This window comes from Theobroma cacao, chromosome 5 (assembly GCF_000208745.1).
Source record: "Theobroma cacao cultivar B97-61/B2 chromosome 5, Criollo_cocoa_genome_V2, whole genome shotgun sequence".
Taxonomy (NCBI): domain Eukaryota; kingdom Viridiplantae; phylum Streptophyta; class Magnoliopsida; order Malvales; family Malvaceae; genus Theobroma; species Theobroma cacao.
In genome coordinates this window covers 1115170-1337884 of record NC_030854.1, presented here as the reverse complement: position 1 = coordinate 1337884, position 222715 = coordinate 1115170, and the positions used below count along the sequence as shown (strand labels likewise).

The 222715-nt window shown below is 36.6% G+C and overlaps 47 protein-coding genes, 2 long non-coding RNA genes, 2 other non-coding genes and 1 pseudogene across 57 annotated transcripts; 27 read left to right on the top strand and 25 right to left on the bottom strand.

The window, feature by feature from the left end:
- On the top strand, nucleotides 7466-9432 carry LOC18597666 (aldehyde oxidase GLOX). The gene has a single exon (XM_018122369.1). It carries the CDS (start codon nucleotides 7642-7644, stop codon nucleotides 9259-9261), a length of 1620 nt encoding a protein of 539 aa, XP_017977858.1. The 5' UTR covers nucleotides 7466-7641; the 3' UTR covers nucleotides 9262-9432.
- Nucleotides 10333-14735, bottom strand: LOC18597665 (protein NRT1/ PTR FAMILY 5.6). The gene is made up of 5 exons (XM_007026816.2): nucleotides 14647-14735; nucleotides 14362-14526; nucleotides 12317-12534; nucleotides 11393-11937; nucleotides 10333-11317 (listed from the first exon to the last, which is right to left on the bottom strand). Exons 2-5 carry the CDS (start codon nucleotides 14504-14506, stop codon nucleotides 10456-10458), a joined length of 1770 nt encoding a protein of 589 aa, XP_007026878.2. The 5' UTR covers nucleotides 14507-14526; nucleotides 14647-14735; the 3' UTR covers nucleotides 10333-10455.
- LOC18597663 lies at nucleotides 22091-23184 on the bottom strand. Its single transcript, XM_018120700.1, has one exon. The coding sequence runs from the start codon at nucleotides 23083-23085 to the stop codon at nucleotides 22300-22302; it is 786 nt and encodes a 261-aa protein (XP_017976189.1). The 5' UTR covers nucleotides 23086-23184; the 3' UTR covers nucleotides 22091-22299.
- On the top strand, nucleotides 23279-23349 carry TRNAG-GCC. The gene has a single exon. It is a non-coding gene; the product is annotated as a tRNA-Gly (tRNA).
- On the top strand, nucleotides 25516-26662 carry LOC18597662. The gene has a single exon (XM_007026812.2). The coding sequence runs from the start codon at nucleotides 25870-25872 to the stop codon at nucleotides 26389-26391; it is 522 nt and encodes a 173-aa protein (XP_007026874.2). The 5' UTR covers nucleotides 25516-25869; the 3' UTR covers nucleotides 26392-26662.
- LOC18597659 (probable proteasome inhibitor) lies at nucleotides 26918-29779 on the top strand. Its single transcript, XM_018121955.1, has 9 exons — nucleotides 26918-27263; nucleotides 27346-27517; nucleotides 27636-27785; nucleotides 27901-27990; nucleotides 28836-28913; nucleotides 29016-29047; nucleotides 29129-29192; nucleotides 29290-29367; nucleotides 29481-29779. Exons 1-9 carry the CDS (start codon nucleotides 27089-27091, stop codon nucleotides 29551-29553), a joined length of 912 nt encoding a protein of 303 aa, XP_017977444.1. The 5' UTR covers nucleotides 26918-27088; the 3' UTR covers nucleotides 29554-29779.
- TRNAS-AGA lies at nucleotides 29907-29988 on the top strand. The gene has a single exon. It is a non-coding gene; the product is annotated as a tRNA-Ser (tRNA).
- On the top strand, nucleotides 30816-31598 carry LOC108662304. The gene is made up of 2 exons (XR_001928204.1): nucleotides 30816-31192; nucleotides 31294-31598. It is a non-coding gene; the product is annotated as an uncharacterized LOC108662304 (long non-coding RNA).
- Nucleotides 34413-38014, top strand: LOC108662307. Of its 2 annotated transcripts, none has more exons than XM_018121985.1 (6): nucleotides 34413-35322; nucleotides 35941-36031; nucleotides 36517-36701; nucleotides 36863-36923; nucleotides 37040-37088; nucleotides 37700-38014. In XM_018121985.1, the coding sequence occupies exons 1-5, from the start codon at nucleotides 35200-35202 to the stop codon at nucleotides 37054-37056; spliced, it is 477 nt and encodes a 158-aa protein (XP_017977474.1). In that variant the 5' UTR covers nucleotides 34413-35199; the 3' UTR covers nucleotides 37057-37088; nucleotides 37700-38014. The 2 variants fall into 2 exon arrangements, with proteins under 2 accessions (XP_017977474.1, XP_017977475.1); XM_018121986.1 differs by having other exon boundaries at nucleotides 34451-35322; nucleotides 36526-36701.
- LOC108662308 (putative lipid-transfer protein DIR1) lies at nucleotides 38925-39640 on the bottom strand. The gene is made up of 2 exons (XM_018121987.1): nucleotides 39202-39640; nucleotides 38925-39096 (listed from the first exon to the last, which is right to left on the bottom strand). The coding sequence occupies exons 1-2, from the start codon at nucleotides 39548-39550 to the stop codon at nucleotides 39080-39082; spliced, it is 366 nt and encodes a 121-aa protein (XP_017977476.1). The 5' UTR covers nucleotides 39551-39640; the 3' UTR covers nucleotides 38925-39079.
- LOC18597658 (rop guanine nucleotide exchange factor 7) lies at nucleotides 40898-44276 on the bottom strand. Its single transcript, XM_018122401.1, has 7 exons — nucleotides 43401-44276; nucleotides 43203-43319; nucleotides 42882-43036; nucleotides 42299-42373; nucleotides 41929-42219; nucleotides 41490-41846; nucleotides 40898-41395 (listed from the first exon to the last, which is right to left on the bottom strand). Exons 1-7 carry the CDS (start codon nucleotides 43990-43992, stop codon nucleotides 40898-40900), a joined length of 2085 nt encoding a protein of 694 aa, XP_017977890.1. The 5' UTR covers nucleotides 43993-44276.
- On the top strand, nucleotides 48337-51494 carry LOC18597657 (probable proteasome inhibitor). Its single transcript, XM_018121194.1, has 6 exons — nucleotides 48337-48365; nucleotides 48456-48533; nucleotides 48624-48655; nucleotides 48737-48800; nucleotides 48894-49138; nucleotides 50430-51494. Exons 2-5 carry the CDS (start codon nucleotides 48481-48483, stop codon nucleotides 48985-48987), a joined length of 243 nt encoding a protein of 80 aa, XP_017976683.1. The 5' UTR covers nucleotides 48337-48365; nucleotides 48456-48480; the 3' UTR covers nucleotides 48988-49138; nucleotides 50430-51494.
- LOC18597656 (putative lipid-transfer protein DIR1) lies at nucleotides 52316-53095 on the bottom strand. Its single transcript, XM_007026805.2, has 2 exons — nucleotides 52591-53095; nucleotides 52316-52486 (listed from the first exon to the last, which is right to left on the bottom strand). The coding sequence occupies exons 1-2, from the start codon at nucleotides 52928-52930 to the stop codon at nucleotides 52470-52472; spliced, it is 357 nt and encodes a 118-aa protein (XP_007026867.2). The 5' UTR covers nucleotides 52931-53095; the 3' UTR covers nucleotides 52316-52469.
- On the top strand, nucleotides 54422-55465 carry LOC18597655 (glutathione S-transferase U8). Its single transcript, XM_007026804.2, has 2 exons — nucleotides 54422-54944; nucleotides 55057-55465. The coding sequence occupies exons 1-2, from the start codon at nucleotides 54624-54626 to the stop codon at nucleotides 55408-55410; spliced, it is 675 nt and encodes a 224-aa protein (XP_007026866.1). The 5' UTR covers nucleotides 54422-54623; the 3' UTR covers nucleotides 55411-55465.
- Nucleotides 56484-57774, top strand: LOC18597654 (glutathione S-transferase U8). The gene is made up of 2 exons (XM_007026803.2): nucleotides 56484-56960; nucleotides 57202-57774. The coding sequence occupies exons 1-2, from the start codon at nucleotides 56646-56648 to the stop codon at nucleotides 57547-57549; spliced, it is 663 nt and encodes a 220-aa protein (XP_007026865.2). The 5' UTR covers nucleotides 56484-56645; the 3' UTR covers nucleotides 57550-57774.
- Nucleotides 61101-61766, bottom strand: LOC18597653 (putative universal stress protein SH1215; the record flags this gene model as incomplete). Its single annotated transcript, XM_018120874.1, has 4 exons — nucleotides 61101-61173; nucleotides 61267-61388; nucleotides 61489-61598; nucleotides 61700-61766. Coding segments are annotated over 4 exons (372 nt in total), but the record flags the coding sequence as incomplete, so codon positions are not given.
- Nucleotides 64324-65510, top strand: LOC18597652 (glutathione S-transferase U8). The gene is made up of 2 exons (XM_007026801.2): nucleotides 64324-64688; nucleotides 64932-65510. Exons 1-2 carry the CDS (start codon nucleotides 64374-64376, stop codon nucleotides 65301-65303), a joined length of 687 nt encoding a protein of 228 aa, XP_007026863.2. The 5' UTR covers nucleotides 64324-64373; the 3' UTR covers nucleotides 65304-65510.
- LOC18597651 (universal stress protein PHOS32) lies at nucleotides 65773-67158 on the bottom strand. Its single transcript, XM_007026799.2, has 4 exons — nucleotides 66687-67158; nucleotides 66476-66585; nucleotides 66256-66377; nucleotides 65773-66162 (listed from the first exon to the last, which is right to left on the bottom strand). The coding sequence occupies exons 1-4, from the start codon at nucleotides 66859-66861 to the stop codon at nucleotides 66072-66074; spliced, it is 498 nt and encodes a 165-aa protein (XP_007026861.2). The 5' UTR covers nucleotides 66862-67158; the 3' UTR covers nucleotides 65773-66071.
- LOC18597650 lies at nucleotides 79382-81755 on the top strand. The gene is made up of 5 exons (XM_018122235.1): nucleotides 79382-80034; nucleotides 80132-80443; nucleotides 80544-80856; nucleotides 80950-81069; nucleotides 81157-81755. The coding sequence occupies exons 1-5, from the start codon at nucleotides 79681-79683 to the stop codon at nucleotides 81273-81275; spliced, it is 1218 nt and encodes a 405-aa protein (XP_017977724.1). The 5' UTR covers nucleotides 79382-79680; the 3' UTR covers nucleotides 81276-81755.
- LOC18597649 (peptidyl-prolyl cis-trans isomerase PASTICCINO1) lies at nucleotides 85447-91731 on the top strand. 2 transcript variants are annotated; one of them, XM_007026796.2, is made up of 21 exons: nucleotides 85447-85603; nucleotides 85846-85925; nucleotides 86020-86104; nucleotides 86247-86316; nucleotides 86518-86615; nucleotides 86747-86869; nucleotides 87105-87137; nucleotides 87424-87482; nucleotides 87589-87673; nucleotides 88090-88248; nucleotides 88342-88399; nucleotides 88824-88972; nucleotides 89165-89262; nucleotides 89343-89412; nucleotides 89604-89663; nucleotides 89871-89927; nucleotides 90274-90342; nucleotides 90472-90549; nucleotides 90927-91028; nucleotides 91115-91186; nucleotides 91282-91731. In XM_007026796.2, exons 2-21 carry the CDS (start codon nucleotides 85852-85854, stop codon nucleotides 91567-91569), a joined length of 1887 nt encoding a protein of 628 aa, XP_007026858.2. In that variant the 5' UTR covers nucleotides 85447-85603; nucleotides 85846-85851; the 3' UTR covers nucleotides 91570-91731. The 2 variants fall into 2 exon arrangements, with proteins under 2 accessions (XP_007026858.2, XP_017977360.1); XM_018121871.1 differs by lacking the exon at nucleotides 85447-85603 and having other exon boundaries at nucleotides 85646-85925.
- On the bottom strand, nucleotides 91675-92368 carry LOC18597648 (CST complex subunit STN1). The gene has a single exon (XM_007026795.2). It carries the CDS (start codon nucleotides 92217-92219, stop codon nucleotides 91746-91748), a length of 474 nt encoding a protein of 157 aa, XP_007026857.2. The 5' UTR covers nucleotides 92220-92368; the 3' UTR covers nucleotides 91675-91745.
- On the bottom strand, nucleotides 93166-94031 carry LOC18597647 (copper transporter 6). The gene has a single exon (XM_007026794.2). The coding sequence runs from the start codon at nucleotides 93816-93818 to the stop codon at nucleotides 93360-93362; it is 459 nt and encodes a 152-aa protein (XP_007026856.1). The 5' UTR covers nucleotides 93819-94031; the 3' UTR covers nucleotides 93166-93359.
- On the bottom strand, nucleotides 94863-95804 carry LOC18597646. The gene has a single exon (XM_018120689.1). It carries the CDS (start codon nucleotides 95715-95717, stop codon nucleotides 95118-95120), a length of 600 nt encoding a protein of 199 aa, XP_017976178.1. The 5' UTR covers nucleotides 95718-95804; the 3' UTR covers nucleotides 94863-95117.
- On the bottom strand, nucleotides 96709-98003 carry LOC18597645 (copper transporter 4). The gene has a single exon (XM_018121186.1). The coding sequence runs from the start codon at nucleotides 97304-97306 to the stop codon at nucleotides 96866-96868; it is 441 nt and encodes a 146-aa protein (XP_017976675.1). The 5' UTR covers nucleotides 97307-98003; the 3' UTR covers nucleotides 96709-96865.
- On the bottom strand, nucleotides 98637-99389 carry LOC18597644 (18.1 kDa class I heat shock protein). The gene has a single exon (XM_007026791.2). It carries the CDS (start codon nucleotides 99195-99197, stop codon nucleotides 98733-98735), a length of 465 nt encoding a protein of 154 aa, XP_007026853.1. The 5' UTR covers nucleotides 99198-99389; the 3' UTR covers nucleotides 98637-98732.
- On the top strand, nucleotides 100038-100648 carry LOC18597643 (class I heat shock protein). Its single transcript, XM_007026790.2, has one exon. It carries the CDS (start codon nucleotides 100114-100116, stop codon nucleotides 100546-100548), a length of 435 nt encoding a protein of 144 aa, XP_007026852.2. The 5' UTR covers nucleotides 100038-100113; the 3' UTR covers nucleotides 100549-100648.
- LOC18597642 (7-deoxyloganetic acid glucosyltransferase) lies at nucleotides 100672-103010 on the bottom strand. The gene is made up of 2 exons (XM_007026789.2): nucleotides 102424-103010; nucleotides 100672-102321 (listed from the first exon to the last, which is right to left on the bottom strand). The coding sequence occupies exons 1-2, from the start codon at nucleotides 102941-102943 to the stop codon at nucleotides 101372-101374; spliced, it is 1470 nt and encodes a 489-aa protein (XP_007026851.2). The 5' UTR covers nucleotides 102944-103010; the 3' UTR covers nucleotides 100672-101371.
- On the top strand, nucleotides 103621-104198 carry LOC108662323. The gene is made up of 2 exons (XR_001928237.1): nucleotides 103621-103852; nucleotides 103962-104198. It is a non-coding gene; the product is annotated as an uncharacterized LOC108662323 (long non-coding RNA).
- On the bottom strand, nucleotides 104177-105753 carry LOC18597641 (7-deoxyloganetic acid glucosyltransferase). The gene is made up of 2 exons (XM_007026787.2): nucleotides 105218-105753; nucleotides 104177-105131 (listed from the first exon to the last, which is right to left on the bottom strand). The coding sequence occupies exons 1-2, from the start codon at nucleotides 105735-105737 to the stop codon at nucleotides 104212-104214; spliced, it is 1440 nt and encodes a 479-aa protein (XP_007026849.2). The 5' UTR covers nucleotides 105738-105753; the 3' UTR covers nucleotides 104177-104211.
- On the bottom strand, nucleotides 105276-108210 carry LOC18597640 (7-deoxyloganetic acid glucosyltransferase). Of its 3 annotated transcripts, none has more exons than XM_007026785.2 (3): nucleotides 107310-108209; nucleotides 105894-106865; nucleotides 105276-105358 (listed from the first exon to the last, which is right to left on the bottom strand). In XM_007026785.2, the coding sequence occupies exons 1-2, from the start codon at nucleotides 107833-107835 to the stop codon at nucleotides 105901-105903; spliced, it is 1491 nt and encodes a 496-aa protein (XP_007026847.2). In that variant the 5' UTR covers nucleotides 107836-108209; the 3' UTR covers nucleotides 105276-105358; nucleotides 105894-105900. The 3 variants fall into 3 exon arrangements, with proteins under 3 accessions (XP_007026847.2, XP_017977597.1, XP_007026848.2); XM_018122108.1 differs by having other exon boundaries at nucleotides 105290-105372; nucleotides 107310-108210; XM_007026786.2 differs by lacking the exon at nucleotides 105276-105358 and having other exon boundaries at nucleotides 105780-106859; nucleotides 107310-108201.
- Nucleotides 109390-111643, bottom strand: LOC108661878 (7-deoxyloganetic acid glucosyltransferase-like). The gene is made up of 2 exons (XM_018120767.1): nucleotides 111000-111643; nucleotides 109390-110454 (listed from the first exon to the last, which is right to left on the bottom strand). Exons 1-2 carry the CDS (start codon nucleotides 111508-111510, stop codon nucleotides 109499-109501), a joined length of 1467 nt encoding a protein of 488 aa, XP_017976256.1. The 5' UTR covers nucleotides 111511-111643; the 3' UTR covers nucleotides 109390-109498.
- On the bottom strand, nucleotides 122249-124565 carry LOC18597639 (7-deoxyloganetic acid glucosyltransferase). The gene is made up of 2 exons (XM_007026783.2): nucleotides 123915-124565; nucleotides 122249-123370 (listed from the first exon to the last, which is right to left on the bottom strand). Exons 1-2 carry the CDS (start codon nucleotides 124423-124425, stop codon nucleotides 122415-122417), a joined length of 1467 nt encoding a protein of 488 aa, XP_007026845.2. The 5' UTR covers nucleotides 124426-124565; the 3' UTR covers nucleotides 122249-122414.
- LOC18597638 lies at nucleotides 127462-132210 on the top strand. Its single transcript, XM_007026782.2, has 3 exons — nucleotides 127462-127820; nucleotides 128850-131500; nucleotides 131594-132210. The coding sequence occupies exons 2-3, from the start codon at nucleotides 128888-128890 to the stop codon at nucleotides 131891-131893; spliced, it is 2913 nt and encodes a 970-aa protein (XP_007026844.2). The 5' UTR covers nucleotides 127462-127820; nucleotides 128850-128887; the 3' UTR covers nucleotides 131894-132210.
- On the bottom strand, nucleotides 132456-134461 carry LOC18597637. The gene is made up of 3 exons (XM_007026780.2): nucleotides 134289-134461; nucleotides 133828-133999; nucleotides 132456-133316 (listed from the first exon to the last, which is right to left on the bottom strand). The coding sequence occupies exons 1-3, from the start codon at nucleotides 134319-134321 to the stop codon at nucleotides 132742-132744; spliced, it is 780 nt and encodes a 259-aa protein (XP_007026842.2). The 5' UTR covers nucleotides 134322-134461; the 3' UTR covers nucleotides 132456-132741.
- Nucleotides 134652-136858, top strand: LOC18597636 (putative UPF0481 protein At3g02645). Its single transcript, XM_007026778.2, has 2 exons — nucleotides 134652-134802; nucleotides 135034-136858. Exon 2 carries the CDS (start codon nucleotides 135069-135071, stop codon nucleotides 136608-136610), a length of 1542 nt encoding a protein of 513 aa, XP_007026840.2. The 5' UTR covers nucleotides 134652-134802; nucleotides 135034-135068; the 3' UTR covers nucleotides 136611-136858.
- On the top strand, nucleotides 143590-147690 carry LOC18597635 (phosphatidylinositol:ceramide inositolphosphotransferase 1). Its single transcript, XM_007026777.2, has 12 exons — nucleotides 143590-144180; nucleotides 144288-144377; nucleotides 144881-144967; nucleotides 145069-145137; nucleotides 145316-145396; nucleotides 145918-145989; nucleotides 146161-146221; nucleotides 146329-146431; nucleotides 146662-146757; nucleotides 146844-146890; nucleotides 146993-147120; nucleotides 147220-147690. The coding sequence occupies exons 1-12, from the start codon at nucleotides 144148-144150 to the stop codon at nucleotides 147298-147300; spliced, it is 948 nt and encodes a 315-aa protein (XP_007026839.1). The 5' UTR covers nucleotides 143590-144147; the 3' UTR covers nucleotides 147301-147690.
- On the top strand, nucleotides 150332-154159 carry LOC18597634 (probable serine/threonine-protein kinase At5g41260). The gene is made up of 10 exons (XM_007026776.2): nucleotides 150332-150845; nucleotides 150933-151153; nucleotides 151239-151374; nucleotides 151462-151595; nucleotides 151681-151786; nucleotides 151879-151964; nucleotides 152320-152508; nucleotides 152743-152907; nucleotides 153297-153410; nucleotides 153692-154159. Exons 1-10 carry the CDS (start codon nucleotides 150764-150766, stop codon nucleotides 153932-153934), a joined length of 1476 nt encoding a protein of 491 aa, XP_007026838.2. The 5' UTR covers nucleotides 150332-150763; the 3' UTR covers nucleotides 153935-154159.
- On the bottom strand, nucleotides 154687-157751 carry LOC18597633. Its single transcript, XM_007026775.2, has 2 exons — nucleotides 156837-157751; nucleotides 154687-155269 (listed from the first exon to the last, which is right to left on the bottom strand). The coding sequence occupies exons 1-2, from the start codon at nucleotides 157283-157285 to the stop codon at nucleotides 155029-155031; spliced, it is 690 nt and encodes a 229-aa protein (XP_007026837.2). The 5' UTR covers nucleotides 157286-157751; the 3' UTR covers nucleotides 154687-155028.
- On the bottom strand, nucleotides 161802-164812 carry LOC18597631 (myb-related protein B). Its single transcript, XM_007026773.2, has 2 exons — nucleotides 164387-164812; nucleotides 161802-163589 (listed from the first exon to the last, which is right to left on the bottom strand). The coding sequence occupies exons 1-2, from the start codon at nucleotides 164718-164720 to the stop codon at nucleotides 162712-162714; spliced, it is 1212 nt and encodes a 403-aa protein (XP_007026835.2). The 5' UTR covers nucleotides 164721-164812; the 3' UTR covers nucleotides 161802-162711.
- Nucleotides 170092-173432, top strand: LOC18597630 (laccase-7). The gene is made up of 6 exons (XM_018122350.1): nucleotides 170092-170229; nucleotides 170684-170835; nucleotides 171204-171448; nucleotides 171555-171683; nucleotides 171769-172725; nucleotides 173062-173432. Exons 1-6 carry the CDS (start codon nucleotides 170137-170139, stop codon nucleotides 173190-173192), a joined length of 1707 nt encoding a protein of 568 aa, XP_017977839.1. The 5' UTR covers nucleotides 170092-170136; the 3' UTR covers nucleotides 173193-173432.
- On the top strand, nucleotides 176411-179481 carry LOC108661869 (laccase-7-like). Its single transcript, XM_018120729.1, has 6 exons — nucleotides 176411-176500; nucleotides 176665-176816; nucleotides 177427-177671; nucleotides 177842-177970; nucleotides 178053-179009; nucleotides 179095-179481. The coding sequence occupies exons 1-6, from the start codon at nucleotides 176411-176413 to the stop codon at nucleotides 179223-179225; spliced, it is 1704 nt and encodes a 567-aa protein (XP_017976218.1). The 3' UTR covers nucleotides 179226-179481.
- LOC18597628 lies at nucleotides 180790-182373 on the bottom strand. The gene is made up of 3 exons (XM_007026770.2): nucleotides 182084-182373; nucleotides 181650-181976; nucleotides 180790-181207 (listed from the first exon to the last, which is right to left on the bottom strand). Exons 1-3 carry the CDS (start codon nucleotides 182145-182147, stop codon nucleotides 181059-181061), a joined length of 540 nt encoding a protein of 179 aa, XP_007026832.2. The 5' UTR covers nucleotides 182148-182373; the 3' UTR covers nucleotides 180790-181058.
- On the top strand, nucleotides 183581-185768 carry LOC18597627 (fructose-1,6-bisphosphatase, chloroplastic). The gene is made up of 4 exons (XM_007026769.2): nucleotides 183581-184168; nucleotides 184467-184691; nucleotides 184771-185277; nucleotides 185375-185768. Exons 1-4 carry the CDS (start codon nucleotides 183740-183742, stop codon nucleotides 185444-185446), a joined length of 1233 nt encoding a protein of 410 aa, XP_007026831.1. The 5' UTR covers nucleotides 183581-183739; the 3' UTR covers nucleotides 185447-185768.
- Nucleotides 186305-190670, top strand: LOC18597626 (annotated as a pseudogene).
- LOC18597624 lies at nucleotides 189145-193768 on the bottom strand. 2 transcript variants are annotated; one of them, XM_018121645.1, is made up of 6 exons: nucleotides 192977-193768; nucleotides 192275-192481; nucleotides 191511-192198; nucleotides 191276-191382; nucleotides 191130-191189; nucleotides 190886-191037 (listed from the first exon to the last, which is right to left on the bottom strand). In XM_018121645.1, exons 1-6 carry the CDS (start codon nucleotides 193413-193415, stop codon nucleotides 190985-190987), a joined length of 1554 nt encoding a protein of 517 aa, XP_017977134.1. In that variant the 5' UTR covers nucleotides 193416-193768; the 3' UTR covers nucleotides 190886-190984. The 2 variants fall into 2 exon arrangements, with proteins under 2 accessions (XP_017977133.1, XP_017977134.1); XM_018121644.1 differs by having other exon boundaries at nucleotides 189145-191189.
- Nucleotides 195442-197832, top strand: LOC18597623. Its single transcript, XM_007026763.2, has 4 exons — nucleotides 195442-195944; nucleotides 196353-196531; nucleotides 196860-197211; nucleotides 197401-197832. Exons 1-4 carry the CDS (start codon nucleotides 195525-195527, stop codon nucleotides 197479-197481), a joined length of 1032 nt encoding a protein of 343 aa, XP_007026825.1. The 5' UTR covers nucleotides 195442-195524; the 3' UTR covers nucleotides 197482-197832.
- On the top strand, nucleotides 201805-203407 carry LOC18597622 (L-type lectin-domain containing receptor kinase VIII.2). Its single transcript, XM_007026762.2, has one exon. The coding sequence runs from the start codon at nucleotides 202038-202040 to the stop codon at nucleotides 203112-203114; it is 1077 nt and encodes a 358-aa protein (XP_007026824.2). The 5' UTR covers nucleotides 201805-202037; the 3' UTR covers nucleotides 203115-203407.
- Nucleotides 204054-205835, bottom strand: LOC18597621 (tubulin beta-8 chain). The gene is made up of 3 exons (XM_007026761.2): nucleotides 205329-205835; nucleotides 204970-205239; nucleotides 204054-204870 (listed from the first exon to the last, which is right to left on the bottom strand). The coding sequence occupies exons 1-3, from the start codon at nucleotides 205720-205722 to the stop codon at nucleotides 204200-204202; spliced, it is 1335 nt and encodes a 444-aa protein (XP_007026823.2). The 5' UTR covers nucleotides 205723-205835; the 3' UTR covers nucleotides 204054-204199.
- Nucleotides 208410-209489, top strand: LOC108662240 (heme-binding-like protein At3g10130, chloroplastic). The gene has a single exon (XM_018121404.1). It carries the CDS (start codon nucleotides 208722-208724, stop codon nucleotides 209322-209324), a length of 603 nt encoding a protein of 200 aa, XP_017976893.1. The 5' UTR covers nucleotides 208410-208721; the 3' UTR covers nucleotides 209325-209489.
- LOC18597620 (protein transport protein yos1) lies at nucleotides 209824-210397 on the bottom strand. Its single transcript, XM_018121405.1, has one exon. It carries the CDS (start codon nucleotides 210392-210394, stop codon nucleotides 210161-210163), a length of 234 nt encoding a protein of 77 aa, XP_017976894.1. The 5' UTR covers nucleotides 210395-210397; the 3' UTR covers nucleotides 209824-210160.
- LOC18597619 (fructokinase-like 1, chloroplastic) lies at nucleotides 211314-213765 on the top strand. The gene is made up of 2 exons (XM_018121403.1): nucleotides 211314-212474; nucleotides 212702-213765. Exons 1-2 carry the CDS (start codon nucleotides 211737-211739, stop codon nucleotides 213392-213394), a joined length of 1431 nt encoding a protein of 476 aa, XP_017976892.1. The 5' UTR covers nucleotides 211314-211736; the 3' UTR covers nucleotides 213395-213765.
- LOC18597618 (uncharacterized protein At1g04910) lies at nucleotides 214404-218189 on the bottom strand. Of its 2 annotated transcripts, none has more exons than XM_018121401.1 (8): nucleotides 217300-218189; nucleotides 216685-216757; nucleotides 216515-216585; nucleotides 216337-216425; nucleotides 216120-216252; nucleotides 215796-216028; nucleotides 215243-215719; nucleotides 214404-215147 (listed from the first exon to the last, which is right to left on the bottom strand). In XM_018121401.1, the coding sequence occupies exons 1-8, from the start codon at nucleotides 217906-217908 to the stop codon at nucleotides 214898-214900; spliced, it is 1935 nt and encodes a 644-aa protein (XP_017976890.1). In that variant the 5' UTR covers nucleotides 217909-218189; the 3' UTR covers nucleotides 214404-214897. The 2 variants fall into 2 exon arrangements, with proteins under 2 accessions (XP_017976890.1, XP_017976891.1); XM_018121402.1 differs by having other exon boundaries at nucleotides 217306-218189.

The window sequence follows — 222715 nt, the reverse complement described above, 5'->3', positions numbered from 1 at the left end:
AGATATATTTAAAATTATCACTAAATACCCAAATACGATTACTAATTCAATATAAAAATCTAAATCTATACGACACCTAAAAAATTGAATCCCAACCCAAAAATAGAATTTGGGATAGTGATATGAAAAGGAGGTGGAGTTGAGGAAGGTGCACGTGGCAAGTGTTCCGACAAGAGAAGCGAGACTTATGCTTCTTCTCCTAACACTAACACTACTAGTACTACTACTGATCTACTGTTTTGGTTTGTGTTGATAGATTAGATAGACGGGCGTAGAGCCTTGGGTTCTGTTCTCTCAGGTGACAATCGTCATGCTAACGTTCTCTTTTGTGGGCTTCGAAAAGCCTTCTTTTTCGTCTAATTTTTAGTTTGTTAGTACAACCATACAATCAAACACACCAAATCTTTTGCTTGAGTTGAGTTGAGATTGATGCGAGAGGACGGGGAAAAAGCAAGCAAAATCCCACCAAAGTCTGCCGTCGCTGGACGAAATGGGATTTTCCTTCTGCAAATGACCCTGTTAATTTGAAGCAATCCCCAAGTGCTTGCATTGCATGCATTAACTAACAAGTCTTGGAACATATTTCTTTATACAGAAAGCATTGAGGATTTGTTGTTTTTGTGTTTTGGAAATCACGAGGAAAGGGACGTAAAAAGCAAGGGGACTGCAATGGCGTCAGCAGTTGCGTGAAGGGAGAGGGGATCCCTTTCTTTCCCTTTTCCCGTGTTGGAGTACCAGCACCATGGACAAACTCCTGTGGGAGCAATAAAAAACCCCTTTGTTTCAGAAAAATTAAATACAAAAAGAAAGCTCTGGTTGAGTTCTGCCAACGAGTACTTTCTCCTCAGCTCAGCACCGTCCGATGCTCAACTCTCTCCCCCCCCCCCACTCCTCGAACTTGGTGTTCAAACCTGATCCATCCACACCCCCACACCATGTTTCAGAGACTGTTGCTATCAGCCTAACACAGTATCTACTGTTTGGCGGCCCCCGCTGTGACTGCAGGTCTACCGCCTGTTGGATTTTTTCTCATCTGCTAAATACGTTTTCTAAACTCAAGCTGGCTTGTGAAAGTGATTGCCAGACACAGGAAAATGCTTTGTAAGAGACACGTTTTTGTTCTCTTGTGAGGTATTAGTACGATGTCCTTTAATTATATGAGATTTCTCGTGTGGAATTCACATGATTCAGTCCTCATTGCTCAAGCAATAAGCACCCTCTTGAAGAAAGCCTGCTTATTTATTGAATTCGTGAGATTAGGCAAATGCGTTTTTCAACTCTTAATTGGAAGGTTTGTACCTTAGATAAGAGATTGGATTCATAACCTACATGTCTCCAATTGTGTAGATTAACCAGAAAAAGGTACATAAGCTCATGTCTTATAATATATAGAAGGACCATTAATCGGTCTAAACAAAATAATCGATCGAAAATCAATTATTAATAATATATACATGGTTGAACTAAAGGTATTTAGACTCTATTAGTTAAACTAAATATACATAAAACTTTGAACGTAGTACTATTTAGACTTTAGAGTCATGTGAATACAGTTAAATTTGGCAATTATGGAAGAAACCAATATAAGTTCTTGTCTTGGTTTCATGCAGTGAAACAAAAGAAACTGTTCGGGCCTTTTCCTTGCCTTTTGGGGCCATCAATTACAATTTCCTGGAAAGAAAGATTTACCTATTTACCAGTTACTTCCCATGACTGTTTTCCCCCATTCCCTTTCCTTTTACAAGTACAACATTAAAAAAATAACTAAGTGCAACCAGCCCTGCAAAGTTAACTCTGGCCCTTTGAGCATATTCGGAACCACTATTTGATGAAAACCTGAAAGAGACTTCCATTCATCGATTTAATGACCCCTCCCTAGATTTCTTCAACTAACAGAACAAATCAATCTTTTCCTGATCCCTTACATTTTCCCTCCTCCTGTTGGGGGCTTTTAGATAAGAAAGGATTAAACCCATAGTTTGAATTCTTTTGATTAACAGCGGAAAGCAAAAGACAGGCTACAAATTGATATTTGGTTGTTTGCAAACCAATGGACCTGGATTTCACTACACTGATAAAGACTGCCAGCCAGCAACTGAACATCGGGTGACCAAATGGGTCGCAGCCTCTTGACAGAAAACACTAAACTTGCTCTTTGGAGTCATTACATTGGTTCGGAGCATAAAATCAAGAAAGCTTCGAAAAGTTTAAAAAACATTGTGGACTTTGGTGGTGATGACTATGACGGACTACAGCAATTTCCTTCAAACTTTTTCCGTAACTTGAATGGGCTGTCCAGCTCACCTCAATCTATCAAAACTCTTTACTTCCGCTGTTGGCGTAGTTTGTCATCATGCATCCTTCACAATCATGGTATCTCTTTCTCTACCATGTCCTGCTTGGTAACTGGGTCATCTTTGTCTCTCAAGAGTTTCATTCTTACTGTAGTAAACTAGATTTCTGATGCATATATCCTAGGTTTTTTTCCTTAAATAGACAACCAAAGAAGGGTTGATGAATTGTAAATAAAAGGTGAAGTGCTTAAGTATCTACTCATATTTTATTTATCAGACAATCTAGTACCATCTCTTTAGTTATCAGATATAAAATAATGTTACTTAAAGTGAAGTCTAGCTAATTGGTTGCTAATCGGGCCCTTAATCGCTTGGAGAAGAAGAAAATCTGACACTGTAAAGAAGAATTTTTTTGTTTTTCTAATGCTTAGCATCAAATCAGGAAGATATACACAGCATCAGATGCAATAATGTAGGACTTTTTTTCCCTGGATAATCAAGCCATTAAGGAGAGAAAAGTGATTGATCCTCAACTACCTACAATGAGAGCAGAGAGCACAGACAATATTTACAACATGTTGCATGTCATTTAATGCATGCTATTCTAGTGGAGGCAAATAGAGAAATTCTCACATGGACCCAGAAAGGGGTAGCTCCCTCGGATATGTTTAAAGAGAGTAAATAATTGTTGTGCAGCTGGAAGCACTATAAATCAAGGTGTTTGAAACACATGCAACTGTTTCCAGTCAAAGAGTTATGGAAAAAGTGTTTTCCATCTTCAATTATCATGATAAATGAAGTTTCTTAAGACAGAAATTGAATGGTTTATCCTCACCGACTTTGTGATTAATTCTAAGCCTCTCAAATTAAGTGGAACTATAGCCTAATTGGCAGCCAGACATACGCTTAATTATCCAGAAGAAATTCCAAGTTAAAAATGTCCTTTTGTCCTCTTATTACTTACTAACTTGATTTTTTCTTGAATGTCAAATATATTGAGTTTTAATGTAATTTTTATTTGTACGTATAATATCGATCGTAAAAGAAAAATCCATATAATTTGATCTAGAATCTATTTTGGGCGACGCAGGTTTGGACTTGGTCTAATGCTAGTCTTTTCCAGGTTGGGTTTCAACTCACCCATGTGATTCTGGAACCTGTCACCCATTACATCAGCTAGGTTTCACCAGGCTTATGAGCTAGGCGCACAAGCCTGCCAGGCTTGCCATAATCCAACCCAGAAGTTTAAAGTGAATAGGTTGGTTGGTAGGGTTGAAGCCCACTTCCATGACACAAGGACACTTCTCATAAATTTTGGAAACTGGATCTGTAAAACTTACACTACAGATTCTAGGACCTGAAGGCCCTTCGACTCTCAAGCAAGTCCATAACAACAGCGCCCATTAACTGTGGCAAGCATGTGCTAAACCCTATTGCCAGCTTTATAACAGAGTTTTTGCAAGGTGCTTGTGAATTATTAAAGCTTACGTTCCTGCTCCTTGTAACTTAGCCTTTTAGGAGTTCTTCTGCTCTGCTGCTAGTGAATAACCAAAGCTTGCCTTTTAGGAGTTCTTCTGCTCTGCTGCTAGTGAATAACCAAAGCTTATCTTCCTGCAAAACTATACCTGTTTAGTTTGCTCAAAAAATCCTGCTGATGTTCTCATCACTTTCGAAGATTTTATGGTCAAATGGTGCTGATAAATTTAAGCATGGTATGAGCAGGCCCGGTTACATTCGGCCCTTGTCCATACTTGTTTTCGTCATTTTGTTACTCAAATCTTATAATCTCTATCCAAACTGTGCCTACAGTATTGCGTTTGCTGCAACCTGGGACATTGGTTTTGCCAGCAGGTAAAATTAACATGCATCTGCAGTGTTGATGAATTCAAAGTAGATGGCTACAGCAGATCAGAAATCACAAATGGTTTTACAAATAATCATATGACAATCAATTTATCTTACTAATTAGCTTGGTCTTGAGGAACTCGAAGCAATGCCCCGTGCATGTTCTAGTGTCACAAAACCGATATCTTTTTTTCAAAGAATTAATTTGTTGAATCGCATAACGTTTGCATTTATAAACTTGTCATGATTTTTTTTACTTGTCGATATGGAATTGAAACACTTTCTTTTTAAATGTTTGATGAAATATTTTTCCCTTCCCAATCAATGAGGTATTGGTCACCATCGACCATCCTGTTTGTCTCTTCTTTAAAAAGTATTGGACATGGAACAAGTTTAAGTCAAGTTCATCCTAATTTCAAGATCACTATCTTTTCTTTTAAAAAGTTAATCCATTAAGATATATAGTGTCACGTTTTTAAACTTTCTATGATTCCCTTATTTACTTAATATGAAATCGAAACATCATCTCTATTTTTCTGATACGTTTGTCACACAAAGTCCTACGAGAATGTTTTCTTTGAACTGGGGCCTATATTATACCATCACTGTACATACATTATGTCAGACTTTTCCTCATCTTTTTGGAAAGGGTTGTGGCTGTGATGTTACTTTATCCCTGTTCCAGCAGAACCATGGCCACTCATGCCCAATCCCTACCAACCATACCAAAGATATGATTCCTGCAGCTAATTATATAAAAGAAAAAGAATTGGAGTATATAATTAAATTAGCTCTTATTCGTCCTGGGCATGTATAAAGAGCATCTTCTTTAGGCTCTAGCTCTCATTCTCACTCATTTTCGCTTTCCACTCACGATTCCAATAAAGTTCAGCAATATCATATTGTCTATACCTTTATTCATGGAAAAAGAAATGTTACTTAATGAAAGGCTCATGGAAAAAAAGTCCCTAATTTTTTGAACCAGTAATACATTAATGTGGGTGGAGAAGAGACATATCAAAGTTCTATTGAGACCAAAATCTTTCAATTCAATCTTCTTGCTTCAAACAAAACTTCCAAGTTCAGCAATATCATATTGTCTTTACCTCTATTCATGGAAAAAGAAATGCTACATAATGAAAGGCTCATGGAAAAAAGTCCCCTAATTTGTTTTAACCAGTAATCCATTAATGTGGGTGGAGAAGAGACATGTCAAAGTTCTATTGAGACCAAAATCTTTAGATTCAATCTTCTTACTTCAAACAAAACTTCCATCTCAAAAATCAAAATCACCCATTACCTTAATTAGATAGGATAAACTTTTTTTTCATACGAAAATGTCAACACCGTCTTGAATTCTAAGTAGATTAAGATAAGACTCTTACACTTAATCTTCAATAAAGAATATGATTAAACTAGTCTTGTGAGAGTCTAAATCGAGAAAAAGATCTACGTTTAAGTGGGACAAAGGTTTCTCTTGATTTTTGATAATGAATCTTTGTCTGTCCTGAAGTAGGCCATCAAAAACCTCAATTACGTAAATATCTTATATTTTTACGAGTGTGTTTGATTTTTTTTGTTCTTTATTCTATTAATTGTGTAAAATTTTGAATGATTTTTGTTACATTATTCCGTTATTCCCTAACTTCATATTTGCCACTACAAAAAATATACATAATCTGAATTCATAATCTGAATTCCAAAGAGATATTAGCTTAGTTGTTAAAGTTTTAATCAATGGGCAATGATAAACTTAACAATAAGGAACACCTAATTAGACACAAGGGTGTCACCGACAGCCGCACCTGTTTTGACAGATAAGGGTAGTCTGAATATAAACTTGGCTAGAAAAGAGCCATGTTGTCCTTGGCGTCCTCTTCCTGATAATTGTCGTCAATATACAAAGAAAACATCTCAAATGAACAACAACTAGTTATCTACTTCACCGTTAAGCATTAAACCTACCCAGATCAAATTCACAGAACATTCTCTGTAACTTTTGGCAGTTCCATGTGAGAGAAAGAACTGGAAACAAAACTCTCTAGTCACCATCGCCATCTATGGAAGGTGACATCTTTGGCAGAATGGTGAAATTCTAGCCCGGGCCATGTTCGTGCACTTTCGATCCATTTGACTGCTGCTGATGCTGACATATAGAGAGCTCATATTCATGTATATCCTTGGCGATCATGGGTCCAGCAGCAGTCGCTTAGAACTGACACACCCATAGGCCATTAAGGCAGGAGTTTAGATGGAAAAGACATCAACGAATTAACTTTCACCAGCAAAGTGAAAGCAAGACTGTTGGGGGGCTGTATAATTAGATTCGAGAACAAAGTTTTTTCAGGAAAAGGGTCTCGGAGACTTCCTTTTGCATAATGGAAGAAACAGTCTATTCGTGCTGTTAATCATGATGAAGAGTATTTACGTTTACGCTGAGAAGGTGTCACCAAATAACCATATAAAACTATTAAACCCACTCGCTATGACCAAGCCAGTCAATTTAATTGCGGGCATTGTGTTGTAGCAACTACCAACTAGCTTGTAGCTACTAGCAATTAGAACCAAAACCTCAATGATTGAGTTAAACATTGATGCACCGAAGAAATTGAAAGCACTCTGAACTAAAGCACATATGTTCGTAACATGTTTCGTTATTGTACATGAACAGAATTCTACTGTCTCGTGATTGTACTTCGTTTCTTACCTCCTACTCGTATTAATGCTATGTTTAGGGTTAAAAGAATTAGCATTTCAATTTCATTAATAAGGTAAAGATTCTTATTCGATAAAAAAATTAGTAAATCAATAATTTAACAATTGGGAATCACCTTTGACAAAATAAGTCTGCCATACTGACAGTAAAAGCACCGAGTCTAATGTACTTTCCGAAGGACGGTAAAAGGTGCTAGGCTGCAAGCAAAATCCCATGGTTTTGTACATCAATTTCTTCACTTAAATCATTCGGAATTAAGGGTTAATTAAGCTTTCCAAGTTGGTACGGCCGCCATTGTTCTTTACTTATCCGATTCGAAGTCGAAGCCTGCCTCAGAATCTTAATCCACTTGCCAAAACGTAAGAAACACGTAAAGATAGGACGCTCCTGCCTGCCTCCTTGCGTATGTTGGGTAAGAACATCAGTCCATTATACACAACAAAAACTACACGATCGAAGATGTTGATCCACCACGTGCTCTTATCCCCCATGCTTCCAAATTTCAGGCTTTCGTCAGTAAGCAAAGGAAAATTAACCCCGACAACGACTGCTTACGTGTCAAAGTTCAGCGGCTTTTAAGGTCCCATTGTTACGAACGTTACCGTTGAATTCAGTGAACCATAACTCCCACATGCAGAACAGATTCCCCTCGATCGGACGGCTGGCTTTTATTTTCTTACACTGAACGTTCCCGCACTCTGTACTCTCGAGCTCGTTTTAAAGTAGTGTCTTTTCGTCTCCAGTGTCCACCATCTAACTCTCTCTCTCTCTCTCTTTTCGTTTGTAATGGAGAACTCTTCTTCTTCTTCTCGATGGCTTCTGCAGGTCTTAATTTTCACGACTCTGGTAGCCGTAAGGGCTCAGCTTCCCGGCACGTGGGAACTCCTGGTCCCGAACGCTGGCATAGCCTCCATGCACACGGCGGTTACTCGTTTCAATACGGTGGTTCTTTTGGACCGGACCAACATCGGACCATCTCGTAAAATGCTACCCAAAGGCCACTGCCGTATCGACCCGACAGACGTTATCCTCAAAAAGGACTGTTACGCTCACTCCGTCGTTTTCGATCCGCAAACCAACCACATCCGACCGTTGATGATTCTCACCGACACTTGGTGCTCCTCGGGTCAGTTCCTCCCCGACGGGACACTTCTACAGACTGGAGGAGACTTGGACGGGTTTAAAAAGATCCGGAAATTCGAACCGTGTGAACCCACCGGGTTCTGCGATTGGGTGGAGCTCAGAGACGTGGAGTTAGTTAACGGCAGATGGTATGCAACGAACCAAATCTTGCCGGACGGAACTGTAATCATCGTCGGAGGGAGAGGAACGAATACCGTTGAGTATTTTCCACCGAGGAAAAACGGCGCCATTGAACTGAAATTCCTTGCAGACGTGGAAGATAAGCAAATGGACAATTTGTACCCTTACGTCCACCTCCTTCCCAACGGTCACCTTTTCATCTTCGCCAATAACAAAGCAGTAATGTACGACCACGAGGTCAATAAAGTAATTCGTGATTACCCAGCGTTATCGGGGGGCCCGCGGAATTATCCCTCAGCTGGGTCGTCGGTGATGTTAGCTCTCGAAGGTGATTTTTCAACGGCTGTGATTGTTATCTGCGGTGGAGCCCAATACGGGGCTTTCATCGAGAGGAGTACCGATACTCCAGCGCACGGCAGCTGTGGGCGAATTGTAGCAACTGATCCAAAGCCGGGTTGGGAAATGGAGGATATGCCATTCGGGAGGATCATGGGAGATATGGTGATGCTTCCGACAGGTGATTCGCTGATCATCAATGGAGCTCAAGCCGGGACCCAAGGTTTCGAGATGGCTTCCAACCCGTGTTTATATCCGCTTCTTTACCGACCCGATCAACCGGCTGGTTTACGTTTCATGACTTTGAACCCGGGAAAGGTTCCCAGAATGTACCATTCAACCGCCAACTTGTTACCTGATGGGCGGGTTTTAATAGCGGGTAGTAACCCGCATTACTTTTATAAATTCGCCGTTGAATTGCCGACCGAACTGAGGCTCGAAGCATTTTGGCCGGAGTATTTATCTCCCGATCGGGCCAATATCCGACCCGTAATCGAGGGAATTCCGGAAACGGTACGCTACGGCGAGGCGTTCGATGTTTTTGTGTCGGTTTCGTTGCCGGTTGTGGGAATTGTGGAGGTTAATTTCGCCAGCGCGCCTTTCGCCACACATTCGTTTTCGCAGGGTCAAAGGTTGGTCAAACTTAACGTTGCACCGTCGGTTCCAGAAGACGGTCGGTATAGGATTAAGTGTACGGCGCCGCCTAGTGGAGCGGTTGCTCCCCCGGGTTATTATATGGTATTTGCAGTTAACCAGGGCGTGCCAAGTGTCGCACGCTGGGTTCGTGTGGTTTCTAAAATTGTTTAATTTTTTTAAACCATTACTGTTTTTTTTTTTAAATTTATTTTTAACAAATATTGCAAAGATGTGCAAATTGTATTAGCATTCCAAGCCTTAAAACTTTGAATTGTTTATATACAAATGTACTATTTCTTGTCCAAATCCAAATGAAATGATCCATCATTTATTTTTTGTCAATTATCTTTGTTTTATTCTTATCCTATTGATTCGGGTAAAAAAAAAGGCATTTTAAAATAACAATAACGGTCCAAAATTACTATGCAATGTTGTCTATACTTAATGTTATAAAATACTTCTTTATGGTGTCTGTTGATGTAAATACGGATTCGTGTCTTCTTGTCTTTGGTATCACATATGAAACGAGAAATTAATATGCAATGTTGGGTTTAATTAAAAGTGAAAAAAAAAAATTCAATTATTGAAGAGGAAATAAAAAGTAAAGTTGAAACAAAAGCAATCCGTCACTTGAGGGAAGAAGGGGGACCAAACCTAAATTTATGAAACTTCATTAACATGGCAACAAGAATTCAATTCAGAATTTTCTCCCTTTGTCCCAAATTCTTAAAGATTAGATTTTTAGTTACTTTTCTTCTTTCTTCCCCTTTTCTTTCTTCTGGCTGAGTTACTTTTGGTCAAGGAAATGGAAAATGCCCTTTTGATCTATGGCCAAGTCCTTCCTAGTTTTGGCAAAGACCCCACCTTCACCCACTTGTTGTTAGCATGGGGTTGCCCACTGATAATGTCGAGCAAAAGGGCACTTTACAGCTTTCTACGAGGTCAATGTACCTAAACATCAACCTCTACGATAACGGTCACAAGCAGTTTCTTCAAACCTTCATCAATATATCCTCCATGATTCGTTAGGTTGGTTTGAAACAAGATGTCCATGGCTTGAAACAGGCTAGTACTACTTAGTGTTTCTTTCATGTAAATTTTTTATATTAACATGTCACTTTTACTGGTAGATTATTTATTTTTATTATTAAAATATAGTGTTTATGATTTAAGATTTTTAGTTAATAATGTTAAATTGAACACATGGTGTAAATTAAATAATGAAAATGACATCAAATGAGAGACCAGTAATATGCTAAAATATATTACTAATTTACCTTACTTGAACACTAACTTACTCTAGGAAATGCTAAAAAATAGCATTAATTAGCTTATTTATATAAGCTCAACGAGTTATAATTAATATCAGGCCATTGATCCAGCATTATCATCTTCTTCATTGCAATTAGCTACAGCCAAACTCTGGATGTTTTTGTAAGAGTAACGCTTTGCCAGGAACATATAGACGCACAGGTTGGCCATGGTCATGATTGCTAACAGCCAGTAGAAATTGTCTAAGCGGCTGCTGTTCAAATCCTTGCCAAACCAGCTCTTCCCTCCTTTCTCTGTGACGTGATCAACAAGTGTTATCAGCAGGCTGCTAAGGAAGTTTGCAGCTCCAATCACGCTCAGGTAAAATGCAATGCCTAAGCTTCTCATAGAATCTGGAACTTGGTCATAAAAGTACTCTTGCAGGCCGACCAGAGCGAACCCGTCTCCAGCACCGATGATGACGAACTGTGGTGCTAACCAGAACACACTCATGGAGAGGGAGCCATGTACCGGGTCCTTTTTCACAGCAGCCAATCTCTTTCTCTCGACCAGGGCTGCAACTACCATTGTAGCTACTGAGAAAGCCATTCCTATACCAATTCTCTGGAGGATTTTGATGCCTCGTTCGTTCCCTGTTGTTTTCCTGAGTGCTGGTACGAGGACCTTTTCATAGATGGTTACGGAGATTATCATGCCAATGGCTGCTAGAGAGAAGATCGAGGCTGGCGGAATCACGAAATTGCCAATGTTTCGGTTCATAGTGGCCCCTTGTTTGATGAAGAATGTGGAAGCTTGTGCTACACAAATTCCGAAAGGTAAGGTAGCTAGCCATATGGGAATCATGTTCAGAACAAGCTTCATCTCCTCAACCTTGGTAACAGTTGCAAGTCTCCAGGGATTCTGTTTGTCAATTGAATTTTCATTGTCTTCAATAATGGCAGCTCTGTCAAGGAACCTGAAAGGCACAGCATTAATTAGAAATTGGAGGGGAATTCTATTATCAATATTAAAGACAAAGTATCTATCCTACTTAAGTTTCTTGGTGTGGCACAAAAGCCTCCCCTGAGCCTTCTGTGACTTGGGAACCTCGTACAAGTCTGCAGGATTGGATGGGTGAGGCAGTTTTCTTTTGGAAATGGCAGCTACAAGAACCTGTAGCATTGGCGTCAATGGGCTTCCTGATGGCACCCTGTAACGGTAATATGGCCGTCCAATAATGAAGATCAACAGCGACCAAGCCATAACTAAGGCCAGAATAATATCTGCAGCCCCCCAGTTGACATGGTCTTGCACGTAAACAACCACAGTGACGCCGAATAAGAGTCCACAGCAAAGGCCAAAGTTCCACCAGTTGAAGAAGGACATCTTCTTCTTCCTCTCTTCAGAGTGATCATCGTCAAACTGATCAGCTCCAAAGCTCTCCAATGAAGGTTTATGGCCTCCTGTTCCAATGGAGACCAAGTATATGGCAAGGAAGAAGACCACTTCATGAATCTTCCTAGGCTCATCACACACATCAGCATCGCAGGCCTTTAAGCTTGGCACAAACCAGGACATTGTCAAGAGAAGCAAACCCTGTTTTTTTTTTCCCAATGAAAGATTAGTTAATAAGCAAATTTTCAAACACTGCTTCTGAATATTGTAAACGGAAGAATTCATCGAAAAAGAACAGAATTTCGATGATGAATTTCTATGGGCTAGGCAAAGCCCATGGGGTCAGCTTTTCATGTGATTGTTGAATAAACAAGTCCTCCATCAAACCCAATTGTTCAATGGGCCTATTCAGACTAAGTCCTCCATCAAAACTGTCTAAAGTAGGATTTTAACTTCGACTTATAATATATCTTCTTGATGGTAGCTTTGAACTTATCAGATGTTACTCTTGGTCTTAAGGACAAAAATAAACTGAAGCAATGCTGTTTCTAGAGTGGAATATAACCGTGAATGACATTACCAAAAGGTAGGCGATGCATGAAACCAGAACCGTCGAGAACCGGCCCAAGTATGCATCAGCAATGAACCCTCCAAGTAGTGGCATCAGTGTCGTGACCCCAGCCCAGTAGTTGACGCTCCTTGCTGCTGTCTTGAGGTCTTGGTGGATCACCTTGGTCAGGTAAATGATCAAACTTGTCGCTATCCCAAAGTAACTCAACCTTTCACTGAACTCGATTGCTGAAATCAATATCACATAAGATTAAAAAAAGTTTTACCTTTTTAATGTAGAATTAGTCAGGGAAGAAAGGTAGTACTTGTTATCATCTGGTTCAATGAATCAGTAACTATTACTAAATGTTTATTTGGGTTGAAATCAGAATGCAAATCAGTGTCAAAATAATTGTGATAAAGACTATTCTATAATCTGGGACATGCATGTTCTTTCCCCCTTATTGACCTGCTATGGTTTGAGCTGTTGCTGTGGACCTTAGGCATTTGTTCTTGTTGCAAATTAAAGGCTGCCCTTTGACTGCAGAAAAAGCAGTAGGGCCTTTTCTACAATTCTACTATTAGTTTTCTTAACGTGGACTTAATTACACATACTGAAGAACCAATTATATCAAATTTGCACTGTGCTTAAATCAAACCCCAACTCTCAAGCAAAGAGGGAAAACCAAAACAAAAGTGTTGGAATGTCAAATTTATAGAGGGCAGTTCAAAACAGGAGACCCATTTGCGGAACGAAGGCAGCAAGTCCAAGAAAATTTTTATTTGTGGCACTTTCACTGATCCTAAAGAGTATTCATGCAAGCTCTGTACATGACCTTCGTCTTTGCTTCTGTGTGGTCAGCAGAATACTAGAATGGCAGCAGTGCTGCAGTGGCTCCCCCACCTTCCACCTTTGGTATCTTACTACGTATATTTGACACTATTTCCATAAGCTGATGTATGGCTACCATTTCTTTTGCCCAACTTGAAAACTTGCAAAAATATTCTTCTGTTTGTCACAAGGACCGCATGGATGGGAATCATGTGAAACAGACTTTCTTACTGCTACTTGATATGCTAAATATCAATGACGGTTTATACCTATATTTGGTTTTCTATTCCATTTTATCCACCCTGGCTAGCTACTATAGCATATACCTGAATTTGAACATACATATGTTCTCTAATTTCATCAAGGACTTCAAAGAAATTATCATCATGGTTTATGATCATGCATGCTCTCTCTACCCTTTACCGATTACTATTAATCAAATGATTTGTTTGGAAACTTCTTAACTAGAACATATGACTGTATATTCACAGTCATAGTGAACAAGGACAAACAAGAAATGCGAGGACAAAAAATGGAATAGGTGTGATATATACAAATATCACCTACTGAAACTTTCACTCATTATGCATGTTCAAGAAAGAAAAAGAGAAAATGAAATCATATCATAAATGATGTAAGATGATAATTTTCCTCTATACCATGCACATGATGAATTCTCAGATTTTCATTACATCTACCCAAACAAGTTACTGTTATTTTAACTATAATTAAAGATTATTGGCAAGTTATTACACTCCAAAAGTGACAGCCAGGGTTCTTAATTAGGATCTGGACAAAAACACTGGTTTTCACATGTAAGCAAAAGCAAGGGGGTAATTTCATGCCTTAGCATTAAATCCAAGCTTAGCACAAAAATTTACGGTAAAGCAAGAAGCGGTTAAAGACAACCTTAACTCTTCAGAAAAGATGAAGTGAGATGAAAAAGAACTGCTTAATTGTAAGAAAATGGAGGCAAGAGGATTGGGATTTGTAGCATTGCCAAAGCAAACTGTCAATGGTTTAGGTTAAAGCAATGAAACACCCCCCAAGGAGAAGCAGCAACAGGAAAAAAGAAAAGAAAATTCTTGAAATGACTTTTAATTCCTTTGCCTTGTCTTGGCAACCAAAGGATGGATAAGACACAAAAGAATCAAATCCTCATGGCTGTCCTATTTTTTTATATTATGACATGAAACGATATATATGATAGTGGGGGGGAGGTTTTCTTTCGGTTTATTCCTTACCGATAATGAAGAGGGAGGCTTTCCAAACACCGGTGGAAGCTCGAAGTGGAACTCTTCCTTTATGATCCACAGAAGAATCATAAACCCATTTCTCTTCATCACCAACATCTCTCATTTCTTTTCCTTTTCTCTGCTCCAGAACCATCTTCACTCACTACAGCCTCTCTAGCAAACAAAAGCAGCAAAAAAATAGCAACACAGAATAGCGAAAGAGATACTATGTTTATGCTAAAAAGAGAGGGAAATTAAGAGATGATTTGTGGCAGAAAAAGCTATGCCTGGTACCTCGTTTTATAGTGGGGAAAAGGTTTACTTTGTTGACTCACTGTAGTGCGAAAGAAGAACAGGATAAACTTATCCACCACAACCCCCCTCAGCAAAAAAAAATATAGAAATACAGTGTTAGCTTACATGGGATAAAAACTAGTTCCCTTCTAGAGAAGTTTTGTTTGATGGAAAGAAATATCCTTCCGTCCAGCTGACAACGTCATAGTTATATGATGTATAAAGATGGGAATGGCATCAACACCAAAGTCCCAAAAAAAAAGGAAAAAAACTAAGGTCTATAGGTTAGTGAATGTCCATATCCAAAACTATATTCCATAATCGAAAGCAACAAACTAGCTAGTAGAAAATGTGTTTGTTTCCTTCCAATATGGCTTTGAATAATTGGTCAGCATAAATCTTTTCTCATTTGTCAATTTTTACACCGACAATGTAAGTTTAACCTAACAGTCTATACTTTTATATATATTAAAAAAATACATTAATTTTTCATCCAAATATTTTGATGAATTTTTGTTGGGTTTTTTACGAAATTAATTTTGTATTAGAAAGGTTGGTGTCAAAACTAGAATTCCCAATCCCCCCTTATAGCTCTTGATAGTGTATAATATATATATATATATAGTAGAGGAATGAATTGCTTTTGCAGTGCTTTATGCCCATTAATTTTTATTAGTAAACGAATATATATATATATATATTGTATTTTTTCAGTCAACCAAATTTACTTTTTCATTTTTTTTCCTTCATTGACCAGCTAGATTATATACTAAGGGGGAACTCTTTCTAATTCCTTTATGGGTTTATCCATATCTACTTTACTTACATGTATATATGTTAATTAATATAATTCTTTGGAAAAAAGGAGATATTACTAAGTTAATTTAACTTTCTATGAATATGATTCTGCCAGATACGAATCTCTGGCAAAGTGAGCTTTCTTTTCTAATTTACAAAAGTAATGACAACAATAAGCACTAGGTCTTTTAGTGTCTTCTGTTTATTAAACAAGTTATAATAATTAATTTTTTTGTCTTGTTTTAAAAGAATTTTTGTTTGTGGTAGTAGTTAATACCCCTTCCTCTTAGACCCAAATATTTAATCCTTAGTCCTAAGTTCATGATTATGACTAATAGTATTGATAAGAAATATATATAATCCTAGCATGTGTCACATTTACTCAATCGTCTTAATATTTTAATTGCTAATGATATAATTATTAATATAAACAATTTAAATAAAGGTAAACTCCACTTACATTTCTCGTTATTTCAATTTTTTCCATGTAATATTTTATATATTTTTTTCTCAATTAGCACATTGTGAATAATTTTTTACTCTGTAAAATTACAAAAATACCATTAAACCTAAACAAATAGGTTCACTTTTTGTGAGATCAAAAGTTATCCACAGAGTGTAATTAAAAAAATTATAAGTGTCGTGCGAGAAAAATTGAAATCATAAAAGATGTAAATGGAGTTTTTCTCTATAAATAAACAGTAAAAAACCATTAAAAATTAAAGAACGTGTAAAGTAAAAGATCATTTCCAAAGCTTAATGGCCCATTTTCTTCCCTCCACATAAAATTAAATAGTTTTCTCAACTACTAAAGAAATAGTGACATATTGATATCATGCCTGCTGAAAAGAGAGAAGAAGAAATTGCTGCCTTTTCTAATCAAATCTATATTCTCAGATGCCCTTAGTGGCACCCAGTTATGTCACCTAAATTCCTCCAAAATGGGTGGTTAAGCATATTGGAAATGATTTGTATAGAAATTGCAGAACTTTCACATGTTTGGGTTTGGCTTAAATACTGCAAACTATAGTTTAAAGGTATCTTTCAATTAAGATAGTGTGAGTATAACACTTCATGCATATCAGTGATTTGAAATTGAAGTATATATTCAAGGAAGAAAAAATTGAGTTCTTATTTGTTCATATCAAATTCTTTTAACATGTGAACATTAATGTTTTTTATTAAGAAAAAAAATGTAGTCCTCATGTCATGCTATAATGATCTTTTATCTATCTCTTGGAATCATTAGGCTGAAAATGGAGCAATACTAAATAATAAACACTTGGCCCAAAGAGAACACAAGCCAAAAGATATAAATTAGAGGATGAGTTGAAAAGATCAGACAGATAATTCAACTCTGCAATAAAACGCAATGCCATTATAAAACAACTATTTATTTAAATCTGATGTCAACTGCTTTATATCTCAGAGGCATGAGGGGGTCTGAGTGGCTGTGGTTGATTAAATGGCATAAACCTTTTTCCATGGTGGTCTGAGCACTCTCCCCATAGAACATCATAATTCAACATTCATCAAAGAGATTAAAATAAACAAGAGAGAGTACTGTTAATTACATACTAAAAATGTTTTGACAAGACCAAAATGTGTTCAACTTAACTTAGCAAGCTTTTCAAGAGGAAAGATTGGTGGACTTTATCCTTTGCCTGAACCATTAATTCAACTGAAGCAAAGGATGGTGGGTGTTGTCATGGTGAACTTTCCGTATGCAATATGGACCATGTGATCTTTTTTCTTTTGTCCTTTTTGGGGGGTTAGTTACTCCTTTGATAGTTCCCCTCTTGTATTGGCACATGTCTAGCACTTCATAATCAAACCCCAGGAAAGCTGTGGTTAACAAGAAATGATTTACATGCAGAAAAGAGGATTGGCCCCAGCTGCCAGCATCAATTTTCTTTGAGCAAATTCTGGCAGGTCACCATCTGTTTTTTTCTTTCAAATTCGTTCTTTTAAACTAAAACTGGCAATGAGTTCGACCTTTGATGTTCAAATTTTCGATTCCAAGGTTCAAAATTCATTGTTTCAATAGACCAGCTGTATTTCCAGCCATTGGGGGTATCATTATCATGTAACACATTATGCATGTTCATACGAAAAGGAGGAATTTAAGAAAATATGAGTGCCAATGTCATTATTGACGGATATATTCTGCTTTACTTCTATATGTGCATGGAAGAATTTAACACATGAGCCACATGCATTCATCATGATGTTGCTTTCAAGTAGAAATCCAGAGGGATAGAGGACCAAGCGTTGAGATTTTGTTCTCTCTTTGATTTTATGGACTTATTTGCTCTCTGTACCACAGAAAAAAAAATGGGACCATTTCTAATTTGAGATTCAACAATGGCGGCATTCCCATTTCCAAATTCCAATCACTCTAAAGAGAAGACTTTTAAGTGTTTTGTCTGTTAATAAATTCTGTTGATTTAGTCTATAATCTGTATGATTGCTGTTATTATTTTGACGCTATCATTGAAATTTTAGATGTTCGAACTGACTTTGATCTAAAACGTTTAATAAAATCTAATTTTCGAAACTGAATTGACCCAAAGAATACATCCGCTTGTCATCAATACAGATAAGGCTAAATGCTGAAGTACTTAGATGAATAATCTTCCAGTTTAGCATAACATAATCATTGAAACAGCTGAAGGCAATTCAAGGATAATTAGTGTACTACTTTATGCCTAATGGCCATGATTTGAGACCAAAGTGGCTTTCATCTTTTTCTAGTCTCTTCTCCTGATGTGCTCTGCTTTGCCTCTTTTGTATCTGATAAGTAAGGCTGAGCCAAGGGGTGTCTCCCTGGATGCGGGGGTTGTTGTCTTTCTCTTTCTCTTTGCTCTCCTCTTTTATTTTGTTCAAGTCATGTCTAGTCAATCAAAGCGTCATGATCTTCAAAATGAATCGCTTATTCTTCACGTGCAGATTTGTGATGTTCTTGCATGCTTTTGATTACATTGCCACGAATTCCCAACTTTTGATTGGTGATCTTTGGGGGAAGAAAGGTGTCGGGCAATTGAATTTCCAACATCATTTTCCTCTTTACTTTATAATCCATGGTTGAATATCATAATTTCACGATGAAATTCATTAGCACAGTTTACTAACTCTTTGCTGAATTTTTAAGTCTAATGATGCATGCGGTAAACATGTTTAACTGCACATGTTTTTGCAATTGAATCTCTAATATTATCCAATTGAATTCTTGTTTTTTTATTTTACTCAATTGAGTCATTATCTCGTAACAGAAATATAACAGATGTTATACGTGAAATCTGATGGAACGTGTTAACTAAACACGATAAAAATTACTGACTTGACACCTCCACATTTTGTGTTAATCTCACTTTTTACTGCACATCAGGCAATCAAACAGCAACAAGTGGGTAATTTGGAATCCAAATCTTGTGATTCTTCAAGATTTGTTTGGCAAATTTCCTCCAAAAAGAAAGAAGATTGCTGCTTTAATCTTCTTGCTGTTAAATCGATAAAACAATGACCCATGATCACCAAAAAGGCATCACAGAGGGGAAGTAGGAAATTGCAGGATGAGTCGGCAATGCCTTTAATCAGAAGATAAATCCATCAGGGATTATCCATCAAAATTTCCAGAGAAGAAGACTGTCCCATCAGCCACTACCCCAAGTTCTTTCTTGCCTATTATGCCCACTGCGTTCAGATTGCAACGTCAAGGGATCCCCTTTCGTTTGGTTCCCTAAAGCAATTTCAGTATTACACGGAATAACACCCAGAAACCAAAAAGGAAAAATTACTATGTTTGCAGGGATTATTTAACAAACAGTGTTACAATGACAAAGAATCTTCCTTTTTCACTAAATGCGTTTCCTGTTACTTTGTGGGAATCTACTTATAGTCTATTCCAATCTTCCCTCTGGGTTTGGTAGTTTACTTCTATGGAAGAAATTCCTGATGTATTCATCATCATTAATGTATATGAATGGTGATTGATGATAAGCAAATTGATATTCACGGGCCCAAACATCAGTTAGAAAAAGCAGGTTCACGAACTAAATACACTCAAGTTTTGAACAAGATTGAATCCAGGAGCCACCTTGCTAGCCACAGGACTCCAAACTTCGGAGTTTCAAGGATTTCATGATATTGTAAAAGACCACGTCCGGTTGTAGGAGTATGGTTCATTGCACCAGCTGATGCAGCTACTTGTAGTAAGGCCCTCGACAAGATCTTGACCAAGCTATCCATGCTAAGTGGTTCAATCAGGAAGCTCCCGATGATCAGATCTTGACTAACCTTATAAACTAATCCTAAATAAATTACTGTTGGTGACATATGAAAGTGGCATATCATGATCATGATTACACCTGCCCAGTTTCTTCATAGTGATCAAATAAATAATTGCATCAGCTATAGGCTACAGTTATCAAACTGATATATTCAAGTTCAACTATCTTTTCCACTATTCTAACAGAGCATTCCACAATTCCCAGCTGAAGCCAATGCCACAAGAACATTGGGAATTGGAAAACACAAGTGAAAGAAGGAGAATGATCCGAGTTCTTGTTCTGTCGGCCTGGCCCAAAGATATAACCTAAGAACAAACTGATAAAGCAGATACGCTGATAGATAAGGAAACAGGCCACGAGGGTCACGAGGGCTGACTTGGGTGGGTGTTGAGAGGATGAGTTTGAAAACCCACTAACTATTCGTGCTTGAGGAGTGAAAAGGTGGGCAATGTAAGCTAGAAGTGTGGGTGCTGGTTGACTACGTTGATAAGTGAAGTGTGGACACATTCTGAAGTGCGGGTAGTGCTGCTATAATGATTGGCCTTGATTTTAACAGGTACCAACGGGAAGCTGTTGAAATGGGGTTCGAAGGAGATTCGCTGTCATTTTAGACACAGAAAAGAGAGCAGGCAATCCCTCTTCCAGTGGAATGAAACCTACCAGCTCCAAAGGGCAAGGGCAATGGTTTTATTGGTTGAATGTTTGAACATCATGCCAAGTACGAAGAAGGAATAACTCTAGTGGTAGGATAGATCTATTCTAATAAGAACAAATTGAATTTTCCCTCTATCTACAGTATACATTGAGGAATAAAGGACTGCTCCAAACCATTGACAACTTGTTCAAAAAACAGCAATTTGTTAGTGCCAATTCAACATCTATGAACCTTATCCTTTCAGATTTAGCATCTGCATGCGCGTATATTTACTGATAGAGAAGGATTAGAGATATGTGAGGATGAGTCAACACAAACTCTTCATCCAATATGTGACAGCAAATGAAACAGTAACAAATTTGTGGAAACTTTTTGAGCTTGAATAAGATGGTGACAGAAAATCCTTATGAAAGTTCTAGTTAGCTTTTCTTTCTGTTACTTTGATCTTCTAGAACATGTTGCAATCACTCCAATCCCAGTGAACCTCAAGAAACACAACTCTTCCCAGTAAGCAAGCAGTCACAGTTATCTATATCACCTATGATGGTGACTTGCTGGATTTATAGCAGCAATGTATCACAAACACCTATATGAAAGATGATGTCAGATCTTTAACATGATAAGCCTATTTGTGTAGTGCAAACCTTAATAGCTGCGTTTGTGCATCATATCAACAATTGACCTGCTCGGAATGACAAAGGGTGGAGAAATGCAAAGTCTCCACCATCACTAGATCAAGAGCCAAGTCATCAACCATTTTCACACTTTGCAGGGCCAATAAAAAATCTGAGAGGTCAAATTTTCACCACATTCGTAACATGCTCATCTGAACTACCTTTCCAGCCCATAATACCATTATGATATATCAATCAACAAATATTCTAGTAGACTTGACAATAGCGCAGGATCAGAATGTTTAAAGTTCTTCAAAATACTATGTATAGAAATACTTGTGGTGCATTTCAACCTGTGAAGACCAAGTGATTTGCAATAATTCTGCAGCTGCTCAATCTCATCTCTCCATAATCTAATAACTAACACTACATCACAGAAGTAGTGGACTAATATATTTCTACGTTGGTTATGACTAGTTATCTAGGACCCTGTCCTGTTTAAATTTTCAGACCTCAAATTTTCGTTCAAAACAGAGGCTACATTTCTCCATAATGAATTAATGGAAGAGTAAAGCTTAAACTTCACTTGGGAATTTGATAGATTTCACACACAACCCTACTCATCATTTGAACCTCTAGATGATCAGCATGTAGCAATAAGAAACATTGGTATGACTCAATTCAGTCAACCACGTCAAGAAATTCAAGTGAGCTTCAATTCATTACCTACCGATCAAAGCAATTTGCAGATGCAACAAGGTCAAAATCAGAACAAATTTCAATCAAATTGGTAATTTCTACATTGGAATGTTGGCTCGTTATCTTTAATCCCTTTACTTCATCTACTTTTGACAAGATTGATAAAGAAACAAGCCAGAAAGAAAATTGCACTTGGGCATGGGGATAAATTTAAGTGAGAATGCTTATAATTCATAGATTACTACCGTTTAAGTTTTGATAAAGCATAAAGCACTCGATCAAAACTTTTAGCTGCTTGAACTTATCTACTCTAAATACTGAACTAAGACCAAACTTGCATCAGTTTCAGCATACAAAAGAAAACTAGAGATGGTAAGGAATTTTCAGTGAATAACTAATTATCATTATTTGCATTCAATATAATATATACAAATGTACATTCAACATTGTCTCATCCACCAAACACAATAAATTGCAACACCTTTAAAAGCATTTCATCCAGGAAAAAGTGAGACAATTTGGAGAAGAAGAAGAAGAACATTACAAAATAAAGCACTGCCTATCTACCTTGCTGCCTAGAGAATCTTACCAGTCTCAGTCATTTTTTCTTATTAATCCCATAACTCCCATCTCTTTGCAAGCTCACATCATAAACCTCAGACTTCAAATTACTTCTCTTCTCATCAAAACTACCCTCCCCAGCAGCATCCAACATTCTCCTCATCCCTTTCCTCCTCCATTTAACACCGTTCCTTTTCCCATTTCTCTGTGAATTACCATCTTCATTCTCGGTCTCCTCGCTCTTATTATCAGCCAAATGCTTAGCATTTTCATCACTCTCTCTACTTCTCAAATACGGTTTAACACTATGAACAACCCCTTTAGGAAAAAACCTTGCGGAAGGCAACCCATCAACAGTGTCAAACAACTGGGGCCCATCTCTGTCACTCCACATATCGAAACCGCCAGGTTTCTGGAATCTGTCAGCCAAGACTTTAACTTGCTCGTCAGCCGAAACGGAGAACAAGTTGGGTGCTTTTTCAACGACTTCCCAGGGACGTTCAAGTTCGGAGACGGCGGCTTGGAGCTCGGCTCGTTTGCGTATCTCATAGATGTGGCGTTCACGGGCAAGTCGGGCTTTGAGGAGTTGCTTGGCTTTCTTGGCTTGCATGCGTTTCCATTGCCATTTGGATACTCCACCTGGGTAAGTCCTGGGGCCACCTCCCATGCGGATTACAGTGTTGGGTCGGGTTGGGGTGTGGAGGGAGAGGCTGGAGAGTTTTGTGTGGAGGAAAAGGGGAGTTGGGAAAAGGAGGGATTTTGAGAAGGAGAGGCTTTGAGAAGTGGCCGGGATTGAGAGTTGCATTTTCAGGATTGACGACATTGAATTTGGAGAAAAGAAAGGAGTAAAAAGACTGATCTTTTGTGGCCTTGGGGGGTTTTCAAGAGAATCAAGGAACAAATTGGCAACAGCTGCCTGAAGCACGGTACAAGATTGGATCTGTGGTTTGGGGCGAGCAGGGATTATCCATGAATACCATGAATATTTAGAGACTAGAGGTGTTTGATATCAATGAGCACCAGTGGTCTAGTGGTAGAATAGTACCCTGCCACGGTACAGACCCGGGTTCGATTCCCGGCTGGTGCAAAGAAGTTTTTTTCCATTTGATTCTCATCTTACTCTTCTGATTGAACTAGGGGATGCCTGTGTGATTAAATTATATCAAAGAAACAGCCGAAAAGGAGATTGACAGTGACTGAATTACTTGTATGTCTTACAAAGGTGGTTGAGCAGCGCCATTCGCAATCTCTTTGTTCCTTGTTTTTGTTACTACAAGCTAGCTACACCTTTCTTGCTTTGTCCCTTCTCTTTAACATGGTGCTTCAGTCACCATGATAGCATCATGTGAAGCTTCCAGGTTAGAAAAGGATAAAATTCTTCATAGTTAGTCAAAACTAGGTGACTCCCACAATGTGAAGTTGCACACTAATTGTAACCTGTCTGTCAACATCGATAACTTCAATTGGACTGGTTGGGGCGGGATAGAGTTGATCCTGGATTATAAGGAAGGGCAAAACATGTTCCAAACACAAAAATTATTGGTGCTCCAGGGCTGAGATCAGACCTGTAATGTGCCATCTTTCGAAGCATAATAATTAGCCGAGGGTCTGTGGCCATGTCAGAGGAGCTGTAGTTTCTTGTCAAACGAAGGAAGCCATTTGCAATCGGAGAAACAGAAGCTAATTATATTGTTCGTTTGGTTTGATTTAGGAAGGGTTCCAATTCCAAACTTGACAACAGGGTTCGTTGAGGCTATTACTGACTGAAGTTGCCTTATTAGGGAAGAGTTTCAAACATTTAGAAATTGAGGTTAGACGCGTGATGGTTCTTGATGTGTACTGTATCCTGTACGGATTGAGCTGGATTTCATTAACTTGGATCCGAGACCGGTGGAAAACCAGATCATATTTTACCTGACAGCGAGTAAATTTATCCCAACTGGGCAAAGACCGCTTCAGGTGATGATAGTCAGGCCTCCATCAATCCCATTGCACGTGTAATTGCCCCACTGGAATTGACCATCACCATGCAATGAGCTGGCACAGGATCTCCAGCAAAACAATTTTGGGTTAATTATGGTTTGGCAACCTAATGCAAGCTCATGTTTTCTAATAATTCTGAAGACAGTAAACTGACAGGACCTTCCTTATTCAAATAACACTCTGCTCTGGGTTCTTCTCTCTCCAAGATGTTCCCATGCAAACAGCATCTGTATTATTTTATTCCCTTGTTTTGTTCTGTTAATTTAGTGAAATAAATAGCAGCATAAGCTTCCTATGCTAAAGTACCATGTGCTCCCTCGTTCTGTCTCAAGTTTTTGGAGCATCCTACCGCAAACTTAGATTACAAGTTCCTAGGTGAAATTAATGGTCATTGCTTTGTGAAGTGATTCCCTGCTACAACACTACCGACATATATGTTTATTCCTGTATCATTATATGCAACTCCCATATCATTGAATCAACCCCATTATTAGTTCTTGCATCTGTGAATAAGTGTAGTTGGTTGATTTGCATTAGACATGTTTGGGCAAAACTTGATGTGGTTTGTTGAAATGATTGCAATGATAATTGTCGACACTGGTAAATGTACGATTGTCTGCTGAAAAACCTCAAGCAGCAGGTCATGGAAATTTTGAATGTTTCCCCAGACAGGAGATGGTCTCTTGTAATTCTTCAAGTTTACATCATGTTGTTAGAACCATTTGTTTAAACCATTTTGCTCTAAATTTTATGTCCTTGACGGAGATTACTCCAGGACAAGTTATAAATGAAAGAAATGGGAATTTACAAAATGTTCCCTGTAATCAAAGACATCTTCAGGGGAATGCCCGAATCAACTTAATTAACGTACTGTTGTGCCAACATTCGAACAACATCTATCAGACATGTTTAAGTTGCATTGTCAATCTAAGACTTGCTGAGTTATCCTGTGGAGGAAACATCACCCTCGGTTTAATAAGCTAAATAACAGTGCAACGATCCAAAAGGTTAGATGGTATTCAAGATTAACCATGCTTGCTTTGGCTTAATTTGAAGAGTTATGCAATGCCAAGTCGCAATCTCCCACTTCCATAACTCCTTCTCTCCACCATGCAAGGCTGGAAGTTTCAGAGTATGAGTACCGATTTCCTTCTTGATACCCCAAATGCTGCCTTTCATCGGTTTTTCAGCAGCTTTTCCCTTTCAGATATCAGAAATTAGATCCATTCCCCCGCCCCCCCCCCCCCCCCCCCAAACCTTGTCACTATGATTAATTCAATCATACTGCTTAACAAACTTTTACAAATAAACATATTAGAGATCTTGCTCCCCTTGATTAAAGCCTTAGTTGTATTCTAATATCCTAATGCATGCACGTGTATGTTCCTCAATATCCCCTACTCAACAGACAACTCCATAAAAAGAGATGAAGAAAATCGTAATAAATTATGCTTGGAATCTAGCAATGGGAAACTTCCATCCGACCTCATGCATATGGGATTTGTTTATCAGCAAGCTCCTGTATATATATATACCCAAACCCCCCACAGGGCCACAACCAGACTCGATAAGATCATAAGACAGAAGCATCTTTAATAACCCATCATCCACTTTGATTCAAAAAATGGCACAGTGTTTTCTTCTTTGCTTGATCTTGGTAAATACTTTTGTGGCCGTGGCTAGTGAGAATGCTCAAACCATGCTCCGGTCTAGTTTAGCTGATGTCCAACATCCTCCAGCACCTGCTCCATACAACAATGAAAAACCAACCACAGCTGAAGCACCCACAGTAAGGAAACTTGGAAAGCACCAGCCCAAAGTCGTCAAGACCTTTGGCAGTGCACCAGCTTCTAGTCCATCCCAAGCTCCCCAACCAGAAAAGGACATGCACCGGATTGGAGAAAGCCCCTCCACAGGTCAAACTGCGGCTACCGTTGAACGAAACAATGGAACAAATGTGAGTGTCAAAGGGCAGACCATCCACCTACAAAAGCATCACCGTTCCGTGGACAAGTCTGTTGCCGGGGGTGGTGTGATCCTTGGAGGTCTTGCCACAACTTTCCTGGTGGCAGTTATCTGCTATATAAGAGCAACTGGAAGACACAAATCAGAGACTCATCAAAGTACTACTGAAACCACGAATTGAATTGTATGTATAGAAATAGATGGTATTTTAAATGCCGCCACCTGTTTAAAAATGTAAAGAAAATCAATTGCAAGTTATTTACATATGTGCAGAGAATCAACTTTATCTTTCACTGAAACTGGAGGCTGTTGGCTTCTTGCTGATCACAGGCGTGTATGACAAAGGGGCTTGCTCGCATTAGTTTCATCTGCTATTGAGTTTGTGATTAATCTAGTTGACCTAAGTTATAGTAAAAAGCTTAGATTAAAAGGGTAACTTCCAATATCGATTTACTACCAAGTTTGCCCAATCCTGATTGGAGAATCAAAATTTGCAGTGAAATTCTAAACAGAGCAGGAACTTAAACAGAGAAAGGCCATTACTGCCATTTAGTGCCAGCCCAAAGTCCAGTAACAATTATCCACAGAAAAAAAGGGTGAAAATTCCTGGTGAATGACAACTTGGGCTCGTGTCTGTAAGCTTTGGGCTGCGACTAAATCAAACAATGGGCCAACTCTTGGCCTCAGAGACATTAACAGAAGCCAGTGGAAGTTGAACTGTTTAATGTTCTTGCAGCATAAGTTAACTTTACCTTTTTAACAATCTGAAACCACGGACCACTGGGCTCTGATCAACCGCGAAACCTCCTATTTTTCTAGACTTCATCAAAAAGCTCTTAAGAAACCAGTAAATTACAATCCATCGAAAAGCTTCAAAGATGTCAAACGAGAAATCAGTAATGGCGGTGATTAGAGCAGCTAGACCTTCCTTTAGGAACGACCACGACAAAATCGCTTTCGCCGTTCACGCCTCTTTTCTTTCATCCGGTTTCGTCCTCACCGCCGCTGGCCCTCCCGCTTTAGCCGACAACGCTCTTTCCTCACCTTCTACTGGTAGTCCACTTTACCCTTTCTTTCTTGATTGTTGTTATTCGTCCACTTTCTGTCTGTAAGCTGAAACAGTGTCGGTGTTTAGATGAGGTCGGAATCGATAACTGGAACGAATTTGATGATCATTACGCGTTTGTATATACGAATCCCGAGAAAGGGTCGAAGAAAGTGTTGGTTAAATGTCTGGTAATGAATGGGAAATTGCTTGTTGATGCTTTCGCTGATGGCGGTTCTGAACCCGTTCATCTTGAAATCGAGTATTTGTCTTTTCCTTTTTCCTTTTCTTTATTTAGTTGAAATTGTCTCGAATTTGTTTAATGTTTTTGGTTTGAATTAATGGTATTGTGGCCTGTGGGGTTTGTTTGGTCATTGCAGCATTGATAACTATGTTGGGGAGAATGGGAGTGGAAATTTCTCTGCACAGTATAAGAATTTGGAGAAGATGGTGAGTAGTTTGGACAAAGAAGTTATATCCAAATTATACGGTAAATCTTCAAAATCAAGTTCATCGAGTGATCCTCCTAGGTAATTAAGCTAATTTTGGCTTAGCCATGTTACAAGGAGCTGCTAGCAGCGTTTCTAACTTTTGAATTCTCCTGAAATGCATAATTTTACATACTGTTTTCTTTGTGTTGTGTAGTCTAGAAACAGGTGAAGGATTGAGGCGTGATGTTAATGATCCTGGTGTTAGAATTAATGAACCTGCAGGCCCTCAACCCCATCCTTCAGGGTATCTCTTGCACTCTCCTTATCAAAATTGGTTTAATCCAGTTGATGGATAATTGTTTATAGCATCTGCATACTTCTTTTTTCTATAAGTAAGCTTTTATTTTATCCCAAGAAGTGGGAAAACCCTACTGTAAAAGTGAACAAATTGCTGAGCAATGAAATGCAAGACGAATTACAAAAAGCATCTGCATACTTCATTTCGGTCTTTCTTGATATTTTTCTATCTCTGCATGAACTGCAGTTTTCTACTTGATAACCTTACAAATATGAAACTTATGGTACATTTGTGATTGGTGCAACAAATCATAATCATGTATTGGTCTCTTATTTATTTGTCAAAACTTAATTACTGAGGTTAGACTTATGTTCATATAGGTAACCAAGGTGAGATAATGCATGACATCTGTTAACCAACTTGTAGTTTTAGGATTCTAGGAATTATGTGGTTTCTGGACAATGCTTACATAAATGTTAGATTTACCAATTTAGGCAAGGCTCAAAAGTAGCTTTCGTAATTTGGCTCAAGTCCTTTCTAGAACCAATTACTTGTGCATTATATTAGAACTCCAAATCAGTGATTGCTATGATAGTAACTGTTATATAACATTTTAAATAAGATTGAACATCTCTTATAAACCCTTCTGAATTTAAAAAGGTATTATGAGAGGAAAAGAAATGAAAAATGAAGGAGTTAAAATGCATACATTTAGTATGAGGGTAGATTTTTTTTTTTCAGTTCAATGAACTTTTCCACATGTATGGTTCTAATCACTTGTCCACATATCTCCATTATCTTCCTCCCAAATAGCTCATGCGCTCATCAAAATTATAAGGTTTGCTTTACAGGGTAGTTGTTCCTCCAATTTATCCTATGGGTGGTAGTGATCTGTTTCCTGGGCCTGGTGCTGGAATGTATCCTACCAGGTATATTCAGTCCCAAATCAGTGTTTTATCGGCCACTGTTTGTGGACTTGTTTGATCTAGATTTTGACTTGAGTGTGTTTTTATTTGTTAAATGGCTTTCAGGGGTGATTTTGGTGGTGGTGGCATGCTTCTAGGTTTGTAACATATGTCTTGTACTGTTGGTGAGTTGCATGCATAGTTCTGTGACTTAATTATATCTCATAATGTGGAAGCAGGACCAAATGATCCTCGTTGGTTTGGTGGAGTTGGTGGAGAGCCTGGTTTCCCTGGAGCACAACCGTGAGCTTCCTCTCTCTCTCTCAATCCATCTCTCTTTGTGTGTGTTCTGCTTGCATTATACTGGAGATTTTATTTTGGATTGGATTGTTTGAAACAGAGGTGTTCCTCCTGGTGCACGTTTTGATCCATATGGCCCCCCTGGTGTTCCTGGTTTTGAGCCTAATCGATTTGTCAGGTGCATCAAAACTTGACATTTCGCAATTACAGTTTGGACCCATGGGGTTGATTCTGATTCACTTATCATACCAGCAATATCGTGACACTTAATTGCCTTCTTTTCTCTTGCAGAAATCCGCGGAGACCTGGGGGTGGTACTCATCCTGACCTGGAGCATTTTGGAGGTGGTTCAGGTTTTATTTAGATGTGTCTGAAAGGTTTCGGTGTCCTTTTCTTCGCCCCCCCTTTTGAGCGGGTTTTCTGTTATGGTGATGGAGAAGGATCTAAAGATTGTACTAGACATAAGATGCAAGTTATCCAGCTGTATGAGGTTACTAATCTTGTGAATGTAAGGAACAACTATGTCATATGGACAAATTTATCAAGCAAAGAGTTTGATAAGTCAAATCTGAGCATTTGACTGATGCTAACAGAGTCAAAGTTTGAGAACCATTCATTATTAGAATTGCAGAGAAAGTAGGAAAGCAACAAGAAATCAAAGTCTAGCAATCAAATTTATTCCAGTGATCCCAAACATGGCCAATTTTATGGCATGCGGTGGGCGTGCCGGAGTGGTTATCGGGCATGACTAGAAATCATGTGGGCTCTGCCCGCGCAGGTTCGAATCCTGCCGCTCACGTTTTACTCAATTTTCATTCATCCAAAGCCTGCAGATCATCTTCTTTTTTTTTTAATCGTTTTTTACAGGGAGCTTATCCTGAACTTTGTTTCATGGAAGTTGCGCCATCATTACAAAATAGTCTTCCTCGTCATCATTCATTTTACAAAATAAACAAAGAAATGAATAAACAAATATCCACCAAACCATCTCACACTCATAGCCAAGTTCCCATCAAATCATTCATCAGTTGGGTACAATATAAGTAAGTGGTTGGAACTGTTCCAGGGCCATAAACTACCCAACCAAATCACAGGCATCCCTGGTCTCCCCTACCCAGTTTTCTTCATGCTCATCAAAGTTTCTTAAGAAAAGGATTCACTTGAAGTTCGTTCAGATTGCAGTAATGAAAGTTGATTTTTAATCGAAACCCAACTCGTTCAACTTTTTCATTAATCATCATAAACTTACGGTCAGTCAGGTCTTACTCTTCATCATGTTTGCACCAAATTTAGGGGCGAAAAGAGCTTGGCCCTCCATCAAATTTATTAGCGCAGACCCAAAGCTTAAAGTCTAGCCATAAAATAAAACAGAGGGCCAAAGATCACTCATAAATACGATGTGAAATTGTAGAACGTGGGAGACCCTCTGCTGCACAATTTTTTGATGAGCAGTATAAATCAGAGCCAAGCCGAGCATCCCATGTGTGCACTTTCATGTCTTGTCTAGTCGTACAAGTAGGGTAAGGTCGTGGATCCCACATTTGCCCACTGACTTAACACAGGAAGTTTCGACCCAGTTCTTTGCCTTTGTCCAGTTTCCCCACCTTCTCTCTCTTTCTTTAGAAACGTAAACAAGTTGGAAACGTGTGGCACGTCTCCTTAGTTTTGTTCTCTAGAAGCCCCCCTCTACTTTAAATCCGGGCACTTTAGTTCAAACAAAGAAATACAGCCACCTTTCTAGATTAACAAATACACGTGATGTGACCTGCTTCTATTAAATTAAACCCATCATTGAGTCTTGTTTTATTGCTTATGTTCAGTTCACCCCCTTCTGATTGCCTAGGAGACTACAGTGCTAAAAAATCCCTCACTCCAAAGACACAGGGAAATGGATAGATTCCAGCGCTTTCTGCTTCTGCTGTTGCTTGTAATCTCAGTTTCTGCATCTCAGGTGCCCCTGGCTTCAGAGGCAAGGCCACTATCCATCCTGCCTGATCAACAAAGTAAGAATCCGGTTCTATAGTTCCTGCAACTTTCAGTGATTGCTAATGCTTTCTCTGTCAGTCAGACTTACATATGGGGTTGTTCTTTATCTAATTTGCAGGTTACTCGAAGATTTTTGCTACTCTTGGTGTTGTCTGCAAGTGTTGCGATGGACCTGGAGGTGAATGCTCCACTACTTGGACCCAACCCTGCTCTCAGCTCAAGTGCCTGCCTTGGAAACTACATTAGAGTCTTTCCCAATTTTTGTTCTCTCTTTTCTTCCCCGTTTTGGGTTTTATGTACATGTATCTACATTAATAGATACCAAAATATTGGATCATGTTCACCCACTTTGTTGCTCACTTTGAGAGCTTAATTTCCAGTATCCGAATCATGCCCTGAAGCTAATTAAAGCTTCAAGCTTCAGAGCCTTTCCCTTCTGATTTCTGACAACAATCATTATGCTCTAGAACTTCACTTAGATTGTACTTCAAAGGTCCTTTTGAGCAACTTAGTTGTTCAAATAACTGGGTTCCAGCAAATACTGATCTATACGCGTAGTTGGCCACCAAGGCTGATGGCAAATTCCATCTAACAGCAAACCTTGGGTGGCTGACCTACACTCAATAATCTGAACAATTACAAATATCATTGACTTGGTAAGTCTTTGTGGGACGAAGCAAAGTCTATTCCCATGCATTGATTGGGTGATCAATAAGTCATAAAGGAAGCATTTGTTGATTATTTTCTCCATTTTTGCTATTAAATCAGTTCCTATCTAAGCTACTTATTATATACGGTGTAGAAAAAGAAGAAGAATAAAAAAAAAAGGGGTTTAGGTCATTGACTCCGTCAATGAAAATGTCTTTTATGAAAATAACAAAAGCAAAAGAATTGTAAAATTCTAGATTATATTATATTTCAGTGACTTTATTTTCTTGTTTCTTGGATTTATTTGGTAGTAATTATTATGTTCACATTCTATTTTTCCAAACTTTTTCTTCAATCAATAAAGTGTATTGCTAGGTTACAAGATATTTAAGATTCCTTTTAAGACTTGGGTATCTCGAAAGTTTGAGGAAATTGCCCGCAGTGATCAAATCAAAAAAACCAAAAATTCTCTTCTTGTTCCATATTCTTTTCATAATTATGTGTTGCGTGTCTAACAAATTTTTTATATTAATGTCACTTTTTTTCATTAAATTATTTGTTTGTACTATTTGGGTTTAAGGTTCAAGATTTAAAAATTAAGAGTTTTTTTTGGATAATATAAAACTAGATATGTGAAACAAAATTATGAAAAAAAAACATAAAGTGAAGTAGAAAATATTTTCAAGATAATAAGCTTCTTTCTTCTTTTTCACACGATAACAAAACAATTAATTGTAGCAAGTTTCTTTCTTCTTGTTCACACGACAATAAAAAAATATAGATAAATATTTTTTGGTTTTGAAAGAAAAAAAATTCGAATTTTACTATTTAAATCGAAAGTCATACATCAATTAATAAATTAAATATTTAAATATAGATAACTCAAGTTATTCCCTAAAAAAAATTTAAAAAAAAATTCAATTGTTGCCATGATTCCAAAACAAGGGAAATTGTGGATTTGAAGCCCTGACCAAAACCAGGCCTGCAGCCTGCCACCTCCAGGCTCCTGGCCTTAATACTCTTGGGCTTATCATCCTCTTCTGTCTTCTCCACCCGGAAGCAGCATATTGGGCCTGGACGAAGTTTCTTCTGTGATATAAAAAAGGTAAAACAAAAGACAAGAAATGGAGTGTAGACAAAGCGCACATGCAAGTCATCCTCCTCGTCGCCACTCGCCGAATTGGGACATCGTTGTCGTGCTCGTAACGTGTTCTGCTTTCCGTTTTTTCTTCTCTTTGTTCTTATCTGTGGGATAAGCATTTTCAGTTTTAGCTATAGCTTGCCCCTTTGTGCTCTTCTAGTGCTAGCTGTTGCACTTCCATCCACACGATTTCACCCATAATTTTTCCTTATCATCAGTTTAATCAATTTCAGGTTCCGATAAATCTTAATCAAAATGAATATCGAGATATTAACGAATATTTTATGATGGAATATCTTATCAAATAATAATATTTGAATTGAAGCATTTAAAAAAAAAAAGAATATCCTATTGTTCACAAAATCTTTCGAAATTTTTTTTATCGAAGGAAGATAATATAGTGTTGTATTTGGAAACAATAGCATTTAATGGTAAGAATCTTATCGTAATCAGCAAGAAATTTAATCAGCTAACAGGGTTGGATTTGTCAAAGATTGGTTTCCCTATTTTTGTTTCCGTTGACTAATTTGCTTATTTTATCTTTGCATTTAATGTGATGCTTATCCTTAACTCACTGCCATAATTTCATTACTAAATAAATGAAACTGACCATGATAACTCAAAAAGCGGTTTTCCCATTTGATTCCTATACTAATTTGATTGGAAATATAGCATGAATGGTATAATATGCAAGGTTATAAAAGAAAAATAAATAAATTAAACAAGATCTTCATAGAATTTTACCTTGACAACACTGTACCATTCAATGCCTTGAGAAACCTGTCAGATTCTAGGACGACGACACTCCATGTGGCTCAGGATTGGACACATGTAGACCATGCGGCGACCCACAGTGGCAAGAGTCGACACAACTCCCTCCCTGACCCCTCCTGCCCTTTTCCACTTGGAATTCCTGTTTGTCTCCTTCGGCTCCACCTTGTCCTCTCTTGCCATGTGGACCATTCCTCTTCATCACTAGGAAAAAATTTCTGAAATTCTATCATTGTTAATGTTAATCAATCTCACAAATGAGAAAACTTGCTTATCCAAAACATTGGGCCCCTGCCTCAGATTTGGACAATACCAACCGATTTCTCTATAGATATTTGTGTACTAGTTGTATTCGTTAAGATTAATTCGAAATCTTTATAACATATACTCTGTGTCTGACACTGTTTATCCCATCTCGAGTTCATGTAACATGGTCATTAGTTCCAAATAAGCAGTGGAAGTCCTGGAACCTGAGTGAACGAAGAAGACCCACCAGGGGCTGGGCCGACAGGATAAAGAGATAAGGTCATGAGGGGCAAAGGTCACCGATCAGGTCAGGTCTACTTCTATCTTGGCCCTGTGCCTGGATCAGGAAAGTAGCCAAACTAGAAAACTAGTTAAAGCAAGAGCAGGAGAAGTCAAAATTGAATTCAACAGGGAGAAAGGTCCTTTTGCTCTTTTTTACCAGGAACTAGTTGTCACGAGATCATCTTTTTCTCAACTCATAAGGTTTTAGAACCTTATCTATCCTATACGAGATTGAAACTCGAGCCAGGGACTTTGGAAAGGAAAAGGAGCGAGGGGTGGGGGAATTGTTATTATCCACTAGGGTGCTCGTGGCAGTAACAGGTCGGGACTTGGATCCAGGACCCACGTACACAGTGATTGCACCAGGTGGCATATATCTGTCTGCCTGTCAACAAAGTAAAAGGACCGAGAAAACAGAAACAGAAACATAAGGCTGTAAGGTGACAGGTCGGCGGCGACAAATAGGAAGAAACAGCGGACACTCTCTCTGGGTCATCAAAACCATAGGAGAGTTGCTTATTTTTTATGATTTTCGTTTTCTTTTCTTTCTTTTAACTCGACCCGAAAAGTCATTGGCTTATTTTAGTATAAATTGGTAAGAGAGGAGGACGGTTTCGTTTCTCTCTACAACTAAATAAAAACTACTACAAACAAAGCGCAATCTTCACGTGTCTTTCTTCTTCTTCTTTTTTTCTTATCTCTTTCTGTTGCGTACTGTTTTGTTCTCCTCCTTCCTTCCTTGTTTTCCTTTCCTTTTTTTTTCTTTCTTTCCTTCTATAGTTCTCTTCTTTATCTTTCCGTTTTGTTTCTTTCTTTTCTCTCTTGACGGTGCTTCTTTCAATCTACATAACTATATAAACGTATCTCACTTGGGGACTAAGCAAAGATTAATATAAAGATTGATAAGACACAAAGGATAAGTCTTTTGCTGAGAGAATGGAAGGAAGCAAAGCAGTGGGGTCGTCTTCTTCTTCTTTTACTTCAGAGCTCTTTGGTTCGAAAGAGTCACCTTCATCTTCCACAGGGATTTTCAGGTCTATATTTGCTCCTCCATCGAAGGTATTATTGTCATGTTCAATGAAATCTTTTCTTTTAGCCTATTGGGGTTTGAATTCTCTTTCTTTTCTTTGGTATTCAATATTTTTGTTAATGGGGTTTTTGGTTTATGTCCCATGGAGTTCCAAAGGTTGAATCTTTTTTTGTTATTCAATTCTAATTTAGTATTTTGAGACTATTGCTTTTTAGTTTTTTCTTTCTGAATAGGAAATTTTCTTTTGTTGAGCGTTACGAGATTGATTAAAGGATTGATGAGACCAAAGGATTTGAAGTGTTTTTGGCAAATCTTAAAAGTGAGGTTGTCTCGGGCAGTGAAAGGTGAAAATAAGACTGCCAATGAGAGCTGATATAAACGTGATTGATGCTTAAAACGCTTAAGACTTGACATTGTTTCTTGTTATTTGGTATTTTCCCCCCATAGTTTCTTCCTTTTCAAATGTACTTACTTGATATGGTATTTGCCCTGTTCTCTCATAAGTAAATATCTGCATGGCATGCCAGTTCTCTTTTAAGGCCGATTGTCTCGTTGTGCTTTTCTTTTGTCTCAATCTTTTAATAGTCTGGTAAGCTTTCTAGTTTAATTATGCAAGTTTTAAATTCTCCTGTCTGGTGTTGGTTCAGGTGTTAGGAAGGGAGTCTCTGCGTCCTGATTTGATGGCTAAAAGGCAGGATTCTCCGAATGAGGCCGGGAACACAAAGCCTGGAGCCCCAGGTTTGTGCATCAGTTCTAGCTTTTACATGGTTTTATTTTAAATCATACTGATCTTTAATGTTTTCTATATGTAAGACAAGATTTTGAGTCTAGTATTACTAACGTAAAAAAAAAGGATTGGTTTTTCCTTTTTGCTGAAATTCCCTCTCTTGTCTATGGTGATTGAATTGACAGTATTTGGTAAAAATCATAAAGTTAAACGTTCTCATGGTTATGATCACCTCTAGTTTTATTTGTTGAATAGCAAATTTACTGATTTATCTGTATCATTCTTGTGATTTATACGATTGAATTGAAGCAGCTGCTCCCAATTACTTATAGCTCAACATTATATCTCATTTCTACCCTTTTTTTATCAGATTTAAGCAAAAGTTCTTCACACAGAGAGAGAGAGAATGATGCTGTCTTTGCTTGTTTATTTATCTCTGATTCTGATTCTCTAGGTAGTTCTTGAATTCCTGAAAACTCTATCTAAATCAACCCAGTCTTGGCAGGTAATTTTTCTAAAGAACTTGAAGCTGAAAATCAGAGCATGGCAAATAGAGACATGAGTTCCATTTATCAGGAGCAAAGAGTACAACCATGTCATCTATGTTCATCAATCTACTATGGTGGCCAAGATGTATACTCACATCCCCAGAGTAACCAGGGCTCTGGATTAAACTCTGTGGTGAGCACAGCAAGTTTTCCTATAGGCATGAAATATCTAGTGACTGGAAGAACATTTTGAGCATTTTTTTTTTGCACACAAATCTGGAATATATTCAAGTTTTTTAGTTTGATCAGTATTTTTGTTTAGGCATCTGCTAACATGTTTTCATAACTTTCTAGTCCAAGAAGGATGGTGGTGAAGATGATTCAGGGAGTGCATCAAGAGGAAACTGGTGGCAAGGTATGACAGTATGACTGTCTGATGTGCTATAAGCCTATAGTAATGAGGAGCATAGCGGATAACTTTTTAACTGTAAGGTTGAAATCTTTGTTAATTGTACATTTCCTTTTTTGCAGGGTCTCTCTATTACTAAAAGTTCACTTGCTAATCAGCATACTTATTAAGGTACCTTTAGTCAGATGTTCACTGGAATTATATGGATCTTCTTCTTGGTTCTGCATTAAATCTGTTATTCTTTGCTAATAATAACTTAATTGCCAAGATCTTTAAGATCTGAACAAAACCTTCACAAGTTCTCTTTGAGTATCAGTCGCCCGGAGTGTTAGACCTAGCTTGGATTTATCTTCCATTACTACTAGTGAACTGATCTTTAACGGTATTTTGTCACCTTGGTCCAGTTTGAAGTTTTTTGGCCAATTACTTGATTGCTAGAATCAAATTTTCAGATATACCTGTAAAAGTAAAGTAATTTAGGGTCTAAAACTCTGTTTCTAGATGATCAAATAATATAGTTTTGTCGTGAATTCTATGATCTAACCAATGCAATGAATGGACTCCATGCTCAAGCTGCTTTCCTTTTTTTATTTTTCTTATGTTTGATCAATCAATTAATATCCCATCCTACGACTCTCCTTCTCTCTTTCACCCCTACAAGAAGCCAAGATACACGGGCAAAAAACAGAAAATAAGTATAAGTGGCGTGTGAGTTACTTATGTATGACTCATGATATCCCCTTTTTATCTTTGCATCGTTTTCTTGACTTTATCCTTAACAGGTACATAGGAAGATACATAGCAGTTTAATCTATCTCTTGTTATGTGGGAGGTAGTTATAGTAGTCAGACGCTGCAGACAGCTGGCCGTTATTTGTTTCTCCAGCCAAGCAAATATAGTTATGTGGTCTCCCTTCTTCACTGTAAAAGGATGTGATGAGACTTGCTCTTTTTTTCTGTAAAGGATATCTGCTTAAGTGACTTTGATATATTATGATGAATTACAAACTTCTGCTAGACTATCTGTTATTGATGGCTGAACTGTGCTTTATGTCATCATTTTGCCTATAACAAGAGGATTGAATTTGATTATTATGAGATTTTTGGTTGCTGTTTTACCTAATTTTGAATTTGGAAGAAAACTTGTGACTATGGGATGCTTCATGATAAAGTAAAAGCTTCCTCCATGTCTCTTTTCCCTCTTATTGAATGTTAATCACTTTGTTGGATAATGATTATCTTGTCTCTTGTCCGTGACATGGAACTCCCATGAAAGGAAGATTTAAGGAAAAATTTTCCTCTGCTTAGATTAGCTGCTTTTGTCTCTTGATTTGCAATGCCAAGAACATAAAATAAAACCAAGTTTTCACCAGGAGGTTTGAATGATTATTTGTTTAATACCAAATTGGAAAACTCTAACCTTTATGTAGCTATAAATAGGTCAAAAAAATGAATCTGACAGAACATATTCGTTTTGTCCTTGTCAAGTTTTCTTTGTCCTTTGAGATACCTGAAAGCTCCTCTTTGCCAGCTCATGACCAAGATTGCCTAAAAGGATGCCACGAACCATAAACAGTTAAAGCAACCTTCAATTGGGTGTGGCCCAGCTACCACAATTATCTTGCAAAAATTCCACAGTTTTGTCTCCGAACTGTCCTGTCTATTCCCTATCTGACCCGAAAAGATGTCTACTCTTTAGTCTAGGTTATTCCCTTCCAAAATTGCGACCCACAGATTAAGGCAGCCTCTATCCTATCAGTTGGTGGGACAAATGCTTTAAAATGGTCGTTTAAGAAAGTTCTGGTCGTTAAAGAAGACTTACATTGGGTCAGGACAAATATTCTGCAACCACATGTTTATCAAAGTTTATTAGGATTTTTGATGATTCTGATGTTTCATGATCAATGCCCGTCTCCAATGGCAAACTAATCATGCCTTTGGAATCAGTTTTGTTGCTTCTCTGTTGGTTTCTGAACTGAGATTCAAAGGGTAATGCAAGCAAAAGCTAATAAAAAAGAAGAAAATTTCAATTCGTATTATTGTTTAAGGTAGATATAAACAAGCTGCAAGCATTTATTCGTACAGAGGGCAAGCTTAAGCTACATAGTCACCACTAGAACAAGTGAGCTCCAGCAAGCAGTCTTGAGTCCACAAATTTTCCCTTCAAGGAAGTGTATATGCTGCAAAACAAGCAGTTATGATATATGCTAGGATAGAAGCGATGATGTTAATGGGAAAAGAACAAAATTTTAAAGCAAAGATGGAGTAATGAAATCATGACTTACGTCCACACTTGTAACCGACTGGACGGTTTGCTATGTTGCAGCGTTTTGGGATTGTTATGGCAATCTCAGGCTTGATTCCGGATGCTTTAGCAGTGTTAGAGAGCATAACGGCACAGAGACAGCTTGGGCTTTGGCCTATTTTCCTCACCTGGTCGCAGCAACTGGCCGAGACAGCAGCGTTCTGGTCTTGTGCTGCTTCAGCACAGGGGGCTAGCTTCAATGCCTCGTTATCAGGAGATGATTTCCCACATTCCCCTGCTGCATCAACCCTTTCTAGCCCCACAATGCTGACAAGCACAATCAATCCCAGAAGACAGACCAATTTCAATGCAGCTGCCATTTCTCTCATCTCACCAATGCAACAATCCTTCTTGCAGCAAACCCCTCGTCTGAGTGGGTTTTTATACTATAACTTTGAGCTAAAAAAGAATTGCACCTCCAGCCCACTAATGGTAATGGAGCTGGCACTAGGAAGAAGAGAATTTTATTATTGTGGCACTTTGCTTTAAGAAAAATGTGCGAGCGTTATCAAGTTCTTGTTAAGTCCAATCAAAGTTAGGTGCATGCAGTAAAATCATCGTATCCCTTTGTGTAGTTCCGACATCTGTAATCATCTCAACAACAGTGCACAACCTCGAAGAGCACACCATTTAGCCACTTCAGGGCGCTATTTTCTGGAACTGCATTGCCAACTACAACGGAACAGAGTTCTTGTGTCCAATCAAACTGCCTTTTTGTGGGAAACGTGTAATCAGCTTACAAGCAATCAACTACCCCATCTTTGTTGGTTACTAGGAAGGCGTATCTGCTGATACACCCCATCAAGCAAATTGGGGGATTTCAATCCTATCAATATCAACATTGGTTAATCTTTATTTATCCTTATTTTGATTGAAAAGTACTTGTTGGGTGTCATTTAATAATAGATGAGCATTGCAAGCAAAAAAACACATTTGTGAAAGCTGTTGCTATATGTCTCAATTGTTATCATGGTAATTTTACATAGAAGGTTATTGACGAAGAACTTGAAAAGTTACTAAATAGTTGAGGGAGGTTATTGGTTTTGTATAGAGGAGAGGTTACTAAAAATGCCATACAAGTATATGATATTTCAGTGGTTCAAAGCCCCCTGGCTGTCCAGATTGTTCATAGCAGTGGGTTTGGGTGTTTCTATTTTCCTTTCTTCTGTCATCCTGCAACTAGGAGATTTACCTGCATGCAGAAACCTCAAAGGTACCCGGGGGCCTTGGGGCTCATTTGAACGATGAGAAACTAGAAAAATAATCTGTAAGACGAACCCCTTGAGCCCAAGAACACCCCCAAGTCTGCTAAATATTAAGATGAATGGGCTTTTGAGCAAATGTAGTTTTTAAAAGTAGTAGATGAACTAGACATTGATATCCAAGTTGAAGTGTCTTTCTGAAGTTTGCATAGAGAAGTAAACAGGGATTTGGTGTTTCTATCCTACTTTTTATCCGCAAAGTGTTCTGCCAGGAACATCTTTGAGACAGTAAATGATGCCCTGAGAAGTATGAATTACTCAACTCATTATCATTATAGACATCTGGTTGCAATACAATTTGAATGATAGGGTGAATGTTCGCCATTCTCAAGCACCTTCCTATCTCTACCCAAAAGTAAAAGTTAAAAAAAAGAGTCAGCTGAATAACAGGAAATTGGTTCATGATTTGCAACATCAGGGCTCTTTCTGTGGAACTGGCTCCTCTTTTGCTAGGCCGACCGCCTCCTTTAGACATTTTTCAAAAGGTACTGGTGTTTCTTGAGCTATGTCTGAACCTGATTCTGTTCCTTCATTTGAATTACTGCATTCCTTCCCTCTTACATCAATACTAAGATAATCTGTCAAGACTTTTTTCACACCTATCCCACGCTGTTGAAATTTGCTGCTTGTGAGATACGGCGATCTTTCTCCCTTCGCAGGGCTAACTAGCTGTGCTGGTGAAAAGTTTGGGGTGGTAAATGCTGTTCTATAAGGAGTGCTTGAGAAGGGCACAGAGTATGGAATTGAAAGACTCTTCTGACCGATTACACCAACTCTGGTCAATGAAGAGAATTGATCTGAATGCTTGGTCAAGTCATCAACGTAGAGCAGATCATCAATACGTGCCACAATGTTAAATGCCAGGCTCTCCAAAACTCTCGAATAGCTTTCCAAAATGGATTTCCCAACATCCTAAATAACATCGTAATTTTCATTTATTAGCAGGATTTTTGTAATTAAAGGCATTTTTAATAACCACTCTCAAATTGGAATATGTGACACAAACCTTGTTGTACTGAATTTTGCTCATATCTAATGTGGTCTGGGGAAGACCAGGGAACCGCTGCTTCAAGCAAAGCAAGAGACTTTCTGCGCGATCTGCAAGTATTTCTCTCTTTTCAGCATCAACCATTAGGTCCTTGACCATTTCCCATGATGACTTTGAACTGGAGCGGGTTGTGTTGTTGACAGGTTTGGAGTTGGTCTTTTTGCGCCATAAATATATTGAAGCCTCCACTCGGTTGGCAATCTCTATAGCTTGATGCTCAGAGGACAAATCGAGGCAATCAAGAAGACATTCAGGTGTGAACAGATCCGATGAAATATATCGATAAATGAGATCTCCCAAGCTTGCTCGGCCATTCTGATATAAATTTGTGGCAAATATTTAATGACCAACACTTTCTAGAACATATAACGCCAAATATACATTTACGTTCTTTTACCTTGGGAAGGGATTCTAAATATGATTCAGGAACTTCCATGTCAGCTAGAGTAATACTGTTGATAGCCATGGCAGCTTTTAGGATCTGGTTTGTGCAGTCACGTTTATGCTGCAACTGCTTTCTTGAATTTTCATGAAGGCCTCCTGGAGGCACTCGAGGCACAGGAAGCCACCATTTTTCTTCTTGGCGCTGAAGGGCTTTTCTGAAAGACGTAGATCCATCTGCCTCTGGGGCTAGAATCCCTTGGTCAACATACCAGAACTCTGTATCGACAAAACTATCTAATATCTCCTGCAAAAATGATGTGATATTCAGAATAAACTTCTTAACGGAATCATTCCACATCCTAATAAGAGTTGCTGGATCTTACAAGAAGCATGTTGTCCAATTTTCTTAAAGCTGGAAGATTAATGTAAAGATCCGATCGGGGCCTGCAAGTCATGACCTGAAATCACAGCAACGAACCATGGAATTGTTTAAATAACATATTGATAATTTTACACCATGCACCGGTAAAACTTATCTTTTAGCAGTTCTTTTTTCCTCATGATTAAATAAGTGTGCTTAGGGAATAGTCCACCATTAAAGGCATTTGAATTGCTTCAGAAACTACACATGGCATTGTAAACCACAAATCCACCACTTAGGTAGAACTTGTTCACTAAAATTCAAAAACTGCTGATGTCACTTTTCAGAACCTGGGTTGTTTTCCATCCTGCACAGTAGTTACTGACTTTGCTAATTTCTGGAATACACTTTTGATAAAACTAGTCAAGCAATTTTATTTATATCTGGACATTCAAATGCAGCTTTGAAATGTGATCGTATTTGCAATGGATTTCTAGATTTTGGTAAGAGAAAATGATTCTAGCACCTTGTATTGGCTGGCAATTCAAGGATGCTTCAGAGATTAATGGTCAATTTGAAAGGGGGAAAAGTTTAGATAGCTTTACCTCAAGCTTGCTTCCATCTGGGAACGTCTGCCACGAGGGTATCAACTCAACAATGTGATCACTGACAGAAAGAAGCCATTCCATCTCTCTTCGCCACATTGCTTTCTTCTCAACTGGTAGTGGTTCTAACCTCCATATTTGCCCAAATAAGGTTGCTGCAAAATTAAGGCAGTGAAGGAGAAGTAACCATCAAACAAAAAGCCAATACCAAATTAACCAACAAAAATTAGAAACAAATGCTCACATTGACAAATCAAATTGATAAAAACTATCTTAGAAAAAAAATTAAAAAAAAGAAACAAAAAAAGATTGTTAACATACCACAAAGATTGGTGATGGCATTTGAAATAGCCAAGGCTGTGCAAACACCATTTCCACACCCTGACATATCTTCTCCAAGCAGCAATTTTGCAAATCTTTCCTTCATCAACTCAATCTCTATAACCCCATTAAACAAACAAGTTAACAAACTAATTCAAGCAAGGGAAATATACTCAGAGACATATAGTCAATAAATACCTGAAACTGTGGAGCCTTGCTTCTCTAATTTCCTATCATCCGAAGGGGGTTTCTTTCCATCTTCACTACAATTACTACTGCTACAGTCTTCTGTCTCAGCATTTTTCTGTACTGGCCAACCCAATAAAGGCGGTGAAGCCGACTCCTCCTCAGAACTACTGTGACTGTGTTCCTCCTCATGCCCTGTTGTTTCCGTTGTCAAAAAATCAGAACTTGAACTACTTTCACGACCCTTGTCTTCAAGCAACTTGGCAAATGTCCCCATTTGAACCCCATTTTCATTAAAGCTTTCATTTTTATCTTCAAATCCCTCGCTTTTCTCAACCAAACCCTCCATCTCAGCTTTCTCTTCTTCAAAAAAACCAGGCGAAGCACAAAAAACAGAGTTGTTAACAATCATGCCACTATACTCTAACCTCTTCAAGCAACACCCATTTGACTCTAAACCCCTGTAGCACAAGCTTCTAACAGATTTCAAAACCCAAAAGCTTTTAGCTTTTAACTCTGGTACAGGCAAACAAAGCTTGAACTGGTAATGCTGTTGTTGGGTGGAGTCTACTTGCTTTTGGTGGGTGAAAGCTCCGTCATCCATAAGGTTGCAACCATGTCTACTTCAGTGGGGCAAGCAAAATGGAAGTAAAAACAACAACAAAAAGTAGAAACAAATTGGGTGTGGGTTTTTTATCTTCTCTCTCTGTGAGAGAAAAAGTGAGAAGCTTTGGCTTCTTTATAAGTGTGGAGTAAAGCTGGCTATGATTACTGAGGCTTGCTCAAACACATGATTGAGAGAGCCTTTCACCTCTTGAAACTATTTAAGACCACCCCAGTTTTTCCCTCCCCCTGTTTCCTTCTTTCATATATTTAATCTGCTGCAATTCTAGTGTTTTAAAGCAGACAGATAAAAGGGTGAATAATCAATCTCTAGGCTTTTGTTTGAATGATAAAGCAAGGTTAATGGGGAGTCGTGTAGGCGACGGATCTATCCATATAATGCCAAACCCTTCTTATTAAAGTCTTAATCCTTCATTGTGTTTCTTAACTTCCTAAGTCACGCTAGGCTTTTAGCTTTCAAATTTTGCTTCATTGCCAGTTCTTTCAAGTTACTTAACCCCTTTTGTCATTTCGTATTTAAAATTAAAAATCAGTTAAATATCCATTAATTTTGAGAAACCCGATTCAAATTTATTTACTTATATTTTATCTAAATCGATAGTATTTGAACTTAATTATAAATATTTGTAAAAAATTTGAGTTTAGAATAAAATTTTAATTTAAAATTAATTTTAAAATAATTAATGAACTTTAATAAATATTGCATTAATTGTAAGTAATCTACATTAATTATATTATTATTATTATTTTTTGAATAAAGGAAGGAAGGTAACTTTTATGATGGCCACGCTCCACTTTGGTCTGTGACTCATGCAAATCCTCTTGGCATTCGAAATGTGAAAAATTGGAATCTTCTTTTCCAAACTCAAAAATCAAACCTTGTCAAATCTTCTTTTCCAATGGTCAAAAAAACTATGTGAATTGTAGTAAAAGAAACTCCAACAGAGTTAACTTTTTTGGGTTTTATTTGAATTAAATGTGAATTATAAATATTATTTTAATTTTATTATATATATATAATTTCATAATATACAAGCAATAGAAAAGAATTATCTTTTTAAAAAAATAATTGAAAATTTCTAGGAAAAAATGGTCGGCTCATGGCAACCACATTGTGAATTTGTGAAGAACACAAGGGATAAGGGAAAGGGATGTTTTGTCTCTTGGGCAACATTCAAAATCGAATACGAAGAAAGGCAAGCAATTGTTAGTATCCGATTCGATTATATAAAATTTAAATACTTTTTTTTTTTAGTTTAAAATGAGTCTGAATATAAATTTTATTTTTAATAAATAAAATATTAATCAATGATTAATTTTTGTCTTATTATCATTTTCTACGATGAATTCAACCTCTTTGTATAACAATTTTAGGCACATTTCTATGTTTGATGGGCATGAAAGCAACAGACAAATCAAAGCATTTTTCTTATTAACTAACAATGAAAGTGATTGGGAAAATGACATTGGAGTTGAAGTGAAGATCTCATAATTGACCAATAATCCCACTTTGGTCCTAACTTTCCTTGCAAGGCTTTGGGTCTCTTTTGGCCATAATGCGGTTGTTCCAACTGAAGGATTTTGCTTTGCTTTGGATAGGCTCCCCCCAACAGCTGATACCAAATGTATTTTTGAAACCCACTTAGAGGGAAAAACACACACACAAAAGGACTTCATCCCCAACCCTTTGAGGGGGGGAATAAGCACTTTCTTTTTTCTTTCTTTTTGTTCAAGGATTTTCTTTTGCATTGTGGCTCCAAAACCCAAATTTTTTTGAATGGGAAGAAACCCATTTAAGAAAGGAAGCCTAAATTGGTTGTGTTGAGCTTTGAATATGTTTATTTATTGGTTGTGTTAAGCTTTGAATATGAAAGGTGACATACTCATTTACATGAAACAAGTGAATCATAAATGTTTGGAACCCAATTTCTCTTTTGAATTTTGAATCAACATAAGCATTCAAGTAGCCCCAAAAGGTAGATAAATTTATTCCCCTAATTATATATGGAAAAATATTCGATGCAATGGTCTGTCTGTGTATAGAAATTATACATTGTCGGTGCATTAAATACTAATCTATTATACATTATCTCTAAGAAGATATTTCAAATTTAGAGTGTATCCTAACTTAAAACTAATTTGGAAAATTTAGTTGTTGGATTAGATTTTCATACTATCAAGCTAATGATCATATCATTGATGTTCTTACAAGAAATTATTAAATATTTTCAATTCAAAATTAGTATATTTTGTAATTTTATTAGGTAAAATTAATAACTTAATTTCTCAAAGGAACAAAAGTTATTCATAGAATATTAATTATAAAAAGAATCGTGCGAGAAAAGTTTAAACTGTAAAGGTTGTAGGTGAAGTTTAGCTTTTTTATTGATTAGTAAATTCAAAGAATATAAGAATGAAAATATAATTATTCGAAAGTATGTTATGAGTGAAAGAATTCATGCTATAATTATTATATATTAATTCACATTTACACAACTAATAACTACCACAATAATGGGTTGTACCTAATCAATATTTTGAAACAAAATTTTAGGCTCCATTTGAAAAGTACATAAATGTTTTCTGAAAATAAAAAATAATATTTTTTTCATATTTGGAAAGAGAAAAATATAAAAATTGAGATGTAAAAAATTCTAGGATTAAAGAAGTTAACAGAAGTTAAATAAAAAATTAAGGTTCTGATTGGCACTTGCCAAGCCCAATAAGAGCCCATCAAAGAACCTAGAAAAGCCCAACAAATTGCAAGAAAGAGGTCCATTCAAGGATCATAATCAAAACCCAAAGCAACTCCGGGTTGGGACGTTGGGAACCTGGTCTGCCTTGAGCAAGCCTGGTCGACCTGACGTTCCCAACTCACCTGCTTCCTAGAGATAAACTGATTGCCTTTATGAAAAACTGGCTATCTGGTGATAGATGGACGGATTAATGCTGTCCCAAATCAACCATTTTCCAGATGATTTTATGGCAAAAATAGTTCTTGATCATCTCATGCTTTTGCTCTAGCATCTGTTTTCTTCACTCTGTGTGGTGTAATCTCTATGGAATTTGCAACTTCTAAGAATAAAATTAGAGCCTGTTTAACTTAATTTTTTTAACTTAAAAGTTATGAAGTTTTTACGAAAAATAATAACTTTTAAAATTAAGTTAAAATTATTTAGTAGGTTGTTTGATAAAATAAATTATATAAGTTTTAATTTTGATTAAAATTTATAATAACAGTATTCATGCTATCTTCAATCGCTTAATAAATCAAAACGGAACAAGTGTATTTATTGTTTATATACATTTCAAATGTTAAAAATCAAATAAATTCATAAAAATTTGAAACAACTCTCAAAGTTGTACAATAATAATAATATTATATTTTTTAGTGAAGAAGAGATAAAATCTTTAAATAATATTTGAATATAATTTTAAATTTTAGATTTTTTTCTTTTAATTTTTATAAAAATAAAAAAATATTAAATTTTACTATTTCGTTACTGAGTCTTTAATTTTTTTCTAGTAATCTTTGTAGAGAGATGGAAAAGAAAGAGATCACGATTTTGTGTCGGAGAAGGATGGTTTACAGAAAAAGGATGAGAAGAGAGGGATATTGATTGAATGGGAGATATATTTTTTAAAAAATTAATGTGTTTTTAAAAGAGAGAAGAGAAAGTTTTTATTTAGAATTTTTAATTTTTTTTTAATTTTAAATTAATGTGTTTTTATTTAGAATTTTTAAAATTTTTTTTAATTTTATTTAGATATTAATGGGGTTTGTTTGGTCATTTGGGTCTTTATTGATATTTTTCTATCTCTTCGTGAACTGCAGTTTTCTACTTGATAACCTTACAAATATGAAACTTATGGTACATTTGTGATTGATGCAACAAATCACAATCATGTATTGGTCTCCTATTTATTTGTCAAAACTTAATTACTGAGGTTAAACTTATGTTCATATGGGTAACCAAGCTGAGATGATATCTGTTAACCAACTTGTAGTTTTAGAATTCTAGGAATTATGTGGTCTCTCGACAATGCTTACATACATGTAAGATTTCCCAATTTAGGCAAGGCTCAAAAGAAACTTTCGTAATTTGGCTCAAGTCCTTTCCAGGACCACTTATTTGTGCATTATATTGGAACTCCCAATCAGTGATTGCTATGATAGTAACTGTTATATAATATTTTAAATAAGATTGAACATGTCTTATAAATGCTTCTGAATTTTAAAAAGGTATTATGAGAGGGAAAGAAAGGAAGAAAAAAAAAGGAGTAAAAATGCATACATTTAGTATGAGAGGGTAGATTTTTTTTTTTTTTTCAGTTCAATGAACTTTTCCACACGTATGGTTCTAATCACTTGTCCGCATATCTCCATTATCTTCCTTCCAAATAGCTCATGCGCTCATCAAAATTATAAGTTTTGCTTTACAGGTTAGTTGTTCCTCCAGTTAATCCTATGGGTGGCAGTGATCGGGTTCCTGGGCCTGGTGCTGGAATGTATCCTACCAGGTATATTCAGTCCCAAATCAGTGTTGTATTGTGGACTGTTTGATTTAGTTTTTGACTTGAGTGTGTTTTTATTTGTTAAATGGCTTTCAGGGGTGATGTTGGTGGTGGTAGCATGCTTCTAGGTTCGTAACATATGTCTTGTACTGTTGGTGAATTGCATGCATAGTTCTGTGACTTAATTATATCTTATAATGTGGAGGCAGGACCAAATGATCCTCGTTGGTTGGGTGGAGTTGGTGGAGAGCCTGGTTTCACTGGAGCACAACCGTTAGCTCTCTCTCTCTCTCTCTCTCTCTCTTTGTGTGTGTTCTGCTTACATTATACTGGAGATTTTATTTTGGATTGGATTGTTTGAAACAGGGGTGTTCCTCCTGGTGCACGTTTTGATCCATTTGGCCCCCCTGGTGTTCCTGGTTTTGAGCCCAATCGATTTGTCAGGTGCATCAAAGCTTGATGTGTCGCAATTACAGTTTGGACCCATGGGGTTGATTCTGATGTACTTATCATTCCAGCAATATCAGCTCAAGTACCTACCTTGGAAACTACTTAATAATCTTTCCCAGTTTTTGTTCTTTCTTTGTGTTTGGAAACAGTAGCATTTCATGGTAAGAATCTTCTCATAATCAGCAAGAAATTTAATCAGCTACGAGGGTTGGATTTGTCAAAGATTGGTTTCCCTATCTTTGTTTCCATTGACTAATTTGCTTATTTTATCTTTGCATTTAATGTGATGTTTATCCTTAACTCTTTGCCATAATTTCATTACTAAATAAATAAAACTGACCATGATAACTCAAAAAACGGTTTTCCCATTTGATTCCTATACTAATTTGATAGGAAATATAGCATGAATGGTATAATATGTAAGGTTATAAAAGAAAAATAAATAAATTAAACAAGATCTCTCTCTCTCTCTTTCTCTCTATATCTTATACGTCTATTAAATTCAATATCATCTTTCAAATTTATTGTTTGTCAGTTGAACTCATGCAATAAATTATCGTACTTCTTCCACTCTATATATTTGATTCCGATTGCTTCAAGCTCACGAATCCAAAATTTTCCTTCTATGCAGCCAATTTTATTTTTTATTATACTATATTGTATTCTATTATTATTATTATTTAAAGTGCAACAAAAAACACTTTGTTTTCAATTTTTTATTTTATGATAACATATTATTATAATTATCTTTTTATAATTTGGAAGTGTTTTAAATTTTTTTTAATTATCAATACTGCAAAACTTTTTTTTTTATACCTACATAACCAAATAATCATTCCCTTATGAATTCTCCTTCAAAGTAAATATATTTTTTTTCAAAGTATTATTTGGCATTTCTCTACATATACCAAATTAATTTATCCGTAGAAAAAAAATTCAAATGAAAAAAATACTTTACCATAATGACAAACTACAAAAGATATAAAGAAACCAATTAATCACTTGAATATTTTAAAATTTTAGTGGAACTTATATCAATAAGTAAATTAATCATAAAATCCTATATTTATATAATATACTTTATTATTTTGCAAAATAAATCATTTGTTTTTGTTGTAATTATACCTTTCTCCTTTTCAATATTGATAAAGATGCTACACACATTTTATTTTATTTTTCAATTTCAAGTGGGGACAAAATATAGAAAAATAATACTAGAATTTTAACTAGTTTTTATAATATAAGTAAAGGGACGTTAGGATTGGGAGCAACTGCCCACACCCTGTGGCTGTGGGCATATTTTGTTGCAACGTCCGGCCAATATTTTGTTTGTTAGGTACGACAGTATGACTGTCTGATGTGGTATAAGCCTATAGTAATGAGGAGCATAGTGGATAACTTTTTAACTGTAAGGTTGCCATCTTTGTTAATTGTACATTTCCTTTTTTGCAGGGTCTCTCTATTACTAAAAGTTCACTCGCTAATCCGCAAACTTATTAAGGTACTTTTGGTCAGATGTTCACTGGAATTATATGGATCTTCTTCTTGGTTCTGCATTAAATCTGTTCTTCTTTGCCAATAATAACTTAATTGCCAAGACCTTTAAGATCTGAACAAAACCTTCACAAGTTCTCTTTGAGTATCAGTCGTCCGGAGTGTTAGACCTAGCTTGGATTTGTCTTCCATTACTACTAGTGAACTGATCTTTAACGGTATTTTGTCACCTTGGTCCAGTTTGAAGTATTTGGCCAATTACTTGATTGCTAGAATCAAATTCTAAGATATACCTGTAAAAGTAAAGTAATTTAATGTCTAAAACTTTGTTTCTAGATGATCAAATAATATAGTTCTGTCGTGAATTCTATGATCTAACCAATGCAATGAATAGACTCCATGCTCAAGCTGCTTTCCTTTTATTATTTTTCTTTATGTTTGATCGATCAATTAATATCCCATCCTACGACTCTCCTTCTCTCTTTCACCATTACAAGAAGCCAAGATACACGGGCAAAAAACAGAAAATAAGTATAAATGGCGTGTGAGTTACTTATGTATGACTCATGATATTCCCTTTTTTTCTTTGCATCTTTTTCTTGACTTTATCCTTAACAAGGTACATAGGAAGATACATAGCGGTTTAATCTATCTCTTGTTATGTTGGAGGTAGTTATAGTAGTCAGACGCTGCAGACAGCTGGCCGTTATTTGTTTCTCCAGCCAAGCAAATATAGCTATGTGGTCTTCCTTCTTCACTGTAAAAGGAGGTGATGAGACTTGCTCTTTTTTTCTGTAAAGGATATCTGCTTAAGTGACTTTGATATGTTATGATGAATTACAAACTTCTGGTAGACTATCTGTTATTGATGGCTGAACTCTGCTTTTTGTCATCATTTTGCCTATAACAAGAGGATGGAATTTGGTTATTATGAGCTTTTTGGTAACTGTTTTACCTAATTTTGAATTTGGAAGAAAACTTGTGACTATGGGATGCTTCATGATAAAGTAAAAGCTTCCTCCATGTCTCTTTTCCCACTTATTGAATGTTAATCACTTTGTTGGATAATCTTTATCTTGTCTCTTGTCCCTGACATGGAACTCCCATGAAAGGAAGGTTAAAGAAAAATTTTCCTCTGCTTAGATTAGCTGCTTTTGTCTCTTGATTCGCAATGCCAAGAACATAAAATAAAACCAAGTTTTCACCAGGAGGTTTGAATGATTATTTGTCTTGTACCAAATTGGAAAACTCTAACCTTTAGGTAGCTATAAATAGGTCAAAAAAATGAATCTGACAGAACATATTTGTTTTGTCCTCGTCAGGTTTTCTTTGTCGTTTGAGATACCTGAAAGCTCCACTTTACCACCTCATGACTAAGATTGCCCAAAAGGATGCCACGCACCATAAACAGTTAAAGCAACCTTCAATTGGGTGTGGCCCAGCTACCACAATTTTCTTGCAAAAGTCCCACAGTTTTGTCTCCGAACTGTCCTGTCTATTTCCTATCTGACCCTAAAAGATGTTTACTCTTTAGTCCAGGTTTTTCCCTCCCAAAATTGCGACCCACAGATTAAAGCAGTCTCTATCCTATCAGTTGGTGGGACAAATGCTTTAAAATGGTCGTTTAAGAAGTTCTGGTCGTTAGAGGAGACTGACATTGGGTCAGGACAAGTACTCTGCAACCACATGTTTATCAAAGTTGATTAGGATTTTCGATGATTTTGATGTTTCATGATCAATGGCTGTCTCCAATGGCAAACTAATCATGCCTTTGGAATCAGTTTTGTTGCTTCTCTGTTGGTGTTCTGAACTGAGATTCAAAGGGTAACGCAAGTAAAACCTAATAAAAAAGAAGAAACGTTCAATTTGTATTATTGTTCAAGGTAGATATAAACAAGGTGCAAGCATTTATTCGTACAAAGGGCAAGCTTAAGCTACATAGTCACCACTAGAACAAGTGAGCTCCAGCAAGCAGTCTTGAGTCCACAAATCTTCCCTTCAAGGAAGCGTATACGCTGCAAAACAAGCAGTTATAATATATGTTAGGAAGAAGCGATGATGTTAAAGAAAAACGAACAAAATTTTAAAGCAAAGATGGAGTAATGAAATCATGACTTACGTCCACACTTGTAACCGACTGGACGGTTGGCTATGTTGCAGCGTTTTGGGATTGTTATGGCAATCTCAGGCTTGATTCCGGATGCTTTAGCAGTGTTAGAGAGCATAACGGCACAGAGACAGCTTGGGCTTCGGCCTATTTTCCTCACCTGGTCGCAGCAACTGGCCGAGACAGCAGCGTTCTGGTCTTGTGCTGCTTCAGCACATGGGGCTAGCTTTATTGCCTCGTTATCAGGAGATGATTTCCCACATTCCCCTGCTGCATCAACCCTTTCTAGCCCCACAATGCTGACAAGCACAATCAATCCCAGAAGACAGACCAATTTCAATGCGGCTGCCATTTCTCTTTCTCACCAATGCAACAATCCTTCTTGCAGCAAACCCCTCGTCTGAGTGGGTATTTATACTGTAACTTTTAGCTAAAAAAGAATTGCACCTCCTGCCCACTAATGGTAATGGAGCTGGCACTAGGAAGAAGAGACAATTTTATTATTGTAGCACTTTGCTTTAAGAAAGATGTGCGAGCGTTATCTAGTTCTTGTTTAGTCCAATCAAAGTTAGGTGTCGGCAGTAAAATTATCGTTTCCCTTTGTGTAGTTCCGACATCTGTAATCACCTCAACGACAGTGCACAACCTTCAAGAGCATACCATTTAGCCACTTCAGGCCACTATGTTCTTGAACTGCATTGCCAACTACAACGGAACAGAGTGCTTGTGTCCAATCAAGCTGCCTTTTTGTGGGAAACGTGTAATCAGCTTACAATCAATCAACTACCCCATCTTTATTGGTTACTAGGAAGGCGTATCTGCTGATACAGCCCATCAGGCAAATTGGGGGATTTCAATCCTATCAATATCAACATTAGTTAATCTTAATTTATCCTTATTTTGATTGAAAAGTACTTGTTGAGGTTATTAAATAATAGATGAGCATTGCAAGAAAAAAAAAACATTTGTGAAAGCTGTTGCTATATGTCTCAATTGTTATTATCATGATAATTTTACACAGAAGGTTATTGACGAAGAACTTGAAAAGTTATTAAATTGTTGAGAGAGGTTATTGATTTTGTATAGAGGAGGGGTTACTAAAAATGCCATACAAGTATGTGATATTTCAGTGGTTCAAAGCCCCCTGGCTGTCCAGATTGTTCATAGCAGTGGGCGTGGGTGTTTCTATTTTCCTTTCTTCTGTCATCCTGCAACTAGGAGATTTACCTGCATGCAGAAACCTCAAAGGTACCCGGGGGCCTTGGGGCTCCTTTGAAAGATGAGAAACTAGAAACATAATCTGTAAAACGAACCCCTTGAGCCCAAGAACACCCCCAAGTCTGCTAAATATCACGATGAATGGGCTTTTCAGAAAATATTAAGTTGTTGGATTAGATTTTCAGATGATCATATCATTGATATTCTTACACGAAATTATTAAATATTTTCAATTCAAAATTAGTATATTTTGTAATTTTATTAAGTAAAATTAATAACTTAATTTCTCGAGAACAAAAATTGTTCATGGAATATTAATGAAGTTAACAGAAGTTAAGTAAAAAAATTCAGGTTCTGATGGGTACTTGCAAATCCCAATAAGAGCAAACTAAAAGGCGGTCAAAGAATCTCGAAAAGCCCAAACAGATTGGACCAAAGAGGTCCATTTAAGGATCAAAATCAAAACCCAAAGGAACTCCGGGTTGGGAAGTTGGGAACCTGGTTTGCCTTGAGCAAGCCTGGTCGACCTGACGTTCCCAACTCACCCACGAAGACAGGACGTCAGCTTGAAGCTAACCCACCATCTTCCCTACATGGCAGTGAATTATTTTAGCCCCAATTTTAAACAGGAAAAATTCATGACCTGCGTTTATTCTGCTAGCAGTACATATAGTTTATGGTTTTATATATTCAGAACCACTCCTGCCTCCGTTGACATTTATTTTATATTCATTGCCTGAAAGTTTCTAACAACCCCATTGATTAAGCAAGAGGTGAAGGATACACTAATCCTGTTTAAGTGCAGAGGAAGTGCGAAGCAACATCCCATGGCTGAAGAAGTGAAGCTGTTTGGTGCTTGGGGAAGCCCTTTTAGCCGTAGAGTGGAGATTGCTTTGGAACTGAAAGGTATCCCTTTCGAGTACATAGAAGAGAATGTCTCTGATGACAAGTTTAAGAGTCCTTTGCTTCTGAAATACAATCCAATTCACAAGAAAGTACCTGTGCTCCTGCACAATGGAAAACCAGTCCTGGAGTCTCTTATTATTCTCGAATACGTTGATGAAACTTGGAAAGACAATCCCATTTTGCCTGAAGATCCTCATGAAAGAACCATGGCCCGTTTCTGGGCTAGGTTCATAGATGAGAAGGTAAGAAGTAAGATTCAATTGTCAATTATTGGAATCACTGCTTTTAAATTTGGTTAGTGGGAGATAAATCTGGATTGTTGGTTTCTTATTTGCTTGTGTGTTTGTGTTTTAGTGCATGCCTCCAGTGTGGAAAGCTCTTTTAGGCACAGGGGAAGAGCGAGAGAAGGCCCTGGAAGAAGTAAGAGAGTGTCTGAAAACACTTGAAGGTGTACTCAATGGAAAGAGATTCTTTGGAGGAGAGACAATCGGACTGCTTGACATTGCTGCCAACTTCATCGCCTTTTGGCTTAGGGTCATTCAAGAAGTTTCAGGACTAGAGTTTCTGACAGCAGACAAATGCCCTGTGTTGATCAAATGGTGTGACGAGTTTGTAAGCTGCAATCCTGTCAAGGAACACCTGCCTCCTAGAGATAAACTGATTGCCTTTATGAAAAACTGGCTATCTGGTGATGGATGGACAGATTAATGCTATCCCAAATCAACCATTTTCCAGATGATTTTATGGCAAAAATACTTCTTGATCATCTCATGCTTTTGTTCTAGCATCTGTTTTCTTCACTCTGTGTGCTGTAATCTCTCTGCAATTTGCAACTTCTAAGAATAAAATTAGCGCCTGTATGATTTAATTTTTTTTAACTTAAAAGTTATAAAGTTTTTATAAAAGATAATAACTTTTAAAATTAATTTAAAATTATTTAGTAAGCTGTTTGATAAAATAAATTATATAAGTTTTAATTTTGGTTAAAATTTACGATAACAAGTAGTCATACAATCTTTAATCACTTAATAAATTAAAATGGAACAAATATGTTTCATGTTTATATATAATTTCAAATATTAAAAATAAAAAAATTTATAAAAAAAAACAATTCTCAAAGTTGTTTAGTAATAATAATATTATATTTTTTAGTGAAGAAAAGAAAAAAACCTTTAAATAACATCTTAATACAATTTTAAATTTTAAGTTTTCTTTTCTGTTAATTTTTATAAAGATAAAAAAATCTTAAATTTTACTATTCCGTTACTGAGTCTTCAATTTTTTTCTAGTTGTCTTTGTAGAGAGAGATAAAGAAAATAGAGATTATGATTTTAGGTTGAAGAGGATGGTTTATAGAAAGAAGGAAAGAGGAGGGGGATATTGATTGTACAATAAAGATAATTTTTAAAAAATTGATATGTTTTTAAAAGAAAAGAAGAGAAAGTTTCTATTTGAAGTTTTTTTAAATTTTTTTTAAAAAATTTTATTTAAAAATTTATTTGATTTTATTTTTATTTTTAAGAAGTAGATAAATTGAAAATTAAACCAAATAGGCTTCTGCTTTTAATATCAAGGCATATATTATTGCATTCTACAGTTCTGATAAGGGCTGGCTGTCAAGACTCAAGATCGGGTTGGACTTCAATATCCCAAGACATAAGAGTCACCGAAGGCCCAATTTTTAGTCTTCAAGCTAACGCACCATCTTACCTCATGCTCTATCTTAATTCACTGTAGCACAATTGAACTTTCTTCGATATTTTTTTCTTTTGACTTCAAGCTTGCAGCCACTTTGCTCTCACTGGACCGTCTCTGATTAAATAAGGATGATGACGCAAGGCTGTCTTCCTCCCTAAGCAAGCTGGAAATCCTCCCTCTATAAGTAGCATCAAACCAAAGTCTCCTTCCAGATGCAGAAGACGTAAAAGGTAAAAAGTTAGATAATGGCTGAAGAAGTGAAGGTTTTTGGAGCTTGGGGAAGCCCTTTTAGCCGCAGGGTAGAGCTTGCTTTGCAATTGAAAGGTGTTCAATATGAGTACATAGAGGAGGATGTCCATAAAAACAAGAGCCCTTTGCTTTTGAAATACAATCCTGTTCACAAAAAAGTTCCTGTCCTCCTCCACAATGGAAAACCAATTGCTGAGTCGCTCGTTATACTTGAATATATTGAGGAGACTTGGAAGGGCAATCCCATTTTGCCAGAGTATCCTTATGACAGAGCCATGGCTCGTTTCTGGGCTAAGTTCATCGATGAGAAGGTAAGACTTTGATCATTTACTACTCTTTTAGTCTACTTTTTTGAAGATTTCAAACAGCTCAGATTCAGAAATAGGTCTGATCACCTGGCAAAACTTATAGTTGGGTTGAACTTGACCCATTCAAACTTACATAACGACCAAGCAAGGGCACTAAATGAGATCAGAAGATTTCTATTCTCGAAACCCTAGGATGTATCAGCTTGGTCTCACTGTTTTAGTTCTTTTTGTGGTGTGCATGTAGTGCTTGCCTGCGATATGGAAAGCAGGGTGGAGCCCAGAGAGTGAGCGAGAAAAGCCAGTGGAAGAAGCTTGCGAGTGTCTAAAAACGCTTGAAAGTGCGCTGGGTGGAAAGAGATTCTTTGGGGGAGATAAAGTCGGAATGGTAGACATTGCTACCAACTTTATTGGCTACTGGCTCAGGCTCATCCAAGAAGTCACAGGGATGGAGTTGCTGTCAGCTGAGACATTCCCCGAGTTGTTCAAATGGACCGACGAGTTCGTGAGCTGCAGCGTTGTTAAGGGCAGCCTGCCTCCCAGAGACAAACTGTTGGCCTTCTTCAAAGCTCGCATTGCTGAAACTATGGATTAAGCTCAAACCAATGCCTCCAAATGAACCTGTTTTTGCTTTTTCTCCCCAATAACTGTCGCGTGCTTGTCCCTGTTTCTATCACCTGGTTTTGTGTCGTGATCTTAGTTTACTCCAAATGTTCCAAGACCGTAGTCTGTCGTGTGTTCATCGTTTGTTGTTCTTGTTTTCGAGTCAAGACATAAATTAACACCTTATACATATAGATTATCATTTAATTGTTGAGTTTCTCAAATGTCTTTTTTTTCATAATGTACGCCATATTCAGAAAACAGAGCAGCTTGACAGCTGACAAAATCATGTGCTAGATGAAGGGTAAGTCAATTACAAACAACAACAACAAAAAAATAAGAAAATGGTTGGCAATGTAGACGGTGTGGCAGGTGGCGCAAGTTCATGGATCTAGATCTTTCCATCAGCCCATGCGAAAATGGGGGAAAGTAGAAAAAAAAAAGCAAGTATCTGAACATTTGAGAGAGAGTCCATAATGTGGACAAAGACAAAAGCTTTTCTTATTAAATTCCATGTCTTGACACGCTTTTCGGCACCATGAAGGGCAATGATTTCAGTTGTAGGGTAACAAAATCAATACCAAAGGAATAAATTAAACGACAAAGTACCGCACTTTAAGAATTTGATAACACAACCTTTTAACTCCTTAAGCTACTTAGAAAACATGATCAACCAGACAGGAACAGCACATCGAGCCGATTCAAAGCATACACTCGGAAGGAACAGCCATTCATCAGATAATTTTTTGTAAATGAAAGACGAAATATATGAACTTATCAGTGCTTCATGGAGCTTGATTCGTTAATGTTGTGAAAATTGCCCAAGAATCAACAAAAATAAAATTCAGAGAAATTAAGCAAATAGAAAAACACATAATTTACGTGATTCGGCCTCTTGCCTACGTCCACGGAGTGAAACTGTTTTTCTATTATTGAGAATTTAAAGTACAATAAATTGACCTTTATGGTTATCAAAAACAACCCAAGATCCCTTGCACACTTTTCCTCAATAACCTCCCAAGAACACTCACTCAAACCACTCTCGCTCCACCTAGAGCAAAAAATAGAGTTATAAGATGTTCCCTCTCTAGAGCTCTCAAAGCACTACTTGTTATTCTAAAGCCTAGAAATCCACTTTTATAGTATAAAAGTCTAAAGTAGAATGTGATTAGGATTCGATATGGAATAAGAAGTTTAAAACCATACAACTACTTAATATTATATACATACAAAAATCCTAATCAAATAAGATCTAGAATTCTAGTCAACCTAAAACTCAACAAATCTCCACCTTTGACTTGAATTCAAACTCCTTAAACCTCTTCCACTAGTCACACCTAATTGCAACTTCCTAACTCCACCTATTTTCCAACACCTTGAACAACTCTCCAAGCATAAGACTTTCTAAATCATTGGCCTTTATAATTACCACGACTACACATACCGAATCAAGCATGGTCCAACACTTGATTCCACAAAACGGCCAATGCAGCTGTGTAGCCGTCAAGTCAATGGCACTAATTGACTTCGGAAAGGGACCTCGACGACCCTTTCAATTCACTCCTGGTAAGATTTTTCATCCTTTCACCATCATCTACACCATGGGAATCTTTCATCACCTCCTCGACAAATGAAATCTCACTCTGGTAGCTACCATCCCTTGTGCACTGTTCCCATCCTTTCGAGGCCTCACATTCTAGATGATACAAGCCATTATGCAAATTTTCCCTCATCAGGACCATGTCGCCTTGTGTGACTTTTACTACTCCATCACAAGCAGAATATCCATACCCTTTGGAGTCTAACAAGCTCAATGATATTAGATTCTTACGCATCTTTGGGACATAGGCCACACCACCCAAAAAGCGCACAACCCCATCAAACATTTTGATTTTCACCACTACAAGACCCATGACCTTCACTATTGACTTATTACCCAAAGTCAAATTCCCAGTCACCCCTTCTTGAAGTAAATCAAAACAATCTTTTTGATAACATATGTGAGTAACAGAAGTAGAATCTAAATACCAATCAGAATTTGCATCCATATTTTCTGAGATTGTAAGGACATCACAATCATCACCTTTAGCAACGAAAGCACACTCACCTTTGTTTTCGTTAGTTTCATCCCCTTTTGCAGGACAATCCCTTTTAATATGCCATACCCTTTGCATTTAAAGCATTGAACATTGTTGGATCTAGACTTGCCACCCTTAGATCCCTTACCAGTTGACTTCCTCCTATTAGCCTCAGTTACTAATGTCAAGCCATTTGGATCTTTATCCCCTTCTTTACTTTTCTTTCGGGCTTCACGAGATATTAACGCTGCTTGTACTTGTTCTAACGTTATTGTATCCATCCCACATTTAAGAGATTCCACAAATACCTCATAGGAGTCTGGAAGCGAAGCTAGGAACAATAGTGCCTTTTCCTCTTCCTCCACCTTGACATCAACCTTCTTCAACTGATCAATGATTTCATCGAATTCATTCATATGCTTCATGAGGTCTCCATTCTCCTCCATCTTTAAGCGATACAACTTTCGCCTAAGCTGCAACTTGTTAGAAAGACTTTTTGCTAAGTAAATTTTCTCTAACTTTACTCATAATCTTATAGCAGAATCCTCATCAATAACATAGATAAACACGTTATCTCTAATGCAAAGCCAAATAATGCTAACACACCTTTCCTTCAACTCTACCCATTTAACATCCTTCATGCCATCTTGTTACCCTTTCTCTTTCCTTACTAAAGGGTGCATCAAACTTTGTTGCACAAGGAGATCTTTCACTTTTTAATGCTACTATGTAAAGCTAATTTTCCCATCAAACTTCTCAATTGAGAAATTTGTAGAACTAGTAACTTTTGATATCTTTATTGAAGTTAGATTTATTGAAATTGAAGTTGTGATATCAGTTTATTATAAAAATTACTCAAGAACAAACAAGGATAAAACCTAGAGAAATTAAACAAACAAAAAAAATACAAGAATTTATATGGTTCGGCTTTTGTCTNGTAAATGAAAGACGAAATATATGAACTTATCAGTGCTTCATGGAGCTTGATTCGTTAATGTTGTGAAAATTGCCCAAGAATCAACAAAAATAAAATTCAGAGAAATTAAGCAAATAGAAAAACACATAATTTACGTGATTCGGCCTCTTGCCTACGTCCACGGAGTGAAACTGTTCTTCTATTATTGAGAATTTAAAGTACAATAAATTGACTTTTATGGTTCCCCAAAACAACCCAAGATCTCTTGCACACTCTTCCTCAATAATCTTCCAAGAACACTCACCCAAATCACTTTAGCTCCACCTAGAGCAAAAAACAGAGTTATAAGGTGTTCTCTCTCTAGAGCTCTCAAAACACTACTTGCCATTCTAAAGCCTAGAAATCCACTTTTATAATATAAAAGTCCAAAGTAGAATATGACTAGGATTCGATGTGGAAAAAGAAGTTTAAAACCATACAACTACTTAATATTGTATACAAACAAAAATCCTAATTAAATAAGATCTAGAAATTTAGTCAACCTAAAACTCAACAGTTAACGATGGTAACAGGGCAAGGAGCATGTGTCATAATGTAGTTGCTCACACTCCCCAAGATGATCCTGTTTTTCCCACCGAACCAACCCAATGCAAAAAACCCCAGTGACAACTGAGACAATGAAAGGAACATTAAAAAAAGATGGTCATTTTCTTACCTTTGAATGGTTCCAAGTCCTCTGTTTCCCATAACCAAAGAGTCAAGTTTCAGATCCTCAATAGCATCAAGAATTTTTTCCCTAGCATCTTCTCCCCAGAACAGTTTCGTTACAATGTGTATCTGCAATCGCAAACATGTACATCAGCCTCAGACAAGATAAAATGATGATCAACAAGAGGACTTAATTTTGAAAGGTTAAAAAAAAGGGGGAGAAATGAACCTCTTTTTGTCTTGAAGCAGTGTCAAGCATGTCAAGAACTTCAATATCAGGTTTAACATCGTACTTCTTCATAATCTCAGGCTCTCTAAACTCTGTCAAAGGAATAAGAGCTGCAAGAATCGAAAAACAACCCAAGGTTTAGATCAGATCAGAATATAAAAAAAGAAAAAAGAAGAAGCTGCATCTATGTCAGAAAAAGAAAGAAACTTACGAGAACCGGATTTAGCCCAGAGAGCGTTGTGAGACTCATCGAGAGAGTTGGGGTTGATGTGGATTAATTTTAAAATTTTAATTTAAAATTAATTTTAAAATAATTAATGAACTTTAATAGATATTGCATTAATTATAAGTAATATACATTAATTATATTATTTTATTTAATTGGATTTTTTGTTTTTAGAACAAAGGAAAGAAGGTAACTTTTATGATGGCCACGCTCCACTTTTGTCTGTGACTCATGCAAATCCTCTTGGCATTCGAGATGTGAAAAATTGGAATCTTCTTTTCCAAACTCAAAAATCAAATCTTGTCAAATCTTCTTTTGCAAGGGTCAAAAAAACTATGTGAATTGTAGTAAAAGAAATTCCAACAGAGTTAACTTTTTTGGGTTTTATTTGAATTAAATGTGAATTATAAATATTATTTTAATTTTATTATATATATATAATTTCATAATATACGAGCAATAGAAAAGAATTATCTTTTTAAAAAAATAATTGAAAATTTCGAGGAAAAAATGGTCGGCTCATAGCAACCACATTGTGAATTTGTGAAGAACACAAAGGATAAGGGAAAGGGATGTTTTGTCTCTTGCGCAACATTCAAAATCGAATATGAAGAAAGGCAAGAAATTGTTAATATTCGATTCGATTAACGTTTGAATACCTTCTTTTCGAATTTAAAATGAATTTGGATGTAAATTTTATTTTTGATAAATAAAATATTATTTAATGATTATCGTTTGTCTCATTATCGTTGTTCACGATGGATTCAGCCTCATTGTATAACAATTTTAGGCACATTTCTATGTTTGATGGGCATGAAAGCATTTTTCTCATTAACTAACAATGAAAGTGATTGGGAAAATGACATTGGAGTTGAAGTGAAGATCTCATAATTAACCAATAATCCCACTTTGGTTCTAACTTTCCTTGCAGGGCTTTGGGGTCTCTTTTGGCCATAATGCAGTTGCTCCAACTGAAGGATTTTGCTTTGCTTTGGATAGGCTCCCACCAACAGCTGATACCAAATATATTTTTGAAACCCACTTAGAGGGAAAAACACACACAAAAAGGACTTCATCCCCAACCCTTTGAGGGGGGGGAATAAACACGTTCTTTTTTTTTCTTTTTGTTCAAGGATTTTCTTTTGCATTGTGGCTCCAAAACCCAATTTTTTTTGAATGGAAAGAAACCCATTTAAGAAAGGAAGCCTAAATTGGTTGTGTTGAGCTTTGAATATGAAAGGTGACATACTCATTAGTGAATGTTAAATGTTTGGAAGCCAATTTCTCTTTTGAATTTTGAATCAATAGAAGCATTCAAGTAAGCCCAAAAGGTAGATAAACTTATTCCTCTAATTATGTATGGAAAAATATTTGATGCAATGGTCTGACTGTGTATTAAAACTATACACTATCAGTGCATCAAATATTAATCCATTATACATTATCTCTAAAAAGATATTTCAAATTTAAATTGTACCCTAACTTAAAACTAATTTGAAAAATTGAGTTGTTGGATTAGATTTTCATACTATCAAGCTAATGATCATATCATTGATGTTCTTACACCAAATTATTAAATATTTTCAATACAAAATTAGTATATTTTGTAATTTTATTAGGTAAAATTAATAACTTAATTTCTTGAAGGAATAAAAATTGTTCATGGAATATTAATTGAAAAAAGAATCGTGCGAGAAAAATTTAAACTGTGAAGGGTGTAGGTGAAGTTTAGCTTTTTTTATTGATTAGTAAATTCAAAGAATAAAAGAATGAAAATATAATTGTTCAAAAGTATGTTATGAGTGAAAGAATTCATGCTATAATTATTATATATTAATTCACATTTACACAACTAATAACTACCACAATAATGGGTTGTACCTAATCAATATTTTAAAACAAAATTTTAGGCTCCATTTGAAAAGCACATAAATGTTTTCTGAAAAGAAAAAAAAATATTTTTTTCATATTTGGCAAGAGAAAAATATGAAAATTGAGATGTAAAAAATATTAGGATTAATGAAGTTAACAGAAGTTAAATAAAAAAATTGATTTTATGTTGAAAAAGGGTGATTTACAGAAAGAGAGAGAATAGGGAGATTGATTGAACGAGAGGGATACTTTTTGAAAAATTGATATGTTTTTAAAAGAAAAGAAGATAAAACTTCTATTTGGAGCTTTTCTTTAAATTTTTTTTAATTTTATTTTTTTTAAAAAAAAGCTATTTTTCTTAAGAGTTTTATTTAAAATCTTATTTGATTTGATTTTTATTTTTAAAAAGTAAATAAATTAAAAATCAGATTAAACAGGCTTTATATTATCGCATTCTACCGTTCTGATAAGGGCTGGCAGTCAAGGCTCAAGATCGGGTTGGACTTGAACATCCCAAAGAAATAAGAGCACCGAAGGCCCAATTTGTTAGTTTTCAAGCTAACGCACCTTCTTACCTCAGGCTTCATCTTAATTTGAACTTTCTTCGGCATTTTTTTCCTTTGACTTGCCATTATGCTCCAATCACTTCACTCTCACTCGACCGTCACTGATTAAGTAAGGATGATGACAGCAAGCCTGTCTTCCTCCCTAAGAAAACCTCTATAAGTAGCATCAAACCAAAGTCTCCTTCCAAGTGCAGAAGACGTAAAAAGAAAAAGGTTACATAATGGCTGAAGAAGTGAAGGTTTTTGGAGCTTGGGGAAGCCCTTTTAGCCGCAGGGTAGAGCTTGCTTTGCAATTGAAAGGTGTTCAATATGAGTACATAGAGGAGGATGTCTTAAAAAACAAGAGCCCTTTGCTTTTGAAATACAATCCTGTTCACAAAAAAGTTCCTGTCCTCCTCCACAATGGAAAACCAATTGCTGAGTCGCTCGTTATACTTGAATATATCGAGGAAACTTGGAAGGGCAATCCCATTTTGCCCGAAGATCCTTATGACAAAGCCATGGCTCGCTTCTGGGCTAACTTCGTCGATGAGAATGTAAGACTTTGATCATTTAAATACTCTTTGAGTCTACTTTTTTTAAGATTTCAAACAGCTCAGATTCAGAAATAGGCCTGATCACCTGGCAAAACTTATATTTGGGTTGAATTTGACCCATTCTAACTTATATAACGACCAAGCAAGGGCACTAAATGAGAACAGAAGATTTCTACTCTCGAAACCGTAGGATGTATCAGTTTTGGTCTTACTGTTTTAGTTCTTTTTGTGGTGTGCATGTAGTGCTTGCCTGTGCTACGGAAAGCAGGGTGGAGCCCAGAAAGTGAGCGAGAAAAGGTAGTGGAAGAAGCTTGCGAGTGTCTAAAAACGCTTGAAAGTGCGCTGCGTGGAAAGAGATTCTTTGGGGGAGATACAGTCGGAATGGTTGACATTGCTGCCAATTTTATTGGCTACTGGCTCAGGGTCATCCAAGAAGCCACAGGGATGGAGGTGCTGTCAGCTGAGAAATTTCCCGAGTTGTTCAAATGGACCGACGAGTTCGTGAGCTGCAGCGTTGTTAAGGGCAGCCTGCCTCCCAGAGACAAACTGTTGGCCTTCGTTAAAGCTCGCATTGCTGCAGGTATGGATCAAGCTCCAACCAATGCCTCCAAATGAACCTGTTTTTCCTTTTTCCCCCCAGTAATTGTCGCGTGCTTGTCCCTGTTTCTATCGCCTGGTTTTGTGTCGTGATCTTAGTTTACTCCAAATGCTCCAAGACCGCAATCTGTCTTGTGTTCATCGTTTGTTGTTCTTGTTCTCGAGTCAAGACATAAATTAACACCTTATACATATAGATTATCGTTTAATTGTTGAGTTTCTCAATGTCTTTTTTTTTTTTCATAATTTAAGCCATATTCAGAAAACAGAGCAGCTTGACAGCTGACAAAATCATATGCTAGATGAAGGGTAAGTCAATTACAAACAACAACAAAAAAAAAAAAAAAACAAAAATGGTTGGCAATGTAGACAGTGTGGCAGGTGGCACAAGTTCATGGATCTAGATCTTTCCATCAGCCCATGTGAAAATGGGGGAAAGTAGAAAAAAGAAAGCAAAGTATCTGAACATTTGAAAGAGAGTTCATAATGTGGACAAAGACAAAAGCTTTTGTTATTAAATTCCATGTCTTGACACGCTTTTCGGCACCATGAAGGGCTATGATTTCATTTGTAGGGACACAAAATCAATACCAAAGGAATAAATTAAACAACAAAGTACCACATTTAAGAATTTGGTAACACAACCTTTTAACTCCTTAAGCTACTTAGAAAACATGATCAACCAGACAGGAACAGCACATCAAGCCGATTCAAAGCATACACTCGGAAGGAACAGCCGTTCATCAGATTATTTTTTGTAAATGAAAGACGAAATATATGAACTTATCAGTGCTTCATGGAGCTTGATTCCTTAACGATGGTAACAGGGCAAGGAGCATGTGTCATAACGTAGTTGCTCACACTCCCCAAGATGATCCTGTTTTTCCCATCAAACCAACCCAATGCAAAAAACATCAGTGACAACTGAGGCAATGAAAGGAACATTAAAAAAAGATGGCCATTTTCTTACCTTTGAACGGTTCCAAGTCCTCTGCTTCCCATGACCAAAGAGTCAAGTTTCAGACCCTCAACAGCATCAAGAATTTTTTCCCTAGCATCTCCTCCCCAGTACAGTTTCGTTACAATGTGTATCTGCAATCGCAAACATGTACATCAGCCTCAGACAAGATAAAATGATGATCAACAAGAGGACTTAATTTGACAGGTTAAAAAGAAGGGGAGAAGTGAACCTCTTTTTGTCTTGAAGCAGTGTCAAGCATGTCAAGAACTTCAATATCAGGTTTAACATCGTACTTCTTCATAATCTCAGGCTCTCTAAACTCTGTCAAAGGAATAAGAGCTGCAAGAATCGGAAAACAACCCAAGATTTAGATCAGATCAGAATATAAAGAAAGAAAAAACAAGAAGCTGCATCTATGTCAGAAAAAGAAAGAAACTTACGAGAACCGGATTTAGCCCAGAGAGCGTTATGAGACTCATCGAGAGAGTTGGCGTTGATGTGGATGATATAAAGGGTGTCTCCCTTGTCAGCCAAGTTATCTACAGCCCATTGTAGAGCGTTCTTGCTGCTCGGTGAGAAGTCCATAGCCACCCCAATCTTCCTATCTTTCGCCATTTTCTTTCTTCGCAAGAAGAGTCAACAAGTTTCCTGTCTGCACGTTGATGATAGAAGCCAAAAAAAAAAAGGTTCTGTAAAGCTGAATGACGGTTTCAAGAATGAGGAGGTCGCAGCCGCAAGGCCTTATATAGAAAGACAAAAAGAGAGAAGGGGAAGGAGAAAGGTTTAATCTGGGCCGTCAAAGTGTAAATCAAGCTTTGTGATGGATGGTATGATGACAGTAAGCTTGCTTGGCGTCCATTGGAAGATGGCGTGAAGATATTCTTTTTCTTAGTTATTTACGTTGAATATTTTTGCACGCAAGAATTCAACGGTTGCCTCTGTGATTTCCATGTGATCAAGATATGAATAGAAATATTCCTCTTATCTGTACACCAATAGTGTTTGAGTATGACCCTGTAACTCAGGCCCGTAAAAGAATTGCAAGTGGGGTTGCAGTGGGAATTCTGAAGGAAAAAAGGGTTCACTCTTCTTGCTTAATAAATCAAATTCCAATAAGGAAACTAACGATGGAAAAGCCCATGGACGTTGAAAATTTGTTCAAACTGTGCTGCTGCAGTAAATTGCTTGGATTGTTGAGGGCCAGCAGGCTAGATAAGGGACTGTAAAAAGTTAATTCTGATAGAATTGTTGTTTTAAGACATGAAGTTTTGTGATTGATCTTTGCTCAAACTAGCAAAGATTCTATTGCAGATCGGTGGCATCCTGATAATTAGATTGTCTAGGTTTGGGGTGGCAGGAAGCTGCTTCGAACCTTCCCTTGTCAAAGTTGTCATTCTCCACATGCCTTATCCAAAAACAAAATAAAAAAATTCATTGTATTCAATGATGCATTGGAAGAAGGCAAGTAGGTGAAATTTATTCTCAATAATAATGCCATTTGATTTGGTTTAAGACTCAGCCCTCAAGGCCTAGGAAAAGTATTGTTGGGGGTGGGTGATGTATTTGATAACCATTACGCTTATAGTTATAGACATGAAGATAAGTTTGATTAGAGGAGGCAGAAGTGGTCAAATTAAGCAGTCGGGTGTAATAAGCTAATCAATTTGAACTTGAATGGAAAAATCAAAACAAACGATCAAGAATCTGACCCAAGTCAACTGGTCGAAACTAATTTTTTGGGAGCTCCCAACTGCCAGTCAGCTCTCTGTGTCTGCCAGGTTTTGTATAAAGATCCAGGAAGCCAGGGGCTAGGAGCCAGGGGCTGAGGGACAAGCATTTGGCCCATAGTATAAGATCTCCGGCCCGAACCCTGGGCCAGAAAACCAAAAGCAAAAGATCGGCTCGTACGCGATGATCTGCTTAACACTAGTATTCCCATGCAGGGTTTTGCTTTGATAATGGGCCGTGCTCACCATCCCAGACCAGCATTCTAAATATGGTTCGGGTGTCTTCTGATGTTCGTGATGAAGCCCAAAAGTGGCATTCTCCCATTGCAATTGTGCATCAACAGAATTATTGTGAATCAGTCATAAACCCTGGGTGAAGATTCTTGTCGATGTGGCCATCAAAGATGAAGCTACTTCCACAGCTTGCTGTTATTCCTGACCATGAAGGGGAAGCTTTTGCAATGCCTGGAGCTACTTCATTCCTCCAGGCTAATTAAACAATCGCCCTGAAACAAGATGCAAATCCTGTGCTAATGGGAATTCAACAAGCGTGCTCCCAAGGACTGAATCGTGTTGTGTTTTTTATCAGGCAGATGCCTCATCTTGTCCTCGGTTTGAACTTCAGCTGTAGGAAGTGGTCACCCAAGCCTTGAAACCAAAGTAATTGGAACCAACATTTCGTCCTCTTTTTCATATACAACAGGAAGAAAAGGCTCAAAACAAAGAAGGAAACAAAAACAAACACAATAACCAATCTAAAGTTAGCTTTGCCCAATTGAAAACTAAGAAATGCCCGCCTCCCCCCTCCCCAAAAAATATCTACAGTAACTAAATTTGAGGAAAAGTAATATTTTTTATTTTTAAAATAAAAAAATAAATTTTATTTTTTAAATTGAGAAATTATATATTAATCGATGAACTAAATATTTAAAAGTAAAAAAAAATAATATTATTATCACTGTCATTATCTATCATCTGCAGTAGACCTGAGTAGACTGAGGGCATTACTATTTGTTGATATTAATTAGTTCTAATGATTGTACCAAGGTTCGGTAACAAACTTTGATCCTTGGCCCCATTTTGCATCATTTGGAATGTACCCCACCATTAGATTTTGATGATTTTATTATCAAAAAATTGGATAAAGGGAATTACCTTACTTTTTAACAATTAAGCTGGATTCCCCTTCTGTTTCCCACTTAAATCAGCAGGTTTGGTAGAGGTTCTGGAGGATTGTGTGCTTGGGGGGATTAGTCAAAGTGGTAGCTGCAAATGCCTAACGGAGGAGACAGATGGTCAAAGTTTTGGCTTAAAAAGAATCCCCCCCCTCTCCCCAAAGAGTTAACACTCCCAACCATTAAAAGGGAAACGACAAGCTTCAGACACAAAACACATTACTCCCCGCTAATCAAGGTGACATGTTCCTCGATATTCTCCTCTCTCCACAACTTGGAAAAACCCTTTCGAGGGGTTCCAGTATCCAACTCTGTTTTTGCTGTCAATTGTTTTTTTCATTAATGATTGATTATCAGGTAATCAGACATGTTTAGGCTCATACAGCTGGTCTCCTACACGCGCCAGTCACTGCAATTAAACCGGCCATTTTGTTGTTAACCAACCTTTTTGGTTTTGTTTTTTATACATTTCCATGGTGCTTTGTTGCTCAACATTTCTCCTCAAAATCTGCCACACCCCAAGTGCCCCCAACAACATAGATCTTTCAGAATTTTTACGCTACTGCTTCTGGATTTAGTGGATTGGATTGTATGCATATTCTTTTTCTTGCCTTTTTCTTTTAGAAAGTGCTCGAAGCTGAACCTCACTGTTTCAATCACAAGACAAAATCTTTGTCCAATTGTCATCCCGTGACATACTAAAGTTGGAGAAACAAATATGAATTGGGGGAAATAAGACTGATGAAACTGAAAACAGTGTTTCCCATTTGATAAAAAGCAATGCTGGAAACCAAGATAGCTTATCAGAGGGGAACTTGTTCAAGGAAGTCAGGCTTTGAAGAGAAATGGGTCTTCCACCTTCTACATTTCCTTTTCTTCTTCTGTCTCTATTAGGTGACAGTTAGGCTTAAAAAAACTTGCATGATCACTCTCTCTGATCATCCATGAACTGTTCCATTCATGCAACTAAAATCTTCTAACAACCTATCGTTGGGCATTTGGCAGGTGAAATTGTTCCCTGCCACGTTCTCCTCTAGCTTTTTTACAAGCAATGGGCGGTGCCCCCTGACTCAAAAGACCCCAAGACCACCATCTGTCTCACTTTTCTTTCTTTCTTTTTCTCCTATCCCAGACACGCATGTGAGAGAGCTATGAAAAAAAGAAAAGGAATTTATTTTGATTAGTGATAAGATCAAGTGACTTTCCATGGAGGCCAAATTTATTACTAATAGAAGATCCCATGTGCAGTTTCTGCTCACCCCAATTTGGTCCATGACGATTCAAAGTTGGATATGCAGCCTAACGTGTTTGTTGGAAGCATCAGGAAGATCAATCCTTTTTTTATTTTGTGGATATGAGCTTGCAAAACTGAAAAGCAAGGGTGTCAGGATCTTCCCACCACTAAGAATTCAAGGGAAAAAGGGTAAAGAAAACGTAAGCAGGATGTATATGTACCTTTAATTAAAGAAAAAGAAATGGCCATGGGGTCTTCTTCTACTCTTCTTTGATTGATTTGAGTTTGATCGGTTCCTTTCTCTTTTTTTATGGTACTTGGGTTTGACTCAAGGGTAGCCTTCCTTTTGCAACCCCACTAAGCTTATCTCCACCCTATCCTTTTCATCCCATAATCTTTATTTTATTTTACTAAGATTTGGGTTTGATCAATCTGCCGATGATGGGTGTTTGTTGACATTGATCACGCCATTAAGACTAGCTTGGAAAGTGGAAACCATGGTTCATGCTAGGAGTTGAGCTGCTCCATTATTTTGCTTCCGACCCTCCCTCGATCGCCATCAAGTCTCTCCAAGCATGTGAAGAATTGGGACCTACATATATACATATATTCATTTATGTCAAGGGAGTTGGACTAATCAAAGTTTCATATATAAGGAGAATACTAGACAACAACATATAGAGCTTATCATTGTGATATAACATAATTATAGCTAGGCAAATAGGTGTGAAAGAATCAGCTCTTGACTTAGATGTAGAATAGACTTATACCAGCAAAGTTTTAGGACTTATAAACCAGGTTAACTAGTGAGTAAGAGATGGTTCGGTATAGAGTATAGAGGGTGACCTACCGTAACATGTCCAGCCTTGAAAGCAAAAAAAAAAAAGAGGAAAAGGGGAGAAAGGGGAAGGAGGGAGGGGAATAATGCAGGCAAGCTTAAGGGTCACTAAATGAAATCCGTAAACAAATTAGGATAGGATACACATATTCATTATCAGACCCTGTCATTGAGAACCCCGAAAGTCCCCACCTCCCTGCCTGGACTCCACTCACTCACTACCACCACCACCACCACTCACGGCTTCAATTATATGATCCTTCAACATAACATGTTTGACAAATTATCACCAAATCAGCTCATGAAAGTGACATTTGCTTTTCTTCCCTAATGTTTGCATACTCCCCTTTTGGTTTATTTAACAACTAGTACCATGTTTGTTCCATACATTTGAGTATAAACTACACCAACTGGTTCTTAATATTAGAATCATGATAAAGATATTTTACATCCATCAAGTTATGGGTATCTTACACATATAAATATAATAAAAACCACTCCACCTACTAATATCATGGTAATTCAACATGATATCAAGATAATACATTATTCATCTCGTTATTTTTCTCTTCCTGATATGTTGATATGTTGCCACATGATGAATTCATTGTTTGTATATGTGCTGAGAAGTATTAGAGTGGATGATAAAAAAATTTTACGTCTATTAAGTTAAAGGAATCGTAATAATTAATTTTAAATTAAATGTTCGTTTTAAAAATTCAATACTTAACCAATGGAGTTGGGAATTTATAAATGGTCGGGAACAACACGCTACCAAATGAATGAGTGATGGCAGTATTAGTTAAGAATTAAAGATTGTGATTGAAAAATTGATGGAAAGGAAAAAGACAGGGGAGATGCATAGTTAGAGTAAGAGCAAGACATTCATTTGGCAACCAGATCCTTGGGTCTACCATCTTTAGGGCAGCCGTTCTGGATCCCCTTTAATGTTGGATAAAATTGAAAACGGAGTTATTTGTGGGTCCTGTTCCTTGGATCAGCATAAACCGACCACATGCCATAAGTATGTCACCATTATGACTCAAAAATATTTGGGCTACTATGATTTTCCTTTTCCCTTTTATATTTGATCCACTCTCGATTTATAATATTTATATTTTATCACTTAATCATAAAACATCCTTTTAAAAATTTATAAAAAAAATTAAACCTTTTTAAAATAAATATTTTTAAAATTTTGAGTATTTATATGTTTAAAATATTTAAATTTTTTATTTATTAACGAGATATACACTAATAGTATATCAAATACAAACCTTATGTTCATGGACAAACCGAAAGTGGTGACGTGAGATGGTGACTGTCACCCTTTAATTTTATGTTATATATTTTTTTAAATTGATTACTTTTTATTTCAAATCCAATTATTAATTCAATCCATGACATTGTATGGATACGTTTTAATCATTCCTCGTATAGTTACGATGATAAAGAAAATCAAGAGTGCAACATTAATCATTATTTATTGACATTAATTAAGGTGATATTTAAATTATATACTAATTAATGTATTATTTTTTTTAAGAATTAATGAAAATAGTACATTAAATGTAAAAAATATTCACTAAAATTATATTTAAACTATTATTAGTGTTTGTAGACAACCATTAACCGAACCTTAAAAAGGGAAAAATACAAATTTTGGTGGCAAAGAATATTTATTGCTATCCTCCGAAATAATAAATGAATTTAAAACCGTTAGCGGTTGACGGTTTTTTAATTTATGGAAAACACAAATCCTAAGGCCCACTTCATGCTAGATTTCTGTTTCCCCTTGCTAGAGGTAGGAGGGTACTCTATCTGTAATTAAGAATTTGAGCCTTTTGGAAAAAAAAAAAGAATAAATATGTACTACTCCGATTATTGATTAGAAAACTACCAAGTACTCTTTTTTTCTTAGGAGTTAGGACCAATTTCCTAAAATTAATAAGAAAATCAAGTGAGTTTTTTTAAATTTGAACAAAAATTAAATAAGTTTCTATGTTTTTATAACGTACGATGAAATTTAATTAAATTTTTATATTTTTATTTAAATTAAATTAATTATTATTAATTAAAATTATATTTATTATTTTTAGTTGATGAATTTATCGCATTCTCTTCTCCAAAGAATATCGGTTTAAAACTTTTTCTGGCTTCCTTTTGCACCATCACGTGTTCCCAAAAGGGTTTTAAAGNCTTAAATTATTAATTACTTTCTTCTCTTTGTCTCTTCTTTTTTTTTTTTTCACATCAGACAAAAGGAAAAACATGTTACCTACATATTATGAACATGATGAATAAGTGTGCACGCCTCATTTTTATTATTAATTTTTCTACGATTGAATCTATCTTCTATATTTTTTTATTAATTAAAGTTATATTCCCCTAAACCCTATACTTATCCAAAAAGTGAAAAGAAAGAAAGAAAATGCTTGCAAGTAAAAAGTACAGTTGCTTTCACATACAACTAGAAAAAAGAGAGAGAAAGTAAAGTTTCCAACTAATCAAGATTCATCAGCTATAATTAATTTATAAATTTGAAATCAATTAAGATAAGATAATAAAAAACCTGAATTTTACAAGTAATTTATGGGTTTCATGTACAATTTCAAACTTGTCATCAAGGCCAGTAATCCAATAATTTAATCGGTTCGATTTTATAATTTCAAAAAATCAAATTAATCAATTTTTTATAAAAAAATTAAAATTTATCTCAATCAATTATTTTGATTTTAATAGTAACTATTTTTAGATATATTTTAAAATAGTAATGATATATATGTGTAATATATTTAATAATGGTATTTTTCAATTAATTCAATTATAAATTTTAAATAAAACAAAAATCGATCATTTCTAGTATTTATTAATATTGAAACTGAAAATTCGATATGAATTAATTGCATTTAATTGATTTGATGGCCTTTACTTATTTATTTCCTTAATGCTACTCATTATAACCTATAGAGATCCTTTTCGTAGGGTTTGCATGCCGCCGCCGCCGCCTATTCAAAGATCTGTTCCACAGCACTTTGAAGAAAAGAGCTTGCCTTTGCTTGGGAATTTTAACCTTCTAATCCAAGAATAACCCAAAAGCGGTGTTGCATGTGGCTTTAGCGACGGATGCACAGGTGTAATAATTTTATTTCCCACGAATCCATCCCAACAAGCCCTTTCCCATTTGCTTAAGGGTGAAGATTTCAACGACCAATCACGAATGAATTGGGGACGAAAAAGATTTATGTCGTCGGTTAAATTGCAATTCCCTTAGAACAATTTGTCAGAACTCAGTCGCTACCTTTTCCTCTCTTTTAGTTTTAGGCATGTTTTTCAAGTTTTAATTAGCTGGACATGGCCTACTTCGATGTGAATAATCGGTGACGAATTTGAGGTAACACTCAAACCCAAATCTTCCCTTTAGAAAAATAAGAAACAAAACAATCTAATGGTGACAAATCAGTCAAAGAAATTGTTACTAATCATATGAAAACAACGTTCCTCCATTATCTTTCGGCGGAAAAGTTCAAATTACTTTCTTTCTCTTTCATTTTTTCAAAATTTTTTAAATAATTTTTAAAAAATAATGTTTTTTATATTATGAAAATTTTTTAAATTTAATATAGATTTCATTAAAATCAAAATTAAAAAAATATAAAAAAGGGGGATTACGGGAACAGGAAAAGTTCATGTCTAGGCACGCCGACCCATTAGGGAGTTTCACTATCACGCGCTAGACTAGCGAGGGAAACGACACGAAACCTTTGATTCGGTTTTCAAGTCAATACATGAACGGTGAGGATGGCGAGTATTATGAGTTCAAAACATTGATCGAGATTGAAGGTGTACGGCTCTCAGTAGTCCATGAGCTGTTCCCTTTCGCAGGTAAGCATGTCCCCACCACAAATTTTAGGGGACGGATTTGAAAAGGCCTTATGAAATGGCGTTGATGGAGAAGAAGGTGTTGCGTCCACGAGAGGGAGCGCCGTCCAACACCGGCGAATAGCAGGGGCAGGCGGGGGCGGGGGGGTGATGGGGAAGAGGACACGCCGTAATGATGCGTACAGATAACGACGCACGCTAAAACAAAACAGAGGGAGGGAAAAAGCCAAAAAAAAAAAAAGGGTTTGACCAAAGACAGATCAGACAGTTAAAACCTGCCGAATCAACAAACTGATGCATCTTCGCCACGTGAGCTTCTTTCGGTTGGCTTACTCATACCTTTTAGTAGATACTCCATTATTTATAATTAAGATGTAAATTACATTTTAATCAATCATAGCAAAACTAAATATAGTTAAGGGGAATGCTAATAAAATGTTTATTGCACCGGTTTAGAGTGACTTTTAAGAAAAAATTTTATAATTAATACATTAATTTTGTATTTTATTCTCGTGAGAATATTATATTTAACAAAAAAATATTTTTAATAATTTGATAATTTTGATATTAAATTGTTAATTACTTTTTCTTTAGAGGCATTACACATTAATTGATACTTGTAAATGGTGTACTTAATATTAATGACCTTAAAAATTAAAGTTTAGTATTAAAACTAAAACAAAGGAAAATATTACACATGCACCTATATATGTCATTGTCAAATTGTTTGAATTGCACTTTGATCATCAACCATAAAAAAAATATCCATTAATTCTTAATCCGTTTGAACGATATTGGGAGCAATAATTTATTGACCAAATTATTAATTTAATTTTTGTACTTCAAATGTTGAATTTAATCAATTTGTAATTATTTGTATAAAATTTATCCGTGTAATTTTAAAATTTATTAATCTTTATTCAATTGTTAATATCATGAAGGTTTTGTAATAAATATTAATGTGACATTGATTATGCATTATGGTATTGACACGATTAATGTTGATTTGATAAACAACGATTCAGATATGTGGTATCGACATGTATTTAGATATTTTCACGTTCTTAATTCTTATTTAGAAAAAAACCGTAATTCAACTACCTTAATTGCACATCACTTTGATTTCTTTTGCAAATTTCTTTCATTTCTTTAGCTTTCTCCCATTAGAACATGGAACAAGGACCTTAAAGATTCTTCAATCTTTAAGACCCTTGTGTTTCCAATACACCCAACTAGTGGTCATTTTCTCTCATTTTCCTTTGGCTTGTAGTATTCAATGCAAGCACTTTGTTCTCTTTCTTTCTAAAACCATGACCACTACAATAAGCATTTGAGACTGTTTCCATGTTCATTGGCAGAAGGATCAATGTAACAAAAAGGGTAAGGGCCAACTCATAAAAATTGGGTGCGAATAAAGCATGACTTGGAGGTGGAGGATGAAGGTTCCTCCTCTGTGATCGTTTCACATGCAAAAACCTATTATCATTGCATGCCTTTTTACACCCTTGGAATTCAAGAATTCACATAGACCAACACACGTGTGCTAAACATTACAATCATGCTTTAAAGATTAAAAAAAAAAAACCCTTAAGGTGGCATATTTTGAATGAATAGCTTGGATTGTTTAAAAAACAAGCTAATTCTACTTTAAAAACCAAAGATTTATCTCTCTTTTTTATTGAATAAAAAGAAGCTTTAGAACCAAAGAAAATTAGAAAAAATGGTTTAAATCTTAAAAGAAAATAATTGTATTATGATAATTTATTTTATCAACGTTTTTATATTTTATTGATTTCAGTTCGAATAAAAACTTAATTAAAAAAATTAAACCACCATCATTAGATCTAATGGCAGGTTTAAGATTTTACATGAACAATAATTAAAAAAATCATACAAAATCATAAATCAAATTAATAACTTAATTTTAAAAAATAATAATAATTAACTGTCACCTTTCCCCTTCACATTTGATTTGTCTCTGGGATAATGTTGAATGATCCTTTTTAACTTGCATGATGTATGATCTAGTGAGCTAACATAACCCGAGTGCTAGAGTTTTTGACTACTTCAATTAGCTACGCAAATACGTTATCTAATTGACATTTTTGTTAAAATTAAGGGTTTGTTTGATTTTAAACAAAAAAATAATAATTGAGGGGTTTTTTATTGTTTATATAAAAAGAATTGCTGATACCCTACTCCACCTGTCGCTATCCACCGTGCTAAAGATCTTCCTGCTGCAACGCGGAGCTGATACGGCCGTAGGCTTTAGCTGAAAACGGATGTGTTCATGCCACTTTTCTCATCTACCAAATAGGGATCAGAAAACATTACCAGCAGGATTCTTACACAGTCCTTTTGCAGAGAGAATTAAATGGCTTAACTGCTTGTAGCGTGAACCAGGTCAATACCCTAAATTGTGGAGGGCAAATGAGTAAACAATGTTCTAAGAAAATGACAAAAGTAATTTGTGTGCAGAGGATGGTGTCCCCGGACTGCCAAGTGGACAGTGTAGCCAGGACACCTGTCTGCTGTACTGCAGAGCCATAGCTATCTTGTGAATTGGGTGATTTTTGTTTAATATACCTTAGAAAAATTTAAAAAAAAAAAGTTAAATTTCAATTATTAATTATGTCAATGATAATGTACTTGTTATTTTTAATATATTCGAATCTGAATTTTATTATTTCATATTGGAACTATAGGTATCGGAATTAAAAAAGAATCAACAAAATCAACTTTAAGACGTGTTGTAATAGTCGTTATTTTTAAAGTTTATTTTACTTTTTTCATTTGGTATGTAAATAGAAATGTGTGAATAAGCTTCAAAGAGACAATAAAATTAACGTTTAATTTCATTTTGCATTTACAAGATTAGACTGTTAATCATGACCATAGGATTGTAGAGTTGTCACTGTCTTATAACTTATTTTTTACAGTAAATAAATTATAAGGGATTTGGATAGGATTGGCAAATAATAGGAATTTAAAATGTTTATTTTTTTTCTCAATTTTTCATTCAGATGATCTAATTTCTCATTTCTCATATTAATTGCTAATAAGTTTTTATATAAGCTCGTAAGTGTCTCTTTACTAAAGACACAATTTTTCATTCAAACACTTCTTTGTCTTTGAATACACTCTTTCATGTTATAAAATATAACTTTTGAATTACATGTGTTTTTTCAATAGTCACATTATTAAGTGATAATCTTTAATATTATAAGACATAATTTTTGGATTAAATTTGTTTTTTCAATAATTACATTATTAAGGGACAACTTTTCATTTTGAAAATATGTTAATGAATTAAAATTTTAAATTGTTATTCAAATTTATATATGAATATTCAAAATACTACTCATTAAATATTTGATTAAAATAAAATTAAAAAATTTTGTATGAATATTATTATTGAAAATTAAATTAATACATTAAAATTTGTTTATAAAAAGATAAATCAAAGTCAAAACAATGAATAAATTTTAGTAATTATTAAATTAGTTATAAAAATTTTGTAATCGATTTCTAGTAATAGGTGTTCTAAGATCACTACTCGAATATGTGATAGGTAATAATTTTGCTACTTGAACTCGATTATAAGATACCTTAATCTTACTTAATCATGTCTTATAATTTAAGGTACTTGATTACATGGTACCAATTGATATATCTAACACTTATGTGTACTTTTAACACTTCTGTATGATATTATGTGAATTTTTTTAAAATTAACATCATATAAATATTTTTATTCTTAGAAGTATTAAATTATTAATTATATATTATATAATATTTAAAATATTTTTAATTTAAAATTAATTTATTTATATTTAAAAGAACTAATTTTTTAATATTATTAAATAAAATTAACCATCTAATCTCGTAACGTGTTACGATAGAAATTATTCGGGACGACGCGCGTGAAAAAAAAAATCAATTCAGTGTTATGTAAAGAAAAAAATCCTAAAAATCCTAAGTTTAAAATAGAAATAAAAAAATTGTGGCCCTGTCACATGCTGTCCAAGTGCTCTATACTTCAATCGGGTCCCACTTGTTCTTCTCTCTCTCATTCTCTCGCTCTAAACACTTACCTGGCTGCAACTCCCCCCATGGGCCCCACACAAAGACAGGGGGCGTGTGATAACCTTCCTCTAGGAGCGAGTGGCGGACTCAGTCCCGCTTTTTCTGCAATCTTCTCCGTAACTCTGCTTTTTCTCACTCTACAAATACAAATGTATTTCCGTGGCAACCTCTCTTGCTCGTTGACAGTTACTACTCTCTCAACACTGAGTTAATTTCTTCTTTTTTAAACAAAATTTTTGAAGAATCAGAGCTTCGTTTTCCTGTTTGATTTTTAGCTTTTTTGCTTTGGCTGGGGCCCGGAGTCTGCCATAGCCAGCAAAACCCAACAGGGAGGCACTGCTTATTATTAAATCTTAACCAAGCAGCAAACACCCATTACTCTCTACTCGTCAATTTCCCCTCCCCCCCATTCCGCCCTTTTCGCCATCCCTGATATTTTTCCTTGTTACTCTAAAGCTTCTGTTCTTTACTTTTTCTTCTTCTTGTTCTCTCATGGCGGATGTTTTAGACGATGGGGAGTTTTGGCTTCCCCCTGAGTTTTTAACCGACGATGACTTGTTCTTGGACAACAGTAAAGCTAAGAACAATCACAAGAATCCCAAGGATGGGTTTGGATTAGAGCTTGACGGTTCCAAGTCTTTGTTCCCGTACGAGTTTCGTCACGGGTTTGGGTCTTTTGGGTTCTCTTCGGATCTGAGTTCCCCGATTGAGTCCGTCGTGGGTTCTACCGAAACAGAGAGTGACGAAGAAGATTACCTCGCAGGGTTAACTCGCCAAATGGCTCACTCCACTCTCGAAGACGGTTTTCGCCGAAACGACCGCGTGTTTGGCTCTGAAAACTCCAAGGTATGTTGAAGAAGTAAAAGCGAAACTTCTCCGCTAAGTTTTCGGTTTTAAGGATTCGTTTCTTATTTCTGTTTGTTGTTCTGTTTTTGGTTTTTAGGGTTGGATCTTGTCCCGTTCGCCGCAGTCGACGCTCTGTGCGGTAGGGAGCGGTTGCGGTTGCAAGCAAGGGTCCAGCCGTGGAAGCCCGAACTCTCAATCTCGAGTTTCGTCGCCTCCGGGAACATGGGATCTGCTGTATGCGGCTGCAGGGGAAGTAGCAAGGATGCGAATGAATGAAGAATCATATGGTGGATTCAACAACAGAAGTCTATTGGGTCCACCAGCCAGGAAACCTTCTCCAAACCTCGATGTTCCAGGCTATTACCCTCCTCACCAGTCACTTTCTCACCAGAAGTTGCAGGCCACTCAAGTAAAACGCCTAAAAAATCGACTTAAAATGCTATGTTCAGATTCTTCTTTTTCCTCTGCAGGATATTAATTCGGTTTGTTTTATTTTTGTTGTTTTGCAGTTTCAGCAACTGAAGCAACAGCAGCTAATGAAACAACAGAACGCTTCGGTTTGGGGAGGACAGAAGCAGCAGCATCAGCACCACCACCATGTGGTCCAAAACAGAGGGAGGAATGGTAATAGTAATAGGCCCTTGGGTTTGTCCCCATCTGCCTGGCCCCCTCTGCAGCAGCAGCAGCAACCCCAGACGCAAAACGGGTCGGGTATGAGGGCTGTTTTCTTGGGTAACCCAACTGCCAAAAGGGAATGTGCTGGAACTGGCGTTTTCTTGCCTCGCCGTATAGGCACCCCTGCTGAAACCTGCAAGAAGCCAGGTGCATACCCTTTTCCTTTTTGTTGTTATTTCAATGTATTGCTGTCTTTGAATTTTGTGGATCTGATTTGCTTTTCATTGTTTCTTTTGGCAGCATGCTCTACTGTGTTGCTTCCAGCTAGAGTGGTTCAAGCCTTGAACTTGAATCTCGATGAGATTGGTGCTCAACCCCAGCTTCATCCTCGGTTCAACGCAAGTTTCACTGCTGATAGTGGTAAAAATCTCTTTCGCAATCTATTTTTCTAATTCAAGTTACTTTTTTTTAGTTATTTGGTTTTTGATTGTGATTTCTGTTTCATAGACGCTGCTTTGAGGCTTCGAAGTGGTGGGAATGTCTTTTCAAATCAAAAGCAACGCAGTTTCAGGCCACAGCAAGGGATGAGCCAAGAAGTCCGGTTACCGCAGGAGTGGACATATTGACTCAGCTTTGCTTCTGCTGGTCAACTAATTCTGCTGGTTCTTTTTTTCTTTTTTTTTGGCATTTTTGTTTAGGAAATGGGAAGGATTTTAACGTTAGAAGAAAGGAAGAGAAATGGAAATTATTAGTTTGCTATAGGGAAATAGTAGGAGTATAGAGGTATAGGATTAAGAAAGAAAATTTGGTTGTCATGAAGATGAAAAATGAAATGGTTTTTTGGGTTAGGCTTAGGTGAAAATAAAGCATATGCCTAGTTTCAGGAAAAAAAGTAATGGTGCAGTACAGCAGCAGCAAGCAGCTTTTGTTCATTCAGTTGGGCTGGGGAAAACAGGAAAAGTTTGGGGAACCAATATACAAATGGGTTACTCTTTTTGTAATCTGGGTTTCAGTCAATAAGTCTTAATTTTGTTGAAATTGAAATGTTAATGAAAGGAATGGGGCATAATATCCCCCTCCGGGGTAGCTCCCCATCTTTTGCAGAACATTACTCTACTCTCTTTGGCACATGGATTGATCTGATTCTTCCTTAAAGTTTTTCATATTCTTATCATTCTGAGCTTGTAGAATTTTCCCCTTCCCCAACCTTTCCCACCCACACAATGCCCGTGAAAGTAATAATAAAAAAGAATGGATTTGATTGTCACTTTCCTTCTTGTTAAGATCTTGTCGTACAGTTAAATTCCCAGTTTTACAACTATATTTAATTGAGGGTCAAAGCGGCAATTGAAAAATTTGCCTCACTGTGTTCTTAGCACTAGATTCTCTCTTTCTAGAGCAACGTGCATTCTTTGAACGATGGTTTCTGAGGTCTTTACTTAGTGCACTGCATGTTTAATTAATTAAAGAAAATGGTGTCTGGTAAGTGTACTAATTGTCTCTGGAAGCTGGAATTTTATCTTCTATTAACAGGATCTTTCTTTGCTTTCCCCAAGGCACCGGCAGCTGGAATTTCACTTTCTTCTGTACAAATCAGATTCTTTCTTCTATGTAAATTCTAAAAAGAAATACCCAATGCTTCATTGATGTGAAACTGAAAAAGGTTTCTGTTCATTTACAGTAAAATGATGAATTTTTTCCTTAAGAGGGAAGCATGCATGATAATTGGCAGTGTGGGGAGGTATGAGCACCGTAAGGGCTTAGCTGTTGGTGAGTGGATGGAGTGGACCAAGGCACAAGGTAACCTTTTACACGTGTCCGACATTAAGGTTACCTTCTCTCCTTTATGATCTTCCCCGGATCCTTTCTCTTTATTGAAGAGGAGCCAGAGATCTTTTCTTTCGGTCTAGTTGTACCCCTCCCCCCCCCTGCACCGTATGGCCAGCATGCACCAGCTGCTATCCAAGGTGCATCCAAGGTGCTCGACCACGTCCCAAGCCATGCACCTTCGTGGCTAGAAAGTGCGTACCGGCTACCTTTTCACGCGCCCAAGTTTCGCGTATGTTGCGTGTGTGTGAAGGTCGGTTGATGTGTCCTTAGTGGTGGTGGAGTAGTGCTGGGTTGTGACTCGAGTGTGTATGTGTGTGTGTGGGTTTACATGTTCGTGGGGCTTGGGTCTCAATTTGACTTCGTCTACTACGCCCCCCCTATCTTTCGTGTCTCGTTTGCCCTTTTTCTTTCAATATTTTTGCCGTGGATTCATTGATTATGGGATCTTACCAGATTTTTTTTTATTAGGAAAAACCCAACAGAAAGCAGCGACGACCCTTCATCCTTGCTTTTTTATCAAAAGCCAAATTTGGGGTACAATTTCAATGGCTTTCACATCCCACTCTGTCTCTTCCTGGCTTAGCTACTCACATCAAAGCAGTGCCTAAAATCAATCGGGGCAGCATTTCAAGGACGTTTTACCCATTACTTTGATCCTTTTCTCTGAAAATTAATGAATCTCTCAGTACTTTGGAACTATCTCCACCTTAAGCTTACATATTGCATTAGGAAAAGGCATGGCCTTCTGACCCAAGGCTGATGGAACAGAAACCAACCCCTTGTCATGTTATACCACAGTAAAATAATGAAATAATAATAGCTATAGTCCTCTACAAGATACTTATTCTGACATCGAGAGAGACCAATGTAAGGATACCCCCTTTATGACAAATTTTTTTCTATGAATAAAGAGTCAATATTAAAAAACGTTGTACAATTGAGTGACTTAAAGTAAATTTTTAATATATAAATATAATTTTTTTTATCAAGTGTCATGAATTTTATATTAATAAGAATAACATAAACAATAAACTTTAATTCATGGAGATTTGACTAACGGACAATCATCGTTTTCCTTTCCAATGTCAAATTTATATTACAAAGGCTTGAATTGGGTTTTCTGCAGTTAGCACTTGGACTTCCCTTCCTGGTAAACTTTGATTGGAATTTTGTGGGAGAATCGTCCCCTGGATTTTCTTGCTTGCAAGCTCGACCAGGTTTCTTCCACTTGGATAGAAAGTAAATGGATAAAAGAATATCTTAATTCTCCCTGGAAATCATGTGTGAGCAACAGGGTCGAAGGCAGGACCACGCCTTGCCAGTGGAAAAGCAATTTCAACAAAATTCAAAGGGTTGCTCAACCAACCAACCAACCAACCTGTCATTAGGGAGCTCCTCGGACAGCATTAAAAACAGAACAAAAAGAGAAGAAAAAAGAAAAGAAAAGAAGAGCAAATAATGGAGTATGGGTGATGTTTGATGGTAGGTTATTGCTGACAGAGACGGTAGTTTGAACCTTTCAAACAATCAAAAAGCCTTTATATTTAGCGTACGGTTTTGTTTCATAGCACAGAACATGGGGGTTGGGCTTACGTATGTATTCCATTTTGTACATGCTTGATGAAGAAAAATTCTACTAACCTAATGCTACGGCCTAGTAATGATGTTTCATGTTTGGTTTAACTTACCAATTATAATTGAGGCTGACGTGGCTTAGGCTTCTTGAAATGGGAAATCTAATTCACATGATTTTTAGTATTTGTGTACTGATTCAATGATCGTTGTATAATATTTTTTACTATATGAGTAGAATTTAAATCTCACGTTCCCTTAAAAACAAAATTTGATATATTTCCGTTTATTGGGTTTCATCGTGGCCCATGATATAGATTATATCAAATCCCATAATTAAGTTGAAAAGCGTAAAAATTAAGATTCGGTTCCATTCGTATTAACAAGACAAACGGGATGAATCGTTTCATATGATTTCCCATCTTCAAGCTTTGATTAAGTGATATATGCAAAATACTTCTTATTTTTAGAGTAAAATTCAAATTCATCTTCTCTTAAGAATTAAAAAAAAAAGTTAAATACTCAAATAAATCCTTAAATTATATCAAAAAAATTAATTCAAATCCTATCCTTTTATTGCATTTAAATAAGCTTTTGAATTTCTATTTCGGGTCAACTAAGCAGCTCTCTCTAACCATTGACTAACTTTCATTAGTCAACGATATATGTGACATTTTTATACCATGTCATTTGTCACGTGATAGACGATGTGACATTAAATATTATTGATTATAATTGAGTAAATGGGTAAAAAGTAAGCACATAAATCCTAATCAATAATATTTAGTGTCATGTTATCTGTTACATGATAGATGACATGGTATAAAAGTACTACATGTACCTTCGACTAATGAAAGTTAATCAACGATTAGGGAGATGGGTTTATTTGATCTGAAATAAAAATTCAAGAGCTTATTTGAACTCAATAAAAATATAAGGACTGAATTGATATTTTTTTTTACATAATTCAGCGGCTTATTTAAGTATTTAGTGAAAAAATATCAAATGACTTTTTTGTGGACATCAAATTTAATATTTAAGCCCAAAGACAAAAAAAGGATCTAAGATCCCATTCCATTTATATTGATAAGGCAAACCATTTCAAATAATTTCTCATATCCGAATTTTGATTTTGGTACATAATATTTTTTATTTTTTAATAAGATAAAATCAGATGATTTCTTTTGTGGACGTCGAATCCAATATCTAAGTCCAAAGGCCCAAAAAGAAAATCTGAGACGAACCATCTTTTAGGCCTGGGTTAGGTGGACCGAAACTAGCTGGCCTAGGCTGGCGGCTGAGTGCTGGGTAACATTATGGCGCCGAATACGTGCGCCATATCACGTGCATTGATCAACACCGAATCCTGATCAGAACGTTTCGGAATTTCAATAACGTCAACGGCTACTATTGGTCATGATCTTTTCATTTTTTTTTGTAATAGACCAAAGATCAAATATCAGCAGCCGGATTTGATCGTGCGATTCGTCCGGACGCTTGGAAACATCGACGACGACAATTGGTCAATCGCTTCTCAACATTCAAACTTCAGGTAATTAATTTTATTTTATTTTATTTTTTGTTTTTAGAAAGTTTACATGTCAATCCAAAATCGCAAGGCTTTCCGTTCTTAGTTTAGTTTGTTTGCTTACTGAGAAGAGAAAATTGAACATTTTTGAACTGTTAATTAGAGATATCGAAGCCCAATTGAATATAACTATTTTAGTTGAAATTAAGCTTAATTTGAAGTTAAACGAACTTTGATTGTAGTAAAATCTTGCTCAAATTCTTCAGTTAACGATGGCGGTAGAGGAAGATGCTGAGCAGAGCTATTTACCGCAGAAGAAGAAATCGGAATCTGATGAAGACAAGAGGTAACTTATATTTTTCTTTTTTTATTTCCTTTATATTTTAAAGTGTTTTTGAGAAAAATTTTACGATTTTGATTTTGGATGTTGGAATTAATAGGAGAAAGAAAATTATTCCTGGAAGCTTAATGAAAGCTTTGATGAGACCTGGAGGAGGTGAATCAAATCCTTCAGATGGTGATCAGGTTTGTAATCCTTTTGTTCTATCTGTTTCTGTTTCAACTGTGCGTAATTGGATAGCGAAAATGTGAGATTGTTTGTGGTGTTTGGAAAGCAACGCAAAGGGCTGAGTTGTGAATTTGGAGTTCTTATCATGATGTTTTGTAGGTTATTTATCATTGCATAGTTAGGACGTTGGATGGAGTTGTCATCCAGTCTACGAGATCAGAAAATGGAGGTGAATATACCGTAAGAATTTGAGTAGATTTAACTTTTGATTGATTTGTTAGGGTGAGTGAAAATTATGTATACTTGGCCTTCTGGTGAATGGTGGAATGTTAAGTTTAATAAGTAAGCCTCAAGTAAAGGATTGTGTACGGTTAAACTGTCTAATGGTATATGCTTTTTCAGATTGAATTGACATTTGTTTATGTAACAGGGAAAGGTATTCCGGTAAGAGATGTATTGGGCAAGAGCAAAATGATATTGGGGTTGTTGGAAGGAATTCCGTCAATGTTGAAGGGTGAAGTGTCGATGGTATTATCTTCATGGTTTTTTGAATTATATTTGTGTTTGTTGGTCCAAAATATGTAAATAAAAGCAAAATTAAAGGAACTATTTTGGAATTCCCTTTATTTCTTAAAACCTGGGGATATCTCTTGTTTCAGTTCAAAATGAAACCTCAAATGCACTATGCCGAGGATGACTGTCCAGTTCCAGTTCCAAGTAATTTTCCAAAAGATGATGAACTCCATTTTGAGATTGAGTTGATAGATTTCTCCAAAGTCAAGGCAAGAATGCTGCAAATTCTATAATTGTAGTTTTGTTATACCATTTTAGTGTCACAATTTTGATTCCTCTATACGATGTTAGTGTTCTCATACATGCTTTCTAAGTAATTTCAATAATATTCATCAGCATTCTTTCTGATGTTTGAGGTGCTGCTGATGTCTAGCTGTCACTCATTGATTTGCATGTAACCTCTTTGTAGTGCTAATGTCCTATTATTTTTATGCCCATTTTCAGGTCGTTTGCGATGATTTGGGAGTTTTGAAGAAGGTATAGTGCCACAGTAGTGCTTAATGTTGGCTAGAAATATCGTGGTAGTTGGAAGTATGTACGGGGGATTGGGAAATTCTTGTATTGTTTGACATGCTTTGATATTGCGAATATACAGACTAATCTTTAATTCTTGCTGCAACATGAATTGTCATCATCAACATCATCATTTTTGGTTTACTCTACTCTGTTGCTATATGAACCTTTATTCTTACTTCCATATTCGCACCACATTTGTTTTAGTCTGAAAGATATCATATGACTAGTAGTTATGTAATATTGGTAGGTAGTAGATGAAGGACAGGGTTGGGAATCACCGAGGGAACCATATGAAGTAAAAGCTTGGTAATAATTTATTCTCAAGCCTTTTGCATGTTCTTTTGCGTGCATTGCACTAAATTTCCAGAATGTTTTGATCATTTGTCAGATGTATCATATAATATTTTTTCAGGATTTCTGCAAAGACAGGTGACGGGAAGTTGATTCTGTCACACACAGAAGGAGAACCATATTTCTTTACTTTTGGGAAATCTGAGGTTGGTAATTTGTTCTCTATGTTGGATTTTGTTTTTACTTGGTTATCCTGGTTTTCTTTATGTTATAATGTGCTCTATCAGTGTTTGCGATAAGTAGCAATTGCACCATAAGTTTGATAGTTTTGGTTCCTGCTCATTTGACCCAACATGATGTAGCGAGTTGTTGTGAATACTGAACTTTGGCATATAAGTTTTTGTTTGGTGGAAATTTGTGTTGTTTTTTTTTTTTTATAATTGGGGGAGAGGGGATTCAAACCCTGCTCTTAAGGCAGGGAGATTATGCACCAACCACTGAGCTAAATTCTCGGGTGCGAAATTTGTGTTTGGTTGATAGGCATTTTGATACTGCCCTTTTCATGTTGTCATGCTTAAGCTTCTTTTGATATAGGATTTGTCCTTGATCTCGTAAAATTTAGGTACCTAAAGGTCTGGAGATAGGAATAGGAACAATGGCACGGAAAGAGAAGGCGATCGTTTATGTTAGAAATCAATACTTAACCCCATCTCCCCTCCTGCCAGAGATAGAAGGCTATGAAGAAGTTCATTTTGAGGTGGAGCTTGACCATTTCATCCAGGTAAGTCATTGGCAGTCATTGCTCATAAATGTTTAATCATATTGTAACCAACTTGGTGAATGTAATTGAACTCTCAAATGTTGGGATTTATAGGTGAGAGATATGCTGGGAGATGGGCGCCTAATTAAACGACGGCTACAGGATGGAAAAGGTGCTATATTTGGTCAAACTTTGCCTCAGAGAGATATCTTCGTTCTTTTCTCTTCACTTTTCTCTTCCTTATGCAACACTATAGCCATGTTTTATTGATGCCATGTGAGAATCACACAAGGAAAAATCTGTTGTCAACATATTGTTAATTCTTGTTCCTATAGCTGCCAATTCTTGTGACATTGTCAATTTATATATCCATTCATGTGAGACCTTTATTTTGACAATATAGATTTAACAATTTTTACACTCATTCTTTGTTGACGGAAAGATTCCTAGGATGATGCTTTGCTAGGTATGCGCTTTATGTGCTAGTTACTGCCTCTATTTCAGATTTCCTTTAATTGTGTCTCTTTAATGAATGACTAAGATCCTGTTTAATGGCTGCATAGATGGTGATTTTCTTTGTTCTTTGGAATGATCAGGGGAGTTTCCTATGGATTGCCCACTTCATGACAGTCTTTTACGTGTCCATTATAGGGGCATGCTTCTTAATGAAGTAAAGACAGTCTTCTATGATACAAGAGTTAATAACCAGGGCGACCCTTTGGAGTTCAGTTCCGGAGAAGGGATGGTGAGTTCACCCTTCTAAAGTTGAAAAGATTTCTTGAAAGATATTTTTTTTTTGTCTGTATATTTCGTTTTGTACTGGTTGAAATCAAATTGGTATATCAATGCCCATGACCTACAGGTTGTTTTGATCCAGACAATGATGCTAAGACTCTGATTTTTCTTTAATCTAGTAAGCTTTTATTTTGCCTCACAGGTGCCTGAGGGATTTGAAATGTGTGTCCGCTTGATGCTCCCAGGAGAGATTGCACTTGTCACATGCCCTCCTGATTATGCATATGACAAATTTTCAAGGTTGCTTCTTTTTTTTTTTAATTTTTATTGTGTTATTTTATTTGTGCCTGACTTGAATGCCTCTCTTCCTATTTTGTTAGGCCACCTAATGTTCCTGAAGGTGCTCATGTTCAGTGGGAAATTGAGCTTCTTGGTTTTGAGATGCCAAAGGTAATGAAGTCTTAACTTTTAGGAACTTCCTGTAATAGTGTCATTCTGAAATAGCTTGCTTTCAAATATGACTTTCAATATAATATGGTTGTTAAATTGTCAATATGCACCAAGACACTGTTACAAAAATGGAGTGTCCTGCTTTTTTTTCTTTTACCTGTCTTGGTGCCTAACTTAAATATCTATTACAGGATTGGACTGGTTTGAACTTTCAGAGTATAATGGATGAAGCAGAGAAAATTAGAGTCACGGTATGTGGCTTGTTATATGTTGCATTCTGCCTCAATGAGCCATTTTTCATTTATTGGATGTCTGGTGATGGACTTTAGGTCCCCATCTCCATGTGTATGTTTGCAAGCTGTTGCAGTGATGCAATATCCTTCTGTTTGTTGTGCTGTATGGCCATTAATATGCCATTGCCAGGAATATTTAACTGTCACGCTATCATTTTTCTACAGGGTAACAGACTCTTCAAAGAAGGAAAATTTGAACTTGCCAAGGCAAAGTACGAAAAGGTTGTATGGTTACTGTGTTTCATAGATCTTAGATCACCTTTATGATGGTAGACTATTTGTTCTATCATTTGGCTGATGTATTAAGCATCTAACCAAATACACAAGCCCAATACTAACAATTATAACAAATATGGTAATAAATGATAAAAAAACAAATTACAAATGGAGTACTAAATAACCCAGTTTTGATTACCATACTGAACATCCACTCCAAATTGAACTGGTAATGGATCGAGAATCTGAACCTAAATGAGCTTACAGATGTCCATGTGAAACCAGTTACCATGTTTCTATGTTACATTTAAGTGCACAATGAATTAAATTCCATGTGTTGCTTTATATATAGGTGCTTCGGGAATTCAATCATGTTAATCCACAAACTGATGAGGAAGGAAAAGTGTTTTTAGACACTAGAGTAAGTGTCATCCTGCCTCATGTAACTGAAAAAATTTATTCTATTCTATGATTTGTCAGTTGTCAAATGATGTTAAATAGCATGATTTCCAAGTTTGTTAATTTCGTTTTCCTGTTTTATTTCTTGAAGAATCTATTACATCTGAATGTGGCCTTGTGCTTCCTCAAAATGGGAGAATGCAGAAAGTCCATCGAGGCCTGTAATAAGGTGTGTAATGACTTCAAATTGGAGCCCTCTCTTTTCTCTCTCTTTAATGGGAAGATGAAATTTTTGATGATCTTATTGGTCTTTATGAGAAAGGATACATCGATATGAAAATAAATAACCGATGGTATAATGTTAGCGGAAATAAGTTGTTGATTGGATTCTGAATTTTCGTAAGGATGACTTGAGCACATCAAGTTTTGAGGTTTAAAGTTGAACACAGGGAAGAAATAAAGAGAGAAACAACCAAGACAGCAGATCTGAAAATTTTACTTCATCATGAGCTGCCTTCTGTTTGACTTGTTTACTTATCTAAACAATTGATTTTCCGAGGATTTTATTGAATTGGGATCTTGATATCTGTTGGTGGAGCTATGTAGGTTTTAGATGCAACCCCTGTACACGCGAAGGCTCTATACCGTCGCGGAATGGCTTACATGGCGGCTGGAGATTTTGAGGAAGCAAGAAGTGATTTCCAAATGGTAGTGATAATGTCGTTCTTTAAGTTTAGTGGTCTTAAGACTGGATTCTTGACCAATCTCTAATCCATGTTTCTGGATACTATTAGATGATCAAAGTCGACAAGTCTGCAGAACCAGATGCAACAGCTGCTCTAGCGAAACTGAAGAAGCAAGAGCAGGTGTGTTAATCAGCCAATACATTTTCTTTGCCATTCAAACACATAGTGGAAATGTGAGGAATTGATTTTGTATCTCTCTACCAATTCATGAGCAGGAAGTAGAGAGGAAGGCTCGGAAACAATTCAAAGGACTATTCGACAAGAAGCCTGGAGAAATTGCAGAAGCTCAAGTTGAAGATAGAGGTGGAGATCAGGCCAGCGGTAGTGAAAACCAGAAGAACAGTGAGGAGTCGTCATCATCATCATCAGATGGGGTTGACGAGTCTCAGGATGTTCATCGAGCTGCTGCTGGTCAACCTCGACTCGGCTGGCTTTACAACTTGTGGCCTCCCGGTGGAAGAGTACTTTCCGCTCTTGGGCTTCAAAGATGTACCATACTTTGACACTCTAATGTCGGACCCTAAAACTTGTTTTGCTTCTGCAAAAATGTCTTTTTAACAAGAAAAAAACAATAACACATGACAAAGGAAAGGAAGGAGACCAAGCAATGTCCAAACCCAAAAATTTTCTGAAATTCTTTAGAAATACAATTATAATTACTTTTCCGTTTATGCCCAAACTATCCGCCGTAGCGGCGGCGAGCCAAGCTGAGGCAATCCAGCCAATGCAAAATCTCGGCGTTGGGGTCCCTTTCAATCACAACATCAGAAACGGTGACCTGCAGCTTTCCTCTATAGCTGGTGATCCTGCCCCGCACTCTGGCGACTTTCCCAACCTGGACATCGGAGGCGAAACGTTTCGCCGCCTCGGAAATAACTCGAACCGTCGTCGGTTGGCGGGATGAGAAGTAAGGGGAGGTGAGGTGGTTGAGCCAGAGGACGCAAGTGACATTGGCGGTGCCATCGTCAAGCGTGAACTTGAGAAACTTGTTGGGTTTCTGGTCCCGAGAAGTGATTACACCCAGGATTTCGGCGCGTGAGATTGGGTTACCTTTGAGATAGAAAGTGGATGAGTTGTTGGGGGAGGGAGTTAGAGACAGGAGATCGAAACCTAGGAGCTTGACATGGGTGTTGTGCAGTGCTTGTTGATCCATCAGTGACAAAAATGATAAGACAACTGAGAGAGGAAGACTGGTCGCCTGGTTTGGGCTTTATAAATATGGCGGGAGGGTTTAACATTGTTCCAAAGACTAATTTATTTTGCACAAATTAATATTGAATTAACAAAAAATGAAATTTATTTCAACAATAACTAAGCATAATCACGGAAAAGGAATAGTGAACCAAAACAAATTGCAAAAGATTATATAATTTTGTATGCTAAAGTGCTTATATCGAAATCATATACTATAATTAATTTAATCATGTCTGGTTTTAATGAAATGATGATTTCATTTCGGATTTATTCTGGTTAAAGGCTGATTTTCATAATTTGATCCAAATTGCGGATGTGAATGACCATTCTTTAACAAGTCTATTCCGATTTTAATCGAAAAAGAAGTAGAAACATTGTTTTATGTATATTTTTATCTCGAAAAACCTTTTGTATAAAAGAGAGAATATAACCGACGATTCGAAAGGGTCGGATTTATAACTATAGGGAAAGAAAAGGGGATTCGGATATTTGTATAGTTGTTCTTGCTGCTGTGTTTTGGAAAATGGAGATGTCCACATACAACAGAGCTCACGTGCTAAACAAGCCATTGGATTATTTCACCAAGTTGGGAATCATAATCAAAATTTTCAATTCTTGAGTCTTTTGTCCTTTTCTGGATAAATTATTTCATCATTTGACACTTGGAAACATGTTGGTTCTCAATGCTTGGCCCTTGCCAATCACTTGTTTCTTCTTTTAGTCTCGTGATCCTCAATCTAGAACAAAACATAATTATTTCGACAGCTGTTAAGGGGCGCTGAAAAAACAAGCAATGAAATATTCCATCGGTAAAAGGTAGACTAGCCCTATTCATTCTAGGGGTGATGTTAACAATGTCTTAAATCTTGGGGCAAAAACAACAAAAATTCAGATCCATTCCCCTAAAGTATAACAAAGAACCTTGCAAAGTGAACCATTCATAGATCATTTGGCGAATGAAAATTGCTTGAGTAAATGAGAGACAAAGCTATGAGCAACTTGATTATAAGTTCTTGATACCAAAGAGAGTATGAAAAACTCCATTTGATTTACAAGCTCTAAGTTAAAGCTCAGGCAACATGACTGGTATACCGTAACATCAAATCTTAGAAGCGATGCCGTCGGGAGACATGTACCGCTGCTCGGTGGTTTCCTTAGCCTGCAGAGCACGAAGCTTGACGATGAAGAACCCGATAGCATGACCAGCAACGGCAGCTATGAAGATTCCAAGATTGTAGGACATGACAGAGAGCATAACCATGTAAGCAAAGCACATTCGGACGGCATAAACACTGGCCTGAGTGAAAGCTCCGAGGACAGGTTTGGTGCCAGGTTTAACCGGTGGCAACATAGACAAAACCTCGATGGCGGCGCCTAGCAACAGCACGAAGAAGATTGCCAGTACATACATGCCGGAGTTGCTTTCCGGCCACCCAGAGAAGAGAACTATCACATCTTTACCCCAGTAGAAGCTCATGTGCATATCCATTGATTTCATGCTACCGTTTGACGTTGACCCTGCCGGCGTTGGCATGTCCATGCCACCATGATCAGACATTTTCAGGGAGAGAGAGAGAGAGGCCGGGAGGGAGAAAAACTAGAGAAAATTGGAGAAAGTGCAAGCTAATTTTCTTTGGGAGTATCTGTTTTAAATAAAAAGAAGCAGGAAATAACGACGAATTAACACCTTGGGGATAATGACCAATTGGTACCCTTAGCAGATTCTTGCCTTTCCCTTTACTTAATTTTCTCAATGTTTTGTTTGTTTCTGCCACTTTGAAGTACTAGTTCACAAATGATAAGCAGTCCCTGTGAAACAAGCTACAAGGTCTACATCTAATAACTAGTTGGGGGAGGAAAATTACCAGCTTCCCCTCTTCTGACGGTGTTGTTTGATGGGATGTGAACTTTCTTGTCCATTGCAGTCTCTGACGTGATCATTGTTTGAAGATGAATAAGTTGTCAGAGAAGTTCTAGCTACTAGATTTTTTTTACTTAATTATTATTATCCTTGTACCACCATCAGCTAATAATGTTGCTTACAAGTTGATCTTCCCTCGAAATTTCTGCATTAAATATGAATTAAAGAGATTGTACTATTTAGATTGGACTAATGTGAAGCTTTTAACCCAATCCTATCTTTTTTTTATTGGTTTGGTCAAGAACCAAACTCTATGTATATTTATAAGTAATATTTTAATCTATAGCAACTTAATTGGGCCCTCTACCTGTAGATTTGGAAAGAGATCAGCATGTCCAATAAAGCTGTGGACCTTAATAGAAGGGCCCTAATACAAGCTGATTCCCCTTCCCTTCTTCCTCTTCCTTCCTAATCTTTTTTAGTCAATCATTTGGTTTACCGCTAGAGGAAGAATGTAAATATTTCACCCTTTTTTTCTTTTTGGATGAATAAACATCAAATGTTAAATACTATAATGTTTGGTTCCTAAAAAGTACAATTAAATGCACAAGATGAGTATATGTCATAAACCATTTTAAATTGATACCAAATACAGGGAAAGTGCACCTTCCATTCTCATTTTCTTGAACTTTGTTTGCGACTTATAATTGTATAGAGATTTTTTTTTTTAAGCTAATCATTTTGATAATTGACTTAATTGTCATTAATTACACCAAATATCGCATACAGTAATATAATTAATCTAACAATGGGTTCTTACAATCACATCAAACAAAATATGAACTGCTATTTGACCTTGGATGGCCATGGATTACATACGGTTTATTTGGTCTTCTGCTTATACCATTAACATGGTTTATTTTCATGGAAATTGTGCACTCCCATAGTTTCAAACAAAACCCTTTTCTCCATCTGTTAAGTTTAAAAAACAAAAGCTTAAGTGAAATCATCAATGGTGAAGAATTTGGTGGAGACGACGCCAATTTCACAAAGCTTAATCACTTCAATGTTCTTGTTATCCAGTGCTGAAGAAAAAGGGGTTTCTCGGATGGTATCCTGGCAACTTCTCGTGGCATTAGCAGCGTTGTTCAGATCTTCGACCATGCTGTCAATGGAATCGGAGTTCAAGTCATCGTTAGCCGACGAAAGCTCCCGGATCGTCTTGTTGTTATCCAGCTGACATCTCTGGAGAAGCCGGCGGTCGGTGGAGCTGGAAGAATTCTTGAGCAGGAGGCTAGCTATGAGGACTCGGGCGTCGGTTGCTTTGACTTGTGCAAAACGCAAAGCGGTATTAGCGATCTCCCCGGCCGTCGCCGACGGGGCAGATGCTGCGCTCGGAAATAGAGTGTCGACACAGAACTTGTAGTCCGACGTATGGTTGCAGACCTCGTTCACAAGGTCTTTTCCACGCAAAGGTTCATCAGGTTCATCTGCATATGAAGGATGGATGATGATCATGAAGATCAGTAGCAACAATGGAGAGAGAATCTGACAGAGGAGAGTTAGAGAATGAGATTGAGATCGAAATCGGACCATTTCTTGGAGAAAGATGAGACAACGGAGATACGCAGATTACGTTTTTTATTTTGCTTTCTTCACTTCAGGCTTTCAACTTGCACGACATCCACATGTATATATAGCCATGAATTCTTCAAATAGTCTGAAAACGTGGTCCGGAGGCCGACACAAATTTCAGGTAACACATGTGATGCTAACCCTAGTTAAACTCATTATCAATTATCGTAGTCGTGTCACATATATACTATACCTATATACATTCACTCAATATATATGATCACTCAACTTGTTTAACAATTTAATTCTTGTAACTGCTTTCGGAATCAATGGGTTGCAAGTTTTCATGGTTGTAAAAGAAGGGAGATTATCATCCTATAATAGTAGGGGATTCTTTTTTTAATTGTAAGTAGAAGGAATCAATATTTAATTAAAATAATAAACTTACCCTTTTGGGTTACATAGAAACTTGACAAGCTAATCAATTTCGACACCATCATCCCCTTATAGGATTATAATCTTGATTATTGAGGTTAGTTTGATCCTGTTTTCCTAAGTTTTGATTTTGATTTTTGAGCGTTATAACCTTAATTTGTACCAAAAATGGAAAAAAATGACAAAATTTCCCTAAGTTTTAACAACATACAAAAGCAAATATGGTTTCTTTTGTCAAATAATAATTTGTAAAGATTTATCCTCAATATTAAAAATAGAGCTGCGAATTATATCATTGTCTCAAAATCTTTACATTTATAATTTTTTTTAAATTGATTAAATATATTTGACAAGTTTAAAATATAAAACAAAATTATTTTAAATTTAAATCTGCTTAATTTCGTGTCAGATGTAAATTTATCAAATTTAATGGAATTGGGGAAGATTAAATATTTTGTTCATTTATAAGCCTTAAATCAAATTACCAACTTAGTATTGAAACCTTTTTTTTTTTGCACTAACATTAAATTAAAAGTGAAATTTAAGTTTTTTTTTTTATAACAATTCATGAGGGAAAATGAATGCAAAATTCTTATGAAGTTGTTCAAAGTTGCACAACAAGTAACCCAAATTACAAGAGATTAACTTCTGTCAATCAAAACACACAGAGAGTAAAGAGTAAACACATGGAAAATCAATTACCCCCTCAATTTCCACTTAAACACAGCATTTTCCTACTTCCTGGGGGGAAGGTCCGGCTTCTTCTCGGACCCGCCGGACTTTCTAAAAGCCCGACTCCCGAAAACCAAGAACCCCACCGCGTGTCCGAAAACCGCGGCGAGGAAAACGCCACCGTTAAACGACATGACAGCCAGCATCACCATGTAGCTCAGCCCTGCACGCACCGTGTGCATCGCCGTCTGAAAGAACCCAGCGGCGACCTTGTTAGCTCCAGGCTTGATGATGCTGCAGTAAGAGAGCCACTCCACGGTCACTGCCAAGGCGAACACGAACATCAAGGCCAACGCGTACATGCCCGAGTTGGAACCCGGCCAACCGGAGAAGAGGATTTCGGATTTGTGTCCCCAGTAGAAACTCATGTGCAACAGCGACTTCCGATGCACGTGGAGTCCTGTCGTGTTCCAAGCCGATGTCGTTTCCACCATGTTCACCATCGACTTCAATTACTTCCTTTTCCTCTGTTCTTTCTTATTGTTTTGTATTTGGGAAAGAAGAGAAGCAGGGTTTTAAAGAGGGAACAGAAGAAAATACAGAATCTTTCTTCTTTTTTTCTTCATTTCTAAAGCTGGGTTTATTGAGTTTGCATGGTTCCACGCTCATTTCCAGGGCAGGTGGCTTACTCTTCCATGGTTATAATCTTCCAGGGGGATGTTGATTGGTCATGTCTTTGGCTTGTACGTGCTCGGAAGGGGCGTGGGGGAAGGATTGAAGGAGAAAAAGAGAAGTGTACTTTAGAATCCTGCAAAACTCGATCCCAAGCAATTCCCCTGGAACTGACATTTCCAAGTTCGCACGGACCGAATGACTGCCAAGGCAGAGATAAGAAGCTACTTTATCTTTTTGTACTAATCTCCAGCTTAAATAATTCCAGCCAATGACGCATTGAAGCAGAGATTTTAGATCTTATTCTGTCTTTATCAACTAATTTCCCTGCTTTATGATTAATTAACTAAAAGCTGTGTAGCGTATGTCTATCTGTGGGTCGCCAGTGGAAAGGCAAAGAGAAGAGATGGGCATGGTGTTGGCACATGGGCTCTGGTCCTTTTTGAGTTTTAGCCAGTGTAAACACTGTAGAAGTTTCTCAGCAGGGGCCCAAGGCAGGAACATCATCTTCTTCTTCTGTTTGATTTTCAAGATAATCGCCTCTAAAAGAGTAAATGGTTATTATATTGCCAATAGTAATAGTCTAACATAGATGTGATGGAAGTTATAATTACAACATCTAGAATACAATTTATTAACAGAAAAAAAAATAAAAACCATTGCATTTAGTATATAATTTGACTAGAATTATGAGATTTTATGTAATAGTATAATTTTGAAGATTTGTATTTGATATACAGTAAGCTTATATAGTATCTATACATAATTATGTTATATAAAATAAAAGTTTAAAAATCTTTTCAAAATAAATAGTTTTAAAATTGTGGGTATTTATCTTTTTAAATTTATTTATTAACAAAAAAACGATATTAATTCACTCGTTGTGTATTAATGATGCGTCATCTTGCAGTTAATTGATAGTGTACAATACATCAAATATAAAACTGTTTACTTAATTGCCTTCAAAAACTCGATGGTGTTTTTATAGTTAACAAGTTTAATTCAAATAAATTTTGATTATAGTAAATCCATCATAACCCTAATATTAAACTAGAGATTAGCTAATAATAAGAGGAACATTACTAGTATTTATTAATTATATTTATTTTAATAATAATATATAAGAGTAGTACACATGCACACTCAGATCACATTTCTTTATTTTATATGATCATGAAGTCTTAATAGTTGGGCTTTAACTCTCAAACCTCTCATTTCCCTCATGAAATTCTTAAAGCAGAAGCAGAATCTCTCACACTAGCCAAGGATCTGAATGGTTCTTTTCTGGTTGCCTTTCCTGGCTTCTTTTTTAGGAACTGTCACGGTGAGCACCCCGTTCTCCAAATATGCCGTCAGCTTATCAACCTTTGCATCCTCAGGCAACCTGAACCGCCTCACGAACGAGCCGCTGCTCCACTCCACGCGGTGCCAATTGTCGCTCTTCACTTCTTTCTCCGAGCTCTTGTCCCCGCTGATGCAGAGGATCCTCCCGTCCTCCAATTCCAACTTCACTTCGTTCCTGTTCAGCCCTGGAAGATCCGCTTTGAGCACGTGAGCTTCTGGGGTCTCTTTCCAGTCCAGGTTCGCCAGCGCGAACGGTGATCCGGAGGAGAAAGCAGGACGAGGCGCAACCAGAGTGCCCCCGAAGTTGAATTCCTGGAACGGATCCCAGGCTTGCTGGTAGAAAGGCTCGTGCAAATAGCTATTCGGAACCTTCGACATCGTTGTGAAACAACTAGCTAAGGAGACGTCTAGGTACTAAGGTGACAGTTAACCCTTGAAATGAAACAAATTAATGATATAAATGTTGATGCTATATTGCTATGAAAGGCTAAGATATCGGGATAAGTATTTAAAAGGGAACAATGGGATTCTAAATGTACAACAATCTATAGTGTAATGCTAATTGTGTGTGTGTGTGTGTCCATGATATTTCGGGGGAGGAATCCTCTTTTAAAGAAGATGGAAATGTTGCCTGTCCTGAATAGAATTTATGGATGAAGGGATGTAGACGAATATGGCATCCGAATATATGTTGTCCCTCAATGTTGAATGGAGTTCCTGTGCACGAGAGGATAATCCTTTTTAGAATAGAATATGTTGCTAAATTGGTTCGAGGGTAAGGCTGATGCAAGGAACATTGACGCCGTGTTATCAGCATAACATTAGGACCGACTTAACCCATACTAAATTGGGTTTGAAAGGCACTGAAAAACGACAAAGAGAAGACCGATGGGTCCTGGCAGGATGTTAAGTTTCTTTCAAAGTCCAAGATTTCTAGAGGTGGCAAGTAAGCCCGTAGGTGTTAGCACATGAAATAAATCATAGCCAGGCCCTGGTCCATGAGCCAGAACCTTCTCATCTGTCCTGTGAATGGAATGGCAGTGGCTGCCACGCAAAGAGGAGGATTGTAGATGGAACTTGGTGGAAGATTTCAGAAGAAACATGAAGCATCGAGCCATCCACCGATTTCCAAGACAATCAAAAGAGAATGGCCCCGAAACTTCAAGATCCTACAAGCCAAACTTTATATATAAATCGCATCCAAGCTTTTTTTTCTTATTCAGTGAAAGAACTAGCATTAAGAGTTGTTCCCTAAAATCTTTCTTGCATCACTACCTTCGAAAAAACAAAGAAAATGTCCCTGATTCCATCTATTTTTGGCAACAGGATTATCTTCGACCCATTCTCTTCAGATATCTGGGCACCTTTAAATTCTAATGATGAGATTTCAACATTTGCCAATGCCCAAATCGATTGGAAAGAGACCCCAGAGGCTCATGTAATCAAGGCTGATCTTCCTGGACTGAAAAAGGAAGAAGTGAAAGTGGAAATCGAGGAAGGAAGGGTTCTTCAGTTAAGTGGAGAAAGAAGTGTGGAGAAAGAGGACAAGAATGAGAAGTGGCACCGTATAGAGAGGGGACGTGGAAAGTTCCTTAGGAGATTCAGGTTACCAGAAAATGCAAAGGTTGATGAAGTGAAAGCAACAATGGAAAATGGAGTGCTGACTGTGACAATGCCAAAGGTGGAAGAGAAGAAGACAAAACTCAAATCCATTGATATCAGCAACTAGATTATTAAGCTGTCCAGCCTATGAAAAAAATAATTAAATAAGTAATGGAGTGATTGTGTTTATTTCATATAAATAAGTAATGGAGTGATAGTGTTTATTTCATTGGCATAGTTTATTTCTTTCTTTTGCCAAAACAGCTGTTATGCGAATGGGTAAATTCTCTATAGTTTTTTAATGTTTCGCCTGTCATTGATTTGATGATAATGATTTGCGATGGTTTCAATTCATTCCTATTCTTTCTTTATTTTTAGCATGGAAAATGGATATTTATTTTGAGGTATTTTTGCATGTACAGGTGGGCATGAATATTTTTTGGCTGAGTGTGACCCATTTGGTTTCTCTGTAACAGGGTATTAGCAGCTGAAGGGATTTCTTTCTACGTCTCTGCTTTTTTGTAGCAACCCCCTTGCCGGTTCTTTCAATAAAATGTTCATGCCCTTCCAAAAAAAAAAGTGTTTAAGTCTTCTTCTCAACAATGGTTTTCCATTGATTACATGTCTTCAGACACTTCACAAGCCGAAGGACTCATTGATCCTTTATGATTTCTATCAACTTTTCCAAGTTTTTTTTATTTTGAAAAAAAGGCATTTCATTTCAACACAACACGGATTTAAATCAAATTCTTGTAAGAGTACAAGAACATCACCAGATTTTAAGTTGTTAATAGACCCATATCAACTTAAAATCCAGGCTCTGCAAGAAAACCACACAACAAAAGTATCCCTTTCGTTCCCTACGCAAAAGTATCAACTTTGCCAAGATGCAAACCGAAGATCCATCCTACACTATTTCAAGCCTGCTTGGTAATCTTTTGCTAGCAACATTATGTAGGAATGAGTGATCGTATATCAGTAATCAACCGCTGGAGGTTGCAATACGAAGATCCACCTTCCTGGACACTCTCTTCTGCCTGCCTTGTAATCTTATCCATTGATTTCATTATCTCATCTCTCTTATCTTCCATTAGATCATTCACCAGTTTCTCAACCGTTGATCTATCACATGTATCTTTCATGTCAAAACCAATCCTCCATAATTCACTCACACATCTGCTGTTGACTAGCTGGTCAGCTCCCGTAGGCCAACAAATCATGGGCACCCTCGCGTAAATGCTCTCCATGGTTGAATTCCATCCACTATGCGTCAAGAACCCACCGATGGCTGGATGGGCTAAGACCTTTTCTTGAGGCGCCCAACTCACTATCAACCCTTTCTCCTTCGACATGTTTTCAAGCTCCATCAGGATTTGTCCTGGAGTTGAATCATCTTCTTGTTGTCCAACAATGGGGTTGGGTAGAATGACCCACAAGAAAGGCCTGCAGCTATTGAGTAAACCCTGCCCAATCTCAAGGATTTGGCTGCGAGATAAACTTACCAAACTCCCAAAGCTAACAAAAATGACTGATCCTGATGGTTGAGAATCCAGCCATGTAATGCAGCTTGTGTCTTCTTTGCAGATAGTAACATTGATTGAATGTAAAGGATTTGAATCCTTAATACAATAGTTATTAAGCAGACCATGCAAAGGACCAATGGTGTAAATTTTAAAAGGCCAAAAAGAGCTAAGTTTAAAGATTACTGGGGCTTCGAGTTTGTCAAAGGTGTTAAGTATCACACCATATGCTTGAGACACAGCTGAGGATCCATAATTAGTACTGATTTCTATGACTTGTTTGCAAACTGTGTCAAACCTGGCAAAACCCGATAGATCCCGGCGTCGAACAGACATTCCCAATCCTGAAATGGAAGTGACCGGCTTGTCCATATCTTTATCTGTTAAACAGAATATGGTTTAATTTCTCACTGTTCACACAAGAAAAATTAAAAGTCAAGAGAGTTAGATGGTCACAGCAACTATATATGCATGCCTACAACCTCGTAATGGAACTTCCCCTTCTTCGATGAGCTTCAAGAGATGAAAGTCCATCCACATGTAGTGAGCACACCCTCCTTGAAAGGCGAAGACAGGAATATTCCCAAACTCCTTGGCAACATCCATGGCGGAAGAACACATGATTGCCCAATCTGCTATGATGCACGTGGGAGGCCGCAGCCCTGTTTTTTTCTTCAACAACTCACTCAAAGCTTGCTTCGCCGCAGCTTTTGTAGAGAGCAAAAGGTCAACAAAACCTTGTTCGGACCGTCTATGTGGATCAAGACCGAGTGGGACTTTATCAGGGTAGGGCAAGAGCTGAAAATTAGGATACCGGCTACGGAATGCTGGAATATCGGAGGAAAGAAGGAGAAGGTCGTGGTTGCGTTGAGTGTTTAGGAAGGCGACTTGGAAATTGGCATGACTGAGAAGTTCTGCTAGCCTAAACATGGGTTTGATGTGGCCATGTGCAGGGAAGGGCAAGAAGACTACGTGAGGAACTTGGGGTTCTGGTTGCTCCATTATTAGATAACAATTTGCTTTGGGCTATTGGTTGCTCAATTCCGGATGATAACACCCAAATATAGGTAGAAAACTCCTAGGAAACATCAATATCTGATCATGCAGACATGAGGCTCCACGCACACTATTGTCGGCTATCTGATTGTGATCCACGAGACTGGAATTGGAGGACAAACAGCAATACATTTCTTCTTGTTTTTATCTTTTAATTAAATTAAGTTGATACACGAATATATTATTAAATTATTATTTTTTAAAAAATATAAATATAATATATTTTTTTTATTTAATCTAATTTTAGGCTAATTTTAGTTTAATGAAGTTTCTAAATATTGATGATTCACTTTAGTAAGATTTGTAACTTTATCACAATTGATTTCTTTTACCTAACTCTTTTATTAAAAAGATTAGGTAGCAGCGTCACAAGTGCTTACCTAACTCTCAAATATGATATTTATAATTTGAATATTCCACTTACAATTTCTTGACGATAGGACATTGGATTAACATTAATTGAAGAACCTATCTTTCTAACTTGTTCTCTCCATGGGGTGAAAAGATACTGCCCAACATCAGAAATCAAAATCTTAATAATTCTAATAGCAATTCAGCATTAATCTAATTTTATTAATTGTTGCAAGATTCGGATAATAATTACTGGACCAGCAGTGCTTAATTCTCTGGCTGACATTTGATCAAAGTTGTCAGATTCATTGACCTTATTATGTGTTCAATCAATTTCTCCAGGTTGCTATCAGAAGACCCACCTTCCTGGACACTATATCCTGAGCTTGCTTTGCAATCTCGTCTATTGATTTCATAGTTTGTTCTCCCTTATACCCTCCATGAAACCTCTCACCAGGAATGCCTAGGTTACACGCAATTGAATATGATTCAAGCACCAAAAAGGTGTGTATTATCCAGCTTTGTAACACTCGATTCTAACAGTCATATCGAGTTTTTAAAGTTTTTTTTAATATTACATATATATAAAGTAAATGATCGTGGACGTATTCAGTGTTTGTGAAGGTGACTTGGGAGCTAGCATAACTGAGAAGCTCTGCTAGTTTGAGCATGGGTTTGACGCGGCCTTGGGCAGGGAAGGGCAAGAAGACTGTGTGGGGTGCTTGAAGTTCTAGCTGCTGTTGCTCCATTTTCATAGATTTTTTGCTATAGTTAAGCTCCTGGATTTTGAACTTTGGAAGAATGAACTTTATGTATACATATGCAAGATAATTGAAACCAAAGTACTCCATCATAACATGTTATTAAGTTTCAAGTTCTTGAATTAGCATCTCTAAGTTGCTAGAGGAAGACCCGCCATGGCTAACACTCTCTCGAGCCAGCTTCGAAATTCCATCCACTGATCTCATAACCTCCTCCCTTCGATCTTCCATCAATGCCCTGACCATCTTCTCCACCGTTGACCTATCACACATATCCTTCAGGTCAAGTCCAATCTTCCACACCTCACTCACGCAACTGCTGTTGACCAATTGGTCAGGTAGTTTGGGCCAACATAGCATAGGGACACCAGCCACCATGCTTTCAAGGGTCGAGTTCCAACCGCAGTGGGTCAAGAACCCACCCACCGATGGATGAGCCAAGACCTCCTCTTGGGGAGCCCAATCCACAAGCAACCCTTTTTCTTTTGTCCCCAAATCGGGCTCTCGTGCAATGATTTGGTTATGGTCCTTCTCTCCTGCGATTATGTCTGGTCTAAGGACCCACAGGAACCGCTTACCGCTGTTCACCAGCCCGTGCCAGAACTCCAATAATTCTTCACTTGTTAAAACCACATGGCTTCCGAAACTCACATAAACAACAGATCTTAGCGGCTGTGAGTCAAGCCAAGTGATGCAGTTGTGGTCTGCTTCCCTCAGGTTGCCGTTGAATGATGAATGTTGTGATAGATCTCCAAGACGAGCTTTCCGGAGAGCATGGAGAGGTCCAATGGTGTAAACTTTAGGAAGAAGGGGGATCATTTGAGAGAGAACAGGAGCTTCCAGGGAGTCAAATGTATTGAAGATAACAGCAGAAGCTCGAGTCATGGCTTGAGTCTCGCTTACAAAGAATTGAAAGTTAGGGTCTTCCAATTGTTTCAATCCGAAAGAATAAGGCCGATCATGCAGTCTTAAACTGCCTTTCATTTCTGGAACGCTGCTAACTTTCTGACCCATATCACTATCTGTAACAATTTTATCTTGCTAAAATTTTTCAAATATAACACTAAAAATAAATGTAGAATTGAAGTTGAGCAGTTTAAAAGCTTACCTGAAAATTGAAGCTCTCCTTGTTGAATGAGCTTGGGAACACAAAGATAAGACCACAAGCAACAACTACTTATAGTTCGAAAGATAATCACTGTTATTTGTAACTCTTCTGCAACGTCAATGGCAAAAGACAAAATCCCATCTGCGATTATGCAACTAACAGGAGGAATATCAGTTTTAAGGGACAAAGAGGTAAGCAAATCCCGGAGAAGTGGCTTGGTAACATTCTTGATTGAGTGCACTAAGTGCATGAAGTGTACAAGGTTACGTGGATGATCTTCAGGGAGTCCATCGGATACAGACTCGAAATGAAGGGTGGGGAACCGAGTGGAGAGGTCTTGGAGGTTGTTTAAACGACGGTGACTATGGTGGGTGTTGAGGAAAGTGACCCGGAGACCAGCTTGACAGAGGAGTTCTGCTAGGCAGAGCATGGGTTTGATGTGGCCTTGGGCAGGGAAGGGCAAGACCAGAACATGTGGTTGCCTCATCGCAAAGTCACGAGTAGTGGATAATGGTAACATGTCTTTATATGAACACATGTAATGTTAAATTAAGCATTAAAATTTGAAAAAATAAATTAAGCATCAATGTATTATCATTCATCTGATTAAAACATAGGTTCCAATACATTGTTTTATAATGACAATACAATGTTATTACCAGTGAAGTGATAATACCTTCAGATCACTTCTTGCCTTCAGAATTGTTGTGAGCTAAATGACTCCTTAACCGTATGTCATCAATCAATTTGTCGAGGTTGCAGAAAGAAGACCCCCCTTCCTTGACAGCCTCATGAGCCAACTTTTTAATCTCATTCACTGATTTCATGATCTCTTCTCTTTTATCCTCCATCAGATCTCTCACCATTTTCTCAATCAATGATCTATCACACGAATCTTTCATGTCAAAACCGATTTTCCACACATCACTCACAAACCTGCTGTTCATTTGCTGGTCACCGATTGCAGGCCAACAGATCATGGGCACGCCTGCAAATATACTCTCCAAGGTTGAGTTCCATCCGCTATGAGTGAAGAACCCACCGATGGCTGGATGTGTCAAGACCAGTTCTTGAGGTGCCCAACTCACCAGCAGCCCTTTATCTCCTGTCATGTCTTTAAGCTTCCCCAAGATTAAGCTTGGACCATCCTCCCCAATAATTGAGTCTTGTCGAATGACCCACAAAAAGGGTTTACCGCAATTAACCAAGCCATGCCACAACTCGAACATCTGGTCACGCGTAAAGCTGATTACACTACCAAAGCTAACAAAAATAACTGATTTTGACAGCTGAGAATCAAGCCAAGTCATGCAACTTGTGTCTTCTTTCCATAGAATATTTTCGCCTGATGCTACAGATATCAGGTCCTTCATGCGGACAGTAGAAAGACTATGCAAAGGGCCGACAGTGTAGACTTTGGTAAAATGAGAACCAAGTTTAGCTATCACGGGTGCTTCAAGTTCATCAAAAGTATTGAGTATCAAACCAGATGCTCGTGGCAAGACTAAGGTTTGATCGTTGATAAAGTATTCCAAAGCTGGATCATTGGCTCTCTCGATCCTGAAAATTCCTGGAAGATCACGGCGTCGAACAACATTCTCCAGTCCCGGAATGCAAGTGACCAGCTTGTCCATGTCTTCATCTGCAACTAAAATCAAAGGTTTGATTGCAATTCAAAGTGAAATGAAACAATCTCAAAAACAAAAGGATGGCATATAAGCAACATCATTGCTTCAGCATCTCAAATGAAAAGCTGGATAAACATTATTCTAAAAAAAATTGGGTATTCAATAATTAATGCTAGGACTGGCAAGTGAAATACAACAAGCTTGTTAGTCATATGCTGTGTACAGTTAGGATAGAACTTCTCTTGTTCTTTTACTTAATTATAGTAAATAATTTAAGGTTTGTTTTCTAGTTTTAAAACTGATTCCTAGACAAAACCAATTAATCCAAAAGGAAAACATGAAATCCACTAAAAAAAAAGACTGTCTAAACGTGTATTTCAAGAATCGGAACCACAAAAACACTGATCCAAGCGTATAAAAAGTACTTATTGAAGATAGTTAAGAAGATTTGATCCCCAACTAACCTTGAAAAGGAACATCCCCTTCTTCCACGAGCTTTGGTAGATTAAAGTAAGCCCAGATGCAACAAGCACTCGATGTTCGCAAAGCGAAGAAAGGAATCTCAAATTGCTCTGCAACATCAATAACAGGAGATGACAATAACCCATCTGCTATTATGCACGTTGCAGGCTGTCGCCGTCCCCTTTCCCGATTGAAAGAAATCAAAAGCTCACCGAGCGCTGGCTTGATCACAGACCCTAAAGATAATATGTTGTCATGAAGGCTAAATAGGCCGGGGCGTGGACGATCACTTGACCGACGAACAGGGTCAGGCATGGACAAGAACTCAAATTCAGGGTGCCGACGGTGGAATGCAGGCATATCCATGGAGAGAAGGAGACGATCGTGGATCTGCTGAGGGTTTAGGAAGGTGACTTGGAAACTGGCATGGCTGAGAAGCTCTGCCAGGCTGAGCAAGGGTTTGATGTGGCCAAGTGAAGGGAAAGGCAACAAGACTACGTGTGGCACTCGGGGTTGTGTTTGCTCCATTTTGATTCTCCCAAGGAATTTCGCTTTAGCTAGCTCCCGGGTTCTAATCTGCAGTAGTGTAAATGATGCTAATAGTTTAATTTGCTTCAAACCGATCGTATACAGACAAGGAGATTCTTTCTTACAGTTACAGGAACATGATGAGGTTCTCTGACAATGGTTGGAGCTGACAGAATTTTCTAACTGGATAAAAGTAAAGCTGAGAGAGTTTACTATTGTAGTTTGGCTATTGGTGAACTGCGGGCCTGAGGCTTTCTGACAGAATTTGGCCTCTGACAAACCCAAAGAACAACTTTCTGAAATGGTAGAATGAATTTTCAAACATCAATTAACTAATCAAAACATAACTTCTAAAGTAATTGGTTCCTTGTCTTTACGCAACTCAATACATCTTATTTAGGATCTTCTTTGTTTCAACTGGTGAAATGCCAATGCCTTCTAATCACTTGTTGCCTTTCGAGCAAAAAGATTCATACATGTCTGGGCCACCTCTCTCGGTGCTGTCTTCTTCCTCAGCCGTTTTAGGTCATCCTCTGATCTCCCTCAGATTTACGTGATTCATAGCGGAGATTGTGTGATTCATTCCATTATAGCATCAGTTTGTGTTTTTATGCTGAAATTGTGTTATTCTTTCCTTGGTTGAATCGGTTTGTGTACAGATTTGGCCCCCTGGATTTGTACAGATTTTCTTTCATGCCCAGGGGGATGCTTGAAAATAATTAGTTGATATTTGACAGGCTAACGTTAACGACCGCTGATGGGTTCTGTTCTTCTTTCTTAGCAATATCTAATTAAAAGAAATACTGTAAACTAAGTATACACTGTTCAGAATATTCAGAATTCTGCTTAAAATGTTCAAGCAACTTTATCTGTTCACAACATTCAGCAACACTTTGCAAATTTATGATGAATTATATACATATATATTGCATTGGACTGAAAGATTATTCACATAACAGACAAAAGGAAAGATGAAAGATGAGAAATTCTCAAAAAATGAAAAAAAAAAAAACTTCATGAACAACTCATTTATGATGGATGAGTCATATTTTGTTCTCCTTTCTAATTCAGGAAGTTTCTGATCTTTCTTCCTTCATGTGTGCACTTCTTTGCTTTATTATTATTATTATTTAAGAAGAGAATGCTGGTATGAGTTAGAGGCCAAAACTACATTTTGCCCATATGCCCTCTTGCTTTGCTGTTACCTGTTCTGCAGTGCTTCTAACTGAGCACTTGTCATAGGGAGAGTTGTCCATTGTTCTTTTGCATTTAAATCTAATTAACTAAATCACTAATGAAATAAACCTGAGCTTGCTCTCTCTGACATTAGTACTCTGGTGGCTAGTGTTTACACCATTAATGATGTTTCTCTAGGCTCTAGCTGCAACTGTTGGTTTCATTGTTCAATTTTCATCTTATATGTAACAAAATTAATTCTTTTCTTGTAATAAATTCGAACATGCTCATCTCAGGTATTAATTTTTCGATAACAAGAAGATTGACATATATAATGAAAAAGACATTAATTGTTGGGAAAGATATAGCAATCGAGAGTTTTGTTGAATCGTTTGTTGATATAGATTTCAATAATATTTATAGGATGCCTACTAACATTTATTATTTAGGATACATTGTTTTATAACTGGTGAAATGCTAATGCCTTCTAGTCACTTCTTTCCTTCCGAGCAAAATGACTCATTGACCAAATGTCATCAATCAATTTCTCAAGGTTGGAGAAAGAAGAGCCCCCTTCCTTGACAGTTTCATGAGCCAGCTTCTTAATCTTATTCACTGATTTCATGATCTCTTCTCTTTTATCCTCCATCAGATCTCTCACCATTTTCTCAATCAATGATCTATCACACGAATCTTTCATGTCAAAACCGATTTTCCACACATCACTCACGAACCTGCTGTTGATTTGTTGGTCACCAATTGCAGGCCAACAAATCATGGGTACTCCTGCATATACACTCTCCAAGGTCGAGTTCCATCCGCTGTGGGTTAAGAACACACCGATAGCTGGGTGAGCCAAGACCTCTTCTTGAGGAGCCCAACTCACCATCAATCCTTTGTTGTCTTCTATCATGGCTTTCAGCTCCCCTGGGATCAGGCTTGGATCAACCTCTCCTGTAATTGAGTCTGGTCGAATGACCCACAAAAATGAATAGCCACTATTCACCAAGCCATGTCGGAACTCAAGCATTTTGTCTCGTGTCAAGCCTATTAAACTCCCAAAGCTAACAAAAACAACTGATCTTGACGGCTGAGAATCAAGCCAAGGCATGCAGCCTCTATCTTCTTTCCATAGAATACTGTTGCTTGATGCTGAAGTTGTTAGGTCCTTCGCGCGGGCATTGGAGAGACCGTGTAAAGGACCGACAGTGTACATTTTGGTAAAAACAGAAGCCAGTTTAGATAACATGGTTGCTTCAAGTCCATCGAAAGTGTTGATTATCACTGCAAATGCTCGTGGCATGACTAAGGTTTGGTCGTTGATAAAGAATTCCAAGCCTGGATCGTCAGCTCTCTCAATCCTGAAAATTCCCGGAAGATCTCGACGTCGAACAACATTCTCTAGTCCTGGAATGCAAGTGACTGGCTTGTCCATGTCTTTATCTGCAACACCATACAAGTTAAAACCAAGCTAAATGATAATGAATCATTAAAGAGTTTTTTTTTTTCTTAATTGCATCATAGATTCTGTTAAATTCAGGCTTGATGGGATACACAACATTGCTAATGATCATGTAAACAGGGAACTAAGTGTAAATTGGGGTTTGGCAGATAACATTTTTGTTTGATGTTCCATCTTTTCCATTGTTTCCTGCTTCTGCAGGTTGCTTCCTCTGTAGCAGGCAATTTCCTGCTTTTCTTAGATAAATACAAATCTCAATTATCCAAAACAGAGATACCACAAGAATGCCAGATCAAGGTAAGTGGTTAGCTTGCCACTTCTTTTCTTAATTATATACAAGTAATCAAGAATCTGATTGTTTGCCATTTGATTATCAGAGCAGGCATACAATTATCTTATTCTTGTTGGTGATTTATCTAGTTTTCTGCTATTCCTTAGAGAAAATCAACCCAGTAACTTAGACCAGAAATCCTTTGAGAAAACTACTAGCTGAAAATGTGATGAGAATTGCTTTGATCCAACTAACCTTGTACCACTGGAACATCCCCTTCTTCAACGAGCTTAGGTACGTGGAAGTAAGTCCAGATGCAACAAGCACTCGATGTTCGGAAAGCGAAGACAGGAACCTGAAATTCCTCTGCAACATCAATAACAGAAGAAGACAATATCCCATCTTCGATTATGCACGTAGCAGGCTGCCACCGTCCCTTTTTCTTGCAAAGCGAAATGAAAAGCTGACGGAGCGCTGGCTTGATCACAGGACCTGCGGCCAATAAAAAATCACCCGGACTCATAGTGCCCGAGCGTGGACGATCACGTGGTACAACATCTGGGATCGTCAGGAACTGAAACTCAGGGTAGCGTGCCAGCAAGTCGGTGGAGAGGAGACGATCATGGATGCGTTGCGTGTTTATGAAGGTGACTTGGAAACTGGCACGGCTGAGAAGCTCTGCTAGCTTGAGCATGGGTTTGATGTGACCAAGTCCAGGGATGGGCAAGAACACCACGTGGGGTACTTGGGGTTCTGCTTGTTCCATTTTTGATCCTTTGAAGGAATTTTTCCTTAGCTCCCTGGTTTTCAGAAGAATCGTGAAGTAGATCCAGCATGTGCATTACTTAGTTTGACTTTGGCCTCGCGGCACAGAGACCAACGTTAATTTGGATCCACTTGTCTTGGTTTGTTGCGTGGCTGCGGCAAGGTATAGCTCGTCTTGACGTAAAATATTTTTTAAAAAACTGTTTCTACTAGTCAATAAAAAGAGTCCACTAACTATACAAGGTGTGCACCCAAGAGATGATATAAATAATAATAAATATTTTCAATTGTTTATTTAAATAATAAAAAAATATTAAAATTTTGAATAAAATTTATAAATTTTTTAATTTTTAATTATAATTTCATACGAGTTTATTAATTTTTAAAATAAAATTTTTTTCAAAAAAATAACTATGTGAAACACATAAATCTAATAGTTAATTAACTTTGTTAATTTGATAACATATTAATAATAAAAAGATAATTTTACTTTTTAATAATTTTAAAAATTATAAATTTATAATTTTTTTAAAAAAACCTACACTACCTTCACCGATCGACCATTGGCCCCAAGGAGCACTGATATGGTGGCAAGAAACATCAATCTAAAAGAAAGAAAAGAGTAAAAAAAATATTTTAAATATTTCACATTTAAGTATTAATGTTGTTTATATATTATTTATTTTAAAAATTAATAAATTCGTATGAAATTATGTTTAAAAATGAAGAAATTTGTGTATTTTACCTGAAAAATTTTTATAAAAGATTTCATGAGATAATTTTCTTTATTTTTTATTACTAAACGGACTTTAAACATGCTCAGGCCTGTTTCACATAATAAATGTGTTGGGTTGGGCTTGCTAATCAATCAGGCTGAACCAAAATCTGAACACCCAAAAGGAAATATGTTGTATCCGACATCCTGTCAAAAGGGACAGATCAAAGTGCAAATGGTGCAGAGCTGGACCCTGGTCCTCCGACATGACACTCATGCCTGAATTGTCCTGTCATTCAATGGGGTACCATTTGTCTTTTATTTTTGGACAAAAATTTGATGAAATTCATAACATTTTATTTGGTGTATTTCCAATATTATAGTGGATTTTGTCGAACAAGTTGCAAAGATAGTTGCCAAAACTACAACCCCAAAAGAATCCATCTTAGATTTGTTACTTTATCTTCTTATCTAACTATTTAGGATTCATGAATCCCATTCCTTACCAATTTAGCAATCTCTAAACAAAACAACCAGATTTATATTTAGTACATGTTTTGCCTAATTTTTTTCAACGTATCTATTTTTTAAAATTAAAAGTTAAGTCAAATATAATATTTTAAGAAACTCTTAAAAAAAATAACTTTTTTTTTAAAACAAAATTTAAAAAAAAAAGCTTAAAAAAAAGCTCCAAGAAATAGCTTTTTCTTTTATTCTTTTAAAAACACATTAATTTTCAAAAAATACTTCTCTCTCAATTAGTCTCCCTCTCCTCTCGTTCCCTCCACAAATTACTATTCTTCAACATAAATCACGATTTCCCTATTCTCTACCTCTCTCTACAAAAATTAATAAAAAAAAGAAGACCCAACAACAGAATATCAAAATCTAAAATTTTTTTGTTCTTACAAAAATTAAAAAAAAATTAAAATTCAAAATTGTATTCAGATACTATTTACAGATTTTCTCTCTTTTTCACAAAAAAGGATTGTAATATTAAATACATCGTTTCCTCTTTTATCTTATTTTTTGAGAATTGAAGTATCAAGGTTCGATTGCTTGTTAGATCAACAAAAATATAATACTATTGCTACTATATAAGTTTGAATATTATTCCTTTTTTATTGATTTCTTCGATTTTAACATATGAAATTATATATAAACTTAAAGCATTACATTATAATTTATAAAGTGATTGAAGATAGCATGAATACCTTTTATGGTAATTCTAATCGAAATTAGAGTTTACATAATTTATTTTGTTAAACAGTTTATGAAACAACTTTAGCTTAATTCTAAAAACTATTATTTTTCATAAGAACTTAATAATAACTTTTATGTTAAAAAAAGTTAGGCCAAACAGGTTTTTAATACATTATCATAATATAATATCAACAATACATCAAATATAAAAATTTAAAAATATTATAAAAAATTAAAAAAATAATAATCAAATCATTTCCGTCATTTGTTTTTCTTTACGGAGAATTAACCATTTCATAAGTAACAATTTTAGCTTTAACCCACCAACCCCGACAAAAGAATTTGCAATAAGGAAAGATTTGATTTTCGAATAGGTGAGATAAAAGGAATTTTATGTTATTTTTGGATAGGAATAAGTTAGAATAAATATTTTTCGCTTTTAATCTTTAATAAAGTTTGTTAAATCGCCTATAATGCCTTTAGGTGGCATTTGGTACTTTACAATGCAATGTGATTACAGGTAATGTGATTGCAGGGAAAATAATATTACAGTGTTTGGTATAGAAGCAAAATAATAATTAAAATACAGGGAAGATAACATTGCAGCATTTGATTTACAAGGACTTTGCTGAGAATATAATGTTAATTTTTAAAATTACCCCTATTTATTAAAATATAAGTTTAATATACTTATATTTTTTATTATTAATTTTTATATAATATCATCTCTTAAATATATTTTTAATGTCATATATTTTATTTTTATTTTTTATTATAATCTTTTTTTTATTTTTAATATATTTTTTATATTATATATTTTATTTTAATTTCTTTTACCTATATTATATAAATTTTAATTTCTTATATTTTATTTTAATTTAAGTTTTGATTTTTATATTATATATTTTATTTTAATATATTTTATTTTAATTATAACGTTACAAAATTTTTTAATAAGGTAATAAAGTTGAAGGGTAAAAGTGTATTTAAAAATATTACAGAGTGCAGTGTAATTTGATTGCATTACAATTTTACATTACAGTTATCTGTTGCAAAACAAACACGACAATATAATTTAATTGGACACATTTCAGAGAATGTGCTCTCACTTTCCTCGTACTAAACGCTCTCTTATTTTTTTTTTCATCAAAGGTGAAAGGTTGAAATACAACAATGCTAAAAGAGGGACAGAGAAAGAAGAGAATTGTGAACAAAGATTCCCATTAAATGTACTTCCAAGAATTTTCCCCACAATTTTATTTTTTAAAATTTTTGTGGGGCAAAGCTTGCCTTTGCATTTTTAAAAATAAATAAATAACTAATTAATTAAAAGCCTATATAGTTAATAAGCCTTTGTTGAATATTTCGGCCATTTAATTTTAGTTTATTTTTTCTATCTCTTGAATGATTGTCAACACTCTTTTTATCTTATAACTTTTTAATCAAGATGACTTTTTTAATCTTAGTTTTTTGTTATCAAAACAAAAAAAAAATTACTTATGCATTTACACCTATTAAGAAAAGAGGCTAAATTCTTAAGAAATTATCAAGTTTTAAAACTCCAAATACATTAAAATGTTAGAATTTATTTATGTCGAGAAAATTGTTTTTTTATTTTTTTATATTCAAAATACAAGGACTTGGGAAATAAAAAAAATTAAATGTGATAAAAAAAAGTTGAAAAATAATTCAAATAATCAATCATTTCATTTACTTCATGAAATCATTTATTATAACGTAAAAAAATTAAAAATTAAAAATATAATTTGTAAACTCCGCTTACATTTCTTATAATTTTAATTGTTTTTCTCACATAATACTTTATGTTAATTCTTGTGAGTAAGTTCTAGTATTAAGAAAAAGTTATATTATTAATTTTAAATAAAATTATTGTAAATATAAATAAATATATTAATTTTTAAATTAAGAATATTTTGATAACTTTATTTGATAAAATCAATAAATATAACTTTTTTAAAAAATGCATTTTATTTATAAAAATTAATTAAAAATATTTGAAATCATGACAAGTATGATTAAAGTTTTTTTATATATAATTAATGGAGCCCCAAATTTGTTTAAAAACCGTGCAACGTAATTTAAGGGGACCAAGAGTCAGAGGAGGAACAAAATCAGAACTGTGAAAGGCAGTAAAGACAAATACTAAGAGTCAGTAATCCAAGACTTAACGCCTATCCAATTAGGTGCTTAAGCCTTTCTAATTGGTGCATGCAGCCCCATCTCATCATAATAAGTAAACACAATAATAAAGACAAGGAAGTCTACTAATGAAGACCCACCTCGGGGGGTAGGGCGTAGGATCCACACAAGTCCATCGGGATTCGTCCCCACTAGGGAAGAAATCAAAAGCTCACCGAGCGCTAGCTTGATCACAGACCCTAAAGATAATATCTTGTCATGGAGGCTAAATAGGCCAGGGCGTGGACGATCATGTGACGGACGAACAGGGTCAGGCATGGACAATAACTCAAATTCGAGGTGCCGACGGTGGAATGCAAGCATATCCATGGAGAAAAGGAGACGATCGTGGATCTGTTGAGGGTTTAGGAAGGTGACTTGGAAATTGGCATGGCTGAGAGGCTCTGCCAGGCTGAGCAAGGGTTTGATGTGGCCAATTGAAGGGAAAGGCAACAAGACTACGTGTGGTGCTCGGGGTTGAGTTTGCTCCATTTTGATTCTCCCAAGGAATTTCACTTTTGCTAGCTTTTGGGTTCGAATCTGCAGTAGTGTAAATGATGCTAATAGTTTAATTTGCTTCAAACCGATCGTATACGGACAATGAGACTCTTTCTTACAGTTACAGGAACATGATGAGGTTCTCTGACAATGGTTGGAGCTGACAGAATTTTCTAACTGGATAAAAGTAAAGTTGAGAAAGTTGACTATTGTGTTTGGCTATTGGTGAACTGTAGGCTTGAGGCTTTCTGACATAATTTGGCCTCTGAAAAACCCAAAGAACAACTTTCTGAAAGAGGAGAATGAATTTTTAAATATCAATTCATTAATCAAAACATAACTTCTAAAGTGATCGGTTCTTTGTCTTAATGCAACTCAATACATCTTATTTAGGATCTTCTGTGTTTCAACTGGTGAAATGCTAATGCCTTCTAATCACTTGTTGCCTTTCGAGCAAAATAACTCATACATGTCTGGGTCACCTCTCTCGGTCCTGACTTCTTCCTCAGCCGTTTCAGGTCATCCTTTGATCTCCCTCAGATTTACGTGATTCATAGCTGAAATTGTGTGATTCATTCCATTATAGCATCAGTTTGTGTTTTTATGTTGAAATTGTGTTATTCTTTCCTTGGTTGAATCGGTTTGTGTACAAATTTGGCCCCTTGGATTTGTAAAGATTTTCTTTCATGCCCAAGGGCATGCTTGAAAATAATTAGTTGATATTTGACAGGCTAACGTTTGTTGTTGATAATGCTGGCAACAAGTTACTATCAGTTGAAAACAACAGCATGACTTATGCGTGGAAGTTGAAAACATGATGCTGTATTTAGTTATTTTTTATCATGCTTTCACTTGTAATTCCTTATAACTACCAAGTAGCTAGTAGGCTATATATATTGTTTGGATTATGAATGAAGTATGTGTTTTTTTCTTCATTTTGCAAATACTCTGTTCATCCTTATTATACTCAACCTAAAATGGAGGCTTCTTAATAAAAGCCATATTTTCATCCTCCATAATTTATCATGGTATCAGAGCTAAAACTAAGCTCTTGAGAAACCTGAAACATACCACCAACCAAATTCACAACTTTAACAACATTGCAAATTGATAGTAATATATCTATCTCCAATACAGCTTCACACCCGTCACCTCCCACCTTCAATTTTAAAAACTATTCGTCCTGGTTAGTTAAAATAAAAGCCTACTTACAGGCTTATGACTTATGGGACATTGTCAAGACAGGTTCAAAACCCCCTACCTTGAAAGAAACAGCAACACTTGCTCAAATCAAACAACATGGGGAAGAAGTTGCTGAACGGTATCGAGCTCTGTCCTTTCTCCATGCATGTGTCACGGAACCAGTGTTTGCAAGAATTATGGCTTGTTCCACGGCAAAGGAGGCTTGGGACAAACTTAGAGATGAGTTCCAAGGTTCTGACATGACAAGGAAACTTCAAATTCTCAATCTTATGAGAGAATTTGAAATTCTTCAGATAAAGGAGTCTAACTCAGTGAATGCGTACATTGGAAAAGTGATGAAAATAGTCAATCAAGTAAGACTTTTGGGAGAAAATCTACCTGAAAAAAGAGTTGTAGAGAAAGTGTTGATATCCTTACCTGAAAGGGTTGAACCCACAATTTCATCACTTAAAGGTTCAAAGGATCTTCCACAACTGCAACTCACAGATGTAGTCAATGCTCTCCAAGCATCAGATAGTAGGAGAGCCATGCGTCTCGACAGCTACACAAATCATGCTATGATGGCCAAGATGAAAGGAAAAGGCTCAGTTGATGCTTACAACAGTAAAAGTTCAAATGAACAGAAAGACAGAGGGAAAAAGAATTCTCAAACAAGTAGATTATAAGGTAAGAAGAATAAGCATCAAATGTGTTCCCATTGCAAAAAACATAGCCATGCAGAAGCCAACTACTAGTTCAAATCTTCAGCTAAGTGCTAAATCTATAATTAGCATGGTCATATAGAAAAGGTGTGCAAGAATAAGTCTGAAAATTGAGAGAAATCACCTTAAGCATTTGAGAGAGCTGAGATTGCTGAAGAAACACTTCTGATGGCTCAAACAGAATCAAAAGTTGTTGAAGCAAATCAGTGGTTATTAGATAGTGGAGCTTCAAGTCACATAACACCATATGCAGAGCTCTTCGCAGAACTTGACACTCAACACCGATTGTACGTGAAGATAGGTAATGGGGTGTATCTGCAAGCAACTGGAAAAGGATCTGTGGAGACACGAACCTCTTCTGGTGATAGGTATGCATTTAAAGTACTTCTTGTACCTGAAATTACCCAAAATCTCTTAAGTGTGGGACAGATGGTCGATGATGGTTATGCACTATTGTTTAAAGACCATTCTTGCAAGATATATAATCCAAGAGATAAGTACCTCATGACAGTTCCAATGAAAAAAAAGTGTTTTCCAATAAATTTCAATGATGTGTGTCTGCATGCTTCTGAAAATGAGATGAACTTGACCTCTTTATGGCACAAACGCCTTGGGCATTATAATTATTCCTCCTTGATTCAGGCCAGCACATCTGGTTTAGTGGAAAATTTACCATCAGTCACAGAATCCAAGCATGTTTGCAGCACTTGTCAATTTGGAAAACTTACCAGGAATCCATATCCTCATGCAAGCTTAAGTCGATCTATTGGAAAACTTGATCTAGTTCACATCGATGTTGGAGGCCCAATGAGTGAAGTATCTCTAAATGGCAATAAGTTTTTCTTGATCTTTGTTGATGAGTTATCACGCATGTGCTGGATTTACTTTATGAAAACAAAGTCTAAGGTGTTTGGTCACTTCTTAAATTTCAAAGCACAAGTTGAAGCTGAAACAAAATGAAAGATTAAAGCAATCAGATCTGATAATGGTGAAGAATACACATATTGAGAGTTCACTCAATTTCTACAAAAAGAAGGAATATTTCATCAATTCACAACTCCTTATTGCCCACAGCAAAATGGTGTTAGTGAGAGGAAAAATCGAACAATAATTGAGATGGTGAGATGTCTCTTGCTGGAAAAAGGACTTCTCAAAAGTTTTTGGGCCGAGACTGCCAGTATAGCTATTTATCTATTAAATCGGTTGCCTTCTCGTGCACTCAAAAATACCACTCCTTATGAAGTATGGTTTGAAAGAAAACCATCTGTATCACATCTCAAAGTCTTTGGATGCCTTTGTTACCAGCATATAATTGAAGAGCACAGAGATAAGTTGCAATCCAAAGCTGTAATGGGAGTGTTTATTGGTTATAGTCAGCATTCAAAGGCATACAGAGTGTATCATGTTGATTCTGGTAAAATCTCTGTCAGCAAGAATGTATCATTTGCTGAAAGAAGCTATTGAAACTGGGACAAACCTCAACATACCAGAGTTACTGCCACAAATACTTTATCTGTTCTTCAAAATATTTTTGATATTGAGTTAGATGAAAATGAGCTTATTGATGAAGCACCAGTAAGGGGTACTCGCACCATTCAAGACATTTATGAACGAAGTCAAGTTGTTTTATCTGATCCTGTTTCTTTTGAAGATGCCTCACAACATGAAGAATGGATAAAAGCTATGAGAGAGGAGATTAACATGATAGAGCAAAACCATACTTGGTCATTGCTAAACAGACCAATCAATGGCCATGTAATTGATGTCAAATGGATTTTCAAACGAAAATTCAACTCTGATGGAAGCCTTAACAAAAATAAGGCGAGATTGGTCGCAAAAGGTTATTCTCAACTTGCTGGAATAGACTATCATGATACTTTTGCACCAGTGGCAAGACTTGATACCATCAGACTTCTCATAGCTCTCTCTGCTGCACTTGATTAGAAAATCTACCACATCGATGTTAAGTCTGCCTTTTTGATTGGTAAACTCAATGAAGAAATATTCATCGAGCAGCCAAGAGGATTTGAAGTTGGTGACAAACAAAACAAAGTATATAAGCTTCATAAGGCACTATATGGCCTGAAACAAGCACCATGTGCTTGGTACAGTAGGATTGATGCCTACGTATTAGCTCAAGGTTTTTACAAGAGCTTGAATGAAGCTACTTTGTATGTGAAGAAAATAAAAAATGAAATGGCAGTAATTATGTCTCTTTATGTTGATGATATCTTGATTACTAATGGAGATCAAGCAAGTATCAGGGAATTTAAATCAGCAATGAAAAAGGAGTTTCACATGTCTGATTTCGGTCAAATGAAATATTTTCTTGGTTTTGAAATTTATCAGTCCAAGGAAAATATTACTCTTTCTCAAATTAATTACATTCAAGAAGTCCTTAAACGTTTCAAGATGGCAGAATGTAAGTCAACCTCAACTCCTTTAGTTGCACATGAAAAGTTATCTCTCAATTCTGGTGAAATATTATAGAGTGCCAGTGATTATTGAAGTCTTGTAGGATGTCTACTATATATTTGTTCTACCCATCCAGAGATAATGTTTGTTGTAAGTTATCTCTCAAGATTCATGCAGAGACCAAGTCAACTTCATCTGGTTGCTGTTAAAAGGGTTTTCAGATATTTAAGAAGTACAACCTGTCATGGGATAAATTTCATAAAAAACAAGACTATTGAGCTTGTTGGATTTTCAGATAGTGATCGGGGTGGCTGCAATGATGATGGTAGAAGCATATTAGGCTACATATTTTCTCTGAGAAATGGTCCTTTTTCATGGAACTCTCACAAGCAGAATACAGTGGCACAATCCTCATCTGAGGCAGAATATGTGGCAGCAGCTGAAGCTTCAAATCAAGCAATCTGGCTAAGGAAAATTCTACATGATCTTGGCATGGATCAAACCAATCCTACAAAGTTGTTTCTTGATAACAAGTCTGCAATCTCCATGACCAAGAATCCTGTGTTTCATGGAAGAACCAAGCATATCAACATCAAGTACCATGCCCTCAGAGATGCAGAAAAGAAAGGGGAGATACTTGTGCAATACTGCAAATCAGAAGACCAGGTTGCAAACATAATGACCAAGCCTCAGTCTAAGTCAAGTTTTGAACTTAACAAAGATAAGTTGATGATTCAGGTTGCAAGCATTAAGGAGGAGTGTTGCTAATAATGCTGGCAACAAGTTACAGTCAGTTGAAAATAGCAGCACGACTTGTACGTGGAAGTTGAAAACGTGATGTTGTATTTAGTTATTTTTTATCATGCGTTTACTTGTAATTCCTTATAACTACCAAGTAGCTAGTAGGCTGTATATATGGTTTGGATTATGAATGAAGTGTGTGCTTTTTCTTTCATTTTGCAAATACTCTATTCATCCCTGTTCTACTCAACCTAAAAGAGACGCTTCCTAACATGAGCCATATTTTCATCCTCCATAATTTATCAACATTAACGACCGCTGATGGGTTCTGTTCTTCCTTCTTAGCAATATTCAATTAAAAGAAATACTGTAAACTAAGTATATACTGTTCAGAATATTCAAAATTCTACTTAAAATGTTCAAGCCACTTTATCTGTTCACAACATTGAGCAACACTTTGCAAATTTATGATGACTTATATACATATATATTGCATTGGACTAAAAGATTATTCACATAACAGACAAAGGAAAGATGAAAGATGAGAAATTCTCAAAAAAGGAAAAAAAAAAACTTCATGAACAACTCATTTATGATGGATGAGTCATATTTTTGTTCTTCTTTCTAATTCAAGAAGTTTCTGATCTTTCTTCCTTCATGTGTGCACTTCTTTCCTTTATTATTATTATTATTATTTAAGAAGAGAATGGTGGTATGAGTTAGAGGCCAAAACTACATTTTGCCCATATGCCCTCTTGCATTGCTGTTACCTGTTCTGTAGTGCTTCCGACTGAGCACTTGTCATAGGGATGAGTTCTCCATTGTTCTTTTGCATTTAAATCTAATTAACTAAGTCACTAATGAAATAAACTTCAACTTGCTCTCTCTGACATTAGTACTCCGATGGCTAGTGTTTACACCATTAATGATGTTTCTCTAGGCTCTAGCTGCAACTGTTGGTTTCATTGTACAATTTTCAACTTATATGTAACAAAATTAATTCTTTTCTTGTAATAAATTCGAACATGCTCATCCCAAGTATGAATTTGTCGATAACAAGAAGATTGACATATATAATAAAAAAAGACATTAATTGTCGAGAAAGATTTAGCAATAGAGAGTTTTGTTGAATCGTTTGTTGATATAGATTTCAATAATATTTATAGGATGCCTACTAACATTTATTATTTAGGATACATTGTTTTATAACTGGTGAAATGCTAATGCCTTCTAGTCACTTCTTTCCTTCCGAGCAAAATGACTCAGTGACCAAATGTCATCAATCAATTTCTCAAGGTTGGAGAAAGAAGAGCCCCCATCCTTGACAGTTTCATGAGCCAGCTTCTTAATCTTATTCACTGATTTCATGATCTCTTCTCTTTTATCCTCCATCAGGCTTCTCACCATTTTCTCAATCGTTGATCTGTCACAGGTATCTTTCATGTCAAGACCGATTTTCCACACATCACTCACGAACCTGCTGTTGATTTGTTGGTCACCAATTGCAGGCCAACAAATCATGGGTACTCCTGCATATACACTCTCCAAGGTCGAGTTCCATCCGCTGTGGGTTAAGAACACACCGATAGCTGGGTGAGCCAAGACCTCTTCTTGAGGAGCCCAACTTACCATCAATCCCTTGTTGTCTTCTATCATGTCTGTCAGCTCCCCTACTATCAGGCTTGGATCAGCCTCTCCCGTAATTAAGTCTGGTCGAATGACCCACAAAAATGGATAGCCACTATTCACCAAGCCATGTCCGAACTCAAGCATTTTGTCTCGTGTCAAGCCTATTAAACTCCCAAAGCTAACAAAAACAACTGATCTTGACGGCTGAGAATCAAGCCAAGGCATGCAGCCTCTATCTTCTTTCCATAGAATACTGTTGCTTGATGCTGAAGTTGTTAGGTCCTTCGCGCGGGCATTGGAGAGACCGTGTAAAGGACCGACAGTGTACATTTTGGTAAAAACAGAAGCCAGTTTAGATATCATGGTTGCTTCAAGTCCATCGAAAGTGTTGAGTATCAATGCAAATGCTCGTGGCATGACTAAGGTTTGGTCGTTGATAAAGAATTCCAAGCCTGGATCATCAGCTCTCTCAATCCTGAAAATTCCCGGAAGATCTCGACGTCGAACAACATTCTCTAGTCCTGGAATGCAAGTGACTGGCTTGTCCATGTCTTTATCTGCAACACCACACAAGTTAAAACCAAGGTAAATGATAATGAATCATAAAAGAGTTTTTTTTTTCTTAATTGCATCATAGATTCTATTAAATTCAGACTTGATGGGATACACAACATTGCTAATGATCATGTAAACAGGGAGCTAAGTGTAAATTGGGGTTTAGGAGATAACATTTTTGTTTGATGTTCCATCTTTTCCATTGTTTCCTGCTTCTGCAGGTTGCTTCCTCTGTAGCAGGCAAATTCCTGCTGTTCTTTGATAAATAAAAATCTCAATTATCCAAAACAGAGATACCACAAGAATGCCAGATCAAGGTAAGTGGTTAGCTTGCCACTTCTTTTCTTAGTTATATACAAGTAATCAAGAATCTGATTGTTAGCCATTTGATTATCGGAGCATGCATACAATTATCTTATTCTTGTTGGTGATTTATCCAGTTTTCTGCTATTCCTTAGAGGAAATCAACCCAGTAACTTAAACCAGAAATCCTTTGAGAAAACAACTAGCTGAAAATGTGATAAGAATTGCGTTGATCCAACTAACCTTGTACCACTGGAAAATCCCCTTCTTCAACGAGCTTAGGTACATGGAAGTAAGTCCAGATGCAACAAGCACTCAATGTTCGGAAAGCGAAGACAGGAACCTGAAATTCCTCTGCAACATCAATAACAGAAGAAGACAATAACCCATCTTCGATTATGCACGTAGCAGGCTGCCACCGTCCCTTTTTCTTGCAAAGCGAAATCAAAAGCTGACGGAGTGCTGGCTTGATCACAGGACCTGTAGCCAATAAAAAATCACCCGGACACATAGTGCCCGAGCGTGGACGATCACGTGGTACAACATCTGGGATCGTCAGGAACTGAAACTCAGGGTAGCGTGCCAGCAAGTCGGTGGAGAGGAGACGATCGTGGATGCGTTGCGTGTTTATGAAGGTGACTTGGAAACTGGCACGGCTGAGAAACTCTGCTAGCTTGAGCATGGGTTTGATGTGGCCAAGTGCAGGGATGAGCAAGAACACCACGTGGGGTACTTGGGGTTCTGCTTGTTCCATTTTTGATTCTTTGAAGGAATTTTGCTTTAGCTCCCTGCTTTTCAGAAGAATCGTGAGGTAGATCCAGCATGTGCATTACTTAGTTTGGCTGTGGCCTCGCGGCACAGAGACCGACGTTAATTTGGATCCACATCTCTTGGTTTGTCGCGTGGCTAGGGCAAGGTAAAGGTTGTCTTGACGCAAAATATTTTTTTAAAAAATTTTTTATAAGTCAATAATAAAATTCCTTTAACTATATAAGCTGTGCACCCAGGAGATGATCTAAATAATAATAAATATTTTCGATTGTTTATTTAAATAATAAAAAAATTAAATTTTTGAACAAAATTTAAAAACTTTTTAATTTTTAATCATAATTTCATATAAATTTATTAATTTTTAAAATAAATACTCTTTCGAAAAAATATTTATGTGGAACATATAAATCTAATTGTTAATTAACTCCGTTAATTTAATAACGTATCAATAATAAAAAGATATTTATACTTTTTATTATTTTAAAAAATTAAAAAATTATAATTTTTTTAAAAAAACCAACACTACTTTCGCCGGTCGACCATTGCCTCCATGGAGCACCGATCTAATGGCCAGTAAGAAACATCATCAATCAATCTAAAAGAAAGAAAAAAGTAAGAAGAAAAAAAGAATTTTTTAGACATTTAATATTTAAGTATTAATATCATTTATGTATTTAATTAAGTATTTATTTTGAAAACTAATAAATTTATGTGAAATTATGATTAAAAATGAAAAAAAAAATCTGTCTATTTTATCTTCAATTTTTTTATAAAATATTTCATGAGATAAATTTTTTTATTTTTTATTACTAAACGGACTTTAAACATGCTCAGGCCTGTTTCGCATGATAAATGTGTTGGGTTCGGCTTGCTAATCAATCAGGCTGAACCAAAATCTGAAGACCCAAAAAGAAATACGCTGTATCCGACATCCTCTCAAAAGGGACAGATCAAAGAGCAATTGGTGCAGAGCTGGACTCTGGTCCTCCAACATGCCACTCACGCCTGAATTGTCCTGTCATTCAATGGGGTACCATTTGTCTTTTATTTTTGGACAAAAATTTGATGAAATTCATAATATTTTTATTTGGTGTATTTCCAATATTATAGTGGATTTTGTCGAACAAGTTGCAAAGATAGTTGCCAAACCCAGAAGAATCCATCTTAGATTTGCTACTTTATCTTCTTATCTAACTATTTAGGATTCATGAATCCCATTCCTTACCAATTTAACAATCTCTAAACAAAACAATCGAATTTATATTTAATACATTATCAGAATATAATATCAACAATATATCAAATATAAAAATTTAAAAATATAATAAAAAATAAAAATAAAAAACAAGAATCAAATCATTTCCGTCATTCGTTTTCCTTTACGGAGAATTAACCATTTCATAAGTAACAATTTTAGCTTTAACCCATCAACCCCGACAGAAGAATTTGCAATAACGAAAGACTTGATTTCCCGAATTGGTGAGACAAAAAGAATTTTGTTTTATTTTTGGATAGGAATAAGTTAGATTAAATATTTTTCGCTTTTAATCTTTAATAAAGTGTGTTAAATCGCCTACAATGCCTTTATTCTTTTTGGCCATTAAAGGTGAAAGGTTGAATGCATGCCAAGATTGGAATACGACAATCCTAAAAGAGGGACAGTGAAAGAAAAGAATTGCGAACAAAGATTCCCATTAAATATACTTTCAAGAATTTTCCCCACAATTTTATTTTATTTTTGTAATATTTGTGGGGCTAAGCTTGCCTTTGCTTTTTTGAAAAATAAATAAATAAATAATTAAAAGTCTATATAGTTAGTAAGCTTTTGTTGAATATTTCGGCCATTTAATTTTAGTTTATTTTTTCTGTCTCTTGTATGATTGTCAACAAAATCAAGATGACTTTTTTAATCTTAGTTTTTTGTTATTGAAAGAAACAAAATCATTTATGCATTTACACCTATTAAGAAAGAGATTAAATTTTTACGGAATTATCGAGTTTTTAAAACTTCGAATACATTAAAATGTCAGAGTTTATTATGTCAAGAAAAATATATATTTTTATTTTTTAATTTTTGTTTATATTCAAAACACAAGGACTTGGGAAATAAAAAATAAAATCTTGAAATGTGATAAAAAATTGAAAAATAATTCAAATAACCAATCATTTCATTTACTTCATGAAATCATTTATTATAATGTAAAAAAATTTAAAAATTTAAAATATAATTTGTAAACTCTACATACATTTCTTATAATTTTAATTGTCTTTCTCACGTAATACTTTGTGTTAATTCTTGTGTGTAAGTTCTGTTATTAAGAAAAAGTTAAATTATTAATTTTAAATAAAATTAATAATTATATAAATAAATATATTAATTTTAAAAAAAATTAATAATTATATAAATAAATATATTAATTTTTAAATTAAGAATATTTTGATAATTTTATTAGATAAAATTAATAAATATAATTTTTTACAAAAATAAAATTTATTTATAAAAATTAATTAAAAAATATTTGAAATCATGACAAGTATAGTTAAAGTTTTTTTTATATATAATTAATGGAGCCACAAATTTGTTTAAAAAACCGTGCAACGTAATTCAAGGGAACCAAGAGTCAGTGGAGGAACAAAATCAGAACTGTGGAAGGCAGTAAAGACAAATACTAAGAGTCAGTAATCCAAGACTTAACGCCTATTCAATTAGGCGCCTAAGCCTCTCTAATCGGTGCATGCAGCCCCATCTCATCATAATAATTAAAGGCAATAATATAGAGAAGGAAGTCCGCTGATGTAGACCCACCCCGGGGGGCTGGCGCGTAGGACCCACACAAATCCATCGGGATTCGTCCCCACGGGCAAGAATTGGTCCTTAAAGTCGCGACTAGCAGGTCCCACATTCCTCGCCAAATCCCCCGCCATCTCTGATTGGCCCCCTCCCCGCCTCTTAACCGTCCGATCCACAAATATGTGGTCAAAGAAAAATAACACTGAATAACGCCAAACGTCAAGACTCACATCTCCCTCTCTTTCTCTCACTCAGTCTCTCTTCTCTGTCAACCGCGTTTTTTTTCTCTGGCACTGATTGTTTGCTTCTTTTTCCTTCTTTATTTTGTTGTTTGGATGGAGTGAAAGAAGAAAGGAAAATCGGCGATTGCTTTTCACAAGAGGATTGTTTTGTTCTTTGTTTTGAGTGGGCGGTAATTGTTAATTCTTTACTTTGCTTAGAATCTACGTTGAGTTTGTTTGCTTTGTTTTTCTTTTTTGGCGTTCGGGATTATCGCCGACTTGCTTTTCTTTCTGTAATCGAGATCGGCGAGTATTTCGAGACTCGCGTCACTTTCTTCAACCTGCATTGTCCCCCATTTCTAGCTGGTAACGATTCTATTTTTCTTTTTTTCTTGATTAATTTCGCTTTGTTTTTTCTTTTCTTGTTAATTAAATGCTCCGTTTGATTGCTGAGAAACAAGAAAGAAAATGAAGAGTAGTGAAGAAATAGTATTTTTATTTATTTATTTTATTCATTTTGTTCCAGATGGACATTATAAGATTAAGAAATGGATGCTTGTTGCTAGCTGCTGGTTTTGAAGAGTGGAAAACTTTTTTTCTTGTTTTCTGTTGCATTTTCCGTTTTTTTCTCGACTGCCAACCAGATGCTGGATTCGGTGATTCTTGATTAATATTTTTTTTTGGATCTGTGAGATTCTTTTTGTTTTCGACGGAAATCGAATGCGGCTGGTTGTGTTTGGTTGTTTGGAGAATGAATATTGATCAGAGCTTAAAATATGCTGTAGATTAAAGAGAGAAAATAAAGCGTCGATATAAATTAGTATCTTTCTTGTTTTCTTTTCTGTACCGTAAGAATTACTGGACCAATGATTGACTTTCTTGTAAATGGGAGGAAAAAATTTCAACTTTGGGGCCTTTTTCAATGGTAAATAACTGTGATTGCTAGTGACATTAGAATTGTTACAACTGGAATCACCTAAGTCATTTCATTTGATCCTTTGATGTGCTGTCAAGTTATTGAAGCTTTTGTAATGTTACTTTTGTTATCTTTGAAGGGAATTTTATTTTTCTTAGATCCTTTGATTTTGTGTTTATGTGTTTTGCCATAGGGAAAATGGACCTATGGGCAGCTAAGAATGATGAGCTAGGATTTGTTTGACCACAGATGATTAGAATAAGTTTTTTTGCTGCATTTGTTGACCACAGATGATTAGGACAAGTTTTTGTTCAAATAGGTGTGGGGAGGAAATTTGACATGTTTTGCTAATGTGACTTTTAAGATGAGCAATAATATAGTATATTATATCATATATTATATTCAGCTATAAACCAGGTTATTCAATCAAATTGTTAAACTGCTTGTGTGAGATCCTCTCTTCCTTTGCACTCTTGCAGCTCAAATGTCTTGGTGAAGCACAATAATATTTGATTTCATGCCATTTGATAGAAGAAAAGCTAATGAATACGTTGAACCTCTGAGGGACATGGGATTTGGTTCAGAGTCAAAAAGGAGTTCAAACCTGCAGCAAAACTCAAAGATAGTGAAGGAGAAAACTCAGTTGCCTCAAGCCAACCTGAGGTTGAAGAGTCAAGGGAAGTTAAAAGGAAAGAATGGTATTGCTCATCCATATGGTAATCTGCCAGGTGAACGAGGACAAAACCAAATCCACAGCACCTTGGTTGAAACAAAATCTTTAGGGGATTGCCACGGGCAGCCTCGCAAGGGTAAGCCAACAAAAGAGGATGAGCTTGTCAAGTACATGTCAAACTTGCCGGGCTACCTACAGCGTGTAGACATCGGAGAAAACTTTCAAGAGAACGCATTGAATGTTGGGGTTCTGGATTGGGCACGTCTAGAAAAATGGAAGCACCACCAAAAGCGTATCCCTAAAATAACTGGCAATGATGTATCATCCACAAGCACAATTTCATTGATGAAAACAAATACCAAGTCATCTGCCCTTTCTAGTGCAGTTCCCAAGGATACTGCTGCCAACAAAAGCAAGCAACACCAACAAACTTGCTCCAGTCTTAACTCATCTTATAAAGAAGGCCTTCCTCGAGGTGCAAAACCATCTACTCTGAAGGTTAGACACTTCCAAGATATTGAAACTGCTTCCAAGAGCACCTTGGATCAGCAGAAGAAGACATCCAAGACATATAAATCCTCCGGCACAACTTATTCAGATGCAATTCTTGACAAGGGGAAGAAAAAAGAGTTAAATCAGAAAATAACTTTGGAAATGGGAAATATGTCATCAAACATGAGAAACCATGGGGTTTCACCTCTGCCAAAGGAAACTGTCAATGTTTGTCATGGTGGAGCCAAAAACAGAGTAGAGCAGAGGCAGGAAATTGATGTAAATAAAAAGGATTTGGATCCGAAAAATACTTCAGACGTGGAGGCTTCTTCATCCAAATTCAGATATTATGGTGTTTCACTGGGTTCTAGGAAAAAGCTGGATGCTGAGGGTGACAAAACTAAGGAGACACAGGGCTCAGAAATTGATCTTGCTCATCAAGTTTCTCCTGGTGAGCACAAGAATATTGTTCTTCTTCGACCAAGATCTGCCCGAAATAGCTTTTTTGAAGAACCCCGAGAACAATTTGATGGGACTTTGAATGAAGCAAACCGGAATAGTTTTCCGTGTGACTTCCTTCAGAAGGTTCGCTCTGGGGAATTATGTTCTGAAGTTCCTCATTCTTGTCCATTGCCTTCTGGAGTTGAGATGAATCCTGCAACTGACATCATGGCACAGGGTCTGGAGCCTTCATCTAATGCATCTCATGGGTCTGCATTCTCAAATAACTCAGGGAATTTAAGATCTGAAGGCAAGCATTCAGCAGAGAACAAGATTAAATCTCTGGATGCTCATGTTGAAACTTTAAAGATACTGGAAGAAGAAATGGCTGAGCTGGCAACCAGAAAAAGTAGAAGTAGTTCACCAAATCGCCGTTTTAGTTTCAGCTTAAGTCGTATGAGTAGAAGTTTCAGTTTTAAGGAAGGTTCTACTGCCCCACAATTGAGCTCCACTTATGTTTCTGTCAAGTCTGGTCCAGTGAGATCTGATTCTTCTGGTTTTTTGGACAATACAATCAGAGAGAAGGTGAATGGCCATAACAGAGCTAGGTCCAGCCCCCTAAGAAGGATGCTAGACCCGCTACTGAAGTCCAGAGGCTTGCATTCTTTTCGTTTCACTGACACTGTTCAACCGTCAAAAGGAAGCTTGAATTCCTCTAGTGCAAGGCCAGTTAATACTAACGAATCCCTTCAGGAAGAAAAGTTTGAGTCATCAATGATCCAAGCCCTTCTACAGCTTACAATAAAGAATGGACTGCCAATGTTTAGATTTGTTGTGGACAATGGCAGTAACATGCTTGCCACTACCATGAAAAGTCTAGCTTCATCTGCAAAGGGGGGATCTGATCAGAGTTACATATTCTCTTCTGTTAGTGAAATTAAGAAGAAGAGTGGCAGCTGGATAAGTCAAGGAAACAAGGAAAAAAATTGTGGCTACATCTATAATATTATCGGACAAATGAGGATTTCCAATTCTCTTATTTCAGACTTGACAGCAGAGGACTCTTGTAATCAGTATCCGGTGGTAAGAGAGTCTGTTCTGTTTAGTGTGGAGCAAAGACCAGCAGATCAAGCATCAGCAAAATTTACACCAAATGCAGAGCTTGCTGCTGTCGTCATCAAAATGCCTGGTGAAAGCACTGATGTACAGCACAGTGATAAAGACATAACAAAGAAGGGCTTTACAGATTGTTTGGCTACAGATGGGTGCTCTTGCAACCCTGCAGAAAATGCAAGCTTTAATAGTACTACTGTCATACTTCCTGGTGGTGTCCACAGCTTGCCAAACAAAGGAATACCTTCCCCATTGATTGACCGATGGAAATCTGGTGGATTATGTGACTGTGGAGGTTGGGATGTTGGTTGCAAATTACGTATTCTCTCCAACCAGAAGAGAAGATGTTGTAAGACTTCAAGGACATGTCAAGCATGCCTGAATCCCAACCGTCTTGATCTCTATGCCCAGGTATCCTCTTTTTCTTTAATACTTTTTGGTCCTGCACCATATTATAATGTTTTCTGCTTATCTGAATTAGTTCTTGTTTTGTACTTATTGCAGGGAGAAGCACAACAGAACAGGCCTATCTTGAACTTGGTTCCACATAAGAATGGAATCTACGCGATTGAGTTCAGTTCATCAATCACTGCATTGCAAGCGTTCTTTATTTCTGTAACAGCTATAAGCTGTCAGAAATCCTCTGATCTGCCAGAATTCGGCAACCTGCCTGAAGGAAAAGTTATAAAGGAGACCATACTGAATGGCAGCCATGGAATGGAGAACAAACCAATCAATGTACTCAGGAACATGCCTGCGAAATATGCTCCAAACCCACCTCATTCCCCTGTCGGGAGAGCCTAGATTCGAACACGAGACCTGGTTTGCTTTTCAGGTATAAGCTCTCTCGAGCCTTTAAAGGTGCTAAAATGTGAAGCCAGGTTAAGTCTTTGATTAGTGAGACATACAGGGAATCGGGGTGTAGGCCGGCCTGTTAGACATTACCAGTAGATCACTTGTATAAAAGAAATAATGGCATTCAATATACCACTCACTGTTTTAATCGAGTGAGTTTTTTTCTCTAAAGTGTCAGAGAACAGCAAAGCCCTACATATTATTAGCAGAAATGTTCTAGTAATATGCGGCGTGGTAATAAAGTCATTCTGGGTTCTCTTCTTTCATGTGATTGGCAAGAATGCGACCATAAATGCTCATCTACGAAATTGGCTCAAATTTTTGTTATAACTTTGGTTGTTGCAATAGTATGGGAAGTGAACCATCTCCATTTATCCCTTTCTTTTTGGGTAATATTCGTTTCATATAAAGTTTCTCTTGATTGCATAATGTATGGAATGTTACTTCAACAAATTTACATAAAAGATGTAGGAAAAGCTTTGGCTTGAAATACCCACATAGATCATCCATGTTCGAGAATGCATATCCTTTTTGGAGCAGGGAGACAACCTTGTTATTATCATGAAGCAAGCTGACTACATTAACTGAACAATGTGCACTTTAGCAGGAAAGAAACAGGGGGAAGGTTGATGGAAGTTTAAACCATTTAGAACATACTTCGAGAAATAACTCGATTTATGCTAACATCCACCCGAATTTCAGGAGTTCAAACAATCAGTTCTACAGACCAAAATGAATATACATTGATAAATTGACTCAAAAGTGCAGAACATACCGATGAAGAAGCGCAGATGATTTCACAAGTCGACCAGAGAAGCATGGTGAATGCATATACACCATTGACCGTTAATCCTCTCGAACACGTTTGTTACAAACTGTCCTCCCCAACTGCTACCTTTCGTCTTGATGAATTCCATGCATGTGACATATCCAGCATCCCCTTTAACATGAACTTGAACGTTTTTCAGCTCTATATCTAGTGGAAATTCGTAGTTCATCCATACCACTTCCCAGCTTTCCATTACGAAATCATAACCTGATATTCCGTTTGCCCCTGGGTGCACACAACACACATCATCTCCTTTTGCCCAAAGGTTCTGCATGGCGGCTAGATCCCCTCTCCTGAAAGCATCGTAAAACCGAGAATTTGCTGCCAGTACTGAAGCCTTGCTATTCTCATGGAGGACTCGAAGGTCATCCCTGATTCTTGCTGCTTGGGCATAGTTTTCTTCCTCAATGGCATTCTGCAGGTCCCTTTGTAAGGTTTGTTCATCCAATATGATGCTTTCACCGCTAAGGGTTCCCTCGAGGTCATCACTTTTTGCTTGACAAGGGATCAACGATAACATACACGAATTTTCTCTAAAAGGTGCTGCACTAAATTATCAAGAATTAGACCTGCGTGAAACTCAAGTCCAATAAGGAAATAAATTCATCCAGTAAAAGACAAATTGAAGCACTCTATGGAAGCTAAATTTGGGCTTGAAATATGGATAACAATCTACCAGAAGGACGAGATCAACCAACTTAACAATTAATTTGTAAGCAAAATTTCAGAAAACTCAGAGGAAAAATTTTTGTTTAATGCAAAAACATGCTCAATGCGGCAACAATGTGTGAAATACACTGTGCATCCTAAAATTAGAACCAGACATTCTCCATGAACAACTGAAATTACATGAGCAGTTGATGAACAAGCCATGTGATTTTCCCGAACAAAGATGACAAAGAATTAAGTAACAGTTTTAGAAGAACATGCAAGATGAGAAGCTGCAATGATGGAGAGAAAAAGGAACACAGTTTACAATGCCTGCTTTTCATACACAACCTGGGCCTAGATGAAGAAAGAACATTGCAGACAACTACAAAGCCAAGAAACTTACGAGGTCTGCCACTTGGCAACTTGGACAGACATGGACCCGCAAAAAACTCTGTTCTGTTTCCTGTTGAAGTCCTAGCTAAAACCACATGACATCGCTTTGGAGGTGGTGGAGAAAAGCAATGAAGACTCCTGAAACTATTCGTGCTTGAACATGGCACGCAATTAACATTCACCTGGAACAATTAAAGAAAAATTCAGAGAAAACTGAAATATAGATAGCTGTAAGAGAAAAATTATAGCTGCCATTATTTCAAGAAGTCATTTTATCCCAAATAGATTGATATCAAAAGTGAGCTTGGAACCATATCAATAGGATTTAAATTTAAGAGCTCGAACTGGGTTTTTAACTAGATTAAAAGATAAAAATTTCCCATTTATTCAAATTCAAGGAATCAACAGCAACTGAAACTTCAGCTATGAACAGAATTACCAATAAAGATACCAGGAGAAAATTAAACTTACATTGTAGCAAAAGCTAGATCCCTGGAGTGCCATGAAAGGCAAGGTTATTTACATAGAAAGGTATTATAACAGAGAGTAAAAATCAATGTTTTGGGTTTTGAAGTTAAAAGGATTTTGCTTTGTTTGCTCTATCTTCTGTGAGATCACGACAGGAAGCAGAAAAGAAAAGATTGCTGTCGAGGGCATTTCTGGTCAACGAAAACAAAGGTAATGGGCTTAATTATCCAGTTGAATAGAACTCGGACATGGGCTAAAATAACTTTAGAAAAGCTATGGGCCTGATGAAGAGCTGAGTTTTGGTATTCATGAAAGATTTATGAATACTCCTACTCAGAAGGAACCATCGTTCTCGTTATGGAAAAATTTATTAGCAAGTAGAATCTTGCAGACGATTCAATTTTCAATGGCGCAGACAATTTAGCTTTATTTGAAGAATGGGAATTACTTTAAAAACTGCAAATTCCAGCATGCAAACAACGTTATCTGATCCGCGTGGAAGTGAGAAGGTCTGCAGGTAAGTTTTATAAACAAATAGCCAACTAGCCCCAATCAAAAGCTGTTCCCTTGGGGCAACGTACGTTTGCTCAGACTAAGTCCTCTTTGATTTCAGATCTCCATTTCATTTTTTAAATCTTTTCAAGTACTTTTAGTTTCAACCGCAATGAACTCCAATGCAAGTTGACTTTAGTGTTTCTATGTAATTTACTCAATCGCTATATAAAAGAGTTAAGAGACGGTAACGCAGGATATAGCCGGCCAAATTTAACCAGACAGGGCAATATGGTTTTTTCAGAGTCAATTATCAGTCCATGTTTCCCTGAAGAAAATTGGGTGGTGGAAATAAAGGACATCCTGGAGAACAATGGAGAAGCTAAAGAAGTTGTTGTCTCTGTCTTTGAAGTGCCTGAACAGCTACGTGCTGCCAATCCTGTAGCTTATGCTCCACAGCTGTTAGCCTTTGGACCGTATCACCATTTCCGGCCCAAGCTCTATCAGATGCAGAGGTTCAAAGTAGCTGCGGCGGTGAAAGCACAAAAGGATTGGCTTGTTGTTGATTTTCAACAGCTGGTTGCTCAAATTGAGGGACTGGAGTTTCTTATCCGGACCTGTTACCAAAGACATTTAAACATCCACGCCGATACTTTGGCATGGATATTGGCCATTGATGGTTTGTCCCTGCTCAAAGTGCTTCATTCTGCTCTATATTACTACAAAAATCTGCCTGGTTCGTTCGGGAAGAACCCTTTTGCTGAATTTTCAGAAAGGACTCCAGACCTTGATATGATCCTTAGAGACATGCTAATGCTTGAGAACCAAATTCCAATGATAGTGCTGAAAGCAATAGCAGAAAAGAGGCCTGGGTCTGATAACCTCCAGATTTTGGTTGACTTTTGTGAGACTCTCTCTCCGCTTCAATTAACCTTCAAACCCTCAACTTCAGAAGTCGTCAAGCATAAGCATTTGTTAGATCTCTTCTACCAAATGATCATTTGTCCCAAAGAAGTCATAAACACTTCTTCCAAGGAAGAGAAAGAGGATGAGCTGCAGTTTTCAACAATGGAGATCCCTAGTAACCCGGATTGTAGTGTCTTCAAAAAGCTCCTAGCTACGTTATCTAAGCTACAATTCCGCTTCGCAGCACTTCCTGAAAAGCTCATGACATTACTTCTCAGTTCGCTTGAACTACTTGGAATAACCCCTCACGATTTTTTCGATAGGGACAGATCTTGGATTCCCACAGCCTCACAGCTAAACAATGCAGGATTGAAATTCTCCACCTGTGACGGCATCAATCACATCAAATACGATAACCAAACTCTCTACCTTCCTGTCATCACCTTGAACTCAGCGCCTGACCCAGAAAACATTCTCAGCTCGAAGCTTACTTCAGAAGTGATACTGAGAAACCTAGTGGCATATGAAAGCCTGTCAAAGGATAAATCAGAGTCCTTGCCTTTCACTCGATACACCCAATTAATGAATGGGATCATAGATAATGATGAAGACGTGAATTTGCTGAAGAAAGCAAACGTTATCAAAGGTGATTTGTACAGTGTCGAGATTGCCGGACTGTTTAATGGGTTGAGTGAATCCATCGAGCCAAAAGACAGGGACATAAACATAGATGAAGCTATTACAAAAGTCAACCGATACTATGATAACACACTGAGAGTGAAGACAAACAACATCCTGAAGAAGTACATATATTCCTCCTGGAGGTTTCTCACTTTTCTCGCCTCCTTCTTGCTCTTGGCTCTGCTTGCTCTGGAAACATTCTGTGACTTCTACACCTGTCGGGTTATGAGGTTTAAGGCAGCCTGAATTTTGGTCTAGGAGGGGTTTTCTCCATTGTCTTGGATGTGGCCTTGCTTTGTTTCTTTTCCTTGTTTAAACTTCCAAAGAATTCTTGTGCTTAATGGTCCTTTCATTTACTTAATTAAGTTCTTGATTTAGTCTTTGAAAACCCCCAAAAACAAAGGAAGAAGAAGAAGAAGTAGTTAATGGTACTCTTGCTCATATTTATTTTATGGTAGCCTGTACTTCCCTATTTGTTAACTTAGACGTTTCAAACAAGCAACAGATCATGTATTTGATTTTCTATGTGATTATATATAAATATGTGTATAAATATATTTCTTTGTTGATTACTTGCACCTTTCTCACAAATCAAACTCGGCTTAATTTAAGAACAACTGGGGAAGAAAAAATCTTTTAAAACACAAGATAAGAGAATAATATGTCACTTGCACTGTCAGGGTTTGAGTTATTAGCATTGATTAGCTATAGGTCAATTTTGTAGGCCGAAATATTATTCCCATATTTTTTTAGAGAGAAAGTTTGATTAAATATCTTTTCATCTATTTCCTGACTAAGTCCCTCACCTTTTTTTTCCTCATTCAAACGAGTTTTTAAATTTTGATTTGTATCTAAACAAACTCTAATTACAGTTGAATTCAATATCAATTGGGGCATACCACCTGTCATATTAACAGTGATCAAATGTGTCAATCATATCATATATCACATGGACAAAAAAAATCAATTGAAATTAAATTTAACAGCAAACTAATTTTACAGTAAGATTAAAAACCTATTTGGAAACAAATCAAAAGATTAAGAGTCGGTATAGGTGCGATAAAAGATTAGATCCTTTAGTTAAAGAAATTATCATAGTTCAAAGACTCTTTTGCTATTTAAGCTTGTCTTTTTGTTATAATACTTTTGGTTTATTATAACTAATCACATGCTCAAAGATAGTAGTACACTATATTATAATGTCTAGTAAGACCACCAAATTCAACATAAAATCTTTTTCCTCAACAATTACATAACTTCCAAAAACAATTAATTTTACTTAAATGAAACAAAGGGTATCTTTTAAAATCAATTGACATGGAAGAAAGGACAAGAGTTTCAAAGAATCAAGCCCAATCTGATTCTTTTGGGCTTAAATTCAAGCCTGATTGATTCAGTTTTGGCCCTTTTTTGTTTTTGTTTGGAAGCTTCTCTTGCCCCTTTTTCCTTCCTGGGAAGGATATGGAAAAATCTCCAGACAGATGAGATATTCCAAGAAGTTTCCTACCCTTTGAAATCTACATCAATTTCTTAAGCAGTTTCCTATTTTTGAAATGCAAAATGCACCAATAATTCTAACTGAGACAATCATGATGTTATTTGAAAGTAACCTTAGTGTTTCTTTCTTTGGGTTCATTTGGACAAGTTTTGTTTTCATTTTAATGGAATAATAATGATGAAAACAATAAGAATATGATATTAATGGATGGCGCGACGAAAAATATTTTAAAAAACCCATTAGTATATGGCAAGAAAAATTGGAAAAAAAAAATAAAAATCAATATGGAAATCGTATTACTCTTTTCGTCTTTAATTGTTTATTTTTTTTAAATAATGAATACAGAAAATGAAACGAAAACCGTATTGATTAAGATGTATACATGCAAGGAAAGAAAATCCCTGACCCAACCTTACACCTTAATAACCTTAGTTGTATGGAAGGTGTAGCATGTGCTTGAAAGCCTGGAGAGACTTTGAAGTTAAGTTTCTCCATCTGATTTCAACTCCCATTGTCATAAGTTTAGAAGATCTTCCAGAAAATGGACAAATTCAACATAAAAAAAAACCCAAAAAATGTGGAAAATGTATTCTATATAATATGTACAAAAATCCCAAGATTTTCAATTTCTTTAGTGGAAATAAAATTGACAATTCATGGCATGATCATGTCAATCCTGTTCTATAAAAAGATGATATATTATGTGGCTCTAATTTGACTGGGTACTAAACGGAAACACCCTAGCAAATTGTAAACCCAAGGGGGGTGATGCTGACACTGTGTTAGGTGCTTGAAAGGTGCTACTCATGTATTGGGAATTTGGTACCACACTCTGCAAACACCAGAAGCTGAAAGGTTCAAAGGCAACAAACAAATTAGCCACACCCGGCTAGGTCAGGTCCCTTCCTTTGAGTTTCCAGGGTGACAGGGTCCCCCTCCCGAACCGGACCTGACCTAACCTAACCACATGATCGGCAGAAAAATGCTGTCAATGCTAAGTTTATGCTGTTGGATTCTTTCAAGAAAGCAAGTTTAATTTGGCTGTGGGTTTTTAAGTAGTAGGCTTTTTTTCATTTACGGAAATTTTGCTGTATTGTTGACTTACGAGAATTTATATATTATCAATATATCAAATATAATTTTTGTTTTTATTTTTAATTATTAACTAATTATTTAAATGTCAATTCTCTTCACAAAGAAACCCAAAATAGTTTAATAAAGAAAAACAATTATGCCCAAGCCAAAGATAAATAAAAGAGGTAATGCGACTATTATATTGGTAACAAAAACGTAGAAATTGATTCAATTGATAAATTTATATATTTTGATTAAATTGGAGTCTTATTTGGATACGGAATATCGTAAAAATTGATTTATTTCAAATTTAATGTTTTAAAAAAATAAAATTGAGGGTAAACGGTGATGCCCAAGAAGAGTTGAGTTTGTTTATGAGAAGAGAGACAAATAGAGAAGTCGCCATCACGTTTCAAGAAAGCCGCCTCCGCGGATTTATGTCCCTTCCCTCCTAATTTTGATTCATGCAACTTGTTAAAATCGAGTTAATTACGAAAAATAATATTTTAATTTTATTTAAATAACTTAAATAATACTGAATATCCGTATACGTATTTTCCATTCCCGTCTCTAATCTTTTATCTTTTTCGAGGTTTCGGTACTGTTTGTTACATTTTGTCCCTTTGAATGGGGGACGGGTCGGCCCGTCGGCAATAAGGACCATTGACTATAGACTCGTTGAAATCCACGAAGCATGCCCGCACTCCCGCTGTCTGCTTTCTGGTTTCATTCATCCAAATATTTGGTTGACAAAAGGACTAAGTCCTTGCCTTTCTCTAATTGAATTGCCATAACTGCCCTTAACTGTCACCCAAAGCACTAATCTGACCTTTCCATCTTTTAATTCCCCCCCCAAAAAACACACATATTCCCTCCATTTCTAACTATTTAGCAGTCTAATTTTTATAAAAGTTAAAAAAACACTTAAAGTTACGATTTGAATCGCAATTCTTTTACAATAAAGGTAGATTTGGAAACTATACATGAACTATGAGTCTATGGGACTATGACTTAAAGGCATACAACCCACCAATTCTAGTAGTGTTTTCTTTTTTTCTTCCCTATCTTTTGGTGCCTAGCATGAAAGATTAGTTTTCCAACCATTTTCCATCATAGTTGATTCACTTTTTGTACCTTCTACATGCAATTTGGTGTACCATGGGGGAGGGGGGGGAAATTATTCAATGAACCTAGGGCAAAAATGAAAAGACCCCAAACTCTATTGTTAATACCCAAAAGAAGAAATAATTTCCTTCATATCAAACCATGGGAAAAAGGTGGTTTCACCTAAGAGCAATTATAACTTCATTAATGGATGCAAGAAAAGCATGTCCTACTAGAAAAAACAAAGCTTATCATTTTCAAATATCTTTGAAATAGTGGCCCTCTAAGCCATTTCAAATATATATAAATAATATGGATGACAAAGTGGGTCCAAATATTATTCAAATCCCACTAAAGTAAAAGATAGAGAAAAGTTTGATTTTGATTTCAGGCAAATTCCAATGAAAATCTTAGTATATGCTTGATAGAGAGATTGTTTTTAGTTTTTTGGGGGTCAAGATTCTTGATACTATTCAAACAAGATTTGGGATTATGCACTAATTTTCATTCTCATTTGTTATGAGCCTAAAAACAATTCAATTGAACATATATATTATAATTTTTTTCTAACTTTAACATAAAATGCATAAAAAATTAGAACCGTTTGTTTTAATTCCCGTGAAAGTCAAAAAGATTAAACATTTTAGGACGAAAGGGTTAATTGAAAATAATTTTAAAAATAATAAACAAATAAAGTTGTTGAAATAGTGGTTTCATTAAAAAGAAGAAGAAAAAAACAGTATAATTAGATGTCTTTGAGTCGAAGAAGAGGTGTTTAAAACAAGTAATTTTAAAAGATAATTTTATTTTTTAATTCATAAAATAAATAAAATCATGGAAAGTATTATATAACAACATAAATGTCAAAAAAATTCTGCTATAAACTATTCAAAACTCTCACATTGTCAATTAGGTAAGGTAATATTAGTTCAAGAGGAAGGCAATGGAATCTGAATTTTCCATTTTTCTTAATAAACTTTTCTTTTTTTTAGTAAGCTGAAAAGTAAACCAACAACCCAACCAAATTCTTCTTCTTTCCATGAATAACTAAATAAGTAAAGTTTTGCATTATTAGCTTTTCTAGGTCATAAATTCTTGGGAGTTTTGAAAGTTGGTCAAGACAATTCAATAAGAAATTTCCAAATTATTATATGATTTTTGTAAAATTCACTCGACACTAGTTTTCACATATAAGATTGGTACAAGTTTGATTAAAGTAGGTAATTTCACATTTCTTTTTATCGACATGTTTTTTTATCGTTAAGAATCTTAAAAAATAAATATTTATATTAAAAAACTTTACACGTTTATAAAATGACACTCTATGATTAAATGATTGTATATAACTATTATATTCTGTACTGACGGTCGAGAGAATTAGACCGTTGTGTCACTTCATGATTTTTTTTTTTCACTTAAGAAATAGTACTACAATCAATTGAGAAGAAAAAAAAAAGGTACAATCAATTATTCCAATCTATTTTTCACTTTTTTTTTTCTCAATTCACTTGTAGGTTGATAATAGCAACTTTTTCTTATCCATTCCTTTTCACCTCAAATACTTATTGGTACTTGGAAGTCATTTTCCAATAGTAATTAGAGATGAGTATGTGGTAGATGTCAATATGTAATACATGGACAACATACAAAGTATATGTACCATGAATGAAATATAATAGTACTAATATTAATGTTCCTTATTAATAAATGTACGAAATTTTTTATTTTCGATTAAAAACAAAACTCAATTTTATTATTTTATTTAAAATAATGGATCGAATTCATCACTCATCTTCGAAACAACGTAATTTAATCATCTTGTTTTCTAATTTAGTCTGAAAATAATTAAAATTTTAATTTTTAACTATTTTTATCCATCTTTCTGAATAAAATGATAAATTTAGATCTTAATCCATAGATTAAGTGACTTGTTTATTAAGTAGGAGTCCACATAATAAATTAATACTATTTTTTAAATATATATATAGTAAGAAAAAGTAGCATGTGACATTGGGTAAAGGTTAACCAAGTAATGACAAATTGACAGACATACTGGCATATAAGAAATCTGAGTATTTGCATATGGGCACATGAAAAGAAAAATTAACCCATCAATCAAACCTGAGGTGGTGCCTTCAACATGTGTCTCCCACGTGGCTTTGTCCCCCCTCCCAATCATTACCCTCCCACTCTTGACTTCAACTTAATCACCCTCTAAATTTTCAATCATCCATCCTCCATTTATATTATTAACATCCTTATATTTAATACATTATCAATTGGGGATGGTGGTAAAGTGACAGCCATCATCTCTTAATTTTTAATTATTATATTATATATAATTTGAGCTAAATAATTTTATTACTCTAATCAAACCAAAGCAACCTATTTTCAAATAGTAGTAAGTCTTTAAACTAGTCACTGCTGTTGGTGTATTGTATTTATACATTATCATATAATTAAATAATGTCACCTCATAAATATATAACTATATAAATTTATTTAAAAATTAAATAATCATAATCGTTAAATATTCATTTTTAAATAATTTTAAATTTTTATTTCTGTAATATTTATAAAATTACACCCGATAGTTTAGGGATAGTATATAACAAGAAGTGTGCATCATATAAACCTAAACCTAATTCACCCCTTAATTTATAAATTTTTATTTTAATAAAACATTTTTTTAATGGCCCATCATTTGGTCAACCTTTTATCCTCCGCTGCCTCAAACCTTTCAAAATTTGAAAATCAAGACGTGGGACGAAGAAAAGTAAAAAAGGGTCTGCTCATTTTCTCGCAAGCCGAGACGCTCGTGACTGTCTCACCCAGCGCCCTCATGAAGGGTATTTTAGTAAATCAACCGTACATGGACTTCAAAGTTTGACGAATATTTTTTACCCGGGATTTGCAGGCCCGAGGCCTGGGGGACATGAAAAAACAAAAATATTTACCGCATCACTTAACTCCCAATCGCATAGGTAAAAAGTTAAAAAAAGAAAAAAGTACTGCCATTGTTTCTCTTTATTTTTTCACCTTTAATTGAATCGAATTAAGGAATTAGAAATCTAGTTTCTAGAAGCCTCCGTCTTTCACTTTCCCATTAATAGAGGAATGAGGTACAATGGCAATATAGTAACAAAAAAAAAAAACAAAATATATATTTAATGATTCGATCAAAATTGAATTAATTTGTTATAATTTTTAAATATATTTATTATAATATCAAACTTATTTTATTTTTTATTGCTATGATTATAATTATATTAATTTTTCATCAACAAAGAAAGATTTTAACTGATTCGTGTTTATTTTTATTTTAATTTAATATTAATAAATAATTAAATAAATTTTAATATCATATATCATGTATTTATAATATATAATTTAGATATATGAATTTATTTTATTTAAACTATATAATTCGAGCAATAATAATTTAGATTAAATAGCAGCTAAGTTATTTTTATTTTATTTTAATTTGAGAGAAGAGTGAAAATGGCCTCTTTATATGCTTCCCATCCGGCTCGTTGTCCCAATTCTCATATCTCAACTGCCTCTCCGTGTTGAACTCGCGTTTTCAAGCTGAGAAAAGCAGGGAATAACAACACCCCCCGCCCCCAAAACACAGAGAGAGAGAGACCGAGTAACAGAATCTCACAGACTTTTCTTTTCTTTTTCTTTTATTTATTTATTTATTATTATTATTATTGGAGAAAAACCCAAATTTTCTTCATTTATATCGACAGCCGAAGAAGCCTGAATTCAACCCTTTTCTCCTCATTCCTTCTTCTTTTGTCTTCCTGGGTTTCTCGATCTTGATCGTGGATCGTCGAGTCTCTGATCGCTTGGAGAATCGATTAAGCAGGCGGTGTTTTCTGAGTTGTGGTGGATTGAAGTTGGTTATCGGAGGAAGGAAAGAGAGAAAACATAAACAAATTTTTTTCGTTTTAACTTCTTTTTTTTAATCTTTGGGGTGGTTAAGGTTTGGTGGAAGGGGGTTTTGGAGAAGATTGAGCGGTTTTGTTTTTGATTTATAAATGATGTTGACCTTAACTGGTGGGTTTTGAAGTACTATGGAACTGGTTGTTACACGACAACAAGATGACGCTTTACATTGGTCGCGAAGCTTCAAAGGTTCTTCTACTTCTCTTTTCTTGTTCTTTGTTCACGAGAATTGGGGAATTTATGGGGTTTTTGATTTGGTATTTTTGGTTTTAAGTCTTTTGTTTTTGTTTTTGTAGTTATGGAAGAGAATTTGTGCAGAGACAACTACAGAGGTCAACCTTCTTCTAGACAATTGGAAATACCTTCTTGCCGGCCTCATTTTTCAGGTTTTCATTTTGTTTTTCCATAGTTATTCAAACTAAACCATTTCTATTTTTCAATACCTATTTCGTTTGAATAATTCCAAACATTGATTTCATTCCCATTTTTTTTTAACATGTTAAAGTAGTGAATTTAGCACAGAAAAGAGTTTACCTTGTGTCCAAGTTTTTGGATTGAGAGGAGTTGATGGAAAAAAGTAGGATCTGGTAAACTGTAACGATCGTGGCTTCTTATACTCGTAACTTAGAGAAATGAAGCTTATTCTTTTAGCGTAAGATAAATCTCTATCATGGCTCACACAGATAACATTGCTTTAGCAATGAAAATTTTGACGTGGATGTCATTGTCGTTTGTTTAAACTTTAGTATGTTATTTTTAATTGCTTCTCGAAAGATGTTCTGGTCATCCAAGCTTGTGCAGTGCTTGCATTTTCCAAATTCAAGTATATGTTTAATTTCTGGGCATATTTCATTGGTTGTGGTTCTGAAATGTGCATTCTTCTCTGCAGTACATTCATGGTCTAGCTGCCCGAGGAGTTCATTATCTTCACCAGCCAGGTCCAACACTTCAGGATCTTGGGTTCATTCTGCTTCCAGTAAGAACAAACCTCTTTTGTTTTTGCTCTTTGCTTATTTCTATCATGTTCCCAGTATTTGATGAAATGCTTTCTTACATTTAACTTTTTTGTATATTTAGGAGCTTGGGCAAGATAAAGCTTACATTAGTGAGACGGTGTTCACCTTTATCTTTTTATCATTTGTTTTGGTAAAGTTATTCCCCTGTTGTTGGACTTTTTTTATCTTATTTCCTTCTCTATTGATAATTTCATTCAGTAGTTTTATTAAGTTCTCACATGTTTAGTACAGGATATTGCAGTTCTCTTATTTCAGTTCTATTGATATCTTTGTGTCTCCACTTCTAACATGTGAGTCACTATTTGCAGTGGACTTTCCATCCTTTCATCATGAAGAGCAAAAAAATCTACACAGTTCTAGTTTGGTGCCGGGTGCTAGCATTTTTAGTTGTAAGTAATGATGCTTAGTCTATATCTTTGTTCTGATTACATATGCACACAATATAGGCATTGTTGTGGGACTAATGTTTAGGTTCTTCCTTCTGTCAAATTTCACCAATATATGTTATCATGCTCAAGATAGAATCAACTGAAGCGTTGTTGGATTCTCCTATTAAATATTGGATGAATAATTGTCCTTTTCTTCTAGCTAGTAATTTGTTGAGCTGCTTATTCAACCCTTGTGCGATAGCAGTCCAGACTCAAGTGAACTCATTTTTGTTTTAATAGGATATTATTACAAAAAGGAAGATTATCTATCCTTTCCTGCCTTTTTCTTTATGACCAAAGGTGTCCATCAATTCAAAGTACCATTTTCATCAATAACCTGTCCAATAAAACTGAACTCAATGCTGAAGTTGTTCAACTAACTTTACTAATTTAATAAATACTGGTGGATCATGAAACGTTAAGCATTTCCACAGTATTTCACTTACAGTTGTTTGTTTCCTTTGTTTATTTATTTGCTGCAGGCTTCTCAGATGCTCCGAATCATCACATTCTATTCAACTCAGCTTCCGGGTCCAAATTATCATTGCCGAGAGGTAGAGTCTTGAACTTCTGTGTGTATATGCTCTCAACTTTATGTTTAGTTTTTGAAATGATATTCTTTTATTAATTCTTTTCTGCATTGAACATTTGTTCTCTGTGGGTTAATGTAAGAAATGAAATTTGATTTTAAGAACATTTTAGTAAAAAACTCGTGTTTTTTACAGGGTTCGAAACTTGCTAGGTTGCCAAAACCTGAGAGTGTGCTAGAAGTCCTCTTAATTAATTGTATGTAGTCTTCTTTTATTGAAAATTTCAATATGTTGCTTTTAAATATTTAGTTGATATGTTGTGTTCTATAAATATTTTGGCTTATTTGCTTGTAAAATTTGCAGTTCCTCGAGGTGTAATATATGGTTGTGGTGACTTGATTTTTTCATCACACATGATCTTCACCCTGGTCTTTGTGCTCACCTATCAGAAATATGGCACACGAAGGTAAACATGGCTTATTCATATTACTTGATTTTAGCCATTAACTCTGAAGATAAGGGGGCAAAAAAACCATAACTATTGGGAACATCAAGAGATTATGTTGAGCACCATGCTTATAAGATTTTTGCAATCAAAATGTTTGGATCAGGGGCAATGCATTCTAGTTTGATGTATTGACATACATATGAGTAGCCAATTGATTGGTTTCTGATTGTATTGTTGTGTGATTGCAGGTTTATAAAGCAGTTTGCTTGGTTGGTAGCAATTATTCAAAGTTTCTTGATTGTAGCATCCCGCAAACATTACACAGTTGATGTAGTTGTCGCATGGTATGAATTGCACTTTCAAAATTTCTATTTATCATTAATATTTATTTATTTTTTAATTTTAATTTGGCATTACAATTTTTCTGCAGGTATACTGTTAATTTAGTGGTATTCTTCATAGACAAGAAACTACCAGGTTTTGATCGTATCTAATTTGGTCTAACTATCTTTTAATTTTTCTCCCGCTGGTTTAGTCATAACCTTTGGCAGTGATTCTAACACTAAAATATTGCTGCAGAATTGCCTGACAGATCCAATGGAAGTTCACCTCTGTTGCTACCATTGAGCACCAAAGACAAGGATAGTAAGACCAAAGAAGAGAATCACAAGCTGTTGAATGGGAATTCTATAGACCCTGCAGATTGGGTATGGTAATTTTATTGGTCGAAGGTTTTTTCCTCTTTGAATACCTTGATGGTGATATCTAATTTAGTTTTGCGTTTGTGTTTTCTTTTATCTGTTCAGAGGCCGAGAACTCAAGTTAATGGCAAGACTCTAGAAGATGCCAATGGGATCCATGTTGATACTGCAATGAATGGTGCATAGATGATGGAAGCTGCTGCTATCACTGTAATGGGGCTGCTTGAATCCTTATAATCTTGGATTAGAGGCCTAGCTTCTTCCAAGACTGGTAAATTTGATTTGTATTCTTAAGAAAAAAAAAAAAAAGAACTTGAGTAGTGCACTTGTACACTGCAGTCCTCCAATGTCGTTGGTTTAAAAACCATCAAAGTCATCATCAGCATCGACATGTATCATGGAATTTTCCAAGTTCCTATTTGCTGTTGTCATTCTCTTTTCTCATGTTGATAGTACCCTCATTAACTGTAGCTGTTGGAATACTCTGCTGTTTTCTGCCCACAATGTCAAATGGTGAAATATAATTGTCTCTCAATGCCGAAGGCCATTGAGATATAAAACTACTTTTAAGTGACTGTTAAATCTCTCTTTATATATATATATATGTCATTTGAATGCAGGATTGCAGGGTGGGGACTTGGATCTTTAATAGAACTGAAAAAACCAACTAAAAAAGCTGAAAAAAGTATGATGCAAGATCTCAGAATTTAGAGTATTAGTTAAAAAAGGGTAGGTAACTGTGGCCCCCTTGATGGTCAGATGGTTGTGGTTGCCAGGCTTTAAAAACTCTGATTCCTGCAACTAAAATGGCCGATGGTCCATTGACAGAAGGGAAGCACGTGACATTCCATTTCCTTACTGTTTGCATGTGCTGGTGATGTAAGCTAATGCGTATTGTCTATGTTCTTGGGCGCCAGTTGTCCATTTTGATGGGTGCCATTATGTGCAGGGAAAGCTTCTTTTTCATTACATCATTAAGCCAGGCTGCTTCACCTTTCGTGGTCGTTGGATACACTTGTCTTGAAATGTTCCAATTACACTTTCGGTTACGTCTTAACTGCTGCACATTTCAGCCAACAAATCTTATGAAACTTATGAGTTAAGTACCATGAAAGGCATCTAAGATCTGTGGAAAACTCTCTGAAATCGAAATGTAGTGGATGAATGAGGGGTATTCAAGATGAAGACCAAAAGGTTTAAGGATTGATCTCTTCTGATGAAATGCCTCATTTTGTACCAGAGCAAGAACTTGGAAAATATGTCCGAAAAACTAATGATAACAATGAATTTGCTGACCATTTCCAACACATTGACGAGAATGTGAAACCAAGAACAATTTGTCTGCCTAAAGAATCCAACAGAAGCAGCGTGGCCGTGTTGAAGAACTCAAATGCAACATGGCCGTGGTTCTGATACGAAGACATACCTTATTTAAGTGATTGTCGGTACCAGAGAGGGAGCGGGATAAGTCGATATGACTGCCAAGTTCCAATTGAGAAGATCATGTGGACGTGAATGGGGGATGCATAAAGATTGAATACGTAAAACATTTTGCAATACCCTTTTGGAAAAAGGAGCTCTTAGATCACAAACCGTGTCCGAACACGGTATAATTTGAATACGATCCATCTAATCTTATCTCTAACATCATTGGAAAGGATGCAAACAAAGGCAGGGTATGTCTTTAAGTCTATCTTGATATTCTTTATTTGTATTTGTATCATTTTGTCGCGTATCAATGTTAAAATTTCAAGGACATGGGCTGTCTAACAGCTAGCCATGCTTTGCCCATGTGGGCTTTCTTTGGAGTGTGCTTGTGTCGACAATATGACAGCAACGAGGCCCCATATTTCTTCGGTGATCTTGTGAGCAAGGGCAAGTGAGTGGTTGATGGCGCCCACCTGTGGTGGGATGACCAGAAAAGCGATGCTGGGCGCAATTTAAGCTGTAAAAAAAAGTTGGTCAATAAAGAGAAGAGGTGGGAGAAGAATGGCAATGTCTGATTGAGAGGGCTGAGGCCAGCCTGAGAGAAAGGAGATGCAATTTCCATCATTGTTTCATGTCTGCATAACGACCACCTTTCTCCTTTTTCATGCCCCTCTCCTTCCCCTTTTTTTTCCCTGTAAAAAGCCAAAAGGGGTCCTCTTGAACCCTAAGTGGGTGGTACTAATTATGTCACCACCTGTCAGACATGGACTCTCTCTCTTGATTTCTTTTGTTTCTTGTTATCCCTTTGTGGATGAGAGTGTGACCAGGGCATGCTTAATTTGCAACAGGGATCTCTATGTTTTTTTTGTTCTATCTGATTTCTTTGGGTCCATTTCTTGATGGCAACATATACTTGTAGCCAGATTTCATATTTTGTTTCCTCAGTGACCACTGGTTAAATATATATGCAGTAAACAGATTGAAATTCTGAAGTTTTTTTTTTTTTGAAGTTCCATTTCATTCTGATAAGTTTCAGAAAAGGGCATTGGGAAAGGCCTTTGCTTATTCACTTTTGAGAAAAGCCATCTGCCTTTTCTTCCATTGATTAAGGTATCTTGGATTGACATAATTGGAATTCCATCCTGTTTATTGCAAAATAAAATAGAAAGAAAAGGTTGATAGAGTCAAAACCCAAATGACAACTTGCTTCATTGTCAATGATCACATGGTTTTCCCACTAATTCCCTACAACCTGCTACCATTCCCATCCCATGCCCTCATTCCTCAACGAGACATCTTCCTAAAAAGGGTTTTATGCTCTGTTTTCTCTTTTTCTAACGACAAGATGAGTACCGATCTGTTTCGAGATGATCATGCTGAATGCTCATAGTCAGAAAACACGATTCTTGTTTCACGGTGAATTTGTCATGCAAAACGTGATACTTAAAGAACCCAAATTGCAGAATTACATATTCATTTCCCTCACTTCCACTTAAATTATCCCATTTTTCAACAAACCAAGTGTGAACTTTTGAACCCAAATTGCATGTTCTTGCGCCAAAAGAAATGGCAGATTGGTCCCTGTCAAGGAATCTAGTTCAGCAGAATCGGATTATAATCTGATGAGGACATAACACAAGTGAGAGTGAGTTACTTAAAAATAATAAAAGAAATTCTTAATGCAACTTCGCCAAATCTAAGACCAGAACTGACACACAATCGTGAAATCTGCTTTCCACGTCATTGGTTTTGCATGATTTTTGACTAGACCAAACCTAATACCACCCCTTGATTCGATTCCACTTCCTCCACTTCGTCGCCAACGCGGTATTGATACCTCTAAAAGGGCCAAAAAGCCCTCAAACCCATAGCATATTTTTCCCAAAAAAACCATCCAGAGAATTGAAAAGAGGCTCAAAGAGGGAAGGAAATGATGAGATTGTGGAAAAAAGGCTGAAACCCATAAACAAAAAAGGCGCTTTTTTGGAATTGGTTGGATAATTGAGTAAATTTCAACAAGTTTTAAGCAATAAAAATTTCGGATTTTTATACTAAAGAGTGGGAAAGGAAGTACTACTAAAGCTGAACCAACACAGAGAGAGAGAAAAGAAAGAACTTTGGATTCAAGACGATCAGAGTTCGGGATTGTAGCAGCAATGCACAGCGTCTGATCATTTCACTTGTCGTTGATTCTCCGTCGTTTGATCGTTTGACTTGAAAAATGGGAGCTCGTTGTTCTAAATTCTCTATTTGCTGGTTTCAGTCTCACCTTAAAGCTTCCGTCCTCGAATCCTCCGACCTCGGTACCCTTTCGTCTTCTGTTCCTCTGTTTGTCTTTCTCTTCTTACAAAATTTTTTTTAGTCGAGAAAAGATTGTAATTTTCATGCAGAGAATGGAGGCAAAGGTGAGAAGAACACATGGCCGAGTTTCAGTGAGTTCAGCTTGGAGCAATTGAAAGCTGCCACGTGTGGGTTCTCTTCCGATAACATAGTGTCGGAACACGGTGAAAAAGCTCCTAACGTTGTGTTCAAAGGGAAGCTCGACAATGACCGTTGGGTCGCCGTTAAACGGTTTAACAAGTTCGCCTGGCCTGATTCCCGCCAATTCCTCGTCCGTTTTCAATTCCATTCCTTTAGTTTTGTAATTTTTTAATTATTAAACCAAGTAAAGATTAAATGATCAAAATGTGTTTTAGGAGGAAGCCAGAGCTGTTGGGAGTTTAAGGAGTGAGCGGTTGGCGAATCTGATTGGTTGTTGTTATGAAGGCGAGGAGAGGCTGTTGGTGGCCGAGTTTATGCCCAATGAAACGCTGGCAAAGCATCTTTTTCACTGTAAGTTAGTACGTTTTTGTTTTTTCCCAGTGTGAAAATGAAGGTTGCAGTTAAAAGTAAAAGAAAGTTACTGGGCTGAATTGTCAGGGGAAAATCAGCCGATGAAATGGGCTATGAGGTTGAGGGTGGCATTGTACCTGGCGCAAGCTTTAGAGTATTGTAGCAGTAAAGGAAGAGCTTTGTACCATGATCTCAATGCGTACAGGATTTTGTTTGATAATGTAAACTTAATGAAGATTTTGCTTGTCAAACCACCCATTTTAACCATCTCGGCTTTCGATTCTGAATTGGGTCTTTTGTTGACAGGATGGTAATCCCAGGTTGTCTTGCTTTGGCCTCATGAAGAATAGCAGAGATGGCAAGAGTTATAGCACCAACTTAGCTTTCACACCTCCAGAATACCTGAGAACGGGTTAAGTGTTCAAACGGTTCATTTCATCTGCATGTTAAGAAATGCATTACTTTGGAATCTCAACTCAAAGTCTGGATGTGCTTCTTTGGCAGGTAGAGTGACTCCAGAAAGTGTTGTATATAGCTTTGGGACCTTGATGCTAGATCTCATGAGTGGCAAACATATTCCTCCCAGCCATGTAAGTTCTCTTTGTCTCATAATAATTCTTGTTTCTTTGCAAAACAAAGCTTGATAATTAGTGTTCCATTCATATTGCGAATCTGGACGTACCAATATGTAATGTGATTGATTGGTTAGAAAATTAGTATTTGCTTGATTTGGATTCTTAAGAAGTTAACATTTTCCTATGTGAATGGTGCTGTAATAACTGCCTGCTGCAGTAACTTCATGAGATGTTGAAGTTCTAAATTTCAAAAAGATTTCCTAGTTTTTAAAATGAAAATGTGATGCCAACGTTTGGATGCTGTTGACTTCAGTGTATCTGAGTTAAAATAGTCCATGGTAATTTAAGTGTCGGTATGCCCTGTTTGTAGGCACTTGACCTGATTCGAAGCAAGAATTTTCTCATGTTGATGGATTCTGCTTTGGAGGGCCATTTCTCTAATGATGATGGAACAGAGTTAGTGCGATTAGCCTCTCGCTGTTTGCAGTATGAAGCTCGTGAGAGGCCGAATGCAAAGTCCCTTGTCACATCTCTCCTGTCACTCCAGAAGGAAGCAGAGGTACATAAACTTTGCTTATTGAATTGACTACTGCAAGTTCATATCTCTCTAGCTGTTGTTTTTGTATTTTGGTATCTTCTGAACTTTTGAACTCTTCCTCATACAGCATTTATTCATTTCAATGACATAATTGTACTTTGTACCTATGTACATTTCTTCTCCCCGTCCTTCATTATTTTGGATTGTCTTTTGTAAAACACCATTGAATTTTCTCATTAAATGGAGTTTTGCTAGGTACCATCATATGTTTTGATGGGTATTCCACAAGGAACTGCTTCTCCAAAACAGCCATTGTCATTGACACCTTTTGGGGAGGCTTGCCTGAGGTTGGATCTGACTGCTATACATGAAATATTGGAGAAGATGGGATACAAAGACGATGAGGGGATCGCTAATGAGGTTCGCTACTCCATCCTTAATGTTCTATTTTCATGAGGTGTGAAAATATGTTCTGTATCTCATTTTCAGCATATAAACAAACATTAGCGGCAAGCAAACTACTGTTGATATGACTTTCTTTATCTTGAACTGGCCGGGGAAGGGATAGCTCTCCTCAACCTGCCACAAACTCATGTTGTGGGAGGAGGACAAGATAACAAATGAAAAAAATATGCTATGGAATTACAGAATTAGTCCATGAGTCATAACCAATTGACTGCAAAATGGCCAATTATTTTGTGGCTTAAAGAGCAAAGGATCATTTCCCATCTGCCTAGTTAAAGTTACTTCAGCAATCATGTAATATCTGTCTAATTCATTTTGTTTTTTTTTTTTCTGTCCTTTTTCAGCTTTCTTTTCAAATGTGGACCAGCCAAATGCAGGAAACCTTGAATTCAAAGAAACATGGAGATACTGCTTTTCGGGCTAAGGATTTTGCAAGTGCAGTTGATTGCTACACACAGGTGAGTTTCCCATGTGCAAAATCTATACCTCTTGTGATTGTTGCAGAAGACATCACGTTACAAAAGCATGGCAAGGAAGAAAATCTGGGTTTCTTTTTATATATATACAGGACTAAGCTTATCTGGTTTGCCACATGTGCACCACCTAATGTTCTTCTGAAAATTTATTGCTAGTAGGCCATGAACTCACTTACTCATTAACATACTACCATTGTCAATTCGACCCTTGTGCATTAATATGCCATACAGGAAAGACTCAAGATCTTGTCTGTCTTATGTAGTTCATTGATGTCGGGACCATGGTGTCACCAACCGTCTATGCCAGACGCTGCTTGTCTTACTTGATGAATGATAGGCCACAAGAGGCCCTTGGGGATGCTATGCAGGCACAGGTGGTGTCCCCAGAGTGGCCCACAGCTTTGTATCTACAAGCCGCTTGCCTGTTTAGCCTAGGGATGGAGAGTGACGGCCAAGAAACGCTCAAAGATAGCACCAGCTTGGAAGCCAAAAGAAGCAAAAACTGATAAAATTTGTATAGGTTTTTTCCAATTGTTTTATTTTTTTTCTTCTCTCTCCCCTAGTTTTCTTTGGGCTCTTGTATTTATGATTCTGGGCTTTCGCTGCTTTGCAGAATTCTTCAATATTTATTGTTGGTTTTGATTATTTCATGGTTGTTCAATCTCTTACCCGGGTCTGTCTTGAGACTTTGAGCATCATATAGAAGAATGAATTTCACCCTTTGAACAGAAGATTGCCTATATCTTTGATTAGGCAACTACTAATACAAAACAAAAGTTGTTTCAAGTATTAATGTGGGTGCCCGAAAACAAGAATGTAAACCATTTACCGAGTAATCACGGCTCTAGACCTTCTCACTCTCCCTGAATTTGCCAGAAAATGATAGACTTTTGTTTAGGTATTTCTTTGCAAGTTTGATTCAGTTTCCCCCAAAGATGACAATCTTTGCAAGGACCAAAGTTGTCCGGATGGACAGGACCTAACATGGTAGTGTGCTACTAGCTGTGACAACCAGCTAATGCACCTGCATTTCAAGATGGTTAGGTTAGGTTCTAAATGACAGCTGCTTCAGTACTTTTGATGGCAATGGCAATTGCAAGTAGCAATGCCTTCTGCCAAGTGAAAAACACCAGCCAGAATTGAAAAGAAAATTTTCTACATGCTATTCTTGATAGCATCTCACTTATCAAAAGGAAAATTTTGTTAGACTTTCCCACCAAATAAATACTTTACAAGGTATTTTCTTGAAATCGCAATCTGAGGAGAAATTTCACATGCACAAAATGCATGGAAACGATTATACAGACCAACCATCGAAAACTCTTCTAAAGCCAGATATAGTGATTCCCTACTTTATGAATACAAAAGCAAGACACAGTTTTGATAATTATGATGAATGTGCATATATTAGATAGAACAAACTTTCTCTACATGTATGGAGAAGAAGCCGGCGTGTGTAAAATACCTATGGACCATCACAAGACCCTAGACTATCCAATTACTCATCATCACAGCAACAAATTCTCCAGGCTCCTTTACAGTAATTCGGTTTCTTTATTTTCATTCTTTCAATTTTGTTCAAGAACTGTGCTACAGGATTTTATGATGATGGCACATTGAAGTGAAAGAGCCATGATATGAAAAATGCAAATACCATGCATGCAAGGAGAAAGTTGAGGAAGCGATGGCCATGCCAGAAGCTTCGAGAGTCTGAATGTGGTGCTGCTCCTGAGACTGCAGCTGTTGTCGTGGAACTGTTGGCTTCATTTGATTGCTCTGTCGACTCAATCTCAGTCACACCAACAACATTGCGTGCAATAGAATGACAAATCTCACAGGTCCTAAAACAATTAAGCAGACTTGAGTGAGTATTGGGAGAGGTATGACAAATCACAAAAGAAAAAATTTTCAGTAGTGATGAAACTCAAAATGAGAGGCTAAAGACCATTGGAGGTAAGGATATTGTTTAATGGTGTTCAATGAGTAATGGACCATGCAGCATTCTAGATTTAATGATACAACATACAATCATTACACCCTGCATTTCAGTGAAAAGGCAAAGCTACCACTTCTAACCTTCAATAAATTACACATGAATAAAAGAACCTATTTATCAAATAAATTATCATTATGTTCAGTTTTACATTACGAATCGTGCTCATCTGTAATGATAACAAAACTTATGCATAGTTTCAAAACTCGCACATTAACTCAGATATCACAGCTTGCATCTAGCTGGCATATTTTTTGCCAATTCCAAATGTGAGTCTCTCTTTGTAGGTGATGACATCAGAAAACACTTGGTAGCATATGAGCTTAATGAGAACGGTATCTAAGATGGATTCCATGTGAATTCATCATCAAAACTAGTAAATTTAATTAATGTGGACCTTCTGTTTGGCTTTCAAGTCAGAAATAAGATCAGTAAAATGTGTAGTATTTGAAGCATGATCATATTAATTGTTAGACAGTTTCACATCCTAATCTGATCAATACAATATCCAGGTTAATGATGGGGGCCAATCAACTACTGAACTGGAATGTTAGATGGCACAATAGCTAGCAAACGCCAATAGGTCCACCGTGGTTATGGTATTTATCGTATCAACAATCCTTTCACCAAAACATGGAACCCAATCTAAATATGCATGGAGTGCGGAACATGCCAAATGCAAAATCTGCTGAAAGTTTAGAATCACATTTAGAATCAGGGAACTTCTTGTGCCAACGGTTTGGCATCTAAAATTATCAATAATCTCTAATCATGTCAAGTAAGAAATCTGGAATCTGTAACTACAAATTAAAAAACTCCAAAGTGGTGGACCAGCAAGCAATGATCTTCAACCAAGACCAGAGAAATACATCAATAAAGGTCAAATCCCCACTTTCCTACAAGGACAGAGAACCAGAGGAAAAGAAAGAGAGATTCCTAAACCTCAAAAAAAGCACATAACAGCAAAGAATTGTTTGCGTAGTTAGACATAGCATGAGGAGTTTTTAATGCTTTAGCCTTTAGCTTTACTTTAATTTCTATCAACACCCTTTATACACGTAATATCCTTCCCACTTTCTTTGCCATTAAGCAAATTGCTCCTTTTCACATGCATCTTTTCGTCTCATAACTTAATTTAACCAAGGATAGCAAAACTAACACCCCAAATAATCAACTTTTTAACTTTTTATTGCCTTTTGTGGGTTGTTAGTACAATCACTCCCTCAAGTCTAACAAATAGTAAACTGTAAAACACTAACAAGAAAGAGTAATCCCAAGTCTAAGCAATCATCATAAGAACAATACATACAAAAGTTACAATTATGACTACATCAACTAGACATCTATAATTTTACCCAAAAGCCAAAAGTATGCAGAAAAGGAGGGGGGGAAATGGCAAGAATTCTTTTACTTACTTATTTCCTCTGATCTTAAACCATGCCTCGGCACACTGTTTATGAGCAGCAGCAAGATCATCCTTACAAGAACAACCCAATTCAATAGGAACACCAGATTCATGGCTGTTACTTTCCAAACCCAAGTGGCAAATTCTACAATCTTTCTCGACTTTCGCCAAATGCACCTTGATTTCAGGAACTCCCCTCTGAATCTCCACCTCCACCGAACAATCCGAGACTGAAGACACCCTCCTGGAATCCGACACGTCGCCAATCTGTCCATCAGAAGCGCAAGCGAAGCTGTACTCATCGTAAGAACCACCTGTAGTGGAATAAAACTGAGAGTAGCAAGAACCCTCGTCAGCGTCGGAGAAGCAGACGCTAGCCTCCCCGGCGCTGACGTCACTCCCGTTCCGGCGGTGAGTGCCTTGCTCTAAATCGATTTGGGACATCTCTAAAGATGACATTTTGAAAGTAAGCTGAAACTTGGAGTTAAGGCTTTGTAATTAAACAGGCTTAAAACTTTCAAGGTTTGGAGGATCAAATACTCAACAGGCTCAAAGTTTCAAGCTTTGAGGTGGGTTTGAACAAAGCTTGGACAAAATGTGAGAATTTAAAGACACTATTATTGGATTAGGTGACCCTTTACCTCCATTAATGATTCAGTAACAAAGAAAACTTAAAAAATTCGGAACAACCCAAAACAAGAGTGACCCAGAGAATCAAAAGGTGAAAACAAGATAAGAGTAAAGAGAGTCGTGACTTCGTACTCAACAAGAAGAAATGCATAGGAAAGAGCAGAAGAAGAACAAGGAGAGGAGTTTAAAGACATAGGACTGATGCTCTGCAAGAAGTGTTGAGCACGCACTGCAAAGAAGAACAGAAACGTGCAGTGAGTGCACAGAGAACTGAGAGGAGATTTCTTTTCTTTTCTTTCACATATATAAATTAAAAGAAAGACAGAAAAACAAAGTTGCTGGAAGACTGGGCGTTGGTACTATGGGATCTTTGTCTTAAGCAGATTCTGTACGTCCGATGGTATCAGTTTTGTGATGTGTGATTCTTTAAGATAATCCGACGGTTGAGATTTGAGGTACGCATACTCCTTAGAAGAGCACGATCCTTTCAGCACACCAGAATTTTTGAGGTTTAACAAATTGATGTCGGAAAATAGTTTTCTTTTTGTCGTTGCTCTCTTTTGTACTCAATAAGATGACAAGTTTATCCTCGGCTTTTAGCAGATGGAATTAAGTCCTTTAATTTTATTATGGACAAAACTCGTTAACACGATATTAAATTAAATCGATATGTTTAAGGTACGATAATATATCTTTAATGGGTTGAACTCGTTTAACTTGCACATAAATATTTAATTGTTTAAGTAATTATGTTATTGTATCAATTCATATATGTTTTGTTTAATCTACTTATGATACTCATTTAAACAAATTATTCAAATTAATAGTAATTAAATAAATTTATTAGGTCATAATTATATCACTCATATAAAATTTAATTTAATTTGTTTAATAAACATATAAATATAACACATTCTTTTCCGTATTTAAAATTTGATTTATTTATTTAATTATATCATATTTATATTTACTCGTATTTTTAATTTATGTTAAATAAAATGGGAAGTGGTGAAAAAGTTTTTAAGGGTAGTTTTGGCAGTGAAATATTGGAGGTGGCCGTAACGGAGTTTGGCTTGTCTTTAATTAAACAAAGAGATCTTTTAGCATTTAATTATTGACTTAAGCTTAAAGCTTTCAGTTAACCGATACACTAATCGGGGTACGCTAAGCGCCCGTGTTATCATAGAAACCGCAAGACATTATTCAATGCATTGCAGCCTCAGCTTGTTAAGTTACTATTATTTCTTAATCAGCCTCATCATAAAATTGTGTTGTGACGTTATAATCATTATAAAGTCACAAATGTCGTGTTTAAGTACAATATTAATAATTATATAAATAAATACAAACACAATACAATACGATTTATTAAATATATTATATGCAAATTAAATAAGTTTAATTTATTTAAGATCAAATCGTTATTGATCTTAGTTACTTGATTAACCAATTGATCAAGTTGAAACATTATTGAACGTCTGATTAGACTTAACTTGATCACATAAGATAAGGGAAACAGTGAGGATGAATTGATGTATCAAGGGGTAGATTCATTGTCGGTCAGATATACAAACAAGTGGTGTTCGATACACTATTGAAGTATTAAAAATCTTTATTCTCTATATTAGAATTTTATATAGTTAATAATATTAATGAATTTATTAATTTTTTTAATTATTAATGTTATTTTAATTATGTCACAATTTAAAAAACAAAATTAAATTCGTCCCTGGGTAGATTAGGGTAATGTGCATGGAAAGCGATAAGCAAGCGAAGCATGTGATAAAAGTAAGAAGCATCTGAGCGACTACGAAGCGGGTTTGACCGGAGGTGGACCACCTCATAGCTCCAGTGACGTACTGACGTTTGCGTGAACAAGACCAAAGCTACGAAATTTGTAATTAATTATTTATTTATAATATTAAAAAGAAAGAAAAAAAGGATAGAAAATTCCAAAAGCAAGGAGTTGGCTATAAAGCCGACTCTTTAATATAATGACAACAGCAAAATTATGATAAAGATAGGACTACAGACGGGCCGTTTACCCATATTCAGATTCATGCCTTTATCTTTATTTGTTTTTGTTTTCTTCTTTCTCTTTAATTATTTTTCTGAAAAAATATATAAAATTTATAAAAAATATAAGTATTATTCAACTTTAATCATATATTTTTCATTTTATATTTAATTAAGTATTTATATTTTTATTTTGATTAATTATCATATATCAAAATGACTCGTTTTATTAAAAAGATAAAGTTATTCCGTGACCATGTTACTATATTATATAAATATATTACGTTATTATTAATTAACATATCATATGATATATACTGATATATATATATATATATATATATTTAATTAATATTAATTATTTATAAAAGGATTGAGAATCTGTTGTAAATGGACCGCTGCATGCTATGGATCCAAGGCCACATGTTTCTTTGCCACATAAGGCAAATAGCTCACTACCACATCGCTACTACTTTTCCCTTTCTTTTTGCTTTGGGTATCATTAATACTTCCAATTAATGCTGTTAAATTCTACCACTAGTTAAAATAATCATAACCCTTCAAGAAGAATCCAAGAATGAATTAATAATCGATCGAAATAGTTAAATAAATCGTGGCTCCTAACTTATTAATATCGAATTCGAATTCAATTTGTATGGAAGAATTAGTTGTAATTTGAGGGCTAAGGCTAACTCCAACTCCATAACAATGGAGTAATGTCTTTGGAAATATGTTTGGCAACTCCATTATCAAGCTAAGGAGGTTGAAAAGAACTTTGTCACTTGTCATCGAGGAACTATAAACAGATAAGCATGGAAATTGTTTGCAACCAACAACCCCAAGGAAAACCGTTTTGGATCGCTTTCACATGGCAAAGGTGGAACCCATCCCACTTCCTCAGATTCCCAATCTCCCATCAAGGAGTAGACAGGGAGGAGCAAGTGAACTTGTGGTGATGGGGCTGGTAAGCCCCGTTTTTGTTGAATCTTCCCTGATTTTCCCCTTTTTATCTTTTTCTTCTTTTCAACAAAAAAAGTTTCTCTGAGCTGTTGATGGAAGACAAGCCTCTAACTTGGGATCAAATGCAGAGTTCTCTCTTATCTTTAAAACTCTTTAATGGTTTGCAGAATAAAATGGGTATTTTGTAAAAATAGAATAAAGCAAAATGATTATTACATACATATTATAAATTAAATTAGTATAGTTTTATTACAATATAATATGATTACCGTATTATTATAAGAATAGTTTTGTTCAAGAAAAGTTTATGAGCGGTTGAAAGAAGACAAACCTTTAACTTGGGATCAATCTCAACAATTAATGCAGAGTTTTTTCGTATCTTTAAAACGTTTAACGAGCTCAATTTTAATCAAAATAAAACTCTTCAATTTAATAAGGATACATTTGATATACGAAATGAAATAAAAGAAATATAAAATGAATATTTTGTGAAAATAAAATAAAATAGGAATAATTATTTTATATAAAAAAGTTAATAGATGAAGAGTTCTTTCTTATCTTTAAAGCTGGATCATCTTGTAAAAGTTGAGAGCAAATCTTACGTGTGTCTGCCAGTATGAACATTACTTTGTTTTGGGTTATCAATTGGCACTAAAATGTACAATGCCATCCCAAAAGAAGGATGATTATCACGCGTTGATTGCCTCTCTAATCTCCTTTTTTTAAGTTTTCTTGTTGTGTTTCGGTTCAAACTCAACACAGTGCATAATCCAATCAAGCCTATAGGGTCCTACTTGGGGTTTGTTAACCAAATATGATAGCTTTAGATTGGTACTTTTCTATGTGAAATTTCTATGGTCTCTACACCCAAAGACAACATTCAAGTCATCTGGTTAAACACGCCAACACAGAATACACTAAAAAGAAAAAAAGGAAGACCTATGCGGTGTGTAAAGTTGAATCTTTCTATTCATAAACCAACAGAATTGGCACGAAAATGGGACTGATGGGTGTTCAGAGTAGGGTAGGTACCACAGGCTGATATGTGTCTCTTTCAGGATTCGTATCCAGGAAAAAGAGTAAAAGCAGTTTTTCTTTCTTTGTAGAACCTCGGGAGAAAAGGCTTTTAGGATCACTGAAACCTGAAAAGGATACACCAACATGTTTCTGTCACAAGCCTTGGGCACTCATTATTTGTGAGACCAGATGTCTTCCACTTTCTATCAGCACCATCACCGGCTTTCAGGCTTTCACTCTGATTTGCCAGCAAAAGAAAAGAAAGATATTAGCCCTGATTATCTGCCTGAATCTAATAGAACTAAATATCAACGAAGCTGCCATTCTACTTCTGAATCAAATACACCAAACCTACTTTACGCTTTTTATCCACGTTACTCTTTGGCATCAATGCCATTCAAGCACTAAACACGAGCAATTTTTTTTTTTTTTGAAAGGCAAAGATGAACTTTCATAAATTACCAGGAATGAAGCATTCCTTACAGGGGTACCAACAGCAACAAAATCAAGACCCACGAGTAGTGGAAGCCATACCTCAACTGGAAACTCCACTACTCCCTCACAAGACTTCCCCACACTTACAAGAGCAATTCATCCAGGTAGCAACTTCTTATCCCATGTTCTCTTTAACTGTCGCTACTAGTCTACGTTCTACCATAGGCCATACCTTTCCCACTAGCTATTCAGCCAATCATGAGTGTAACAAGATATTTCTCCCTTACAGGCAAATGCTAGTGCTCTGTATTGTTAAAATCATCCCTCAAATCAGTCAATTTGGATACTGGGGAAGACATTCTTAAGCCCAACAAAGTTAGTGAAAACTTCAATACAAACGAGAACAAATACATACACAACAAAAAAGATGAAGAGTAGTAATCAGAATGTAAATCAATGCTTCCAAACTTTGTCATCAATTCAAGCTGGTACAGGGATGTTAACAGGTTATTTTGGTTTTTGTAAAATGAAAATGTAAACAAGCTCCCCAGTATCAAATTTGTCAACCACTGACCATTTAAGCATATAGATCAAGCATTGCAATGACCATGAAACAATCAAGCCTTTCTTGTAGTTCAGTACCATATGGCGTTTACTTCAAACACAGAAGAAACCAGGATCTCATTCCTGCATCAACCCCAAGCTAATTCAGAGCTATTGTAAAGCCTCGACTACCACTCTTGATCATTTTTCTGACCACCGCTAGACATTAATACATACCAAGGTCAAGGCGATGTCTCAACCTGGAAGTACCATTGCCTCCGATTCTATGTTGACAGCAGGTTGGTCATTCTGCCCATCAACTTCTTGTTTCTCTCTTCAATATGGAAATGATCACTCATTCTGGTCTTTTCAAAATGTCCCGTGCACACTTGAGATCTATGAGAAGTTGTACCACCAGCTGCATCATCCATTGGTCTGACACTGTTATTTTCTAATCCACTTTTCAGCCAAGCAAGGTTACTTATATCAGAGGCTATTGCAGCCAATTCATAATTTGGAAAAGATGGGGGTTCTGAGAATTCCACAAATTCTGGCCCCAGCAAAGAGTTACTGTTTCCATTTCTAACATTCTGAGTCCCACAACAGCCATGACCACATTGTAGAGGCACTATACCTTCCTTGTAAACTCCTTCATGCAATTTGCAGATCCCAACATCTGGCTTTGATGTTTGAATTAGAGGTCCTTGCATTAGAACAGGCCTTGAACACGGCAAAACAAATTCTGGTCTATCCACATGATTATAAACATTAAAAGCACTCACACGTGCTACAGGACGGAAAAGAGTAGGTGGTTCAATTGATTCATGACTAGATTGAATCCCTGTCAGTGATTTGCCCTTTAATTGAGTATCTAACTTTTCCAAAGAGCTTACATCTTTTCCTTCCATAGATCTGAATGAACTGTCCTCAGCACAAGACAGAGTTTCTTCAGATGATGCCTTGGTCTTGTCCAAGCTAGCATCTTCCGCCATATGTTCAGATTCTGATTTTATTCTACCAAGCTCCATGCACCGACGCCGCAATGTCGAATTCCAGTGATTTTTAATAGCATTGTCTGTTCTTCCAGGTAGAAGCCTTGCGATCACTGCCCATTTGTTCCCATGTACTGCATGTGCCGAAATTATCATCTGATCCTCCTCATCTGCAGCCAACATGGTTATTAGCTCAGTTTTATCAGAAAGCACCAAATACATCACTTAATGCACATTTTCCATTCTTGTAAGTAAGCCTAAATGCACTGACCAACTGTACAAACGCATAATTATGTGTACGTCAGCCAAAAACGCTGATGAAGTGAAAGTTACAAGCCAATACTGGCTACTCTGCCCTGAACTTTAAGTATATGGATACGAGCACAATATGCTTAGAGTTAAAGATGATACAGTATTATTTCTGCTCAAATGCCAACCATATGATATGAAGAAAAAGTTTCCCCTTCTTGTTACTTTCCTATAACATTATAAGCAATGACACTTCCCTAATCACAACCAGTTTCTCTAATGCTTGTCAAAATTACTCCCATTTCTTAACCACTCGACTCCTGTTCAATTTCTTCAAGGAACAGGTGAATCAACAGCAAAAGCTGGCTACTTGATTTTCACTTTCTACACTACTATCTCTGTTTCTCTCACGCATGTCCCTAAAATTCACCCCCCCCCCCCCCCTCAAAAAAAAAAAAAGAAGAGTTCAGCATTGTTGTCGTGTTGAACTTCTGGGGAATCCATATCCTTGTTCACTCAAAGCACAGCACAATTAGAACAAGACAAAAACTGAAATTTGAACAAACATGGTACTGTAAACTTCAAATTATTACATAAATCTAACATGCAAAGATAATCCAAGCAACTCCCAAAAATTAAACCAAAAAAGAAAAAAGAAAAGATAGATAACCACATTGACAGATCAATCAAAATTTTAACAAAGGTGTAGACTTTGTACCAGTAAACGGCTTGCGCTTAACGGCAGGGTCAAGCTGATTACACCAACGAAGCCGACACGACTTGCCAGAACGACCGGCGATTCCTCGGGCAATCAAGCTCCAATTCCTCGCCCCGAACTTGCTCACCAGTTCACTCAGTATCACATCTTCCTCAGGCGACCACGGCCCCTTCACTCGCTCCTTCCGCTTTCGCCCTCCGATCGCCGAATCGCCACGGCTTCCCCCATCGCCTCCTCCTTCAGCTGCTTCGCCGCCGTCTATGGCCACTGGGACGTTGCTCTCGGTAACGGTCGCGTCGTTCCCATTTTCAACGGCTTCCATTTCCGTTTCCATCAGTGTCAGTGTGATGACAGTCTCTCCAGTACCTGACTTAACGGCAAGGAGTGTGTGTTACGTGAAGAACCAAGGCAGACAACTTCAATTTGGGAATCCTTCTCGTTTTGACGGTTTTATCCTCGAAGTTTTCTTCTCTTGACGGATTAGTCCTCCCCTTAAATTACTATTAAACTAGACATTTTTTTAAATTTTTTACTGTTGACAAGTACAAAGTAAAAATAAATAAAATAAATATTTAGTTTCACATTTTTCTTTTTCAATTTAATGATTGAATTTTTCTTTTCCTGAAAACAAAAGCGAGGGCAGTTTTGTACTTTCATCTTTGATCCAATTCGGACAATGCTTAAACAAAGTTTACCCTAGAGTTGACCGGCGACTACGGTTTAGATTGGCGGGAAATCTGTTGCTGTCTGAGTCTCAACCGAAACGTCAGTGTGCTGTAACTTTCGCAATCTTGGATGATTTATTTTTAATTTTTTTTAAAACGATTAATAAATTAAAATAATAAAAATATGAATCAAATAAAGTTTTAATGTAAATTCAATTTTAATTACGTCACACAATCACATTAAATCTAAAATATTTTTATCCACATTGATAAAAAAAAATTTCTACTTTTTCACACCTTTTTAAAATTTTTTAATTTTTTATTTTTAATAATGAAAAACCATTCTTACAATACCGTATCGGGTGACGAGCCGATTATCATTCTACTTTCTTTTGAAATACGAAACATAATATTAATTAAATTTAAAATATTAAATAAAAAAAACATTTCCTACAATCACATTCTCGGAAAAAATAGCTGTCTTGCAATAATTTTTGTCATATGATTATGTTCATGATCATAAGCTTTGGTTTTCTATAATTTCTGCCTGAATCAGGCGGATAAAAATACTCAAAGGGAATCAAAATCAAACTGCCAATGAACACCCAAAGTTTAAATGGGCCGAGTTTGGGCCAGTGAGTCTAAGCCCATCTAACCTGAGTCAACTGAAAGGAGGATTAATATTTCCTGACAAATTAATTTATTTCGTCAGAATTCCGTCGATATTTCATCTGAATCCGTCCATAACCGTATACTATTTTCTATAAAAAAACTGGTTCATCTAGATTGATTTTCAGCCTTTGTGGTGTAGATCCAGGGTCTCTGCTTATACTTACAACTTCCTGATCTAATATACCTGAATCCATCCAAGTTAGCTAGCACTTGTCACTATGCAACAATATATTTTTCTGAAAATTGCTTCTCAACATCCCCAACTCTAGGAATTCAATCATAGAAATTTCCAGGCTCTAGCTAGTGGCCTGAGGAGAGCATGGATTCAGACCAGAATATGGAAATTCCAGGCTTTTGATTCGATTGTTCCAGGAATGTTTAGCTCGGAAACAGGTTTCATTTGTTCTATTCCATTTGGAATGTTAATTATTTGCTTTTGGGGCCTGCATCACTGGTTGACTAATTTGGTTTGTTCATTCATTTGTTTACAGAAATAAAAAATAAATAAAAACCAAGTCTAAGAACAAATAACATGGTGTTGATTTTACCTTTTCAAACCATTTTTTCTTTTAAAATATAAAAAATTTGGATATTCTTTTGATTTGTACGCATCATCTTTGCATAGGACCATGTTGATTTTTTCTGTATCGTTTTAATTTTATTGAATATGTCGAACCTTTTCAAACTGATTATGAAAAATTAATCCAAAGAAATTTGTGAACTTTCTACCATTAGAAATATGAGAGCCAATGTGAGAGAAAGGATTCTCTTTTTCAACTCTTTGTGAGAGGATGGATGTCTAACCACTTGCAACTTAACTTATTAATTAAAACTTTGGACTGAATATAAAGAAAGACTTAATCAAAATTAGCTCTTCTGCCTTTTTTTTTTTTTTGGGTTTTGTTTTCCTCCTAAAATGACCTGTATATTACCAAACCTTGATCCATGCACCACCCACAAAATGTTAATTAAATAGAAGAAAATGACCAAAGTTATTTGTTTTAAAATTGACTTTACCTAGCTATCTGGCTCCTAATGTATTTGTTTAACACATTTCTCATATGTTGAAAACAAACAAATGAAAAATAGGACCAGTTCAAGTCATATTTTTTTTTTTACATTCCTCTTTAGATCAAGTCAGTTTGATGAAATTTGTACTTACTACTCGGTTAATTAGTCAGCTATCTTTTAATATATTCAAAAAAGTCTTAAAACTTTTAATTTGTATTTAAACAAATCTTTAATCCTAACGAAATATCAATTACCGTCAAGCTCAATAGTAGTTAATTTCTTTTTTATTTACGTAGCATATGATGTAGTCATGTAGTCCATTTTGCATCAGTTGTCATGTGGTTACATTGGTTGTCACATGGACAAAGAAAAATACTAATTGACATTAAGTTTGACATTTGTTAAGTTTTCGTTTGTATGTGCACAAATCAAAAGATAAAGACTTCTTAAGATATCATAAAATGCATAAATACCCATAATTGAAGAACTTTTTTAATACTTAAACCCCCCAAAGAAAAAATCAAACAAATCTAAATTCTATGTACGAATTATATAGGTTAAACGGTTTACCAAATTCTAAGTAGATATATTTTAATCGATAATCTTTTCTGTATTTGATCATCTACCAATTCAAGTCCATGTCCTGCTGGGTGCTGCAGTAATGAAAAGAGAGGACGACCAAGTTGAATAACTTGATGTTAATGAAGGGAGAAGAAAGTTGTTCCAACAGATAAATTAAGCTTTGACTCCAACCAACTCGACTGCGTTTGCTACGAGTTCAAGCCATAGACCATAGTGTAGGTAATTGCTCATTGTTTTCCCTGCCTAGGATCTCAACTGATTTTAGGCTCTTTGCTCTTTGATATTAGATCAAACTTATCTGATTCAAGACAAAACAAGGCGTGGGATTGAAGCAAAACGAAGATTATAGTAATTTAACTAATTAATTTTTTACATTATACCAAAAATGGAAAAGAAAGAACAGGTGCATACATTGCTTGTTAGGGAAATGAGTCAAAAAAAAAAATGCTAAATCGGGCTGATCAAGGGATCTTTGTATCAATATATCGAGATAGGATGAGTTATGCTGCATTCGAAAGTTAGAGACTTAATTATCGATATAATTATTTATCAATATTCATCGTAATATATTTTCTATAGGTACATATTTAATTTGACACTTTTATGTATATTTTTGTTTAAAGTCAATACAAAGCAATTTAGTCTGAATTATATTTTCTTAACAACAAGCTTCAGATATTGGGGAAAATTAATACAAGCTTTGACCCTCTAAAATTGATGGTCGAGAGGAGACATCTTTGATCCCAAGGCAAGTGACCAAACCCTCATCTATCTAGAAAACATTTTAGTCAACAGTGCTGCTACCTAACACGTAACCAACAAGGCAATCCCAAAACGTTTCCTACAAATCAAATGAATAATTTGCAAAAAACAAAACAGAAATCAGATGGTTTGGGACTTTTAGGAGGGTTTAGATAACAGTTCTAAACAAGACTTGGGGCTTCAGATTCACTAAAAATAATGTTGGACTTACCTAATTTCTGATGCATCCTTCCCCAGAAGAATTTTAATTTCTTCTCTTCAAAATGGTCAAAGCCAAAATCTTAAGCTATGATTGGCTCAAAGTTGTGGAGATAAACCTTGGGTTTATATATCCAAGCATTCCAGTTTTCTCTTCAGTTGTCACTATATTTGAATCGATCAAAGAACACCTTACAGGTTTAAGTACATTCGTAATAATCAATTTAAATTTTTAAAATTTTTAAGATGTTTAAAGTTAAAGAAAAGATCGAAAAATTGAAAGTACATAACGAATAGTAAGAGAAAGTAAAAACTCTAAAATTTTATACGAAGATTTTGAATTGTTCTATGTGACTGAAGATGACGTGATTAGTATCACGAGCATTTGGCAAACTTTGACAGAGTTTTCTTTGGAAATATAGTAGGTGGCATTAAACATTAATTAATGGTGAAGATTGAGGAACGCGTTTTAACTGAGGGCCGGTACTTGACTCAATCCTTTAAACTATTTCTTAAACTTTTCATCCTTTTACTTGGCCAAATACAGAAAACTATGATCAGTGAAAGTTTCAAAGAAAAGGGTTAGTTGGGATCTGCTTCATGAACAAGGAGCATGATGGTATCCTCCCATTGGTAAACCATTTATTACCCTCAACAACTACTTATCCACATAGAGGCAAAGACCATCGAAATACAAGCTGCAACTATTAAAAGTATATATAATTAGGGGAACGAAGTAAGGTAGATGACTTCAATCTTTACCAATATTTAATCCCACATATTAAAGGGGACACCTACATATTTTCGGTGGAAAGAAAAATAAATAACTATATATATATATATATATATGAAATTATGGAACAAGATTTGCTTGATTCAATGGGTGAGATCACTAAGTTTGAAATATATGATTAATTGAACTTAATACTTCTATATTAAGTAATCGATCAATAAAGTAGAGCACCCTTTTGAATTGTAAGCATAATTAGGTATAAGTTACTGTTAAGGAATTTCATATGGGATATGTAAGATAAGAGCTCTAAATTGATAAGTATAGACATTGCACACCAATTGATTAACGTTTTAAGAAGAAAATAATTATCACGTGACAATATTAATTCCTAGCTATGCCCTATGCATGTTCCTTCTTTTGCCATCAATGTTTAATCATTCACCCATTTGTAGTTCACGGCATTTAGAGCCTGAACTAGCCAGGGCCTGTCTAGCCTCAGAAGGGCAAAAAACCCAGACCCTATAGGTGTTGACCAACTGCCCAACAGCTCTTCGATGTTCAAATTTAGGGCATTCGACTTCAATTTTTGCACTGTAAATAGATTTCTTTACGGAACAGCCAGCTGACTTTTACAAACATTCAACAACTAGATTACCCCGAAGGAAAATCGACTTAGGCATTGATTGAAAAAGGAAGGAAGGGATCCTTTGACTACAAAGGGCATTAAGGGTCCTAATCAGAACTGATATTATCAAATTCAAAAGGACTCCTTTTTTTCTTTTTGTGTGTGGCTTGAACAACCAAGATTCTATCATATACGACTTCTACTCTTTTGTTTTAATATGAAAATTTGATAGCCAAACGTAATCCCCCTAGAAAACGAAGGTTCGACTAACTCGTTGATGGTTGGCAATTCAATATTTTAAAAGGCAGAAAATATTTTCCAACCCCCTTTTGGCTAGGTTGTTACGCAATTGTTGTGTTCCAAATGGCGCAGTTTCCACAAGGAACCCTTCCCACACATTCTAATATAAATACGAGCTCTCATTCCCTGCAAAGCATTCTGATATCTATCTATCTCCCTCTCTCTTTCTCTTCTCTTCTTTCTTGGCTCGAGTCCTTTCGAAATGGGCCGCCCTGTTTTCTTGTTTGCTTGCGCCTTGCTTCTTCTGGCTGCGTCGACAGCTTCGGCCTCAAAAATTGTGGAGCACACATTCTACGTAATCTACTTACAGAGCTTTAGCAATATTCCTGTTTTCATTTCTTTTCATCTATTAAATTAACCTCTCCTTTACATTCCAGAGGGGGTCAGATTTTTTGCATTACAACTCAAGCAAGTCCATGAACAAAGAAAAGGGTTTTAGAGCCTTATGATCCTCTTACTCTTAGTGGCAAACCTGTCATTGCATTCATTGTCTTACCAGTAACACCATGCACGTTATAAATATCCTTTACATTCTTTCAATGAGATCTACCCTCTTTGATTAGCTTTGAAACCATTTCGATTAGCCACCTTAATTAGCTACATAATTCAGTCATTAAATGGCGGTTTTATTGCTCAACTATAGTAGCAACCTGTAAAATTCAAACATTGCGTGAATGATATCTACCCTCTTCTTCTTTATTCTACATAGATATGCTCCTAACATAATTCATTATTTTAATTCGTTGCAGGTGCAAAATTTGACCGTCAATAGGCTGTGCAACCGGCAAGTGATTAATGCAGTAAATGGTAGCCTCCCCGGCCCAACAATCCGCGTCCGAGAGGGTGACACACTCGTTGTTCATGTCTTTAACAAGTCACCTTACAACATGACTATTCACTGGTAAATAAATCCCCATGAAATTTGACTTTGACAAAGAAACATTAAGCATTTAACAAATTAAAATCTTCCTTTTTCCTGCTAGTCGTTAGCTGTGATCTATCCTCACCTTGCTTGTTCGTTTGTGTAATTGTTATTGACTTATTCTTCAAAAAAAAAAAATTCTCGTTATATAGCCACGAAGAAATCGAGTATATATATTTGGCGTACACGTATATAAAATCCCATGCCATCCATGTTAATTAATAAAGAATTGATCAACTCCAACGACTACTTAGATATATTACAATTAATTCATAACCTTCTGTTTTAAATTTGCAATTTCAATGGCTAACGGTTGTGTTTGCTGGGCTTAATGATTGGTTGAGCAGGCATGGAGTGTTTCAGATCCTGAGTGCCTGGGCAGATGGACCTAGCATGGTCACTCAATGTCCAATTCTCCCCGGAAGTAAATACACCTACAAATTCAAAATCAGTAAGCAGGAGGGAACCCTCTGGTGGCATGCTCATGTCTCGTGGCTTCGTGCCACCGTCTACGGTGCACTCATCATCCGCCCCAGAGCCGGCCACTCTTACCCTTTCCCTAAGCCATACAAGGAAGTTCCCATCTTATTAGGTTGTTAAAAGCTTAACCACTCATCTTAATAGAAGCTCTATATTATTAATGCATCAAATATAAAGCCTATCGAAAAACCCATTGACGAAAAATAATGACATTGCAGGTGAGTGGTGGAACGCGAATGTGGTTGATGTGGAGAACGAGGCACTTGCCACCGGTGCTGGTCCTAACATTTCTGATGCTTACACAATAAATGGATGGCCTGGTGATCTCTACCCATGTTCTCAAAATCGTAAGTGAAATTAATGTCTGCAATTCTCGTAAACTAATTCTTAATATATGTTAATTAATGCTTAATTGTATGGTTTCCGCATCAGAAATGTACAAGCTTAAGGTGGAGCAGGGAAAGACCTATCTGTTACGCATCATCAATGCTGCACTCAATAACCAGCTCTTCTACAAGATAGCCAATCATAAGATGACAGTTGTAGCCATTGACGCCTGCTACACCAAGCCTTACGTCACTGACGTCGTGGTCGCCGCCCCTGGCCAGACACTCGACGTTTTGCTAACCGCCGATCAGCCGGTTGGGTCGTATTACATGGCCGCTAGAGCATATGCAAGCGCAGCTGGTTTACAGTTTGATAATACTACCACAAGGGGCGTCGTCGTGTATGATCATGCACCATCATCGGCAACGCCTCTAATGCCAGCCCTTCCGGCGTTCAATGACACCCCCACGGCTCACAAGTTTTACTCTAACATCACCTCATTGATGGGTGGACCTCATTGGGACCCGGTCCCACGTACGGTGGACTATAAGATGTTCGTCACCATTGGGTTGGCGGTCGATGTCTGCCCAGCGAACACAACTTGCCAGGGTCCAATCAATGGGACAAAGCTCTCTGCCAGCATGAACAACGAATCCTTCGTGTTACCTACCAGCTTGTCTATGTTGCAAGCCTTTTTCTTCAACGTCGGTGGAGTTTACACCACTGATTTCCCTGCCAAGCCCCCGATTCAATTCGACTACACCAACGCAAGCGTCAACAACAACCTGCCGCTGCTCTTTGCTCCAAAAGGAACCAAGGTCACCAAGCTTAAGTTCAACTCGACTGTGGAGATAATCTTTCAGAACACAGCTATCATTGGAGTAGAGAATCACCCCATGCACCTCCATGGCTTCGACTTTCACGTATTGGCACAAGGGTTTGGAAACTATAACCCCGCCAAGGATAGAAAGAAGCTCAATTTTATCAACCCACAGATGCGCAACACCATTGGCGTGCCAGTTGGAGGATGGGCTGTCATCAGATTCAGAGCTAATAATCCAGGTTAACTTTCTATTACTTTAACTATTTCATAAGTTAGATCGTCAACTTTTGCTTAATAATTTCAACCTGGTAACAACAAATTGTAGAGTTCATGTGAGCTTGAGACCATGTCAAAAGGGAAAGGGCACAATTCCAGATCCTCTTTGACTTCTTTCTCATTCTGACATATCTGGTTTAGACAACTATTTGAGTTCCTTTCTCTAGGGCGGTGGATGGGTTATCTTTAAATTGCTAGTTGTAGGTTAACAGTGGAGATGAGAGCGATAGTTCAACAGATCCTTCTTTGAAAAGCTCAAGCATTGAAAGATTGAAACTTAATCTTGTCAACTGTAACAGGTGTATGGTTAATGCATTGCCACTTGGACGTGCACTTGCCATTGGGCCTGGCCACCGCCTTCGTGGTTGAGAACGGACCAACTCCGGACACAACCTTGCCTCCACCACCGGCTGATCTACCTCAATGCTAGAAATAGTTGGATTAATGAAAAAAGTTCGTTCAATTTGATGATAATACCTTCTATATTTGGGTTTTTTTAATATCTTTTTTAGTGTAAGTTTGGATTTCATTTTCATTGTTTCAAGGCAAGATATAATAATTGCCAGTCTACATTCATTAGCCTATTCTTGTCAAAGGTCAAAACTCTATTGTTGTAAGGTTCATATTCTTTCGTATGTAATAAAATTGGTCCTCAACATATCATTTTCTACTTTTTTTTTTATTTAGTTTTTTTCTTTTGTTATTAGCATGTTGTTCTTTTTTCTTTTTAAATCTCTTTTCCTCCTTTATTTTTTTTAATTTTTTTAAAAAATATATTTCATATATATAAAAACTAGATAACAATTACATAAATATTAACTCGAGTTTACTGTCATGAACATCCAACTGCAAATTCGATACCCTAATACGCCTCATAAATAACTTTCCCAATTTGTCCTAATCTCCCCTTCCTTCTTCCATATTCGCCCTCTCCTCTCCCTCCATTTTCTTTTCTTTTATTTTTGTTTAATTGTTTTGCCCTTAGTCTAAACAAAAAAAAATTAAAAATACATCAAGTTTGAATAAATATTTTATTTATTTATTCATTTTGATTTTTTTTAATATTTTGAACTCTTTAAATATTGTATAAATTCTATACTAACTGCTGTCTTTCTCTTCTCAAAGAAGAAATGTGAATTTTTTTTTTTTCATTATTGTTTTCTAAGTCAGTGAGTAGTGGGTATTGAGTCCCCATCATAGCAACTTCAATAATAATTTAACAAATTATTATTTTGTAAGCTGGCTGGCTTGATCAAATTAATACTAGTATAATATTTATCATTCAAATTAATTAATTGAAATGTTGTTTTGTGGTAAATTTAGGAAGGTGGGAATATTGAAATCTGACTTTTAAGAAGTCAAAATAAACTCAAAATAGAGTTAATTATGGAAGAATATATTTCCCAATGTAAAACAAATGAAATATTTCATTAAAGGGAGACTTATAAAAAAAAATATCTTAGGAAACGGTAATGGCATAAGACTGCATAAGAGGAGCCATAAGCCCCCTTCTTTGTTGCCTTGCATATAATAAAAACAAAATCAAAGCAGTATGATTGTAATGGGATCAGACATCAACTTAAGATAGAATTTACACAATATTCCCAACACAAGAGGAAAGGAGCTCAAGTAACATGACACAATATCCCAAGCACCCTGGAGACAACCCCTTCCCTTGGCTCACGAAGAACACAGACCAAAACACACCATGCTCCCTATGAACATGAACAGCATTCCCAAAAACAATTTCAAAAGTTTTATACATATGGGTCTAATGAATTAGCATTCCTATGAACATGAACAGCATTTCACTCTCTTATCTCTCCCTGATAACTCTATTCTAGCTAGCATATGATCAATTGCAATCAATTGTCTGTAATCTTAGCAATGTGTTGGTGTTGCATAAATAAGAAAGGTAGTTAATAGAATCAAGTTGTATGCAGAAAAAAAAAAAGCATTGGGCTAGACATAGAGGCTCTCTCTCCATTGACAAACCCGGACAAATTCTTGCATCGAAACAATATTTTATTAAAAGGTTTGAGACAACTTGTTGATTTTTGTGGTTGGGTGTGAATGTCAGAATGTGGATGAAGATGCCGCGTGGACTTCTTATTTGAAAGCACATATTGATGCCAAGTGCCAAACGCAAAACATCTACAGAATCATTTGGCAACGACCTCTCCATCCAAGTAAGCAACGTTAGCTGAAGCCGCTCTCCCATGGAGGTAAGTTTCACGATTCAGTCAATTACTGCAATTTGCCAGAAAGGCTTCCAATTTACCATTTGGTGTACAAATTTCGAGACTCCTTTTCTGAGGCAACAGGACAAACGTTGGATGGAAGAATAGAAGAAACCATATTCGATCAGAACAAAATCTATCTCTCTGGAAACCATTCTCAGTCATATGGTACATAGAAACAATCCCAAAAGCAAACATTTAGAATCTAATTATAAATTAACAAGGAACAAACGAAAAGGACTCAGATCTTTGGCGCTTTTTCTAGGCACATAAGTACATGTGAAAAGACAGGAAGAATTATATTTATAAAGTTAATTAAGAGTATTAAACATTGATAGATAGACAAAGCAGAAAAAATTGCAAAATAAGTTAAAATTTCTAACTCTGAGAGACTCTGTTTAGCTAACCCATTGATTGGATGTTCATGATTGAAGGTCTATGCCTATCCTGCTATCATAAGGTCTTCCCTTCTACATTTTGGTTTTTTATTTTAATATCTCAAATTCTAAAAATTCTTATATATTGATTAAGTTAAAGCCATGAATGTACATTAATTTACTAATGCCTTAGAAACTTATTAAGGTAGTCAGGGAAAATTATTTATTTAAAACCTGAAAACAGTATTTGATTTCTAATCCCAAAGTGGTGAGATTCGAGATGACGAAAGAAACGTATAAAATTGGCAAAATCTTGACATATACTCCATGTCTTTGAATTATATGTTGTGTTGATTAATTAATATGTTGAATGGATCCATTCGGAAACAGCCCAATTATTGGCATGAAATTTTGTTAATTACAAACTTTTCTTTGAAGGAAAACCGAAGAGGAGGAAGGCCTTTCTTAACTTGAGTGTTGACTTGATTCAAGCAAGAGGTAACCATTTTCAGACCTTAAACATAGCCCTATGAAATTACAAATATGAAGAAAAAGGAAAGGACCCTTTAGTTTGAACAGTAAGGATATTAGGTCACCTGGAAAGAAATACCAAATCCTGAAAGCCATTAGAGGACCGAAAATGTATAATATATAAGTTCTGTATTTGTTTATGTATGTTTTGACAGTCAAATGAACCTGTCAGATGACCAGGGCTCTGCTACAGAATACATTGCCTGTTCAAAGTTGTCAGTAGAAAATTGTTTTCGACCCCTTTTACCTATGCTGTTAAGCAATTCAATCGAATGATGTTGAGTCCCCTGTTTATTTAGTACATTAAATTTTATCCTTCACTGTTGATTGCGTCACAGAAAAAACAGAATCAAAGGGTTTTAAATTCGGGGGGGAAAAAGGAAACAACCCCAGATCCTCAAATATATGTAAGGGGTTCCAATATTCGTTGCACTGCATTCCCTGCAAGGCTGCAAACCATTCTCTTGTATATTTCTTTCCCTGTACGCCCATTCTTCGAAATGGGTCGCCCTGTTTCCTTGCTGGTATGGGCTGTAGCTCTTTTATTTGCTTCAACAGCCTCAGCTGCAGTAGTGGAACAAACATTCTATGTACTAATCTCTGCCAGATTTCCAACCTGTTCTTTGTGATCATTCATTAATCGCAACTTCAATACGTATAAATCCATGCAGGGACAGACCCTGTCGTCGTTGCATTAACACCAGGATGAATTAGAAATGTTTTCTCACTTTTGATCTTTTGATTTCGTTTGCAGGTTCAAAACTTGACTGTTACTCGATTGTGCAATCGTCAGGTGATTACTGCAGTCAATGGCAGCCTCCCTGGCCCTGCAATCCGTGTCCGAGAGGGTGACACACTGATTGTTCATGTCCTCAATAAGTCACCTTACGACTTGACTGTTCACTGGTTAGTCCTCAATCATCATCATGTGAACAAAAATTTATTAGCACTGATTTTAACCAAAGCTTCCACGCCTTGCTCAAACAAAAAAAATAAATAAAAAGATAAAGCTTCCGCGCCTACCATGTTTCTATCATCAGCTTTCAACTCGTTCATATTAATTTTTGAGTAGTTATTCTTGACTTGTATTAGTGTGCAATGATTGTATACTCCATATTTTTTATGATAATTTAAGACTCCAAAGTATGCTTCATTCAAGCCAAGTCAGTTCTTGATTTGTTAGTTCCAAAGAGGTTTTCACTTTCCTTTTTGATAACAACAGCTCTCATATAGTACTATAGATTTGCTCAATTCTAACCACTGTGTATATTCCGAACTATATATTCTCCTTTGTTTTAATTGTTTCTTTCGATAATGTTCCACGGATTTTTTATATTATCTTAATGTGCTGTGTCCGAGACTTTTTAAACACTTCATTATTCATACGGATACAATATGTTAATATCGATAGATGTGAGACATATCCAACGCCTCTATCCCCACATAACATATAACTGTTCATATACTTTTTACTGTTGCTAATTGTATTTTGCTTGAAAAACGAATTTCTGAACAGGCATGGAGTGTTTCAAAAACTGAGCTGCTGGGCAGATGGGCCTAACATGATCACCCAATGTCCCATACGCCCTGGAAACAAATACACATACAAGTTCAGAATCACCGGTCAAGAAGGAACATTCTGGTGGCATGCTCATGTCTCGTGGCTACGAGCCACTGTCTATGGCGCACTGGTTGTTCGTCCCAGGTCAGGCCGCTCGTATCCATTTCCCAAGCCACACAGGGAAGTTCCCATCTTGTTAGGTATAGTCAACCAATCCTTATCTCATGAAACACTCGTTAATTTTATTGATTCCACAAATATTAATTGATTCATTGCTTTGACAGAAGGTGATGACTGTGCTAAAGGCACATCCTAACGAACAATGTGATTAATTTATAAATGGAACTTAAAATAATATTTGTGATTGTAGGTGAGTGGTGGAATGCTAATGTCATTGATGTTGAGCAGCAGGCAGTTGCTACTGGGGGTGCTCCTAACCTTTCCGATGCTTACACCATTAATGGATGGCCGGGCGATCTCTATCCATGCTCTCAAAACCGTAAGTCATAATCAGTGTTTGATTAGCCTAATCATCTAAGTTCTGATGGTATTATTTTTTTATGGTATGATTTTTCTATCAGATATGTACAAGCTCCAGGTGGAGACAGGGAAGACCTATCTCTTACGCATCGTCAACGCGGCACTCAACAACCAGCTCTTCTACAAGATAGCCAAACACAAACTGAGAGTTGTCGCTGTCGATGCCGCCTACACCAAACCCTACGTCACGGACGTCGTCGTTATAGCCCCTGGCCAGACGGTGGACGTTTTGCTGGCCGCGGATCAGCGTGTTGGGTCATTTTTCATGGCAGCTACACCATATGCTAGCGCAGATGGTGTACCGTTTGATGATACCACCACGAGGGGAGTCGTCACGTATGATGGTACACCGTCGTCCGCAACGCCGGTAATGCCGGACCTTCCGGCGTTCAATGACACCCCCACGGCGCACAAGTTTTTCAGTAATTTAACAGGGTTGAAGGGTGGGCCTAACTGGGTCGAGGTCCCACGAAAGGTGGACCACAAAATGTTTGTGACGATCGGATTGGGGCTCGAAGCCTGTCCAGCAAACACGACATGTGTGGGTCCAAATGGAGTAAGGCCCTCTGCCAGTATGAACAACCAATCCTTCGCGCTACCCACGACCGTGTCTATACTGCAAGCCCTGTTTTCCAACGTGGGCGGGGTTTACACCACGGATTTCCCCGCCAAGCCCCCAATTCAATTTGACTACACCAACGCTACCAGCGTCGGCAACAACCCAGGGCTGTTCTTTGCTCCAAAGGCAACCAAGGTGACGACGCTGAAGTTCAACTCAACGGTGGAGATGATTTTGCAGAATACAGCTATCCTTGGAGTGGAGAATCATCCCATGCACATCCATGGCTTCAACTTTCACGTACTGGCGCAAGGATTCGGGAACTACAACCCTGCCACGGATAGGAAGAAGTTCAACCTCGTCGACCCACAAATGCGTAACACCATTGGCGTTCCGGTTGGAGGATGGGCTGTCATCAGATTCACAGCCAATAATCCAGGTTCATTTCCTATTACCAATTCAATTAGATAGTCAATCTTTTCTTGATTTGTACTCTAAAATCTCTTCAATCTAATCCTATGTAGGTGTCTGGGTCATGCACTGTCACTTGGACGTGCATTTGGGTTGGGGCCTGGCCACTGCTTTCGTGGTTGAAAACGGGCCAACTCCGGCGACAACTTTACCCCCACCTCCGGCGGACCTACCAAAATGCTAGAAGTTTTCAGTTGCAGAAAAAACATGGCTGAAAGTTTCTCAAAATTAATACCGACCCACAATTGTTTTGTGTTCGTAAATGAATTTGGATCTGCTTCCATGGTTCCATTCCAACAGAATTCTACATCCAATAAAGGATATTCATTACACAGTAGCCTGTTCTGGCCAAAACCAAATTGTACTTAGCTCAAATACCTCCATGGGTATGGTACAAAATTATTCCCATGCTTGTTTCTTTAATTTCCTTTTCCTCTTTCCATTGGATCTTTCTTCTTGTTCTTTTCTCCCGATGTTTTGGTTCTTTCATTATACAATTCTAGTATTGTAAGTCAAAAAAAGACGAAAAATTAAAAAGAAACAAAAGGAATAATTCGTTTACAACAACATCACGAATTTTTGTTTATTTTAATTACTTTTGTAAGTTATATTTTTTATTGGTAAGTGGTAATCATGGAGTTTGAAATTTTCTTTATCTTCAAGAATCAACCATAAACCCTAATCAAATAAATTAATAACCTTAAAATTTGCTAGATACAGCCAAGCTATCTCCTTTGTCTACCAACAATGATGTCCTCTGTAATTTTTTTTTCTTTATTTTGAGAAGTTAAAACCTTAAAATTTGCTAGAGACAGCCAAACTATCTACTTTGTCTATCAACAATAATGTCTTCTATCATTTTTTTTTTCTTGATTTTGATCTCCTTCCTCTACTTAAACACATGGCTATAAACTATATCAAATTATACAAACAACACAAACCCTTTAACCCTTAATTCTAATAAAAAATTAAAATTTATTAAATCCAATATCAATTAATATTTTCTATTCACATGACTTATAACGTAATTATTTGACCGTTGATGTTGTACAACATCATATGTCACGTCAATTGTCATATTAGTCCATGTGATATAGTTCAAGGGTTTTTTTACAAATTAAGCACAATAATAATAATCTTATTCATTGGTTGGGTTTTATAATAAGGTTGGTCCTTTGTGAAATTGGGTCACGATTGATGGTATAAATGGAGAAAAGGATCTTTACTTTAGAGGCTGGCCATTTCTTTCAACTCTTGTTGGGCTTAGTAGAAGAGACAACCTTTTGAGACCCATTTATTGAATTCAGGTCCAAATCTTAACCCACCTAGCTCAAGAATTAGTGAAAATTCGAAAGTAAATGCCTAAATGGCATTGCAGAGGGAGAAAAAAAGTACCTAGAAAGGAAAAAGGAAAATACCCATGATGGTAAATTCCCAATATTTAGCCCACATTTCTTCCACTAATACCTCTATTAATATGGAAAAAATTGGTGGTCTATATCAACACCAATAATAATGGGCTGTAATGATAGAGAATGGCTACCATTGTTTATTATTTTTGAGTAATTCTCTTTGACTTTTCATCTTATTGCTACTATCACTCCATCTTATCATGACATGACAAAATTTCATTAAATAATTTAAATGTGATAATCTATCTATATATGACTTAATAAATAATTTAAATATGAAATCAAAAAGCATAGACTTAAGAAGCAAGATCCCCTCATCATAAGCAAAGTAATCAATAAATTTGTAATAGAAAGAGTTATCATTTATTGAGAGAGAATAGTATTAATTTATAATGAATGGGAACACATATGTTTGTTTTGAGGAGAAGAACAGGAAAAAGGCAACACCATAGCACTCACACTCACCAAACTCCACTCACATAAACAAAACCCGAATTCCCTCCTCTTCTCTCTAAAATTCTCTTAGATTATTCTCCTCAATCACATTTACATCTCGAAGCAATGTAATTCTGAAGAAACCATTGAAAACAGAGCAGCTAAATTGATCACAGGGGAGCAGGGGCAGGGGCTTCACCGACCAATGATCCTGGTTCACTGGAAACAGGGCCAGGAGCAGCGCCAGAGCTCAAAAGCTCGAACATGGTACGCCGAGGGTTGGTGCGCTGAGCGTGGCAAAGATCAGGCAAAAATACTCCTGCAGGAGGGAGAATTATACGTCATTTTAACTTTATTCCAAAACAGGGTATCAAACAATGCTTTGATTGAATCACAAGGTACGATGCCGGAAGCAAAGTATCATGACAGTTATCACGTGTGGAAGCAAAAAGGAATCGTGAAAAAGTAGAAAAAACATGCATGAAAAGGGGAGATTGTTAAAGCCTTTAATCAGGGATATTGGGTTGTGGAAAACGTAAAGATTAAACAAAGAAACAGAGGAGATTTCATATCTTCAAGAAACAAAAGTTCTGGGATTTGTAATTCAATAAAAATCCTCCTCTGTTTTCCCTTGAAATCATGCCGGGCAGTCTTTTCAATACTAACATACGTTAACTTGACAGGCTACCATATTTTGTAAATGGAACCTCCCTCCTAACCCTCTTGTTTTGCTAACCATGAAAAAGGGTGTTGATTCTTACCTTCACCGGCTGCCAAATTGAAGTAAAGGTCAACAATGTTGGGGCACTTTTGGTAGCAAGCGGGAGCGCAGAGCTTGGCGGTGAGTTGTGGCTCGAGAAGGGAATCGGAGGAAATGCCGATGGAGTTTCTATCAACCCCACAAGCACGCACGCACTCATCGCTCTCGATATACTCAGCCATTCTCTCCACGACCACCTCCGACGTCCTGCATTGGTACTCTACGTTCCCATCTTTCACCGCCGCCGTTTCCAACAGGCATCTCTTCCCGGACGATGCTATGGAAAACGCACACACATCCTTTGGCAAATCTTCGCAAATAATCTCAGCTGCCACAAAAGGAAAACAAAACAAAGTTACAGACATAACGTGAACAAACACGAATATTGATATGAAAATATAGAAGTTGTTTTGTTTCATTTTGACATTGACGTACCTAGAGAAGCATGGAGGAAAAGAGAGGAAATGAAGAGAAAGACGGGGAATTTGAAAGAAGCCATGTTAACGATTGATGATCAAACTAGTTTCTAGGTTTCTTTGAACGAGATGGAGATTGACAAAACAGGCCGGGGGTTGTCTTGTTTCGTGAGGGAGAGTGATACGAGGAGGTTTGGTATATATAGAAGGAAGAAATGTGAAACTATATAAACCAAAATGGCATCTAGAGTTTCTATATATAGGGCAAACACCGGCTTCCTTTCGGGCACTTGGCTACAAAGCTAAGAATTGACCTTTATAGTTAAAGACGCGTTTGGCTGTTTACCAGTCATGCTAAATTTTGTTCTTTTTTCGTTTAGTTTTAGAGTCGATTTACGTGCTCTCCTTGTTTGATACCTAGTTAAAGTCGTGTTTGGTTGTCTGCAGGCTTAAGCTTCCATGCTCCAACCCCTGGAATTTTCTAGTTCCAACCCCCTTAATGGGTTCTAGATCTTTTTTTCAACTTTGAATAACTAATTGGCAAGCTAGTCAGCTCATCCCCATTGGCTCAAAGCCTAAGATTAGTAATAAATATTCTCTTTCTTGAAAAGTCTGCCAACCAAGAAGGAAAATGGAGGAAAATATAGGCAAATGAGAATGTTCCCAATAATTTTTTATTGACTTTTCTGCCAAATTTCGGCACAATTTCCGTTAACAAAACAGTAAACGTGAAAGTGAAAGGAAAGTTGTTCACAAGCATTAGTCTTCCTGGGAAGTGTAGAGGCAGCTGCCATGTGTTGAAAGGCATAGAGTTTTCATATTTGTTCCTCAGTTTTGGAGTCTCTGTTACGTAAATACGAAGAGTCGAACAGATCTTGGAAGCTGTAATGGAAATTCTATGAATAATGTTGCATTTGCAAACGTCATCTCAAATTATCTTCATTATTTTTTTTAATTAAATACCCTTTTTTTATCTTTGACTGATGGCATTGATTATCAATGGTAGTAATATACTAATCATGTTTATTTGTCTTGGTCTCCACGGATGTCTTTAGGCTCGAGAACTCCAATTCCTAAGAACACTAATCATTGGTAGACATTATCGTATGTTTTAACGAAGAACTTGCCAGACATCAGTAAATGCCGGAGATGGAGTTGTACTTCTTGTCTGCATGGTTAATGTTCTACATACTTCCTCGTAATGTTAAACATTCGTAACGTGACAAGCTGCATCAATTAATCCCAGCAAAATGACCTTAAAAAAACCCAAAACATTCGTTTTGGGTTAACCACATCTAGCCCAACAGGGTTTTGGACTGAATTGCAATAGTTGGACTTCCAGGATGTAGAATTCCAGAGCATATGCAGCCCATATTCCATCAAATTGGAGTGCCACTTGTAAATTGTAAACACCCCAGGCTCGGTCGCATTGGACTCTTCAAACCAACCATGATCACAAAATGGATGCTGCAGAGGAGGATAAGTGGGTCCCAAATCAACAGAAGTCGTTTGGCAACCTCACAATCTCACCTTCAACGTCCACAACACAATCCCAGTAGACACTGCTCGGCTGCTGTAAGAAGGAAAGAGAATAAAAATATCAACCAGAAGAAGAAACAGAGAAGAAAAGAAAGAACAAGAAAGCAGAAACACGAATAAAAAAAACATTAAGATAATGGTTGCAGCAGCTGCAGCAACAGCTTCATCTCAACTCCTGCTATCAAGCTCTCGTTCTTTGTCTCGTCTTTCTCCTATACAGCTATGCGTCTTTGATTCCAAAACCCTTGTGTCATGCCCCAGCAACACTATCAAGAGAAGGCATGTTGCTGGTGGGGTTAGGTGCATGGCCGTGGAGACAGCATCAGATGCAGTAACGAAGAAAAATGGGTTTGAAATTCAGGCACTAACCAGCTGGCTGTTGATGCAGGAACAAGCGGGTGTTATTGATGCAGAGCTCACTATTGTGATGTCCAGCATTTCAATGGCATGTAAGCAGATTGCTTCTTTGGTGCAAAGGGCTAGCATTTCCAACTTGACTGGTGTCCAGGGCGCTGTCAACGTGCAAGGAGAGGACCAGAAGAAGCTTGACGTCGTTTCAAATGAGGTCTTGTTATCAACCATGAGTTCAGTTTTGTATGAGTTATGTTCTGCAATCAAACAACATGGACATTCTCAAACTTATAATTGAATGATGGCGCCCTTGCTCTAAAACGAAATTAAAACATTACAATTTTGTCATTCCTTGAATAGTTCAATGGCTTTCAGAATTTTTTATGTGAAGAATTCTTGAAATTGGTACTACTTTTGCTTAGAAAGCTTGGATAAAATAGGCAACACTTATTTGAAAATAAGAATGCTTATGCTACCAGGCATCACAGAAACTGATTCTTATGCATTTACAGGTATTCTCCAACTGCTTAAGATCAAGTGGAAGAACAGGGATTATAGCATCAGAGGAAGAGGATGTGCCAGTGGCAGTAGAAGAGAGTTTCTCTGGAAACTATATTGTGGTATTTGACCCACTTGATGGATCATCCAACATTGATGCTGCTGTTTCCACAGGTTCCATTTTTGGAATATACAGCCCCAACGATGAGTGCCTGGCTGATATCAGTGATGATTCCACCGTAAGTCCATATCTACTTCATTGAATTTCCAAACTTAAATGCAAAAATATCCTAATTGTTTCATGTATGGAACCTGCAGCTTGATACGACTGAACAAAGATGTGTTGTGAACGTGTGCCAACCAGGGAGTAATCTACTAGCTGCTGGCTACTGCATGTACTCAAGCTCTATAATCTTTGTGCTCACCTTAGGCAACGGGGTGTTTGCATTCACCTTGGATCCCATGTATGGTGAATTCGTGTTAACTCAAGAGAATATTCAGATCCCAAAAGCTGGAAAAATTTATGCATTCAATGAAGGCAATTACCAGCTGTGGGATGACAAGTTGAAGAAGTACATCGACGACCTCAAAGACCCTGGTCCTAGTGGCAAGCCTTATTCTGCTAGATACATCGGAAGCCTGGTTGGTGACTTCCACCGGACACTGCTCTATGGTGGAATCTATGGTTACCCCAGAGACAAAAAGAGCAAAAATGGCAAGCTGAGGCTCTTGTATGAGTGTGCACCAATGAGTTTCATTGTGGAACAAGCTGGTGGGAAAGGATCTGATGGACATCAAAGAATCCTTGATATTCAACCTGTTGAGGTAAGAAACATTAAACCATACTGTCCAGTCTTGTGATTTCTTTCTCTTGTGGGGTAATTATAATGATCAGTGTGCTGTGTTTGTGTTCTTCTAACAGATACACCAACGTGTACCACTTTATATTGGAAGCACAGAAGAGGTAGAGAAACTGGAGAAGTATTTGGCTTGATTAAGATGCAAAAGCAAAGAGGGTATTTTTGTTTATGGATACAAGGAAAAATACATTACATTGAAACTGAAAATGAAGATAAAGTCTTCCCTATTCTGTAAATTCTGTGGAATTCCTGTTGTTGATAGCAGCAAAGTCACTGAAACTAAGTAACTATCTTTTGCATTTTAAGCAATCATTCATCGGAGCAGAACTTTTACTAAAAACTTGTTTGTGTTTTTCACTTGTTTAGGATGGTTAATTCCTTTAATCAAGAAGTCATTTGTCTATCCCATCTGGGAACCTACTCTGTTCAAGAAAAAGTAATGGCACCTTTTCTCAATTGCCCTTCATGTGGACCCTTTACTGCCCTAAGAAGTAAATATGTATTATCAATTTGTAATTAAACAAAGAAATGAAATACGATGAGAAATCTTCTGTGCCAATTTCATGTTGTCTCCTTACCTTTTCTAAAGGGCTAATATGATATGACCCTGCTCACGAGTCCAAGTCAAGTATTAATATCCCGGGTCACATTTTTAACCCTAAAACATATTTGTTTGGTGCAAAAACAAAGCTTAAACTCAAAACTCTTTTTATTGAGATTTAAGACATTATATCTAATCCAGTTATACAATATATTTTTGCTTTCACTCATTAAAAAAAAAAAACTCACTTTAATTCGAATCTATTTTATCCTGATATCTCTCTCTATCAGGACAGACAATTTTTACTCATGAAATACATAATGGTTTGTAGTAACCCAAACCTGGATGACCACAAAAAACAAAAATTAGGAAACTTGACTTAAGTGGGTCCTGGCAGGCTGTATGGTAGCTGGCACCTTCCATATAGGTTGGCCTCAGGTTAATCACGACCAAACATTGGACAGTAACAGGAAGATAAGCAAAGACCTTGCAAGAAAAAGGAGCAAGGAAAACCACAAGAAAACAAGAAAGAAAGATGGTTCAAGAAATTTCAACATCGTCTTGGAAATTTCTCTTCTCACAGTCCCATGGCTCCATCTCTACTCTTCTTTGTCTCAATCTGCATCATGCCAATCACGTACAGACTTTTGTCCACAGAATTTCCACCGGCGTTCAATGTAAAGCGGTGGAACTCCCGCTGCCTGCAGCATCAGAAACTCAAGTCCAAAACAAGAAGGTAAGGAAGAGCCAGTTTGGGATTGAGAATCTAAAATCTTGGCTCTTGAAGCAAGAATAAGCAGGCAATATTGACGCTGAGCTCACGGTTGTTCTCTCAAGCATCTCCCTGGCTTGTAAACAGATAGCTTCACTGCTCCATAGATCAAGCATTATCAATCTCACCGGCGGTCAGGCTACTATCAACATCCAAGGTGAGGATCAGAAGAAGCTGGACGTTATATCCAATGAGGTTAGATTTAAGTTTTATCATTACTTTTTGTCTCAAATACCATGACATTTGCTGTTTAATCAATAATTCTAGGGTATGTCGTACATGTAGCTGTTCTGCAACTGCCTAAGATCAAGTGGGCGAACAGGGATTATTGCATCAGAAGAAGAAGATGTACCTGTTGCAGTTGAAGAAACTTATTCTGGAAACTACATTGTTGTCTTTGATCCTATGTATGGATCCGCCAACATTGACACTGCATTGACTACTGCATCCATCTTTGGCATTTATGGCCCTGACGAGCAATGCCTTATCGATCTCGACGACTCATCTACGGTAATCCTTTCATCTGCAATGTCTAATTCAACCCAAGAACATGAAATATACTCAGAAAAGCTCAGTTCCAAATGCCTTTTTTGGTCTCCCAAATTCTTATCTTCTAGCTGCAAAATGACTTAAGACAGTTCTGAACCAGGCTCCAATTTGGCAGAATAAGCAACTGTTACAGCTACCCTTAGTCCCCTGAAATTGAGAAAGAGATGCATCATGTTATTTTACAGTATCCACCTGTTTTTCCTGCTCTACCTGAACACTTTTCAACTCTCTTGCAGCACACAGCTTGATCAAGCAAGAGAGAAGTGCATCATCAACGTTTGCCAGCCAGGAAGCAATTTGTTGGCTGCTGGCTATTGTCTATAGTCAAGCTCTGTGGTTTTCACCTTCTCCATAAGGAAGGGGGTGTTTGCAGTCACCCTAGATCCCGCTTATGGAGAATTTGTGTTGACACATGAGAATATCAAAATACCAGAGTCGGGCAAAATTTATTCTTTCAATGAAGGGAATTATGACCTCTGGGATGAAAAACTGAAGCAATATCTCGACCACCTTAGGCAACCAGGAACAGATGGCAAACCATATTCTGGTCGCTATATAGGCTGCCTTGTTGGTGAAATCCATCGAATGCTTCTCCGTGGAGGTATCTACGGCAACCCTAAGAACAAGAACAGCAAAAATGGAAATCTAAGGCTACTGTATGAGTGTGCACCGATGAGCTTTATAGTAGAACAAGCCGGTGGCGTTGCAACAGATGGTGTTCAAAGAATTCTTGACATCAAACCCAAGCAGGTAATAGCTTAACCAAGGGGATATAGGTTCAATATTAACAGAAATATTTCCCTGCTCTAGACAAACAAACAAAAACCATTAATGGTTTCACCATGTTATATTGTCAGTTATGTTAAAAAATGCTTGAAAACAGATGTTTGTGTCGTTTTGATGTTATCAGTGTTAATGAAACAATTGTTCATGAGCCGTTTAAGTGTATTAGCTGAAACTCAAGTTCTCATATCGTTTTATCAATACTGCTTTACTGCTTCTAGAATCTGATGTAGTTGGTAGTTGTGAATCTTGGTAAAAATCTGTTTCAAGTTTCTTTACAATGACCGATCTTTCTGGGTTCAGTTTTGTTAATTGTAATCTAGTATAAAAGCCCTAACAGAACTGGAAATAGAGCATGAGTTAGTTTTTCACTTGTTTTCTCTTCTTTATTTAGTTTCTTTCTTTGGTTTTCTTGAGTTTTTCCAACAAAATTAGTATCAGAACATTTTAGTTCTTAAGGGACCTCAAGACTCTGTTTTTTCTTCTATTGGTCATTGTTCTTGTTTGTATTGATTGAGTCATGGCTTCATCCAGTTACAATGCATCGGCACCACCGATCTTCTCTGGAGAAAATTACCCAATTTGGGCAGTCAAGATGAAAGCATTTCTCGGAGCGTTTGATTTGTGGAAAGTAATTGAAATTGGGAGAGATCCACCGGTTCAAAGACATGCAAATCCAACCTTGGCTCAAATTAAGCAGCATAGTAAAGATATAGCAAAGAGGTACAAAATACTTTTTTGTTTTCACTCTGCTGTTTCTGATTCAATCTTTACAAGAATAATGACTTTTGATAGTCTTAAGAAAGTTTGGGATAAATTTAGGAAAGAATTTCAGGGTAGTGAACAAACTAGGCAAATTCAGATATTGAATTTGTTGAGAGAATTTGAGGTGTTAAAAATGAAAGATGATGAGAGTGTTAAAGAGTATACTGACAAGGTTATGAAAATTGTAAACCAACTAAGGTTGTTAGGAGAAGACCTGAATAAAGAAGAGAAAACAAGTGAAAAATTAACTCACATGCTTTATTTTCAGCTCTGTTAGAGCTTTTATACTAGATTACAATTAACAAAACTAAACCCAAAAGGATCGATTTTTGTAAAGAAACTTGAAACAGATTTTTACCAAGATTCACAACTACCAACTACATTGGATTCTTGAAGCAGTGAAGCAGTATTGATAAAACGACTTGAGAACTTGAGTTTCAGCTAATACACTTAAACGACTCATGAACAATCGTTTTATTAACACTGACAACATCAAAACGACACAAACATTTACGTTTTACTACCAACCAACACAGTTACAATTTAACAAAGTCTTTAACACTTCTGTCAGCCCAGGTTTCAAGCATTTTTCAACATATCCCCTTGCTTGAACACCTGCTGAACTCCTAACCTCCTTCTCATAAGCTCGAATTTATCTATTGTCAAGCCTTTTGTAAAGATGTATGCAAGCTGCATATCAATAGGGCAGTTAGCCAATTGAATTTCACCTTCTTTGACAGATTCTCTAAAGGCATGATATTTGACCCTTATGTGTTTTGTCTTGCCATGTTGTACTGGATTTCTTGCAATAGCTATGGCAGATTGATTATCTACATTAATCTGAGTTGCTTTTTCTTGCTTGAACCCTAAGTCAATTAACAATTTCCTCAACCATATAACTTGATTAACAACTGCTGTTGTGGCTTTATATGCAGCTTTAGTGAAAGATTGAGCCACAATATCTTGTTTCTTGGTATTCCAACAGAACAAAGCATTGCCAAAAGAGAACCAAAACCCATTAGTGCTTTTTGAGTCATCAATAGACCCTGCCCAATCATTGTCACTATAGCCTATTAACTCACTCTTTCATCCTTCATGTAGTGTAAGCCAAATTCTACAATACCTTTAATGTACCTGAGAACACTTTTAGCAACAGTAAAGTGACAAACAGATGGATTTTGCATGAACCTGGAAAGCAGATTTGTAGCAAACATAAGATCAAGTCTAGTAGTTGACAGGTACAACAGAGAGCTTACCATGCTTTTATACAACATTCCATCAGCTTTCCCTGAGTCATCCTCCTTGTTTAACTTGTTTCCAGTATTTAATGTCAGATCTACAACTTTGCATGAGTACATACTGAATTTCTTCAACAGGTCCATATTGAAAAATGCTTGAAACCTAGGCTAACAGAAGTGTTAAAAACTTTGTTAAATTGTAACTGTATTGGTTAGTAGTAAAACGTAAATGTTTGTGTTGTTTTGATGTTATCAATGTTAATGAAACAATTGTTCATGAGTCGTTTAAATGTATTAGCTAAAACTCAAATTCTCATATCATTTTATCAATACTACTTTACTACTTCTAAAATTTGATGTAGTTAGTAGTTGTGAATCTTGATAAAAATCTATTTCAAGTTTCTTTACAAAAACTGATCCTTTTAAGTTCAATTTTGTTAATTGTAATCTAGTATAAAAGCTCTAATAGAGCTGAAAATAAAACATGTGAATTAGTTTTCCACTTGTTTTCTCTTCTTTATTCAGTTTCTTTCTCTAGTTTTCTTGAGTTTTTCCAACAAGGTACACCAGCGTTCACCTGTTTTCATTGGAAGCCCAGAAGTTGAGAAATTACAGAAGTACTTGGCTTGTGTCCTGATGTATAACTTTCCAACTCTGTTCCTTGTTATGAGCATTTTTCCAAGCATAAAATGATGATATGCAAGAGAAAATAATCTTCAATTAAAGAATTATGATGTTACACAATCAAACTGCTAACAGCAGCCTCCACAGGCAGCCTAGATGATTAATTTAGAAAACACTGAATTCAGTTAACCATTTCTTATGTAGAGCAAGGGCACATTAATGGTGGATCATCTCAAACATAACTTGACCCTTACAAAGAAATTAGTTTTGTGCCATGTTAAAACCCCAAAAAGGTTTTAGAAATTGTTAATTAAAACAATATTGTGTTGTTAAACTTTGCTTCCAGTGAGTGCTGCACTGGGACATGTCAGCCAAAGGGTCATCTTGATGATAAAACCAGTCAGTTCTTAGAAGAACAATTTTGTTGCTCTGAAGAACTCCTTCGACCTTTTGCTGCAATTTCAAAAAAAAAAAAAAAGAGAAACCTGAGCAAAGCCATATAATAAATCTCAAAATGATGGCGGTGGAAGTATGTGGAGTATTACCAGGGCTTAATATTTTTACGCATTTTGTTATAGACTTCACTGAAGTCACGCTGTCGGGACCTGCAACCATAGCATACGCACATTTAAGTATACACATATATTGCGATTTGGATGCATTCAGATTATGCAGCAATAAGCTTTATTACCTTGTGCATTCATGTCTTTCTCTGAAAACACTTTTGTGATAGTAGATGAAAACTCTGACATGACTTGAGGGGCCCCCAGGTTGCCATCCCCCGATTCATGAGATGACCTGTACAGAATGCACAGAATGACAGAATAAAACGTCACATAATAATAACTAAACTGAAAGTAGTAAAGAAACAAGTGGATAAATTATGGTCAATAGAATATGCAATAAGAATGAAGTAGCACCAATACCCTGAAAGAGCATCTGCAGAAGGACCCAATGTTGGTTGGCAAGGATAGCCAATTCCTTCACATTCAAGATCAAGATCCACTAACAGTTCAGAGAAGGAGAAATTGGCTCCAAAAGCATCTAAACTAGGCAAATCCAGGTCAAAGATATCTGCATCTATTTCAGACTCAGATGTTGAAGTCTCATTGGTTACTGGTTTGTCCACATTCACTGCTGCATCAGAACCATCAAAATCCAGCCGGCCTTTTACATGATCCCTCTTGCCAAGCCTCTTCAAGCTTGTCCTAACTGGTGAACAAGAAGAAATGCAACGGTTCCTCTCAATGGTGTAACATGTCATTTGTTTTAAGGGACTAACAGTAACTCTCTCGGTTGAAATTATAGTGCAGTTGGTAGGAGTGATCTCTTGAGGAGTATTGTTGTGGCTGCCATTAGCAGTAGAAGATACACCCAGTGGAGTCATTGATTTATCACTCTGAGGGGAAACTGCTTGTGGGGGTGTCTTAGGACCTGATGAATTGGTTGGAGGGGACAGATGTGGCCGATTGAACAAACACTTTGCAACTCTAGATACATGCATTGTCGAAGTATTGGATGTGCTATTGGGTGGTGATGATTGATTTGCAGGAATTAGCTGAGCAGCTACTTGACTATTCATTACATTCTCAGATTCTGGAAGCTTTTCTGTTCCTGCACCCAACATATCATGGATGTTACGGCTGTACCAAGGCATGAAATGATGTGCATAAGAACGAAGAAAATCTACCTTGGGTTGTCAACTTCCTAGAAGTTAATTTACTACGAGTTTTCTTTTCTGCTGCTGGGGCTTCTGTGACAGCCTCCGAGCTCCTTTTCTTTCTTGTTATTGGCTGACTTGTAACTGGCGAAGAGTAGTTATCATGCTCCATTCTGGAATTAGAAGGACCAGATACTGGAATAACAGTTGGTGTCCCATACACAGGAGGGCCTAAAGCTAGAGCACCAAGAAAAATAATACAAGAATTGCTTTGTAAAGAAGACACATCAAGTATGCATATCAATCTTAACGATGAGTCATAAAATATTACAAAAACCCTTTGATCAGATACCATGGTTTAAATTTATGATCATGAACTTACCGTCAAATAGAAATACAACAAATCAGACATCTCCCAATACTACTCTAAAGCCTAATGATACCAATTTGCGCTTAAAAACCTTACCAAAAACATATTGCCATTAACCACCAAAAAATCCATTTAGCCCAGCTAAACAAAACATTCAGAACATACTAGTATCATACTAATTCTACATACATCTAAAAACTTTGATAAATTGAGAACCTGGAGTAGCAAACTTAAATGAAACCTAGCTCCATCTTCATTTCAATCTCCAATTGTACCTCAAAACCTAATGTAAAGGTAGTAACATCTACCTCAAATAAAAACTGACCAATTTTATTAACCACCCAGAGCTCAAGATTTGTTACCTGAAGGAGATCCGGCGCATGGATCTGATTGAGGAACCACTGCTACCGATTTTGTTGCAGTAGCATGAGGGATCACAGGCACGGATGCGGTCGCACTTGCATTGTAAGCGTTCATTACACTTTGCATTCCCTGCAAAAGGGTCTGAACCCTGCATTTTTCTTGCTCCAAACGAGCCTTTTCCTGCTCCAACATCACTTTCTGCTCTTTCAAACAAATGTACTCGTCTAGCATCGCCCCTAAACTCAACAAACTCTTCGGCGCCTCTCGAACGGGGGACTTGGAGATGAGAGCAGAAGCTTCGTTCCTGAAAACGGAACGGGTTCCGGGGTAGTTATTATCGGAAAGGTAACGGTCCACGATGAATGCGACTTGGACTGGAGTGACTTTCCCTTTGCCGAGATTCTCGGGCTTCGCCTTGGATCTGCCTTGCTTCCCCATTGTCTTGCGAGAAATGAAAAAGCAACAGAGACGAAGAAGAGAAGTAGACAAGAGCGGTGAGGGGATCTGAGATTGGATAAAAGAGAGATTTGGGTGAAGGGAGGGAAAGCGGGAGATGGCGCCATGTCTGAAGGAAAGTGGGGGGTTTTGACGGGAAACGAAAACGCGGGAGAATTTGAAAATATTGGTGGAAAATATTTTTCTCTTTTATTGACCTGGAGCGGTTTCAGATTTCAGTTTCCCGGGAAAATGGCATTTCACTAGCGGTAAAACGTAACAACCAATTTTTTTACTGCGATTCGAAGGAGCAAAATTACTGCCCGAACAGCGTGGTTAAAATATAAAAAATATATATATGTAATTACAAATCATTGGAATTTTCTTTCCAATTCTATTTATTTTTAATCAAGATGAGTAATCTAGTGCTTTTTTTATGTAATTACGTTAAATTTCATATTATACTTAATTCATATTTATACTATTATAAAAATTGTTTTAAAAGAAGATTATCGTGCGACATGTGACGAGTTATTTACTTGTTCTCTAATAATTTATAACTTCACTCATTTATTATTTAATTCATATTTTGTTTAATTCGTATCTCATTTTTATATTATGTATAAAATTGTTTTGAAGAGAGATTATCGATTGATATGTAACGAGTTATTTTCTCTTCTTTTAATAGTTAATAATCTTGTTCATTTACACTTAATTTATATCTATACCATATATAAAAATTGTTTCAAATGGAGATTATCAGTTGACACGTAACGAATCATTTTCTCGTTTATTAATAGTTAAAAATCTCACTTATTATACTTAATTTATATTTATACTATATATAAAATTTGTTTCAATGGAAGATTGTCGATTGACATGTTACGATCAAGCCATTTACTCACCTCCTTCTAGTCAAAGGAGATTATAGATTGACATGTGACAAGTGATTTACTCATCTCTTAATAGTTAATAACCTTGCTCATTGTTATTTAATTCATATTGTAGTTAATCTATATGTCGTATCTATACTATATATAAAAATTTGTTTTGAAGGAGATTATTGGTTGAGATGTGGCAAGTTATTTCCACATCACCTTATAGTTAATAACCTCATTTATTTATTATTTTATTGTAAAATAATAAGTAAATGTTTATATATACTTATATTAGGTATACAAATATCTTTAAAAAGCGTATTTACATTTATGTAAATATTTTTATACGTGATTAAAGTAATATGTGTTTGATACCTAATATTTTTGATGTGAATGTGATTGTTAAGGCTTATATAACAATTTAAGTCCACTACAACCAGCAACTTGAATTTAAGTTTTTGAGCTCTATATAATTTAGGTTCGAAAGGCTGTTGGGCCAATGATTGGACTTGAATTGTGGATGTAATGTGTGGTATTGACGAGGACATCAAGGATTTGAGTGGGTGAGATTGTGATACCTAACATCCTACATCTGATGTAAAATGTGATTATTAAAACTTATATAACAATAAAAGTTCATCACTACTAGCAACTTGAACTTAAGCTTTTAAATGCCATGTGGTTTAGATTCGAAAAGCTGCTGAGCTAGTATTTGGACTTTGGTCGTTACAACATGTCTAATTTTTTGAATCATAAATTATTTTTCAAGAAAAAAATTAAGAGGAGATTATGAGAAGAAAAAAATCATAGTGCAAGATTACTTCATTACTTTTAATGATTTTATGATAAAATAATATGTAATTTAATTCATATTTGAGAATATTTTGTTTTTCATCATATCAAAGTAATAATGTAATTAAAAAAAATTATTGGTAAATTTTCATTAATCCTTCAATATGGTTACTAATATTCAATTACTATATATAATGTATTGGTATTGAATGTCTACAATAAGATAATCATTTTCATTTTCTTAATATTATTATTTTGAAAAATAGAGAATTTCAAATAAATAAATATAAAAAGGGAAAAAGCAATTGGGCCATGCCGGCCCATTACGAAGGCCATAACAACGAACGCATCGATCGTTAATCTGCTCTCAACGCTATCGAAGGAACACCAACGTCCGCTCTATCTCCGGAGCTCGAAGAAATAATCAAAAGGGAGAAAAAAAATGAAGCAGGGGCTTCTTCTATGGAGTCCTTGCTATCTTTCTCCACTGTCTTTCCACTCACTTTCTCACAGAATTCCATCAACCAAACACGCCCCTCAACTCCCGCCAATTTCTGCCTCTATTGATTCGACTGACACCCAACAGCGTCAGCAGCAGTTATCAGCGAGGGAGAGAAGGCAACTGAGGAACGAAAGAAGAGAGAGCAAAGCAGGGTATAGTTGGAGAGAAGAAGTTGAGGAGAGACTCATAAAAAAACCCAAGAAGAGATACACTTCTTGGACCGAGGAACTCAATCTTGACAACTTGGCTCACTTGGGTCCTCAATGGTGGGTGGTTCGAGTCGCCCGGATTAGAGGTCTCGAGACAGCGGAAGTCGTGGCTCGGTCACTCGCTAGGAACTTCCCCGACATCGAATTTAAGGTAAACAAATTGTAGTTTGTTTGTTGCTTCTTTTGTTTTTCGACTGTTGAAATATACGATGCATTGTTTTGGTTATGCGTAGCACTTTAAGTTTATATTGGGATTCACTTGAGGATTTAACTGAATAGAAATTGAGAGAACAATATTAATGATTCATCTCAAATGTTTGTTTGTGCTAAATGTTCCTAACGGGCCATGACACAACAATATAAGCTTGGACTTGGTCTAGCCATTGTTACCCTTTTGCAGAGCCTTGGGAGCCAATTTTAGAAGCACGCTCCCCGTTTAACTTCCTTATACGTACAAAGATATTTAAGGTGTTATTGTTTTAAGATAGAAGACTAGTTTTGGATAAGAAATTGATACTTATATAGTATACTTGCATTGATTAGTTTCTTTTGTCTTCAGATGTATACTCCAGCTGTTCAGGAGAAGAAGAGATTAAAAAACGGTTCGATATCAATTAAACCGAAGCCCTTATTTCCAGGTTGTGTTTTCTTAAAATGTGTATTGAACAAAGAGATTCATGACTTCATAAGAGAGTGCGATGGAGTTGGAGGTTTTGTTGGTTCCAAGGTCGGAAATACGTGAGTGTTACTTGTTGTCCTTGTTGAAAATTGCTAAATTTGCTAGAACTGTATGTTTGAATCGCGAGTTAAATTGTTATGTATGATTGCGTAGAATGAAGATGGCAACATCTTATTATCAACTTATATTTTAGTTTACACAACCATATAGGATTTCTGAAGAAACTTTAAAAAGATAGTCTAAATATAATCCTTTTGGTTCAAATTAGACAGTGCAGTAAGACCTGATCAAAGAAACTTAGGGATACAAAAGCTTAGCATTTGATTGAATATCCTGTGCTTTTCAGTTTTCAGTTAGTATAGCTAAGTCTACCTACATGGTTTGCAGAAAAAGACAAATAAATAAACCTAGGCCAGTGTCTGATGATGACATGGAGGCTATCTTCAAACAGGCCAAAGAAGAGCAAGAAAAAGCTGATCAAGCATTTCAAGAAGAACAGGAAGGAGAAAAAACCCTCACAGCTGATAAGCTGAATGTAGAATATAATTTAGATTCCAATGGTGTTACAACATCCATTTTGGATTCTAAGCCAAAACGACAGTCTAGAAAGCGATATGATACTGTAGCAAATAGAGCAAAGAGTTCTAAACTAGTCCCAGGTTCGATGGTTCGAGTTGTATCTGGGACTTTTGCAGAATTTTTGGGCAGCCTTGAGAAACTGAACCGGAAAACTGGAAAGGTATGACATTCATATGGTTGAACAAGTAAAGTTACTCAGTACTACACAGGCTAGTGTTCTTGAATGCTATTTGAAAAGATTTGGAAAGCCTTAAATAATTTAAAAGGTCCTTTCCGGAAATGATTGTGGATACATATGTAATTATCTAATTAGAATCACTTTTTGAAATGAAAACATGTTTTCTTGCAGGCAACAGTGGGATTTACACTATTTGGGAAAGAAAGCTTAGTAGAGCTAGATGTCAAGGATATTGTCCTAGAAACAAAGTGATATGAATGTGCTCTCCTTATAATCATTATGGCTGAAGGGTAAGTTCATTGTGCTCATGACTTTTTGCTATCGATTATGTGGGTATCGTTTATTCCCCATTGTATGTAGATTGTGGCATAGAAGTCATAACCCACGCTCATCATTGCTTGTAAGCTTTTGTAGAGCATTCTCTTACTTGCTTGCTGTGTTGAATATACCTTACAATTAGGTAATTTGTATAACCTGTGAAGTTGTTATCCTTTCATATATCACTTTTTCATTCACCCCCTGGGATGTATACCTTTTTTGTGTACTCAATACACACTCATAATTAGCCAAGTAATTTGAAGAACAATTTGACCTTTATGAATACGCTTTACAAGTTTACACACTGCAACTCTATCAAACACTTTATAGGTTAATACAACATATTTCTTGAAGAGGCAACTGTATATAACTTGGGAATCATGCCATTAACCCTTGTCTGATCTATATAGAAATGTGTGTGCTTGGATGTGCTTGTGTCTGAAGGTTATGTTCTTCCTATTTTATGTCCTCGCTCATAGTTTATTTGCATGGGCTGATGCTACGCAATTTTAAGCTTTTGTTACCTTGGAGTAATGTACCTTCACTCGTAAATTCTCGGAAAATGGTTCATGTTCTTGAGTTGTCCCCTTAATCATATTTCCTTTATTGATATGATAACCTATTTTTGGATATGCCAGTTAAGTAGTTAAGGGTTATTGGGCAGGCAATTTTGGAAGTTGATTTGACAGTTCTCCTGCAATTAATTGAAATTGCATTCATTGTAATTGAATTGAATTGAATAATAGTAAGAACATCTTGCGCTCTTTGTTAGATCAGTCAATTTGTACTTTGTTTTTTACCCTTCCTTTTTTCCATCAAAGCCTGAGGCTTAATATGTGGTTGAGGGCAGCCATAAAATTATTTTTTTGCTTTGATTGGGTCTTGAGCTAAAGACCAAGGGTAGCTCTTCCCCGTCTCATAACTGTCGCTCCCCCCCTACCCATCCCTTTGGTTTGCTAGCCACAGCACCGTGTATCATTAGCAGGCTCTTTCCTTTTTTTTTTTTTTCTCTTTGAGGATGATCTTGCTTTAAAAAGCAAATAGGATTTCAAAATTTCAGGCAGTATGCACAGTTGATAACTTGAGGAGTAGTTTGATTGACATTTAGGTGCCCCTCAATGTTAAAGCTTGGTTAAATCAAAGGCATATTGATGCTACTTGCATTAAATTATTTAATTTGTAGTCTAGTGTTTATTAAGAAATTGGTTGCCTTAGGTCATGGTTTTAACTTTTAGTTTCATTTTTTCTCTCTCATAGTTTCTTAAAATCGATAGAATATACTTAATTTATACGGTATCTTTTAACTGACAATTCTGTTGACTTTGGAAAATGAGGGAAAGCTGTAATGGAATCCAGTTGTTAAAGCCACCAATGTAGGATGTAGCTAACTGCCTATCTCCAGAATTGGCTTTGCTTGTTGACTGTGGGTTAAATTCTAGGAAATCAACTTCATACTTGTTAGTGTCTTTACCACTCTGTTAGTGGCGAACTATAATCCTAGTCTTCATATTATTCCTAAGGGCTTCTTTAAGGCCATGGAGACTTAAGATGGCTCTAACAATCTCACAAAAGAGCTGATCTGGCTAGGATTACCTGGTCCAGGTCAATTATTTTTTCAACTTTCAGTTTGGAGGTTTAGGTTACATGGTCTGTCTTGGCTTAATGGTGGTCCCCCGGTACTCCATGTCTTAAAAATGCAAAGACTTCAGCCAATTAAATGTGCCAGCTTATAATCTATCCCTGATCTGGACAGAAAAACCATGCTAACTTTTGCACTGAATATGGTATCCAACTGATGCCCATCTTTATTTTCTTTTACTGATGAGTAGCTATCTTCCTTCGGCCGCTTCTTCGTCTCTCTATCTCTCCGGTTGATCGCCTTGAACATTATCAAGGCCCACTTCAACCACCATCTTCCTAGCAGATGATAAAACATAACGCTTTCTGGGAGAGGTTATTACTTATTGGGTTGTCGCTCTTGTCATGCATAATTTATGATTTTGATCAGCTGTCTCTATAGAGACAGTGCTACATTCCCATATTTCTGCTTGCTCTAGGAAATAGATGTTGGCCTGAAAAACACAAGCTGCCTTCCTATGTATTCTGTGTCTTCAATCCATTTTGTTGATTTTTGATCTAATGCCAACCTCAGAAACTTGAGTGAAGACTTCAGGAAAACCAACCAAACCCGATGGGGTTTAAAATTGAAATCTATCTAACAGGGTCCTTGAAAAAAAAAATCAAAAGGCACCAACTTAAAGTAGGGTCACAAGATTCACACCTCAAAAGCTAGTGGTCCCCTGCCACGTTTCAAATTTAATGCACAAACAAGTTGGAGTGCTTATGGTTCTAAAATTTGTCCTCTTTGTGTGTGGGGGAGTAGGGTTCCACCCAAACTTCATATGATACTTGGCGAGCAGTCTTTGTAACCTTCAGTAATATGGCATGTGCTCTGCCCCATTTCCCATAGCCTTGTTCATTTTTCAATTATTTTGTAAATAATGAGGACAGATAACCGTTCTGTATGTCTTGCCTTTTGTGCCATCAAGCAAACTGAAAGCTTAGATAAACCACTTGACATAAGAGGAGGGCACATTTCATCAGGGAAAAGAAAAACAGAGGGCACATTACACTTTTTGCGCCTGGTTAGGGTAGAAATCATTCCTGTCTATAATTCTTTATCTTAGTTATTTATATGAAGTTACTCGTTTATTTAGGAACAATGATAAAATTGTTCCTATATTTACCTTAAAAACTCTAATTTTTCCCTTTTCATATACATGATGATATCAAAAGAGGTACGGTTTCCATTTAGACTCTTCCGTTGTTTCATATTATGTGATAGGTTCGTGATTCCGGCACATGAGAAGAGTATTGAAATGACAATAAAAAAAACTCATATATGTTAAATCAAAAATATTTTGAACATATAAATATAAAATTAATTAATTTTAAATTAAATGTTGAAATAATCTCATCAAGGTCAATTGTATCTGCCACTTGAATAAATCTAAAAACTACCCATAATTAATTATTCAATGCAAAGATTATTGTCTTAAATTTCAAAGCATGCAGATTTAACTACACCTGACATCCTGAGGCCTTGACCTACCAAAAAATCTGCAGATTCTTCTCTTCCAGGATCACGAATCGTACCACCCTAGAGTAAATATAAATACCAGTCATTGATGAAGGGTTCTTTAATGCAACAACTGACTGCATTAAAGACCACCAACCCTTTGCTCACAATCCTCAAAAAGAATTGAATGCTGCTGAGAATGACTGAGAAGTGAGGACATACACCCCAGAATCACCCAAATCTTTGCTAAGAGACAAGGGTCAATTCCAAGACTCGAAGGTTTCTACCAATGTTTCAAATTCTAAAAGACTTATCTCTTGCCTTAATCAACAAGATAAAGAGCACGCCTGCATTAGTTTTTACCTGGAAAGAGCTCCGCCAAAGTGTTGCAGGCAGGCAGGCTGGCACGTTGCACAACAAACCTTGGGTGGGTTTATCAAAGCCCGACCCTATTGTGCACGTTAGAAAATGGTCCCTCTCTTCAAAGAGAACCGCTTTTTTTTTTCTTTTGCTCCCCACACAAAAACCTCTTTTCTTTTTCTTATAAAACAAAAAGAAGATTGGAAAGGGGAAGAGGTAGTGGAGGATTTTGCTTGGAATTGATAGAGACTTGAGACTCTCGCTTCCTGTTACTGTACAGCTGTGTGCTTGTGTGTGTTGTATGTTTTTTTATTGCAAAAGCTTAGACCATTGTCTAGACCTGAGAGTACATTTACCTAAGACATCCTATCTTTCTTCTCTTTCCTTTATCCTCCTTTTTGTTGTGGCTAACAAACAAGTTTGGCTTTGACAACTGTAACTCTTGAACCCAATAATTTGCAAGTACCCACATTTTGTTTCACATATTTGTACTTTATACCAAGTGAAATTCTTTGGTTCTAAGTTTTTTGATGCTCAAAGCGACAACCTTTTCTTGTGAAAAAAAGGGATGGAGAGAACTATGGAGCCCTTGTGTTGGAGTTCAGCAAAAAGAAGTATAGTGAACTATTCATGGTGGAACTTTAATTGATGAAACAACTCAAGAGAAAAGTACTGTACCTGTCTCGCACAGTTAATTAATATTTGTGGATAGAAATGTAAATACAAAAAAATAGAGTACATTTGAGAATTTAGAAGAAGTACAAGTGCAAAAGTGAAAAATGTCCATTATAATATTCCCTCAGTCAGCAACCACTCAGAGAAAGTGAATGAAAAAGAGTTGCAGAAACGAGTAAACGTATTTAATTTTCACAACCTCCAAGCCAACCCAACGCCCCTATTCTTTACTTTCTTTCCTCTGGTTCTTCACCCAGAACCCTAAAAAAAAGAGAGGGAAAATCGCCTAGTTGTAAATGGAATCATCACCAAGGAAATCTTAGTAGACCAACAAAGAAAATACCAAATCCAGATTCAGCTCTAACCCACTTCAGCAATGGCCACATTCTCCATTTCCAACTACTTCACAGTCCTAACTTTTATCATTTTCCACTTCAAAATCTTAGCTGCAGACCAAAGTTCCTCTTTTTCCTTCAAAAGTTTTGGTAAAGATCCAAACTTTGTGTCCAATATTGCTTTATACGGGGATGCACGGGTTGCTAATGATGGCTCTTGGGTTCAACTTACTAACTCAGTAAGTGGGAGTGCTGGGAAAGTCATGTATAAGAAACCCATCAAGCTTGTTGAAGGTAAAGTCAGGAATTTTGCTTCTTTTTCAACTTACTTTTCCTTCTCAATGTCCCATGAAAATGGTGATGGTTTGGCTTTTGTTATGGTTCCCCGTAGTTTTAATCTTAATGTGTTGCATAATAGTTCGTTTGGGGTTTCTCTTGGATTGGAGAAACGTAATAGAGGTGCTGTTGCTGTTGAATTCGATACCTTCAAAGATGCCAGGTATGGTGATTTGAATGGAAATCATGTGGGCGTTGATGTGGGTAGTCTTGTATCAGTTAAAGCGAGAAATTTATCATCTGCCAATTTGGTGTTAAACAATGGAGAAAAATTACATTCGTGGATTGATTATGAGGCAAGTTCAAAGAGACTAGAGATTTGGTTGAATCAATCTGGTAGTACTAGGCCTGAAGATCCGTTGCTTTCATACTCAATCGACTTGTCAAAACTATGGAATGATGAGGACTTGTTTGTGGGCTTAAGCGCTTCAAATCGGAACTCGTCACAGACATGCTTTATTTACTCGTGGAGTTTTAAGCTAAGGCAGGTTCCAAATTGGATGCACTCTCAACCACTCAATCCTGAGGCCATTGCAAAGAACCCCAAACCTCTGACAACAGCGCACAAGAGTAGCAATTGTTTTTGGAGAGTTCTTGCTGTGTTCATTTTCGGTGGTGCTTGTGGAGCCTTGACAGCTTCTTGTGTTCTATACCTATGGACCATCCTTGGTGATAGGCGCCCAGTAGCGCCCGAAGAGTGTGGTGTGCACCCTGTGGATTTTGAGTACAAGAAGTTCAAAGTAGCAGAGGACGAAGAAGCTGTCAAAGTTGGCAAGAAGTAGATGTTAGAGTTGGGGTTCTGTTGGATGTTTAATGTTGTAAATTGATGATCTTTTTTGTAATTGTAGTTGCAGGTACTGTGTGTGGTTGTAGCTGACGATCAATTGTGAAAAATGTAGCTCTTTGTTACATAGTGTTTAATGATTGAAGCATTGAGATTCACCTTTAATATAAATTACAATGTTGCTTTTCGGAACCTTAATTGTAAATGCATAATGCTTAAGCAAGTTCTTCGTGTAAGAAATCTATAATTCTGACCTGATTTGAGGATAAATGCATGAATTAAGGTCTTTGACGTGCTTTGTTTTGTATTGTTAAACAGTGGATGCATTGAATTCACGTTTAATATATGAATTGCTATGTTGATTGAGTGTCCTAAATCACAAATGCATAAAATTCCTGAACAAGTTCTTTGTCGAAGAAATCTATTCTTGTGACCTCATTTAGGGATTAACTATCAAGGAATGAATTAACAGCTTACACTCCTTGCTGAATTAAGCTGCCAAGTTATAGGTTATACCTGAAGTTTTAGGCCTTTATGCTGCAAATTTTGGGGTACAAAGGTCTCAATTCTTCCTTTTGTTCTTTCAGGGGTGCTTCCCCTGTTTTAATGAAACTTAACCTTTCAAAAAAAAAAATAATATATATATATATATATATTAAGCTGCCTTAGGTTTTTATGCTCTATGACTTGGTGTATAATTAGTACAACTGAGAATGTTTCATGGTATTTTTGTACTAATATTTAAGACCTTAACTTTTCTTATTTCCAATGCCATTTTTGCTGGCACAGTTTTTTGACACAGCAAGCCCCTGTGGTTCTGATAAATTTTATCAGAACTCTGCCAGAGATAAAATATTGTTCTTCTTTTGGATGGCCTAAGGAATCATATCAGATTGGTTTAATTTGTATAAACATATGGAACTTAATAGTTCCAAGATTGGAAGAACAGAACTGGAATTATCAATATATTTAACATTCATATTGGCATACAGCTATCCAGATTAATCCTTTTCTGTTGCCAGAGACTGGCAATTGGATACTTTTTTTAGCATTGTTTTACATCCCGAAAAAACTAGAAGTGAATCATTCTTGATACTCCTCCTCGTCCTCCTCATACTCTTCCTCATCAGCAGTTGCATCCTGGTACTGCTGATACTCAGAAACCAGATCATTCATGTTGCTTTCTGCCTCGGTGAACTCCATCTCATCCATACCTTCACCTGTGTACCAATGCAAGAAGGCCTTCCTCCTAAACATTGCTGTGAACTGCTCACTCACACGTCTGAACATTTCCTGGATCGAAGTTGAGTTCCCGATGAAGGTCGATGCCATTTTCAAGCCATTTGGAGGGATATCACAGACAGTTGATTTGACATTGTTTGGAATCCATTCCACAAAATAGGACGAATTCTTGTTCTGGACATTGAGCATCTGCTCATCAACTTCCTTTGTGCTCATTTTGCCTCTGAACATAGCTGAGGCTGTAAGGTACCTCCCATGGCGTGGATCAGCTGCACACATCATGTTCTTGGCATCCCACATTTGCTGGGTGAGCTCAGGCACGGTCAAGGCTCTGTACTGCTGGGAACCGCGAGAGGTAAGAGGTGCAAAACCAACCATAAAGAAGTGCAGCCTAGGGAAAGGAATGAGATTCACGGCGAGCTTCCTGAGATCAGAGTTTAGCTGACCAGGGAATCTCAAACAACATGTGACTCCAGACATTGTAGCAGATATCAAATGATTCAAATCACCAACTGCACCCAAAAAAGCAACACAAAGAAATTAGTTCTAGTCCCATGAATGAGTAGATGAAACAGAGAAAAGAGAAACTCAAATGTGATAGATGTTCTTACAGCTTGGGGTAGTGAGCTTGAGGGTACGGAAGCAAATGTCATAGAGAGCCTCATTGTCAAGAACCATACACTCATCTGCATTTTCAACAAGCTGATGAACGGACAAAGTAGCATTGTAAGGCTCAACCACTGTATCTGAGACCTTTGGGGAAGGAAAAACAGAGAAAGTAAGCATCATCCTGTCCGGGTACTCCTCTCTGATCTTCGAAATCAGAAGGGTTCCCATACCAGATCCTGTTCCTCCTCCCAGGGAATGGCAAACCTGAAATCCTGTAGTTCAAAAAACCCACACCAACATAAACCCAAGGAAACATACAGAAACAATAAGAAGGAAAACAAAACAAAAACAAATAACTAACCCTGCAAGCAGTCACAATTCTCGGCTTCCTTTCGGACAACATCAAGAACAGAATCGATGAGTTCAGCGCCCTCAGTGTAATGACCTTTAGCCCAGTTGTTTCCCGCACCAGATTGTCCGAAAACGAAGTTGTCTGGTCTGAAAATCTGACCATAAGGACCAGACCTAACACTGTCCATGGTACCAGGTTCAAGATCCATGAGGACAGCCCTGGGAACATACCTTCCACAACTTGCTTCATTGTAATAAACATTGATCCTCTCAAGTTGAAGATCCGAGTCCCCATTGTACTTCCCTGTTGAGTCAATGCCGTGTTCGGCACAGACCACTTCCCAGAACTTGGCACCAATCTGGTTGCCGCATTGGCCTCCCTGGATGTGAAGGATTTCACGCATTTTTGGGGATTAAAACAGAGAGAAAAACAAACACCCAAAGACAGAAAGAACAGAGAGAAAACGATAGGGTTAGAGAGGAGAGTTGTGGGGACGGAGGGATCTTTATAGAAAAAGTACAGGGCTAACGGTAGGAATAAGTGCAGAGTTATATTTGAATGATGAAGCGGGATTTTTGTTGTTTTGTTTTTGAATTTGGGTGTGAATGAGTTGTTTTTCTTTTCTTTTCCTTTCCTTTTTTTTTTTTTTTCTGTTTTACCAAACAGGATCCTTGTAAAGTAACGGTCAGATTAAGCTGGATGATGATGGGTGGTTCAGTTTGAATTTCGAAATGAGACAAAACAGCCTGGACTGGATTGTTAATGCCATTATTATTATTGGGGAAACGACAGAAACAGATTTGTTGATTCAAATTTTAGGCTCCTTGGGGAAAAACTTTGCCATCCTTTGCTTCAAATGGCACCATCAGAACAAGTTAACTTGGTCAAATTTAGGGTATTTGTTTTTCAAAAAGGTGGACCTAATCACACTTTCTTTCTTTCCTTTGTCCTAATCACAAAGTTTGAATTTTGTAAGATGGGTTACGATTGCAGAACATGCTTAAGCTTGAAGTTAATCAAATCATGACCTTGGGGTTATTGGGGGGGATAAGAACTGGGATGTTTTCGGATGCAGGAAAATCATAAGAAATGTAATGATCTCATGGCAAAATGAACATACTTCATATTTAATTTCATGTTCTAGAATTAGAACTATCTGCTTCACATGGCAGCAAGTGCAACAAGCACATGGAAACCAACATTGGCTGAAAAGAGAATTTCTAAGACAGCCTTCATCTTTATTCTTTATAGAACTAAAGTACAGTTTGCATCATTCCAGGTTTTACAGGTCATGGTTTTCGATTAATCAAATAGCAGTTGCACATGGTGAAGAATCGAACTCAACAGAAATGCAAATCAAGTATCAATCGGAGTCAACTTCTGGTGCAGCAACAGCTAGTGAGATCAACAGGATTTCTTGGTCTTTTAATATTTTGATCAAACCCTTGTTTATGGAACTGCAAATGGTTGCTAGAATTTATTCGATGACCTCGTCAACACTACCTGCAAAGCTCAATTGATCCTCCAACAGAGACATAAACAATGCAAAAGCTAGATTTCATTTAGACATGATATTGTTAAGATGCAGATATCTAATTCAATGTACACTACATCCTAGTCAAGCAATTGATATTCACATTTCCTAGCAACTTCTTCCAGCTGCAGGAGAAACAGTTTTGTGGATGATGGAAAGGAGTTTAATTCAAATTCTTCATATTCGATTCCATCCTCCATCAGGTTCCTAAGCTAATAGTCCATCGATAACCTGTCCCCACTTTCTCTACTCTAAATCTTGGAACACAACAGATAACATATTACACCATCTTAATCAAATGCAAATGTAAAACAAGTGTTGTAGACCACCATATCCCCATAAACTATAATTCTGAAATCTTGTCCAGTCATGAACAAATTAATGATCAAGATTCAATATTGATATATTGTAAACTGTACAGTTAAAAAGTAGCCAATCCCTAGTTTATCCATGAAGATTAGATATGTTAACCCTCTTGTTAATGGAATAACAGACATATCTGTTATTCACTATACCCAATCTTCCAAGGCTGCAGAAAACTTGATCTGAAGGAAACAGGGAGGACAGTGAACATGTGAATAACACAGTAAGACTGGATCTCAGCATGGAAGAGTATCTTCAATCCCTCAAAAGAAGAAGTTCAGATAGATAACGCAGTTTGTAAAAGTAGCATCATGGATCCAATGCAAGCATCTCACAAACTCTTACAACATGAATTAACACTAAAAGGGAATCAATTAAACCAACTAATGTAACAAAAGAAAATCATCAAAGGTAACTGGATCTCAGTATGTGATCAGTGTTATCTCCATTTCCTTTCAGAGAAAGTACTATCAGATAGATAACGCAGAATAAAGTAAACATCTTTGATCCAAACAAAAAAGAAGAAACCCAAAGCAGAAAGTAGTTGAAAAAGGAGCATCTCAGAGAGAACATGCCCTCATTGTTTCTTCACTGACAATCAAAGTGCAAGGATAACAATTTAATCATCTCCTCATTGATGCCCTTTTCTCTTTTACCATTGAAAAGCAGAAAGCTATCAAAAACATTAAAACAAAATCATATCAATCATCTGATCGTTGTCTTAAAAGACAAGTTTTTGCTTCAAAAAACATGGTACCTTGAAAACCTTGGTTATCCTAGGTACCCAATCCTACAGAGGCGGTGTTTGATGAAAGATGCAGGCTTGCAGCCGTTTATACGGTGATAAGAACCAACCCTAAGGGACTGTTTGGAAAATGAACTGATCTTACCCTATCTCAGGCTGAGATATAAGCACAGCAAAGAGATTTGTTTGGTATCCTGTAATCAAGATATATAACAAGTAGGCTGAAGGTCCCAAGCTTTTTTTAAAGTGAATTCACTCAAGTTATGGGCCTTCACTTACTAGGCAGAAAGGCTTTCTCTGAAGGCCCATCAAATTTATCTTTCTTGATCTATCAGAAATGTTTCATGGAACTGAAGAAGTCCACGGTTTTTGTCTACACTGAGCAGAATCTTGCATTGTTCGCTTTATTGTTCAAAAAGGGTAGCTTTGAGTAAAACTGTAAAGCCCGAGGCTCATTCTCCATTTTGGTCGTGGATGAACTTAGTCCACCAATTCATCTCCGAACTCGTGCCACAAAATCCAGGGGCACACAAAAATGAAGTCTTTACTCCTCTCCCAAGTAATAGCATTTTGACGACATAAGCCTAGATCGAACAATCTAGATTCCAGAGGCAAATTCAACACTTTCTTCTCTTCTCTTCCATCTGGTTATAAAAGGATTCCTCATTGGCTTGGTGCAGTTACTAAGCTGAAATCTACTTTGAACCCTCTAGTTAGATCCTCCAGTCTTTCTACTTCCAACTTGTTTACCTTCTCCAACATGGGTATGATTCTTGGTAAGATCAGTGTGGAGACTCCAAAATATGAAGTTGTTCAATCTTCAGCCGATTATGAAATCCGCAAATACTCACCATCAGTTGTGGCTGAAGTCACGTACGATCCATCCCAGTTCAAGGGGAACAAGGATGGTGGCTTTTCGGTGTTGGCAAATTACATAGGTGCCTTAGGCAATCCGCAGAATGCAAAACCTGAAAAGATCGCCATGACAGCTCCTGTGATAACTAAATCGCCTGGAAGTGAAAGTGAAAAGATTGCCATGACGGCTCCCGTGATAACAAAGGGTGAGAAAAACATGGTGACAATGCAGTTTCTGTTGCCGGCGATGTACGAGAGGGCAGAGGAGGCTCCCAAGCCGTTGGATGAGAGGGTGGTGATAAGAGAGGAAGGGGAGAGGAAATATGGGGTGGTGAAGTTTGCAGGTGTGGCAACAGATCAGGTGGTCGAGGAGAAGGTGGAGAACCTCAAGAAGAGCTTAGAAAGAGATGGGCACAAGGTGATTGGCGAGTTCTTGTTAGCTAGGTACAATCCTCCTTGGACTTTGCCTGCTTTCAGGACTAATGAGGTCATGCTACCAGTCCAGTGAGTGCTGAATTATGTGGTTAGCTCAATATGTTTGTTGTACTGTTCTTTCTCTCACAATTATCAGAACTTGACAGGTTTTTAGTCATCACAAATTAAATATTATATGTATATATTTTGAGATTTTGGATGGATTTGATATTCTGCTACTTTCATCTCTTTCTAAGAATGTCAGAGGTAGAAATGCTGCCAAAGGTCACTACTTTCATGGTTATTCATTCATGAACATGCAACATTAGCCCTGTTCTTGGAGTCCTCTAATCTAAAAAAGATGCATTTTTTATCATTAGCTCATTGTCGATTTGCCTGTCTGGTTTTCTGGCCTTATGTTTGGACATAAACGCATCAATCCTTCCATCTTGTGCAAAGCTCACTTTTTGTTACCAAAATAGAGCGGAGATAAGATTACAACCACTGCAAGGGATGCAAAATTGAACAAACTCTGCATCAAAATGAAAAAACTACTGTATATTGAGTATTGACAGAGTAGACTCTATCCCGAGAAGATGTTAATATTAGTGAGCTTTTATAATTGGATGTCAAATGCCCCAAGCCCTGCACCTACCTGAGGTGCTCCAGTTAATGTCGAAAGTAAACACGGTCAAGCAGGCAAAACCAAAAAACTAAAAAGAAACAAAAGTGTAGCAATGAAATTAAATTGCATAGGCCGCAAACATGGTCTTACTAGCATATGAGCTTCCTCTGATTTTACCTTTTTTGAGTATTGTACACACAGGTCATGGCCCTTGAGTGGGCTAACAGTTTAGTAGTAACATATCACAACATGCATGGATTAATTCATGTCCCAAGCCATGAACCTCTTCTCACCTCTCATCAACCTCAACCAGTGAACAGCTTCACTACTATGGTGATGATATTGAAAAGGATAAGTGGTAGTCTCAAAAATTGGCATGCATGTATGAGCCCAATTATCTGCCCCTTAAGCGTATTTCTTCTCCCTCCTTGAATTTCTGCCAAGGTCCATCCTCTTCGAGCAAGGAACCTATCTTCATTCAGTATTGCTAAAGCATTGGCAAAGAGCAGCAAACCTTCGAGCAAAGTCCAGAAGCCCATTTTCTGCAGAAGATAAAGGTTTCAATTCTCAAATTTAGGATAAACACTTTGGGTTCATATTCAAATAGGGACTAGTGAGAAGTTCTAAATGGATTGGATTGGAGTGAGATGCCTTACCCCCTTGTAGACAGAAGAATTCATCTCAAAAACACTACTCCAAATAGCAGCCAAGGCTGCTCAACTCTACTACACTCTCAAAATTATAACTCTCAATGCGTATAAAACATAGCCTCGACATTTCCCACATAATGCCCCCTCCTTTTACTTATGTAATCAACGAGTTATGTGAGTAAATGATCGTCTTCTTTAAGCATTTACCGCTGGTTTCTGAGGAAAGCCCTATCTTTATCTAGGTTTAACCTAAACCATTGGTGCTAAATTTCTCCAAGGCAGTGCATTGAATTTCTAAGATGTAAAAGGCAGCACATTTGTATACTTTCCCATCATCTTGCAACTAGCTGCACTTAAATACATATTTTAGCACCTGGCTTATCATGTTTACCTAAGCAAAAAGACATTCATATCTACAGAAAAGCTGATTAGCTATGGTCTATGGAAATATGACTAAATCTCAGAGCAACAGAAGAAAAGATCAAAAGAATCAACATAGAATTTACAGAAGCACTTCTGCTTGAAAAGTGATTCAACCTTTGATTAACTTTCATGAAACTGATGAAAAAGCAACAGAAATTATACAATTACAAATGCAATAAAACAGCATCAGAACAGAAGATTTAGTCCATTTCAGGTTCCTGGTTTTGGGGTTCAAGTAAAATAAATTATGGGCATAAAAAAATCTCAAATTTATTCCTGAAATTAGCTCACTCTTAGTACTTCAGATTTGAGAAACACAAAGCATCAAAACAGAGACTTTTTCTTGGAAACAGAGAGAAACAAAAGATGGGAATTTTCTCACCTGTGACAGGAAGCAACCCAAGAAGAAATTGTTTGACTAACAAATCGTGAGATTGCAGATTAGTTTTCATCAACTGGAAGCAGAGATCAAAGAAGAACGGACACGAAGTCAAACAAGAACCCAACCAAAAACCCTTTTGAGGAAACCGAAACAAGAGGAAAGTTGCGAAACGACAGCCGATCTCAGCTTGTTGGGCCACGTAGGATTCGGGAAAACTTTTGATCTAAACGGATGAGGCCGTCCTTGCTTACGTATCCCTCGAGCTGCTAGCCGTTGGATTTGTCCTTTCTTTCTTACATGACCCGAAGCTTGAGGCCCGAAGCCTGACGCCCGCAAGAACACGACCCGATAAAATTTATCAGACAAAGGGCAAGCAAAAACCCCCAGTCCAACATGGATAAACCCTACAACATTTGAAACGAAACAATGGCATCACTTCTTCAACTCCCTCACTCTTTCTCACTGTTCTTGAACCCTCCGAACCCAAAGATTCAGTTTTTAAATTCTCCCAGAACTGTAGGCTTACCAAGAGCTTCAGTGGAAACAAATGAAGCCGTTGAATCTCCAAAGCCAACTCGCCGAGGCAGGAAAAAGAAACCAACTTCGTCTTCCCCAGCAACGAAAACAAGGCGCACGAGAAAAACCCAGAATGAAAATGGCTCTATTGAATCTGAAAGCCAGGGAGAAGAAGAGGAGCTAGGAGATTTCGACGATGGCATGGATTTTCTGTACGAGGAACCTCCGTTGATCTGCTGCTTCGGCGCTGCACAAAAGGAGTTCGTACCCACAGTTAGAGTGAACGAAGAGAAGATGCACCCGGATAAATACTCCCACTGGAAAATGCTACAGTGGGACCCTCCGGAGTTCGGGAGGGCGCCAGGTGGGCCACCATCCAACGTGGCAATATCACACGTGAGGCTTGGAGGGAGAGCTGCTTTTATGGGGAAAGTTGGGGACGATGAGTATGGGGATGAGCTTGTCTTGATGATGAATAAAGAGAAAGTGCAAACGAGAGGTGTTAAGTTTGATGAGAATGTTAAGACTGGGTGTACTTACATGAAGGTTAAGTTTGATGAGAAAGGAAGGTTGAAGATGGAGACTGTTAAAGAATCTGCTGAAGACTCTCTTCTTAGCTCCGAATTGAATCTTGCTGTTCTCAAAGAGGTAACCTTTAGAAACTTATTGTTGATTTTTATGCAATAAAGTTACATATGAAAATCATTAGGAAGAGTTCCAATTTTTGTTTTTGGAGCATTTTATGATCTGATAGTGTGAAATTAATTGATGAAGTATGATGCTGCATACGTGCTTAGAGTGGCACTTCTGTAATTAGTTTGTGAATTTTTCTTGTTGACTGAATTTGGATGGTTTGCTATCCAACATTGATGCAGACTAGAATTTTCCACTTCAATTCAGAGGTTTTAACATCTCCTTCCATGCAATCTACACTTTTCAAAGCAATTGCATGGTCTAAGAAGTTTGGGGGGCTTATATTTTTTGATTTGAATTTGCCATTACTTTTGTGGAGATCACGTGATGAAACGAGGGAGGTGATCAAGGAAGCCTGGAACAAAGCAGACATCATTGAGGTTTCAAGGCAAGAGCTGGAATTTCTTCTGGATGAAGAGTATTATGAGAGGAAGAGAAATTACAGGCCTCAATACTATGCTGAAAGTTTTGACCAAACCAAGAATCGGCGAGACTGCTATCATTATACCCGTGAGGAAATCTCTCCGTTGTGGCATGATGGACTTAAATATCTGTTTGTGACTGATGGAACACTTAGGATACATTACTATACACCTTCATTTGATGGTGTGGTTGTTGGAACAGAGGATGTGCTAATAACACCATTCACTTGTGATCGAACTGGCTCTGGTGATGCTGTTGTGGCTGGTATTATGAGGAAGCTGACCACTTACCCTGAGATGTTTGAAAATCAAGATACCTTAGAGAGGCAGCTACGCTTTGCAATTGCAGCAGGTATTATATCGCAGTGGACAATTGGTGCTGTGAGAGGTTTTCCTACTGAGAGTGCTACACAAAATCTGAAAGAACAGGTTTATGTACCTTCAATGTGGTAGTTGAGAGCCAGAGAACATGACAGCACAATTTTACTATTTCTGTGGACAGAATGCAAGGTTTTGTATCTGATGAACATGGATAAGAATCCCTGAAAGAGGTAAAGGCTGCATGTAATGTGCACGGCTTAGCATGGCTGAGTTCAATTCATTCCATCTTGATTGGCTCTTTCGATGGGCAAGCCATTGATACTCGTAGAAGTGTAGGTGAGGGCTAGATTGAACAATATATTCTTCTAATTGAATTGTATCAATCAGCAATTCTCCATCAGTTTATGATCCAACATTTAGCAAAATCATGTTCACCCCATTGTTTCAGACATTGGAAAATAATGTATTGTTTGAATCCTTAATGAAAGCAAGTTTCCAGTGAATCCAATGAGTTGACGAAATTGAAAGCATAAGGATGGTGACTTGGTGAGAATTGCTGTTTCATAGTACTTTGCTAGCGTCAAGTGGTCGGGATTGTTCCCGGACCGAACATCGCGACAGTTAGTATTTCATAGGGACTTGGGAGGAGTAAAAGAAAAGCAACAATATTTGAACGTTGGTTCTTCACCACCCAGCCTTTGCCTAATACTTATCAGTTAGGGAACCATTTCATCATTTTAGTCAAAAAGCTGAAGCCTTTTCTTAGTCAAATAATGCTCGGCGTGCCAGCTTCCGTATAATATGAGCTAAGAATGATTGTTAATCCAGCTGTGCAGCGAAATTCCAATTCCTTTTTTATTAAAATAAACCTGATATTGCGGCAGAATCAGTTTGGAAAGACAGCTGCAAGTTGTTCTGAAATCATTTGAAAGCAACAAACTGTATAAAACCCATTTTATATTTGTCCATAGCAACACAACAGTCGCCCAACAGGATTGCCTTCATTCTTTCAATTTCCTTCTTCTCCCTTACGCAAAGTGGCCGGGACTGGTTACTTCACCATGACAATAACAGCAGACTAACTGTGAATTCATTCAACAGACTCTAGAGTCTAGTCCTCGTACTTATAAATATAAGTCTGTATAGGTAATTTGATAGAGTGCTTGTATTGCAAGAAAGAAAATAAAGCTGAGAGTAAGATATGGTATCTGCTCGGAACATTTGGGAAACAAATCTCCATTATGTACTATTTCAGATGTTGCATCTGACTTTGTAAAAGGCTAATTTGGCAAACGATTTTTACAACCAAATTATTGAAAAAATAATGAATAAATCAAATACTGTGGTTCCACTTTGACATATATGGGTGTGCACCTGTATGACTAACCTGATTTGCCTCAGAATTATACATCGTCTCTGCTTCCCTAAGTTGCTGGTTATGTCCTCTTAACAAAACTGGAACTGGTACTGTGTAATTCAACCGACATCAAACCACGTGAGCAATCTCAAACCATATGATATCTCAGCCCTGTTGGTGGCTGCTGCAAGTGTCCTAATAGGAGAAAGCACCTTAATTCAAGAAACCCTATCAGCCATCCTGCAAAAGGCAGTGTATAATTCAACCGACAAAAGCCACTATCTTCGAACTGAATTCAAGTTCTTGTCGAACTTCAGGCTGATAATTTGCTGCTCCCGAGATCTGTTACAGATGCACCCAGGAAGGGGATTTGCATAAAAATTCTCCTCCAGTCGTGGTGACTCTCCTGGCCTTCTTAGGTACGGTGCTCCAAGCCTGTCCGAGTGTAAACTCTTTACTTCCGAAGAAAACTGTTCCCAAGATATTACACCCCCATCCAGCTGATCAATGAGTCTGACAAAATTTACTCTGAAATGAAAGATATAATATCAGTACAAAAGTCTTGATAAACCCATTTCAAGAAAGAAATTTTGCATGTATCTAATACCCTAAAATGAACTGACCTGTCAGGGTTGATGGTCTTTCGAAATCCTTCAAACCGTCTGTGCCCCTGTACTGCTTTAGCCATATTCCCATCATAGGTATAAACAAATACATCACTTTCAAGTGCCACAATATAATCCAAGGCAGCAAGGCGATTCTGATATGGCTTCAACAGCTCCAACTCTTCTTCAGTTGCCAAAGTAGAATGAGTGAAGACATTTGGATACTCTGCACGGAAAGCTGCCATGCTATTTTGGCCATAAATCTCTCCTGCAACAATGTAGATAGGGGTGCTGGAAGGGTAACCCATCGCCTTGAGGAACATGGCTGCCTCTCTAGGGGTCATTGGACATCCGCCTTTAAGTCGCTGTTCTACACCATCTATCTCTTTCACCTTCCAGTGTTCAACGTTGTATCTCATAACCGTGAGTTCAGAAGCCTCTTCTACCGTAAGGTTATGGATGCAGCCCGTGAATGCAAGCATATCCTTCTCATACCTGCAGTTAAGTTTGGCCTATTTGGCTCAGAGACTTCATAAGGAAAAATACTACAAAATGCTAGCAATGATGGTACCTTAAGTGTAAAGCAATGTATGGCTCATTATTGTTCTTTAGTCTATCAACCAAAGTCCTGCCAAGATCCTCTATCTCTTTTGTATACCGGAGAGCCTCATAATTCGCACGGCACCTAAGCCTTTGAATGGAGGGTGCAAGGCCATTATTAGCAAGCCGTGAATCACTGTGCGTGAACTTGATCACCTTATGCCGCTTTAGTAGTGGGAGCACCTCTCTTCTATAGTAACTAGCCTGCAAATGAAGTATCTAAGACACCATTCCAGTAACACAAAACCAAATGAAATATGATCATGCCTTTGACAAATTCCAATCCTTTCCATACCCTTGACCAGGAAACAGGGGCCTTTGCAAGGGGCTTTATCCCTGAGTACTTAACGGGTAGATACTCAACAATCTCAATATCATCTTTTAGTACATTGATGAAGTGCCTCCAGTCAAAAATGTCCTTAAAATCACTGTTAAACGTATTTAAAAAGTTAACATTTTCAAATTTAGAAAGATCAAAACTGATATTAAACAACTAAAGTGATTAATATTACCTCAGGTCCGTCCAGAATGACTCATGGTCAAGAGAAGGAAGAACCAGGGTGGCATTCATTATCTTGGCAACAGCAACCATATCACATATCTGTAAGTCAATGAAGCCAACAGATGAGCTTAGAAATCAAAGGCCTACCCAAGTCTAGGAAAATCAAAGTTGTCAAGAATCAAACTTACTCCTGTTCTCATTTGATTCAGTCCACCATTGGCATGAACGATAATATAACCATTGGTCTTTGATCCAGTCCCTGAAATTAGTCCCGATTGTTAATAAAAATCACATACGAATCTCTTCATTTGTTTCTGGATGAAGGTGCTTAACAAGTTGAGAAAGGAACAAGACATACTTATTCGATTCTTAGGTCGGGATATACATTGCTGATAATTGTCACTGTTTGGTTTCATCCAAATTTCTGGGGTCTGCAGATAAGGCAAGTAGAATTCAACACGTCAGTTTAAGGACCAAAAGGATATATAAAATCCAAAACCAAAAGAATAAAGCAACGGATTTACTACTTTTTATTACTATTACACCAACCAAAAAAGGTAAGAATTTTCTTTCAAGATAGATATAGAATTCCCATTGATAGGAAGTCAAAGAGAAACTGCACATAATGTTCATGTGAATGCAGAAGGAAAAGCCATCAACAGAGCATGACACCCAACTAAACAAAACATGATAAAGCAACCCAAAAAAAAAAAACAGTGAAAATTCGGCTGTCTGGTCAGAGCCACCACCCTCGAGAAAATTCAATGCACTGGTTGTGACCCACTATTTTCTTGTGAGTCAAAAGAAGAAAAAAAAACCATCACTCCATTTCATCAACCATTCAAATTTCAACACGCAAAAAAAGAAAGAAATAAAATACCAAGAACAAGATAACGTATTTCTTTTCTTGGCAAAAAATAACCCAAAAAAAAAAAGTAAAAATAGTGAAGAAGAAGAAGAAAAGGAAACTTACAGAGACCCTTTCAAGAACGCGTTTGGGCATGGAGTGTTCGGTCTCAGGTTCGGTGTGGGTCTCGGCTACAACGCGTTGTGCCAAGGACCAATCCTCTTTAATCGTCTGCAAGATCAAGGGTCCTTTTTCTCCTTTCAATTTGCCGTTATCCTCGACGTGACTACTAAGAAGCGAGACCTTTAAAAAAAAGGAAACAACCGCCATCAACAACAGGACCCCGAGGACCTTACGGCCCACGTTCCTGCCGGATCTCAAACTCTGAGCCATATTAACCGCCCCATGACACGTGTTGTCAACCCAGATGAACCACGCATCGGGCACCCAAGAGAACAACAACTTCCTTCGAAGCAGCAGGTACCTGATCACGGGGTGGTTTTGGTGGTGGTGTTGCTGCGAGTAATGGGACCCGCATGAACAGGAGGGAATGTAACCGTTGGAGTTGTCGGCTTCCTCATCGTCAGAGGCGAGGGCGAAATAGTCCGAACCAGATGATATATTGTTGCTGTCGGACTCCGCTCCTAGAAGATCCCCCACGCGTCTCCTTGCAGTGGTGGGTCCCCCTTGTATCGGGCTCCCGTTTGCCGAGTTGTTTGCACCTCCCGACGACATCCTATCGCCGGAAGTTTTTAAAAAAAAAGCACGCAGAAAATAAATAAGAAGAAAGAAACAACTCGGACTGAAAGGAAAAAGAAGGAAACAAAAGACAGAGAGAAAGAGAGCGAGGGGGAGGAAAAGGAGGGAAGGGAGAGTTTCCGCAATGCTCGGTAGAACCAGAGGTGCGAAAGGTTTCTTCTTCTTTTATATATAGACTTTTACGCTTTTGGCTTTTTCCTGCCCTTTCCCTCTCTCTAGAAAGCATGACGATTGCCCATTGGGAGGCGGAATGAGGGACGGACATAGGCATTGGACATGTTCGGTTTTTATTTCTAATCATTGTTACGTTGAATTTCCCTGGTTGAATTTACCAAAGTATCCTCCTTTTTAATAATTTTTAGTAAGATTTTTATTTTCCAGCAATTAAATAAATATCCTTTTTTTTTTAACTACTTACCATTAGAAGAAGTCAAATCTTTGAATTACTAAAATAATTTCAATTTCATACCAAAGTAAACAAAATTTTTAAGAGGTTTACTTCCCTTAATTAACAATTATTCTCTTTTTTTTTTCCTTTTTTTGGTCTATTTTTTCTTTTTTTAAGAAACTTTTTTATGTTGTAAATTTTATTTATGATTTTTTATTTTTACATATAAAAAATATTAAATTTCAAAACATTGTAATTTTTTTTAAAAAATTAATATATTAATTTCCGTAAAAATCGAAAAGTGACAAATATTTAGGAACAGGTTGAAGTATGAATGCGATACGAACTCATTAGGTAGTTAATTATATATATTATGTTTTTCTAACAAAATTATTTCATTTGCCTAACAATAGAAATTTTCAAAAATTTTTTTCCTTTTGAAATAGAGAAAGTTTGCCAATATTTTAATCCTCAAGTAAATAGAAAGAGCAAGAAAAAATAATTGATGAAATTAATGGTAGAAATTAAATAAACCCAAAAGAAATGATGAAACACTTTTAAGCCAAGCTATTCCCAAAAAAGGAACATGCATATAAGGAAAAGATACTGATAATAATATTTTGCTTTGACAACAAATTTAGCATCACTTTGTAAAGGTAGAGTGACCTTCACTAACGTTTGTAAAGGAAAACAGAGCATGTAATTCATTTAAAATGTTTGCATATTCTTCTATCTTTAAAATTTTTTATTATTTTTATAAAAATTAAGATAAAAATATTTACTTTAATATTTTTATATTAAAAATTAATTTTTATAATATAAATATTAAAAAAATAAAAAAAATTTTATTTTGGCATATCTCAAAAAATATATATAAACAAAGAAAAAGGGTCGAAAAAATATACATTACTGCGTAACTTCTTTCTTTTTTCTTTTTTGTCACATGGAACGTAAATTTTTTTTATTTTCTCTTTCTTTTTAATCAAATTCATATAACACGTAAAATCAAACACAAAATTTAAAAATATCTTTCTCAAATAAATAAACAAATATATATAAATAGTTTAAAAAAAAGAGAAACTATAGAGTGAATGGCATTTGATGATATAATCGAGTAATTATGAATGCTTTTGAATTTTGGACACCATGTGCATGATCTCATTTAGTGCCACAACCATGTTCAAAGCATAGAATTACATTCTTGTTGAATCTCTAAGCAGCAACATAATTTTCTGTCAAATTATTATGAACCCATGATTTAATTCGATGAATTAAATCCAAAAACAAAAAACAAAAGCTTAATTCATAAATGTGAACAAATAAATTAACTTTTCTTTCACACTATCTATATTGGGTGTAAACCTAATGAAAAGAAGTAAATCCCAAATTAACAAGCAAAACCAAAACTCCTCCATGTGAAAAGGCGGAGACAGTGACAGAGACAGACAGGGGATTTGGATGGTGACTCTGTCTTGTCTTTTAGCTTAAAACAGACAAAGCAAAGCCAACAGTTAATCCCCATCAAGACCTATTTGTTTTTTTTTTTTTGTTACCTTGTTGTAGTCAAGTATTCATATGCTAAACCTGTTTGGTGAGTGTTCCTGCTCAAATAAACCTTTATCAATTTAAAATAATTAAAAACTCTTAAGTATTTGAACATTAAGTTAATATTTTGTTAAATAATAAAAAAATTCACTGAATTATACCGATTTACGTAATTAAATTATTATATTTTTATTGTATCATAACAAATCTTTAAAATGATTATATAATGTGTGGATGTGAAAATAAAACGTATTATGTTGTAAATTTAATGAAAGTATAGAAACTCAATTGTATAAACTGATTTAGTTAAACAATTTTTTTATTATTTAAGTTTTAAATTTTTATATTCGTGTGAATCTTTTCAAATTTTGTGATTATTTATCTCGTTTTCGGATGCAGGATTGAGCTTAATTAAAAGAAGAAAACAAGCTAAAAACTCAAAACACCTTGACAATATAAGCATATTGGGACATGAACCATAGATGCAATTATCTTCTAATTTTGGGAAAAAATCTTCTTATATATACAATATTATGAAATAATTACCTATTATATCATTAAAAGATCATTTTCATTTACATTATGTTTTTAATATTATTTTATAAATACTTTTAAATGATGAACTCTCGCATTATATTTTTTCATAATATTTATAAATCAATAATAAATAAAATGAAATGGATCTTATTTCAATCTCGAACCACTTAAAAATTTTTTGACCATTGAATTGTACAATCGTAAAAATCTATTTAATTTAAAATAAAATATAAATTTTTAATTGAATGTAATAAAAAATTAAATTTTGTTTAATTTTTTTAAAAAATCATGTCTTTATTTTATAAATATCAGAAACACTCTTTAATATTTTTTCTTTTTTATTAAAAAAGTAATAATTTGAAGGGTAATTTGGGAACTCGGGGTTACAGTTTCCGTACCAAAATTGTCAACAAAAGTAAATCAGAACGTTCCTCGATCGTCTCATTCTGAATTTCGTAATATCCAAAAACCCATCAATTTGTTCTCCAAATATCCACTTTTAAACCTGGGAAAAAAAAGACACGTGGCGGCCTTTCGACCCTTTACGTCTCCCATAGTACAAATCTCTCTTCGGCGCACTGATTGCGTTTGATTTATTCCAACCGTTTAGCTATGATTAGATGCATATAGCGTTTACGATGAAATAATGAAACCAATCCCCACCGATGCTGGCATTGGTTGGCTCGGCGCCGATGATGATAAGTTTGTGATCAGGAAGGCACCCAGGTTGTTAGGCAAGATAAGTTATGATAGGTTGCGATGTATGTGATCTAACAAAAAATGGTGCGGTGGCAATCAAGCGAGGGACAGACAAAACAATTTTCTTTTCAACGCGGCGAATATCCACAGGTAGGGTGGAAAGCTAGCATGTCGTCTCATGACCGTCCAATGGAATTTATTACAACTATTATTTTATTATATTATAATAATTAATCATTTTCTTTATTCCATTAATTAAAAGTTGTATTAAGTGAGATATTGAAAAATGAAAATTCCATTTAATTATTTAAAATGATGTCACGTTTTAGTTTTAGTTTATATTTTTGTGTTTAAAAATTAAAATAAATAGATATACCAAACGTGCTAATCTAGTCATTCATTTATAAAATTTATTTTTAATGGTCTAAATGACAATTTGTATGTAATCGGAATAAATTTCGATTTGTATCGACATCATTTTTATTTAATAAGTATGAACTCTTATTTTTAAATAAAAAAAGATTTCGGTCTATTGTATTTGTGATAAATTATTATTTAATGTAGGACAATGGACACAATATCCATTATTCAATTAAAAAGAATTGTTCAAACTAATTTATTTATATAAAAAAAAACTTAGTCAATAAATTCATACGTAAGTATTATCAGAGAGAGATTGAGCTCCAATGGGGTTCACCTTCAAGCGAAAAGTGGTGACAACAACTCAGTGAGTTGAATGCTTCACTGCTATAAGAAGTCAATGAGTCAAGTGAAAACTCAGTTTTCATCAGGTTGATGGTTTCAAACCAATTAGTTCCCTTAGCTTCCAACAAATTCGTTTTCATTTCTTAGAAACAACAGCTTGAAAACATAGAAAGCAACTATTAAATCTGTTAATCCAAAATGTACGTTAGAGTAGAAAAATGGGATCGAACGAGTTGGTCAAGTCAATGTAAAATTACAAAAAAAAAAATTAGAAAAAGAAAAATTTTATATTCTATATTATTAACAGTATAGTAATGTAACTGTATCATTAAATTTATACAACAGTATCATAATCTAACTTTATTATTAAATCTGTATCACAGTATTATAATTTAACGACATCATTAAATTATATAATTATCTTAAAAAAAATAAGTTTCGAATAGAGATCATGGTTGGCACAAGGATTTTGAAACCGACCCAAAATCCAGTACTAAGAGAAATAAAGTTTGAAGGGTCCACACGCATCGCAACTAACCCAAAAACAACTAGAAAGTGTGGGAATTTGCCAGAAAATCACGTAGAAACTGGAAAACAAGACAATGGGACTCCACTCTCACATGTCAAAGTTTTCTAGCCTTCGAAAGCAAGGTGTGGGGGGGTGATGGAGGACTTGGAAGGTGGAAAAGTCTTCCCTTTGCAGTGGACCAAAGGGAATCTGGTTTATGATGGGAATTGGGAAAAGAGGCGTTAGGTAGGTGGATGCATAGACAATTTGTTCAGTGCATGTGTACCGGCCAAAGGGGCCACGATCGATCAGGTTTCATTCCACCGTCGTACTACCAAAAACCTTAACGTCTCATATCATTCTGTTTTGTAATAATATAATATAATGGTAATAAATGGGGA

Coding starts and splice junctions, on each gene's coding strand:
- LOC18597666 (XM_018122369.1), top strand. CDS start 7,642: ATGGAGAACTCTTCTTCTTCTTCTCGATGGCTTCTGCAGGTCTTAATT.
- LOC18597665 (XM_007026816.2), bottom strand. CDS start 14,506: ATGGTTCTGGAGCAGAGAAAAGGAAAAGAAATGAGAGATGTTGGTGAT. Junction 11,938..12,316: donor CATGCATCGCCTACCTTTTG/GTAATGTCATTC, acceptor AAAAAAAAACAG/GGTTTGCTTCTCTTGACAAT. Junction 11,318..11,392: donor TGCCACACCAAGAAACTTAA/GTAGGATAGATA, acceptor TGTGCCTTTCAG/GTTCCTTGACAGAGCTGCCA.
- LOC18597663 (XM_018120700.1), bottom strand. CDS start 23,085: ATGTCGTCAATCCTGAAAATGCAACTCTCAATCCCGGCCACTTCTCAA.
- LOC18597662 (XM_007026812.2), top strand. CDS start 25,870: ATGGCACAGTGTTTTCTTCTTTGCTTGATCTTGGTAAATACTTTTGTG.
- LOC18597659 (XM_018121955.1), top strand. CDS start 27,089: ATGTCAAACGAGAAATCAGTAATGGCGGTGATTAGAGCAGCTAGACCT. Junction 27,786..27,900: donor TCATCGAGTGATCCTCCTAG/GTAATTAAGCTA, acceptor TGTGTTGTGTAG/TCTAGAAACAGGTGAAGGAT. Junction 28,914..29,015: donor GCTGGAATGTATCCTACCAG/GTATATTCAGTC, acceptor AATGGCTTTCAG/GGGTGATTTTGGTGGTGGTG.
- LOC108662307 (XM_018121985.1), top strand. CDS start 35,200: ATGGAAGGAAGCAAAGCAGTGGGGTCGTCTTCTTCTTCTTTTACTTCA. Junction 36,032..36,516: donor CACAAAGCCTGGAGCCCCAG/GTTTGTGCATCA, acceptor AAATCAACCCAG/TCTTGGCAGGTAATTTTTCT. Junction 36,702..36,862: donor GCTCTGGATTAAACTCTGTG/GTGAGCACAGCA, acceptor ATAACTTTCTAG/TCCAAGAAGGATGGTGGTGA.
- LOC108662308 (XM_018121987.1), bottom strand. CDS start 39,550: ATGAGAGAAATGGCAGCTGCATTGAAATTGGTCTGTCTTCTGGGATTG.
- LOC18597658 (XM_018122401.1), bottom strand. CDS start 43,992: ATGGATGACGGAGCTTTCACCCACCAAAAGCAAGTAGACTCCACCCAA. Junction 43,037..43,202: donor TGCCATCACCAATCTTTGTG/GTATGTTAACAA, acceptor TTAATTTTGCAG/CAACCTTATTTGGGCAAATA. Junction 41,847..41,928: donor ATTTAGAATCCCTTCCCAAG/GTAAAAGAACGT, acceptor AATTTATATCAG/AATGGCCGAGCAAGCTTGGG.
- LOC18597657 (XM_018121194.1), top strand. CDS start 48,481: ATGGGTGGCAGTGATCGGGTTCCTGGGCCTGGTGCTGGAATGTATCCT. Junction 48,534..48,623: donor GCTGGAATGTATCCTACCAG/GTATATTCAGTC, acceptor AATGGCTTTCAG/GGGTGATGTTGGTGGTGGTA. Junction 48,656..48,736: donor TGGTGGTAGCATGCTTCTAG/GTTCGTAACATA, acceptor ATGTGGAGGCAG/GACCAAATGATCCTCGTTGG.
- LOC18597656 (XM_007026805.2), bottom strand. CDS start 52,930: ATGGCAGCCGCATTGAAATTGGTCTGTCTTCTGGGATTGATTGTGCTT.
- LOC18597655 (XM_007026804.2), top strand. CDS start 54,624: ATGGCTGAAGAAGTGAAGCTGTTTGGTGCTTGGGGAAGCCCTTTTAGC. Junction 54,945..55,056: donor CTAGGTTCATAGATGAGAAG/GTAAGAAGTAAG, acceptor TTTGTGTTTTAG/TGCATGCCTCCAGTGTGGAA.
- LOC18597654 (XM_007026803.2), top strand. CDS start 56,646: ATGGCTGAAGAAGTGAAGGTTTTTGGAGCTTGGGGAAGCCCTTTTAGC. Junction 56,961..57,201: donor CTAAGTTCATCGATGAGAAG/GTAAGACTTTGA, acceptor GTGTGCATGTAG/TGCTTGCCTGCGATATGGAA.
- LOC18597652 (XM_007026801.2), top strand. CDS start 64,374: ATGGCTGAAGAAGTGAAGGTTTTTGGAGCTTGGGGAAGCCCTTTTAGC. Junction 64,689..64,931: donor CTAACTTCGTCGATGAGAAT/GTAAGACTTTGA, acceptor GTGTGCATGTAG/TGCTTGCCTGTGCTACGGAA.
- LOC18597651 (XM_007026799.2), bottom strand. CDS start 66,861: ATGGCGAAAGATAGGAAGATTGGGGTGGCTATGGACTTCTCACCGAGC. Junction 66,586..66,686: donor CTGGGCTAAATCCGGTTCTC/GTAAGTTTCTTT, acceptor CGATTCTTGCAG/CTCTTATTCCTTTGACAGAG. Junction 66,163..66,255: donor GGACTTGGAACCGTTCAAAG/GTAAGAAAATGG, acceptor TGGGAAAAACAG/GATCATCTTGGGGAGTGTGA.
- LOC18597650 (XM_018122235.1), top strand. CDS start 79,681: ATGGCGGATGTTTTAGACGATGGGGAGTTTTGGCTTCCCCCTGAGTTT. Junction 80,035..80,131: donor TTGGCTCTGAAAACTCCAAG/GTATGTTGAAGA, acceptor TTTGGTTTTTAG/GGTTGGATCTTGTCCCGTTC. Junction 81,070..81,156: donor AAGTTTCACTGCTGATAGTG/GTAAAAATCTCT, acceptor TCTGTTTCATAG/ACGCTGCTTTGAGGCTTCGA.
- LOC18597649 (XM_007026796.2), top strand. CDS start 85,852: ATGGCGGTAGAGGAAGATGCTGAGCAGAGCTATTTACCGCAGAAGAAG. Junction 85,926..86,019: donor GAATCTGATGAAGACAAGAG/GTAACTTATATT, acceptor TGGAATTAATAG/GAGAAAGAAAATTATTCCTG. Junction 87,674..88,089: donor TTACTTTTGGGAAATCTGAG/GTTGGTAATTTG, acceptor CGTAAAATTTAG/GTACCTAAAGGTCTGGAGAT.
- LOC18597648 (XM_007026795.2), bottom strand. CDS start 92,219: ATGGATCAACAAGCACTGCACAACACCCATGTCAAGCTCCTAGGTTTC.
- LOC18597647 (XM_007026794.2), bottom strand. CDS start 93,818: ATGTCTGATCATGGTGGCATGGACATGCCAACGCCGGCAGGGTCAACG.
- LOC18597646 (XM_018120689.1), bottom strand. CDS start 95,717: ATGGTCCGATTTCGATCTCAATCTCATTCTCTAACTCTCCTCTGTCAG.
- LOC18597645 (XM_018121186.1), bottom strand. CDS start 97,306: ATGGTGAACATGGTGGAAACGACATCGGCTTGGAACACGACAGGACTC.
- LOC18597644 (XM_007026791.2), bottom strand. CDS start 99,197: ATGTCGAAGGTTCCGAATAGCTATTTGCACGAGCCTTTCTACCAGCAA.
- LOC18597643 (XM_007026790.2), top strand. CDS start 100,114: ATGTCCCTGATTCCATCTATTTTTGGCAACAGGATTATCTTCGACCCA.
- LOC18597642 (XM_007026789.2), bottom strand. CDS start 102,943: ATGGAGCAACCAGAACCCCAAGTTCCTCACGTAGTCTTCTTGCCCTTC. Junction 102,322..102,423: donor AGGGGAAGTTCCATTACGAG/GTTGTAGGCATG, acceptor TCTGTTTAACAG/ATAAAGATATGGACAAGCCG.
- LOC18597641 (XM_007026787.2), bottom strand. CDS start 105,737: ATGTTACCATTATCCACTACTCGTGACTTTGCGATGAGGCAACCACAT. Junction 105,132..105,217: donor AGGAGAGCTTCAATTTTCAG/GTAAGCTTTTAA, acceptor AAATTGTTACAG/ATAGTGATATGGGTCAGAAA.
- LOC18597640 (XM_018122108.1), bottom strand. CDS start 107,835: ATGGAGCAAACACAACCCCGAGTGCCACACGTAGTCTTGTTGCCTTTC. Junction 106,866..107,309: donor AGGGGATGTTCCTTTTCAAG/GTTAGTTGGGGA, acceptor CTTTGATTTTAG/TTGCAGATGAAGACATGGAC.
- LOC108661878 (XM_018120767.1), bottom strand. CDS start 111,510: ATGGAACAAGCAGAACCCCAAGTACCCCACGTGGTGTTCTTGCCCATC. Junction 110,455..110,999: donor GGATGTTCCAGTGGTACAAG/GTTAGTTGGATC, acceptor ATGGTGTTGCAG/ATAAAGACATGGACAAGCCA.
- LOC18597639 (XM_007026783.2), bottom strand. CDS start 124,425: ATGGAACAAGCAGAACCCCAAGTACCCCACGTGGTGTTCTTGCTCATC. Junction 123,371..123,914: donor GGATTTTCCAGTGGTACAAG/GTTAGTTGGATC, acceptor GTGGTGTTGCAG/ATAAAGACATGGACAAGCCA.
- LOC18597638 (XM_007026782.2), top strand. CDS start 128,888: ATGCCATTTGATAGAAGAAAAGCTAATGAATACGTTGAACCTCTGAGG. Junction 131,501..131,593: donor GTCTTGATCTCTATGCCCAG/GTATCCTCTTTT, acceptor TACTTATTGCAG/GGAGAAGCACAACAGAACAG.
- LOC18597637 (XM_007026780.2), bottom strand. CDS start 134,321: ATGGCACTCCAGGGATCTAGCTTTTGCTACAAT. Junction 134,000..134,288: donor GATCTAGCTTTTGCTACAAT/GTAAGTTTAATT, acceptor TAATTGTTCCAG/GTGAATGTTAATTGCGTGCC. Junction 133,317..133,827: donor GTTGCCAAGTGGCAGACCTC/GTAAGTTTCTTG, acceptor AATTTAGTGCAG/CACCTTTTAGAGAAAATTCG.
- LOC18597636 (XM_007026778.2), top strand. CDS start 135,069: ATGGTTTTTTCAGAGTCAATTATCAGTCCATGTTTCCCTGAAGAAAAT.
- LOC18597635 (XM_007026777.2), top strand. CDS start 144,148: ATGACGCTTTACATTGGTCGCGAAGCTTCAAAG. Junction 144,968..145,068: donor TTGGGTTCATTCTGCTTCCA/GTAAGAACAAAC, acceptor TTGTATATTTAG/GAGCTTGGGCAAGATAAAGC. Junction 146,432..146,661: donor CAGAAATATGGCACACGAAG/GTAAACATGGCT, acceptor GTGTGATTGCAG/GTTTATAAAGCAGTTTGCTT.
- LOC18597634 (XM_007026776.2), top strand. CDS start 150,764: ATGGGAGCTCGTTGTTCTAAATTCTCTATTTGCTGGTTTCAGTCTCAC. Junction 151,596..151,680: donor ACAGGATTTTGTTTGATAAT/GTAAACTTAATG, acceptor TTTTGTTGACAG/GATGGTAATCCCAGGTTGTC. Junction 153,411..153,691: donor CAGTTGATTGCTACACACAG/GTGAGTTTCCCA, acceptor TGTCTTATGTAG/TTCATTGATGTCGGGACCAT.
- LOC18597633 (XM_007026775.2), bottom strand. CDS start 157,285: ATGTCATCTTTAGAGATGTCCCAAATCGATTTAGAGCAAGGCACTCAC. Junction 155,270..156,836: donor TTTAAGATCAGAGGAAATAA/GTAAGTAAAAGA, acceptor TAATTGTTTTAG/GACCTGTGAGATTTGTCATT.
- LOC18597631 (XM_007026773.2), bottom strand. CDS start 164,720: ATGGAAACGGAAATGGAAGCCGTTGAAAATGGGAACGACGCGACCGTT. Junction 163,590..164,386: donor TAAGCGCAAGCCGTTTACTG/GTACAAAGTCTA, acceptor TGTTGGCTGCAG/ATGAGGAGGATCAGATGATA.
- LOC18597630 (XM_018122350.1), top strand. CDS start 170,137: ATGGGCCGCCCTGTTTTCTTGTTTGCTTGCGCCTTGCTTCTTCTGGCT. Junction 170,230..170,683: donor TTGTGGAGCACACATTCTAC/GTAATCTACTTA, acceptor AATTCGTTGCAG/GTGCAAAATTTGACCGTCAA. Junction 170,836..171,203: donor TACAACATGACTATTCACTG/GTAAATAAATCC, acceptor TTGGTTGAGCAG/GCATGGAGTGTTTCAGATCC.
- LOC108661869 (XM_018120729.1), top strand. CDS start 176,411: ATGGGTCGCCCTGTTTCCTTGCTGGTATGGGCTGTAGCTCTTTTATTT. Junction 177,971..178,052: donor CTATCCATGCTCTCAAAACC/GTAAGTCATAAT, acceptor TTTTTCTATCAG/ATATGTACAAGCTCCAGGTG. Junction 179,010..179,094: donor ATTCACAGCCAATAATCCAG/GTTCATTTCCTA, acceptor AATCCTATGTAG/GTGTCTGGGTCATGCACTGT.
- LOC18597628 (XM_007026770.2), bottom strand. CDS start 182,147: ATGGCTTCTTTCAAATTCCCCGTCTTTCTCTTCATTTCCTCTCTTTTC. Junction 181,977..182,083: donor TTTCCTCCATGCTTCTCTAG/GTACGTCAATGT, acceptor CTTTTGTGGCAG/CTGAGATTATTTGCGAAGAT. Junction 181,208..181,649: donor CAATTTGGCAGCCGGTGAAG/GTAAGAATCAAC, acceptor TCCCTCCTGCAG/GAGTATTTTTGCCTGATCTT.
- LOC18597627 (XM_007026769.2), top strand. CDS start 183,740: ATGGTTGCAGCAGCTGCAGCAACAGCTTCATCTCAACTCCTGCTATCA. Junction 184,169..184,466: donor TTGACGTCGTTTCAAATGAG/GTCTTGTTATCA, acceptor ATGCATTTACAG/GTATTCTCCAACTGCTTAAG. Junction 184,692..184,770: donor ATATCAGTGATGATTCCACC/GTAAGTCCATAT, acceptor TGGAACCTGCAG/CTTGATACGACTGAACAAAG.
- LOC18597624 (XM_018121644.1), bottom strand. CDS start 193,415: ATGGGGAAGCAAGGCAGATCCAAGGCGAAGCCCGAGAATCTCGGCAAA. Junction 192,482..192,976: donor ATGCGCCGGATCTCCTTCAG/GTAACAAATCTT, acceptor TTGGTGCTCTAG/CTTTAGGCCCTCCTGTGTAT. Junction 191,190..191,275: donor GAAAGACATGAATGCACAAG/GTAATAAAGCTT, acceptor CTATGGTTGCAG/GTCCCGACAGCGTGACTTCA.
- LOC18597623 (XM_007026763.2), top strand. CDS start 195,525: ATGAAGCAGGGGCTTCTTCTATGGAGTCCTTGCTATCTTTCTCCACTG. Junction 196,532..196,859: donor GGTTCCAAGGTCGGAAATAC/GTGAGTGTTACT, acceptor CATGGTTTGCAG/AAAAAGACAAATAAATAAAC. Junction 197,212..197,400: donor TGAACCGGAAAACTGGAAAG/GTATGACATTCA, acceptor GTTTTCTTGCAG/GCAACAGTGGGATTTACACT.
- LOC18597622 (XM_007026762.2), top strand. CDS start 202,038: ATGGCCACATTCTCCATTTCCAACTACTTCACAGTCCTAACTTTTATC.
- LOC18597621 (XM_007026761.2), bottom strand. CDS start 205,722: ATGCGTGAAATCCTTCACATCCAGGGAGGCCAATGCGGCAACCAGATT. Junction 205,240..205,328: donor GAATTGTGACTGCTTGCAGG/GTTAGTTATTTG, acceptor TTTGAACTACAG/GATTTCAGGTTTGCCATTCC. Junction 204,871..204,969: donor CAAGCTCACTACCCCAAGCT/GTAAGAACATCT, acceptor TTTTGGGTGCAG/TTGGTGATTTGAATCATTTG.
- LOC108662240 (XM_018121404.1), top strand. CDS start 208,722: ATGGGTATGATTCTTGGTAAGATCAGTGTGGAGACTCCAAAATATGAA.
- LOC18597620 (XM_018121405.1), bottom strand. CDS start 210,394: ATGGGCTTCTGGACTTTGCTCGAAGGTTTGCTGCTCTTTGCCAATGCT.
- LOC18597619 (XM_018121403.1), top strand. CDS start 211,737: ATGGCATCACTTCTTCAACTCCCTCACTCTTTCTCACTGTTCTTGAAC. Junction 212,475..212,701: donor ATCTTGCTGTTCTCAAAGAG/GTAACCTTTAGA, acceptor ACATTGATGCAG/ACTAGAATTTTCCACTTCAA.
- LOC18597618 (XM_018121401.1), bottom strand. CDS start 217,908: ATGTCGTCGGGAGGTGCAAACAACTCGGCAAACGGGAGCCCGATACAA. Junction 216,253..216,336: donor TCATTCTGGACGGACCTGAG/GTAATATTAATC, acceptor TACGTTTAACAG/TGATTTTAAGGACATTTTTG. Junction 216,029..216,119: donor CCCCTGTTTCCTGGTCAAGG/GTATGGAAAGGA, acceptor CTTCATTTGCAG/GCTAGTTACTATAGAAGAGA.